The sequence below is a fragment of the Dendrobates tinctorius genome, unplaced genomic scaffold (genome assembly GCF_039654945.1).
Source record: "Dendrobates tinctorius isolate UK_male_01 unplaced genomic scaffold, ASM3965494v1 ptg000035l, whole genome shotgun sequence".
NCBI lineage: Eukaryota > Metazoa > Chordata > Amphibia > Anura > Dendrobatidae > Dendrobates > Dendrobates tinctorius.
Window position 1 is genome coordinate 1,895,883 of NW_027361703.1, and position 256,482 is coordinate 2,152,364.

The 256,482-nt window shown below is 44.9% G+C and overlaps 3 protein-coding genes and 1 long non-coding RNA gene across 8 annotated transcripts; 2 read left to right on the plus strand and 2 right to left on the minus strand.

Annotated features, from left to right (window-relative positions):
• Window positions 1–511: 511 nt before the first annotated feature.
• METAP2 (methionyl aminopeptidase 2) lies at window positions 512–39,460 on the minus strand. 4 transcript variants are annotated; one of them, XM_073573204.1, is made up of 11 exons: window positions 39,220–39,458; window positions 22,216–22,320; window positions 21,889–21,954; window positions 19,885–19,987; window positions 12,848–13,009; window positions 12,528–12,709; window positions 12,354–12,448; window positions 8,497–8,593; window positions 2,109–2,212; window positions 1,322–1,437; window positions 512–1,162 (listed from the first exon to the last, which is right to left on the minus strand). In XM_073573204.1, exons 1-11 carry the CDS (start codon window positions 39,371–39,373, stop codon window positions 910–912), a joined length of 1,437 nt encoding a protein of 478 aa, XP_073429305.1. In that variant the 5' UTR covers window positions 39,374–39,458; the 3' UTR covers window positions 512–909. The 4 variants fall into 4 exon arrangements, with proteins under 4 accessions (XP_073429305.1, XP_073429304.1, XP_073429307.1 ...); XM_073573203.1 differs by having other exon boundaries at window positions 19,885–19,990; XM_073573206.1 differs by lacking the exon at window positions 22,216–22,320 and having other exon boundaries at window positions 39,220–39,460.
• A 12,845-nt stretch (window positions 39,461–52,305) lies between these two features.
• On the plus strand, window positions 52,306–109,369 carry LOC141087606 (uncharacterized). The gene is made up of 7 exons (XM_073573208.1): window positions 52,306–52,427; window positions 55,564–55,626; window positions 94,485–94,588; window positions 97,777–98,339; window positions 101,350–101,424; window positions 102,925–103,024; window positions 109,150–109,369. The coding sequence occupies exons 2-7, from the start codon at window positions 55,579–55,581 to the stop codon at window positions 109,367–109,369; spliced, it is 1,110 nt and encodes a 369-aa protein (XP_073429309.1). The 5' UTR covers window positions 52,306–52,427; window positions 55,564–55,578.
• Window positions 109,370–115,723: 6,354 nt separating this feature from the next.
• On the plus strand, window positions 115,724–194,851 carry LOC141087607 (uncharacterized protein C3orf20-like). 2 transcript variants are annotated; one of them, XM_073573209.1, is made up of 12 exons: window positions 115,724–115,862; window positions 116,219–116,339; window positions 116,696–116,827; window positions 116,917–117,027; window positions 120,483–120,636; window positions 121,770–122,010; window positions 124,662–124,757; window positions 126,085–126,412; window positions 179,270–179,386; window positions 183,403–183,545; window positions 185,962–186,037; window positions 194,339–194,851. In XM_073573209.1, exons 1-11 carry the CDS (start codon window positions 115,810–115,812, stop codon window positions 186,035–186,037), a joined length of 1,572 nt encoding a protein of 523 aa, XP_073429310.1. In that variant the 5' UTR covers window positions 115,724–115,809; the 3' UTR covers window positions 194,339–194,851. The 2 variants fall into 2 exon arrangements, with proteins under 2 accessions (XP_073429310.1, XP_073429311.1); XM_073573210.1 differs by lacking the exon at window positions 179,270–179,386.
• LOC141087608 (uncharacterized) lies at window positions 121,871–122,647 on the minus strand. Its single transcript, XR_012231698.1, has 3 exons — window positions 122,446–122,647; window positions 122,160–122,224; window positions 121,871–122,006 (listed from the first exon to the last, which is right to left on the minus strand). It is a non-coding gene; the product is annotated as an uncharacterized lncRNA (long non-coding RNA).
• Window positions 194,852–256,482: the final 61,631 nt, after the last annotated feature.

The following is a 256,482-nucleotide window of genomic DNA, read 5'->3' on the forward strand; positions in this document are numbered from 1 at the left end:
AGCCATTGTCTGCCCCAAAGAAAGGAGCACAGAGCACTTTGGTTTTGACCCCAGGCCTCTCAAAGGGATCCCCGGTATGGAAGTTAAAACCGTTCCACTCAGGCGTTCCACTCACATGGCCATATTGACGGAAAAATAAAAAAGTTATAGTTCTGGAAAGAAGGGGAGCGGAAAACGAAAAATCAAAAAAAAGCTCCGGGAGTGAAGGGGTTAAACAATAATGAATAGAATGAAGCTTGTTTGGTTCAGCCCTCTACAACAGTCACAGTGTCTCATGTGGCTCCTTGGAAAAATTAATTGCCCACCCCAGCCCAAGTGTATAGTCACACAAGTATATTGATCAGGCATACATTTACCATTTCCATAAACAAAGTCTTGATAAATGGCCGATGTATATTTTAACCCATATGAAAGAGAATATTGTGTGCTACAATTAGAAGTGATTGAACCCAAAACTGATTTCAAATCTATAAAGAAATCAATTTCTTACAGAAAAGATGAATGCGATCCGAAAATTCAACTTTTTTATTTTTTACAAAATTGTTTCCAGGGAACTAAAATGCAATGCTAGTATTTTCATAAATCAAGAAACTTGTGGCAATTTACCGTAAGTAAATATAAATATTTCAAAAGCCTCTTAAACGCAAAATATTTTTAAAAGTAAAATTTAACATTACACATTCCCCTAAACCAGCAAGCTGGACAATGAGGCAACTTCTCCTTTTACAAAGATCAGAAATGTAACCTTGCCCGATTGTTAGTAAAGCTATACCTTTAACCACATTCATTCCATTTCCAGATATTGGAATGACATCTGTTAAAGCCTTTTTTGATATTCCGAATTAATATTACACAATGGGCTTCAACAGAAGCAGTATTTTGAGCAACAGCACCGAGTTCTACATAGCTTTAATAATCATCTCCTCTGCTCACAACTTCCTTGCAGGTTGGGCGCAATAGGATGGTGTGCTCAAATTGTGCGGTGTAAGAGCCTTTGATGTCACAGAGAGGAGGGTAGGGGTCTACTATACCCAAGTCACACAGGTTCTTTAGCGCCATTAGGTATTTACTCTCTCCCAGGCGATCTAGCCATCTGCGGCAAAAAGCAAGAGTGCCAAAATTCTCATTGACAACGTTCAGCAAGTGTTTTGCTCGTGGAAGCCTGAAAATGAGAAAAAAAGGAATAACATTATGTAATAACGGTGATTCTGCACTTCAAACTTTCACATCTTAGCCCCCACAAAAACAGTGTCACCCATCATACCAAGGGATAAAACAAAATAAGCCTGTTAGAGCTATCAGATCAGTAGTCATACTTTACCTAATTGGCACATGTCCAACATCAAAGTTCTTCATGTAGTGAGAACATTCCATGTCATCGTGAACAACTCCCTTTCCAGTACTACCAAATGTTTCTATTGCATAAACCTCACCTTCCTGAAAAACATAAAACAGCATTTAAAAGTACTAGCATAGAGGCCAGACCCGTTACACATAAATCCACGTATGTAGATATACAAATATTTACCAACGATCCAAATAATAATAATAAAAAAAAAAAAAAAAGTTAAATCTCTCTTTTATATAAAAATGATCCCATAATAAAAATTAAAAAATAATAAATAAATATCTGCATTTGGGAATTTTTCATTGATAACCAAAAAGCTGATTTTAAAGTTTTCCCCAAAACTGTAAAAATAGATAGATTTCCACCTCATAACAAGCTCCAATCAACTGTGTAGAGAGAATTTAATTAATTTGCTATGCTGTCACATTTCGACCTACAGCAACACAGTTGCAAATGTTTCCACATGCGTTGGATTTTCTGTCGCACATCATATGCAAATCACTTGCCAATGACTTCTACGCAAGTCACAAGCAACTGATTTGAGTGCAGATTGCTGTAAAAAAAAAAAAATGGCCAATTCGCCAAGTCACAGCTCTAAAATAATAAAAAGTTATTTTTTGCACAACTTTTGAGACTTGCCATATAGCACGAACTAAATAAGGAGGGTTCTTATGAACGCTCATTTAGCCAAGTGTCAGTCCTTGAACGAGTCGTAATGCAAAATGTTTCTGCTGAGCACAATTCATCCCCTAGTATGTACCTCCATTCGTGTTGCTTCCCCACCTTTCACAATCGGTACAGTTTTTCCACCGTGTATTCTATAAGGTCCAATTGAATGGCCATTCAAATTCCTTATGGGTTTCACTGAAATCACATGGATAAAAATATACAGCAATTAAAGCCACATTAATTTTTATAGTGAACAGTCATTAACCACTTTACAACTGCATGATTTTCCATTTTTGCCTGCCCTTCATCTGAGAACTTCTTTATTTTTCCATCCCACATAACCTTATGAGGGCTTGTTTTTTGAGTTGACAAGTTGTACTTTTGAATGATATTCATTTTATCATGTGATAAATTGCAAATGCGGTGAAGTTGCAGACAAAAAAAAAAAAAGTGCAATTTTTTTTTTTTTTATTTAACATTGTCACTACATGGCAAAACTGACCAGGCAATATGATTCTCCGGGTCAGTATGAGTATGCAGATACCAAACATGCAAAGTTTTTTTAAATTTAATAAAAAGGATTTTTGGTACTCACCGTAAAAAGCTTTCTTGGAGCCTTCAATGGGGGACACAGATTACCATGGGTGTACGTTGCTGTCGCTAGGAGGCTGACACTAGGTAAAAAAAGAAAATAGCTCCTCCCCAGCAGTATACACCCACCGACAGGCACAAAGAACCTCAGTTTTTGTTAAAGCAGTAGGAGAAGCAACCAAAACTCAACATATGTACCAACCCAACAACAAAAGGCACATAGGCCCAGTAGAGCCAACAGTTAGGGAGGGTGCTGTGTCCCGTAATGAAGGCTCTTCAGTGAGCACCAAAAATACCTCTCTTTCTTTATCGTTTCATTGGGGGACACAGGTAACCATGGGCCGTTTCAAAGCAGTCCCTAGGGTGGGAACCAGAAAAAAAAGGCAAAGAAAACAGACTTAGGTTGGTCGGTGCGTAACCACCAGCCTGCAGCACCTTCCTTCCCAAGCCATGCATCAGATGAGGCATGGGTATAAAACCCTGTAAAACCTTGCGAAGTGTGAAGGTGTGCAAAGACTACTAAATCTGTAAAACCGAGGCCTGGTGACAAACTGCCCAGGAAGCCCCCAGTGCCCGAGTGGAGTAAGTCTTCACCCCCAGAGGAGGCTGTTTGTCCTGAACATGGTATGCCTCCAATATTGCTGAACAAATCCAACGGGCAATAGTGGACTTAGAAGCAGGGAGCCCTTTACGAGGACCTGCAGAGATGACAAATAAGGAGTCAGAGCGGCGAAAGGAAACAGTCCTTGAAAGGTAGACATGGATGGCTCTTACCAAATTCAACCTGTGGAGGGACTTCTCCAGGGGATGGCCGAGAGAGGGACACAGAGAAGGAGGACAATGTCTTAATTAATGTGAAATGAAGAAACCACTAGGCAAGAAGGAACGAACAGGTCTGAGAACTACCTTGTCCTGATGTAGAATCAGGAATGGAGAACAGCAGGATGCCGCCACAAACTCAGAAACTCTCCTGATGGACATAATGGCCACTAAGAAGGCAACCTTTCATGACAGAAAAACAATGTCTTGAATGGGCTCAGAAGGAGCGCGCTGGACTGTGCCAAGGACGAGGTTGAAGACCCATGTATCTATCGGAGGACGATAAGAAGTTGCCAGGTGGGCGCGACTCCTTGAAGAAAAGTCTTTACCTGGGAACAAGAAGCGGGATTTCGTTGGAAAAGAATTGACAGCGGAAACTGGCCCCTTAAGAGTACTGAGTGATAGACCAGAGTCAGGTTGGAAGGAAGAGAAAAAGACATAGGGACCAAACTGTTGTCCTCACTCCACTGGAAGAAGGCCTTCCAATATCTGTGGTAGATACGCGAGGATGCTGGTTTTCTCGCCCTAATCATGGTCTGAATGACCGGATGGGAAAAACCAGCCTGTCTCAGGACTGCAACCTCAACAGACATCCCGTTATTAGGAGATTATTGACCCCAGAGACTGAACTCTGGTTGAAGAGGAGGCCTTGCAAGAGAAGATCTGGACGGTCTGGAAGCCACCAGGGAGTGTCCATGAGCATGTTTACCACCTCCACGAACAAGGCCCATCTTGGCCAGTCTGAAACTAACAGGATTACAGGAATCCCTTCTGCCTTTAACATTTTTCGCGACTCTTGGAATCAAGGGGAGAGTCAGAACAGGATAAGGCAGTTTGAATTGTGACCACGGGATTATTAGAGCATTGCAACCGATGGCTATTGGATCCTGGGACCTGGCTACGTACTGTGGAACCTTGTGGTTCATCCGAGACGCCATCAGGTCAACGTCCGGTGTGCCCCATTCCTGGCATATCTGGATGAAAACAGCGGGTCTGAGAGAACACTCGCCCGATCGGCTAAAGGCAGAAAAATTGCCCTGATCTCCAGATTGATGGGGAGAGCAACTTCTTGGGCGTTTCAGCGACACTGCGCTGTGTGACGAAGAAAAACCGCTCCCCAACCGAGGAGACCAGCATCAGTGGTGATGACCTGCCACAGGAGAGGAAGGAAGGACTTCCCTCGTAGGACTGATTCTGATAGCATCCACCAGATCAGGGACTGCCTCAGAGGCATAAAAACAGGGCGGTCCAGGGAGACTGTCTTCTAGTCCCAAACTGGCAGAGGGCCAGCTGAAGAGGACGGGTATGGAATTAGGAAAAAAGGCACGGCTTACATGGTGGCATTCATCTTCCCCAGAACTCTCATGCAGAACTGCAGGGGGAGAAAAACTTGTCACTTTAGAGTGAGGACCCCCTGGCAGAGGGATGAAGACTTCTCCTTTAGAAGGAAGACACTGGCCTGAGACAGATGTTTTGGAGGTTGAGACAGAAAGAAACACCTTTCTGGGGGGGGAGAAGAAAATTCAGATTTCGTAAAGCGGACACGACTATCTTACCCAGGCATCGTCGACCACCGACAAGCATACTTCCCGGTCCCGGAAGAGAAGCCGGCCTTCCACCCTAGAGAGATTCCCGAGTGGGGGTGACACGTCACGCCAATGAGAACCTGTCACCGCAGGACCCTGAAGACTTGGAAGAGCGGCCCTTGGGTCGCCAGTGACGAGTCGGTTTGAAGGACGGCTTCTCTCTTTCCCCTTTAGAGGAGCAGCGGGGCTGCTGGGCAGAAGTTCCTGAAGCAGAGAAGGGCCGAAAGGAACAAAATTGAAGTGACCTCTTCTTATTAAAAAGACGTGCAAGACTTGGACTGGGGAAGCGAGGTGCTTTTCCACAGGTAGCATCTGAAATTTGATGCAGTTTGGACCCAAAAAGTCTACTAAGGCCAGTGAGGGACTTCTCTGATGGCGGATCTGCATTTCACACTTTCAACCAGAGAATGCAATGTATAGCAACTATATTGCTGGTAGCCCTGGCGGAACCGGCCGCATATTCAAGGAAGCGGTCAAAAGATAAATGTCAGCATGGGCAACCTATTCTGCCAAATCTGCCATCTCATCCGGAGGAGCTGCCGCTAGGATACCGTGGCACAGCATTCTTGCCCAGGCAGACACGGACTTCGCCACCCAGGTGGAGGCAAAAATGGGACAGAGAGAAGAGCCAGCTGCTTCAAAAGCTGACTTAGCCAAAGATTCTGTCTGTCTATCTGTAGAATCCTTAAGGGATGCACCATCTGGTAGAGACAGGGCTGTTTTAGAAGACAGGCGAGAAACAGGCAGATCCACATTAGGGGACTGTGCCCATTTACCAACGAGCTCTGGGCTAAAGGGATAGAGAATATTGAGCTGCTTCCTTTCTGGGAAGCACTTCTCAGGGTGTTCCCAGTGTTTGGACATAATCTCTAAAAATTCCTTGTGATTAAGGAAATTCCGGTAGGGACGTTTTACATGTTTGAAAGAGACTGAGTACTCCTGAACAGGTGCCTCATCCTCCTTTAGGTTCAGAGTTTGGGTAATTGCCAGGATAAGGCTACTGACCATATCCTGCATCTTTTGAGTTCTGGTCTTTATCAGACTCAGACTGGGAATCCACATCCGTCCCAAAAGCTGCCACCAAGGAGGGGGCATAGGGTAAGGAATACATACAGGAGGATGCAGAGGGACCCGGAGAATTGGAGGAAGAACCGGAAAGAGCTAGCTTCCTTTTCCTTGTGCCCGATTTGTCCCTGTGAAGGTTGCGGTCAAGTGCGTGCGAATCACCGCGAGATGGTTTGGAGCACTGGTGGCGGTAGATAAATGCAGATGTCGTTACAGGACCTGGATCAGGGACTGTGAAACTTTTGTCAGGTCAGAGACCAACTGTGACATGGCAACAGCCCACTCTGGAGGCGGGGGAGTGCTCACATCCCGGCCGTTAGAGGGCTCCTGTGGGGGCAGACATGGTGGAGGGGCTGCAGGACAGGCAGAAAGGGAAGGACTAGCCTGAAGACCACGTTCTTTTGCAAAGGCCACAGGCATAGTGAATGACAGTGGGCTTAGAGGGGCAAGAAGAAGCCTCTCTAGGGATGGGCATAAGTTGAGCCTTGGGGATACTGCTGTGGAGAAGCCAAGACAAAAAAAAGGGAATAGAGCCTACCCGATGTCAGCAACGACAGCAGAAAGAACTGTGGAAGCTGTGTCCCCCTTTGTGCAGAGCGTCCTGCAGGTCTGCAGAGAGTGCACGATATAGCTGTGTCCCTCGTGCGCAGAGCGTCCTGCAGGTTTGCGCAGGGCGCAGGATATGCAGTATGAAGAGACTGATGTGTAGCCTCGGCTGTGTCACCACACCACTGTAATCTGCCGGCCACAGAGAAAGCAAGCATCCTATTGGCTGACACGCCGGGGAGTGACCAGCTAGGACAATCTGCAAGCCGGCGAAAACAAAGGTCCCCCTCCGATTGGCTGGCAAGCCAGGGGCGTGAACAGCCACAAAGGGGAAGCTCCGTGATAGGAGCGGAAAAACCATGCCGAAAAAGCACGCGCTGCGGGAGGGCGCGGCCAGACTTGAAAGAAGACGAGAAAAATGCCTCCTATTGGACAAAAAGAGTGCGCAATTTAAACGTGCAACGGTGACTGGCTAAAGGAAGACAGGGAAGGGGTGTAGCCAGCAAAGGGGGGGGGGGATTCACTGCAAGTGCCGACCCCGGCCATGGGAAAAATGGCTGCGGCTGCCGTGTAATTCCTACCACTAATGCCGCCCTGTCCGCTTGCGATGAAGGGATAGAGTACTCTGGGATAATTACTGCCCCTGCAGAGGGAGAGATACCTGCCTTGTTAGGGTGTTCAGGGGAGTCCAGGTCTCTCTGCAGCGATGAGGATCACATCAGGAGCCCTCAGGTGAGAGAAGATCACTGGAATCAGGGATCCTCCTTCTGGCACCGTCTCCAGACGGTGCAAAAGACTGCGTCAACCCCTTACAAGAAGGGGGGAGGCCACCGCTGGTGGCCAACGTCTTCCTCCCAGCACTCTCTGAGGAGAGGGCTGAGGAGGGGAAAAGGATAGGACCAGCCACCGGGAATCACCCTGTAGCACCCATAAAGGTGATAGGGGATTAGGGCCTGCCTGCGAGCCTGAGAGTGGGCGATGTGGGTGTCACCACACTGCTCTCTGTTACCCCAGGAAGAAAAACCTGAAAGACAAAGAGAAAAGATTAATAAAAACACTCAAGAAACCTGAAAAAAAAAAATGTGGATCTGAAATGAGATCCAGGTCCGCCTCCTACAAACACTAAGCGTAAACTGAGGTACTTTAAGCTGGTCGGTGGGTGTACATTGCTGGGGAGGAGCCATTTTCCTTTTTTGCCTAGTGTCAGCCTCCTAGCGATAGCAGCATACACCCATGGTTACCTATGTCCCTCAATAAGGCAATAATATCGGAAATTTGTAAGAAGCTTTTTTTTTTTTTTTTGCTTTTGTCGGCATTTTTTTTTTGAGACCCTTAATATTTCCATTTTCAGAATATGGCGCTGTTTGAGGACTTATCTTTTTGCGCCCTGAGCAGATGTTTACACTTATACAATGTTGGGGTAAATACGATGTTTTGATGGTCTATTTATTTTACTCATATATACAGCGCCATTAATTTCACAGCGCTTTACAGACATTATTGGCACAGTCCCTGATAGGGAATTTAGATTTGAGCCCTATCAGTATGTCTTTGGAATGTGGGAGGAAACTGGAGAACATGGAGGAAACCTACGCAAACATGGGGAGAACATCTTGCAGATGTTGTACTTGGAGGGATTTGAACCCAGGACCCCAGCGCTGCACGGCTGCAGTGCTAACCACTGAGCCACTGCATAGGATAGTTAGAAGCAGAAAAGGTTCATATATTGGTAAAAGCCTTTATCAGGACCATTACATGCTGACTGCTGTACAGATTTAAGCAAAAAAAAAGTTTCTAGCAATCAGAAGCATATGGTGATACACTACTGGACAATGCCATTTACAGATACCCACTGTATAACAAACCCCTTACCTTGGTAAGTCTTGCCATCGATTTCAACTTCATATGACTCCATAACTTCTTGGACAGCTTCACCAACATCACATAAACGCACATCTATACCAGAACACTAAAGACAATAGAAAGAGGTTAAGCTTAGAACTTTGGATGTACTGTAAATTTAATTTTAATACTTTATTCTTTCCATCAAAGAAGCTATTGAAAAGTGTGTGCAATCTGTCATGAGATGCCCTAGTAGCAATCTCATGGCAATGCAGAAAGCAGATGACGGGGCTCTTCGGTTTTCTTCAGCTGCACGCCAGGCATATAATCCAAAACTTTTAATTACAGATTCTTCAGGACCTTAACACCCAGTAGTTTAACCCTTTATGGATGTAATAAAGGAATGTAATATATAATTGCTAGTTTGCTCTGTCACAGCTTCTAGCAATTGTGTCGCTATCCCACAATCAACCGCGCCGCACCGGAAGTAAGCCGACCGCCATATTGGAATACACACGCAGAAACACACATACACATTATAATATCCCCATACACACAAACACACACGCGTACACACAGTATAATGTCCGCTCGTACACATGCACGCACATACACTGTATAATGTCCCCACACATACGCAGATACACAGACGCACATAAACACGCAAGCATGCATACACACGCATATACACGCACACACTAACACGCATATACACACGCAAGCATGCACATACACACAAACATGCATATATGCATTAAGATACACGCACATATACAAACACATACGCACATGCATACACACAAACAGTATAATGTCCCCACACACACGCAGATACGCACATACACAAACACGCATGTACTCACGCACATACACACCCACATATATTCACACATACACAAGTACGGACAAACATACAGACACATACAAGCATACATGCACACATACGCATACACACGTGGACGCCATCTTTGGACACTCAGGTATACAAAGACGGTGGCCGCGTGACACATCACACCGCCAACTCCCAACACCACAGAGCTGCCCCCATCATGTTGTCACTGCCCTCCCGATGCAATAGCATCGGGCCCACATCTAGTGAAGCATAATTGTTAAGTTGAGTGCTTCACCAGAAGGTGGCAGTAGAGTATTGAACCGTAATGAGAAAACATGGGGGAAATGTTCCAGCTCCTGGTAAACAGTACAGTCCTTTATTCCATATAAAATATAAAAGTTACATCCAAGCCAAGAAAGTGGGAAGCATTTAGAATGTACACAAATGTTCTTTATCAAAGCTTTACTCCAAAGCTTTGAACAAAGCTTTGACAAAAAACATTTGTGTACATTCTAAATGCTTTTCACTTTCTTGGCTTGGATGTAACTTTTATATTTTATATGGAATAAAGGAACGTACTTTTACCTGGAGCTGGGACATTTCCCCATGTTTTTCTCATCTATAACACGAAAAGTCGGATCAAGGTTTCCGTGCACACTGGCTATTACTATCAGTGAGCTGCCATAACCCCTTTTTTCTACTTAAAAAAACAGTACTACAACAAAATGTAAAGTGTAAGCTAGAAATAATGCAACTGACCAGAATACGTTACCCACCAAACTGAGACAGTACACAATAGCCAGACCACCGCTCCACCCGTTACGCGAGTTTTGCCATCAGTGACATTCTGATGTGTATGTTTGTCTCCAAACTCTCCTCAGATATTATTTGTCGGTACACAATAATCTAACCCCCCGCTGGATTTCTGTTCTCCGGGATACAAGAGTGGCTCTCTTGTGGTAAACACTGGCTTGGACAAACCATGCAATCCTCCGTTTGGATGTGCTGGGGTAGATCTATTCAGCCATCAGCTACATGTGTGTGTAGGCCTTTACTAAACTATAGATAACACAATTCCATACTATAAAGATTAAAGATCACAGCAGGATAGCATGTTTTTAAAGAGGTTATCCAGGTGAGATATATTTTTGATACCTCTGGCTAGCCCAAAGTAAATTAACAAAATAATCTTTACTCATCATCCAAAAGGTATAGTACTGCTTCTCTGCCCCCTAGTGTTTATGACCGGCTTTAATGGTGAGGTCATGACTACAGCACGACTGCTGCAGTCATTCACTGAGCTCAGTGGTCTCGTGCCAACTACATTGGCATCACTGCCGAGTCCAGTGACACCACTACTGCAGCCTATTAACAAGACCGGGGCGCCCGCACAGGGGCAGTCAATAATCTGTGGATAGGGACTGAAGCTCATTTTATTATTTTTACCAAGGACAAGTCAGGGGAGTTAAACAAAATCCTAGAAAACACCTTGAAAGTGGATCAGTCACTGCATTTTACAATACAAACTGCACATATCTTAGATCTGAGGAGGCCGCTGCACTAACTCAGAAAATCCAAATCAGAATGACCATCATCCTAATATTAAAGAGGTTTTCCAAGACCATTTATTTTTTTTTTTTAATTATGAGCCTAAAAACTAACAGGCAGGTAGTTAATAGAGGCAAATACCTGCCTGTTGTACCCAGCATTCACAGACCGCTTCCTGCCCGCAATTCAGCTGCTCCACATAAACAGAGCAGCTCTTTTAGACCAGCTTCTCTGTCGATGGGGCGTAACTGCAGACGTCATGCTGATTGACAGCTGCTAGGCTGATGGGATATCAGCGGAAGTCAGCAGAGGCGGCCTATGAACACTGTGCAGGCAGAGTTTGCCACTGGTCAAACAGGCAAGCACTCAGCAACTACATGTCATTTAGTTTCCAGGCCCGTAGTTTAAAAAAAAAAAAAAAAAAAATTAGTCCTGAATAACCCCTTTCAGATGAGCGTTTTATGAGTCTAGCTATAGAATAAAATAGCTCAGAATCCAAGTGTATTCTATCTTTGCTCACAAAGCTTCATTGATAGCTTGTACATAAGCACTGAGAGATCTCAGCAGGAGGGACACAGAGGAGCTGTGAAAGTAACTTTTCATAAATAACGGCATTCTGATATGGATCACGGTTAGGGTCCCGTCTCACATAGCGACGCACCAGCGATCCCGACAATTCGACCTGGTAGGGATTGCTGATGCGTCGCTACATGGTCGCTAGTAAGCTGCCAAACAGGCAGATCTCTTCAACGACGCACCAGCGATCCCGGCAACGATACGACCTGGTAAGGATCACTGGTGCGTTGTCACACAGCAGCTATTCTGAACGATTCCAGCCTGCGTCCCTGAGTTCTGCGTCGCCAACGAGGTCACCCGTCAGCGTCAAACACAGCGATGCATGCTGGCCAGCGGGACGCCGACGAAAAAATGGCCCAGGACATTCTAGCACGATCAGCGATATCCAGCGGGGGGCCGGTCGCCGCTATGTGTCACATGTAGCGAGATCGCTGTTGCGTCACAAAATCGGTGACATCAGCGATCTTGCTAGCAATCTCGCTATGCGAGAGGGGGCCTTAAGTATACCAACCTCATATCAGGTGTAAGATCTGTTTAATGATCTATAAAGGTTATGTTGCGAAACCTGGTGAAGGATCAGATTTAATAATGCCTAGTACTGGAAGTGAAACATTCTCTTAATATAATGTGCACAATATGGGCAATCTTGTCCGATACATACATTGGTAATTACTTTGGATTTTAAGTTTACCTATACCTGTCATGAATCAGCCATATGCCTTAGAGAATGAATACCACTGCTGTATGTTTACCCTATAGTAAGAATTGACATCAATAGATATATACAACCCTGATAAATCTAGCACTGGCAAGAGTGAAATAGCAAAGAATGAACAGCCCCGAATGAAATAAAGCTCTGTAAACTGCTATATTTCTTAAATATTCATCTATAAAAACACATACAAAGTACAACTTTCTTTCAATTCTGTACCTTTATCCCGGTGTTGGTTGCATCTTTGACTGCTTCCAGTAATTTGTCATACTTTGGATTAAATGTTACAGTGAAAGCACAGTCAATTATCCGGCCTGCAAAGATAGGAGAGGTTTAGTACCGTGAACTCCTTAGTAGCTACATGTGGGCAAATAGCCTTTTCACTATATTTACCATTTATATGGGTTCCAAAATCAATTTTGCACACATCATCATACTGCAGGACCGTGGTATCACCAGCATTAGGAGTGTAATGGGCCGCACAGTTGTTTAAGGAACATCCTGTGGGGAACGCAAGGCCTGCATACAAACCATTTTCCTTAATAAGCTTGCGAGAACAGTCTTCCAGCTTTTCACTGCAGCGCACAAGGATATAAAAAGCAGCCTTGTTTTATTGTGGCATGTCAAGTTCTTCATGCACATGTCTGACACCGCTCATAAACCTTAAGTCCTCATATCCTAAATATAACATTGCTGTAACGTATAGGACATACCAGATTTCAATCATGGTCAGGCCAGGCTTGATCCAGCTCATGACATATTTCCTCACTTGTCTATGAGCTTCAGCAGCTTGCCTAAAATCTGCCCAGATCTCCTCACTGGCCTGGTCCATAGCTTTCTTTTCATCACTGGTTGTCCTCCAGGCCGCAGATCGTCTACAAGAGAGAGAACACGTCATACTTCATTGGCCACAACACATACCCAGCAAATACTGCTGGTTAATCCCTTCACTTTCAAAAAAATTTTTTCTTTTTGACTCCCTTTCTTACAAGAGCTGTTCATGTTGGTCTTGGTGACAGGTGTGCTGGAGTCAGACGTTCCCGACATGAACAGGTGCACGCCTCTTCGTTAATCTAGATCATCTGACAAGTGATGTGACAACACCAGAAATCTCACTCCTATGCAGATACTGGAGTGAGATTTCTGGCACAGGGAAACCTACAACTTGTCATGATTTAGTGGGTGCCCCTGTTCCACCCATTCCAGCAGAGTTGGGAGAAACTGGTGTAAAGACGCCAAAAGTCACAAAATTTAGGCAGAACTTGAGTATTGCGCCTTTATTTTGTGACATTTTAAAGCTTTTACGCCAGAATTCTAGAGTGAATGCTTTGATGAATTGGGCCCATCATTTTTTATAATCAAGTAGTTTTTATTAAAACATATATTGTAACACAGTCTGACACAAACTCCAGACAGATACAAAATTTTCAAAGCAGATTAACACATTTTCCTTTAACATGAACTAACCCGGTAACCTCCCCCCCAATCCCCATCCCATTAACCTTTATTATCAAACTGATACATCACATCCAGGGGCTCAGATACACAAGTAGAAATTCCGTCAGAAGCAATTAAACGACTCCCAACCTACTCTGCAATAGCTCTGCAGACGCCACACCCGGATAATCCATCCATCCGCCCCACACATTCTCGAATTGTGTATGTTGACCTCTCTTAATGTATGTTTTCCTCTCCATGAGGACAATAAAGTTTACTTTGTTCACAAATTCTTTTTTGACTGGTGGTTTTTCATCCAGCCAATGCATCGCAATAAGCTTCCTAGCAGCAATACAGCCAATCTCCCACATTCATCCGTAGCAATATCATCCACACATCCCAAGAGGCAAGTCAGCGGGTTACGCATAATATTTACCCCCATCACTTCTTGAATCAAATTGAGCACGTTCACCCAAAAGGGCTGAAGGCGTGAAGACAACCACATCATGTGAAGGTTGGCTCCTTCCTCAGAACACCTTGGGCATCTCGAATCCCCTCTTAGTCCTGCCTTCATCATCCATAACGGGGTCCTGTATACTCTAAACTAAAAATAACTCACACCCTTTTAGCCTCACTCAAAGTAACCTTGGGAATATATTGTAATATGGACTCCCACTGAGACTCTGAAAAGGAACCCAAGTCTGCCATCCATTTTTCCCCTCAACATTAATGGGTGTCTCAGTAAAAAAGTGTCCAACAGGCCCCTGTACATTAGAGTAATGAATCCTCTCGTATTCCTCCGACAAACTGACTGCAGAACCACTCGTGATACTTCATTCTGTTTATTTAGGGCATGTCTCAACTGCAGATACTGGAAAAACATCTTCTGGCTCAAAGGAAACTCATTCCTGAGCATTTCAAACATTTTAATAACACCACCAAACAGCTGAGACACGAACCAGATGCCAATACGCCTCCACTGACCAAACCCCCGCAATCTCATGAGCTCCGCCATTCTAGGGTCAAACCAAATTGACATATATCGCGTAAATTCCATTATACCCCCTCCACTGTTTAATTTTCTGTCAAACCTTCCCCATCATGACTATGGTTGGGAATTTTTTTGGGTTCATTCTGAATCTGCCCGGTTCCAAACTAGCTAACAATGGACCCTTCCCCACTATATATTCAATGATTATCCCAGCTGATGTGCTTTGGCTAGATTCTCCCCAGCCCACCATATGCTGACATTGGGACACTATATAATAAATCAAAGGGATAGGGACCGCTAATCCACCTTTGTCCTTTGATCTTTGCAGATGCTCTAATTTGACGCGTGCTCATCCACCCTTCCAAATCAAATCCCTAAATAGAGAATTAATCCTATAGAATTTACTTTGTGCCAACCACACTGGAGCATTATGCAATATGTGGAGGAGCTGAGGCATAAGTACCATATTGTTCAGATTAACTCTACCGGCGACCAACAAATAGCCTCTTCCAGGCCCCAATCTTCTGCTGAAATTTCCCAAGTAAAGGAGTCAGGCTGAGCCGCACGTAATCTCTCTTAGCCGAAATCACAAAACCCAGATACTCTCATGAACCACCCGTAAGGGAATTACAGGGTCTAGTGTGAGAGGAGCTGCCACGTCCAGGGGTAGCAACACAGACTTGTCCCAGTTAATAGATAATCCTGAAAGAGCCACAAATTTAGTAATGCTATGCATAGCAACATTCGAAGACTCCTGCGTGTCTTCCAGAAACAATAACACATCGTCCACGACTATCTTTTCTTCTTGACTTCCATATCTATATCCCCTTATACCTCCGATCCCTCCGTATTACCACCGCCAGAGGCTCTATAGCAATCGCAAACAGCAGAGACAATGGGCACCTCTGCCGTGTTCCCCTATATAATGGAAAGTCCACAGACAAAAGACCATTCACCTGTGCCTTAGCTCTCGGAGACGCGTATAGCAGCTGCACCCAACTTATAAAGGGCCAGTTACACTAAGAGATATCGCTAGCAATATCGCTATAACTAGTGACGTTATAGCGATATTGCTAGCGATATCTGTGTCTGATACTTACCTACGACCCGCTCCCCCGCTGGTAATCGCTGATCGCGCGAGAACGTTCAGGACAGCTTCTCGTCGTCAGCTTCCTGCTGTGAGGACGAGCGACGCGTGGAGCCGGGCGGGAGGACGCAGGATCGCCTAGTGTGACAGGTAAGCAGCGACCCCTGTCCCCAGCGATGTCGCTGGTAAGTTCTGCCTGTGTGGCAGCTCACTAGCGACCACTTAGCGATGTACCAGCGATCCTGACCGCGTCATATCGCTGGTCGGGATCGCTGGTACATCGCTAAGTGTGACAGTACCTTAAATTTCTCAAAAAAACCCAGAGCCCTCAGGACCGCCCACAAATACCTCCACTCCACACTATCAAACGCCTTAGCGGCGTCCAAAGACACCACAACACTCAGACCTACATTATCTGCCCTTGCCTGCTAATTGAGAAACAATCACCTGAGATTAAGTGCTGTAAAACTATGGGGCATAAACCCGGATTGATCCCGATGTACTACTGTTGTTATCACCTTATTAAGGCAGTTAGCCAACAACTTAGCCAGGATTTTAAAGTCTGTCGTCAACAGCGAGATTGGATGATAATAAGCTGGATCTACTGGATCTTTACCCTGCTTCGGCAACACAACAATTATTGCCTCTCGCATAGAACGTGGCAGCTCCCTCTCCACCAAACCAACACCATACACCTCCAGCAAAGCTGGAAGTAGTATCTCTTTATATTTTTTATACACCTCTCCCAGGATCCCATCTACCCCTGGTGCTTTATCATTAGGCATAGAGGCCAGAGCTGCATCAAGTTCCTCCAAATTAAATGGCTCCTCAAGAAGCCCCTGATTGACCGCCGAGAGTCTGGGGAGTTGTACCTTCGCCAAATAACCATTAATCTCCTCCACCTTTGGTAACACACGTGATTTGTAAAGATCTGAATAATATTCCGTCATCACCTCCAAAATTGCCTTGCTACCAGTATGTTCACTCCCATCCCATCCCCTCAGAGCGACTATATGGGTGGAATCTCTCTGTGCCGCCACTACCCTAGAAAGGAGATGGCCCGCCTTTTTTTCTGGCTACGCCGTTTAGGCCTCTTTCACACTTCCGTTTTTTACAATCAGTCACAATCCGCCAGGTTTTGAAAAAAACGGATCCTCAAATTTTTTTTGAGGATCCGTTTTTTTCCCCCATTGACTTGCATTAATGGCGGATTGTGACGGATTGCTGTCCGTTGCATCCGTTTTTTTTGAGGATCCGCCAAAAATTGCTGTCCGTCACCATCCTCAAAGATTTCGAAACGGAGTCTCTCTCTCTCTCTCTCTCTCGGCCAGCATTTCCTTAAAATTTCCGCATTTTCAGGATCCGTCTAAAAACGGATCCTGTTCCATCCGTTCACATCAGTTAACAACGGATCCGCTTGTATGACTTTTTGGCGGATTTGAACTGATGCAAAAAACTGAAGTGTGAAAGAGGCTTTAGCGATCAGGTTAATTTTTTTTTATTGATAGATCGGGCGATTGTGAATGCAGAGATACCAAATATGTGTAGGTTTGATTTTTTTTTTATTGTTTTATTTTGAATGGGGCGAAAGGGGGGTGATTTGAACTTTATTTTTTAAGACTTTTTTTTTTTTTTTTTTTTTTTTACTTTTGGCATGCTTCAGTAGCCTCCATGGGAGGGGAACAGCAGTGCGACTATTTCCGGCCGCACGCGCTTGTTAAATGCCACGTCAGCGATTGACAGCGGTATTTAACTAGTTAATAGGCGCGGGCGGGATCGAGATTCTGCTCGCGCCTAGGCGGGAACATGTCAGCTGTTCAAAACAGCTGACATGTCCCAGCTTTGATGCGAGCTCACCGCCGGAGTCCTCATCAAAGTGGGGGATACTGCCAGCTGACGTACTATCCCATCAGCTGGCAGAAAGGGGTTAATATAGGCACTACAGTGTGGCGGTGTTCACACCGTGGAGTAATGAGACAGTGACCCAGTAAAGTTCAACGCAAATGTCTTTATTGTCCAAAAAATTCACAACTTTGGCTGAGTTCACACGTGGCGTTTTTTTCGCGTTTCCGCGGCGGTTTTAACCGCGCGATTTTGCCGCGAAAACGCGAAAAATAAGCATCCCATGCATTCCTATGGGATTCCGCAATGCTGTGCTAATGCTGCGGTTTTTACCGCGGCGGAATCGCTTCGCGGTAAAAAACGCAGCATGCTCATTATTTTGCGGAATCGCGGTGATCTCGCACCCATAGGAATGCATTGTTCCGCTTACTTCCCGCATGTGGCTGTGCACAACATGCGGAAAGTAAGCAGAATATTTGCGGATGGTACCCACGGTCCGGAGGAGAGGAGACTGTCCTCCGGGCTTTGGGTACCATATCCCTGTAAAAAATAGAATTATAAAATAAAAAATATTGTTATTCTCACCTTCCCGCTTCTCTCCACGCTCCAGTCCCAGTAATCCTTTGCGAAAATGCCCGCGATGGCGTCCGATCTCGCGGTCATCGCGAATTACCGCGAGACGTCGCGATCCCGCGAGAACGGACGTCATCGCGGGCATTTTCGCAAAGGATTACTGGGAACGGATGCGCGGGACGTCAGAAGGTAAGAATAACACCATTTTTTATTTTTTTTTACATTCTATCTTTTACTACTGATGCCGCATAGGCAGCCTCAGTAGTAAAAAGTTGGTCACACTTGTCAAACACTATGTTTGACGAGTGTGACCAACCTGTCAATCAGTTCTCCAAGCGATGCTACAGATCGCTTGGAAAACGCTAGCATTTTGCAAGCTAAATACGCTTGCAAAATGCTAGTTTTTCCGCGGGAAAATCGCGGGAATTTAAAATGCGATTTTCCCGCGGACTGGAATTCCGGAATTCTCGCGGTAATTTCCGCGAGAGTTCCGGTACGTGTGCACTTAGCCTTAAAGGCAAACGGTATTCTCCAGATAGCAGACGGGCGTCAAAACAGTCCCTCTCGGAAACCGGTTGTCGTGGGCGACTGAATCATGTCACGCTCAGGGGTGCCAGGTGTGGCTTCCTTGGCTCTGTGTTTGCTGCACACAAGCCAGATGTTGCAGAGCCACCTGCTCTACAGCTTGCAAACACACAGTGACACACCCAAACCTTTGCTGCAAGTTTTTAAATGGAATCTGTGGCTATGGACCACTTGTAAGACTCGGCTGGAGGGAGTGAAAAGCCCCACTGCCATCCTGTAGTTCACTCCAAAAATAAAAGCCCAGGACGGGTTTCCTTAAATCTGCCTTGGCCAAATTTACTTTTATTCTGCACTGCAACCACAGCTATGTCTGTGACTGCAATGCACTCCAACGGCTCAATATGCTTCTATGCGCATCCTGGCGGACACCTAGCGACCCTCGCATATGATCCCCCCTTCACTGCCTCACAGCACTATCAACCGCGTTTGACGGGAGCTCCACTCCTGAGCGCTTTCCACACACGGTCATCACAGCGCGAGACGTAGTTATGTCCATATGTGCGAAGTATAGATACAATAAACACATTTCTGTATGAGAACTTTTTTTTCTTATGGGACAAGTTTTGGGTTTTTGTTTTTTTTTTTTTGCACTATGTGTGGTACTTACTGCATAACAAATTGATTAATTTTTCACAGTTACCACCAGATGTCATTTTTTAACGTTTGCAGAATTAAAATATCTTCAATTGAGAGCAATAATTCATTTTTCTCAATATAGCTTCATGAAAAAAAATTTTTTTGCAGAGTTAGTTAGTCGAAAAAGTAACATCAAACATCAGTAAACGTACAGATCAGCTTTTATTATGTTCATGGGGGAGACTGGGGGGGGGGTAGTTTAATGGGAAAACTAAAGCGTTTGACCAATTTTAGGCATGAACTAAACAAATACACAATGATAGTGCATTTGTTAGGTCAACCCTTCAGTACTCCATGATCGGGGGGCCACCCTCATTCTAACCGCTTAGACACCAGTCATTATCAATAGCAGCAATAAAGGGGTTAAACAAGTGGGACTGCAGTAACCACCAAACTAAGGGATTGCAGAAGAGTGTCAGGTGTAAGTTCCAGCTAACAGAAGCTGCTAATAGCACAAGCCCAACTCCTGAGCAGAGCCATTCCAGCATTGTTCTACTAAAACACGTTATAATTAAGGCAAGCCATCAGCACCATGTACATGTGACACAAGGCAGGATTGGTTTAAAAGCTTACAAAACAAAAAATTCTCACACACATACCCATCTTGAGTTGCAGGATACTCGCATTCCTGTCCTTTTGGGAACACACCACTCATATAGAGATCACAAATTGGAATAGATGGTGGGTCTGTCTGACATTTAGCTGCTTGAAAAAAAAAAAGGAAAATTTAGATCTAAAATACTCATCAGCATTTACTATGTTCATCGCCTTCATCTTTGGAAATACAAAATCAGCAAAGACTACATGAAAACATAACATAACGTTTTAAAACGAGAACTTCGGACTGAATTCGTATAGTTTAGTAGCAGGTCACTCCCTAAACCTGTGCCATGTGGATTTTAGCTCTAAATGGATTTTCCAGGACTATAAATTGATGGCCTTTCTATAGACATTAAAGAACCTTACCAGAGTTTTTTTTTTATTTCAGCACTGGAAGGTGCTACTAATGTAAGTACCATTCCTCTAGTATTCTACTTACCAGCTGCTGTTTTTGGGTGTTCCTGGCACTGTACTGATTCCACTCTGCCATCTTGTGACTGATCAGAAGTAATGGTTACAAACTCTCAATGTAAGTCAATAAGAGCCTCATTTTGGCTCTGATACACTTACGTTGAGTTGGGACTTCCAGTCATCAATCACTGAAGTGATCCAGCAGGTCACAATCTGCAGAAGACTAATAGAGCGGCGCCAATTACAGATGAAGATGGTGGCTGTTAAGTATAATACTAGGGGCAGAGAACTTAAATTAGTGACACCACTCTAGTATCAAAATAAAAAAATAAAACTGCTGGAGTGGTGCTTTAAAGTGAACCTGTCCCCAGAAAATAGAATTAGAATACGGTTTCTAATAACTCACCACAACAGCACGGGTAATTCCCTCCCCTTGCTTATTAATTTTTGCATTATTCAAATAAGGAAAATAAAAGATAATTTGAAGCATTCATACTCCTGTGGCCCTTTATAATAATACTGAGGGGAGGATCTGTGAGGGGCTATTTGACCTCTTTTGCGTTTCCTGTCCCTATTAGGAAAGGAGTAACATCCTCCACTGTGCTGTCGTGGGGGGTTATTAGAAAAAAATGCTATTAACCTGTAGATATCGGGTTAATACGTAGGTTAATAGCATTACTTATAGTGATGAACGAGTACACTCGTTGCCTGGGTTTTCCCGAGCATGCTTGGGTGATCTCTGAGTATTTTGGCGTGCTCGGAGATTTCGTTTTCATCGCCTCAGCTGCAGAATTTACGGCTGCTGAACAGCCTGAATACATGTGGGAATTTCCTAACAAACAGGAATTCCACACATGTATTCAGCCTGTCCAGCAGCCGCAAATCATGCAGCTACATCGACAGAAACTAAATCTCCGAGCACGCCAAAATACTCGGAGACCACCCGAACAACAAGTATACTCACTCGTCACTAGTTACTAACCTGCGTGGTGCCTGCACTTAGCCAAACACTGACGGGAGAAAATTAACTTTATTCTCCCCGGCAGCATTCAATTTCAATCACGGTGGCGACACTGGTTCAGTCACTGCCCTGAGAATACACAGCAGCGGCTGTAGCTGCGAACCCAGCTCTGACTTACAGCTGGCCCCAATGCAGAGCAAGCTTCATTTGGATCTAGGGCACGGTTACAGCCGCTGCTCTGTATTCCATCGCCACACCCATGACTGAAACCAGAACGCTGACGGGGTAAGCAAGTTCTTTTTCTCCCCGCACCGGTCAGCTAAGTGTGGGCACCAGACAGGTTAATAACACTATTACCCTCCAGATAACCCCATATCGTAGCTTTTTTCTGGTGAAAGGTTCCCTTTAGAGGACATAAGCTGTAGTACCAGGCATGGCCACAACCAAATGTACAGTGCTGTGCTTGGGAAACAAAAATAAAAATTCAGAATGCCCATCATTCAGATGATGAGGGATTGTCAGGAGTAAGACTCCCACAGACTAGACAGGCCATCAATGTTTTAGCTCTGGAAATCTAAGTGGCACAGTAAGCCCACTACCCATGCAGTGTCATCTCTCTGATAATACATACATCCTTTCTTCTTCTTCTTTTTCTTCTTCTTCTTCCCACCTGCACCGTCTCCTTCCACATCACCATCTTGAACACAAAAGAGGAGAATTACTATAATCCCCAAACAAGTAGCAGTATTAAGCTGAGTGGCGATATAAGGCATAATCCGATATAAGCAGCCAAACCCTGGAATGTGTGGCTATGAAAGCATTATACATGCCGCAACTTGCCAGGGCCAATTTCTGACCTGCATGCCACAATGTAAATATAATATACATGTATTATTAAAAAAAAATATATATATATATATATATATATATATATATATATATACCCAGAAAAACATACCATCCTCCTCCTCATCTTTGTTTTCAAAAGTTTGCTTGTCCAGCTGTTTAGTCACCTCATCAATGACAGGCCCTGCCGCTCCTGCTTCTCTCTCAGGTTCTTGGCCTACAGAATATAAGATCTTATAGAATAAACATGTGATGGACACCTGGCTTAACCCCTTCACTCCCAGGCCATTTTCTTCCCCCCCAAAAAAAAAATAACTTATTTTACTGGCCAGATAAGGGCTTGTTTATTGCTGGACGAGTTGTACTTTTAACCCCTTCATGACCCAGCCTATTTTGACCTTAATGACCTGGCCATTTTTTGCAATTCTGACCAGTGTCCCTTTATGAGGTAATAACTCTGGAACGCTTCAACGCATCCTAGCGATTCTGAGACTGTTTTTTCGTGACATATTGCGCTTCATGATAGTGGTAAATTTAGGTCGATAATTTTTGCGTTTATTTGTGAAAAAATCAGAAATTTGGAGAAAATTTGAATTTTTATTCTGTTAAACTAGAGAGTTATGTGACACAAAATAGTTCATAGAATCGTAGAGTTGGAAGGGACCTCCTGGGCCATCTGGTCCAACCCCCTGCTCAAAGCAGGATTCGCTAAATCATCCCAGTCAGATGTCTGTCCAGCCTCTGTTTGAAGACTTCCATTGAAGGAGAACTCACCACTTCTCGTGGCAGCCTGTTCCACTCATTGATCACTCTAACTGTCAAAAAGTTTTTTCTAATATCTAATCTGTGTCTCTTCCCATTCAGTTTCATCCCATTGCTTCTAGTCTTTCCTTGTGCAAATGAGAATAAAGTTGATCCTTCTACAATGTGACAGCCCTTTAGATATTTGTAGACAGCTATTAAGTCTCCTCTCAGTCTTCTCTTTTGCAAACTAAACATTCCCAAATCCTGCAACCTTTCCTCATAAGACAGGGTTTGCAGACCGGTCACCATTCTGGTCGCTCTTTTCTGAACTTGCTCCAGTTTGTTGATGTCTTTTTTAAAATGTGGTGCCCAAAACTGGACACAATATTCCAGATGAGGTCTGACCAAAGAGGAGTAGAGGGAAATAATGACTTCACGTGATCTAGACTGTATGCTTCTGTTAATACATCCTAGAATTGCATTTGCCTTTTTTGCTGCTGCATCACACTGTTGACTCATATTCAGTCTGTGATCTATTAGTATACCCAAGTCTTTTTCACATGTGCTGTCACTTAGCCCTATTCCTCCCATTCTATATATGCTTTTTTCATTTTTATTGCCCAGATGTAGTACTTTGCATTTCTCCCTGTTAAAAACCATTCTGTTAGTTGCTGCCCACTTCTCCAGTTTATTTAAATCTTTTTGAATCCTCTCTCTCTCTTCTCTAGTATTAGCTATCCCTCCTAGCTTTGTGTCATCAGCAAATTTAATCAGTTTACCCTCAATTCCTTCATCTAAATCGTTGATAAAGATGTTGAACAATACAGGGCCCAGGACAGAGCCCTGTGGTACCCCACTTGAGACATTCTTCCAACTGGATGTGCAGCCATTTACGACCACTCTTTGGGTCCGATCACTAAGCCAGTTATGAATCCACCTAACAGTTGCCTTGTCCATTCCATACTTAGTCATTTTTTCAATAAGGATTGTATGAGAGACTTTGTCAAATGCTTTGCTGAAGTCAAGATATACTATATCTACAGCATTTCCTTGATCCACCCAATCAGTGATACCGTCATAGAAGGAAATTAAGTTAGTCTGACATGACTTATTAGTTAGAAACCCATGCTGACTCTGTTTAATCACTTCATTCTTATCCAGGTATTGACATACATGTTGTTTAATAATTTGTTCAAAGATCTTTCCTGGTATAGAAGTCAGACTCACCGGCCTATAGTTGCCTGGGTCCACCTTCTTCCCCTTTTTGAAGATAGGAACAACATTTGCTCTTCTCCAGTCTTCTGGCACTTCTCCTGTTCTCCAAGAATTTTCAAAGATTATGGAGAGGGGTTCAAAAATTTCTTCTGCTATCTCCTTCAGTACTCTGGGGTGTAATTCATCTGGACCTGGAGACTTGAATTCATTTAGGTTAGCTAAGTGTTTCCTCACTATCTTTCTGTTTATAGATATCCTGGATTCTTCTATTCCCTTAATAGGACAGTGAATAACAGTTGATGTTGCATTTCCTTTCTGAGAGAAAACAGATGCAAAATAGGAATTTAAAAGTTCAGCCTTCTCAACATCCTGTCTTACCATTTCATCATTTTCATCCTGTAAAAATCCTATAGCATCTTTGACTTTTCTTTTACTTTTGACATATCCCCAAAATCCTTTATTATTGCTTTTGACATCTCTTGCAAGCCTCAGTTCATTTTCAGCTTTAGATAATCTGATTTGTGCCCTGCAGGTTCTGCAGACAGCATTATATTCTTCTTTAGATATGCCTCCCTCTTTCCATTTTATAAACATTTTTTTCTTCCTTTTTAGCATGTGCTTAAGTTCTGTGTTCATCCATCCTGGTTTCCTTAAATGCTTCCTATTCTTCCCTCTTTTCGGAATTGTTAACAACTGTGCTTTGAGAATTTCATTTTTCAAGATTTCCCATCCTTCCTGGACATTTTTGTCTTTAAGGATATCCAGCCATTGGATCCCTCCAATTCTCTTTCTGAATCCCTTAAAATCTGCCTTTCTGAAATCTAACCTTGACGTCTGAGTCTTCACAGGTCTTCCACCTCTAGTAATCCAAAATTCTAAAATAGCATGGTCGCTACCTCCTAGGGTCCCAGCCACTTTTACCTCCTCAACCATTTCCTCCCTGTTTATAAGGATTAGATCCAAGGTAGCAGTTCCCCTTGTTTTCTCCCTTACCTTTTGGAAGATAAAGTTGTCAGCAAGAGAGGATAAGAATTTCCTTGACCTGTTAGTTTTGCCTGAGAGAGATTCCCAACAAATGTCTGGATAGTTGAAATCTCCCATGACAACTATGTCATATTTTTTGGAGAACTTGGCCATCTGATGCATAAAGAGTTCATCTATATATTCGGCTTGCACAGGCGGCCTGTAGTAAATGCCTACAATGGTGTCCTTTCCATTGTTCTGTCCTTGTATTCTTACCCACACAGTTTCCACAGAACTCCCAGTCTCTGAAGCTTCAATCTCTGTGCAGATATACGCGTTTCGAACATACAATGCGACACCCCCTCCTCGTTTATCAAGTCTGTTTCTTGCAAATAAGTTGTATCCTTCTAGTCTTGTATTCCAATCATGTGTATTGTCCCACCAAGTTTCAGTGATTCCAATTACATCATATTTCTGTTCCTGTGTTAGTAGTTCCAATTCTCCTTGTTTGTTGCCCATGCTTTGTGCATTAGTATAGAAACATTTTAGTTTGTGATTGGTTTCTCTTTCTCCAATATTTTTATTAATTAGATTCTTTCGTCTTTGTTCTTCCTTTCCACTTCTAATAGCAGAGTTCTCAATAGCATTTGTCAGGTGTATGGCTTTTTCTGGTCTTTTGCTTCCCTTCCCATGTTGTTCTAGTTTAAAGCTCTCCTTACAAGTGTAGCAAGGCGACTTCCAAATACATGCTTTCCAGTCTTCGTAAGGTGCACCCCATCTCTAGCAAGTAGTCCATCGTATAAGTAGTTCACTCCGTGATCCAGAAATCCAAATCGTTGCTGACGGCACCATCGACGTAGCCAGTTGTTCACCTGCAGAATCTTATTCCACCTCCTTGTTCCATGGCCATCCACTGGGAGGATGGAAGAGAAGACCACCTGCGCTCCCAGTTCTTTCACTTTCTTGCCTAAGTCTTCAAAGTCTCTGCAGATGGTTTCCAGTTCGTTTCTTGCGGTGTCATTTGTCCCCACATGTAGTAGCAGGAATGGGTAGTCATCTGTAGGTCTGAAGAGTCCTGATATCCTGTCAGACACATCTTTAATTTTTGCACCTGGAAGACAGCACATTTCTCTTGAAGTTATATCCGGTCTGCAGATAGCGGCCTCTGTTCCTCTCAACAGGGAATCCCCCATGACCACCACTCTCCGTTTCTTCTTCACAACATTTTTCTTTCTCCATCCAGGAGGACTCTGAGGGCGTACAAGGTTGCTGTTTGTTGGCAAAGTCTTATCCTGATGTATTTCTTCATCTTTTTCCTGCGTGAGAGCCTGGTACTGGTTCCTGAGCAGTATGGGTGCTGACTGCCTCCTGATCCTCCTGCTTCTCTGGGTCACATGTCTCCATTCCTCTGTTTCTTCAGGTGCACTTCGAATTTCTTCTCTTTCTGTAACATGAAGAGATAATTGTGCTCCGTCCAAGAACTCTTCACCTTCCTTAGAGCGCACAGAGTCCCGGGCGGAGGGCGCTCTTCCCTCCTCTCTCCCCCCGGAGTGGGCCGTTACAATGTCACAGTCTGTGTCTGACTTGACAAAAGTATCACAGTCGCTGGTCCAGGTTTTAGAACGATTACCTCAGCTATCCTCAGCCACCTCTGCCCCGACCACCTCTCGGGGTGAGTCGTCCGCACCTGACCGCGACCTTCAGAGAGACAGACGGGGAAGGTCTTCTAGGAAGCGGGCTCGGTCCACTTCGTCCTCGAGCTCGCAGGGCCCTTCTGCTCCCAGGCCTCCTTCTCCTTCCTCAGATGACAGCCTTCAGTCAGGCGATGATTCTCATTCGGAAGCTAGCTCTGAGGGGAACAGCGTTTCTAAAACGCGGGACATGGTCGATAGTCTGCTTGCAGCTATCTTCCAAACACTAAAACTTAAACAGGATAGGCTCCAGCTCAGGAAAGCTCGGTTGTCCTTAGACGAGCCAGACCTCCGTCCCGAACCTTTCCCAATCACAACGATTTCAATACTACCTTAGCCAAACACTGGGAGCGCCCTGAACAACGTTTCTCAGGCCGCAAGTATTTGGACGTTCTATACCCCTTTGACGCAGAGCTGCTCTCAAAGTGGTCCAAGGCTCCAGAGGTAGATCCTCCAGTATCCCGGATAGCCTCTAAAACGGTGCTCTCTCTTCCAGACGGGGCGTCGCTCAAAGATCCTACTGACAGGCAGATTGAATCTCTGGCTAAGTCTATCTTTGAGGCATCTGGCGCCTCTCTCTGCCCTATTTTCGCATCCGCCTGGGTGGCGAAGGTCATTTCCGCTTGGGCAAAAATCCTTCGCAGAGGCATCTTAGCGTCAGCTCCTCAAGACGAATTGGCAGATCTTGCAGATCAGATTAACCAGGCGGGAAAATACCTTTTGGCCGCCTCCTTGGACGCGGCCGGCTGCGTAGCAAGGGCTAACAGCAACATAGTAGCTGTACGCCGAGTCCTTTGGCTAAAGTCATGGAATGCGGACACTACTTCGAAAAAGTCGCTTACCAATCTGCCATTCCATGGCTCTAGGCTCTTTGGAGCAAAGCTGGATCAGATAATTTCCGATGCCACTGGAGGCAAAAGTACTTCGCTTCCCCAGTCTCGACCAAAACGTCCCCTCAACAGAAGGGGGTTTCGACCATTCAGGCCTTTTCGTCCCTTCTCTGCCACGGAGAGGGCCACTCAACAGGATCGGCCGCCTGCCACCAGGGAGCGGGATCAGAGGAAACCTTCCTACAAACCCGCTCCTCGCTGGAGATCTAGAGGACAATATTCCAGATCTGCAGGAGCCAATTCCGGCAGATTTTCGTCTAAGTGACGGGTCACCCCCACCTGGAATTTCTTCCAGGGTGGGCGGCAGACTTTCCTTTTTCGCGGATGCTTGGCTGTCCGTTGTAGACGACGCTTGGGTCAGAGAACTCGTCGCATCCGGTTACAAAATCGAATTTGCTTCACTCCCGAACAGACGGTTTTTCCGGTCTCGGCCTCCGCGACAGCGGGCCCAGATTCCGGGTTTTCTGCAGGCCATTTCCTCCCTTCTTTCCGCCGGAGTCATTGTTCCCGTTCCCTCAGACGAACGGTTTTCCGGGTTCTACTCCAATCTCTTTGTAGTCCCGAAGAAAGACGGCTCTCTTCGTCCTATTCTGGACCTCAAATTGCTCAATCGCCACGTGAAGATTCTCCATTTCAGGATGGAGTCTCTTCGGTCGGTGATTGCTTCCATGGAGCCCGGGGAATTTCTCTGCTCGGTGGACATTCGGGATGCCTATCTCCACATTCCAATATGTGTGCAACATCAGAAGTATCTTCGATTTGCGTTTCAGGGAGACCACTTTCAGTTCACAGCTCTTCCTTTCGGCCTGGCTTCAGCGCCCCGGGTTTTCACGAAGGTGATGGCGACTGTGATGGCCATCCTTCGCTCCAGAGGGATCCTCATCATCCCTTATCTGGACGATCTTTTGATCAAGGGTTCGTCTCGCCAGGACTGTCTCCGGAGCCTTCAGATAACCCTGGACACTCACAGCCGCCTAGGTTGGCTAGTCAACAAGGAGAAGTCCATTCTGGTCCCCACCCAGCGTCTGACCTTTCTGGGTATGGAATTCGACACGGAGCTAGCCCGTGTTTTTCTTCCAAAGGAAAAATTTACAACTCTGTCCAAGTGCATCAAATCTCTCAAGAGGCCTGCTCCCATTCCCATTCGGTTCGGCATGAAGGTCCTGGGGAAGATGGTGGCCTCCATGAAGGCAGTGCCCTTTGCGCAGTACCACCTTCGCCCTCTCCAGCTGTCTCTGCTTTCAGCCTGGGACAAGACCACGATGTCCTTGGACCGTCCTATTCGGCTTCCTCTCAGAGTGAGGCAGTCTCTCACTTGGTGGCTACGGCCAGCGTCAGTTCTCCAAGGGAGGTCCTTCCTTCCTCCTCAGTGGCAAATCATCACTACCGATGCGAGCCTTCTAGGATGGGGAGCCGTGTTCCATCAGAAAGCGGCCCAAGGACGCTGGAAGCCACAGGAGTCTCTCCTTCCAATCAATCTTTTGGAGATCAGGGCGATTTTCCTGGCCCTTCTTCACTGGCAGCCCCTCCTTTCCGGCAAGCCGGTCCGCATTCAGTCGGACAACGCCACGGCCGTGGCGTACATAAACCATCAGGGGGGTACGCGCAGCAAACAGGTAATGTCAGAAGTGGCCAAGATATTCCGCTGGGCAGAACGTTACGTTCCGACAATCTCTGCCGTCCATATTCCAGGGGTGGAAAATTGGGCAGCCGACTTTCTGAGTCGCCAGGGCCTAGCGTCCGGCGAATGGTCCCTGCACCCCGCGGTTTTCTCTCAGATATGCGACCGTTGGGGCACCCCGGATGTCGATCTCATGGCATCTCGGATGAACCACAAGGTACCGCAGTTCGTAGCCAGGTCCAGGGACCCTCTAGCCGTCGCATGCGACGCACTGGTGACTCCGTGGTCCCAGTTTCAACTTCCGTATTTGTTCCCGCCTCTGGCATTGATCCCTCGGGTGGTAAAAAAGATAAAATCGGAAGGCGTACCAGTGATTCTAGTTGCTCCAGATTGGCCAAGACGGCCTTGGTACGCGGAGCTGGTCAACATGCTCGCGGACGTTCCCTGGAGGCTTCCGGTCCGTCCAGACCTTCTCTCGCAAGGCCCCCTTTACCACGAGAATTCTCAGTCTCTGAGTTTGACGGCATGGCCATTGAGACCGCAATTCTAAGGGAATCAGGTCTGTCCAGTCAGGTTATTCAAACTATGATCAGAGCCAGGAAACCAGCCTCTTCCCGCATTTACTATAGGTACTGGAAGGTTTTTTTCCGTTGGTGCGATGATAGAAAAGTCTTCCCAATGTCGTTTTCCTCCCCGTCTATCCTAGGGTTTCTTCAAGCTGGGTTAGACGCGGGTCTGTCCCTCAGTACGATCAAGGGCCAGGTTTCCGCTCTCTCTATCCTCTTCCAAAGAGAGCTAGCTTCTCTACCACAGGTCAAGACCTTTCTACAAGGGGTTTCCCACGTGGCTCCCCCTCATCATTCGCCAATAGACCCGTGGGATCTCAACCTCGTTCTTAACGCGCTCCAGAAGGCGCCGTTCGAGCCTCTCCAGGACATTCCTTTGTCCCTTCTCTCTTGGAAGGTCACCTTTTTGATCGCCATTTCCTCCATCAGAAGAGTTTCTGAATTGGCGGCCTTGTCATGTCGTTCCCCTTACCTCATTCTCCATCAGGACAAAGCCGTCCTCAGGCCCGTTCCTTCTTTTCTTCCAAAGGTGGTTTCCGCTTTCCATATCAATGAGGATATCGTCCTTCCTTCTTTTTGTCCGGCTCCATCTCATCCTCTTGAGAAGTCTCTCCACAAACTGGACGTAGTTAGAGCCCTGCGTGTCTATCTTGCCAGGACCTCTTCCTTCCGTCTGTCCGATTCCTTGCTAATCATCTCTGAAGGTCGCCAGAAGGGCCTTCCGGCTTCCAAATCCACGATCGCTCGCTGGATTCGTTCTACCATTCTGGAAGCGTATCGTCTTCAGGAAAAGCGGCCCCCTCCGGGAGTAAGAGCTCATTCCACCCGGGCTGTGGCAGCTTCGTGGGCTGCTCGTCACCAGGCTTCGGCCATGCAAATTTGCAAGGCTGCAACCTGGTCATCTTTGCACACCTTCACGAGGTTCTACAGGGTTCATACCCAGGCCTCGTCTGATGCTGTGGTTGGTAGGAAGGTTCTGCAGGCGGCGGTGGCTCACCGGCCGACCTGAGCCTTTCGGTTACTTTCGTTCCTTTTTGCTGTTCCCACCCTTGGGACTGCTTTGGGACGTCCCATGGTATTCTGTGTCCCCCAATAAGGCGATAAAGAAAGATGGATTTTTGGTTCTTACCGTAAAATCTTTCTTGGAGCCTTCATTGGGGGACACAGCACCCTCCCTTTTTCAGTTGTACCGTGTTGGGTCTTAGAGTCCCCTGTTGGGTTGGTACATATGGTTCGAGTTTTTTCTCGTTGTTTCTCCTACTGCTTTTTCACCAACTGAGGTGCTTGGTGCCTGTCGGTGGGTGTATACTGCCGGGGAGGAGCTAATTTCATTGTTTTTGCATAGTGTCAGCCTCCTAGCAGCAGCAGCATACACCCATGGTATTCTGTGTCCCCCAATGAAGGCTCCAAGAAAGAGATTTTACGGTAAGAACCAAAAATCCATCTTTTTCCAACACAAATTTTCTTTCAGCATCAATTTTTTCATTTTCACATGGGCAACAGGATAAAATGGATCCTAAAATTTGTTGGGCAATTTCCCCTGAGTACACCGATACTTCATATGTGGTCATAAACCACTGTTTGGGCGCACGGCAGGGCTCAGAAGGGAAGGAGCGCCATTTGACTTTTTGAATGGAAAATATGCTGGAATATTTAGCGCTTGCCATGTCGCGTTTGGAGAGTCGCTGTGTGCCTAAACACTGGAGCTCCTCCACAAGTGACCCCATTTTGGAAACTAGACCCCCCCCCAAGGAACTTATCTAGATGCATAGTGATCACTTTGAACCCCCAGGTGCTTCTCAAATTGATCCGTTAAAAAAAAAGTACTTTTTTTTTTTCTTCACAAAAATTATCTTTTAGCCTCAGTTTTTTCATTTTCACATGGGCAACAGGATAAAATGGATCCTAAAATTTGTTGGGCAATTTCTCCCGAGCACACCAATACCTCATATGTGGTCATAAACCACTGTTTGGGTGCACGGCAGGGCCCGGAAGGGAAGGAGCGCCCTTTGACTTTTTGATTGGAAAATTAGCTCCAATCGTTATCGGACACCATGTCACGTTTGGAGAGCCCCTGTGTGCCTAAACATTGGAGCTCCCCCACAAGTGACACCATTTTGGAAACTAGACCCCTTAAGGAACTTATCTAGATGTGTAGTGAGCACTTTGAACCCCCAAGTGCCTCACAAAAGTTTATAACATAGAGCAGTGAAAATAAAAAATCATTTTTTTTTCTCAAAAATGATTTTTTAGCACGCTATTTTTTATTTTCACAAGGGTAACAGGAGAAATTGGACCACAAAAGTTGTTGTCCAGATTGTCCTGAGTACGCTGGTACCCCATATGTGGGGGGGGGCACTGTTTGGGTGCACGGCAGGGCGCAGGAGGGAATGAGCGCCATTTGACTTTTTGAAATGAAAATTAGCTCCAATCGTTAGCAGACACCATGTCGTGTTTGGAGATCCCCTGTGTGCCTAAACTTTGGAGCTCCCCCACAAATGACCCCATTTTGGAAACTAGACCCCCTAAGGAACTTATCTAGATGCATAGTGAGCACTTTGAACCCCCAGGTGATTCACAGAAGTTTATAATGCAGAGCAGTGAAAATAAAAAATCTTTTTTTTTTTCCTAAAAAAAAAATTTTTTAGTCGGCAATTTTTTATTTTCACAAGGGTACCAGGATAAATTGGACCCAAAAGTTGTTGTCCAGTTTGTCCTGAGTACGCTGGTACCCCATATGTGGGGGGAACCACTGTTTGGGCACACGTTGGGGCTCAGCAGGGAAGTAGTGACATTTTGAAATGCTGACTTTGATGGAATGGTCTGCGGGCGTCATGTTACATTTGCTGAGCCCCTGTGTGCCTAAACAGTAGAAACCCCCCACAAGTGACCCCATTTTGGAAACTAGACCTTCCAAGGAACTTATGTAGATGTATGGTGAGCACTTTTAACCCCCAAGTGCTTCACAGAAGTTTATAATGCAGAGACGTGAAAATGAAAAAAAAATTTTTTTTCCACAAAAATAATTTTTTTTAGCCTCCAATTTTTTATTTTCCCAAGGGTGACAGGAGAAATTAGTCCCCAAAAATTGTTGTGCAATTTTTCCTGAGTACGCTGATACCCCATATGTGGGGGTAAACCACTGTTTGGGCACACGTCGGGGCTTGGAAGGGAGGGAGCACCGTTTGACTTTTTGAACGCAAAATTGGCTGGAATCAATGGTTGCACCATATCGCGTTTGGAGACCCCCTGATGTGCCTAAACAGTGGAAACCCCCCAATTCTAACTCCAACCCTAACCCCAACACACCCCTAACCACAACCCTAACCCTAACCCCAACACTAACCACAAGCCTAACCCTCATTCCAACCCTAACCCTCTTTCCAACCCTAACCCTCATTCCAACCCTAACCCTCATTCCAACCCTAACCCTCATTCCAACCCTAACCCTCATTCCAACCCTAACCCTCTTTCCAACCCTAACCCTCTTTCCAACCCTAACCCTCTTTCCAACCCTAACCCTCTTTCCAACCCTAACCCTCTTTCCAACCCTAACCCTCTTTCCAACCCTAACCCTCTTTCCAACCCTAACCCTCTTTCCAACCCTAACCCTCTTTCCAACCCTAACCCTCTTTCCAACCCTAACCCTCTTTCCAACCCTAACCCTCTTTCCAACCCTAACCCTCTTTCCAACCCTAACCCTCTTTCCAACCCTAACCCTCTTTCCAACCCTAACCCTCTTTCCAACCCTAACCCTCTTTCCAACCCTAACCCTCTTTCCAACCCTAACCCTCTTTCCAACCCTAACCCTAATGGAAAAATAAAAATATTTTCTTTATTTTATTAGTTATGCCTACCTATGGGGGTGATGATCGGGGGGTTCATTAACTTTTTATTTCATTTTGATCACTGTGAGAGTGATCAAAATGAAATAATGGAATCTGCAGCCGGCAGATTCGGGCGGGCGCACTACGCATGCGCCCGCCATTTTCCAAGGTGGCGGCGCCCATGAACCGGACCCGCTGGACACCGGGAGCGACAGGGGGACTTAGAAGGTTCTGGGGGCGGTGAGAGTGGGTTATCGGAAGCTGGCGGGGAGCGGAGGGAATGGGAAGGTGGGCAGATGATGATAGCGGCAACAGATCGCCGCTGTCATTCAGTGGCGGGGGGGGGGGGGGTCGAATCGGTGTCTCCAGCCATGTACGATGCTACTGCAACATCGGACATGGCTGGATTGTAATATGTCATCAATTTTCATTGATGAAATATTACTATCGCTGATTGGCTGTTAAAAGTGAAGCAGCCAATCAGAGCGATCGTAGCCACGTGGGGGCGAAGCGACGCCCCCTGTAGTGAATTACAAAGCCCCCTGTATCTGCGGGTCATGTGACCTTTCATTGACCCCGGTCACCCGACCCGCAGGGGGGCTTTGAATTCATGACACAGGGTATGCGTCATAGGTCGGATTGGCACCGACTTTCATGACGCATACGCTGTGTCACAGGTCGGGAAGGGGTTAAAGAGGGATCTGTCACCCCATTTTAGCCCTATCAGCTGCCGGCTCCGCTATCAGGGGCTTATCTACAGCATTCTGTAATGCTGTAGATAAGCCCCCGATGAAACCTGAAAGAAAAAAAAAAAAAAAAAAAAAGTGTAAGATTATACTCACCTGGTGTCCCATCCGGCGCCTCCCACCTTCATATGATGATGTCCTCCTCCTTGCTTCTCCCTCAGCTCGTGCGCACGCGTACTTTATCTCCCCTGTTGAGGGCAGAGCAGAGTACTGCAGTGCGCAGGCGCCGGACCTCTGACCTTTCCCGGCACCTGCGCACTGTAGTAATTTACTCCGCCCTCAACAGGGCAGATAAAGTACGCCTGTGCAGGAGCCGAGGGAGAAGCAAGGAGGAGGACATCATCGTATGAAGATGGGAGGCACCGGACGGCGACACCCACCGCACCCGTCTCCGCCCCCTGGTGAGTATAGTTTAACGTGTTTTTCTTATCTTTCAGGTTTCATCAGGGGCTTATCTACAGCATTACAAAATGCTGTAGATAAGCCCCTGATGGCGGTGGCCCCAGCTTATGGGGCAAAAATGGGGTGACAGATTCCCTTTAAATGATACCATTCACTGTACCTTAGAGTCTACTGGAAAATGGGGAAAAAAATCAAAATGGGGTGAAAATGAAATTACACAAAAAGGGCAACTGCATAATTTTTTTTTTTTATTTACCATGTTCACTATATGGTAGAAGTGACCCGGGTGATTCTCCAGGTCAGTACGAGTACGCAGATACCAAACATGTATAGGTTTGTACTGTATTTAATAGTCCCCTTAGGGGACTTGAAGCTTTGATCATTCAATCGCTTTGTGCTATACAAAGCAGTGCACCAGCACCAGCCATGGGGCTGGCATTCACAAGAGGATTGTAATGACAGGCATGGGGGGGGGTCATCAGCAAACCCCCGGCTGTCATGATAACCCATCGTTGCCCTGTGATTACATCACGACCGCACCAATGGGAGCATGGAATAACCTGCATCCCTGTCGTCGCATGTAAATGCCGCTGTCAGAGGCTGACAGTGGGATTTATCAGGTTAACAGCCACTGGTAGAGCTTCTCTCACCCTGCAGCTGTTAAAGGCACATGACGGTGCCCTCATCACGTCTTGAACACGACATTTGACGTAAATATACAACATATGTTGTGAAGGGGTTAAAGGAGTTCTCAGGGCTTATATTTAGGACAGGACACTGACTAGTATTACAGATTATCTCCTAGTAAAAAGAATAGAGCTGATGTGCAGTGCTGCTCCATTCACCGCTGACAACTGTCCGCTGGAGCTACTAACAGCTGATTGGTGGGGGTGCCGTATGTTGGTCGCATCAATACCATAAGTCCACATTCTTCCTTCTGACTCCATATATAAACCATTACCCCATGTATTCAGTGGTAAAACATCAGTCAAGAAAGGCAGTAAAAAGAACGTAAAATGTACCAATTTCCATACAAAGCCCTAATGCCACCACTGTTCATTTTCTCCTGTCTGTTGCAGCTTCAGCTGTATTGTACTGCCAGCTCCCGCTGCAGATGGCATGGGCACAGAATTCCTCACCATCTTAGTGATGCACTGTCATGTGCTATTACTGTTATAACAGCACACATGGCTACATCCATTTGCCTGAAGCGTCTTGTACTGGACATAACCACCATTAGTACATTAATATCTGGTGAGTCACCATGTGTGCTGTTATGACAGTGCATCACTAAGATGGTGAGGAATCCTGTGCCCATGCCATCTGCAGCGGGAGCTGGCAGTACAATACAGCTGAAGCTGCAACAGGCAGGAGAAAATGAAAATCATACATATTTAACCCCTGAGATATCCTAACTGGACCACATAAAGAGATATACAGAAAGAGGGGACTCCAGCTGTCACCCCATCTGCTCACCCTATCAAGTAGTAAGTTACAGGATGAAGTTGGGCAGTCCTGACAGACCCCTAAAAGACAGCCCCCAGGTCTGCCATCCTAACACACACAAAACTGACAGCCATAATGTATTGCAGGATATTATTACATAAGCAAGTCCCCTAGTGGGAGAAAAAGTAAAAGTGAGCCAAAATGAAGTCCTCACATGATATCGTATTCGCTAGCAATGTGAATGCCATAAAGATAAAAAAAAGGAAGAATAGAATAAAAGTGATGAAAGTGTATACGATAGCTATGAAAAGCACATTCCACTCCAGCAGTAAGCAAATGGATGGGAAGGTATAGAACAAGCTTAGAATCCAGCAACACAGACATACTTACTGATGTTTGCAAACAAAATGTACCAGCAAAGGTCCTTAATTAAATACCCATTTTATATGGCGACTCAAATATGACAATGCTAGCAAGGAGAAACAATGAGTATATGTTGCCAATGTTATATCAAAAAATCATGTAATTTATTAATTCACATATTATACAAAAATGCATAAAATACCTATCATACATGTTACATGGGTATATTTTTCAATCTAGTGACTAAATCCATAGGTTAAACATGACCAAAGGATTCAAAGCAGGATAAAGTTATGACACATGCAAGTGAATAATATCATTGCATACGGATTCCATATCCTTCAACAATGGAAAAAACGTGCCAACCAATACAGTGTAAAAAAGTGAATTGGAATCTCCAGTGCTGTGACTACCGCATATCCTCCAAACACTATACCGCTTCATGTACTTCATATAAAAAAGTGTGAGAGATGAAGTTTATAAGAGGTAATTACCCATAAGTGTTCAATAGCAGGGCTGTGGAGTCGGAGTCGGTGCTCATTTTGGTGGAGTCGGAGTTGGAGTCGGTATAAAATGGACTGACTCCGACTCCTAAAATATATAATAAATTGGGTACAGTAATTCAATGCAGGATGTGCTGAATATTTTTTCATAGGAGTTTGGGAAAGTTATGAAATGTCCTATAAATGGCTGTTATATTCCTGATCTAAGGCTACATTCACACACAGCGTTTTTCCTGTGTTTTTTGAGGATACGTTTTTCAGCTGCAAAAGCTGATCATCTTTTTAAAAAACTGCATCACCTGAAAGGTTTTTGAGCTCATAGATAATGTTTTCAATAGCAAAAGCAGATTAGAATTCTGCTCTATCCATTTATCCATATCTGTCTATCCATATCGTATCTGTACCAAAAAGAATGAAAACTGGGTAGTACACCAATATATATTCTGTTCTATCTAAATATCTTGATTATTGGATCATAAAAATGATTAAATGTCTGAGGTTCACATTGTACTACAATAAATTTTTCACTTAAATATAAGCAATATGTGTGGGAGTCGGAGTCGGAGTCGTGGAGTCGGAGTCGGTGTAAGGGAAATTGAGGAGTCGGAGTCGCAGGTTTGGCTTACCGACTCCACAGCCCTGTTCAATAGTCCTGTCCTGGTCCCGGTCACGTACCCCGACGCGCATTTCGCATACACAAGATGTCGCTTCCTCAGGGGGAAGCGACATCTTGTGTACGCGAAACGCGCGTCGGGGTATGTGACCGGGACAGGACTACTGGACACTTATGGGTAATTACCTCTTATAAACTTCATCTCTCACACTTTTTTATATGAAGTACATGAAGCGGTATAGTGTTTGGGGGATATGCGGTAGTCACAGCACTGGAGATTCCAATTCACTTTTTTACACTGTATTGGTTGGCACGTTTTTTCCATTGTTGAAGGATATGGAATCCGTATGCAATGATATTATTCACTTGCATGTGTCATAACTTTATCCTGCTTTGAATCCTTTGGTCATGTTTAACTTATGGATTTAGTCACTAGATTGAAAAATATACCCATGTTACATGTATGATAGGTATTTTATGCATTTTTGTATAATATTATGTGAATTAATAAATTACATGATTTTTTGATATAACATTGGCAACATATACTCATTGTTTCTCCTTGCTTGCATACTTACTGATGTTACTGTGCAATAGTCAAACAGAAAAAAAAAAACACAAACATTTTAAGCTTGGCATCAACCTGTTTCCACAGACAAAAAAAAAAAAAATAAGAATAAAATAAAAATAGCACCATGTCCTTGTGTATTTTGGATCAGATTCACCTATTTAAGAGTGTGGGCTCAGAAAAAAGCAGATCCCACATGGATACTCTGGGGCTATGAACATAGGTACTTGGTCTTGTGTATTTTGTAACTGCTGCTGTATAAAAACAAATGTCGCATGGCCGACAAATCCAGATGCGCACCGCACCGGCGAGAAATCCGGACGCGCACTGACATAAAAAATAGGCATGCACCGCACGGACAAACGTAAAAACCTGATACTGGAAACAGAGAGACGTGGCTCCGGAGTGCAAGAAGCAGCAGATGCGCCACTGGCAGCCTGCTGACTGTTTCCAAGTGACGCGTCTGCTCAGCCTGCTGACTGTTTCCAAGTGACGCGTCTGCTCAGCCTGCTGACTGTTTCCCGGTGACTCGTCTGCTCAGCCTGCTGTTTCCAAGTGACGCGTCTGCTCAGCCTGCTGACTGTTTCCAAGTGACGCGTCTGCTCAGCCTGCTGACTGTTTCCAAGTGACGCGTCTGCTCAGCCTGCTGACTGTTTCCAAGTGACGCGTCTGCTCAGCCTGCTGACTGTTTCCCGGTGATTCGTCTGCTCAGCCTGCTGTTTCCAAGTGACTCGTCTGCTCAGCCTGCTGACTGTTTCCAAGTGACTCGTCTGCTCAGCCTGCTGACTGTTTCCTATGTGCCGGCACAGCGTTCGCCCTGTGTGCACAGTAATGGCGGCAGGGCCGGTGTGTCCGGCTCCTTATCGCGGCCTCCCTCCTGTATCACGGTGCCGTCTACTCTCGCTGAGGCCAGCACAATCCCGGCACCATGTTCCCTGGCGAGCAGCTCCTCTCCTACCGGCTCTACTCTTTTTCTTCTTCTTCCTCTTCTTCTTGGCAGCACTGCTCTCCCCGGCAGCCAGCACTTCGTCCTCCTCCAGGTCCCCGTTTAGGTGCTGGTCCCCGTTCTCCACCACCCCGGGCCTCTCTCGTTGAACTGCGACGCTCGCCATCTTACCAGAGAGGGAAAGGCTACCAACAGCACATGCGCAGCTTTAGCCCATGATGCTACTGCGGGCTCGACGCGGAGCATGCTGGGATGTGACTGGAGGACTGAAGGTTCCAGCGCTCTGAGCGCAGAGAGAACTGGTGGAGGTTGTCAGCAGAGGGCGCTGTTGTCCTCGGACTACTATTCTCGTGATATGTTACTTTATAGTAACAACATAAACTACCTCAGAATCCCATATTCCCCATAAGTAGGAAGAGCCCAGGAGACAAAACCTGTTCAGCGGCTTTGTGCATTGAAAGCTGTCAGACGGCCGTGTAAGGCTACTTTCACACATCAGGTTTTCGGCGTCAGGCGCGATCCGGCGTCGTGCCGGAATGCCGGATCCGGCAAATGTTTTGTAAAACCGGATGTGACGGATCTGGTTTTCTGCCGGATCCGTCTTACGCTTGACAGCCAAAACCGGATCCGTCTCATCCGGTTCATCCGGTTTTCGATCCGTTTTTCGACGGATTACGCCGGATCCGGTTTTTAAAATTGACCCTTGTGGCCTTCCGAACGGGATTGGCTACTGGAAAACTATATATAGCGTGTTCCTACAGCCCTTCTTTGACAGGTTGTAGAGGAGAAAGTGCAGGTTGGAGAGAAGAGCAAGTTACTGGCGAAGATGGATGTTGTCATTGGAAATATTTTGAAGAATTTGGCGGATTTTACAGCGGAGGCGAATCGTTTGAGGGTGATTGTTCTGGAGAAGGAGAGAGCGAGACAGCAGCGCATCAGGCATCGTAGACGACGTTTGTGGATCCACCCCATCACAGCCAAGAGAATAACGCGTGGGGTCTATTCTACACTATGCATGGACCTTAGACGAAACCCGGATACATTTTTTGGATATGTTAGGATGAAAATGGAGAATTTTGATTACTTGGTGGAGCGCATTGCACACCTCATAAGAAAAGCGGACACCTATTGCCGCTTCTCTGTTTCACCCGCAGAACGTCTGATGGTGACTTTAAGGTAAGCCACATTTATTGGATATGCTCGCATCAGAGCACACTTTCACTGCAATCTTGTTGGTGGTAGTTTGTATCTCCAAGTGTTATAGCTGACTTTTGGTATGTAATGCTGTGATTTTAAACTAATTGATTGTTTTTTAATTCCCCACAGATTTCTTGCAACTGGAGAATCCCTTTCGTCACTGCATTTCCAGTACAGACTCGGGATTTCCACCATATCTGGAATAGTGAAGTACACATGCCGTGCACTGTGGGACTCCTTAGCTGAAGAGTTTTTACCAGAGCCCACAACAGAGAGGTGGATTGAAATTTCTGAAAAGTTTCTACAGATATGTCAGTTTCCGAACTGCTTGGGCGCTGTGGACGGGAAACATATCCGCATTGTAAAGCCAGCCGGATCGGGATCGGAATATTTCAATTACAAGAAATATTTTGCAATTGTCCTCATGGCCATCGCTGACGCGGAATACAAATTTATTGCGGTTGATATTGGGGCCTATGGCCGCTCCAATGACTCTCAAGTTTTCAAACTGTCTGCCATGGGGCGTAAACTGTATGGAAACACCTTCCAGTTCCCACCCCCTAGACCGCTGCCGCAAACATCTGGTCCACCTATGCCATTTGTCTGTGTAGGGGATGAAGCCTTCCAGCTGTCAGAACACCTTTTGAAACCGTACGGTAGCAGAGGATTGTCAAGAACAAAACGCATTTTTAATTACCGCCTCACAAGAGCAAGAAGAATGGTTGAATGTACCTTTGGTATTCTGACAGCCAAATGGCGGGTCCTATTGACTGCGATCAACCTCAAGACAGAAACTGTGGACGAGGTGATCAAAGCTTGCGTGGTACTCCACAATTTTGTTATCTGCAAGGAACCCATTTCCATTGAGGACACCTCTGAAGAAACCACCTTGCAAGATTACCATGACATTACCACTAGAAGTTCTGTGACGGTTTCAGTAATGAGGGACAATTTTGCACTATACTTTGTCACCTCAAGGCAGAGTACACTGGCAGGATGACAGAGTGTGAAAGATTTGTGGCCTAACCAAACTTGTGTACCTTCTGGACCAACAGTATATACCTTTGCCAACCAAAGTTGGCTATCTTGTCATGGTATTACTATTTTTACCTTTAGGCCACAGGTGTGTACCTGGTTGTGTTTTCTGCAAAGTATTTCACCTTTTAACAAAAGTTGTGTACAATGTTAGGAAATCACAACAATAAGCACAACTTTTTAGGTGAAATACTTTGCTTCAAACACAACCAGGAACACAACTGTGGCAAAAAGCTAAAATTTATTTACCTTTTACCCACAGTTACAGCATATACCTGGTTTTGAATACCTTTTTACCTTTTAAATACCCTGTATTTAACCTTTTTTTTTAACATATTTCGCCGCAGAAAGAAATGACAGACAACCAGTGTGAACAATAATTTAACTTTTATTGAAAAAAAATTTTTTGAGTAAACTTTTTAAATTTAAATAAACTTTTTTAATAAAGCTTTGAAACCATAAAACTGGTCATTTTTATTAAAATACACACATATTATAAATTTGTGTAGTGTGGGGTGGAAATACTGCTGGAGGGGCTGCGGGACACTTCGACACTGGGAGTGTGGAGAGAGGACTGGGATCGTGGTGGGGAAGGAACAGTTAGAGGTGAAGGTGTGGAAAAAGCTAGAGAATGGGTGGACATGTGGGAGGCAGAAGAGGTGGTGGGTGGTGGAGTGGAGGGTTGGGCAGGGACTGTAGGAGCAGATGATGTGGATGGAAAGTGGTATGGGGAAGGAGTTTGGTACGAGGAAGGAGTTTGGTACGGGGCAGGTTGCTGGAAGTGAGGAGATGTCTGGTAATGGGGAGGTTGCTGGTACTGGGGAGGTTGCTGGTACTAGGTAGGTGGCTGGTATGTAATAGGAGGGGGAGGATGGAAAGTGGCTGGAGGGGGTGCAGGTGGAGGAAATACTGGGGTGGGAGGAGGAGGTTGGGAGGTAACGTGCTGGAGAGCACCGTGGCACGAATGCATTACATGCATCTGCTGGCTAGGAGAGAGCGTTTCCTTGTGCTCTGCAACAGACCTGAAAAAGGTGTGGTTTGGCGAAGATCTTGCTTCTGAATGCATGGTTTGCAGAAGTGTCTACACCTCCAGAATGCTGGAGTTGATCTGCTGAAAGCCTGCGGAGATTTGCTCTGACAAGACTTTTAGACAGTTCTGGAAAGATGCATTCAGATGCAAGAACTCTGGCGCATAAGTCTTTTCCTGACCCCTCTGCCGCTGCCGCCCAGTACCCGCAGGTGTACTAGAGGTGGCAGGGGCAGAAGGGTGGGGTAAAGGGAAAGCGATCTCCTCACCAGCAGCTCCATGTAATGTTGTCAGCCACGATGCTCCGGTGCTGGTGGATGGGACAGATGGGTCTAATGTGTGGGAAAGTGCAGATGTACCGGGGCGGTCAAAGTGTCCCTCGGTGCCGGTCTCCTCAGGGATCGCCTCAGAAGGGTCCAACCGTGCAGGCTCCCGAGTGCTGCTCACCGTGCTGTGGAATAAAGACAAAAAAAAAACAATTAAAATAGTGACATGGCATGGCCCTGGCTGAAAACATTTTTTTACATCTAAACTTTTTTTTTTTACATGTGGTGTGTAATATTTTTCTTCTGGTGACCATTGTATCCCGGAGGAACTACAGGGCTCGTGCGTATTTGTACTTGCTCCTGCGTCCTCCAGATCCACTCGGGGCCCGCATCTCTTTATTGAACTCCTTCTTGAAACGATCCCTCACAGACCGCCACCGCTTCACAATTCTCTCCCCTGAAACGAGAAAGGACAAAGTGGTTAGTATACAACATCAGTGTTTCCCAAACTCCAGTCCTCTTGGTCCCCAGGGGTCATGTTTTCAGGATTTCCATAGTAAATAGAAATCCTGAACACATGATCCGTGGGGACCACGAGGACTGGAGTTCGGGAAACACTGGTTTACATCAAGCAACCGGTACTGTATATACTTACGCTCTTTAATCTGGGCCCGAGCATCGAGGTCCTCCCAGCAGTCCACAAGGAGCGAACAGATTTCCTCCCAGAGCCGTCGGGTAACTATCAGGTCAGCATGGCGGCGGTCAGCCATATTCCATAGTGGCTCCCTTTCTCTGACGAGATCGATGAGGTGGTCCACATCTATTCCTCCATCCTCACCGTCAGAGTCGGGAGCACGCTGTGAAGGCTGTTAAAGTAAAAGAGAAAAATAGAAAAATTAGGCACCACACTTTAAGACATGAAATAAAAAGTGTACCAAAATTTAACTTAAATATTATACTTACACGCTGGTGACCGCCGCGTTGCTGTCGCCGACGACCCTGGGAGGCACTGCAAGGACCTCTTGGCCGAGCACCAGATTGGGAAGACTAGAGAAGAAAAGACAAAAATTTATGTGTTTGGATGTTGGCATTTGTTTGCTGTGTGATGTCTGCGGTACATTGTTTTATATGTGTTGTGTGTAGTGTGATGTTGTGTTTCTGCGTTTGATGCAAAAAACTTACCAATTGTGAGCCCACTCCAGGTGTCTGTCCACCCCTTCCTTCTTCTTCTGGGAGCTCCTCTTCAGCTTGTGATTCCTGTTTTGAAATAAAAGCCAATGAATAGACATATATTACAGAGATGATGGATTTTGGAAATAAAAACTTACCGTCAAACGCTGACGATGCGAGGGAGGGCTCCCAGAAGAAGATGTGGTGTCCTCCTGCTGGCCAGACTGCATGCCTGTGGGTGGTGCTGCTGCCAGTGCTGCTGCTGCTGCATCTCTTGGGTGGCTGTTGAATAAAGAGAAACAAAGGGCCAATGAATATCTTGATATTCCATGGCCCTAGTTTTGAGGAATGGGGGATTTGATAATTACCGTCTCTCATCTGCTGGTGGACTCCCCTCCCGTTGTTCAGCATGTTCGCTTTGCTGCTCCATTTGGGGTGGTGGTGGTGCTGATGGTGCTGCAGTGGTCTCCTGCCTTCTCCTGCGCCTGGTTCCTGTCTTGGGTGGCATGTTGGGTGTGGCTGAGGGTCCCACTGTCATGGTTTTATATATGTGTGCTGTGGGCAGAGCTACTGAGCATGCTCAGACCCAAAAAACCGGATCTGGCTTTCGCCGGATCCGGTGCATTGCGGCGCTCATAGACTCATTGTGTGAAAAAGCCAGACCCGCCGGATCCGGCGGGTCCGGCTTTTTCGCCGGAGACAAGAAACGTTACAGTTGCCGTTTTTTCCAGACGCCGGATTGCGACACATTGCCGGATCCGGCGAAAACCGGATGAAACGCATGGCCAACCAGCGCAAATGCAGTCAATAGGGGGGAAACCGGATCCGGCATTGCATTTCGCCGGATCCGGTTTTTGTCAAAAGAGCCGGATCGCGCCTGACGGCGAAAACCTGATGTGTGAAAGAGGCCTAAATCAGATGGAGATCACATCTCAGTGCTTGGACTGGCCGGCGGCTCTTGTGACCCAAGCGTGACAGAAAAAAGGCCGTGTTCACACTTGCAAGAAAGTCGCAGGAGTCTCGCATCTCAATACCCGGCCCTGCCGCCGGCACTTGGGAGCGCTCAGCTGTATAGAAATACGTGGAGCTGCTCAGTCCGGTCCCGAGTGTCGGCGGCAGGGCCTGGTATTGAGATGCGAGACTCCTGCGAGTTTCTTGCATGTTTGACCCCGGCCAAATCTAGAAATATGTGCTGTCCCGCTAAGGTCAGGAGAGCCGCCATAGACAATGGAGCCGTGTCACTTACCCAGAGGAGACATCACTGGGCATCCTCTTTAAATGATATATGCCTATTAACTGTTGTTATTATTAATTATTATTATTATTATTATATTAAGACATTAAGCTAAAAAGAAAACTTTCTGGAAGCGAGGCTTTATTTTTCCTTAAAAAATAAACATAAACCAGAAAGACCCCATAGAAAGCAATAGGGGCCAATCTGCTTCTGTTTGACGCAGGAATGCACAGGAGACTTATTTTGGTTATCTGTTCCTTTTGTTCTAAAAGCAACACACCGAGGGAAAAATAATTGGACACAAGAAGAGAGTCTAGTCACCAATGTCCATTTCAGAGTTCCATTTATTTATTCTGTACAAGGAAGAAACAAAATTCCTGCCTACAAACAAAATCAGTATTTGGTCAGTATTTCACATCAGTATGTGTAAGCCAAAACCAGGAGTGGGTGATAAATACAGAAGTGGTGACATGTTTCTATTATACTTTTCCTCTGATTGTTCCACTCCTGATGTTGGCTTGCAGATACTGGTATAAACTACTGAGCAAATACTGAACATAGAGCCTTATGGGGAGAGTTTGGTTTCTGTTTTGGGCCAATGGTGGACATTATGTAGCAATGGGGGCATTATGGAGAGATAGGAGACATTATGGGGCAATGGTGGCATTATGGAGAAATAGGAGACATTATGGGGCAATGGTGGCATTATGGAGAAATAGGAGACATTATGGGGCAATGGTGGCATTATGGAGAAATAGGAGACATTATGGGGCAATGGTGGCATTATGGAGAAATAGGAGACATTATGGGGCAATGGTGGCATTATGGAGAAATAGGAGAAATTATGGGGCAATGGTGGACATTATCGAGCAAATTAGGGGAGATTGTGAAAGGAAAATAGTATAGCGAGGGGCAGTAGGTTGGGTGGACTTTAAGCAGAGTGGCAGTATTGGGCTGATATGGAAAGAAGCAGTTTTGGGGGAACATTATGGAAAGAGGCAGTTTGGGGGACTATTTTGGAGAGGGCAGTGTAGGTGGGGACATTGTGGAGAGGCGCAGTATGGGTGAATATTATAGAAAGGGGCAGTGTGGTAGGATATTATGGAGCAGGGCAGTGTGGAGAGGGGCAGAATTGGTGGGATATTTCGTTCAGGAAGCACAGTGATGGGCAAGTATTTATTCAGGAGTGCCGCATGGAGATATTATTATGTATGGAGCAGTATAATGATCCTTTTATTTCTAAGGGCACCGTGTCGGGATGTGCTGCTGAAGACGGAGAAGAGGGAAGTTTGGAGAGATGAACGCTGAGCTTTGAATCCCATCATGGTGTCTGTACTACACGGAGACAAAAGGAATGGGAATGACTCCAATCAGAGAAGATGTCACTTAGGCCAGGGTCACACTTGCAAGAAACTCGGACGACTATCGCACGTCAATAACCGGCACTGCTGCCAGGACTCGGGAGTGGAGCATGAGGCTGCATGTATTTCTATGCAGTCGCACGCACCGCTCCCGAGTGCCGGCGGCAGTGTCAGGTATTAAGATGCGAGACTCGTTCGAGTTTCTCGCATATGTGATCCCAGCCTTATAATGTACCTGGATGTAAATGATTATTTGTGTCTCTTCAGTACTATGGTTCCTGCTAAGTCTGCAGTCTGATGATGGTAACACTAAATCCCAGTATCTCTTTAGGCTATGTGCACACACTGCGGATTGGTCTGCGGATTCTTATCTGCGGAACCGCAGGTAAAACCGCAGGTAAAATGACCTGCAGTTTTACCTGCGGATTGGCCTGCGGTTTTGCCCTGCGGTTTGCCACCTGGACAATGGAATAGGTGGCAAACCGCAGCAGACTCCGCAGAAACAATTGACATGTCAATTCTTTCTGCGGATTCAAAACCGCAGCTTTTCCGCAGTTAAAAATCCGCAGCATGTGCACAGCAGAATGTAAATCCCATAACATGCTACTGTACACTGCAGAACTGCTCCAGTTCTGCTGCGACCAAAACCGCAGCGGAACCGCAGCAAAAACCGCAGCGTGTGCACATAGCCTTACTATTGTTAAGGACATTCTAGGAGCTGTAGGTTCAGGAAATACATTTATATATGGGGCTGACCTGATGCTACAATTAATTGTTTTACTAAGCTTGGTGCTGTTTACATATACTGATGGTGGTTAGGGCACTGAATTCATCTGCTGATTGTGGTACTGGCATTGCATTCATGTGCTGACGGTGGTTATGCCACTGCATTCATGTACTGACAAAGTATCTGGTGCTGCATCCATGTGTTGGTGGTTCTGGTGCTGCATTTGTTTACTGCATTCATGTACTGACTGGGGTTTTGACACAGCAGTCATGTAATGATGGTTGTTCTGGTGCCACACTCATTTGGTGAATTTCTGCCTAAGAAAATCAGTTCAGGTTATTGTGTGTTCACATTATTTTATGGAATGGAAACTGAAAAGAAACTCTCCAAATCCTCCTCAAATACTCAAAACTTGGTTCTGGTGATGTCTTAATGTACTGATTGTGGTTTTGGTTATGAATTCATGTAAGTACTCCTATAAAAAAATGTGCTGCTCTTGGGATTGGTTCAGTATGGGAATGTGGCGTTTGGACCAAAAATATTGTGCACCCTTAATTTAAAGATTACACATTTATGTTAATGGTTTGGAAGGGGGAGTAAAAGTTTCTGAAATATTCCCTTTAAGGCCGGGGTCACACTAACCGACGCAAAATACGGTCCGTAGTTTACATGCGTAATACGGATGAATGACCCCTAAACAGTGCTCCGTATGTCATCCGTAAGCCAGGTGTGGTCGCGTATTTTGCGCATGTCAGCATCCGTATGTAATCCGTATGGAATCCGTATTGCGAGTTTTTCGCGCAGGCTTGCAAAATGGACATTTAACGGTTTTGAGGCCTGCAAACTATTAAAATCATTAGCCTGCACCCTATCTATTGGCTCAGGAACAGGTGGCAGCCTCTATTCTGTCCATTTGTGACCTTGCCTTCACTCGGCGTGTTGGTGTTGTATGTGCAACATGGCAGACAGTCTGAGTTTCAACACAACTGATCAGGTTCTCTTCAACTGGCTTTTGTCACGCCGCTTTGGTCAACCATACCCAGTGATAGTGGATCCGCGGAGGAGGAGACGCATGTGGGTCCATCCACTTTTGAGGCAACGACTCACAAGAGGTCATTTTCACCGCCTCTATTCTTTTCTGCGGGAGCATCCTGCAAAATTCTACCAATACTGTCGCATGAGCCTTGCAACATTTGATCGACTCTTGGAGACAGTGCGCCCTGGGATAACCTTTCAGGACACAAGGATGCGCAAAGCTATATCTGCAGAGGAGCGACTTCTACTCACATTACGGTATGTACTACACAACCACATTCTATATGTTCATGATGTGTTGCCCAAAGTATGTATTTATTGCTTCATGGAATAATTTTAATGCCCTCATCTTATTCCAGCTATGTTGAAACTTACAGACCAGAATGTTATGTGTAATATGTACTGATTATCACTTTGTCATTGTGCGACCAAATATGTGTGTGTTAGTAGATCTGAAATCCTAACAAGTTTGTTATGTATGTACCTGTTTTTTGGTTAATTTGTGCATTCTAAAATGTTCCTTTTCTGTTGTTCTTCAGCTTCCTGTCCACTGGCCTGTCTTATGCCGCCCTCCACCATGAGTTTCTGATTGGAAGATCTACCATTTCTGGCATAGTCAGGTCGACATGTAGCGAAATATGGTCAAGACTACATCAACTCGTCATGCCCGAGCCCAGGATGGAAGACTGGTTGAGGATATCAAGGGACTTTGAGGAGGAATGCCAGTTTCCTAATTGTATTGGGGCCCTTGATGGCAAACATATCCGGGTGCGAAAGCCGCCGAACTCTGGCTCCCAATTCTTCAATTATAAACAATACTTTTCTGTTGTATTGTTGGCTCTGCTCGACCCTCAATACAAGTTTATAATTGTAGACATTGGGGCCTATGGAAGGACGGGAGACTCTCGAGTCTTCAATACTCCCATTATGGCTCGGCGGCTACGCACCAACCAGTTGGATCTACCACCACCACGCCAGCTACCAGGCTCCACTCAAGAATCTGTCCCTTATGTCCTTGTGGCAGATGAGGCGTTTCAGTTAACGCACAATATCATGAGGCCATATCCCCGGCGCAACCTTGACCACCGGTGCAGAATTTTTAACTTGCGCCTATCACGTGCTCGGCGACTGGTGGAGTGTTCCTTTGGCATTCTTTGTGCCAAATGGCGGGTACTCCAGTCTGCCATTCAGCTGAGTGAACAAAATGTTAATGAAGTGGTTAAAGCCTGTGTGGTTCTTCATAACTTCACCAGGATACATGATTGTTCCTCCTCTGCTGGGGTTGTGCGTGGGTTGGACAATGTGCGTAGGGCGAGACCACCTATCAACCCTTAACGTAGACCGCTCTCTGGGCTCAAAGTGCGTGATATTTTCACAAATTACTTTATGTCACCTGAGGGGGAAACTTCTTGGCAAGAGCATGCTGTGTCTATGTTTTAATTTTTTGGTTTATGCGTGTCTAAATATATATAGTTCTACCCCTTCTGATTCTATGACTGTTTAATTGCATTGGTAAGCGTATGTTAGTATGCTGACACTGTTTTTTAGAATTGAGACAGAGACGTAAAATGTAGTAGACAAATGTTTACTTTTGCCTTTTTTTTTTAACCAAAACATATTATTGCCATATGAGAACTGTGGCAATGGGCCAAATTGGCCTATTTGCAGATGTGAACATTTTTTCCACATAAAATTTTCACACATAGAAAAAAAAAAGCAACATTCTGCAATACCAAAATGGCTACATTATAAATTTTGGTAAGTTGGGGAAGGAGAAGGCGGAAGACCAGCCTGTGGTTGCTGCTGGCTACTTTGCCCAACATCGCCCTGCGTGGGGGCATACTGTTGCCCATGATGTGGGTAGTGTACTGCCTCCTGGGATTGTTGTGGGTACTGGCCAGAGTGAAAATGAAGAGGGGCATCTTGTTGGGTCTGGTAGGCCCGTGTCTCATACCCACCAATATATCCATGTCGTCCCCAACCAGGTTGGGACCAGCCTCCAACACTGGGTGGGAACAAGTGGCCATATTGGTGAGGTTGGCTAGAGCCAGACATATGTGGCTGCTGTTGGGAAGGTTGGGTAGGGGGAGGAAGGGGGTGAGGTGTAGGCCCACATATTTGAGGATCCTCAGAGCCTGCTTGAGCAAGCATCTGTGTGGGTGGTCTAAGGCGGATTAGATTTCTGGGTGAAAGCTGCCACCTCTCCAGATATTCAAATAATTCATATGGGGTATTGGGGTGTGTGCAAGCATCATGCAGGATCTGAAAACATCCTCGAATACGGAGCCTCACCTCACGGGAAAGGGCACGAAGATAAAGGGCCAAGCTGCGTGAGTATGCCTCCTCGCCATCATCATTATTGACTCTAGCCAAATAGTTGAGGACCCCAGTGTCCACATTTGTACGTGTATCTTGGGCAGGGATCTGGCGCCTTCTTCTTCCTCGGCGGGATGGTCCAGCATGCTGTGGGGAGCCCCGGATCTGGGCAATTGGGCTGCTGCTCATGTTGCCCTGCTCCTCCTGTATGGCTGATGGTGCAGCAGCAGACGGTCCTGGTTGTGGATGTGGTCCTGGTGGTGGGGTTTGTGGCGCAGGCACTGGGTTTTCCTGAGAGGATTCTTCACCCATGCTTCTTGTAAGGGGAGAAGATGGGCCAGCCACCTCATCCCCTACAGGATCAATGATGGGCTCTGTATCTGAGCCAGTTCCTCTCTCCGTAAGGTTGGACTGAGTTCTGTTATGAAATAGAACAGAGCCAAAAATAAATCAATTCAGATACACAGGGTCACAATAGTTCATGTATCAAGTAACTACACTTACTAACTTGGTTGGCTAGGAGGATGAGGAGCTTGTGGCCTGGGCCAAATTATGGCAGTGTTAAACCATGGGTCACATCAAAATCTACCCGCCTCATGAGGAAAAAAGTACAAGCACAGGAAGGGGGGGTGGCTGTTTCTATATGCATTTTTTTAGGTAATTTTAAACAGTTTTTGGGTTGTACTTACTTAGTTGCTGCTGCTCCTGACGTGGCCGATCACCAAAATTGTGGAACATCTGGCAACATATGCGCCTCCATGACGCCTCCTTTCTTGCCCGGTTGGCATAATGGGCATTACGTTGGTCCCAGATTTCTGGTCGCTCCTGCACTAAGACAATAAGCATCTCCACATTGAGAAAATATGGTGCCATGCCGCTGCTGTACTCCATGGAGGCGTACTTCCTGGATGTCTGGAGCGCTTTATGAGCTCATTTGCATGTCTAAGCTTCCTGATGATGGATTGGCCCATTTCCTGTCACCTGCCAAAAGACCTGCATATTTCTCGCAAGTCACACATGTGTGATCCGTGTGTAATCCGTATTTTTTGCGCACCCATAGACTTGCATTGGCGTACTACGGGCGTAGTACGCTGACAATCGCAGCATGCTGCGATTGGCACGGACCGTAGAATACGGACGAGAAATATACGGCTGTTGGGAGCTACCCCATAGAGAATCATTGGTCCGTGTGCAATGCGTCATTTTAACGCCTCTCACTCGTCTGTATTCATCTCTAGTGTGACCCCGGCCTTACTGACAAATACAGTCCTGTAATTAGTTACTAAAAGTAAATCCTGCTGTCTGGTTCCCTTTAAAAATGACACATTAGTATGTAAGGAAATGTCACCAAATTTAATACACCAAGATCTCCTTTTGGTATAAGTTTATATTGTATACTTGTCACTGCTTCAAGTCTACTTAAAAAAAAACAAAACAGTAATTATGTTACGTATCCAACTGCATAGGAATATTGTCACATAAAATAGGGGAATATTCCTGGCAACTGTTTCAAACAAACTCGCTGATCATTGACCCCAAAAAGCTGTGTCAGCGGAGCCTTATACATATTTTATATTAAGATAAACTCAAAATCAGCTGTGTGCAGCTTTTTCTCTCCATGAAGAAAGTGGCTGGGATCTGAGAGCAGGCACTTGATAATAACACAAAGAGCCAGTAAGTAGTGTAGAAACTAAATCCACAGCCAGGTTGAATGCCTATGTAACCAAGCAACAACCCTTCAAACTCTGCAGGGCAAGCACTGTGTACTGAGCAATGCTCCCCTGCTCTACCACCACACAGGGATCTCTTTAGTGCTATTACTTGGATCTTGCTGCAAGTTGTTCTTCTCAATGTAAGTTATATATTTCTTGTAGAAAGTTCTTTTTCCTAAGCTTAATGGATAATAGAATGAGGAAATGTTTGTGTATAATTGTTTGCATACCAGCAGTTGTGTATGTAGGGTAGTTACCATTTATGCAGAAAGTAATGTAAACTCCATAGAAATAGCAATATCTTTATATGCTGCATCTGGAATTATGTATTACTAATAAGATCTCTAGAATCTTGGGCTGTATGTATGGATTCACTGTAGATCCCAGTTCAGAGGTTGTTTTGGGACACAATAGAAAGTCAAACTAGCACAGCTATTGTGCTTGTTGATCTGAGCACAATATAAAAAGTGTATGATTTACAACACTGTAATGTAGTCAATGGAAAAGACCATGGGAAAAGGAAAGCAAATGTTCATTAAACAGTTAATATGAATCATGTATTTACAAATATGTTTTATTATGTGTTAAATGTATCTTCTATTTTATTTATATAAGTAAGGATAAATGAAATGTATTATGAACTTAATCACTATAGCAGAATACTTCACTTATGATCTCTTGAAGGGAATCTGTCACCACATTTGACCTATTAAACTATTAATATGGGCATATAGGTTACATACTGCTGAGGAGAGTGATATCTGTATGCCTCATATCAGATACCTTGTTGCTGATAAATCATCTTTTATCACTTTATATAAATGACCTCTTCCAGGCTCTGGGGAGGATACTGCCTGGAAGATAACTCTGCCCCCAGAGCTTATTTTACATGAAGGAGGAGTTATTATTAGTGATTATAACTGACACATGTGCAGGTTCCATGTCACATGCAGACAGGGTTGTAATATTTGAATAGACATAAACCCAGATACATAGGGTGTGTGGGTAGAAGCACCATCAGTGGGTGCATAAGAGCCACACGACCTAGGAAACTGACCCCATACAATTAGATAAAAAACTGGAGAAAAGAGAGTTTGCAAGTAAATATACAAAAGTTTAATACATGTGTATACTAAAATGACAACTAGTAATAAAATAAATAAATGAGATGGAACAAAGATAAGCAAACGTGGTACTATAGGTAACCCCCATAAACTCTGATATAATCATCCATAAGTAATGTAAAATCCAAAGTGAGGCGAACCCATTTCTGTTCAACTAAGTTTAAAGGTTCAGTAACCTATTAATATAAGGTAGACTCTCCATTGTGCTGCTCCAGTCTGAATCCTCCAGGTAAGAGGCTCATTCCCCATAGGGTCGATATATTAATAGGTTACTTAACCTTTATACTTTGTTGAACAGAAATGGATTTTTACCTCCCTCTGGATACTTATGCATGATTATATCAGAGTTAATGGGATTACCTATGGCTGGTACTTTGTTTTCTTATCTTTATCCCATCTTATTTACTGTCATTTTAGTATACACATGTATTAAGCTTTTGTATTTTTACTCACAAACTCCCTTTTCTCCAGTCTTTTATATAGGTTTGTAATATTTTTGCAATACAACAGAGCTCAGATAGCTGCAAAAATATGTTTGTGTAAAGTGCGGCAGAGCGGTAGTTGCGACCAACCTGCTAATGGGGTGCATCACACTCAATTCTCTGCTGCCTCCAGGCTTCTGTCCTTAGGAGCTGCCCAACACAATGCATGGGACACTAGTCAAACTTTTACTAAGCAGTCCAAGCTCATCAGGTAGGTGCAGGTGAGATAGGACACAGCAATTTCCATTTCCTTCCTTATTATTAGCACAACTCTTCTGTTCTGCCATACTTTCATTCTGAACTACCTCCAAGCCCGCTGACTCCATCAGCCCCAGGGACTAGTTGTCCACTCCAGCAGAGCACCTGGAACTGGCCACTTGTTCCTCATGTAATTCCATGTCCACCGACTTTGTGATGTCAGAAGACCAGGCCCCGTCTATGGTACCTGGCTCCAGATGCTATAAGAATGTCCAAAAGGAACTTTTAGCCCACGCTACTCCTAGCAACCCACCCCAGTGAACCTGAACTCTCCTCCACACTTCACTAGAGACCTCCCTCTTGGCTAATCCTAACCTTAACCATTTCCTGTCTATTTGCTAACCTGTTCTATAGCCTGCTGTCCTAAGCTTATTCTTATGCTGTATTCACATTATGCTTTAACACTATACACCATAATACATTACATTAGACACAGGCTATTTCACATATAAAACCACACATATGGTATTCACATAGTGCATCTGCTGTCTTCAAGTGCAGAAACAGTGTAATACAGTCCGCATCTTTACATTTGCAAGAAGACAAATTTAATTTCTCCTTTGTTGGTTATATGTCTCACATTGATTACTCACCCTTTTATAATAAACTCTGGAGGCAGAGTTATCTTCCAAGCAACGTCTTCCCCGGAGCCTGGAAGAGGTCATTTACATATAAGAAAAATTTATATTTCTCTGGAATAAGACATCAGATAGCAGATATCAAGATCTGATGGAGGAAAGATTAAGGTTTGGTTTTGACCACACTGAGTTTTAGAAAGCATGGTGAGAAGAAGGCTATGGCTGATAGACACTCTGTGATTCTGGACAGTAGTGAGGTGACATCTGGGCAAGAAAAGTAGATATAAGTGTCATTAGCATATACGTGGTCCTAGAAGCCATTGTACTTTATGATTAGTCCTAAGTCAAAGGTATAGATGGAGAAGAGTAGGGGTCCCAGGACAGAGCTTTGAGGGACACTGGCAAAGAGGATGTATTGAGGACGTAGTATGGGAATGGGAGACGCTAAATGTTTACATATTTTATGAATTTCAATAGAATCTACTGGCCAGTATGAGTTATCATGTTTGCATCTATGAACAATGAATGCATATATGCTGTGTATAGATTTATACATTTGTATTTTTTATTATGCAATATATTTTCTCTAATACATTTTTTTTTGTTTTTTTTTATATATAAAATTGGCTTTACAATGATCTGAGAGCCTATAACATAATAGCTAGTATCTGTGCGGACATTGAGCCCACAAGGAGTCCTGGGAGGTTTTGGTATTCAAATTTGCAGAAATGCAATTACAGCAATGGAGGCGGTCACTATACAGTGTAAAGATATGTTTTGTGTCTTATAGGGATCATATATTTCAAAATAATTTATGTTTTACATCTTTTCCAGTGTGTCATATTACCAATGTCATCCATGATGCTGAAGGCAGGACCTCTGTATTTCTATGACCAGGTACATTTTATGCTCACCACCCTATCCTGTAGATTAGTTTTCTATTTGGTCAGTTTTAAAAATGCCTAAGACTACGTTCACATTTCCATTTGCAACTTCTTTTTGTCTGTTATTTTTAGTAGAACAAACAGAATTTGTGTGCTAAACGGACCTTTGCATTATTGATGCAAACTGTAGCAGAGGGGCCCCATTTATTATTATTGTATCCATCTGGGTTCTGTTTTGCATTTTTTTTTAGAACAGATGAAAAACTTCTGCATAATTCGCTTTTTCACAGATAATGGGGTTTAGATAATGGGGGTAAGATATAATGTTTCTCATGCTTCCCTTCCCTCTGATTGCCTTCCAGTTCTTAATGTTTACAGATGTGTTTTATGATTATTGCCTGCAGTACTGCTACATATATCACTATGTATTACCGCTCATTGCTTATGGTATTGCCACTTGAATGTGTTACCATTATGTAGAAAGCTGTATATATTGCCTTGTGTTCCTATATTATAATATTGCTTACATATTATGTGTTCTTTGTATATGTACAGTCAGGGAAAGTTAGTGCATCCTTCTTGGGACAGTAGAGGAGGGCACTCTTAGTACATAGTTCCCCCATAGACTGGGTAGTTGTAATTATGTTGAGGGCCACTAGATGGGGCATACTAGTGGGACTTGATAGGAGGTTCTTAGAGGGTTAATTATAGGAGGGGCTGTAGAGAGTTAAGGTTAGAGATAAAGAGTGGTTTAGTGAGATGGTACCAGGGTGCCCAAGTGTCCACATGGGCTATAGGCCCAGACAGTATGGTAGTCGCGTAATGTTAAGTCGTTATTGCCCACGTTACCCACGGCCACTGCAGGTCTTAGCAGTGGGTCTGAACAGTAAAGGAAGATGTGGCGTCTTACCGCCTGGGCCAATGCTTTTAGCTCAGGAGTTGACCGGACTAAGGAGATGAAGGGAGTTGGAGCTTCAACGTGATTGGTACAGACGGGCCGGATGCTTCACCCGGGGTCACCAAATGTAGTGATTGATGAATTCATGTCTGGGGCGAAACAGGCTTAAGGAAATGTCATTATAGTGAGGTCAGACCTGGAAGGAACTGGGAAGCAGTCTAGTATGATCCGGTCAGGGCCACAGCTATAATGAGCCAAGTTGAGCGACTTGCTGAAGCGGCAGGCAGCAGGGGGCGGCATTATGCGCTCCTCTACCTGTAGCACCTACAATTTAGCCTCTGAGTCTGCACGCTGGTGCTGCGGGCCGGTCGTGCAAGAGGCTGTAATTGATGGTCACAGGAGGGAAGTAGTAAGGGCCCCCTGATCATGTGGCCTCCTGACTCTTCCCCTCCTGTGACCTCATCACAGGTCCTGTGCGCACAGAGCAGCCATATATGTGGAGTGCGGCTCTGCAGGTGGTCGGTGCTGGAGGCTCCATTATTCTCTATGTGGAGTGTGGCTCTGTTGGGTGGAGGTCGGTGCTGGAGGCTCCATTATTCTCTATGTGGAGTGCGGCTCTGCGGGTGGAGGTCGGTGCCGGAGGCTCCATTATTCTCAATGTGGAGTGCGGCTCTGCGGGTGGAGGTCGGTGCTGGAGGCTCCATTATTCTCTATGTGGAGTGGGGCTCTGCGGGTGGAGGTCGGTGCCAGAGGCTCCATTATTCTCTATGTAAAGGGGGGCTCTGCGGGTGGAGGTTGGTGCTGGAGGCTCCATTATTCTCTATGTGGAGTGGGGCTCTGTGGTTGGAGGTCGGTGCTGGAGGCTCCATTATTCTCTATGTGGAGTGCGGCTCTGCGGGTGGAGGTCGGTGCCGGAGGCTCCATTATTCTCTATGTGGAGTGCGGGTGGAGGTCTGTGCCGGAGGCTCCATTATTCTCTATGTGGAGTGTGGCTCCGCGGGTGGAGGTCGGTGCCGGAGGCTCCATTATTCTCTATGTGGAGTGTGGAGTGCGGGTGGAGGTCTGTGCCGGAGGCTCCATTATTCTCTATATGGAGTGCGGCTCTGCAGGTGGAGGTCGGTGCTGGAGGCTCCATTATTCTCTATGTGGAGTGCGGGTGGAGGTCTGTGCCGGAGGCTCCATTATTCTCTATGTGGAGTGCGGCTCTGCGGGTGGAGGTCGGTGCTGGAGGCTCCATTATTCTCTATGTGGAGTGTGGAGTGCGGGTGGAGGTCTGTGCCGGAGGCTCCATTATTCTCTATGTGGAGTGCGGCTCTGCAGGTGGAGGTCGGTGCCGGAGGCACCATTATTCTCTATGTGGAGTGTGGCTCTGCGAGTGGAGGTCGGTGCCGGAGGCTCCATTATTCTCTATGTGGAGTGGGGCTCTGTGGGTGGAGGTCGGTGCTGGAGGCCCCATTCTCTATGTGGAGTGCGGCTCTGCGGGTGGAGGTTTGTGCCGGAGGCTCCATTATTCTGTATGTGGAGTGTGGCTCTGCGGGTGGAGGTCGATGCTGGAGGCTCCATTATTCTGTATGTGGAGTGGGGTTGTGCGGGTGGAGGTTGGTGCTGGAGGCTTCATTATTCTCTATGTGGAGTGGGGTTGTGCGGGTGGAGGTTGGTGCTGGAGGCTCCATTATTCTCTATGTGGAGTGGGGCTCTGCGGGTGGAGGTCGGTGCTGGAGGCTCCATTATTCTCTATGTGGAGTGCGGCTCTGCAGGTGGAGGTCGGTGCCGGAGGCTCCATTTATTCTCTATGTGGAGTGTGGCTCTGCGGGTGGAGGTTGGTGCCGGAGGCTCCATTATTCTCTATGTGGAGTGGGGCTCTGTGGGTGGAGGTCGGTGCTGGAGGCCCCATTATTCTCTATGTGGAGTGGGGCTTTGTGGGTGGAGGTCGGTGCTGGAGGCCCCATTATTCTCTATGTGGAGTGCGGCTCTGTGGGTGGAGGTCTGTGCCGGAGGCTCCATTATTCTCTATGTGGAGTGCGGGTGGAGGTCTGTGCCGGAGGCTCCATTATTCTCTATGTGGAGTGGGGCTCTGCGGGTGGAGGTCGATGCTGGAGGCTCCATTATTCTGTATGTGGAGTGGGGTTGTGCGGGTGGAGGTTGGTGCTGGAGGCTTCATTATTCTCTATGTGGAGTGGGGTTGTGCGGGTGGAGGTTGGTGCTGGAGGCTCCATTATTCTCTATGTGGAGTGGGGCTCTGCGGGTGGAGGTCGGTGCTGGAGGCTCCATTATTCTCTATGTGGAGTGCGGCTCTGCAGGTGGAGGTCGGTGCCGGAGGCTCCATTTATTCTCTATGTGGAGTGTGGCTCTGCGGGTGGAGGTTGGTGCCGGAGGCTCCATTATTCTCTATGTGGAGTGGGGCTCTGTGGGTGGAGGTCGGTGCTGGAGGCCCCATTATTCTCTATGTGGAGTGGGGCTCTGTGGGTGGAGGTCGGTGCTGGAGGCCCCATTATTCTCTATGTGGAGTGCGGCTCTGTGGGTGGAGGTCTGTGCCGGAGGCTCCATTATTCTCTATGTGGAGTGCGGGTGGAGGTCTGTGCCGGAGGCTCCATTATTCTCTATGTGGAGTGGGGCTCTGCGGGTGGAGGTTGGTGCTGGAGGCTCCATTATTCTCTATGTGGAGTGGGGCTCTGCGGTTGGAGGTCGGTGCCGGAAGCTCCATTATTCTCTATGTGGAGGTCGGTGCTGGAGGCTCCATTATTCTCTGTGTGGAGTGCGGGTGGAGGTCTGTGCCGGAGTCTCCATTATTTTCTATGTGGAGTGCGGCTCTGCGGGTGGAGGTCGATGCTGGAGGCTCCATTATTCTGTATGTGGAGTGTGGGTGGAGGTCTGTGCCGGAGGCTCCATTATTCTCTATGTGGAGTGTGGTGTGCGGGCGGAGGTCTGTGCCGGAGGCTCCATTATTCTCTATGTGGAGTGCGGCTCTGCGGGTGGAGGTCGGTGCTGGAGGCTCCATTATTCTCTATGTGGAGTGAGGGTGGAGGACTGTGCAGGAGGCTCCATTATTCTCTATGTGGAGTGCGGGTGGAGGTCTGTGCCGGAGGCTCCATTATTCTCTATGTGGAGTGGGGCTCTGCGGGTGGAGGTTGGTGCTAGAGGCTCCATTATTCTCTATGTGGAGTGGGGCTCTGCGGGTGGAGGTTGGTGCTGGAGGCTCCATTATTCTCTATGTGGAGTGGGGCTCTGTGGGTGGAGGTCGGTGCTGGAGGTTCCATTATTCTCTATGTGGAGTGCGGCTCTGCGGGTGGAGGTCGGTGCTGGAGGCTCCATTATTCTCTATGTGGAGTGCGGGTGGAGTTCTGTGCCGGAGGCTCCATTATTCTCTATGTGGAGTGCGGCTCTGCAGGTGGAGGTCGGTGCCGGAGGCTCCATTATTCTCTATGTGGAGTGTGGCTCTGCGGGTGGAGGTCGGTGCCGGAGGCTCCATTATTCTCTATGTGGAGTGCGGGTGGAGGTCTGTGCCGGAGGCTCCATTATTCTCTATGGAGTGAGGCTCTGCAGGTGGAGGTCGGTGCTGGAGGCTCCATTATTCTCTATGTGGAGCGCGGGTGGAGGTCTGTGCCGGAGGCTCCATTATTCTCTATGTGGAATGCGGCTCTGCGGGTGGAGGTCGGTGCTGGAGGCTCCATTATTCTCTATGTGGAGTGTGGAGTGCGGGTGGAGGTCTGTGCCGAAGGCTCCATTATTCTCTATGTGGAGTGCGGCTCTGCAGGTGGAGGTCAGTGCCGAAGGCTCCATTATTCTCTATGTGCAGTGGGGCTCTGTGGGTGGAGGTCGGTGCTGGAGGCCCCATTATTCTCTGTGTGGAGTGCGGGTGGAGGTCTGTGCCGGAGTCTCCATTATTTTCTATGTGGAGTGCGGCTCTGCGGGTGGAGGTCGATGCTGGAGGCTCCATTATTCTGTATGTGGAGTGTGGGTGGAGGTCTGTGCCGGAGGCTCCATTATTCTCTATGTGGAGTGTGGTGTGCGGGCGGAGGTCTGTGCCGGAGGCTCCATTATTCTCTATGTGGAGTGCGGCTCTGCGGGTGGAGGTCGGTGCTGGAGGCTCCATTATTCTCTATGTGGAGTGAGGGTGGAGGACTGTGCAGGAGGCTCCATTATTCTCTATGTGGAGTGCGGGTGGAGGTCTGTGCCGGAGGCTCCATTATTCTCTATGTGGAGTGGGGCTCTGCGGGTGGAGGTTGGTGCTAGAGGCTCCATTATTCTCTATGTGGAGTGTGGCTCTGCGGGTGGAGGTTGGTGCTGGAGGCTCCATTATTCTCTATGTGGAGTGGGGCTCTGTGGGTGGAGGTCGGTGCTGGAGGTTCCATTATTCTCTATGTGGAGTGCGGCTCTGCGGGTGGAGGTCGGTGCTGGAGGCTCCATTATTCTCTATGTGGAGTGCGGGTGGAGTTCTGTGCCGGAGGCTCCATTATTCTCTATGTGGAGTGCGGCTCTGCAGGTGGAGGTCGGTGCCGGAGGCTCCATTATTCTCTATGTGGAGTGTGGCTCTGCGGGTGGAGGTCGGTGCCGGAGGCTCCATTATTCTCTATGTGGAGTGCGGGTGGAGGTCTGTGCCGGAGGCTCCATTATTCTCTATGGAGTGAGGCTCTGCAGGTGGAGGTCGGTGCTGGAGGCTCCATTATTCTCTATGTGGAGCGCGGGTGGAGGTCTGTGCCGGAGGCTCCATTATTCTCTATGTGGAATGCGGCTCTGCGGGTGGAGGTCGGTGCTGGAGGCTCCATTATTCTCTATGTGGAGTGTGGAGTGCGGGTGGAGGTCTGTGCCGAAGGCTCCATTATTCTCTATGTGGAGTGCGGCTCTGCAGGTGGAGGTCAGTGCCGAAGGCTCCATTATTCTCTATGTGCAGTGGGGCTCTGTGGGTGGAGGTCGGTGCTGGAGGCCCCATTATTCTCTATGTGGAGTGCGGGTGGAGGTCTGTGCCGGAGGCTCCATTATTCTCTATGTGGAGTGAAGCTCTGCGGGTGGAGGTCGGTGCTGGAGGCTCCATTATTCTGTGTGTGGAGTGCGGGTGGAGGTCTGTGCCGGAGGCTCCATTATTCTCTATGTTGAGTGCGGCTCTGCAGGTGGAGGTTGGTGCCGGAGGCTCCATTATTATCCATGTGGAGTGGGGCTCTGTGGGTGGAGGTCGGTGCTGGAGGCCCCATTATTCTCTATGTGGAGTGGGGCTCTGTGGGTGGAGGTCGGTGCTGGAGGCCCCATTATTCTCTATGTGGAGTGGGGCTCTGTGGGTGGAGGTCGGTGCTGGAGGCCCCATTATTCTCTATGTGGAGTGCGGCTCTGTGGGTGGAGGTTTGTGCCGGAGGCTCCATTATTCTCTATGTGGAGTGCGGGTGGAGGTCGGTGCCGGAGGCTCCATTATTCTTTATGTGGAGTGGGGCTCTGCGGGTGGAGGTTGGTGCTGGAGGCTCCATTATTCTCTATGTGGTATGGGGCTCTGCGGGTGGAGGTCGGTGCTGGAGGCCCCATTATTCTCTATGTGGAGTGCGGGTGGAGGTCTTTGCCGGAGGCTCCATTATTCTCTATGTGGAGTGCGGCTCTGCAGGTGGAGGTCGGTGCTGGAGGCTCCATTATTCTCTATGTGGAGTGCGGGTGGAGGTCTGTGCCGGAGGCTCCATTTTTCTCTATGTGGAGTGCGGCTCTGCAGGTGGAGGTCGGTGCCGGAGGCTCCATTATTCTCTATGTGGAGTGAGGCTCTGCGGGTGGAGGTCGGTGCTGGAGGCCCCATTATTCTCTATGTGGAGTGGGGCTCTGTGTGTGGAGGTCGGTGCTGGAGGCCCCATTATTCTCTATGTGGAGTGCGGCTCTGCGGGTGGAGGTTTGTGCCGGAGGCTCCATTATTCTCTATGTGGAGTGCGGGTGGAGGTCGGTGCCGGAGGCTCCATTATTCTTTATGTGGAGTGGGGCTCTGCGGGTGGAGGTCGGTGCCGGAGGCTCCATTATTCTCTATGTGGAGTGCGGCTCTGCAGGTGGTTTACGGAGTGGAGCCATGTGTGTACTGAGTGGAGCCGTGTGTGTGCGAGGTGTACAGAATGGAGCCGTGTGTACAAGGCATAAAAAGCGGAACAGTGTGTGTAGGATGTATGCGGAGCCATATGTGTACAAGGTGTATGGTGGGGAGCATTCATACCTCCCAGCGGGACAGTCCCAATTTTGAGAGATATACTGCCCCGGCTGGGAGCTTACTTTTCCCGCGGACACAGGAGTACACGACAGAGCCCTGTGGAGCGCTTTAAAATTCGCACGTGACGTTCCACCGGAAGTGACGTGCTAGAAGCTGACTGGAAATGAGGTAATTTCGGGAGGAGATTGTGACGAAACCATGGAGGCACTTCAGGGAATGCTTCAGATCCATCTCAGTGTCCTCCTCCAACAGCGCAGATAGCAGGATCGCCTTGAACTCGGGGATGCCGGCCATGTGAGCGGATCATGAAATGTCCTGCATCGGGAGGCTCAGGTGGGCACTACAGTGGGAGCTGGGCTGCTAGATTCTATAAAGATACTATTTCTTTCTCTCTCTGTTTCTTTATCTCTCTAATCTTTCTTTTTTTCTTTCTCTCACTCTCTGTTCTTTGTTTATTCTTTCTTTTCTTTCTTTCTCTGCTTTTTCTTCTTTTCTTTCTTTCTCTGTTCTTTCTTTCCCCTCTTTCTTTCTCTATCTCTGTTCTTTCTTTCTCTCTCTGTTTTCTTTTTTCTCTCTGTTCTTTCTTTCTTTTCCTCAGTACCAGTCAGCGTGCCCACAGTACCAGTAGAATAAGGGAGGTAGGAAACTAGGTGGCACTGGTCACTTTGAGCCTCTCATACTTTTTATTGGTGTATAATCATATGCCCTGAGCACCCCCATAAAGAGGGCCAGCCCCAGACAACAGGGTACAAACAAATCGCTATTACTATCAGTCCAAGTGGACAATTATATACGTAAAGGTAATGATGTCCCTGTGCCAAGCAGTGCGGAGGATCAGAATACACTGAGGAGACCAGAGCAGCGGGGTTTGGGGAGAAGAATTATATGGGGCCCATTACATTGTATGAAGTAATATATGGGGACCATTATACTGTATGAAGTAATATATGGGGCCCATTATACTGTATGAAGTAATATATGGTGACCATTATACTGTATGGAGCATTATATGGGGCCCATTATGCTGTATGCAGTAATATATGGGGCTCATTACACTGTATGAAGTAGTATATTGTGCCCATTATACTGTATGCAGTAATATATGGGGCCCATAATACTGTATGGAGCATTATGTGGGGATAGGGGATGACTTTGTTTGTTGTGGATCTGACCGCTGGGACCCCCATGATGCTAGGTAACATAGCTTTGAAGAGCACTATGTAAATGGAGCTGTGGTCAATCATACGCACTGTGGTGCCATTCACATGAGGCTCTTCAAATAACTCCTTAAAGAGAGTTATATGGGGACGACGAAGTATAGCAAAGATTCACTGATCGGGGTGATGAGTGCTATAGTTTGTGGACTGGTGGGATTTGTGTGGCAGGGCTGCATTTTTGTCCCAGTCCGGCCCTGTGCCAGGCCTACCATTGCCATTAATGGCCCTTGTTCTGGATACTTCTGTGATGTTCTTGTATGTGCGTGTGATGGCGCTGACATCCTTGTGTTTGGACACCTTTTTTTTTTCTATTTAAATCAAAATGTCCACTATTGTACTCAGTTTTACAGGATAGATATGAAAATTTACTTTGTGTGCTGGGGGGGTGTCATTTTGCTCCTCGCCTCAGGCAGCAGATAGGCTAGGTTCACCCCTGGATCCGGTCCGGGCGTGTACTGCACAGAAGTGACAGAAAGCAAGGGAAAGATCAGGAAGCAAGCAAATGTTATGATGTACCAACTGCGGATGTAACATGCGAAATCCTAAGTAAGGCTATGGGCCCACTTAGCGTTTTAAAACGCACAATGAAAACCGGACTCCTTCCCAGAAATCGCGCGGTTTTTTCAGCGCGATTTTACCGCGATTCTGTTCGCGATTTTACCGCGATTTTCTCAAGCACTTTCCAAGCGATTTGAAGCATCGCTTGGAAAGTGATTGACAGGTTGGTCACACTCGTCAAACATAGTGTTTGACAAGTGTGACCAGGTTTTTACTATTGAGGCCGCCTATGCGGCCTCAATAGTAAAAGATAAAATGTTAAAAATGATAAAAAAATTAAAAATCGGGGTATATTTACCTTCTGACGTCCCGCGCTGCCATCCCGGGCCTCAGCATTCCCAGCGATGCCTTGCGAGACCTGTGATGATGTTGGTCTCGCGTTACTATAGCGATCTCGCGAGACCGCTAGAGTCACACGAGACTACGTCATCACAGGACCTTGCCGCAAGGCATTACTGGGAACGCTTAGGCCGGGAATGCAGCGCGGGACGTCGGAAGGTAAATATACCCCGATTTTTTATTTCTTATTCTTTTTTTTACAGGGGTATGGTATACAGGGCCTGGAGGACAGTCTCCTCTCCTCCACACCGTGGGTACTAACCGCACATGAGACGCTTAACTTCCCGCATGGTGGGCATAGCCACATGCGGGAAGTAAGCGATTCTCATGCATTCCTATGGGTGCGGAATCGTGGCAATTCTTTGCGATTCCGCACAAAAGAATGATCATGCTGCGATTTTTTCCGTGATGCGATTCCGCCGCAAAAAAAAGCGCAGCATTAGCACAGCATGTGCGGAATGCCATAGGAGTGCATGGGGTGCGTCATGTACAAGATTTTTAAACGTCTTTGCAGCGTTTTCACGCCGAAAATCGCGGCAAAAACGCTTAAAAATCGCATCGTGGGCACACAGCCTAAAGAAAGTGTTGTGTTGTCTCGGACTGTGTCTCTATTGATGTGGGTCGCCTAGAAGAGGGACCCTTATGGCCTGGAAAGTGCCCGGGAGAAGATGAATCTGGAGATGCAGGTATGCCGAGGAGCATAGTATTGTTTCATAAAGGGGAAGGACTGGGCATAGCTGCCACTGGAATACAGGTCACAACTACAGACCTGTCCCTCCCTTACAATAATTCCCTTTCTTCTCCTCCTTTGGTTTAACCCCATCCTCCACTCCCCGGTGCACTCCTCTATTATATGTGTGAGTATATTTGTATGTTTGGAAATTTTTGTTTTTTTTTGCTTTACCTTGTTAGTCTGGTTGGTGTACTACAGTATACTACTACTCCCCTCTTCCCTGGGTGGGGGAAGGGTGCAGACTGAGGGAGGATTCAGGAGCTAAGGCACGATACGTGGCCCCGGCGTCTTCACTGGGGAACAGGGCGAGCTATGGTGCCCCTAGTGTTAGGAATAGGGAAGGAGTCCCTGGTCCCAAGATACCTGACAGAGTTGTGACAACAACAGAATGCAGACGGAGCCCATAATACCTCAATGGTTCCCTCTTCTCCATTTGCATAAATAATATAATGAAGCTGTTAGTCTGAATAGAGCAGACAAATGGGACTTATGCAAATGGAAACAGGCTAAAAGTGCTAAAATTTTGAGAGAGCAAACAGAGTATACTCTACATCAGGGAAATCCTATCTGTAAATCTGTGTATTCACTGGACACATCTACATATAAGTTATGTAGAGCTGGGGTACCCAACCACATGTGGCTCGCAAGACCATGTTGTGTGGCTCTCAGCTATCTGGCAGCTAGGGAATTAGCACCAGACTTAGCAAACAACTATGAAGAGCAGCAGGGGTGTACATAGAAATCATGAGGCCCCATAGTAGAAGTTCTAATTCCCTCCCCCCCGCCCCAAAAAAAAAAAAAAGAAAGCAAAAAAAATGATTGCCGGGGTCACAGGAGAGCATATCTCACAAATTTCCAGCCTTTACATAGTAATTTTCTGCTGAAGTCCTAGATTCCTCATTCATTGCCCTAATAAAGTATGATGCCAACAAAAGTGCCTCCCAAACACAGTATGAAACCCCCTGGTGAAGTCCTCCACATTAACCTCTACATGCACAGTATAATGATCCTACTGTACTCCCAAAGCAAAGTATGGTGACTCCAACACAGTATGATCTCCCAACTGTGACCCCCACACAGCCCTCCATGCAGTATAATGGGCCTACATACAGTATAACAGCCCCAAACTATACAAGAGCCCACACTAGTCCTCCACACAGTATGATAAACTAAACACAAACCTTCACACTGTATAATTGCTTGCATATAGTATAGTAGCCCTCACATAGCTTTCCGAATATTGTAATGGCCCCATATAACTTTCCGCATAGTATAATTGGCCCCCATAAACCTCCATATAGTATAATGCACCCCCATAAACCTCCATATAGTATAATGTGCCACTCATAATCCTCCATATAGTATGATGCGCCCCCTTAATCCTCCATATAGTATAATGTGCCTCCCTTAATTCTCCATATAGTATAATGCACTCCCCATGGTCTTCCATAGAATATAATGCACTCCCCATGGTCCTCCATAGAATATAACGCACTCCCCATGCTCCTCCATAGAATATAATGCACTTCCCTTGGTCCTCCATACAATATAATGCACTCCCCATGGTCCTCCATACACTATTATGGCCACAAGCCACAGATTTAAAACAATAAATACAATACTAACCTCTCCTTGTTCCACCTGATGCTCCGGTGTGTTAAGCCAGCAGTGTGAAGCGCCGGACATGTCAGAACAGTGGGCGCACTGTAATTACATGATTGCGTCCACTGCTCTGACACGTCAAGCCCCATCAGGCTCTCAGTGTGAGCGATGATGATGGAAGAGGGATTGTCAGCAGACTCTTCTGGGTCGCCCTCCCAAGGCCGTGGGGTACTCGGTACCGGGCCGGTGTCGGCGGGATGTGTCACAGCAGTGGTGACCCGGTCCGTGGCCCCGGGCGCCCAAGCAACTGGCGGGGATACGGAAATGATGGAATGTAGTTAATGGAATAGTTTGTGACGCCACCTGTGGTGTTCGGCAAGGGAGGTGTTAAGCCGACGCTGCAGACAGATCCTCCGGGACAGATGATGTGGTGCAGCAATGGATAGGTGAAGAGACACTTAGATGGTGTAGTGTTTGGGCGCAGGGGATGTAGCAGTGCCAGGCGGACGGACGCAGGAAGGAGGAAGGAATGGAGGACACCAGGGCATGTAGTTCCAAAGCTTTACTCACAGTCTGTAGTACCCGCTTCTGTGCTGTGTCCTCCGGGTCAGGGACTCAGTCAACCTCCATGCAAGATGGAATGCTCCCTTCCACACTCTGCCAACTTATGTGCCTTTTCTGAACGTCTCCTCTATAGCGCCTTTAAGTGTGAAGATCTCCTAGTACTGAGTTACACTGGAGTTCCTCCTGACAGATGTTCCCTAGAACTCTACTTGTACGGCAGACAGCTGCTTCGGGGACTCTCTACTCCTGAGTCCCGGCTCTCTATCCAAGTTGCTGTTGGGCCCCCAAGCCTTAGATGGGAGTAGAGCATTTACAGCCCACTAATCCACCGGTGTCTGCTGCAGAACCATTAGTGTCCATACAACCTCGGGGACCGGGCCCCGGCCTTGCGCTTAGAACTTCTAGGCAGGGTTCTTCCTCTAACCCACGTCCTCTGTTCCCTTTCACTTCTACTTTCCGTAATTGTCTTTCCCTCCTATGGAAGCTCAGGCTTCGGTTCAATGTCCTTCTTCTTTCCTTTCCCTTGCCAGCTGGCTCAGATCACGGAGGCAGCTGCAGCACTCCTTCCTCCATCCCTTTTCCAGGGATCCCCACTCCTCTCCGAGTGGCTTCCTCTCTCAGACTCCCCGTCTGACTGACCTCAATCCTAAAACCTTCCCGCTCTTTTATGTGTATTCTCAACTCCACCCACCTCCCAGCACGTCTAGTGTTCCAAGCAGGGAACCACCAAAGGTGCTCTGCTTCTCTCTAAGCAAGGAGCCGCAATGTGGTTTTGCTGAACTACTCTATTGTGTGGGGTGCGAGTGTTGGAGCGTGGTCAGGAGCCTCCAACTTACCTGGATGGTGGGGCACCACACTTTAGGAGAAGGTGCAGTACCTCTGTGGTGACTGAGCCTCAGGGGCGCCACACTTCCACCCCTATCATTCTGTGCTGATAGATGTAGAGGGGGACCTGGTGCTGGGGCAGTGACACCGCCCATCGACGGTGAATGTGCATATTGCCAGAATACCGAAGGAGAGTAAAGTGGGAACCCCTGGATGTAAATCTACTGCCTGTAAGTGAGGGGGGCACAAGATTTCGGTGTGTGCTTTCAGTGGGAAAGCTTTGGCTGTCATAGTGGGGCTCTTGGTGTCACTATAGTGTAACTGTCAGTACAGTGGTCCTGCTAAACAGGGGCTGGCTGGCACTTTTCAGCCTGGGGGGCAATCACAAGGCAGTGACCATCCAATTGCAGTGCTTTTGCCCTGCTTATCTCTGGCCGCTGCATTAAAGCAGCAGAGATAACAGACTTTAATAACAGGCTGGTACATAGATATGGGAACAGAACGGAGCTTGCTGAATATAAATGGGAGCAGAACGAAGCTTGCTGCCTACATAGATACTGTAACAGAAGCAAGCTGACTACATAGACACGAGACCGGAACCGAGATTGCTACGTAGATAAGGAAACTGATTTGAGCTTACTACAGAGATATGGGAGCAGAACCAAGGTTACTACAGAGAAATGGGAAAAGAGCGGAGCTTACTACAGAGATATGGGAGCAGAACCAAGCTTACTACAGAGATATGGGAAAAGAATGGAGCTTACTACAGAGATATGGGAACAGATCGGAGCTTACCACAGAGATATGGGAGCAGAACCGAGCTTACTACAGAGATATAGGAGCAGAACAGAGCTTACTGCAGAGATAAGTGAGCAGAATCAAGCTTGCTGACTACCTAGATACTGTAACAGAAGCAAGCTGACTACAGAGATATGGGAGCAGAACGGAGCTTACTACAGAGATATTGGAGCAGAACCAAGCTTACTCCAGAGATATGGGAGCAGACCCGAGCTTACTAGAGAGATTAGGAAGCAGAACAGAGCTTACTATGTCTACTACAAGATACAGAAACAGAACCAAGCTTATGGCATGCATATTATACCAGAATCTAGATTACTACATCGATACCGTACCAGAACCAAGGTTACTGCTTAGATATGGTACCATAAATGAGCTTACTTACAAATATACATACAACTCCAGAAACACGGACATGTAAACACACAGTACGCAGGGGCATTGCTAGGGTCCTTAAAGATCAAGGGCCCAAGCTCCAAAGTGCATGTCGCCCCATAAGACCAACCTTTAGCCATTTAAAATAGCATGTATATATAATTACAGTATACCACTGTTGCTACCCAAAAACACACAATGCAAAGACCAATATGATCAACATTACTACTATAAAAGGTCAAAGCAATACGTCTGCACAATGCCCACTCTACTATCACCACCACACCGCAAATACATAATATAATTATACTATTACCTCTAAATAACAAAACACTCTATTCAAAGACCAATGACACCACCATACACCTTCTACTATAAAATGACCAAAACACATTAAGCTGTTACTAAATACATTTAAAAAAAAAAAGAGCACTAGTCCCACTTTACAGGAACCCTATATTGGTACATACCAGTCCTGCAGAATACACACATGATTACAGTCTGGGCTGCCACTAGGAATTTCGGGGCCCCATACTGGCAAAATTTCCGGGCCTCTTGAGACTCCATCCAGGCTCCACCCCAGTTCCGCCTCCACACCTCGAGCCTTCCACAGTCCCACTGCCCGCTGTTGGAAAAGCTCATCTTCTGCACCACGTCCTCACCAATCTGATATTAACAGTTCCCAGCAAACATCAGATCACATACATAACCAGCAGCTTTTGTTTTGGCCAAAAGAATTTTTAAGCCACCACCACAGCAAGGTAGACTCTTTTGGCCGGGCCACATTCTACTCTTACTTATTAAACATTTCCTAAAATATCCAGTACTCTTAAGGTTTATTTTTCTTTAAGGGAATGAGTTGCATATATTTTTTAGAATGACCATTAATACCACATACAAGGGACAAAATCCATCACACCATGACCAGACCATATATTACCACCACATAGAGACCGAATAATACCATATATAAGGAACAAATACCTCCATACCATGACCAGACCACATATTACCATCACATAGTGACCAAATAATACCACATACAGGGAGAAATAACGCCACATCATAACCAGATCACATAATACCACAATATAGTGACCGAATACTGTAATACAGATCATTAATAAAAAAAAAACACAACACTAATGCCATTATACATAGGAGCTTTGTATATAGTGTATAGTGTACAGGTAATACAGTGATCACCAGTGACATTATACACAAGAGCTCTGTATATAGTGTCAGTGTACAGGTAATAGTGATCACCAGTGACATTATACACAGGAGCTCTGTATATAATGTCAATGTACAGGTAATACAGTGATCACCAGTGACATTATACACAGGAGTTCTGTATATAGTGTACAGGTAATACAGTGGTCACCAGTGACATTATACACAGGAGCTCTGTATATAGTGTGGTGTAGTGACCACTGTGTCCGCTAGGGGGCGCTGTGTGGGTGTCCCAGGAGAGAGGATGAATGGCAGGATGCGGAATGATCATTATGTATCCCAAGGTAGGTGGCCTTGGGATGGAAGCTTGAATATGTGTGTTGATCAGCAGAGGTACTGCTGAGCTTCCGTTACACTGTGTCAGGGAGAGCTTTCCAGGTAGCTGGTGAGACGGGCGGGAACCAGCTACCTACAAACCCACCTAGGGGCGGGTATCTAGAATGCCATAGTAATTTATATATGTGTGAATGATTGAAGGACCTGTGATGAGGTCATAGCCATGTGATCTGGTGGGCATGGCTACGGACCATATAAGGTGGCCAGGGTAGGTCACATGAGTGAATGCTTGGACCCGGTTGGTCCGTATGGAAGGTCTTGTCAGACCGACTGTGCTGAACAGCACGTGTGGACGCTGTGTTTAATGGCTGCAAGTGCCTGAGAGTTCCCAGGGGAGGGAATGGACGTCTGCAATGTGGTGAAGCAACCATGAGGTAACCCGGCCACGGGGTGAGATAACAGAGTGAAGCTCTGTCATGGACGCTATGCTGTTGTATATGAACTTTCTGTTGCTGTTCATGGTTTAAGGTGCCTAATAAACCACATGGACTGTTGGAGTTATATGAGAAACCCGTGCCGGACATGGTTATTTGGCTGCCTAGCGAGTGTCCCCTACCTGAATAACAAGCCCTACCTTACAATAGTGTCAGTATACAGGTAATACAGAGATCACCAGTGACATTATACACAGGAGCTCTGTATATAGTGTACAGGTAATACAGTGATCACCAGTGACATTATACACAGTAGCGCTGTATATAGTGTACAGGTAATACAGCGATCACCAGTGACATTATACACAGGAGCTCTGTATATAGTGTCAGTATACAGGTAATACAGAGATCACCAGTGACATTATGCACAGGAGCTCTGTATATAGTGTATAGTGTACAGGTAATACAGTGACATTATACACAGTACCTCTGTATATAGTGCACAGTGAACAGGTTGAACACATATGGGATAAATTGAGTTACTATATTCATATTCCTATTCCAAGGATACCCTCAACATACAGTATAGAACATAAGAAAAACCAGAGAGTTTTATTGAATCCTATTAACTATAATATAAAAAAATCAAAAAGAACTTTGTTTTAAGACAACTATGAAATGAAGTATATAAATTGTCTTTATTAAGAATTAATAATCATGTGAAAACAAGTAAGATCAGTGTTTACAATAATTAACATACACAAGAACAGGCGGGCAGCGTATAACCTTAAAGCACCGGAGGGTATAACGCATGAGACCAGAGGTATACATAGAGTCATTAAATAAAGTGCATAGTGCAAATAGTAGCAAATTTATATCATAACCTCATGCAGAAATTAAGTCACATGCACCAATAAGGGAAAAGCAAGGGTTAAATAACTCCATGTAACATCAAAACACAAGCAACAGAGTTTGGCAAAAACTGAACAATGGTACTAAGTCCAATGGACAATGATAATACTGCAAATCATGAGCCAAAAACTCCTATGCACAAATGAAACCCCACGATCTTACCCATATTAGAGCCACTCCAGCGCACAAGAGCCCCGACGCGCATTTTGCTGTTGCTTCCTCGGGCGGCAGTGCGCATTGTGTCCACTGTGCCCTCTTTAAATATCCCACCATAACCGCTGACAGCAAATCGCTGCCGCGGAATCAGAAAACTTCCAGCCGCGTCCTGTGAGTGTATGGGGCGGAGCATCACCCGAGACCGCGACGTCACTTCCGGCGTCAAGAGGTGATTGGAAACATCAACCACTCCTCCTAATGACGCCGTGCATGACGCGCGCTGGAGGGACGGACGCCGCCATACGCTACCCGCGGTGTATCATGGAGGCTGAAAATCCCCAGCTGAGAGTCCCCAGCACAAAGTCTCGGGGCCGCCATAAAAGTTATGGGTAGTAAAAGGGCAAAGATATAAAATACAAAAACTGATCACTTATACCATACTATGTTAAGGGCAATAAAAAAGCCAAAAATATATAATGCAAATGCAAATCATAAGTTAAATAACAGAGTTATAATAACACATGATATATATCAAAGTCCTTAAGACATAAGAAATAGCAGTATAGTACATGTCATAAGATCAATGCACACAGGTTTAATACATATTCCACAGCCAGGGACAGATGATTCCATATCTCCAAACTAGCGGTTCGCTGAACATGGAAGTCGATCAGATGAATGGGAGTCATAAAGATTTCTTAGAAAATATTAAGGCACACGTTATATGCAAGATGACATCCGCTATAAGGATAAAAACACACAAATTAAAATAATAAAATATTCTGGTGACAAATGATGAAAAAACATTGCTGACTTAGCAAAAGGGCCCAAAACAAACTGTCACAAAAACCAATGCAAACGGGCTCTACAAAAAGGATGAAAAACTTAATTTTTCATTGAGGCCCGACGGGGTCATGGTATTTAATCTAATGATCCATTTGCACTCAAGCTATGCCAGCCTACGCTTCAGATCCCCTCCCCTGATACCTCCATGAATGCGATCAATGCCACGAACCTTAAGGAGATCCGGATCGCACGCATGTCACAGCCTGAAATGACGGGGGATAGTTTTCAAGGACGCTATGTCATCTACCGAAAGAGCCGCCTTAATATCCCTTACGTGCTCCCTAATACGGACACGTAATTCCCTAGAGGTCAACCCCACATATATTAGCCCACATGGGCATGTAGCGTAATACACTACAAAATCACTGCTGCATGAAATATACTCTCTAATGTGGAAGATTTTTCTGCCATCGGATGTACTAAAATCCTTGGCACGAACCACATTACAACAAGCCAAGCAAGAACCACACGGGAAACATCCATGACAGGGTTTCCCAGTGTAAAAAGGGAGAGAATTTTTAGTAACATAGTGACTTTTGACCAGGATGTCCCTCAAATTACTGCTTCTCCTTGCTGTCATGAGGGGTCTCTCGGGGAGCAATTTACCCAAAACCGGTTCCGTTTTTAATACAGACCAGTGTTTGTTAAGAATTTTCCGAACACTATTCCGCCTGTTGTTATATGTGGAAATAAAACGAATCTGGAATGGTTCGTCCCTGGATCTGCCGAGGCCAGACAGGAGCTGGCCACGGCTGGACGCCTTGGCCCTTTGATAACCATGCCTAACACACCGCTTGCTATACCCACATGTGTGGAATCTATCCTGTAGATCAAGAGCCAGCTTTTTAAAACGCTCATCAGTGGAGCAAAGGTGTCTGATCCGCAGAAACTGACCTGTAGGAATGGCCTGCACAGTGGATGGCAAGTGGGCGGACGAAGCGTGTAGGAGGGCATTCACAGACGTCTTCTTGCGAAAAACATCAGTTTGTACCCTACCCACACTATCCACACAAATCTGGATGTCTAAAAAATCAATTTCCTGTTTATGACATTTATAAGTTAATTTGATATTATAACTAGTGTTGAGCGATACCGTTCGATACCCAAAAATATCGTATCGGATGGTATCGCCCGATACGAAAAAAATATCGGGTATCGCCAATTCCGATACCGGAAGTCCCATTCAAGTCAATGGGACTTCCGGTATCGGAATTAAAAAAAGGCCTTTATTTCCTTGTTGGCTAATTCTACATAATTGAAAACAAATAAGAATCATGTAGAATGTATTGTGGGAGGTGGAGGAGACTTTAAAAGCATAGTGGTTTATTCAAATCACATGGCATAGCATTAATTCCAATTTTTTTTTTCAAGACGTTCGGAGTTAAAAAGATATTGACTATGTTAACTTTTTTATATTTAGTCAGATATGTATGTTTCGCAACTTCCATGCTCTTCACCTTCTTTTGTACTTCTCCCACACTTTCTCCTTCATGATCCGCAGCAGTAGCATTTTTTTCATCAACTTTTTCTTCACCTTATTCATCTTCTTCTTCTTCACCTTCTTCCCATTAATTTTTTTTTTCCATTCTTCATATTCTTCTTATTCAGCTATTATTAATTTTCATATGCTATTTCTTCATCTTCTTCCTATTCTTCTTTTTCTTCATTTTCTTATGGTGACAGGCATTCCTGTAGTACTTATCTATAAAAGTTATAAGATTACACCTTACGTTCTGCCTGTCACAAAAGATTTACAACAGGATTTGTCCGCGTTCAGTTTGGCCTGCAGCAGCAGGCATTTTCCAGGGGCACCACGAGGAGGGACGGACTCACCCCCATTTACTGCTTAGTCTTCTTCTGCTTATAATTTTGATTTCTTCTATGCTGATTTTTTGTCTTATGCTTAATGTTCTTCTGCTTTCTGTTCTTCTGCTTTTGCTTCTTCTGCTTCTTGTTCTTCTGTCTTTTGTTCTGTATCTTGGTGGTTGTCTTCATGTTCTTTGTCCTCTTGGTCTTATTATTTAGGGTCATATTTCTGGTCTTCTTTGGTGTGGTCTTCAGGGTCGTCATCATCAGGGTCATCGTCATGGAGATCAGTAAGGATTACCAAAGACAATTTCAAAAAGCTTGATCTTGGAAATGTAGCAGAAGGTACAAGAAGGCTGAGAAACTGGCGAGAACCAGCAGACAGTGCTGGCACCCGGATGGGTAGCAGAAGGAACAAGAGCCAATGGCACTACCGAGGACCAACTGACGGTGCTGGACAACGGTTACTAGGCAGAAGGTACCTGTGCTAAAAAGCACTACCAAGGACCAGCTGACGGTGCTGGACCTCGGATACCGAGATGGAGGCACCTAGGCCAAAGGCTGTGGCGAGAACCAGCAGACAGTGCTGGCACCCGGATGGGTAGCAGAAGGAACAAGAGCCAATGGCACTACCGAGGACCAACTGACGGTGCTGGACCACGGTTACTAAGCAGAAGGTACCTGTGCTAAAAAGCACTACCAAGGACCAGCTGACGGTGCTGGACCTCGGATACCGAGATGGAGGCACCTAGGCCAAAGGCTCTGGCGAGAACCAGCAGACAGTGCTGGAACCCGGGTGGGTAGCAGAAGGTACCCATTGAAAGCAAAGTAGCCAGGCCGCAAGCCGGCCGCAGTTACCGAAACCCACAGTCCTACAGGGGGTCCATGTCCCATTGGCACTACGGATCCAGCCTTCAGTGCCAGTTCCCGCAGCCCACATAGGAGTCACCTAAACTGCAGGCACCGTAGAGTCGGCTAACCCGGCCGCAAGCCGACAGGACAACGGATTGGTGGCATAGTGACCTTGACACTACCCGGAAACAGCAGGCGTGCTGGAACCAGGCTGGGCAACAGGGAGTCCCCGTGCCAAAGACACTGCCGAGAACCAGCTGACGGTGCTGGAACCCAGATGGGTAGCAAAAGCTACAAGAGCCAATGGCACTACCGAGGAACAGCTGACGGTGCTGGACCACGGTTACTAGGCAGGAGGTACCTGTGCTAGAAAGCGCTACCAAGGACCAGCTGACGGTGCTGGACCTCGGATACCGAGATGGAGGCACCTAGGCTAAAGGCTGCGGCGAGAACCAGCAGACAGTGCTGGCACCCGGATGGGTAGCAGAAGGAACAAGAGCCAATGGCACTACCGAGGACCAACTGACGGTGCTGGACCACGGTTACTAAGCAGAAGGTACCTGTGCTAAAAAGCACTACCAAGGACCAGCTGACGGTGCTGGACCTCGGATACCGAGATGGAGGCACCTAGGCCAAAGGCTCTGGCGAGAACCAGCAGACAGTGCTGGAACCCGGGTGGGTAGCAGAAGGTACCCATTGAAAGCAAAGTAGCCAGGCCGCAAGCCGGCCGCAGTTACCGAAACCCACAGTCCTACAGGGGGTCCATGTCCCATTGGCACTACGGATCCAGCCTTCAGTGCCAGTTCCCGCAGCCCACATAGGAGTCACCTAAACTGCAGGCACCGTAGAGTCGGCTAACCCAGCCGCAAGACGACAGGACAACGGATTGGTGGCATAGTGACCTTGACACTACCCGGAAACAGCAGGCGTGCTGGAACCAGGCTGGGCAACAGGGAGTCCCCGTTCCAAAGACATTGCCGAGAACCAGCTGACGGTGCTGGAACCCAGATGGGTAGCAAAAGCTACAAGAGCCAATGGCACTACCGAGGAACAGCTGACGGTGCTGGACCACGGTTACTAGGCAGGAGGTACCTGTGCTAGAAAGCACTACCAAGGACCAGCTGACGGTGCTGGACCTCGGATACCGAGATGGAGGCACCTAGGCCAAAGGCTCTGGCGAGAACCAGCAGACAGTGCTGGAACCCGGGTGGGTAGCAGAAGGTACCCATTGAAAGCAAAGTAGCCAGGCCACAAGCCGGCCGCAGTTACCGAAACCCACAGTCCTACAGGGGGTCCATGTCCCATTGGCACTACGGATCCAGCCTTCAGTGCCAGTTCCCGCAGCCCACATAGGAGTCACCTAAACTGCAGGCACCGTAGAGTCGGCTAACCCGGCCGCAAGCCGACAGGACAACGGATTGGTGGCATAGTGACCTTGACACTACCCGGAAACAGCAGGCGTGCTGGAACCAGGCCAAAGACACTGCCGAGCACCAACTGGCGTTGTTGGAGCCCAGGGACAATCATGGTGTAGGCCGAGGCCTACTTGGTGGTAGTTTTAGATTGTTTGTAGGCTACAACAGACTGTCAACGTGCTCCAATTAGGCATCTGTCTCCACTCTGTTTCCAGGATTTCACGTGACCAACAACACCGCCAGTTTATGCGTACAACAGCCGTCTGCCCAATCCACACATGTTGCTGTGTTACTGGGATTCTGTAAAGTCAGCAGATCCCCTGATGTGTGTCTGCCACAGTCTCCTGCTCTGTCCACATTCCCACCGCTTGCAGTGGGAAGGTGGACAGCGCAGGAGACAGTGGCGGACACATATAGGGAGATCTGCTGACGTTACAGAACCCCAGTAACACAGGAACACGTGTGGAATGCGTGGACGGCAACTGTGAGCAGGAACTGGCGGTGTTGGAGGTCAGGGGAAATACTAGAGACAGAGTGGAGACAGAGGCCAAATCAGAGAATGTTTAAATCTGAAGTAGTTACAATTTGGAGGCAGCAGCAGTTTGCCCTCCACACAGCAGGGGATCAGCTGACGTTACTGAACCCCACTTTCACATGAACGAGTGTGTTTTTCTGTGTGGACAGCACTTCCGAGCACCAACTTGCGGTGTTGGAGCCCAGGGACAATCATGGTGCAGGCCGAGGCCTACTAGGAGCCAGGTGTAAAGCTGAGGTATTTTGACTTTGGAGGGAGCAGGACACTTTGCCCTCCACACAGCAGGGGATCAGCTGACGTTACCGAACCCCACTTTCACATGAACGAGTGTGTTTTTCTGTGTGGACAGCACTTCCGAGCACCAACTAGCGTTGTTGGAACCCAGGGACAATCATGGTGCAGGCCGAGGCCTACTAGGAGCGAGGTGTAAAGTAGAGGTATTTTGACTTTGGAGGGAGCAGGACACTTTGCCCTCCACACAGCAGGGGATCAGCTGACGTTACTGACCCCCACTTTCACATGAACGAGTGTTTTGTCTGTGTGGACAGCACTTCCGAGCACCAACTGGCGTTGTCGGAGCCCAGGGAAAATGAGGTAGTAGGCCGAGGACTACTTGGAGCCAGGTGTAAATCTGAGGTTGTTTGACTGTGGAGGGAGCAGGACACTTTGCCATACACACAGCAGGGGATCAGCTGACGTTACCGAACCCCACTTACACATGAGCGAGTGTTTTGTCTGTGCGGACAGCACTTCTGAGCACCAACTGGCGGTGTCGGAGCCCAGGGAAAATCAGGTAGTAGGCCGAGGCCTACTTGGTGGCAGTTTGCCATTGTTTCCAGACTACTACTAACTGTCAACGTACTCCAATTAGGCCTCTGTCTTCACTCTGTTTCGAGTATTTCCGCTGGCTTCCAACCACGCCAGTTGCTGCTCTGAAATGCCGTCTGCACAACCCACACTTGTTCCTGTGTTACTGGGGTTCTGTAACAGCAGCTTCTCCCTAGAGGTGAGTCAGGCAATGTCTCCTGCTCTGTCCACATTTCCACTACAAGTAGTGGGAATGTAGACAAAGCAGGAGACATTGCCGTGCTCAACTCTGGAGATGAGCAGATGTTACAGGACCCAGGTACCACAGGATCAAGTGTGGATTGTGCAGACGGCACTTGAGAGCAGAAACAGGCGTTGTTGTAGGCCGGAGGAAATACTCAAAACAGAGTGGAGACAGAGGGCAAATCAGAGAACATATTAAATCAGAGGTAGTCAGAAGTTGTAGGCAGCAGGAGAGTTTGCTGTACACACAGCAGGGGATCAGCTGACGTTACCGAACCCCACTTTCACATGAACGAGTGTGTTTTTCTGTGTGGACAGCACTTCCGAGCACCAACTAGCGTTGTTGGAACCCAGGGACAATCATGGTGCAGGCCGAGGCCTACTAGGAGCGAGGTGTAAAGCAGAGGTATTTTGACTTTGGAGGGAGCAGGACACTTTGCCCTCCACACAGCAGGGGATCAGCTGACGTTACTGACCCCCACTTTCACATGAACGAGTGTGTTTTTCTGTGTGGACAGCACTTCCGAGCACCAACTAGCGTTGTTGGAACCCAGGGACAATCATGGTGCAGGCCGAGGCCTACTAGGAGCGAGGTGTAAAGCAGAGGTATTTTGACTTTGGAGGGAGCAGGACACTTTGCCCTCCACACAGCAGGGGATCAGCTGACGTTACTGACCCCCACTTTCACATGAACGAGTGTGTTTTTCTGTGTGGACAGCACTTCTGAGCACCAATTAGCGTTGTTGGAGCCCAGGGAGAACCAGGGTGCAGGCCGAGGCCTACTTGGTGGCAGTTTTACAGTGTTTGTAGGCTACAACAGGCTGTCAACGTGCTCCAATTAGGCATCTGTCTCCACTCTGTTTCCAGGATTTCACGTGACTACCAACACCGCCAGTTTATGCGTACAGTAGCCGTCTGCCCAATCCACACGTGTTCCTGTGTTACTGGTGTTCTGTAATGTCAGCAGATCCCCTGATGTTTGTCTGCCAATGTCTCCTGCTCTGTCCACATTCCCACCACTTGCAGTGGGAAGGTGGACAGCGCAGGAGACAGTGCCGGACACACATTGGGGGATCAGCTCACGTTACAGAACACCAGGAACACAGGAACAAGTATGGAATGCGTGGACGGCAACTGTGAGCAGGAACTGGCGGTGTTGGAGGTCAGGGGAAATACTAGAGACAGAGTGGAGACTGAGGCCAAATCAGAGAATGTTTAAATCTGAAGTACTTACAATTTGGAGGCAGCAGCAGTTTGCCCTCCACACAGCAGGGGATCAGCTGACGTTAGTGAACCCCACTTTCACATGAACGAGTGTGTTTTTCTGTGTGGACAGCATTTCCGAGCACCAACTGGCGGTGTTGGAGCCCAGGGACAATCATGGTGCAGGCCGAGGCCTACTAGGAGCCAGGTGTAAAGCTGAGGTATTTTGACTTTGGAGGGAGCAGGACACTTTGCCCTCCACACAGCAGGGGATCAGCGGACGTTACTGACCCCCACTTTCACATGAACGAGTGTGTTTTTCTGTGTGGACAGCACTTCTGAGCACCAACTAGTGTTGTTGGAGCCCAGGGAGAACCAGGGTGCAGGCCGAGGCCTACTTGGTGGCAGTTTTAGATTGTTTGTAGGCTACAACAGACTGTCAACGTGCTCCAATTAGGCATCTGTCTCCACTCTGTTTCCAGGATTTCACGTGACTACCAACACCGCCAGTTTATGCGTACAGTAGCCGTCTGCCCAATCCACACGTGTTGCTGTGTTACTGGGATTCTGTAATGTCAGCAGATCCCCTGATGTTTGTCTGCCACTGTCTCCTGCTCTGTCCACATTCCCACCGCTTGCAGTGGGAAGGTGGACAGCGCAGGAGACAGTGGCGGACACATATTGGGGGATCTGCTGACGTTACAGAACCCCAGTAACACAGGAACACGTGTGGAATGCGTGGACGGCAACTGTGAGCAGTAACTGGCGGTGTTGGAGGTCAGGGGAAATACTAGAGACAGAGTGGAGACAGAGGCCAAATCAGAGAATGTTTAAATCTGAAGTAGTTACAATTTGGAGGCAGCAGCAGTTTGCCCTCCACACAGCAGGGGATCAGCTGACGTTACTGAACCCCACTTTCACATGAACGAGTGTGTTTTTCTGTGTGGACAGCACTTCCGAGCACCAACTTGCGGTGTTGGAGCCCAGGGACAATCATGGTGCAGGCCGAGGCCTACTAGGAGCCAGGTGTAAAGCTGAGGTATTTTGACTTTGGAGGGAGCAGGACACTTTGCCCTCCACACAGCAGGGGATCAGCTGACGTTACCGAACCCCACTTTCACATGAACGAGTGTGTTTTTCTGTGTGGACAGCACTTCCGAGCACCAACTAGCGTTGTTGGAACCCAGGGACAATCATGGTGCAGGCCGAGGCCTACTAGGAGCGAGGTGTAAAGTAGAGGTATTTTGACTTTGGAGGGAGCAGGACACTTTGCCCTCCACACAGCAGGGGATCAGCTGACGTTACTGACCCCCACTTTCACATGAACGAGTGTTTTGTCTGTGTGGACAGCACTTCCGAGCACCAACTGGCGTTGTCGGAGCCCAGGGAAAATGAGGTAGTAGGCCGAGGACTACTTGGAGCCAGGTGTAAATCTGAGGTTGTTTGACTGTGGAGGGAGCAGGACACTTTGCCATACACACAGCAGGGGATCAGCTGACGTTACCGAACCCCACTTACACATGAGCGAGTGTTTTGTCTGTGCGGACAGCACTTCTGAGCACCAACTGGCGGTGTCGGAGCCCAGGGAAAATCAGGTAGTAGGCCGAGGCCTACTTGGTGGCAGTTTGCCATTGTTTCCAGACTACTACTAACTGTCAACGTACTCCAATTAGGCCTCTGTCTTCACTCTGTTTCGAGTATTTCCGCTGGCTTCCAACCACGCCAGTTGCTGCTCTGAAATGCCGTCTGCACAACCCACACTTGTTCCTGTGTTACTGGGGTTCTGTAACAGCAGCTTCTCCCTAGAGGTGAGTCAGGCAATGTCTCCTGCTCTGTCCACATTTCCACTACAAGTAGTGGGAATGTAGACAAAGCAGGAGACATTGCCGTGCTCAACTCTGGAGATGAGCAGATGTTACAGGACCCAGGTACCACAGGATCAAGTGTGGATTGTGCAGACGGCACTTGAGAGCAGAAACAGGCGTTGTTGTAGGCCGGAGGAAATACTCAAAACAGAGTGGAGACAGAGGGCAAATCAGAGAACATATTAAATCAGAGGTAGTCAGAAGTTGTAGGCAGCAGGAGAGTTTGCTGTACACACAGCAGGGGATCAGCTGACGTTACCGAACCCCACTTACACATGAGCGAGTGTTTTGTCTGTGCGGACAGCACTTCCGAGCACCAACTGCGTTGTCGGAGCCCAGGGAAAATGAGGTAGTAGGCCGAGGCCTACTTGGAGCCAGGTGTAAATCTGAGGTTGTTTGACTGTGGAGGGAGCAGGACACTTTGCCATACACAGAGCAGGGGATCAGCTGACGTTACCGAACCCCACTTACACATGAGCGAGTGTTTTGTCTGTGCGGACAGCACTTCCGAGCACCAACTGGCGTTGTCGGAGCCCAGGGAAAATGAGGTAGTAGGCCGAGGCCTACTTGGAGCCAGGTGTAAATCTGAGGTTGTTTGACTGTGGAGGGACCAGGACACTTTGCCATACACACAGCAGGGGATCAGCTGACGTTACCGAACCCCACTTACACATGAGCGAGTGTTTTGTCTGTGCGGACAGCATTTCTGAGCACCAACTGGCGGTGTCGGAGCCCAGGGAAAATCAGGTAGTAGGCCGAGGCCTACTTGGTGGCAGTTTGCCATTGTTTCTAGACTACTACTAACTGTCAACGTACTCCAATTAGGCCTCTGTCTTCACTCTGTTTCGAATATTTCCGCTGGCTTCCAACCACGCCAATTGCTGCTCTGAAATGCCGTCTGCACAACCCACACTTGTTCCTGTGTTACTGGGGTTCTGTAACAGCAGCTTCAACCCTAGAGGTGAGTCAGGCAATGTCTCCTGCTCTGTCCACATTTCCACTACAAGTAGTGGGAATGTAGACAAAGTAGTGGGAATGTAGACAAAGCAGGAGACATTGCCGTGCTCAACTCTGGAGATGAGCAGATGTTACAGGACCCAGGTACCACAGGAACAAGTGTGGATTGTGCAGACGGCACTTGAGAGCAGAAACAGGCGGTGTTGTAGGCCGGAGGAAATACTCAAAACAGAGTGGAGACAGAGGGCAAATCAGAGAACATATTAAATCAGAGGTAGTCAGAAGTTGTAGGCAGCAGGAGAGTTTGCCGTACACACAGCAGGGGATCAGCTGACGTTACCGAACCCCACTTACACATGAGCGAGTGTTTTGTCTGTGCGGACAGCACTTCTGAGCAACAACGGGCGTTGCTGTAGCCCAGGAAGTAAAGTTCAGGTCATAGAAACATGAACACAACAGGAGACCTGGATCCTGTTGCCAGCCAATTATTTATTCTGGAAGAGGACTGGCAAATTCAGGTGAGATCCAGGCCTTGTTCATTTTCACAAAAGTAAGCCGGTCAACATTATCGGCGGATAGTCGCGTGCGACGGTCTGTTACCACACCACCTGCAGCACTAAAGACACGTTCCGATAATACACTGGCAGCAGGGCAAGCCAGCACCTCCAATGCATACTGGCTAAGCTCTGGCCATGTATCCAGCTTAGAGACCCAATACTTGAACGGGGAAGAGCCGTCTGGGAGAACACTAACAGGGCACGACAAGTAGTCTGTCACCATCTGACGGAAACGTTGCCTCCTGCTGACTGGAGCCGTCTGTGATGGTGTAGCCGTTTGTGGCGGTCCCACAAAACTTTTCCACATTTGGGCCATACTGGCCTTGCCTTGTCCTGCGGCACTGCCTCTGCTACCTCTTTGTGCAGAGCTTCCTCCACTGCCTCTACCCACATGGCTGCTTTGAAAAGCACTACCAGCAACACTTGTGGGGGGAATGGAGAACATGATGGCCTGCACAAGTGTTTCTTGGTACTCCCGCATTTTTCGCTCCCGGTTCAACTGTGGTATGAGGCTTTGTAAGTTGTCCCGGTAGCGAGGATCTAGGAGGGTGTACACCCAATAATCAGCCGTGTGGAGAATGTTGGCGATGCGGCGGTCATTTAACAAGCACTGCAGCATGAAATCAACCATGTGCTGCAGACTGCCAACTGGACCGGAAACGCTGTCCCCAGCTTGAGGCAGCATCTCTGCCTGCTCAGCATCACCCCACCCTCGCTGTACACACTGACTACTAGAGCCTTGTGTACCTCCCTCCTCTGGAGAGATGTGTTCCTCCTCCTCCATTGACTCCTCGTCATCCTCCTCACTAAGTGTCCCCTGCCTGGGCCTTTGTGTGGAAGCACGTTGCGCAGACTTGCCAGAAGCAGATGGCATTTCTGACTGCTCATCCTCGACCTCTTCAAAAACCTCCTCACTTAGTGCTTGTAAGGTTTTTTGAAGCAGACAGATGAGGGGGACAGTCATGCTGATTAGTGCATCATCTGCACTGGCCATCCGCGTGGAGTCATCGAAGGCACGCAAAACTTGGCAGATGTCCCTCATAGTGGCCCACTCAGTGGTGGTGAAGTGTGTCCGGCGCACAGTGCGACTTGTTTGCGCCTGATGCAGCTGGTACTCCATTACTGCTGCCTGCTGCTCACACAACCGCTCCAACATATGTAACGTTGAATTCCACCTGGTGGGGAGGTCACATATGATGCGATGTTCTGGCAGGCGGAATCGGCGTTGCAGAGATGCAATGCGCGATCTTGCCATGCTGGAACGCCGCAAGTGAGCACACTCTAGGCGAACCTTGTGCAGCAGTGCATCAAGATCCGGATAGTCCCTCAGAAAGCTCTGCACGACCAAATTGAGCACGTGTGCCAGACATGGTATGTGAGTGAGGTTGCCTAGGCCCAGAGCTGCCACTAGATTTCGGCCATTGTCACTCACTACCAAACCTGGCTGGAGATTCGCTGGCACAAACCACACATCGCTCTCCTGCTTGATGGCATTCCAGAGCTCCTGTGCTGTGTGGCTCCGATTCCCCAAAGAAATTAATTTAAGGACGGCCTGTTGACGTTTGGCCACACCTGTGCTCATATCTGGCCTAACAGGCTCACGCAGTGCTGATTCCGAGGAACTAGAGTAGGAGGAGGACTCAATATGTACAGACTGCATTCCTGCAATCCTTGGAGTTGGCAGAATACGTACAGAGCCACTCTCCAGATCTGTACCTGGCTCCACAACATTGACCCAATGGGCAGTGAGGGAAAGGTATCGTCCCTGTCCATGGCTACTGGTCCACGCATCGGTGGTCAGGTGGACCTTGCTACTGATGGCATTTAGTAGCGCATTTTTAATTTTTCCCTCCACATGCTTTTGCAGGGCAGGGACAGCTTGCCTGCTGAAATAAAAGCGGCTGGGCACATTGTATTGTGGAACTGCCAATGACATAAAGTTCCGGAATGTGTCAGTCTCCACCAGCCTGAATGACAGCATCTCAAGGGCCAGTAGTTTGGCAATGCCGGCATTCAGAGCCAGTGCTCGGGGATGGTTTGCCGAGTATGGCCGCTTTTTCTCCCATGCCTGTGCTACCGATTGCTGGTGAGTGGCCTGGGAGGGTGCTGATGACTGCGAACGTGGTTCAGTGGGTGGAATTTCACTGGGTCTCTGGACAACAGTGGCAGTGGTTCTTCCATGGCGTTCCAGTGAGGAAGCCGAACCAGCTGTGTGTGAGCTGGAGGAAGAGGCCCCAACACGAGCTGAAGAGGTTGTAGGTGCTGCTGAAGGTTGGCCTACATCTTCAGTGTGTCTGTGTAACTCCACCTCGTGCTTGGTACGCACATGTTTCCACATATTTGTGGTATTGAGGTTGGTCACATTTTTGCCTCGTTTCACTTTCTGATGACACAGCTTGCATTTGACAAAGCAAATGTCATCTGCAACTGTGTCAAAAAAATACCACGCACTGCAAGTCTTGGGAGCGCCCGTTTTGTGTTTTGGAAGAGGATTGCTCCTCACGGGTGCCAAAGTGGAGGCTACAGGCAACCAAGTCTGCCTCTGCCCTCTCCCTCCTCTTTTGGCCGTTCGGGGAATCTCTTCCTCAGAGCTGCTCCCACCACCTTCCTGTGGCTGACGCCATGATGGGTCAAGGACCTCATCATCTCCACTCCCCTCTTCAAGCACCGGCTGGTCCTGGGTTGTCTCGCCAGCACCGTACGCACCAGAAATTGGCAACTGAGTCTCATCATCTGATGCATACTGAGGTGTGCTGACCATAGGCACTGGCCCACCCGCCTCTTCAGATTCAGAGGGACAAAGCAGTTGCGCATCACTGCATACTCCCTCTTCTTCACGCTCTAGAATGCTGCTTGGCTGGCCACCTCTTTCCAAGCCAACAGATTCTGAGAACAGAAGTAAAGATTGAGATAGCTCCTGTCCAGGGCTCTCAGACTGCCTGGGCAATTTGGCAGGTGGTGAAGAGACAGATGGTTGCTCTTCAGTGCTCTGGCCTTGGGAGGATGCGGAAGTCATTGAAGTGGATGCGTTAGCTGCCATCCATCCGACAACGGCTTCAATTTGTTCATCACGCAGCAGTGGGGTACGGCGAGGTCCTACAAAGCTGCGCATGAAGGACTGTTGCCTGGTAAAAGTGGGGGATGCCGGGTCACTGGTGGCCGCAGCAGATACCGAATCCCCACGTCCTCTCCCTGCTGAATCCCCCCGTCCTCTCCCTGCTGAAACTCCACGGCCACGACCACGTGCCTTACTCCATGCCTTCTTCAAATTGGTAGACTGATAAAGATAGGCAGAAAAGTAAAAAAGGGGTGGCTTAGTGTTCTTATTCCTGAACACCTGCTAACCAGTATAAGAAACACTAATTTGGCTAAGAGTGTGTGTACTACACTTTAATATGATCTAATGTGGCCTAGACAACTGTAAAGTGGAGTGTTTGGTGAACTTTGTTTCCTTTTTTTTTTTTTAGGTGGGGGGAAAGGAAAGGATGTGACCAAAGTTTGAAAGCTATAGTATCACAAACTTTTTGGAGCGATTACAATGCAGGAAGCTAACCTACAATGCAATTGATGAGGCTCCAAAAAAATAGGGTGATACTAGCCTGGCTGGCCCTGAAGGGCACAAGCCAGCAAAAAGGCTCCTCTATCTAATCCTATATAGTGTTTGCAACCAACCAATGACAATGGATACGGTTGGAAGCACACTAATATAGGAGCAAAAATCTGGCTAAATTTGCTGCAAAAAAAGGACTATGTATGAGGCAGTGACGCACGCTGAGCGGACTACAGCTAGCGGTGGCTGTAGAACACACTGCAACGTGAGCTGCACTCACACACAGAGAGACCTATCAGACAGCCAAAAACAGTGCAGAGAAATGGGCTATAGCACTGAAAGGCTGCTGAAAGGCTCCGCTGTCCACTCCTTTAGTGTTTGCAACCAACGTATATGGATACGTATGGAAGCACACTATACAGGAGAAAAAAAAAGCAGCAATAAAAGAAAAATGTGTATGAGGCAGAGACACACGCTGGCCGGCCTACAAGCAGACGTGCCTGCAGGACACACTACACAGCGTGGGTCTGCACTCACACAGCCCTTGCAGACAGCTGTGAAAACAGCGCTGCTAGGGAAAAGCAAGCTACAGTGGTGGTTTATGTAGCCTGGATAAAGCACAATATTGTTTTTAGAATCGCTATTTCTAACTGTCCCTCACAGTCTTCAACAGCAGCCTGTCCCTAACTGAATTCACAGCAGAGTGACCAGAAATGGCGGCTGCAGCGCTTTTTATAGTGCATCATGACATCATTTCAGCAGCCAATCACAGCCATGCCAGTAGTTAACATGCCTACATGCCTAACAGGATATGCCCACACTTCTGAGGATCCCCATTGGCTGAATCAAATCGAGCGGGCTCCTAGCATTATGGGAACTTCCGATTCCGGTATTCGATATGAAAAAAGTATCGGAACTAAGTATCGGAATTCCGATACAGGTTATATCGGCCGATACCCGATACTTGCGGTATCGGAATGCTCAACACTAATTATAACTGTTATTATTCAATTGATGCATGAAACTACAAAAGCTCTCGTTTGAGCCCTGCCAAATAATCAACAGGTCATCAATGTACCTGTACCAGGCATGCACCGAGGACGCGGCGCATGCGCCGTCACCGAAAACCTCCCTCTCTCAAAAACCCAAAAAGAGGTTAGCGTACGAAGGTGCACACGCCGCACCCATCGCGGTGCCCCTCCTCTGAAGATAAAAATGATCCTTGAAAGTAAAGAAGTTTTTAGTCAAAATGAATCTAAGCAACTCCAAAATAAAAAAATCGAAGTGAGCCATCCAGATTACTTGTGCCAAGATAGAATTCAACCGCCCTCAGGCCATCCCCGTGCGCAATGCAAGTATATAGGGACTCGATGTCCGCCGTGATGCAATGGAATGACACGTGATGCCTGGCGCTCAATCAGCGCTGGCATCACTGTCCCTCCTTCATGCGAACTGAACATGATGCAGAAGTCGGGGCTGAAGCTGATCTTGGACTTCCTCTTCATGTTCATTTCGACAGGAGGCGGAGACAATGTCCCACAAGCCCGCTACCTCAGGGTAACCCTTGACTCTGATCTGCCCTTTAAACCACACATCCAAGCCCTTTCCCCTTCCTACTGACTCCAACTCAAAAATATTTCCGGGATCCGTATGGGTCGCCCTCACACCCAGGGCTGTAGGGTACTCGGTACCGGGCCGGTATCTCACAGGGAAGTGTCTCAGCAGCGGTGACCCGGTCCGTGGCCCTGGGTGCCCATTGTAAATGTTCAGTGTGAATGTGTAAGTCGTGACGCCACCTGTGGTGTTCGGCAATGTAGATGTTAAGCCGACGCTGCAGACAGTTCCTCTGGGACAGATGGTGTGGTGCAGCAGTGATGGTATAGCCCTCCGCAGGCAGGACTGTAGTCCCAGGGCAGAGTGGATGTAGCGACACTTAGATGGTGTAGTGTCGGGCGCAAGGGATGTAGCAGTGCTGGGCAGGTTGACGCAGGAATAAGTGGAGGACACCAGGGCATGCAGTTCCAAACCTTTACTCACAGTCTGTGGTGGATCAAGAGCCCGCATCGGGGCCATGTCCTCCGGGTCAGGAGCCCAGCCAACCTCCAGGCAAGATGAAGCACACCTTTCCAACACTTCTCCAACTTATGTGCCTTTTCTGAACGTCTCCCTCTCAGTGCCTTTAAGTGAAGTACTTCTAGTACTGAGTTACACTGGAGTTCCTCCTGTCCGATGTTCCTATGAACTCTACTTGTACGGCAGACAGCTGTAGCCTGCTTCGGGGACTCTCTGCTTCTAAGTCCCGACTCTCTCTCTCGTTGCTGTTGTGCTCCCAAGTCTTGTGTGGGAATAAAGTGATGACAAACTTCTATTCCTCCGGTGTCTGTTGCGGGACCATAAGTATCCAAACAACCTCGGGGACCGGACCCCGGTCTTGCGCCTAGAACTTAAGAAGGGTTCTCCTCTAACCCTCAATCCTCTGTTCTCTTACTCTCCTCACGTTCCATACCAATCCTTTCCTTCTTATGGAGAGTCAGGCTTTCTTTCAGTGTTCCTTTCCTGTGCCAGCGGACCCAGATCACTGAGGTCGGCGGCAAAACTTTCCCTCCTCCATCCCTCTCAGGGGATCTCCTTACACAGGTCCGACCTCGTCAGACTCCTGTGACTAACTCCCCCTATCCTATCCTCTTCCCGCTCTTTAGTGCAAACTAAACTCCACCCATTTCCCAGCATGCTTCGTGTTCCAAGCAGGGAGCCACCAAATGGTGCTTTGCTACATTACTGTGTTGTGTGGGATGCAGGTGTTGGAGCGTGGTCAGGGGTCTCCACCTTACCTGAATGGTGGGGTAGCACACCTCAGGAGGAGGTGCAGTACCTCTGTGGCGACTGAACCCTCAGGGGCACCACACGTACATTCCTTGTTGTCAAAATATATCAGGGTTGCTTCAAAATTCAGATCTCTCAAGCATTTTTCCATCAGGCGCTAGAACATTTTTGGTGCATTTTTCAGCCCACAAGGCATCAGATAAATTGAAATAGACCCATAGGGAGGACAAAGTCAGTCTTCAGGCGATTCCCCGGCAGCCACCGGAACCTACCAGTAGCCACTGGTTAGATCGGGAGAGGAGAAGTACAGTGGGGAAAAAAAGTATTTAGTCAGTCAGCAATAGTGCAATTTCCACCACTTAAAAAGATGAGAGGCGTCTGTAATTTACATCATAGGTAGACCTCAACTATGGGAGACAAACTGAGAAAAAAAAATCCAGAAAATCACATTGTCCGTTTTTTTTTATTTTATTTGTTCTAGGACTCGAACCTCTGCTCAACTTCTAATATGTTCATATTGGGGTTGAGGTGTAAGCACTCCTTTAGAGCCTGACTTAGATAGGGGTCCCTCAGTCCAGCAACCAGTTGATCGCTCAGTACTCCATCTAGTGGCATCAGCCCTCTGTATCCATGTTGGGCTTTCTTAGTGATGTGGGCCGTCACTTCCTGCCGAGCATTTACATACTGGGCTATAGTCTCACCCTTCCCTTGTACCCACATGTCCTCTAAAATTCTAATCACTTTATCCACAGTGTCACTGTCCCTCAGTTGGCGGTACATGAACGTCTATCGGGCCTCTCCATGAAGGGTCTAAAGGCCTCTGCCTGTATAGCGAGTGTCATGGGTACAGACGCAGCATGCTTCTCAGTCTCTCTACCCAATCCTACAATGATAAATTGCTTCCCATGAACTTTGGAAGGTTGCTGAGCATAGCCCCCAGAGGTATATTTCACCTGACAGGCTTGATTACTGACTGATCTGCCATCTCTGCAATAGAATGTTGCATGCTGCCGACTACAGCAAATGAATTGAAGGTGGTCAGGTGCAGCAGGCAGAGGAACACAAAGCTGAAACAATCAATGAGCTATTTATTTCCTCAGATATGGCAGGAAATTGCAATAGCTATGCCAACAGTTAACAAGATGCAACAGGAGTATCACAGTTAAATTATACAATACAGAGCATATAATGAGTCTTAAAGTTCACTTTAAACATTGGGAGTAACTTCTTGAGGGTTATGCTGATGTCTCTCTAACGGGTAAATATTCATTTCTGTGGGAACTTCTGATCGGGCTACTGTCGTAACAATGGCCCTAGCGGGAGCCTCCAGTTCTTCCTGACAGGCAGTAGGTCCTCCTGACAAAATCTACAAAATCACGATGGGCCTCCTTCACTTCATCTGACCCCCACCCTGTCTGCTGCCCCAGCCCAGGACAACCCCTGTACCGTACGTGTCTTATGTTCACCCATACAAGCGTCCTCTTCCAGGCGGAGACTCCTTATGGATCTTCAGTGCTTGACCAATGTCATGTGTTTTCCAAGTCTGAAGGAAAGAGGGCTTGGCTGTGGCTCTTAACTGGCATCATATTAACTCTGAGTCTTGACGCAGGTCTGGGATTTGAGTCATGACTGGCATAGTCGTAAATCTGCGTCTTGACTGGTGCAGACCGGATATTCTTGTCTTGACTGGCGCAGCCTGGACTTCGGGTCTCATTTGGTGCCGCTGGGGTCCAATTTGTAACCAGACAGCAGTCTGCTGGCACACGCTTCTCAATCAGGCCTGTTTCCCTAGCTGCACTGTCTCCTGATCACGTCTGAATCGCGCTCTCATTTGACTCTAAAACCTGCTCCAGTTTGGTGCGCAGACTCTTTATATTGAGGAACTCCATCATCAATGGCACCTGATTAGGTGTTACATCCAAACTTGTCCCTCCTGCAACTCTTCCTTTTCCATTTAGTCCAGCATGGTCCCTTATGAATGGTAGGTGGCAGCCTTCTCGCACCAGTGATACACAGCGCCGGGGTTTTTTTTAAGAGTATTGTCACCACCTGTTACATCTAAATAAAGTCCTTATATTGAGAATGTTACAGTCAGCCAACATGGAGGAAATTGAAACTCATATGCACCAGAATTAACTTCCTTATTCAATGACTGAAACCTGGGTCAAACCATCCAGAACAACTGACCGCAGTCAGAAAACTGACCTACCCCAGCTGATCACTCGTCAAGAAAAGACATCTAAATTCTTTACCATGTATAACATAATAGGAAGTTTGTCCAGGTACAACAGAGCATCGGAATATTTTTCATCTCCCCTGTTGTGCAAAAAACACCTAGGACACTTCGTAGAGTATGTTAAAAGAACTAACATTTGTTATTTGTATTATTAATCAATAATAGAGGGGGAGAGAACAATCCTGCTATCCTCTATCCCCTCTATTGTTTATCTTCTCAATATAAAGACGGTGCCGATAAAGACAAAGTACTAATAAGAGCCACCTTTGTTCACTAATTTCAACCAGCAAATAAAAGTAAAACTAATGGAGGACAGCACAGAGCAAACATCCAGCAACAATATGGAATAGCCCTTCCTACAAAGCAATCTTCATACATTTAAATATAAGAGCTAAACCCCTCATGCATCAAATGGCAACCAAAACATTGGCCATTTCCCTTTCCAGGTTTCACATATGTTGACGTGTCAGTAAAATACAAATTTACTCATTTGCAATCGGTGTGCAGTGACGTAGTTTTATCTTAGCCACTGAGCACCTGCACACATCCAAGAGTGCCGACTATATATTCCATTAAGTTTGCTAGTAAAGTCCTCGACCTTCCACATTCAACATAGTCATCCTGTCCACAGAAAAGCAGTACATTGCCTATCTTATTTTTATGACAGGATACATTCTTGGCCTGAGACTCAATCCACTTCTCTCTGTTAGTGGTGGTTGCTTTGAGAACATAATTATTATCTGCTTTCAGTCTTTTATTCTTTACTTGTTTCTCATTTTGTTTAAGTAATTTCCCCTGTTGAAAAGTCTAGGAGTCTTCGATAATTTAAAAAAACAAACAAACAAACAAGCCCACTTTTGGTCAATATGGTTCTTAGAGGGTTGTCCAGCCTAAGGCTACATGCTGTGTCCCACGAATGGGAACAACCTGTAATGTATATTTCTCTGTGTTTAGTTTTTCCTCCAATCAGCAAAATTCCCTGTTGTTGCCAGGTAGAATTAGTCTGTGTGAAAATTGTCCCTATGTCCCTCCTGTAGTTGAGCTCTGTATTAGGTTGCTCCTCCCTTCTTCTTCAGTTTAACCTACAGCAGCCATTACTCAAGATGCATGTGTACTCCTTGTACAGATTACTCCTTTTTACCTACTGTCCATTGTAAACTAATTCAAGATTTTGGAAGAAAACAGAATCGTTTCTCCTGGTCTTTCTACAGTTGCATTGCCGGTGGAGTTAAACTATCTGAGGATGCCTGGTGGTGTGAGTACGAGTTACACAATTATCTAAGAAGCTGATAGCTAGAACACTTGGGATTTACAGCCAGCAGGAAGAGTCAGAATACTACACGTATGCAGTCAATCTATGCAGACTTGTGAAACTGCACATCTTTCACACTTCACACTGTGGGGATTCTCCATTGTCAGTGCCAGGAGCAGGTAATCATGTGACTGCTAGCATGTCATTTACATACTTTCGGACATATTATCAATAGGCTGTTTCCGGCCTCACTTAGAACACTTGCTTTGAGCAAGGCCAGGCTCATCTAGTTGTTACATACATGCAGTCACATGCCCATCAGTACCCAGCGCCGATACCAAAGAATCCTCACAGCGCAAAGTATGCATGATGTGAGGATTCACAAGTCTGCAGTCTTATAGAGTGACTGCAGACTTGTAGTCTGAGGTTGAGAACCCCTTTAAGACTCTAACACATCAAATAAAGTTACATGTAATGAATTACCTGAAATTCCACATGATTCCACATGACCCTCCTGTGCTGTATGTTCTGTTAAAAAACAGACACAACAGAAGCCAGACAGTTCCAATTAATGTAAATAGGGCCCTTCTGCTTTCCATTATGTAGAAAATCTGTATTCCACATGAATTCCATTTGTTTGTTCTGCAGTGGATTCTGATTCGGCAGCTAGCAATAAGCATGTAAAGATCCTGGAAAAATAAAATGTGCAACATTTTTAATCAAAACAAGTTTAAAAAATTAGTTTTAGCCCAAAATACACATTTAAGTAAATAAAAAAGGTCCCAAATTTGTCCAACCCCTTTAATGATGTTGCATTATCTATTACTTTATATAACAGATGAAAACAAAAACAGTTAAAAGAACTAAGAAGGTGCCTGAGGAATTGCCCTCAGATATGAAGTACATGAACATCAATCCTCGTCTTGCAAGCTTCATTAACAGGTAAGTTTAAAAAGGTTGTTCGCTTTAAGAAAATCCAAGCCCCTCGGTTTCAGTTTGTTGTAAAAGGCAAACACTGTTCTATGCACCATACCTAGGTCCAATGCTGAGTGTCCACCGCTGCTTCAGCACTTCCTGCAGTTCTGAAATTATATAGCATCTTTGCCCATGTAGACAGAACACTCCCCTCAGAGTCACTGAGCTGCGGTATATGCTGCCGAGATGTCAGTATAAGCAGGTTACTGAGATGCAACAAGCAGACAAGGACAATGCGGAAGTAACCAACTTAACTTTTTATTCTCTTGGTGTCAATATAGGAAAGGGGTGATTTGAATAGAGTAGTTCAGGGAAAACAGGGTAATTACAGTCCTAAAGGTACCACTATAACGGTACCCTTTTTAGAGTAGGCCCTCATATAAGACTTGGGTTATTCCCGCTAGGCTGCAAATCCTTTTGACAAAGTCAATCAATGCTCTCTGTTCCTCCCACACTCTGGACAGGTACTGTCATGCTGGGTGAGGGAGAAGCTAAGTGCACCACAACGGAAAGAGGGGGACGAAGCCCAAACACTAGGAAAGGGGGGAATGGAGACCCCTAGGCAGATCTGTGTTATGAATGAGTCACCGGAGGAGGAAAAACAAAAATGCAAGCTAAGTCCAGAAAACCGGAGAGGTTGGTAGCTAGCGGATTGCAGACCCCTGATCCTATTCACAACAACTAACACTAGCCGTGGAGCGTGCCTACGGTGGTCCTAGACACCTTTTCACAGCCGGAGAACTAAATAAGCCTAAAGAAAGAAAGGGGAAATCTAAACTGCCCCAGAGCAGACCCCAAAGCAATAGACAGCCCCCAACATGTATTGTCGGTGAAAACAGATGAAAACACAGACAGAAAGACAGGCAGAGCAAACGATGGGGCCCTCACTAACTAGATAGGAAAGGACAGAAAAGATACTGGCTGCAATCCGCAAAAACCCTACCAAAAATGTCCCAACACGTCTTATAGGAAAAATGGCCCTTAAGTCACTAGACTTCAAAATCCCTATATCAGCACTCTGATATATTCTGAAGACAGAGCAAAAGAGATTTAACCGATCAGGGACAAAAATGGAAATTCAGCAAAGCCCCAGCCGGGGCTGGCTGAACACAAAACTAAGCAAATCAGACAAAATCTCATGGAACAATAACAGAGCAAAACTTAGCTTTAGAAGACAGGAACTGAACTGGAGGCCAAAGCTCAGAGCAGAGAAATCACCAGCAACCCTACAGGGCGTCGGCTGCCTTATATCCACTCAGAGATTCCGGATGTCCAATCGCAATCCACCTGTTCAGGTGATAGGTCTCTCCCATCCAAATCAGTTTCACAACCTCCCTTCACCAGCAGAGGGAGTTCATCGGATATCAAAGGTGAGCGAGAAAATGAGCTCATAACAGATCTGACAATACCCTGTCTGCCCTAACGCCCCTAAATAGTTTCCTCATCTATCGCCGAGCAGGAATCTAATTCCTGACTGCCCCTAGCGATAGGCCCTGGATATGGAGGCGACGGGGTATGTGCTACTCAGCTCCCACTACCACTAAAGACAAAGCAGGAAGATAAACAAGGAATTACACTTAGCTTGAGATGACACAAAAGAGCTCACACCAGCAATCCTCCATGAAGCTCCAAGAAGAAACTAGACGACTTCTAGCAGTCCCAAAAAATAGAGCTAACACCAGCACCTTGATGAAAGGACTTAGAGTATTTAAACATCCAGCAAGGGTGTGTCAATAAGCAGCAGAAGGTAGAGGTCGCTGCTAGATCCTAAAGGGAGAAGGATATCACTCCATACAGAGATAAAAATCAAGAAGGTGCATGGAAAACCAAGCGCAATGACCTTATACAGCCGGATCCAAAATGAATGTCTATCGAACCTGGTACACCCGTGACAGGTACCCACCCCGTCTGTTGCACCAACCCCGACTGACCCCTGTTCGTCAGTGTCAGAAGTAACGGCCTGACTCAATCGCGCCTTTCGATCACTGCAGTGGACGTCCACCTCCTCAGGTCTTGACAGGCGTAGTCTAGCTCGTGGATCTTGACCGGTGCAAGGATAGACCTCAGGTCTTGATGGACATAGTGTGGCTTGCGGGTCTGGGTCCATCCAATGGCATGTAACGCTCCCGAGCTCTTACTAATGACTCAGCTGCATCGTCCCACTCAGTGCACGACCTGCTAGTCTCACTCATTGGCGCCAAACTCCTTCCTGCCTTGTCACTCCGGTCTTTTATATTGTAGAGCTGTGTTACTGAAAGATTGTAGATTGCAGTGTCTAATCACAAATGGTAGTCAGCAATCTGGGGAATCTCATCTTTAATTGTACACTCTCTTAAGGTACTGTCACACTTAGCGATGCACCAGCGATTCCGACCAGCGATATGATGCGGTCAGGATCGCTGGTGCATCGCTAAGTGGTCGCTAGTGAGCTGCCACACAGGCAGATCTCACCAGCGACATAGCAAGGGTCGAGGGTCGCTACTTACATGTCAGACGAGGCGATCCTGACGTCCTCCCACCTGCGTCCATGTGTCGCTCATCTCCACAGCAGCAAGCCCCAGCAGGAACGACGAGAACGGTCCAGGACGTTCTCGCGCGATCAGCGATAACCAGCGGGGGAGCTGTCGGAGGTAAGTATCAGACATAGCGATATCGCTAGCAATATCGCTATAACGTCACAAAAACCAGTGACGTTATAGCGATATTGCTAGCGCTATCGCTTAGTGTGACAGGCCCTTTACATTAGTACTGCAGCCAATAACACAGATAGCGGCAGGTACTCAGCGCTAGTCCTGGGGGCGATGAGTAAAGCAGTTTGTTTTTTTATAACAAACTGCACCTGGGGACTTTTGAAGGTGCGCCGGTGTGCGCTGAACGCACCATGTTGCATTTTGGTGCGCTCGGCGCACATTCAAAAGTGTGCAGCGCACGCAAAAATCCTACTAGCGCACGCCCAGCGCACGGTCTGCGCACCCTATGCTAAAGATAGGGTGCGCAGATAGCATGCAGCCGTGTGCGATAGTAGGAGGAAATGACCGGACGGGGCTGGCATGGGGCGGGGCTTGGCAGCGCCGTGTGCTGCCTTTAAAATGCGCTAGTGTGAAACTAGTCTTACATATTCTTTTTTTATTCTTTTTTTTTTTTTTTTACACCAGCCTGAACAAAAATAAAAAAGGGGTTTCTTCTCAAGCTGAAAAGAAGACAGATGCATCTCCAAAAGAGGACAAGCTGCATAAAGAAAAGTTTGCAGTGCTGCCAGATATTGGTGCCCCTAACTTTGTGAAAAATGGTGGAGAAGTCAATAACCAGAAGCTAAATCAGGGCATCTATGATGAGGATCCATTCATGAACCCATTTGAGGACTGCAAATATGTTGCTCCTACTTTGCTTTATGAGCTTGGGAAGCTTTTACATTTTTTCTCGCAGTATGAGATTTTCTTCCCACAAGGTGTGGTGAATGTGCTAAACTACAGTTGGCAAGAGCTTATTGAAGGAACAGTTTACCCCAAAAAGCCGAGGCAATCATTGGTCTCCAAGAAGGCAGCAGACAAGAATGCACAATTCGGTGCAGATGAGAATGACTACAAAACGCCTGGCAATCTGGAGGGTGTAGACAATATCAAGAGTAAAAAAAATAAAGCCAACACTACACTGATGGAGGGCACCAAGGATAAAGTGGGAGAAGATCTAAGCCATACTAAGCCAGCAGGAAACAAATGTATGTTTATTAGCTGTAAATAATAATACAATAGACCACAGTTTCCTCTTGTGGGGGATCAACAGGAGGAGGGAACTCTTTGATGCAAGAAACCCTCTTGTTCCTAAGAATTAAGTGTTTGGCTGCTGTGAGCTATTATCCACAGAGGATATATAAAGTGCTGCAGAGCAGTAGTCATGACCAAGCTGTGTCCAGTTGCACTCCGGCACTTTACAGACAAACGGTGTCCCAGTGCCAGTGTGGTATAGAGTGTGGGGTGCATCACACTCATTTGTAGGCCACAGGCCTCCGCTGCCTCAAAGCTTCCATCCTCAGGAGCACACAATTCAGGGGACGCCAAGTTTACAACAGGCAAACGTTTACTAGTCAGTTCAAGTTCATTAGGTGACGATAAGTGGGATAGGGCACATCATTTCATGTTTCTTCCTTCCTTAGTACAGTACCTCTTCAGCCCTGCCACACATTTGTCCTGGACTACCCGCAAGTGCACAGACTTGTCAGCCTCAGGGATTTCCTGTTCACTTCAGCAGTGCACCCGGGACTGGCCATAACTTTCCGTCTATGTGGGTCCCTGTCCACCTTACACTGTACATCAGAAGACACGGTATGTCCGGCAGCCCCCATGCCAGACCTTGAGCTCCAGACATGACAGGAGCGACCACTGGAGATCTCAGTAAGACCTTACACTTCCTGGAATAAGTGACACATGCTGCCCCTAGCAGCCCACTGCACCGGAACACTGCACGTCTCTAACCACACCTAACTCTGGCACTAAAAGGAAGTGCCCCTCCTTTTTATCAACACTAGTTCCCACCCACTGGACAAGTTCTATCATTAACTATTTCCTCTCTTATATACAAAACCTATTGTTCCTATCCTATGTCCTATACTGTTGCTAGACCACTTACTATATAAACTATGCTTATGCTATTCTAAGCTGATCCTACTCTTATCCTTCACTATACTAGTCACATGGTAACACAAAACCCATACAATACTTAAGTAAAAACACAGAACACAATATAGTGGAAGAAAATGGCCATGATGTTTAAGGTAACCAAATAGACTTTATAATAATTCAATAAATAATAGCTAAAATAGCAATAAAATAAACCTCCAATAATCCAATCCACCCAGAGAGCTGGGCGATTTTCCCTCAAATAAAAACATCACGATAATAAGGAACAATAAATATTGGGGGAGTGAGGGTGGCATCTTCTTTTCTTTCTGTGAGGTAGATGGCATAACTGGCCAAGAAACAGACCTTTTATACATAAAACCTTCCCGTTTATTAATGAAGCAGCCAGTCAAAATCCATAAAAAGTGCACCAAAAGCAACTGGTCAGAACTGGAATAAACCTGCTCGTGACTCCACAGCTTACTGTCATGCCCTTTTGTCCTTGGCATGAAAGCCATAAAAGCATTAAAAACACAAACACCATGGCAAACTATTTAATTTGGGTCTGTGTTCCCAAAAGACCCCCTCCTATATTTCTTTTCGGGGGAGGGCTACCATTATTCATCAACGCTTTAAAAGACTCGCATGCTGTACATTAGCATAATACATAACAACACTATTACATATATCTGTATTTTCACAGCAAATTAGTTGTCTTCAGGGGGAGAAACAGGGTAAGACAGTCCACATCCCTACAGATAGACACTGGTAATGTTAAAGTAAATGTTTCTTCATAAAATTACCTATTGTTTAAATCATGTTTTTGTGTTACATGAACATCTATTTTCTAAAAATCGTCCTTATCAGAGACCAGATTACAATGGAAGGTAACTCTTCTATTCACAGCTGGTAATCCAGCATTCACCAATCACAATAGGTAATGTCACCACTGATCCTGCTTTTCCTCCCTTCACAGCAGCCTTTGCTCATGCTCATTAGATGCCTCAGTATAAAAGATAAGGTCAGAGCATATTCATTCTTGAAATAACAGGAAGTTTGTATAAAAAGCCATAGTGTTAAGTGTGAAAATTGTAAGATTTCCAATTTTTATTTTTAATAAAGACTTTGATATGGTAAAAAAATACCATTGCCATTTAAAAAAAATGTAAATAGTACCTTTCACCAGTTTGAGCATGGTAAACTGACCACATCATAGAATCGTGCCTGCAGAGGTGAATAAAACAGTTTTTATTTTTTAATTTCTCCTCCCCGTTGCGAAGGTATTAGCTTGAAAAACTTAGGTCAGACTTTGTGATATAATTCAACTGGGTGTTTCCAGATATTTGTCTCTGGGGGCGTATACTTCTGTCCCTGCAAGAAGCTGACCAATCATAAGCAGGCAGTGGTATGCAGGATAGAAAAGCTCACACCCTCCTCTTCTAACTACAGAGCTGAGCTGACATATAATGATAAGAAAAAAAAAGTTTTTTCCAGCGCCTTTAAAAAATGTTATCCTTTAATGATTCCAAAAAAGTTTTCACATGATTAAAAACTCCACAGACAGTGTGCAAATCTGAGTGCAAGCGATATGTTTCGATCTATTACAGATCTTTCTCAAAGCAGATCTTTCTTTGAGAAAGATCTGTAATAGATTGAAACATGTCGCTCGCACTCAGATTTGCACACTGTCTGTGGAGTTTTTAATCATGTGAAAACTTTTTTGGAATCATTAAAGGATAACATTTTTTAAAGGCGCTGGAAAAAACTTTTTTTTTCTTATCATTATATGTCAGCTCAGCTCTGTAGTTAGAAGAGGAGGGTGTGAGCTTTTCTATCCTGCATACCACTGCCTGCTTATGATTGGTCAGCTTCTTGCAGGGACAGAAGTACACGCCCCCAGAGACAAATATCTGGAAACACCCAGTTGAATTATAACATAAAGTATGACCTGTGGTCAGGTGGGGTGCTGTTTTTTAAAGAATGCAGCCATGGTTTTCTAATTTTGGATAACCCCCTTTTAGTATAAGTGCAGTATGTTGTTTCATTGCTTTTTATATACACATTTGTTTGATATCTATCAATAATGTTCATCTTGTTTTTCTATTTGTCCAGCCCCTCAGAATGCCACAGCCCATGTACCAGTTACCATCAGTTTCTCAATGTCGTCTAGAGTATGTGAAGACAAAGGTAGACTTTAATGAGAATGATAGTAATGATTGTGTAGTAGGAGACTTTCCAGTTCTTTTAATTTGGGATTTTGCAAAAGGCACACCTAGTCTGTAACATGGTAAGCCCTAGCAGTCACAAAGAAAATGGACGTTAGGGAATAGAATTCTTATGCAGCATTTCACAGGTTTCACATGCTTGAAATGCAGGACAGCTCTCTGCCATCTTGTGACCACTACTTCTAACTGAACACAAGTCAGAGGTAACGTTACAAACTCTAAAGTTTAAGTGTATGAGAGTTTCGTTCTGGCTGCCATAGACTTACATTGAGAAGTGGCCTCTTGACTCATCCAGCCACCACTGGAGCGATCCAGTAGGTCACAACCTGCAGAAAAAGTGGATAACAAAAGAAGATGGCAGCTGGTAAGCATAATACTAGGAGCAGGGAACTTACATTAGTAGCACAACTCCAGAGCAGAAATAGCAAAACGCTGGAGTGGTGCATTATCTGAGTTAAGTTTAAGGCTATGTACACACAGGGTTTTTCAAGGAGTTTTTGGAGCAGAAACTGAGTGGAACTTTTCCAAATCCTTCTTCAGATTTCAAAACTACTCAAAAACTTTGAGTTTCTGATCCAAAAACTCTGCAAAAAAGAATCCATGTTCACATAGCCTGAGGGAATGTGCACATGGCGTCTTTTTCAGACAAACTATGCCCAAAATCCACATGAAAAAGTGCAGCAGAAATTGAATATAGTGCATAAAAATATAAAAATGTGATTGATGTGCACACATTCCGTCCTATGTTACTTCTTTTTAACTGCTGCTTCAAGGGTTCAAAAACCCTGAAGCGGTTAAAAGCAGTGATATGCTCATTGTTCATTTTTTTCTAGCAGAAGCCGCAGACTCTCTCTATATATAAAAGGAAACTGTCACCAGGTTTTTGCTTTGTAATTGGGGGGGCATCATGTGGTAGGGGCTGAGACTGTATGCTGTTGCTTCACTACAAACAGTGTTTTATCAGCAGGAGATTATCACTGCCGAAATAGTGGCTCTAGTGCCTCCTGGTCAAACAGCCCCACCTCTGGCTAGCAGCTTACTGGCAAAATACAATGTACATAGAAAACTGCTATGTCTACAACAAAGAAAACTGATTTTGTAACAACTGCTGCACCCAGTAAAGTAATTAATACATCCTTGGAAGCAGGATCTTATTCCCTACATTAGGCTTCTCTTAGATGAGGTAGTAAAAACCTGCTGACAGATTCCCTTCAACAATGTAGAGTGAAAGTCGCTGGTGGCAGAGCAGCCGCAAGATTGGTGATGAGACGGCAGTGAAGCCACTTCAGGAAAATGACCACCAGTAGTTTCCTGGGAAAACTCGGTGATCTGGCATCCAAATGACACCACGGGCACAAGACCTGAGGTGGTTCTAGGCACAAGTTCTTATTCCTTGTACTTCTCAGTTCTCTACATTACCTTTGCTCAGTAGACATGTTTTTGCTTGATGTCTTTTGCTAAGGATGGATTTCACAAACAAATGAATCCAAATCTGAAGATATGGAGTGGAAAGGATTGATTTCCTGGGCCCTGGAGAGGCTGCAACTTGCACAGATCCAAATGTAAGGACCATTTAACATTGTATAATAAGTGATGTGGTTACTGTATACTGTAAAGAAATTCGTGATTTTGTGGCTTTAAAATGCCTTATAAATATAAATGTAGTGGGGACATGTTTATAAAATCAGTACATCAACATTGTGTGTTTTGTGGTGGTCTCACATGTAAGTGAAACACATACCACGGTTAGATCTGAATACCAGGCCCTGACTGCTGAGCTAACTGCCTCATAGGAATATATGGTTCTGGTTAGGAGACTCTGTTGTCAGGCTGGGCCTTATGGTCTGAGCATGGTCTGTGGTCCTTGGACAAGTGGAACTTGCCTTTGGTTTAGATATAGGGGCAAAAAACGAGCTATCTACATTGCACCATAAAAAGAAGGATGTGAGCCTACGGATTGGTTAATTGACTCAGACAAATCATAACATTAGTCACATCAACAGAATTATCTATAATATAATGGGCTAAGTGTCACTCTGTCCGAAGCCTTTATAGACTGAGCAAACGCGACGCGCCTTCGCAGTCTAGCTCCAGACAGAATGAGGCATCCAGCAGTGAGGAGTGTGTATGGCGCCCAGAGATGGGGCTCCCTCTGTGCTTCCCTGAGCCCCCCACAGCAGCGCAATGTGCAGTGCTGCTGCGGGGGCCTCCTTCCCTGCAGGTCCCCGAATCCAAAATGGCGGTGGGGACCTTCGGGGGCCTGCAGGGAGCTAGCTTCTTCAGTGCCTGCAAAGCGTAGGCACAAGGAAGCCTTCTGCAGTGCCTGTGACAGATTGCTGATCTGTCAGCAATCTGTGATGTGCCAGATCAGCGATCTGTCACATGACAGTTATGTCCCCCCTGGGACATTGTAATAAAGTTAAAAAAAAAAAAAAGTGTGAAATAAAAAAATCGCTAAATTAAACACAAAAAAATATTCCCTAATATATTCATTTTTTTGGAAATAAAAAAAAAAACAATAAAAGTACACATATTTGGTATCACCGCGTCCGTAACGACCCGCCCTATAAAACTATCCCAATAGTTAACCCCCTTAGTGAACCCCTTAAGAAATAAAAATAAAAAACAAACCAAAAAATAAAGCTTTATCATACCGCCGAGCAAAAAGTGCAATAACGCGCGATCAAAAAGACGGATATAAATATCCATGGTACAGCTGAAAACACCATCTTGTCCCGCAAAAAACGAGCTGCCATACAGCATCGTCAGCGAAAAAATAAAAAAGTTATAGCTCGCAGAATAAAACGATGTAAAAATAATTATTTTTTATATAAAATTGTTTTCATTGCATAAAAGCACCAAAACATTAAAAAACAATATAAATGAGGTATCGCTGTAATCGTACTGACCCGAAGAATAAAAGCGTTTTATTAATTTTAACGCACGTGGAACAGTGTAAACGCAACCCTTAAAAGAAATTCTTGAAATGCTGGTTTTTGTTCATCCTGCGTCCCAAAAATCGGAATAAAAACCGATCAAAAAATGTCATCTGCCTGAAAATGGTACCAATAAAAACGTCAACTCGTCCCGCAAAAATTAAGACCTCACATGACTCGGTGGGTCAAAATATGGAAAAATTATAGCTCTCAAAATGTGGTGATGGCAAAAACTATTTTTACAATAAAAAGCGTCTTTTAGCGTGTGACAGCTGCCAAACATAAAAACCCACCATAAATATTAAATCAAACCCCCCGTTATCACCCCCTTAGTTAGGTAAAAATATTGAAATTAAAAAAATGTATTTATTTCCATTTTCCCATTAGGGCTAGGGTTAGAGCTAGGGTTAGGGTTAGCGCTAGGGTTAGGGCTAGGGTTAGGGCTAAGATTAGGGTTAGGGGTGTGTTGGAGTTAGGGTTGAAGTTAGAATTGGGGGGTTTCCACTGTTTGGGCACATCACGTGCTCTCCAAACGCAACATGGCGTCTGATCTCAATTCCAGCTAATTCTGCGTTAAAAAAGTCAAATGGTGCTCCTTCCCTTCCAAGCTCTGCCATGTGCCCAAACAGTGTTTTACCCCCACATATGGGGCATCAGCGTACTCAAGACAAATTGGACAACAACTTTTGGGGTCCAATTTCTCCTGTTACCCTTGGGAAAATAAAAAAATTGGGGACTAAAAGATCATGTTTGTGGAAAAAATGATTTTTTTATTTTCATGCCCGGGCCTTATAAACTTCTGTGAAGCACTGGGGGGGTTCAAAGTGCTCACCACACATCTAGATAAGTTCCTTAGGGGGTTTATTTTCCAAAATTGGGTCACTTGTGGGGGGTTTCCACTGTTTAGGTACATCAGGGGCTCTCCAAAGGCAACATGACACCCGCAGACCATTCAATCAAAGTCTGCATTCCAAAACGTCACTACTTCCCTTCCGAGCCCCGACGTGTGCCCATACAGTAGTTTTCTCCCACATATGGGGTATCAGCATACTCAGGACAACAACTTTTGGGGTCCTGTTACCATTGGAAAAATAAAAATTGAGGGTGAAAAGATCATTTTTGTGGAAAAAATATGATTTTTTAATTGTATGGCTGTACGTTATAAACTTCTATGAAGCCCTTGGGGGTTCAAAGTTCTCACCACACATCTAGATAAGTTCCTTGGGGGGGTCTATTTTCCAAAATGATGTCATTAGTGGGGGGTTTCCACTGTTTGGGTACATCAGGGACTTTCCAAACGCGACATAGTGTCCGATCTCAATTCCAGCCAAAAAAGTAAAATGGCGCTGCTTCCCTTCCGAGCTCTGCCATGAGCCCAACTAGTCATTTACACCCACATATGGGGTATCAGCATACTCAGGACAAATTGCACAATAACTTTTAGGGTCCTGCTACCCTTGGGAAAACAAAAATTGGGGGTGAAAAGATTGTTTTTGTGGAAAAAATATGATTTTTCAATTGTACGGCTGTACGTTATAAACTTCTGTGAAGCCCTTGTGGGCTCAAAGTTCTCACCACATATCTAAACAAGTTCCTTGGGGGGTCTACTTTCCAAAATGCAGTTACTTGTGGGGGGGTTTTCACTGTTTAGGTAGGTCAGGGGCTCGCCAAACGTGACATGGCGTCCGATCTGAATTCCAGCCAATTTTACATTGAAAAAGTCAAACGGCGCTCCTTTCCTTCTGAGCTCTGCCATGCGCCGAAACAGTGGTTCCCTCCCACATATCAGGTATCAGCGTACTCAGGACAAATTGCACAATAACTTTTGCAGTCCAATTTCTTCTGTTACCCTTGGTAAAATAAAAAAAATTGGACCTGAAGTAATTTTTTTGTGAAAAAAAGTTAAATGTTCATTTTTTTTTTAAACATTCCTGTGAAGCACCTGAAGGGTTAATAAACTTCTTGAATCTGGTTTTGTGCACTTTGAGGGGTGCAGTTTTTAGAATGGTGTCACTTTTGGGTATTTTCTATCATATAGACCCCTCAAAGTGACTTCAAATGTGATGTGGTCCGCAAAAATAAAATGGTGTTGCAAAAATGAGAAATCGCTGGTTAACTCTTAACCCTTTTAATAACTTCCTACCAAAAAAAAATTGTGGTTCCAAAATTGTGCTGATGTAAAGTAAACATATGTGAAATGTTATTTATTAAGTTTTTGTGTGCCATATCTCTGTGATTTAAGGGCATAAAAATTCAAAGTTGGGAAATTGCAAAATTTTCAAAATTTTCGCCAAATTTCCATTTTTTTCACAAATAAACACAAGTTATATGAATGAAATTTTACCACTAACATGAAGTAAAATATGTCACGAGAAAACAAAGTCAGAATCACCGGGATCCATGGAAGCGTTTCAGAGTTATTACCTCATAAAGGGACAGTGGTCAGAATTGTAAAAATTGGCCTGGTCATGAACGTGCAAACCACCCTTGGGGGTTAAGGGGTTAATAGGGGTGAGGGGGACCATGCATACCAGGAAAGGGGGGTGAGGGGACCATGCATACCAGGAAAGGAGGGTGAGGGGACCATGAATACCACGAAAGGAGGATGAGGGGACCATGCATACCAGGATAGGGGGGTGAGAGGACCATGCATTCCTGGATAGGCGGGGTGAGAGGACCATGCATACCAGGATAGGGGGGGTGAGAGGACCATGCATATCAGGATAGGGGGTGAGAGGACCATGCATACCAGGATAGGGGGGTGAGAGGACCATGCATACCAGGATAAGGGGGGTGAGAGGACCATGCATACCAGGATAGGGGGGGTGAGAGGACCATGCATACCAGGATAGGGGGGGTGAGAGGACCATGCATACCAGGATAGGGGGGTGAGGGGACCATGCATACCAGGATTGGGGGGTGAGGGGGCCATGCATACCAGGATAGGGGGGTGAGGGGACCATACATACCAGGATAGGGATAAGGGGGTGCCATGATTACCAGGATTGGGGGGGTGAGGGTACCATGCACACCAGAATAGGAGGGGGGCAGCACATACCAGGATGGGAGACCATATACCAATAAAAATGCTCGCCACCCAGTCGTAGAACGGGTTTATAGCTAGTATATAATATTGTAATATCTGTACATTTGGGGTGCACTTGGAAATAAATTAACAGACAGTCCAGCTGTAAAGTCAGAACTTGGCCTTTTCTTTTTTATTCTTTAAAGTCCACAAAAAAGGTCCTTTCTAGCATACAAAATGTAGCAAAATTAAAGTAAATACACAGGGGATGGGAACAAAGTGCACAAAAAAATACAGGTTGCCTCACTAACCACTTAGTGACGTTCACCAGAGCATCCCACATTGGGTACGAATGTATGGAGAGTGCTTAAAAGCTGATGGTTCTGATGTGTTACCATGTCAGGAGGAGGCCTTTCGAAGGTCCCCATCACTGCCATATTGGTGTTCTTATTCTTTGCTATCATTTTTTATTTGTTGTTATTATCTTAACTGCAAGCAGATCGGTGGGCGTCCAGGTACTGATCGCTCAGGTATGCCCCAAGAGGTGCACAGCTCAGGAAACAGGAGCGCGCAGCAATAAAAAGTCGATGCTGTCTACTGCATGCTGAGGCAGAACCTGTGCACTCCTGTCTATACAGCTGAGCATCTCTCGAGGCATTTTTGAGTGATCAGTGAGGGTCTCACGGTCTGGACCTCCATCAACCTACTTCCGGTTAACAACATGTAAAAAATATATTATTTTTTTAACTCAATATATTTTTTTTTAAACCAGTAAAATACATGTGTAACTACTGTATATAAATTTGACGTCTCCATAGTCATGTTGACCTGGAGAATTATATTGCCTGGTTACTGCACATTGAGTTCCGTAAACACTAAACCCCAAAAATAATGGCAGAATTATGCTTTTGGTTTTTTTCTTCACTATTTCACTCACCTCTCCATTTTTTCAGTACAATATATGGTAAATTGAATGGTGTTTTTCAAAACTACAACTTGTCCTGCAAAAAAAGGCCTTCAAATGTATTTGATGATGTAAAACCACAAAAGTTTCAGCTCTTGCAAGAAAGAGAGAAAAAGAAAATAAAACAGAAAAATATTCCTAATTCTCTATTGCCACAACAGTTGTGATTAATGGTCCATCTGCAATAATTGCATACTTATGTGCAGCCATGTTTAAAATTTATTACATAGATGTAATCTTGAAAGCAACAATATACAGTGAGGAAAAAAGTATTTAATCAGCCACCAATTGTGCGAGTTCTCCCACTTAAAAAGACGAGAGAGACCTGTAATTGACATCATAGGTAGACCATGACTATGAGAGTCAAAATGAGAAAACAAAGCCAGAAAATCACCTTGTCTGATTTGGCAAGATTTATTTTGCAAATTATGGTGGAAAATACGGTAAGAACTTGCATAATTGGTGGCTGACTAAATACTTTTTTTCCCCACTGTATATTTTCACACGTAGAAAAATCTTAATACCTGAGAAAATGTGTTTCAGATACTTGCTCATTTAAAACATTCTAAGAAAAAAAATTACCACTAATTTGACCAATGAAATCTCAGACTGCGCTGTGATTGGCTGCTATGGGCAAAGCAGTCAGTTTTCCTTTTAACATGTTGCATTAATTGTGTCCCATGGTATTGATATTAGTTGTTCCAGCATTTTTGTTATCTGGCCATGTTGTTCTTTTATTAATCAACAATTATCTTTTTATAGAAACAAAGAGGTATCATTGCTAAATGAGAAAGGATTCTGTAAACCAATTATCCTCCGCCACTATGAAAGTATTAAAAAAGATCCCACAAAGCAAAAGAAGCATATTAAGCCTCCCGCTGTGCTGACAAATGGAAAGCCACATATTCCGGACATCTTACGGGAAAACTCTTCTCTACGCAAACTTCATTATGCCCTCATTGATGGTTCTGCAATGGTTTAATATCCTCTCGATGTGCACACTATGTCCTGATGAATAATTTGCAAGATTTTATTTCTAAAATTATTGTAAAAATATTTATAGAAGTAAAGGATACTACATTGTAGCAAAGTACCGCAGTACAATCTAAGGTCTATGGCACTGGCGGACATAGACGTAAAATTGCCCTTGTGCAAGAACAATATATGGGCCCTTTGCAACCCAATAGCTCATCCTAATGTGCCATCCCACCTGTTTTGGAGTGGCCTCCTACCTCCTGGTCCCTTGTGCGGTGGCATGGATTGCACCAATATACACTCACTGGCCACTTTATTAGGTACACCATGCTAGTAAGGGGTTGGACCCCCTTTTGCCTTCAGAACTGCCTCAATTCTTCGTGGCAGAGATTCAACAAGGTGCTGGAAGCATTCCTCAGAGATTTTGGACCATATTGACATGATGGCATCACACAGTTGGCGCAGATTTGTCGGCTGCACATCCCTGATGCGAATCTCCCGTTCCACCACATCCCAAAGATGCTCTATTGGATTGAGATCTGGTGACTGAGGAGGCCATTTGAGTACAGTAAACTCATTGTCATGTTCAAGAAACCAATCTGAGATGATTCGAGCTTTATGACATGGCGCATTATCCTGCTGAAAGTAGCCATCAGATGTTGGGTACATTGTGGTCATAAAGGGATGGACATGGTCAGCAACAATACTCAGGTAGGCTGTGGCGTTGCAACGATGCTCAATTGGTACCAAGGGGCCCAAAGAGTGCCCAGAAAAAATTCCCCACACCATGACACCACCACCACCAGCCTGAACCGTTGATACAAGGCAGGATGGATCCATGCTTTCATGTTGTTTACGCCAAATTCTGACCCTACCATCCGAATGTCGCAGCAGAAATCGAGACTCATCAGACCAAGCAACGTTTTTCCAATCTTCTACTGTCCAATTTCGATGAGCTTGTGCAAATTGTAGCCTCAGTTTCCTGTTCTTAGCTGAGAGGAGTGGTACCCAGTGTGGTCTTCTGCTGCTGTAGCCCATCTGCCTCAAAGTTCGACGCACTGTGCGTTCAGAGATGCTCTTCTGCCTACCTTGGTTGTAACGGGTGGCAATTTGAGTCACTGTTGCCTTTCTATCAGCTCGAACCAGTCTGCCCATTCTCCTCTGACCTCTGGCATCAACATGGCATTTCCGGCCACAGAACTGCCGCTCACTGGATTTTTTTTCTTTTTCGGACCATTCTCTGTAAACCCTAGAGATGGTTGTGCGTGAAAATCCCAGTAGATCAGCAGTTTCTGAAATTCTCAGACCAGCCCTTCTGGCACCAACAATCATGCCACGTTCAAAGGCACTCAAATCACCTTTCTTCCCCATACTGATGCTCGGTTTGAACTGCAGGAGATTGTCTTGACCATGTCTACATGCCTAAATGCACTGAGTTGCCGCCATGTGATTGGCTGATTAGAAATTAAGTCTTAACACACAGTTGGACAGGTGTACCTAATAAAGTGGCCAGTGAGTGTATGTCCGCCCCTAGTATATGGCCCTTTAAAGGTTACAATTCCAAAAACATACATGTTATATATGGAACAAATGTATTCATATGGGTAGATAAAAGTCGTCCCTGACATACAGTGCCTTGCAAAAGTATTCGGCTCCCTGGAACTTTTCAACCTTTTCCCACATATCATGCTTCAAACATAAAGATACCAAATGTAAATTTTTGGTGAAGAATCAGCAACAAGAGGAACACAATTGTGAAGTTGAACGAAATTTATTGGTTATTTTAAATTTTTGTGGAAATTCAAAAACTAAAAAGTGGGGCGTGCAATATTATTCGGCCCCTTTAACTTAATACTTTGTTGCGCCACCTTTTGCTGCGATTACAGCTGCAGGTCGCTTGGGACATGTCTCTATCAGTTTTGTACATCGAGAGACTGAAATTCTTGCCCATTCTTCCTTGGCAAACAGCTCGAGCTCAGTGAGGTTTCATGGAGACTGTTTGTGAACAGCAGTTTTCAGCTCTTTCCACAGATTCTCGATTGGATTTAGGTCTGGACTTTGACTTGGCCATTCTAACACCTGGATACGGTATCTTTATGTTTGAAGCATGATATGTGGGAAAAGGTTGAAAAGTTCCAGGGAGCCGAATACTTTCGCAAGGCACTGTATATTCACTACATATTCCACCCAATTGTGGCCACATGTAATCACATCATATAGTAGTCTGTGTTATTGTCTCACTTGGTGAGGTGGATTCTCTAAGCCACAGATCAGGGTGAACAAAATGGACCAAAGGTGATGGCCCTTTAAGTGAGCAGAACTTACCGGATGACACATGGAATAGCACGAAGACTGTAGAGAAGACAGACAAGGGTAGTGGGGTACACCAGACAGAACAGAGCCAGTGACACACACAGGAACTGAAGAGGAATAGTCAGTTCAAGAATAGAGGCATCATTTGCAATGTGAACAAGTCCTAAGATGAGTTTGTTAATCGAACATCAGATTAAAGGTTAGTCGCAGATCTGAGCCAGGAAGTAATTGCAGACTGAAGAAACAAGCAGGGGATTTCTGAGATGATTGCAAGCTAATAGACTGGTGACTAGAGTTGAGCGATACCGTCCGATACTTCAAAGTATCGTATCGGATGGTATCGGCCGATCTTTAAAAAAAGTATCAGTATCGCCGATTCCGATACCGGAAGTCCCATTCAAGTCTATGGGACTTCCGGTATCGGAATAAGAAAAACCCTTTCCTGCCCTTGTACAGCCTCTCTGGGGTCTGTACGGGCCTTTCGGGGGGCTGTGCCGGCCTGCCAGGGGGTCTGTGCAGGCTCCGGTGGTCTGTGCCGGCCTGCCGGTGGTCTGTGCAGGCTCCGGGGGGCTGTGCCGGCCTGCCGGGGGGCTGTGCCGGCCTGCCGGGGGGCTGTGCAGGCTCCGGGGGGCTGTGCCGGCCTGCCGGGGGGCTGTGCCGGCCTGCCGGTGGTCTGTGCAGGCTCCGGGGGTCTGTGCAGGCATCGTCCGATGGGACTACAAGTCCCATCGGGCGATGCCTGCTACCATGACAGTGATTGACACATTAGCCAATGATGGGACAGTAGTAGTCCCATCATCCGGCTAATGTGTTAAATGTAAAAAAAAAAAAAAAAAAATTACATGCTACATACATACAACATGCATACTACATACATGCTACATTCATACTACATACTACATACATGCTACATTCATACTACATAAATACTACATGCAACATACATACTACATATATACTACATGCATGCTACATACATACTGCATGCTACATACATACCACATATATACTACATACATACTACATGCATGCTACATGCTACATGCTACATACATAACACATATATACTACATGCATGCTACATACATACTACATGCTACATACTACATATATACTACATGCATGCTACATACATACTACATGCTACATACTACATATATACTACATGCATGCTACATACATACTACATGCTACATACATACTACATATATACTACATGCATGCTACATACTACATGCTACATACATACTACATATATACTACATGCATGCTACATACATACTACATGCATGCTACATACATACTACATGCTACATACATACCACATACATACTACATATATACTACATGCATGCTACATACATACTGCATGCTACATGCATGCTACATACATACTACATACATACTACATGCTACATACATACCACATATATACTACATACATACAATACATTCATACAATACATACATAGACATACAGTACATATAACATAGAGTAACATACTTACCAATACTTGTCACATTGTTCCCCGAAGCCATTGTCTTTTCCGGAATAAATATTAACATAACAAACCACAAAAATACTCACCCACGATCCGAAGCAGTCCACGAGTGTGTCCCACGACGATCTTGGGTAGAGAACTGCAGCATCAGCTGTTGCTGCCGTTCTCTACGGGCTGCAGGAATCCAATGACGGAAGGTAGGTATCCTTCCGCACTGTATTCCTCCGCCACTTAAAAAAAAAAAAAGTCCCTAGTCTCACTTTATGCCATTGCTGTGTGGGAATTTCCCACGCAGCAATGGCATAAAGTGAGACTAGGGACTTTTTTTTTTTTAAGTGGCGGAGGAATACAGTGCGGAAGGATACCTACCTTCCGTCATTGGATTCCTGCAGCCCGTAGAGAACGGCAGCATCATCTGATGCTGCCGTTCTCTACCCAAGATCGTCGTGGGACACACTCGTGGACTGCTTCGGATCGTGGGTGAGTATTTTTGTGGTTTGTTATGTTAATATTTATTCCGGAAAAGACAATGGCTTCGGGGAACAATGTGACAAGTATTGGTAAGTATGTTACTCTATGTTATATGTACTGTATGTCTATGTATGTATTGTATGAATGTATTGTATGTATGTAGTATATATGTGGTATGTATGTAGCATGTAGTATGTATGTAGTATGTATGTAGCATGCATGTAGCATGTAGTATGTATGTAGCATGCATGTAGTATATATGTAGTATGTATGTAGCATGCATGTAGTATATATGTAGCATGTATGTAGTATGTATGTGGTATGTATGTAGCATGTAGTATGTATGTAGCATGCATGTAGTATATATGTAGTATGTATGTAGCATGTAGTATGTATGTAGTATGTATGTAGTATGTATGTGGTATGTATGTGGCATGTAGTATGTATGTAGCATGCATGTAGTATGTATGTAGCATGCATGTAGTATGTATGTAGTATGTATGTAGTATGTAGCATGTATGTAGTATGTATGTGGTATGTATGTAGCATGTAGTATGTATGTAGCATGCATGTAGTATATATGTAGTATGTAGTATGTATGTAGTATGTATGTGGTATGTATGTAGCATGCATGTAGCATGCATGTAGTATGTATGTAGCATGCATGTAGTATGTATGTAGCATGCATGTAGTATGTATGTAGTATGTATGTAGTATGTATGTAGCATGCAGTATGTATGTAGCATGTATGTAGTATGTATGTAGTATATATGTAGTATGTATGTAGCATGTAGTATGTATGTAGCATGTATGTAGTATGTATGTAGTATATATGTAGTATGTATGTAGTATGTATGTAGTATGTATGTAGTATGTATGTAGCATGTAGTATGTATGTAGCATGCATGTAGTATGTATGTAGCATGTAGTATGTATGTAGCATGCATGTAGTATGTATGTAGTATATATGTAGTATGTATGTAGTATGTATGTAGCATGCATGTAGTATGTATGTAGTATTTTTTTTTTTTTTTAACATTTAACACATTAGCCGGATGATGGGACTACTACTGTCCCATCATTGGCTAATGTGTCAATCACTGTCATGGTAGCAGGCATCGCCCGATGGGACTTGTAGTCCCATCGGACGATGCTTGCACAGACCCCCGGACATCAGCACAGCCCCCCGGCAGGCCGGCACAGCCCCCCGGCAGGCCGGTACAGACCCCCACAGGGTGCACAGACCACCGGCAGGCCGGCACAGCCCCCCGGCAGGCCGGTACAGACCCCCACAGGGTGCACAGACCACCGGCAGGCCGGCACAGCCCCCCGGCAGGCCGGTACAGACCCCCACAGGGTGCACAGACCACCGGCAGGCCGGCACAACCCCCCGGCAGGCCGGTACAGACCCCGGGCAGTCCACACAGCCCCCCGGCAGGCCGGCACAGCCCCCCGGCAGGCCGGCAGAGACCCCCGGAAGGCCCGAAATGACGGCGCATCATGATGCGCACACACCGCGCATCATGATGACGTCAGTCTGTCAATCAACTTTGAACTTCCGATTCCGATGCCGAATTCCGATATTGAAAAAATATCGGAAGTCGGTATCGGAATTCCGATACAGCAAGTATCGGCCGATACCCGATACTTGCGGTATCGGAATGCTCAACACTACTGGTGACATGAAACAAGGTCACAAAACACAGTTAATATTTAGACTCACATAACTGCCAGAGGTGGCCTTAAAAGGCCTTTGATGATGATGTCACTGAGGTACGCTAGGCAACTTGTGAAACTCAAAGAGGAACACAGCAAAGGGCGGCGGCCAAAAGGGAAGGGAGCAGAGTCCGTCCCTGGAGCCAAGCCAAGTGCGTGACAGGCTGGTCCTGGAACACATGCCTTGTAGTAATTCTAGTGAAAGGTCCTACCACATGTCACAGATTACTATTACAGACAAACTTTTCCACACCCACAGAAAATTATAGTATAGATTTATTGTGGCACATATGGCATTTATCATGATTATAATAACATTTTATTATATGATGTTTTCCCTAACTCGCAATCTAATTATCCTTCTGGACACCTGGCTGTCTGTCATAGCCATTCTGGATTATCATGTGGAGGGTTTTATACGAATATATTTTCCCTGGAGCAGAGCATGCTGGGCACATTCACTCCATTTGGACATGGCAGCATTCATTCTCCTGACAGGTTAGTGCTGGAGGAATTAGAATATATAAGGCTGGTTTCACATTGCGTTTTTTTGCGCTGTTTTTTTGCTCAAAAAAAGCATGCTTTTTTTTCCCTATTCTTTACATGGGTGCGCATACCCATGCGTTTGTACGTGTTTGTATGCGCATACGTTTTTTTGTAGTGTGCGCTCGGGCGCACAAAATGCACTCTGTTGCTTTTTTTGTGCGTCTGACTTGTCCCAAAAAAGCGCATGCGCACGCAATGCGTTTTTTTTTCACCCAACCACCCATTATAATCTATGGGTGCGCTGACGTGCCTCATCTATTCAGCTATTGTATTTCTTATGTGACCACATGTCGCTTTTATTATTGTAGCAATGTTTTTCTACTGCAATACAACCAAGTTGGAGGCGTATTGACTAATAAAGAAGGAGATAAAATAAAGGAATGGGACTGGCCCAAAAAAGGCAAACTGTCTGATCCCTTTACAGTGCAGGTAATATGACCAATGAAAGATAAGGTAATTCATATCTTAACATAGGCAACAGTTCACATTGTTTTTATGTAATCAACTTGGGAACCTTCTTGGGAACACAACACAAGAAATTCTCTATAGTGAAAAATCGTTGTAAAATAAAGTGAACCCAATGATAAATGCTAGAAGAAGTGGACAATTATTATTTTTGGTTGACAACAACCATGTTTCTTCTCTCCTTTTTATCTCTGTACATCCCACAAAGCAAAAACATCATAATTTCTTAAGAACATGCATGACACGTTATTATATACTGTATGTTCATGTTTTCTTTAGTTTTGCACTCCTCATGTAAGTACCTTTGCCTTCCTATCTAGGTTAATGAACAGGTTTCTGTTAAAGTTGCTGGCCAGTACGCCATTTTCCTGACTTTCCAATGGCAACAAGAATTTGTACGTTTATCTCTCACACCAATTCTGGATGTTCCACCCCTACAGTTTGAAGATTTAGTAAGCCTAAGCAAATATAGGAGGATACTCTTTATAATCATTTTTTGGCACAGTGGTTGCGATATTGCATAGTACATTCTTTGTTATAGGGCCAGCTTATGACAAGTGAGAACTTTTCCTCAAAAACCGCAAGAGAAATGGCCAAAGCCAACAAAAAGAAGGCAAAAGAAAAGGATACGAAAAGGAGTCCAAAGAAAACTGTAAGCAAAATTATGATTTCTTATGTACACAGGAGTTTTCTAGCTTATGGCATTGACTTTATTGACATCTTGCAGTCCAGGCAGCTACTATAATTATGTCAGCACATTTGTTGTGAGCCATCAGCATATGGGGGATTAATTGCCTGAGAAAAGCCTCAAGTTTTCTTATAACAGTTCTCCTGCATTTTCATTTTTCTGTGAATGTAAATAGCCCGTCTGCCTCAAAAAAGGCAAATTAGGCATGGTTTTAGATTTATTTGGTGTCCAGAGTCTTTAAAGAGTAAGAACAATCTTAACATTAAATTAATGATGATCAAATCTTTTTAAATTTCAATTTGCCAGGTTTTGAAAAGTTTCTCCCAAAATACTATTTAGGCCGGGGTCACACTGGCGAGGAATACGGACGAGTGAGAGGCGCTAAAAGCACGCATTACACACGGACAAATGATTCTCTATGGGGCAGCTCCCAACAGCCGTATATTTCTCGGCCGTATTCTACGGTCCGTGCCAATCGCAGCATGCTGCGATTGTCAGCGTACTACGCCCGTAATACACCAATGCAAGTCTATGGGTGCGCTAAAAATACACATTACACTCGGACCACACATGTGACTTGCGAGAAATACGCAGCCGGTGTCTTTTAGAAAAGCCGGCAATTCAGTGCGCTATACAGTAAACTCACACTGACCGGTTTAATAAAGTAACGAAAGAATAGATATATACACATAGATTACACATATATATATATATATATATACACACACACATGTCATGGTGACAAACATATATATATATTTATATTTCACAGAGTTCTTCATAGCAGAATAGCCGCTAATTAAATTGCCGAGTTCTATCAAATCATTCCCCTACCCGACATGAAATGACACATGGTTTACATTCAGTAAAGCATTTCATGTTTTTTTATATGTCCCTGACTAATAATTAGATGAGGGTTTATGTGCAAAATGTTGGAGTTGTAGTTGTTATTTTAATGGGTTAATTCGTTGTTAAAAAATGTGTGGCCTTCCCATTGCCCTATAGTGGTGGCGAGTGGGTTAATCTAACAAAGGGTTAATGTCACCATTCGATTGTAAGGTGACATTAATCCTTTGTTAGATTAACTCACTCGCCACCGCTACAGGGCAATGGGAAGCCCACACATTTTTTAACAACGAATTAACCCCTAAAAATAACAACTACAACTCCCAAATTTTGCACACAAACCCTCATCTAATTATTAGTCAGGGACATATAAAAAAAAATGAAATGAAATGCTTTACTGAATGTAAACCATGTGTCATTTCATGTCGGGTTGGGGAATGATTTGATAGAAGCCGGCAATTTAATCAGTGGCTATTCTGCTATGAAGAACTCTGTGAAGTATAAATATATATATATGTTTGTCACAATGACATATATATATATATATATATATATGGATTCTATGTGTCTATATCTATTCTTTCTTTCTTTATTAAACCTGTCAGTGTGAGTTTACTGTATAGCGCACTGAATTGCCGGCTTTTCTAAAAGACACCGGGTGCGTATTTCTCACAAGCCACACGTGTGGTCCGTGTGTAATGCGTATTTTTAGCGCACCCATAGACTTTCATTGGCATACTACGGGCGTAGTACGCTGACAATCGCAGCATGCTGCGATTGGCACGGACCGCAGAATACGCCAGAGAAATATACGCCTGTTGGGAGCAAACCCATAGAGAATCATTGGTCCGTGTCTAATGCGTGCTTTTAACGCCTCTCACTCATCCGTATTCCTCTCTAGTGTGACCCCGGCCTTAGGCTTTTATACATGATATGATAGTCTCTCCTGATTGGCTGCTCTATACCATGTGATGTGATATCTGCAAGGCATTATGGGTAAACCTATCTGGTCAAGCCTAAAATCCATGTTAGCCTTCTGTGACTGATTAAATCTTCTACAATGTTTAAAAAAGCGCCGGGATTTATTTGGCAATTCGCATGAATCGAATCGCCAACTTTTCAATTTCACTGGGAAATGGAACCTTCATAAAATTTACCTAAATATCAGCTTATATCAATTCAATACAGTCATCTCTATTTGATAGTTTTATATATTTTAGCCACTTTATTTGCCTGCAGAATGGTGGAGCTCTGGTGCTGAAACTCTCACTGATCACTAAAAATTGCTGTGAAGTGCACAGCTTGGGAGGCAGAAGTGCAGTGCTCCTACCTGAGCGTGTACACAGAGTGGAGTACAGATTGCACACACAGGCAATGCATTCACTCAAGCCAACACTGCGTCATATGCACCCCCCCTTGGTAAAGACCATAAAAATTAGCACTAAATAAAAAGGCCCCGTATCTCTGGAACTGTATAGTGAATTTCTAAAAACAAAAAATGGGATACAGAGGGGTGCAGAGTAAATAAAATAAGAGCAAAAACTGCCCTGATCTGGCTACAGGTCCTCTTCAAACATTAGGTCATTTTCTAATGACACATTCCCTTTAAGAGTGATAATTTATTATCCTTATTGCTAGTTCAAACATTAATTATACCAGAAAGCATGGCATAAAAATAATAAATAATTATTTTTTGTATTTTAATTCTTCATATATCATGCAAGAATAGAACGTCGGTAGGTGTTAGATGACTACGCAGGTATGGGTATAATCTATACTCTGAAATGATGATTACCCCCATGTCACCTCCTGCTTCACAGATGTATATGTCATTGTTTTCACAGCAGATACTATTACTGACTCTTTCTTCTTGTGGGATTATTGAGGACAGCTTTGTTGCTATTTGTTGTCATGTACCATAGAACAAAGTCATCTTCATGGTACACGCTACATCTGAGAGCCCTACTTTTGGCTCTGACATCCTGTCGATGACGACTTTCCTAGGTGTCACTACAATACCGTGTTAGAACTTTATCCCCTAAAGATCTGACACCGTTGCTCTCTGAGGTTCATGTGGCATAGTTTGTACACTAGTGAAGAAGCAAAGAATGCAGAAAGGGCACAAAGATGATAACAACAAACTTTCTGCCAAATATGTTTTTTTCCAATTTTTTTATTGAACACTTTTAAAGATTTAGGCACATAATACAGCAGCCTGGCGCAACCAGGGGTGGCTAATGGCCGCCGATAACTTGTAATAGGGGTGAAGAGATTGTTAGTGGATACAATTTTTAAAAAATGCTCAGATTAGGGTGATATTCCCCAAATGTCCCCTGCATTCCCGCTTATACAGTGATCTCTACTGAGTGGTATTTGCTGCACTTCTGATATGTCAAGACGAGAAGTAGAGACCAGTAGAGTTCTCGTAAGTGTCTGAATAGAAACTGTGAATCAGTGGTGAGTTTTGCTTCATTTTAAAGTCTGTGTTTTTTAAAAATAATTTTTATCCACTGGATAATTCTTTTAAAAGCCAATGATTATCTAACCAAATATCTATTAATTTTCTAAATAAGACAATCTTATCAGAGCTGGCAAAGACTCTTGTAATTCCCGAGGATCATATTAGTCCTTCAAATGACTTCAATGCCGCTGTTGAGCTCAGAAAGCTTCAGCGAAAAATCCGAAATATTGTAGATGATTGGATGGAGCATTATCGCTTGGCTGCAGGTACGTTGTTTGTTCTATTTTTATTCAGAACTGATAAAGGCGTATCCAGCTCTTTTTTTAAATAAATTGGGGAAAATAATAAAGTAGAAAAATAACTGTCGAGTCAACATGAAATTCCCAGTGCTCCATGGATGCTGCTCTAGCTGTACTGTCGCTTTTGTTGATTTTTCTTATGACATGCCATATGTGTACCCCAGACCATTGCTGCTTTTTATTGGCCCATTAGTGATACCTGCTTTCATGGCAAAAGATTGCTGATATCAGTGATTGAGTGTAGTTCAGAGGAACCTACGATGTGACAGTAGTTTACCAGGGGAGTAAGATTTATTTTGTTCATCTTTCGCATTCACCGCTTTTGTGACAACTTAAAAAAAAATCCCAGAAACCCCTTTTAAATGGATATTCTCATCTTGTAAACTTATGACATATCAGCAACATGTGCCATATATGTATGATAGATGCAGGTCTCACCAGTGGATTCTATCCCAAGAATGGAGCCCCTTTAAATGTGATGTAAATGTGGTGCGGTGGTCATAATTGTGAACCATGAATAGGAATTCTAACCACTTCTCCAATGATTGCCCCCTTCTCAAATCTATACATATGCCATTGGTGGGATCTGGATTTGACAAGCATTAATGGAATAGCTGGCATGAGATGGGTTATACCCCTCTAAGGGATTGTGCTCTTGTATATATTTCTTTGTGTTCTGCGGTGACATGCTGTGAGCATTTCTGTCACTTATAACCTATTTGGCTATACTTCATACTCAGTGGTTATCTTGATGACATCAGATGATCTTTGGGGGTCTTAGCAATGGGAAAGCCTGTGATCATTTGTTTTCTGGGATACCAATGTCGCAAAACCATATTATAAACATCAGAAATTGGCGTGATGCTGTTGTCCCTCATATGGTTTACAAAGTTTATTATATTTTTTGTCTGGAGAGCACTCAAAGCTTTTCTTTTAGCTTGGTAGCAATGGGTAATTTTTATTCATATTCATATTAATGGCATTGATATCTATTTTGTTTGATTTTTGAGCTAGGTTTGCTATTGTTTATTTCTATGCATTGGTATTGTAGGTGTATGTAAGTAATGTGTACTTGATTGAGATGCAATTTAATTTTGTAGGTATTGATTCACCACACATACAGAGAATGTCTGATGCTCCTCCAAAAATGTCAAAAAAACGAAAAGTCCAGTCTGCTGCTGTATTCGCCTTTACACCACCTGTTTTAAAATCCCAGCCTGTCTCAGAAACAGATGTAGAGAGCACATTGCAGAAGGAAAGTGCTCTTCTTCATGGCCGCTTTCTATCAGCGCCTGCTCATACTATGAGATGGGACATGTCACTGAGCACAGCTTCACCTAGGTATGGAAACATGAAGAAATGAAAGGGTTAAAAGAGCCTTATGCAGCATCTCCATTAAAGGGGGATAAGACGAGAAAGACAAAGCATACTGTAGGGTAAAAACATAGGAGAAAAGAGGGGATGAGGAAGAGGGCCGTGCTTTATCTCACCTGGTGTAGTTGTGCAATGTATAGGCACAACCAAATTGAATGCTTGGCTTTTGTGTGCTGCAAGCCTACAAACATAAACAGGAGTAAGCTTTTTTGGGATACGAGTATGAGTTAAAGTGAAAACAGTTCAGGATGGATGTGCTGTTAATAAAATAGTGATAGTTGTGGGGCAAAATAACTTTATCTTATCAAGAAAAAAATATTTCTCTGAACAGCTACCATTGGAAGTCTCCAGTATTGTATTGCTAGCACACCCAACCTCAATATTTCAGGCATTGGATCCTACCCATTAAGTGTCTGTGCACACGTTGCAGATTTGTCACGCTTTTTTCTGCCCAGATTTGTCATAAAACAAGGTATCTTGATGCCAACAAAGTGAATGAGAATCCTGAAGTCTCATGTACACGTTGCATTCTTTTGACTTTGTATAGAAGTCCAGCTCACCCACGTCTGACCTCACCGCACCTCAGACTCGGATCCGGCCCTGCCCTGGCCGCACAGCAATAATGAAAGAAGAAGCGATCCAGCTGAGTGCTCTGGTGATTTATTGAATGCTGTTCACACAACAGAACATTGTTTACGCGTTTCTGGCTAGATGCCCTTAATCACAATGGTTATGATTAAGGGCGTCTAGCCAGAAACGCGTAAACAATGTTCTGTTGTTTGAACAGCATTCAATAAATCACCAGAGCACTCAGCTGGATCACTTCTTCTTTCATTATTCTTTTGACTTGCAGATTTGGACCAGATTTAAATCTTCGGCATGTCAATTCTTTCACTGTTTTTGCTGAAGATTACACTACGTTCCCACATAGAGCTTTTTGCCGAGTATTTGATGTTGAAGATTTTCTGCGCTCATTAAATAAGATAGGTTATTTGCATTTTTTTCAAAAATACTCAGCAACAAAAACTCACTAGAAGCTCCTTGTGGGAACGTAACCTAATGAGTGGGAAAAAAATCTGCACCAAAAAGGCATGTAAATAAATGTAGTAAAAGCGTACCTATTTTACCCAGCGTTTTTTCCTGCCAAGAGATGCTGAAATTTTTGCACCACATACGTAACATGTGCACATGCCTTTCAAAAGGTGTTTCAGGGTTAAAAAAGTCTGCTTTTTTTTTTCAGAAATAGAGAGAATTTGTCTATGAGACACGTTTGGTATTGAAGCTGAAATCCACTCAAGTGAATAGAACTGTACTGCAAAACCAGAATAAAAAGTAGAATCCAGGACAACCTCATTTAAAGGATTTTCCATGTCCATAGCCACCATAGTGCTAAAATAACAGGGGTAAAAAAAATCTGTATTCAGAGCTGCATTGGGGTGTGTGCACACGCTGTGGATTCTGCTGCAGATCTGCAGCGGTTTTGGTCCTGCGGTGTACAGTACCATTATATCCTATGGGAAATGGAAACCGCAGTACAGATGCTGCGGATTTTTCCGCGCGGATTTGCTGTGGTTTCTAATCCACAGAAAGAATTGACATGTCAATTCTTTCTGCAGATTCCGCTGCGGTTTACCATCTCCTCCATTGTAGAGGTGATAAACCGCAGGGGAAAACCGCAGGCCAATCCGCAGATAAACCGCAGGTCTTTTGACCTGCAGATTTTGCTAAATCCGCAGCGTGTGCACGTACCCTTAGGCATTCCATATTTCTGTTATAAGAACAGAAAAATTTTATTTTTGTAAAGGTATGGATCCATCAAATATATATAGAGACCACTATTTTGCTGAAAATAAAATAGCGCAGCACGCAATACTATTATGAAATGTCCAACGGTGGCTGGCTCCAAAAGAGGTATGAATGAATTCTCAAATAGTTTTTCATTATACCTATTCAATACAATCTTGCACAATCCAGTAAAAGCATACTCCCTAATTCTAATTTTTAATGGGCTCTTATGGGTGATAATTGACTAACAGTTGGACATATACTTTTTCATGTATGTATAACATTTTGCAGCAAACATTTCATGATATATCGGGATCAGAAACAAGTTACTGGTATATGCAAATGAAAATCTTGAAAAAATATCCATAGCATGGTGTATTAAATATGGAAAATGGCACTGATGCAAAATAAAAAGCGATCTACCATACTTTAAAATAAGATCTGGCCAGAAAAGAAATGCATAAAAAAGCACTTTTTTGATGCGTTAATTTTCCCATTCATTAGAATGGATGAAAAATGCTGAACGAACTGACATTTTTTTTTTTTTTTTTGAGAAATCTCATTTACTTTTCTGCAACTGTAAAATGCTGTGGTTTCCTTGCGACAGAAATGCAACGTCGGAAAAAAACTTCAGAAAGACGCAGCAACATGTGACCAGATCTTAACTGGTAGCACCATAGCTTTCGAAGACCACCTTTAATCTTTCCCTGTGGCAATAAAGTTAGGCTACGGCCAATTTAGCTAAGATATTGGACTTTCTACCCAAAAACAAAGTGATGACTGTTTTTGTGTCTGCCTTGCATTGATATGTTTTATCTTGATGTCTGATTTAGACCTTCATCTTTATCAAGCGCAAGAAGGGACCAAACTGCTGCTGCTGATCCAAACTTAAGCAAAAATGTAGATGGATTAAGTGTTAATAAATCAGGGTAAGGAACCACAGTTTGCATTTATTATTATTATTATTATTATTATTATTATTATTATTATACATTTATATAGCGCCATTTATTCCATGGTGCTCTACATGTGAAAAGGGGAAATATAGACAAGTACAATAAACATGTGTAAGACAAGGGACACAAAAGTAAAGAGGGAGAGAGGACCCTGCCCGCGAGGGCTCACAGTCTACAGGGATGGGTGAGGATACCGTAGGAGCCATGAGTTTACAATTTTATTTTGCCATGTACTATACATTACATGCATTTTTATTCAATAGCATGTTGTAAGGGTAAGAATGAATGTGTAAAGACCATCAAGCTGATGTGCTTACATCCAAACAGGGCCATAGACTATAATGATGTCAGCAGAGCAAACGTGCTTTCTGCTGTGCATTATATTCGAGCGTGTACTATGTAGTGCAGCAGGTTGGTGCAGTGCAACAGCTAGGTAGAGACCACAGAAAGCTCAACATAAACGGTGACTTTATTTTCAGAACTCATACATGGGAGTGATGTTCTCCGGGTCACAGCCGGGTTTCCACAAACACAGTTCAGAACACGAAACCCGTTGCCGTGGACAATAGCACTGCTGTGTCTTTTGGGTGCGTCAGCTGCCTGGAAGTCCCTGGCTCTTTTAGCTCTGCACAGAGCCACCCAAGGCAAAACTGACAGATTTAAATGGAATCGTGACCATAGAGCCACTTCCAAAACCCAGAGTGGAGAGAGTTATTTGCCCCACTACCAATCTGCAAATGCCTCTAAAAATAAAAGCCCTTAACGGATTTTCCTAAAGATCTGACTACTTGGACACAATCCATTCTTTCTTTTATTTTGCCTTCTGACTCACAGGCATCCTCCTGTGAGCACAAGTCACTCCAACGGGTTAAATGGGACTCCGTCCGCATCTTGGGGTACACAAATATCGACCATCGCATATGATCCCCCTCACTGACTCACAACTCCTACTGCAGGCAGACATTCAGATTTAGTAGACTGTGTCTGGGTGTCTGCCTCCAGTAGGTATACACCTGAAAATGATGCACACCAGAGCTCACGTTCGCGCTGCCGTAACTTGTATAGTCTATGGTCCATCAGCATATATGTCCAAATCCCATTTTGCAAATGGGTGCCGGAACACAATATGAAAGCACCCATGGGGCTCAGGTTTTTTTTACCTAATTATATTTATTGGTTTTGCTGAAGATAATTTTAGATTATTCCTATTTGTTGGTTTGTCAACTCAAGACTGTGCATTTCAACTCATATTTTAGACTTGAACTGAATTTTGCTTTATGCTCATCTATCTTTCATTTAGGACCCATGCAGCAACTCTTACCAATCCCCAGGTTGTTTTAGAACAGTGTCCGGAGAAAATTTGGCACACATCACATTATACCTGCCCTATCGTCTTACACAAAATTATGTTGGGTGAAGACAGCAGTATATGTAAATGTAGCAGTCACCAGGTTCCCTATGTAACAGACCTGGAGTTTGACCAGCTAATAAGTAAGACTTCATCCTTGGAGCAAATCATTGTAGTGTGCGTGGTGTCCTCCTTGGGCTCTGAGAAAACTGACAATAAGGATTTGCTAGACAAGTTATATGAAAAGACAAACCGTTATCGAAGTATGCCATGTTTGCAGGTATGTAACTCAAATGGTGGCTTATGGTACATTATCTATGGTGTAACTAGCGTCTAATGGACCTGGTGCAAGATTTGGACCCCTCCACTCATCCTGAATATGATATGTCACCCTGGTATCGGTATCTGTCCCTTATTCGGGCCCCATCCTGGTATATATATCCCCCATCCTGGTATCTGTCTCCTATCCTGGGCCCCATCCTGATATATATCCCCCATCCTGGTATCTGTCTCTTATCCTGTGCCCCATCCTGGTATATATATATATATATATTGTGGGGAATAGATAGCTCAGCTGGGATCTTTGCTTTGGCACAAGCGTGTGGCTATGAAGTCACTTCAGCAGACTAGCAAGTTCCACATGAATATGGACACGGCATATTTATTGTGCACACTTGTTATTCAATGTTACACATGCCAAACATGAAATAAAACATCTAAGGCCGTCTGGCCACTAACTAACAATAGAAGCTAACTACAAAATAAACCTAGATAACAGCAAAGAAGTCCATGTAATCTTACTGCGTCAGCTCCCAGCTCAGCAGACGAGATAGACTGAGAGATCCCAGCTCCTCCTGATTATATCAGCTGGACCAGTCAGGAAACCAAAACCTGGATTGAATAAGTGGAGGGGGAACTACCAGTCCTTTCCATGCTGATCACTAAGGAAACCAGGACTGAATTACAGTGAAATAAACTGGCTTCATCATCAGTACAGGGAGACATATGAAATGAAACGGGGAGAAATATACCTGTTTTCTAGTACCTCTCCCCTTGGCACCTCACACACCCCCCTCCTCTGTTCTAGCCCGTGGGGTCGAACACGACGAATCACCAAGCAGTGCGTTCTAGACAACGCATCTGCATTTCTGTGCGCTGTGCCCGCCCTGTGCTCAACGGAAAATTTAAACCGTTGTAATGCTAAGAACCAGCGTGTCACCCACGCATTGCCTTCTTTTGCACGGGACATCCACGTTAGGGGCGAATGGTCCGTCACTAGTCTAAACTGGCGACCTAGTAAATAATAGCGCAAGGTGCACAGGGCCCATTTCACAGCCAGGGCTTCCCGCTCAACTACACTGTAGTTCTTTTCTGCTCTCGTAAGCTTTCTGCTTAGATAGGCCACTGGGTGTTCCTCACCATTTACTTTTTGAGACAAAACCGCGCCGAGGCCCACCCCAGAGGCGTCCGTTTGGACAATAAACTCCCGTTTAAAGTCTGGTGCAACCAACACTGGTTGGTCACAGAGGAATGTTTTCAATCGCTGAAAGGCCTCCTCTGCGTTCCACTTTATTGTGACAGATTTCAACCCCTTGGTAAGATCTTTGAGAGGAGCTGCGATGGTCGCAAAATGTTTGATGAACCGCCTATAATAACCAACGATCCTTAAAAAAGCTCCAACCTGTTTTTTGGTTACCGGTCGTGGCCAATTTTGAATAGCGTCCACTTTATTGGCTTGAGGCTTCGCAACGCCTCTCCCTATGCTATATCCCAGATAGCGAGCCTCTTCCAACCCCAACGTACATTTCTTGGGATTGGCAGTCAACCCAGCTGTTTTTAGGGAGTCTAAGACGGCTTGTACTTTTGACAAATGCGTGTCCCAGTCATCGCTAAAGATAATGATGTCGTCCAAATACGCGGATGCATACTGGCCATGGGGTTTTAGGACAATATCCATTAGACGTTGGAAGGTGGCTGCGGCACCATGCAACCCAAATGGCATATCTTGGTACTGGAATAAACCCTGGGGCGTAAAAAAGGCAGTTTTCTCTTTGGCTGATTCCGTGAGGGGAATCTGCCAATAACCTTTTGTTAAGTCATTAGTGGATATGTACCTGGCCGAACCCAGTCTCTCTATCAGTTCATCGACTCTTGGCATCGAATTTCGATACTTCATTTACTTTCCGAAAATCGTTACAATATCGGATAGTCCCATCGGGTTTGGGCACCAGTACGATAGGGCTAGCCCAATCACTCCGGGACTCCTCAATGACCCCGAGCTCTAACATCTTCTTCACTTCCTGGGCAATGGCTTGTCTCCGAGCCTCCGGAATTCGATATGGTTTTAGCCGTACCCACGCCTGTGGATCAGTAACAATGTCATGTTTAATTAGGTGAGTCCGGCCAGGAAGTTCCGAGAAAATATCTGCGTTCCTCTGTATGAACTCCCTGGTCTCTCATTTTTGGCTTTCGGATAGCGTGTCTGCAATACCCACTTCTGGCGGAGCTACCTGGGGGTCCTTTACCTTAGAAGGTGGTGCCCCTCGAGGCCCATCCTCAAGGGCAGCTCCTGCCACCAGACTCTCCCTGTCCCGCCAGGCCTTAAGCAAGTTTATGTGGTATATTTGTTCGGGCTTCCTCTTGTCTGGTTGGTGTATCTTATAATTTACTTCACCTATTCGTTCCAGCACTTCGTATGGTCCCTGCCATTTCGCAAGAAATTTATCATCTACGGTAGGCACCAATACCAACACCCTGTCTCCGGGTTGAAAGACTCGTGTTTTTGCCGCTCGGTTGTATACCGTGCTTTGGGCATGTTGTGCGCGCTCTAAACAGTCTTTAACTATTGGCATAACTGCTGCAATTCGGTCCTGCATAAGTGTTATGTGTTCAATTACACTGTAATAAGGAGTCACCTCTTGTTCCCAAGTCTCCTTGGCAATATCTAACAGGCCTCTAGGACACCGCCCATAAACCAACTCAAAAGGTGAAAAGCCTGTGGAGGATTGGGGTACCTCACGTATAGTGAACAGGAGGTATGGTAGTAGGGCATCCCAATCTTTCCCGTCCTTATCCACCACCCTTTTCAACATTCCCTTTAAGGTTTTGTTAAAGCGCTCCACCAAACCGTCAGTCTGAGGGTGATATACTGAGGTACGCAAATGGGAGATTTTTAGTAGTTTACATAAATCCTTAAGTATACGAGACATAACGGGGGTCCCTTGATCCGTAAGTATCTCTTTCGGAATGCCGGTGCGGGAAAACATATTAACCAGCTCCTTTGAAATTGATTTCGCATTGGCATTCCGCAAGGGTACTGCTTCGGGATAACGCGTGGCGTAATCCAATACTACCAAAATGTACTGATGACCCCTGGCAGATTTAACTAATGGACCGACTATATCCATTGCTATCCTCTCGAAGGGCACCTCTATTATTGGTAAGGGCACTAAGGGGCTTCTAAAATGTGACATAGGTGCGGTCAATTGACACGTAGGACATGACCGACAGTACTGGGTCACGTCTCCCACTAGACCCGGCCAAAAGAAACGTTGCAGAATACGGTGTTTTGTCTTTTCTACCGCCAGGTGTCCTCCCAAGGGATGTTTATGTGCCAACTCCAAAACTACCTGGCGAAAGGACTTAGGTACCACTAGTTGTTCTACCACCACCCCTCGCACATTGTCTATGTGATACAACATATCCTGCTGCACCGCCACATGTGGGAACTCGTTTTGAGCCCCTGGATACAATGGTCTTCCCTCAGAGACCTTTATGTTTTCCCACGCCCTTGCTAGAGTAGGATCCTGGTGCTGAGCGGTCCCGAACTTACCACGGGCCACCTCAAGATCAGGCATTTCTAAAACATCCTCTAGCTGGTCTGCCTCGCCTGCATACACAGCCAGAGGAGAGTCCGCAGATTCTAGTACTTCCTCTGAGAAGGGTTCTCCGTCGTCTTGCTGCAATGGTTCAGGGGCTAGCTCCGGAGTACCGTCTTCAACTAGAGGGTTCATGCCACTTTTGAAGTTCCACAAGTCCCAAAATAAGGGAAAGTCTCTCCCCAGGATTACACTGTGTCCCATAGACTTTATGACTGCCGCCTGATGTCTTTTGGTCCCTACTGGCGTGGCAAGAGTAACCCAGGCAGTGGGGTAGTTCTTAGTATCCCCATGGATGCAACTAATGCCCACGGTTAAGTTTGTTAGGGCGCTAGAGTCCACCAAACTGGCAAGTACCAAAGTTACTTGACTGCCGGAATCCAAGACGGCATTCACACTATAACCGTCAACCTCGACGTGGCACACGTGTTGTTCATTTCCCGTGAGGGTCTCCGCCACACAGACTGACTGCACATATAACGAAAGACGCCTCATAGCGTTACAGTCCATTGGCTCTGTAGTCATTGGGCAGTTAGCTGCTACATGGCCAAGCCCGCGACATCGCCAACATTGTATAGGCCCTTGTCTCCTCGATGGAGATCCCAGACGAGGTCTGCTGGCTTGATGTGAGCCCGTACCACCTCCATAGTCCTTTGTAGGTCTGCTACCCTTCATTATGACGTTCTCTTCTTTTGAAGATGAAGTAGGTTTCGCAGGACTCTCCAGCGATTTCTTGGGGAGCCAGTGGGGTGCTAACGTCCTTTGGAGTAGGCTTTCAGAAGCATTGTAGCGTTCGACCATATTCACCAACTGGTCAGCGGTAGTTGGGTCACCCTGTCCAACCCACCTCTGGATCTTAGCGGGTAAGGACCGCAGGTACTTGTCTAGAACAACACGCTCCACCATCTGTGCGGACGTCAAAGCCTCTGGTTGCAGCCATTTTTTTACTAGATGGATGAGATCATGCATTTGTGAGCGGGCTGGCTGATGCTCCACAAAATTCCATAAATGCACCCTCTGTACACGTACATACGTGTTTACTCCCAGCCTTGCCAGGATTTCACCTTTGAGTTTGATATAGTCCATAGCATCCGCTCCACTCAGATCGTAATAGGCCTTTTGTGGATCTCCGCTCAGAAATGGAGCAACTACCTCAGCCCATCTGTCCAGTGGTAAGTGCTCACGTTCTGCAATACGTTCAAACACAGTGAGGTATGCTTCCACATCATCGTCTGCGGTCATTTTAAGCAAAGTCTTCTGTACGGCTTTCTGCGCACTAGCAGCGCTTTGTGCACGGTCTCCCTCATCTCAGGGTTGCCGAACCAAGGCCTGTTTTATTGCCTCCAACTGCTCTTGCTGCATCTGGTGTTGCTGCTCCAGAGACTTCTGGAAGCAAGTATTAGTCTGCTGTTGTTGCACATTTGCTTGTAATAACTGCTTCACTAGTTCCTCCATATTACTGGACTCTTGGCTGTTCAAAAGCGCAGAAGCTTTCAGCCAGGACATACACAGCGTTTTCTCTGCAGTCACAGTGCAGCAGCCACAAGTGCCCGCATTCGAAACACCATTTGTGGGGAATAGATAGCTCAGCTGGGATCTTTGCTTTGGCACAAGCGTGTGGCTATGAAGTCACTTCAGCAGACTAGCAAGTTCCACATGAATATGGACACGGCATATTTATTGTGCACACTTGTTATTCAATGTTACACATGCCAAACATGAAATAAAACATCTAAGGCCGTCTGGCCACTAACTAACAATAGAAGCTAACTACAAAATAAACCTAGATAACAGCAAAGAAGTCCATGTAATCTTACTGCGTCAGCTCCCAGCTCAGCAGACGAGATAGACTGAGAGATCCCAGCTCCTCCTGATTATATCAGCTGGACCAGTCAGGAAACCAAAACCTGGATTGAATAAGTGGAGGGGGAACTACCAGTCCTTTCCATGCTGATCACTAAGGAAACCAGGACTGGATTACAGTGAAATAAACTGGCTTCATCAGTACAGGGAGACATATGAAATGAAATGGGGAGAAATATACCTGTTTTCTAGTACCTCTCCCCTTGGCACCTCACAATATATATATATATATATCCCCTATCCTGGTATATGTCCCTTATCCTGGGCCCCATCCTGGTATATATATCCCCCATTTTGGTATCTGTTCCTTATCTTGGTCCCCATCCTGGTATATATAACCCTCATCCTGGTATCTGTCCCTTATACTGGGCTCCATCCTGGTGTACTGTATATTTCCCCCATCCTGGTATATGTCCCTTAATCTGGACCCCATCCTGGTATATACACTACCGTTCAAAAGTTTAGGGTCACTTAGAAATTTCCTTATTTTTTTAAGAAAAGCACAGCTTTTTCCAGTGAAGCTAACATTAAATGATTGAGAAATACACTCAATACATTGTTAATGTGGTAAAAGACTATTCTAGCTGCAAACGTCTGGTTTTTAATGCAATATCTTCATAGGTGTAAAGAGACCCATTTCCAACAACCATCACTCCAGTGTTCTTATGGTACTTTGTGTTTGCTAACTGTGTAAGAAGGTTAATGGATGGTTACAACACCCTTGAAAACCTTTGTGCAATTATGTTAGCACAGCTCAAAACAGTTTGGCTGATTAGAGAAGCTATAAACCTGACCTTCCTTTGAGCTAGTTGAGAATCTGGAGCATTACATTTGTTGGTTCCATTAAACTCTCAAAATGGCCAGAAAAAAAGAACTTTCATGTGAAACTCGACAGTCTATTCTTGTTCTTAGAAATGAAGGCTATTCCATGCGAGAAATTGCCAAGAAACTGAAGATTACTTCCCTTCAGAGGAGAGCACAAACAGGCTCTAACCAGAGTAGAAAGAGAAGTGGGAGGCCCCGCTGCACAACTGAGCAACAAGACAAGTACATTAGAGTCTGTAGTTTGAGAAATCAACGCCTCACAGGTCCTCAACTGGCAGCTTCATTAAATAGTACACGCAAAACGCCAAAGTCAACGTCTACAGTGAAGAGGCGACTCCGGGATGCTGGCCTTCATGGCAGAGTGACAAAGAAAAAGCCATATCTGAGACTGCTAATAAAAGGAAAAGATTAATAAGGGCAAAAGAACACAGACATTGGACAGAGGAAGATTGGAAAAAAGTGTTATGGACAGACGAATCCAAGTTTGAGGTGTTTGGATCACACAGAAGAACATTTGTGAGACCCAGAACAACTGAAAAGATGCTGGAAGAGTGCCTGATGCCATCTATCAAGCATGGTGGAGGTAATGTGATGGTCTGGGGTTGCTTTGGTGCTGGTAAAGTGGGAGATTTATACAAGGAAAAAGGGATTTTGAATAAGGAAGGCTATCATTCCATTTTTCAATGCCATGCGATACCCTGTGGACAACGCTTGATTGGAGCCAATTTCATCCTACAACAGGACAATGACCCAAAGCACACCTCCAAATTATGCAAGAACTATTTAGGGAAGAATCAGGCAGCTGGTATTCTATCTGTAATGGAGTGGCCAGCATAGTCACCAGATCTCAACCCCATTGAGCTGTTGTGGGAGCAGCTTGGCCGTATGGTACGCAAAAAGTGCCCATCAAGCCAAACCAACTTGTGGGAGGGGCTTCTGGAAGCATGGGGTGAAATTTGTCCAGATTACCTCAGCAAATTAACTGCTAGAATGCCAAAGGTCTGCAATACTATAATTGCTGTAAAGGGAGCATTCTTTGACGAAAGCAAAGTTTGAAGGAAAAAATTATTATTTCAAATAAAAATCTTTTTTTTTAACCTTGTCAATGTCTGGACTAGATTTTAAATTCATTTGGCAACTCACTTGATTAATAAAAGTATGAGTTTTCATGGAAAACACAAAATTGTCTGGGGTGACCCCAAACTTTTGAACGGTAGTGTATATCACTCATCCTGGTATATGTCCCTTATCCTGGGCCCCATCCTGGTATATGTCCCTTAACCTGGACCCCATCCAGGTATATGTATCCCCCTTCCTGGTATATGTCCCCCGTTCTGCCACTGTTCTTTAATGTATAGAAAAAACTAAAATATTATACTCACCAGGGGCATACATAGAAGTCATGGCGCCCCATAGCAGAGCTACAATGCAGTCCCCATAGTCCTCCATTTAGTATAATGCACAGCCCATAGTCCTCCCTATTGTATAATCCAGAGCCCATAGTCCTCCATATAGTATCCTGCATCCCACAGTCCTCCGTATAATATACTGCACAGCCCATAGTCCTCCATATAGTATAATGCACAGTCCATAGCTATCCATAACGTATAACGCACAGACTATAGTCCTCCAGAAAGTATAATTCACCTCATAGTCATCCAGTGCACAGCCCATAATCAATCAATAAAGTATAATGCACAGCCCATAGTCACCCATAAAGTATAATGCAACTCATAGTTATGCATAAGGTATAATGCACAATCCATAGTCATCCATAAAGTATAATACTCAGCCCATAGTCACCCATAAAGTATAATGCAACTCATAGTTATTCATAAGGTATAATGCACAGCCCATAGTCATCCATAATGTATAATGAACCTCAAAGTCATCCTAAAGATATTATGTACAATCCATAGTCCTCCATAAAGTATAATGCACCTCATAGTTATCAATAAAGTATAATGTACAGCCCATAGTCATCCAGAAAGTATAATGCACCTGATAGTCATCCATAAAGTATAATGCACAACCCATAGTCATCCATAAAGTATAATGCATAATGCACAGCCCATAGTCCTCCATAAAGTATAATGCACCTCATAGTCATCCATAAAGTATAATGCACAGCCCATAGTCATCCATAAAGTATAATGCACAGCCCATAGTCATCCATAAAATATAATGCACAACCCATAGTCCTCCATATAGTAGAATGCACAGCCCATAGTCATCCATAAAGTATAATGCACAGCCCATAGTCCTCCATAAAGTAAAATGCACCTCATAGTTATCCATAAAGTATAATGTACAGCCCATAGTCATCCAAAAAGTATAATGCACCTGATAGTCATCCAGAAAGTATAATGCACAACCCATAGTCATCCATAAAGTAAAATGCAGAACCCATAGTCATCCATAAAGTATAAAGCACAGCCCATAGTCCTCCATAAAGTATAATGAACCTCATAGTCTTCCATAAAGTATAATGCACAGCCCATAGTGATCCATAAAGTATAATGCACAGCCCATAGTCATCCAGAAAGTATAATGCACCTGATAGTCATCCAGAAAGTATAATGCACAACCCATAGTCATCCAGAAAGTATAATGCACAACCCATAGTCATCCATAAAGTAAAATGCAGAACCCATAGTCATCCATAAAGTATAAAGCACAGCCCATAGACCTCCATAAAGTATAATGCACCTCATAGTCATCCAGAAAGTATAATGCACAGCCCATAGTCATCCATAAAGTATAATGCACAGCCCATAGTGATCCATAAAGTATAATGCATCTCATAGTCATCCATAAAGTATAATGCACAACCCATAGTCATCCATATAGTAGAATGCACAGCCCATAGACATCCATAAAGTATAATGCACCTCATAGTCATCCAGAAAGTATAATGCACCTCATAGTCATCCAGAAAGTATAATGCATCTCATAGTCATCCAGAAAGTATAATGCACAACCCATAGTCATCCATATAGTATAATGCACAGCCCATAGTCCTCCATATAGTATAATGCATCTCATAGTAATCAATAAAGTATAATGCATCTCATAGTAATCAATAAAGTATAATGCACAGACCATAGTCATCCATAAAGTATAATGCACAGCCCATAGTCATCCATAAAGTATAATGCATCTCATAGTCATCCATAAAGTATAATGCACAGCCCATAGTCATCCATATAGTAGAATGCACAGCCCATAGTCATCCATATAGTAGAATGCACAGCCCATAGTCATCCATAAAGTATAATGCATCTCATAGTCATCCATAATGTATAATGCACAACCCATAGTCATCCATAAAGTATAATGCACCTCATAGTCATCCATATAGTAGAATGCACAGCCCATAGTCATCCATAAAGTATAATGCATAGCCCATTGTCCTCCATAAAGTATAATGCATCTCATAGTCATCCATAAAGTATAATGCACCTGATAGTTATCCATAAAGTATAATGCACAGCCCATAGTCATCCAGAAAGTATAATGCACAGCCCATAGTCATCCATAAAGTATAATGCACCAGATAGTTATACATAAAGTATAATGCACAGCCCATAGTCATCCAGAAAGTATAATGCACAGCCCATAGTCATCCATAAAGTATAATGCATCTCATAGTCATCCATAAAGTATAATGCACCTGATAGTTATACATAAAGTATAATGCACAGCCCATAGTCATCCAGAAAGTATAATGCACAGCCCATAGTCATCCATAAAGTATAATGCATCTCATAGTCATCCATAAAGTATAATGCACAACCCATAGTAATCCATATAGTAGAATGCATCTCATAGTCATCCATAAAGTATAATGCACAGCCCATAGTCATCCATAAAGTATAATGCATCTCATAGTCATCCATAAAGTATAATGCACAGCCCATAGTCATCCATAAAGTATAATGCATCTCATAGTCATCCATAAAGTATAATGCACAGCCCATAGACATCCATAAAGTATAATGCACCTCATAGTCCTCCATAAAGTATAATGCACAGCCCATAGTCATCCATAAAGTATAATGCATCTCATAATCATCCATAAAGTATAATGCACAACCCATAGTCCTCCATATAGTAAAATGCACAGCCCATAGACATCCAGAAAGTATAATGCATCTCATAGTCATCCTTAAAGTATAATGCACCTCATAGTCATCCAGAAAGTATAATGCACCTGATAGTCATCCAGAAAGTATAATGCACAACCCATAGTCATCCAGAAAGTATAATGCACAACCCATAGTCATCCATAAAGTAAAATGCAGAACCCATAGTCATCCATAAAGTATAAAGCACAGCACATAGTCCTCCATAAAGTATAATGCACCTCATAGTCCTCCATAAAGTATAATGCACAGCCCATAGTGATCCATAAAGTATAATGCACAGCCCATAGTCATCCAGAAAGTATAATGCACCTGATAGTCATCCAGAAAGTATAATGCACAACCCGTAGTCATCCAGAAAGTATAATGCACAACCCATAGTCATCCATAAAGTAAAATGCAGAACCCATAGTCATCCATAAAGTATAAAGCACAGCCCATAGACCTCCATAAAGTATAATGCACCTCATAGTCATCCAGAAAGTATAATGCACAGCCCATAGTCATCCATAAAGTATAATGCACAGCCCATAGTGATCCATAAAGTACAATGCTTCTCATAGTCATCCATAAAGTATAATGCACAACCCATAGTCATCCATATAGTAGAATGCACAGCCCATAGTCATCCATAAAGTATAATGCACCTCATAGTCATCCAGAAAGTATAATGCATCTCATAGTCATCCATAAAGTATAATGCACAACCCATAGTCATCCATATAGTATAATGCACAGCCCATAGTCCTCCATAAAGTATAATGCATCTCATAGTAATCAATAAAGTATAATGCACAGCCCATAGTCATCCATAAAGTATAATGCACAGCCCATAGTCATCCATAAAGTATAATGCACAGCCCATAGACCTCCATAAAGTATAATGCACCTCATAGTCATCCAGAAAGTATAATGCACAGCCCATAGTCATCCATAAAGTATAATGCATCTCATAATCATCCATAAAGTATAATGCACAGCCCATAGTCATCCATAAAGTATAAAGCACAGCCCATAGACCTCCATAAAGTATAATGCACCTCATAGTCATCCAGAAAGTATAATGCACAGCCCATAGTCATCCATAAAGTATAATGCACAGCCCATAGTGATCCATAAAGTACAATGCTTCTCATAGTCATCCATAAAGTATAATGCACAACCCATAGTCATCCATATAGTAGAATGCACAGCCCATAGACATCCATAAAGTATAATGCACCTCATAGTCATCCATAAAGTATAATGCACCTCATAGTCCTCCATAAAGTATAATGCATCTCATAGTAATCAATAAAGTATAATGCACAGCCCATAGTCATCCATAAAGTATAATGCACAGCCCATAGTCATCCATAAAGTATAATGCATCTCATAGTCATCCATAAAGTATAATGCACCTCATAGTCATCCAGAAAGTATAATGCACAGCCCATAGTCCTCCATATAGTATAATGCACAGCCCATAGTCCTCCATAATGTATAATGCATCTCATAGTAATCAAAAAAGTATAATGCACAGCCCATAGTCATCCATAAAGTATAATGCACAGCCCATTGTCCTCCATAAAGTATAATGCACCTGATAGTTATCCATAAAGTATAATGCACAGCCCATAGTCATCCAGAAAGTATAATGCACAGCCCATAGTCATCCAGAAAGTATAATGCACCTCATAGTCCTCCATAAAGTATAATGCACAGCCCATAGTCATCCATAAAGTATAATGCATCTCATAATCATCCATAAAGTATAATGCACAGCCCATAGTCATCCATAAAGTATAATGCACAGCCCATTGTCCTCCATAAAGTATAATGCACCTGATAGTTATCCATAAAGTATAATGCACAGCCCATAGTCATCCAGAAAGTATAATGCACAGCCCATAGTCATCCAGAAAGTATAATGCACCTCATAGTCCTCCATAAAGTATAATGCACAGCCCATAGTCATCCATAAAGTATAATGCATCTCATAATCATCCATAAAGTATAATGCACAGCCCATAGTCATCCATAAAGTATAATGCACAGCCCATTGTCCTCCATAAAGTATAATGCACCTGATAGTTATCCATAAAGTATAATGCACAGCCCATAGTCATCCAGAAAGTATAATGCACATCATAGTCCTCCATAAAGTATAATGCACAGCCCATAGACATCCAGAAAGTATAATGCATCTCATAGTCATCCATAAAGTATAATGCACCTCATAGTCATCCAGAAAGTATAATGCACAACCCATAGTCATCCATATAGTATAATGCACAGCCCATAGTCCTCCATAAAGTATAATGCATCTCATAGTAATCAAAAAAGTATAATGCACAGCCCATAGTCCTCCATAAAGTATAATGCATCTCATAGTCATCCATAAAGTATAATGCACCTGATAGTTATCCATAAAGTATAATGCACAGCCCATAGTCATCCATAAAGTATAATGCATCTCATAGTCATCCATAAAGTATAATGCACCTCATAGTCATCCATATAGTAGAATGCACAGCCCATAGACATCCATAAAGTATAATGCACCTCATAGTCATCCATAAAGTATAATGCACAGCCCATAGTCATCCATAAAGTATAATGCACCTCATAGTCATCCATAAAGTATAATGCACCTCATAGTCCTCCATAAAGTATAACGCACAACCCATAGTCATCCATAAAGTATAATGCACAGCCCATAGTCATCCATATAGTAGAATGCACAGCCCATAGACATCCATAAAGTATAATGCACCTCATAGTCATCCATAAAGTATAATGCACCTCATAGTCCTCCATAAAGTATAACGCACAACCCATAGTCATCCATAAAGTATAATGCACAGCCCATAGTCATCCATATAGTAGAATGCACAGCCCATAGTCATCCATAAAGTATAATGCATCTCATAGTCATCCATAATGTATAATGCACAACCCATAGTCATCCATAAAGTATAATGCACAGCCCATAGTCATCCATATAGTAGAATGCATCTCATAGTCATCCATAAAGTATAATGCACCTCATAGTCATCCATATAGTAGAATGCACAGCCCATAGTCATCCTTAAAGTATAATGCACAGCCCATAGTCATCCATATAGTAGAATGCACAGCCCATAGTCATCCATATAGTAGAATGCACAGCCCATAGTCATCCATAAAGTATAATGCATCTCATAGTCATCCATAATGTATAATGCACAACCCATAGTCATCCATATAGTAGAGTGCATCTCATAGTCATCCATAAAGTATAATGCACCTCATAGTCATCCATATAGTAGAATGCACAGCCCATAGTCATCCATAAAGTGTAACGCACAACCCATAGTCATCCATAAAGTATAATGCACCTCATAGTCATCCATAAAGTATAATGCACAGCCCATAGTCATCCATAAAGTATAATGCACCTCATAGTTATCCATAAAGTATAATGCACAGCCCATAGTCATCCATAAAGTATAATGCACCTCATAGTCATCCATAAAGTATAATGCACAGCCCATAGTCATCCATAAAGTATAATGCACAACCCATAGTCATCCATAAAGTATAATGCACCTCATAGTCATCCATAAAGTATAATGCACCTCATAGTCATCCATAAAGTATAATGCACAGCCCATAGTCATCCATACAGTATAATGCACAACCCATAGTTATCCATAAAGTATAATGCACAGCCCATAGTCATCCATAAAGTATAATGCACCTCATAGTTATCCATAAAGTATAATGCACAGCCCATAGTCATCCATAAAGTATAATGCACCTCATAGTCATCCATAAAGTATAATGCACAGCCCATAGTCATCCATAAAGTATAATGCACAGACCATAGTTATCCATAAAGCATAATGCATCTCATAGTCATCCATAAAGTATAATGCATCTCATAGTCATCCATAAAGTATAATGCACAACCCATAGTTATCCATAAAGTATAATGCACAACCCATAGTCATCCATAAAGTATAATGCACAGCCCATAGTCATCCATAAAGTATAATGCATCTCATAATCATCCATAAAGTATAATGCACAACCCATAGTCCTCCATATAGTAGAATGCACAGCCCATAGACATCCATAAAGTATAATGCACCTCATAGTCATCCATAAAGTATAATGCACCTCATAGTCCTCCATAAAGTATAACGCACAACCCATAGTCATCCATAAAGTATAATGCACAGCCCATAGTCATCCATATAGTAGAATGCACAGCCCATAGTCATCCATAAAGTATAATGCATCTCATAGTCATCCATAATGTATAATGCACAACCCATAGTCATCCATATAGTAGAATGCATCTCATAGTCATCCATAAAGTATAATGCACCTCATAGTCATCCATATAGTAGAATGCACAGCCCATAGTCCTCCATAAAGTATAATGCACCTCATAGTTATCCATAAAGTATAATGCACAGCCCATAGTCATCCATAAAGTATTATGCACCTCATAGTCATCCATAATGTATAATGCACAACCCATAGTCATCCATAAAGTATAATGCACAGCCCATAGTCATCCATAAAGTATAATGCATCTCATAGTCATCCATAAAGTATAATGCACAACCCATAGTCATCCATAAAGTATAATGCATCTCATAGTTTTCCATAAAGTATAATGCACAGCCCATAGTCATCCATAAAGTATAATGCACAACCCATAGTCATCCATATAGTAGAATGCATCTCATAGTCATCCATAAAGTATAATGCACCTCATAGTCATCCATATAGTAGAATGCACAGCCCATAGTCCTCCATAAAGTATAATGCACCTCATAGTTATCCATAAAGTATAATGCACAGCCCATAGTCATCCATAAAGTATTATGCACCTCATAGTCATCCATAATGTATAATGCACAACCCATAGTCATCCATAAAGTATAATGCACAGCCCATAGTCATCCATAAAGTATAATGCATCTCATAGTCATCCATAAAGTATAATGCACAACCCATAGTCATCCATAAAGTATAATGCATCTCATAGTTTTCCATAAAGTATAATGCACAGCCCATAGTCATCCATAAAGTATAATGCACCTCATAGTCATCCATAAAGTATAATGCACCTCATAGTCATCCATAAGGTATAATGCACCCCATAGTCATCCATATAGTAGAATGCACAGCCCATAGTCCTCCATAAAGTATAACGCACAACCCATAGTCATCCATAAAGTATAATGCACAGCCCATAGTCATCTATAAAGTATAATGCACAGCCCATAGTCATCCATAAAGTATAATGCACCTCATAGCTATCCATAAAGTATAATGCACAGCCCATAGTCATCCATAAAGTATAATGCACCTCATAGTCATCCATAAAGTATAATGCACCGCCCATAGTCATCCATAAAGTATAATGCACAGACCATAGTTATCCATAAAGCATAATGCATCTCATAGTCATCCATAAAGTATAATGCATCTCATAGTCATCCATAAAGTATAATGCACAACCCATAGTTATCCATAAAGTATAATGCACAACCCATAGTCATCCATAAAGTATAATGCACAACCCATAGTTATCCATAAAGTATAATGCACAACCCATAGTCATCCATAAAGTATAATGCACAACCCATAGCTATCCATAAAGTATAATGCACAGCCCATAGTCATCCATAAAGTATAATGCATCTCATAGTCATCCATAAAGTATAATGCACAACCCATAGTCATCCATATAGTAGAATGCACAGCCCATAGACATCCATAAAGTATAATGCACAGCCCATAGTCATCCATAAAGTATAATGCACCTCATAGTCATCCATAAAGTATAATGCACAGCCCATAGTCATCCATAAAGTATAATGCACAGCCCATAGTCATCCATAAAGTATAATGCACAGCCCATAGTCATCCATAAAGTATAATGCATCTCATAGTCATCCATAAAGTATAATGCACAACCCATAGTCATCCATATAGTAGAATGCACAGCCCATAGACATCCATAAAGTATAATGCACAGCCCATAGTCATCCATAAAGTATAATGCACCTCATAGTCATCCATAAAGTATAATGCACAGCCCATAGTCATCCATAAAGTATAATGCACAGCCCATAGTCATCCATAAAGTATAATGCATCTCATAGTCATCCATAAAGTATAATGCACAACTCATAGTCATCCATATAGTAGAATGCACAGCCCATAGACATCCATAAAGTATAATGCACAGCCCATAGTCATCCATAAAGTATAATGCACCTCATAGTCATCCATAAAGTATAATGCACAGCCCATAGTCATCCATAAAGTATAATGCACAGCCCATAGTCATCCATAAAGTATAATGCACAGCCCATAGTCATCCATAAAGTATAATGCATCTCATAGTCATCCATAAAGTATAATGCACAACCCATAGTCATCCATATAGTAGAATGCACAGCCCATAGACATCCATAAAGTATAATGCACAGCCCATAGTCATCCATAAAGTATAATGCACCTCATAGTCATCCATAAAGTATAATGCACAGCCCATAGTCATCCATAAAGTATAATGCACAGCCCATAGTCATCCATAAAGTATAATGCATCTCATAGTCATCCATAAAGTATAATGCACAACCCATAGTCATCCAGAAAGTATAATGCACCTCATAGTCATCCATAAAGTATAATGCACAGCCCATAGTCCGCCATAAAGTATAATGCACCTCATAGTCATCCATAAAGTATAATGCATCTCATAGTCATCCATAAAGTATAACGCACAACCCATAGTCATCCATATAGTAGAATGCACAGCCCATAGTCCTCCATAAAGTATAATGCATCTTATAGTCATCCAGAAAGTATAATGTACAGCCCATAGTCATCCAGAAAGTATAATGCACAGCCCATAGTCATCCATAAAGTATAATGCACAACCCATAATCATCCATATAGTAGAATGCACAGCCCATAGTCCTCCATAAAGTATAATGCATCTCATAGTCATCCATAAAGTATAATGCACAGCCCATAGTCATCCATAAAGTATAATGCATCTCATAGTCATCCATAAAGTATAATGCACAGCCCATAGTCATCCATAAAGTATAATGCATCTCATAGTCATCCATAAAGTATAATGCACAACCCATAGTCATCCATATAGTAGAATGCACAGCCCATAGACATCCATAAAGTATAATGCACAGCCCATAGTCGTCCATAAAGTATAATGCACCTCATAGTCATCCATAAAGTATAATGCACAGCCCATAGTCATCCATAAAGTATAATGCACAGCCCATAGTCATCCATAAAGTATAATGCACAGCCCATAGTCATCCATAAAGTATAATGCATCTCATAGTCATCCATAAAGTATAATGCACAACCCATAGTCATCCATATAGTAGAATGCACAGCCCATAGACATCCATAAAGTATAATGCACAGCCCATAGTCATCCATAAAGTATAATGCACCTCATAGTCATCCATAAAGTATAATGCACAGCCCATAGTCATCCATAAAGTATAATGCACAGCCCATAGTCATCCATAAAGTATAATGCATCTCATATTCATCCATAAAGTATAATGCACAACCCATAGTCATCCATATAGTAGAATGCACAGCCCATAGACATCCATAAAGTATAATGCACAGCCCATAGTCATCCATAAAGTATAATGCACCTCATAGTCATCCATAAAGTATAATGCACAGCCCATAGTCATCCATAAAGTATAATGCACATCCCATAGTCATCCATAAAGTATAATGCATCTCATAGTCATCCATAAAGTATAATGCACAACCCATAGTCATCCAGAAAATATAATGCACCTCATAGTCATCCATAAAGTATAATGCACAGCCCATAGTCCGCCATAAAGTATAATGCACCTCATAGTCATCCATAAAGTATAATGCACAGCCCATAGTCATCCATAAAGTATAATGCACAGCCCATAGTCATCCATAAAGTATAATGCACAGCCCATAGTCATCCATAAAGTATAATGCATCTCATAGTCATCCATAAAGTATAATGCACAACCCATAGTCATCCATATAGTAGAATGCACAGCCCATAGACATCCATAAAGTATAATGCACAGCCCATAGTCATCCATAAAGTATAATGTACCTCATAGTCATCCATAAAGTATAATGCACAGCCCATAGTCATCCATAAAGTATAATGCACAGCCCATAGTCATCCATAAAGTATAATGCATCTCATAGTCATCCATAAAGTATAATGTACAACCCATAGTCATCCAGAAAGTATAATGCACCTCATAGTCATCCATAAAGTATAATGCACAGCCCATAGTCCGCCATAAAGTATAATGCACCTCATAGTCATCCATAAAGTATAATGCATCTCATAGTCATCCATAAAGTATAACGCACAACCCATAGTCATCCATATAGTAGAATGCACAGCCCATAGTCCTCCATAAAGTATAATGCATCTTATAGTCATCCAGAAAGTATAATGTACAGCCCATAGTCATCCAGAAAGTATAATGCACAGCCCATAGTCATCCATAAAGTATAATGCACAACCCATAATCATCCATATAGTAGAATGCACAGCCCATAGTCCTCCATAAAGTATAATGCATCTCATAGTCATCCATAAAGTATAATGCACAGCCCATAGTCATCCATAAAGTATAATGCACAGCCCATAGTCATCCATAAAGTATAATGCACAGCCCATAGTCATCCATAAAGTATAATGCATCTCATAGTCATCCATAAAGTATAATGCACAACCCATAGTCATCCATATAGTAGAATGCACAGCCCATAGACATCCATAAAGTATAATGCACAGCCCATAGTCATCCATAAAGTATAATGCACCTCATAGTCATCCATAAAGTATAATGCACAGCCCATAGTCATCCATAAAGTATAATGCACAGCCCATAGTCATCCATAAAGTATAATGCATCTCATAGTCATCCATAAAGTATAATGCACAACCCATAGTCATCCAGAAAGTATAATGCACCTCATAGTCATCCATAAAGTATAATGCACAGCCCATAGTCCGCCATAAAGTATAATGCACCTCATAGTCATCCATAAAGTATAATGCATCTCATAGTCATCCATAAAGTATAACGCACAACCCATAGTCATCCATATAGTAGAATGCACAGCCCATAGTCCTCCATAAAGTATAATGCATCTTATAGTCATCCAGAAAGTATAATGTACAGCCCATAGTCATCCAGAAAGTATAATGCACAGCCCATAGTCATCCATAAAGTATAATGCACAACCCATAATCATCCATATAGTAGAATGCACAGCCCATAGTCCTCCATAAAGTATAATGCATCTCATAGTCATCCATAAAGTATAATGCACAGCCCATAGTCATCCATAAAGTATAATGCATCTCATAGTCATCCATAAAGTATAATGCACAGCCCATAGTCATCCATAAAGTATAATGCATCTCATAGTCATCCATAAAGTATAATGCACAACCCATAGTCATCCATATAGTAGAATGCACAGCCCATAGACATCCATAAAGTATAATGCACAGCCCATAGTCGTCCATAAAGTATAATGCACCTCATAGTCATCCATAAAGTATAATGCACAGCCCATAGTCATCCATAAAGTATAATGCACAGCCCATAGTCATCCATAAAGTATAATGCACAGCCCATAGTCATCCATAAAGTATAATGCATCTCATAGTCATCCATAAAGTATAATGCACAACCCATAGTCATCCATATAGTAGAATGCACAGCCCATAGACAATCATAAAGTATAATGCACAGCCCATAGTCATCCATAAAGTATAATGCACCTCATAGTCATCCATAAAGTATAATGCACAGCCCATAGTCATCCATAAAGTATAATGCACAGCCCATAGTCATCCATAAAGTATAATGCATCTCATAGTCATCCATAAAGTATAATGCACAACCCATAGTCATCCATATAGTAGAATGCACAGCCCATAGACATCCATAAAGTATAATGCACAGCCCATAGTCATCCATAAAGTATAATGCACCTCATAGTCATCCATAAAGTATAATGCACAGCCCATAGTCATCCATAAAGTATAATGCACATCCCATAGTCATCCATAAAGTATAATGCATCTCATAGTCATCCATAAAGTATAATGCACAACCCATAGTCATCCAGAAAATATAATGCACCTCATAGTCATCCATAAAGTATAATGCACAGCCCATAGTCCGCCATAAAGTATAATGCACCTCATAGTCATCCATAAAGTATAATGCACAGCCCATAGTCATCCATAAAGTATAATGCACAGCCCATAGTCATCCATAAAGTATAATGCACAGCCCATAGTCATCCATAAAGTATAATGCATCTCATAGTCATCCATAAAGTATAATGCACAACCCATAGTCATCCATATAGTAGAATGCACAGCCCATAGACATCCATAAAGTATAATGCACAGCCCATAGTCATCCATAAAGTATAATGTACCTCATAGTCATCCATAAAGTATAATGCACAGCCCATAGTCATCCATAAAGTATAATGCACAGCCCATAGTCATCCATAAAGTATAATGCATCTCATAGTCATCCATAAAGTATAATGTACAACCCATAGTCATCCAGAAAGTATAATGCACCTCATAGTCATCCATAAAGTATAATGCACAGCCCATAGTCCGCCATAAAGTATAATGCACCTCATAGTCATCCATAAAGTATAATGCATCTCATAGTCATCCATAAAGTATAACGCACAACCCATAGTCATCCATATAGTAGAATGCACAGCCCATAGTCCTCCATAAAGTATAATGCATCTTATAGTCATCCAGAAAGTATAATGTACAGCCCATAGTCATCCAGAAAGTATAATGCACAGCCCATAGTCATCCATAAAGTATAATGCACAACCCATAATCATCCATATAGTAGAATGCACAGCCCATAGTCCTCCATAAAGTATAATGCATCTCATAGTCATCCATAAAGTATAATGCACAGCCCATAGTCATCCATAAAGTATAATGCATCTCATAGTCATCCATAAAGTATAATGCACAGCCCATAGTCATCCATAAAGTATAATGCATCTCATAGTCATCCATAAAGTATAATGCACAACCCATAGTCATCCATATAGTAGAATGCACAGCCCATAGACATCCATAAAGTATAATGCACAGCCCATAGTCATCCATAAAGTATAATGCACCTCATAGTCATCCATAAAGTATAATGCACAGCCCATAGTCATCCATAAAGTATAATGCACAGCCCATAGTCATCCATAAAGTATAATGCACAGCCCATAGTCATCCATAAAGTATAATGCATCTCATAGTCATCCATAAAGTATAATGCACAACCCATAGTCATCCATATAGTAGAATGCACAGCCCATAGACATCCATAAAGTATAATGCACAGCCCATAGTCATCCATAAAGTATAATGCACCTCATAGTCATCCATAAAGTATAATGCACAGCCCATAGTCATCCATAAAGTATAATGCACAGCCCATAGTCATCCATAAAGTATAATGCATCTCATAGTCATCCATAAAGTATAATGCACAACCCATAGTCATCCATATAGTAGAATGCACAGCCCATAGACATCCATAAAGTATAATGCACAGCCCATAGTCATCCATAAAGTATAATGCACCTCATAGTCATCCATAAAGTATAATGCACAGCCCATAGTCATCCATAAAGTATAATGCACAGCCCATAGTCATCCATAAAGTATAATGCACAGCCCATAGTCATCCATAAAGTATAATGCATCTCATAGTCATCCATAAAGTATAATGCACAACCCATAGTCATCCATATAGTAGAATGCACAGCCCATAGACATCCATAAAGTATAATGCACAGCCCATAGTCATCCATAAAGTATAATGCACCTCATAGTCATCCATAAAGTATAATGCACAGCCCATAGTCATCCATAAAGTATAATGCACAGCCCATAGTCATCCATAAAGTATAATGCATCTCATAGTCATCCATAAAGTATAATGCACAACCCATAGTCATCCAGAAAATATAATGCACCTCATAGTCATCCATAAAGTATAATGCACAGCCCATAGTCCGCCATAAAGTATAATGCACCTCATAGTCATCCATAAAGTATAATACATCTCATAGTCATCCATAAAGTATAACGCACAACCCATAGTCATCCATATAGTAGAATGCACAGCCCATAGTCCTCCATAAAGTATAATGCATCTTATAGTCATCCAGAAAGTATAATGTACAGCCCATAGTCATCCAGAAAGTATAATGCACAGCCCATAGTCATCCATAAAGTATAATGCACAACCCATAATCATCCATATAGTAGAATGCACAGCCCATAGTCCTCCATAAAGTATAATGCATCTCATAGTCATCCATAAAGTATAATGCACAGCCCATAGTCATCCAGAAAGTATAATGCACAGCCCATAGTCATCCAGAAAGTATAATGCACAGCCCATAGTCATCCATAAAGTATAATGCATCTCATAGTCATCCATAAAGTATAATGCACAACCCATAGTCATCCATATAGTAGAATGCACAGCCCATAGTCATCCAGAAAGTATAATGCACAGCCCATTGTCATCCAGAAAGTATAATGCACAGCCCATAGTCATCCAGAAAGTATAATGCACAACCCATAGTCATCCATATAGTAGAATGCATCTCATAGTCATCCATAAAGTATAATACACAGCCCATTGTCATCCAGAAAGTATAATGCACAGCCCATAGTCATCCATAAAGTATAATGCATCTCATAGTCATCCATAAAGTATAATACACAGCCCATTGTCACCCAGAAAGTATAATGCACAACCCATAGTCATCCATAAAGTATAATGCAAAACCCATAGTCATCCATATAGTAGAATGCACAGCCCATAGTCCTCCATAAAGTATAATGCATCTCATAGTCATCCAGAAAGTATAATGTACAGCCCATAGTCATCCAGAAAGTATAATGCACAACCCATAGTCATCCATAAAGTATAATGCACAACCCATAATCATCCACATAGTAGAATGCACAGCCCATAGTCCTCCATAAAGTATAATGCACAGCCCATAGTCATCCATAAAGTATAATGCACAGCCCATAGTCATCCATAAAGTATAATGCACAGCCCATAGTCATCCATAAAGTATAATGCATCTCATAGTCATCCATAAAGTATAATGCACAACCCATAGTCATCCATATAGTAGAATGCACAGCCCATAGTCATCCAGAAAGTATAATGCACAGCCCATAGTCATCCATAAAGTATAATGCACAGCCCATAGTCATCCATAAAGTATAATGCATCTCATAGTCATCCATAAAGTATAATGCACAACCCATAGTCATCCATATAGTAGAATGCACAGCCCATAGTCATCCAGAAAGTATAATGCACAGCCCATTGTCATCCAGAAAGTATAATGCACAGCCCATAGTCATCCAGAAAGTATAATGCACAACCCATAGTCATCCATATAGTAGAATGCATCTCATAGTCATCCATAAAGTATAATACACAGCCCATTGTCATCCAGAAAGTATAATGCACAGCCCATAGTCATCCATAAAGTATAATGCATCTCATAGTCATCCATAAAGTATAATACACAGCCCATTGTCATCCAGAAAGTATAATGCACAGACCATAGTCATCCAGAAAGTATAATGCACAACCCATAGTCATCCATAAAGTATAATGCAAAACCCATAGTCATCCATATAGTAGAATGCACAGCCCATAGTCCTCCATAAAGTATAATGCATCTCATAGTCATCCAGAAAGTATAATGTACAGCCCATAGTCATCCAGAAAGTATAATGCACAACCCATAGTCATCCATAAAGTATAATGCACAACCCATAATCATCCATATAGTAGAATGCACAGCCCATAGTCCTCCATAAAGTATAATGCACAGCCCATAGTCATCCGTTTAGTATAATGCACCTCATAGTCATCCATAAAGTATAATGCACCTCATAGTCATCCATAATGTATAATGCACAGCCCATAGTCATCCATAAAGTATAATGCATCTCATAGTCATCCATAAAGTATAATGCACAGCCCATAGTCATCCACAAAGTATAATGCACAGCCCATAGTCATCCATAAAGTATAGTGCATCTCATAGTCATCCATAAAGTATAATGCACAACCCATAGTCATCCATATAGTAGAATGCACAGCCCATAGACATCCATAAAGTATAATGCACCTCATAGTCCTCCATAAAGTATAATGCACAGCCCATAGTCCTCCATGAAGTATAATGCACCTCATAGTCATCCAGAAAGTATAATGTACAGCCCATAGTCATCCAGAAAGTATAATGCACAGCCCATAGTCATCCATAAAGTATAATGCACAACCCATAGTCATCCATAAAGTATAATGCACAGCCCATAGTCATCCATAAAGTATAATGCACAGCCCATAGTCATCCATAAAGTATAATGCACAGCCCATAATCATCCAGAAAGTATAATGCACAGCCCATAGTCATCCATAAAGTATAATGCACAACCCATAGTCATCCATATAGTAGAATGCAGAGCCCATAGTCATCCATAAAGTATAATGCACCTCATAGTCATCCATATAGTAGAATGCACAGCCCATAGACATCCATAAAGTATAATGCACAGCCCATAGTCATCCATAAAGTATAATGCACTCCCTATAGTCATCCATAAAGTATAATGCACAACCCATAGTCATCCATATAGTAGAATGCACAGCCCATAGTCATCCAGAAAGTATAATGTACATTCCATAGTCATCCAGAAAGTATAATGCACAACCCATAATCATCCATATAGTAGAATACACAGCACATAGTCATCCATAAAGTATAATGCACCTCATAGTCATCCATAAAGTATAATGCACAGCCCATAGTCATCCATATAGTAGAATGCACAGCCCATAGTCATCCATAAAGTATAATGCACCTCATAGTCATCCATAAAGTATAATGCACAGCCCATAGTCATCCATATAGTAGAATGCACAGCCCATAGTCATCCATAAAGTATAATGCATCTCATAGTCATCCATAAAGTATAATGCACAACCCATAGTCATCCATATAGTAGAATGCACAGCCCATAGTCATCCATAAAGTATAATGCACCTCATAGTCATCCATAAAGTATAATGCACAGCCCATAGTCATCCATAAAGTATAATGCATCTCATAGTCATCCATAAAGTATAATGCACAGCCCATAGTCATCCAGAAAGTATAATGCAAAGCCCATAGTCATCCAGAAAGTATAATGCACAGCCCCTAGTCATCCAGAAAGTATAATGCACAACCCATAGTCATCCATATAGTAGAATGCACAGCCCATAGTCCTCCATAAAGTATAATGCATCTTATAGTCATCCAGAAAGTATAATGTACAGCCCATAGTCATCCAGAAAGTATAATGCACAGCCCATAGTCATCCATAAAGTAAAATGCACAACCCATAGTCATCCATATAGTAGAATGCACAGCCCATAGTCCTCCATAAAGTATAATGCATCTTATAGTCATCCAGAAAGTATAATGTACAGCCCATAGTCATCCAGAAAGTGTAATGCACAGCCCATAGTCATCCATAAAGTATAATGCACAACACATAAATATCCATATAGTAGAATGCAGAGCCCATAGTCCTCCATAAAGTATAATGCACCTCATAGTCATCAATAAAGTATAATGCACAGCCCATAGTCATCCATAAAGTATAACGCATCTCATAGTCATCCATAAAGTATAATGCACAGCCCATAGTCATTCAGAAAGTATAATGCACAGCCCATAGTCATCCAGAAAGTATAATGCACAGCCCATAGTCATCCATAAAGTAGAATGCACAGCCCATAGTCCTCCATAAAGTATAATGCATCTCATAGTCATCCAGAAAGTATAATGTACAGCCCATAGTCATCCATAAAGTATAATGCATCTCATAGTCATCCATAAAGTATAATGCACAGCCCATAGTCATCCAGAAAGTATAATGCACAACCCATAGTCATCCATAAAGTATAATGCACAACCCATAATCATCCATATAGTAGAATGCACAGCCCATAGTCATCCATAAAGTATAATGCATCTCATAGTCATCCATAAAGTATAATGGACCTCATAGTCATCCATAAAGTATAATGCACAGCCCATAGTCATCCATAAAGTATAATGCACAGCCCATAGTCATCCATAAAGTATAATGCACAGCCCATAGTCCTCCATAAAGTATAATGCATCTCATAGTCATCAATAAGGTATAATGCGCAGCCTATAATCATCCATAAAGTATAATGCACAGACCATAGTTATCCATATTGTAGAATGCACAGCCCGTAGTCATCCATAAAGTATAATGCACCTCATAGTCATCCATAAAGTATAATGCACTACCCATAGTCATCCATATAGTAGAATGCACAGCCCATAGACATCCATAAAGTATAATGCACCTCATAGTCCTCCATAAAGTATAATGCATCTCATAGTCATCCAGAAAGTATAATGTACAGCCCATAGTCATCCAGAAAGTATAATGCACAGCCCATAGTCATCCAGAAAGTATAATGCACAACCCATAATCATCCATATAGTAGAATGCACAGCCCACAGTCCTCCATAAAGTATAATGCACAGCCCATAGTTATCCATTTAGTATAATGCACCTCATAGTCATCCATATAGTAGAATGCACAGCCCATAGTCATCCATAAAGTATAATGCACCTCATAGTCATCCATAAAGTATAATGCACAGACCATAGTTATCCATATTGTAGAATGCACAGCCCATAGTCATCCATAAAGTATAATGCACAACCCATAATCATCCATATAGTAGAATGCACAGCCCATAGTCCTCCATAAAGTATAATGCACAGCCCATAGTCATCCATTTAGTATAATGCACCTCATAGTCATCCATAAAGTATAATGCATCTCATAGTCATCCATAAAGTATAATGCACAGCCCATAGTCATCCATAAAGTATAATGCATCTCATAGTCATCCATAAAGTATAATGCACAGCCCATAGTCATCCATAAAGTATAATGCACCTTATAGTCATCCATAAAGTATAACGCACAACCCATAGTCATCCATATAGTAGAATGCACAGCCCATAGAAATCCATAAAGTATAATGCACCTCATAGTCATCCATAAAGTATAACGCACAACCCATAGACATCCATAAAGTATAATGCACAGCTCATAGTCATCCATAAAGTATAATGCACAGCCCATAGTCATCCATAAAGTATAATGCATCTCATAGTCATCCATAAAGTATAATGCATCTCATAGTCATCCATAAAGTATAATGCATCTCATAGTCATCCATAAAGTATAATGCATCTCATAGTCATCCATAAAGTATAATGCACCTCATAGTCATCCATATAGTAGAATGCACAGCCCATAGTCATCCATAAAGTATAATGCACTCCCTATAGTCCTCCATAAAGTATAATGTACTTCCTATAGTCATCCATAAAGTATAATGCACAACCCATAGTCATCCATGTAGTAGAATGCACAGCCCATAGTCATCCATAAAGTATAATGCACAGCCCATAGTCATCCATAAAGTATAATGCATCTCATAGTCATCCATAAAGTATAATGCACAACCCATAGTCATCCATATAGTAGAATGCACAGCCCATAGTCATCCATAAAGTATAATGCACAACCCATAGTCATCCATAAAGTATAATGCACAGCCCATAGTCATCCATAAAGTATAATGCATCTCATAGTCATCCATAAAGTATAATGCACAACCCATAGTCATCCTGAAAGTATAATGCACAGCCCATAGTCATCCAGAAAGTATAATGCACAGCCCATAGTCTTCCATAAAGTATAATGCACAACCCATAGTCATCCATATAGTAGAATGCACAGCCCATAGTCCTCCATAAAGTATAATGCATCTCATAGTCATCCAGAAAGTATAATGTACAGCCCATAGTCATCCAGAAAGTATAATGCACAGCCCATAGTCATCCATAAAGTATAATGCACAACCCATAATCATCCATATAGTAGAATGCACAGCTCATAGTCATACATAAAGTATAATGCACAGCCCATAGTCATCCATAAAGTATAATGCACAGCCCATAGTCATCCATAAAGTATAATGCACAGCCCATAGTCATCCATAAAGTATAATGCACCTCATAGTTTTCCATAAAGTATAATGCACTCCCTATAGTCCTCCATAAAGTATAATGCACCTCATAGTCATCCATAAAGTATAATGCACAGCCCATAGTCATCCATAAAGTATAATGCATCTCATAGTCATCCATAAAGTATAATGCACAACCCATAGTCATCCATATAGTAGAATGCACAGCCCATAGTCATCCATAAAGTATAATGCACCTCATAGTCATCCATAAAGTATAATGCACAGCCCATAGTCATCCATAAAGTATAATGCACCTCTTAGTCATCCATAAAGTATAATGCACCTCATAGTCATCCATAAAGTATAATGCACTACCCATAGTCATCCATATAGTAGAATGCACAGCCCATAGACATCCATAAAGTATAATGCACCTCATAGTCCTCCATAAAGTATAATGCATCTCATAGTCATCCAGAAAGTATAATGTACAGCCCATAGTCATCCAGAAAGTATAATGCACAGCCCATAGTCATCCATTTAGTATAATGCACCTCATAGTCATCCATATAGTAGAATGCACAGCCCATAGTCATCCATAAAGTATAATGCATCTCATAGTCATCCATAAAGTATAATGCACAGACCATAGTTATCCATATTGTAGAATGTACAGCCCATAGTCATCCATAAAGTATAATGCACAACCCATAATCATCCATATAGTAGAATGCACAGCCCATAGTCCTCCATAAAGTATAATGCACAGCCCATAGTCATCCATTTAGTTTAATGCACCTCATAGTCATCCATAAAGTATAATGCACAGCCCATAGTCATCCATAAAGTATAATGCACCTCATAGTCATCCATAAAGTATAATGCACAGCCCATAGTCATCCATAAAGTATAATGCACCTCATAGTCATCCATAAAGTATAACGCACAACCCATAGTCATCCATATAGTAGAATGCACAGCCCATAGACATCCATAAAGTATAATGCACCTCATAGTCATCCATAAAGTATAACGCACAACCCATAGACATCCATAAAGTATAATGCACAGCCCATAGTCATCCATAAAGTATAATGCACAGCCCATAGTCATCCATAAAGTATAATGCACCTCATAGTCATCCATAAAGTATAACGCACAACCCATAGACATCCATAAAGTATAATGCACAGCCCATAGTCATCCATAAAGTATAATGCACAGCCCATAGTCATCCATAAAGTATAATGCACAGCCCATAGTCATCCATAAAGTATAATGCACAACCCATAGTCATCCATGTAGTAGAATGCACAGCCCATAGTCATCCATAAAGTATAATGCACCTCATAGTCATCCATATAGTAGAATGCACAGCCCATAGACATCCATAAAGTATAATGCACAGCCCATAGTCATCCATAAAGTATAGTGCACTCCCTATAGTCCTCCATAAAGTATAATGCACTCCCTATAGTCATCCATAAAGTATAATGCACAACCCATAGTCATCCATGTAGTAGAATGCACAGCCCATAGTCATCCATAAAGTATAATGCACCTCATAGTCATCCATAAAGTATAATGCACAGCCCATAGTCATCCAGAAAGTATAATGCACAGCCCATAGTCATCCAGGAAGTATAATGCACAGCCCATAGTCATCCATAAAGTATAATGCACAACCCATAGTCATCCATATAGTAGAATGCACAGCCCATAGTCCTCCATAAAGTATAATGCATCTCATAGTCATCCAGAAAGTATAATGTACAGCCCATAGTCATCCAGGAAGTATAATGCACAGCCCATAGTCATCCATAAAGTATAATGCACAACCCATAATCATCCATATAGTAGAATGCACAGCCCATAGTCCTCCATAAAGTATAATGCACCTCATAGTCATCCATAAAGTATAATGCACAGCCCATAGTCATCCATAAAGTATAATGCACAACCCATAGTCATCCATGAAGTATAATGCACAGCCCATAGTCGTCCATAAAGTATAATGCATCTCATAGTCATCCATAAAGTATAATGCACAACCCATAGTCATCCAGAAAGTATAATGCACAGCCCATAGTCATCCAGAAAGTATAATGCACAGCCCATAGTCATCCATAAAGTATAATGCACCTCATAGTCATCTATAAAGTATAATGCACAGCCCATAGTCATCCATATAGTAGAATGCACAGCCCATAGTCCTCCATAAAGTATAATGCACCTCATAGTCATCCATAAAGTATAATGCACAGCCCATAGTCATCCATAAAATATAATGCACAGCCCATAGTCATCCATAAAGTATAATGCACCTCATAGTTATCCATAAATTATAATGCACTCCCTATAGTCATCCATAAAGTATAATGCACCTCATAGTCATCCATAAAGTATAATGCACAGCCCATAGTCATCCATAAAGTATAATGCATCTCATAGTCATCCATAAAGTATAATGCACAACCCATAGTCATCCATATAGTAGAATGCACAGCCCATAGTCATCCATAAAGTATAATGCACAACCCATAGTCATCCATAAAGTATAATGCACAGCCCATAGTCGTCCATAAAGTATAATGCATCTCATAGTCATCCATAAAGTATAATGCACAACCCATAGTCATCCAGAAAGTATAATGTACAGCCCATAGTCATCCAGAAAGTATAATGCACAGCCCATAGTCGTCCATAAAGTATAATGCACAACCCATAATCATCCATATAGTAGAATGCACAGCCCATAGTCCTCCATAAAGTATAATGTACCTCATAGTCATCCATAAAGTATAATGCACAGCCCATAGTCATCCATAAAGTATAATGCACAACCCATAGTCATCCATAAAGTATAATGCACCTCCTAGTTATCCATAAAGTATAATGCACTCCCTATAGTCCTCCATAAAGTATAATGCACGTCATAGTCATCCATAAAGTATAATGCACAGCCCATAGTCATCCATAAAGTATAATGCACCTCATAGTTATCCATAAAGTATAATGCACTCCCTATAGTCCTCCATAAAGTATAATGCACCTCATAGTCATCCATAAAGTATAATGCACAGCCCATAGTCATCCATAAAGTATAATGCATCTCATAGTCATCCATAAAGTATAATGCACAACCCATAGTCATCCATATAGTAGAATGCACAGCCCATAGTCATCCATAAAGTATAATGCACAACCCATAGTCATCCATAAAGTATAATGCACAGCCCATAGTCGTCCATAAAGTATAATGCATCTCATAGTCATCCATAAAGTATAATGCACAACCCATAGTCATCCAGAAAGTATAATGCACAGCCCATAGTCATCCAGAAAGTATAATGCACAGCCCATAGTCATCCATAAAGTATAATGCACAACCCATAGTCATCCATATAGTAGAATGCACAGCCCATAGTCCTCCATAAAGTATAATGCATCTCATAGTCATCCAGAAAGTATAATGTACAGCCCATAGTCGTCCATAAAGTATAATGCACAACCCATAATCATCCATATAGTAGAATGCACAGCCCATAGTCCTCCATAAAGTATAATGCACCTCATAGTCATCCATAAAGTATAATGCACAGCCCATAGTCATCCATAAAGTATAATGCACAACCCATAGTCATCCATAAAGTATAATGCACCTCCTAGTTATCCATAAAGTATAATGCACTCCCTATAGTCCTCCATAAAGTATAATGCACGTCATAGTCATCCATAAAGTATAATGCACAGCCCATAGTCATCCATAAAGTATAATGCATCTCATAGTCATCCATAAAGTATAATGCACAACCCATAGTCATCCATATAGTAGAATGCACAGCCCATAGTCATCCATAAAGTATAATGCACCTCATAGTCATCCATAAAGTATAATGCACAACCCATAGTCATCCAGAAAGTATAATGCACAGCCCATAGTCATCCATAAAGTATAATGCACAACCCATAGTCATCCATATAGTAGAATGCACAGTCCATAGTCATCCATATAGTAGAATGCACAGCCCATAGTCATCCATAAAGTATAACGCACCTCATAGTCATCCATAAAGTATAAAGCACAGCCCATAGTCATCCAGAAAGTATAATGCACAGCCCATAGTCAACCATAAAGTATAATGCACAACCCATAGTCATCCATATAGTAGAATGCACAGCCCATAGTCCTCCATAAAGTATAATGCACAACCCATAGTCATCCATAAAGTATAATGCACAGCCCATAGTCGTCCATAAAGTATAATGCATCTCATAGTCATCCATAAAGTATAATGCACAACCCATAGTCATCCAGAAAGTATAATGCACAGCCCATAGTCATCCATAAAGTATAATGCACAACCCATAGTCATCCATGTAGTAGAATGCACAGCCCATAGTCATCCATAAAGTATAATGCACCTCATAGTCATCCATAAAGTATAATGCACAGCCCATAGTCATCCAGAAAGTATAATGCACAGCCCATGGTCATCCAGAAAGTATAATGCACAGCCCATAGTCATCCATAAAGTATAATGCACAACCCATAATTATCCATATAGTAGAATGCACAGCCCATTGTCCTCCATAAAGTATAATGCACCTCATAGTCATCCATAAAGTATAATGCACAGCCCATAGTCATCCATAAAGTATAATGCACAGCCCATAGTCATCCATAAAGTATAATGCACCTCATAGTTATCCATAAAGTATAATGCACTCCCTATAGTCCTCCATAAAGTATAATGCACCTCATAGTCATCCATAAAGTATAATGCACAGCCCATAGTCATCCATAAAGTATAATGCATCTCATAGTCATCCATAAAGTATAATGCACAACCCATAGTCATCCATATAGTAGAATGCACAGCCCATAGTCATCCATAAAGTATAATGCACAACCCATAATCATCCATATAGTAGAATGCACAGCCCATTGTCCTCCATAAAGTATAATGCACCTCATAGTCATCCATAAAGTATAATGCACAGCCCATAGTCATCCAGAAAGTATAATGCACAACCCATAGTCATCCAGAAAGTATAATGCACAGCCCATAGTCATCCAGAAAGTCTAATGCACAGCCCATAGTCATCCATAAAGTATAATGCACCTCATAGTCATCCATATAGTAGAATGCACAGCCCATAGTCCTCCATAAAGTATAATGCACCTCATAGTCATCCATAAAGTATAATGCACAGCCCATAGTCATCCATAAAGTATAATGCACAGCCCATAGTCATCCATAAAGTATAATGCACCTCATAGTTATCCATAAAGTATAATGCACTCCCTATAGTCATCCATAAAGTATAATGCACAGCCCATAGTCATCCATAAAGTATAATGCACAGCCCATAGTCATCCATAAAGTATAATGCACCTCATAGTTATCCATAAAGTATAATGCACTCCCTATAGTCATCCATAAAGTATAATGCATCTCATAGTCATCCATAAAGTATAATGCACAACCCATAGTCATCCATATAGTAGAATGCACAGCCCATAGTCATCCATAAAATATAATGCACAACCCATAGTCATCCATAAAGTATAATGCACAGCCCATAGTCGTCCATAAAGTATAATGCATCTCATAGTCATCCAGAAAGTATAATGTACAGCCCATAGTCATCCAGAAAGTATAATGCACAGCCCATAGTCGTCCATAAAGTATAATGCACAACCCATAATCATCCATATAGTAGAATGCACAGCCCATAGTCCTCCATAAAGTATAATGCACCTCATAGTCATCCATAAAGTATAATGCACAGCCCATAGTCATCCATAAAGTATAATGCACAACCCATAGTCATCCATAAAGTATAATGCACCTCATAGTTATCCATAAAGTATAATGCACTCCCTATAGTCCTCCATAAAGTATAATGCACGTCATAGTCATCCATAAAGTATAATGCACAGCCCATAGTCATCCATAAAGTATAATGCATCTCATAGTCATCCATAAAGTATAATGCACAACCCATAGTCATCCATATAGTAGAATGCACAGCCCATAGTCATCCATAAAGTATAATGCACCTCATAGTCATCCTTAAAGTATAATGCACAACCCATAGTCATCCAGAAAGTATAATGCACAGCCCATAGTCATCCATAAAGTATAATGCACAACCCATAGTCATCCATATACTAGAATGCACAGCCCATAGTCATCCATATAGTAGAATGCACAGCCCATAGTCATCCATAAAGTATAATGCACCTCATAGTCATCCATAAAGTATAAAGCACAGCCCATAGTCATCCAGAAAGTATAATGCACAGCCCATAGTCATCCATAAAGTATAATGCACAACCCATAGTCATCCATATAGTAGAATGCACAGCCCATAGTCATCCATAAAGTATAATGCACAACCCATAGTCATCCATAAAGTATAATGCACAGCCCATAGTCGTCCATAAAGTATAATGCATCTCATAGTCATCCATAAAGTATAATGCACAACCCATAGTCATCCAGAAAGTATAATGCACAGCCCATAGTCATCCATAAAGTATAATGCACAACCCATAGTCATCCATATAGTAGAATGCACAGCCCATAGTCCTCCATAAAGTATAATGCATCTCCTAGTCATCCAGAAAGTATAATGTACAGCCCATAGTCATCCAGAAAGTATAATGCACAGCCCATAGTCGTCCATAAAGTATAATGCACAGCTCATAATCATCCATATAGTAGAATGCACAGCCCATAGTCATCCATAAAATATAATGCACCTCATAGTCATCCATAAAGTATAATGCACAGCCCATAGTCATCCATAAAGTATAATGCATCTCATAGTCATCCATAAAGTATAATGCACAACCCATAGTCATCCATATAGTAGAATGCACAGCCCATAGTCATCCATAAAGTATAATGCACCTCATAGTCATCCATAAAGTATAATGCACAACCCATAGTCATCCAGAAAGTATAATGCACAGCCCATAGTCATCCATAAAGTATAATGCACAACCCATAGTCATCCATATAGTAGAATGCACAGCCCATAGTCCTCCATAAAGTATAATGCACCTCATAGTCATCCATAAAATACAATGCACAGCCCATAGTCATCCATAAAGTATAATGCACAGCCCATAGTTATCCACAAAGTATAATGCACCTCATAGTTATCCATAAAGTATAATGCACTCCCTATAGTCCTCCATAAAGTATAATGCACCTCATAGTCATCCATAAAGTATAATGCACAGCCCATAGTCATCCATAAAGTATAATGCATCTCATAGTCATCCAGAAAGTATAATGCACAGCCCATAGTCGTCCATAAAGTATAATGCACAACCCATAGTCATCCAGAAAGTATAATGCACAGCCCATATTCATCCAGAAAGGCTAATGCACAGCCCATAGTCATCCAGAAAGTATAACGCAGTCCCTATAGTCCTCCATAAGGTATAATGCACTCCCTATAGTCCTCCATAAAGTATAATGCACCTCATAGTCATCCATAAAGTATAATGCACAGCCCATAGTCATCCATAAAGTATAATGCACAACCCATAGTCATCCATATAGTAGAATGCACAGCCCATAGTCATCCATAAAGTATAATGCATCTCATAGTCATCCATAAAGTATAATACACAGCCCATAGTCATCCATAAAGTATAATGCACAGCCCATAGTCATCCAAAAAGTATAATGCACAACCCATAGTCATCCATAAAGTATAATGCATCTCATAGTCATCAATAAGGTATAATGCACAGCCAATAGTCATCCATAAAGTATAATGCATCTCATAGTCATCCATAAAGTATAATACACAGCCCATAGTCATCCATAAAGTATAATGCACAGCCCATAGTCATCCAAAAAGTATAATGCACAACCCATAATCATCCATAAAGTATAATGCATCTCATAGTCATCCATAAAGTATAATGCACAGCCAATAGTCATCCATAAAGTATAATGCATCTCATAGTCATCCATAAAGTATAATGCACAACCCATAGTCATCCATAAAGTATAATGCACCTCATAGTCATCCATAAAGTATAATGCACAGCCCATAGTCATCCATATAGTAGAATGCACAGCCCATAGTCATCCAAAAAGTATAATGCACAACCCATAATCATCCATAAAGTATAATGCATCTCATAGTCATCCATAAAGTATAATGCACAGCCAATAGTCATCCATAAAGTATAATGCATCTCATAGTCATCCATAAAGTATAATGCACAACCCATAGTCATCCATAAAGTATAATGCACCTCATAGTCATCCATAAAGTATAATGCACAACCCATAGTCATCCAGAAAGTATAATGCACAACCCATAGTCATCCAGAAAGTATAATGCACAACCCATAGTCATCCATATAGTAGAATGCACAGCCCATAGTCATCCATGAAGTATAATGCACCTCATAGTCCTCCATAAAGTATAATGCACAATCCATAGTCATCCAGAAAGTATAATGTACAGCCCATAGTCATCCATAAAGTATAATGCACAACCCATAGTCATCCAGAAAGTATAATGCACATCCCATAGTCATCCATAAAGTATAATGCACCTCATAGTCATCCATAAAATACAATGCACAGCCCATAGTCATCCAGAAAGTATAATGCACAGCCCATAGTCATCCATAAAGTATAATGCACAACCCATAGTCATCCATATAGTAGAATGCACAGCCCATAGTCCTCCATAAAGTATAATGCACCTCATAGTCATCCATAAAATACAATGCACAGCCCATAGTTATCCATAAAGTATAATGCACTCCCTATAGTCCTCCATAAAGTATAATGCACCTCATAGTCATCCATAAAGTATAATGCACAACCCATAGTCATCCATATAGTAGAATGCACAGCCCATAGTCATCCATAAAGTATAATGCACAGCCCATAGTCATCCATAAAGTATAATACACAGCCCATAGTCATCCATAAAGTATAATGCACAGCCCATAGTCATCCATAAAGTATAATACACAGCCCATAGTCATCCATAAAGTATAATGCACAGCCCATAGTCATCCATAAAGTATAATGCACAACCCATAGTCATCCATAAAGTATAATGCACAGCCCATAGTCATCCATAAAGTATAATGCACAGCCCATAGTCATCCATAAAGTATAATGTACAGCCCATAGTCCTCCATAAAATATAATGCATCTCATAGTCATCAATAAGGTATAATGCGCAGCCTATAATCATCCATAAAGTATAATGCATCTCATAGTCATCCATAAAGTATAATGCACAGACCATAGTTATCCATATTGTAGAATGCACAACCCATAGTCCTCCATAAAGTATAATGCCCCCAAACATACTTAAAAAAGCACCAATAGATGATGGAGAGCTCTGAAGTGGTCAGCAAACAGTCCAGATCTAAATCCCATTAAACACCTGTGGAGAGGTCTTAAAATTCCTGTTGGGAGAAAGGTATCCACTACTGAGGACTCTCAATCCTGAATATTTTTCTGTTGGGAGAAGACACCCTTCAAATATGAAAGACCTGAAACAGTTTGCAAAAGAAGAGTGGTCCAAAATTCCGGTTGAGTGGTGTAAAATAAAAGAAAAGAGAAAGCTATACAGGTGTGAATAGCCAGACTGCAAAATGTTGTATTCATTCATTCTGTAAGAAGTGAAACTGTAAAAGTGGTCTTGCCAGTCACAATGGTAATAATAGATTTCTATGTATGATTTCTTATCAATAGAGTTAAATTGATAAATCACATATATTTCACTATATATTCAAGAGACAGGAGCGCACACACAGAACTGGTTCTATCTATTCTAAAGCATAGACTTTGTAGTGTATGCTTTCTATTGCATCCATACTCCATTTTATGTGCCCGCTAATGCAGAATCTGTGCGCTCTTGTCTTCCGAGCTACACACGTCACAGGGGTTTTTTGCCTGATCAGTGGGGTTCTCATGGCTTAGCACTCCACTGATCTGCTTGCAATTAAGAGGGGAAAAAATATTCCAAAGTTCAGATAAGCATATTTTCGGTCTGGGTGCTGTCTGTGTGTGCACATGGACCACACACAGACCAATGTTAGTCTACCTGTCCGTTCACATGGAGGGTTTTCCACATGAATCTCAGGTCCCCACTGAAAAAAGTTGCATTATGTGCTAGTTTGGTCTGATGTATGGCGCAGACTAGAGCATTTAAATAGCAGGAAGCTCCTGCACACATCTGGCATGCAGCGCTCATCCAAACTTAGCATGAAACTTGAAGAAAGAATGGAAAATGATGCTATACAGTTGTGTTCAAAAGTTTACACACCCCGGCTTTTTTTCAGAGAATATGAATGATAACATCCCTCATAGTTAGTGGTTAACATAGAAACATAGTAACATAACATAGCTAGGCTGAAAAAAACACATTTATCCGTCCAGTTCAGCCTATATTCCGTCAGAATAAATCCCCAAATCTACATCCTTCTAAAGAACCGAATAACTGTAAGATACAATATTGTTACGCTCCAGGAAGACATCCAGGCCTCTCTTGAACCCATTGATTGAGTTCGCCATCACCACCTCCTGAGGCAAGGAATTCCAGATTCTCACTGCCCTAACAGTAAAGAATCCTCTTCTATGTTGGTGGAAAAACCTTTTCTCCTCCAGACGCACAGAATGCCCCCTTGTGACCGTTACCTTCCTTGGTATAAACAGATCCTCGGAGAGATATTTGTATTGTCCCCTTATATACTTATACATGGTTATTAGATCACCCCTCATTTGGCTTTTTTTTAGACTAAATAATCCTAATTTTGCTAATCTCTCTTGGTAATGTAGTTCCCCCATCCCATTTATTAATTTTGCTGCCCTCCTTTGTACTAGCTCTAGTTCCATTATATTCTTCCTGAGCACCGTTGCTCAAAACTGTACACAGTACTCCATGTGATGTATTACAAGAGATTTGTACAGAGGCAGTATAATGCTCTCATCATGTGTATCCAGACCTCTTTTAATGCTCCCCATGATCCTGTTTGCTTTGGCAGCCGCTGCCTGGCACTGACTGCTCCTGGTAAGTTTATCATTAACTAGGATCCCCAAGTCCTTCTCCATGTCAGGTTTACTCAGTGGTTTCCCGTTCAGTGTTTAACGGTGATATTGATTCCTTCTTCCCATGTGTATAACCTTACATTTATCATTGTTAAACCGTATCTTCCACCTTTCAGCCCAAGTTTCCAACTTACCCCAGATCCATCTGTAGCAGAATACTATCTTCTCTTGCATTGACTGCTTTAGGCTATGTGCACACGCTGCGGTTTTTGCTGCAGTTCCGCTGCGGTTTTGACCGCAGCAGAACTGAAGCGGTTCTGCAGACAGTGTACAGTAGCATGTTATCCTATGGGATTTACATTATTTACATTCTGCTGTGCACATGCTGCAGATTTTTAACTGCGGAAAAGCTACGGTTTTGAATCCGCAGAAAGAATTGACATGTCAATTGTTTCTGCGGATTCTGCTGCGGTTTGCCACCTATTCCACTGTACAGGTGGCAAACCGCAGGCCAATCCGCAGGTAAAACCGCAGGTCATTTTACCTGCGGTTTTACCTGCGGTTCCGCAGATAAGAATCCGCAGACCAATCCGCAGTGTGTGCACATAGCCTTACATAGTTTTGTATCATCTTCAGATATTGATATTTTACTGTGTAAACCTTCTACCAGATCGATAATAAATATGTTGAAGAGAATAGGTCCCAACACTGACCCCTGCGGTACCCCACTGGTCACAGCGACCCAGTTAGAGAATATACCATTTATGACCACTCTCTGTTTTCTATCACTAAGCCAATTATTATTATTATTTATTTATAAAGCACCATTGGTTCCATGGTGCTGTACTTGAGAAGGGGTTACATACAAATTACAGATATCACTTACAGTAAACAAACTAACAATCACAAACTGATATAGAGGGGAGAGAGGACCCTGCCCTTTTGGGCTTACATGCTACAGGATCGTAGGGAAGGAGACAGTAGGTTGGGGGGTTGAGTTACTTACCCATTTACACACATTTTCCCCCAGACCCAGCATTCTCATTTTGTGTACCAACCTCTTGTGTGGCACGGTATCAAACGCTTTGGAAAAATCAAGATATACCACATCCAATGACTCACCTTGGTCCAGTCTATAGCTTACCTCTTCATAAAAGCTGATTAGATTGGTTGGACAGGAGCGATTCCTCATAAACCCATGCTGATATGGAGTTAAACAGTTATTCTCATTGAGATAATCCAGAATAACATCCCTCAGAAACCCTTCAAATATTTTACCAACAATAGAGGTTAGACTTACTGGCCTATAATTTCCAGGTTCACTTTTAGAGCCCCTTTTGAATATTCGTACCACATTTGCTATGCGCCTGTCCTGTGGAGCAGACCCTGTCACTATAGAGTCCCTAAATATAAGAAATAATGGCTTGTCTATTACATTACTTAGTTCTCTTAGTACTCGTGGGTGTATGCCATCCGGACCCAGAGATTTATCTATTTTAATCTTATTTAGCAGGTTTTGCATCTCTTCTTGGGTTAGATTGGTGACCCTTAATATAGGGTTTTCTTTGTCTCTCAAAATTTCACCTAGCATTTTATTTTCCACCGTGAATACCATGGAGAAGAAAGTGTTTAATACAGTATATTAGCTTTTTCCTCGTCATCTACAACCATTCTTTCCTCACAATTTTTTAAGGGGCCTACACCTTCACTTTTGATTCTTTTACTATTGATATCGTTGAAGAACAGTTTGGGATTAGTTTTAGTCTCCTTAGCTATGTGCTTCTCTATTTCCTTTTTGGCAGCTTTAATTAATTTTTTAGATAAAGTATTTTTCTCCCTATAGTTTTTAGAGCTTCAACAGTGCCATCCTGCTTTAGTAGTTTAAATGCTTTCTTTTTACTGTTAATTGCCCCTCTTACTTCTTTGTTTAGTCACACTGGATTTTTTCTATTTCTTTTCCTTTCATTCCCACAAGGTATAAACCTCTTACAGTGCCTATTTAGGATGTTCTTAAACATTTCCCATTTATTATCTGTATTCTTATTTCTGAGGACATTGTCCCAGTCAACCAGATTAAGGGCATCTCTAAGCTGTGTGGTATTTGCAGGTATGCAGGATGCAGTGACGAGTCGCGAGACAATTTGGTGCTTTCTAAAATAACGTTTATAAGACTAGAGGGAACTTTCCTCAGTCACGGCCTGATCACCAAGAGGGGTAACACGGGTTGCCCTCGCAGGGGCTCTAGACAAGCAAACACAAATAGGTAGAACACGACTACTTCCGGCAATAGCCGGTCACTATAGGGCCGCGGTATGGCCGACTACGGGTCCTTAATTTGTAAAGTCAACTTAGCTGTCCAGACATCCCTCGCCGTTCGGGTTGGTGGTCTTTCGGCGTAGTAGTTGCTTGGCCCAGTTGCTGAGGCGTTGACGGAGTCTTCGCGCCCTTCGGCGCGCTGGTGACACTGGAGCCCCACAGGCCCCGGCGGAGTCCTTGGACGGGTGGGCCGCAGGCCCCGGACTGGGGCAAGCGGTAGCAATGGGTGGTGGCGAATGACAGGCCACCTGCGCAGCTAGCTGCTGCGACGGGGAGTCCGCGGTCAGTAGAGGCCCAGTCCCTGCTGCGGACCGGGACAGTGGTGGCCGCCGACGGCACAGTACTTGCCGCGGCCACGGGCGAGAGTGGGGCGGCCGTGGGTGGCGGGCGACCGCAGGCAGGCTACAGCCACGGGCCGAGAAGAGGCGGCCGCGGGTTGAGCTGAGGCCGCAGTGGCTGCGGGCTGGAGCGGGGCAGCAAGTCTCGGCCGGTCGCCTTGGCACCGTCTCTCTGGAGTCCTCGGTGAGCGTCCTCTCTGGCACTGGTGGGTCGCTCTAGCTTCCAGTCGCTCCCACGCTCTCCTGCAGTCTCTGTTCCGGTCTGCTGACTCATCGTCCGGGGAATTCCCCGCCTCCTTTATACTGGTCCCTCCCCCAGCCCATCTGTCTGTCAGAACGGTTCATCCCTGAATTCTGTCCCCCGAGGACAGTTTCCCCCGGAACCCAGATGACGGCTCCATTGGTTCCGGCCCAGACACTCGACGGGGGCCATTCCTCCCACACTCCCCCGCCCTGTATGCTCGCCAGTCCTCGGGCGAGGGATTTTTTTAGACTGGGGTTAGTCTTTTGAGACAACAGTCCTTGTCGCCATACGAACTGGTCCTGCTCGTAACGTTCAGGAGGTTGACCGCTCGGAGCGTCGAAGCTCGGGTGTAGTGGAGTCTTCTGGGGTGGTCGACTAGTTGGTTCTGGTGGGATTTCCGGGTCTACTGTAGTGCCACTACTGGGGCGCCCCGCAGATGTGACGGGGAAGTCCTCTTCGTCATCCAGGTCCCAGACCGTAGGCAGGGGGTCAGGGACCTGGGGGGTCGGTAGACGTACATGGTCGTAACATGTTACGGTGCACAACCCGAGTGAGATGCGCGTCATTTCCTTCAGATTGTATTTCATGCACAGGCCCATCGGGGCTTATGCGGCGCAACACTCGGTACGGGTTCACCTCCCACCGGGGTTCTAACTTGTTTTTGGGGAGTTGATCAAGTACGAGTATCCGATCCCCAGCTTGAAAGTCAATGGGTTGGGGCAGTGCTCCCCCTTGGTGTTCTAGATCCTGGAGCTTCGTATGGATGATACAGTGGAGGGTCTGCAGCCGATGCCAGTGGTTTTGGACCCACGAGGATACCCCGGTCCAGGGTTGTGGTTCCTCCAGGTTCAATTCCACCTCCGTAATTCCTTTGCCTTCTCGTCCGAACAGTAATGAGTAGGGGGTGTAACCAGTCACTCGATGCACCCGATTGTTATATACCCACACTAGCTCGGGGGCATATTCAGGCCAGCGGGCCTTGCGGTCGCTCTCCAGGGTGTGCAGCATTTGGATTAGTGTACGATTGACTCGCTCGCAGACTCCGACTCCCTGTGGGTGGTATGGCGTAGTCCGCGATTTATCGATACCGTAAAAATGGTGTAGCTCTTCCATGACTTTTCCTAGGAAGCACGCTCCTTGGTCCGAATGTATTCGTTGAGGACAGCCGTACACTTGAATAAAGTTCTTACAAATCGTATAAGCGGACAACTCCGCTGTTTGGTCCCGGGTGGGAGTGACCATGGTGAACGTGATGAAATGGTCCACCATAACGAGACAATGTTCATACCTCTTATAGGCAGGACCTATGGTCAGATAATACACAGTAAGAAGCTCCAGAGGGGCTGATGTTACAATCGTTTGCACCGGAGCTCGCTGCGCAGGGGGTTTAGTGAGCTCGCACGGGCGGCAGGTTCGACAAGCTTCTTCTACGGCAGCGTGCAAACGTGGGTGGTACACTATCTGCTGCAACCATTGTAAAGTCTTTTGAGCACCAAAGTGAGCCCCTTTTTCATGGGTTTCCCGGGCCAGTTGGTTGAGATGGGCTCCGGGCATGATCACCTGCCATATCGTAGCTGACGTGGTTTGTGACATGGTCTTTCGATATAAAAGTCCCTTTTTGATGACTAGTTTTTCCCACTGGCGCAGCATCAGCAAAATATCTTGGGTCAAAGTCTGTCTCTGTGAGCCCGTGGGAAATTTACCGGTGGCCACCCATCGGCGCAGGAGTCCAATTTCTGTATCTTCTTGTTGCTGCTGGATCCACTTGTCGCGGGGTTGTTCCAGCATCCCTCCTAGGAGTCCCGGATGAGGCACTTTTAGCCTGTTGACTGTAAGCGCGGCGGTGGTGAGGGCGAACGGCGTCTCATCTGCTTCTAATTCGTCATCTCGGTTCCTCCCTGGGGTGGTGTGTCGGATTCTGGAGAGCGCGTCGGCGTGCACATTTTCAGCTCCCCTTTTATAGATGATCTTATAATTGAATTTGGCCATCTGAGCCACCCACCGCTGCTCGAAGGCATTCTCCAAATGGGCTAACGGGTTGTTATCAGTCCGCACTACTACTTCGGAGCCCGCCAGATACTCTGCGAATCGCTCCGTCATTGCCCACACTACCGCGAGGAGCTCAAGCTTAAAGGAGCTGTAATTGTCCGGGTTGCATTCTGTGTCGTGCAGCGACCGGCTACCATAGGCGATCACTTTCTCCTGGCCATCCTGCACCTGTGACAACACAGCTCCTAGTCCCTGAAGGCTCCCATCGGCATGCAGGATGAATGGTTGCGAAAAATCCGCATATTTCAGTACCGGGGCGTCCAAGAGAACAGCTTTGAGGTCTTGAAACTCATCCTCTTGCGGTTGCTGCCACTGGATCTTCCATCCTTTCACTGGGGTAGGCCACCCCTGGATGGCACCGACCTTTTCCAGGGATGGTCGAACGCCCTCTGCCGAGAAGGTATGCCCCAGGTACTCGATCTGGGTGCGGAACAGGTGGCATTTCTGGGGCTATACCTTTAACCCGTACTTCTGCAGCCGACCGAGCACCTGCCCCAACCGCCTCAGGTGGTCCTCGAACGTGGCGGAATAGATAATGATATCGTCCAGGTATGTCAACATGGCTTCAAAGTTGAGGTGTCCCAGACACCTCTCCATCAACCGCTGAAAAGTTCCGGGGGCGTTGGCCAGCCCAAACGGCATCCGATTGAACTAGAACAGCCCCATGGGAAGGATGAATGCTGTCTTGGCTCTGTCTTCCTCCGACATCGGCACTTGCCAGTACCCGCTGGCCAGTTCAAGGTTCGAAAAGTACGTTGCGTTCCCCAGGGCGGACAGAGACTGTTCTATGCAGGGCAGTGGATACGAATCCTTGATGGTGCAGGCGTTCAACTTCCGGTAATCCACGCAAAAACGTAGAGTGCCATCTTTCTTCCGAACCAGGACAATAGGGGCCGCCCAAGGGCTTTGGCTTTCTCGTATGACCCCCTTCCGGAGCATTTGGGCCAATAGAGTTTACACTTCCTGATATAGCTGCGGTGGCATTTGCCGATACCGCTCCCGGATGCGTGATGGCCGTAGTACATCCGAAGTTGTCCTCGTGGCTGGCGAAGACACTGTAATATTGTCCAAGGAGTGTCTCTACTTGGAGATGCTGGGCTGGCGCTAGGCCGGAAAGTTCAGCCCACATTCTCTCCAGAATGACTCGACCTTTTACTTGGGCCGCGGACGCGGCAGCCTGTTGGGTTCGTACCGTTACTGCCCAGGGATTTTCGGGTTGCACCCGCAACTGGACTGCGGGGTCCGGCAGCAGCTCCTCCAATGGCCTTACTAGTTTGGCCATTTCGGCCCGGGGCTTCAGGGTGATATCCTGATCTTCCAGGTTGACACAACGTACCAAGACGGTCCACACCCGCACTGTTGCCAGGGAGCGGGCCACCAGGATGCCAGGGGGCAGGCGCTCTGAGTAACATGGTTCCACCTGCACCTCCACGCCCTCAAGTGGTATCGGGGCACGGATCGGCAGAGTCACCACCTTCTGCCCCGGAGGAAGCACGAGCGGGGGAGCCGCCGGCGCGATGACCTTGCCCAGTGCCTCACCCTCCTGACACTCCTGGATCACTCGTGCCTCCCGCACCAACCGCTGGAAGACCTGCCTCTGGGCCGTGCGAGAACCCCACTGAATTGGGGTCTCCTGCGTGGAATCGTTGAGGAGTAGATTGCTGAACTCCCGCAGTACATTAATGCCCAAGATGAACGGATGACGGTCGTTAGTCTCTCCTTGAGTCAGGACCACTCCCCGGCGACCGAGGGATTTACCACACAATGTCATCTGAAGCCACACCACCCCGGCGACAGGTACCGGCAGTTGGTTTGCGGCCACTAGTCGTATCGTGGGTCCCCACTGGGGCCTTGCTGCTTCCGGGAACTGCTGCCGGAAGTACGTTGCCGGCATGGTCGTCACCTGCGACCCCATATCCAATAGGCACCGCACAGCACGACCCTCAACTTCGACCCATACTATTGGGCACTTAGTGACCAGTTCTTCGGGACTTCCACCACCCCTTGTTGTGGCTTCTGGCTCCGAGCGGCGTCCCTCATGCCGGAGCCCTCTAGTTTAATGCCCGCCGGGGTGGGTATCTCCCATGCCGCAGACACTCCCATGCGAAGTGGCCCAGTTCTCCACACTCATAGCACCGGGGTGGTGAGGCTCGGCCACCCCTGGTATTGCGAGGCCCCCAGGACCCGGAATTGTAGCCAGGTCAGCCGGGCATGGGCTCCGTTCTTTTCTTCACTTCGGCCAGCTCGCCCCAGATACTCTTCAGTTCTTGTCTCATTTCCTCAATCCATTGAGATTCTTCGGCAACGCTTACGGAGGGCTCCATGCTCCGGGCCTTTCCCACAGGAGCCGTCATCCCCTGCTCTTGCTCTCGCACCCGAGCCTGACTCCCCACTTCAGGGGAACAGGCCGCAGGCTGAGGGGAGGCGACAGCGGCCGCGGGTGACTGCAGGCAGGCTACAGCCACGGGCCGAGAAGAGGCGGCAGCGGCCGCGGGTTGAACTGAGGCCGCAGTGGCCGCGGGCTGGAGCGGGGCGGCAAGTCTAGGCTGGTCGCATTGGCACCGTCCCTCTGGAGTCCTCGGTGAGCGTCCTCTCCGGCACTGGTGCGTCGCTCTAGCTTCCAGTCGCACCCACGCTCTCCTGCAGTCTCTGTCCCGGTCTGCTGACTCATCGTCCGGGGAATTCCCCGCCTCCTTTATACTGGTCCCTCCCCCAGCCCATCTGTCTGTCAGAACAGTCCGTCCTCGAATTCTGTCCCCTGGGGACAGTTTCCCCCGAACCCAGATGACGGCTCCTTTGGTTCCGGCCCGGACACTTGACGGGAGCCATTCCTCCCACAGCTGCTCCAACATTGCCTTCCTAAAGTTCAGTGTTTTTGTGACTCCCTGACAATTCTCCCTAGCAAAAGACAAGTGAAACTGTACAATATTGTGTTCGCTATTTCCTAGATGCCCCACGACCTGCAGATTTGTTACTCTGTCAGGTCTATTAAGTAGTATTAGGTCTAAAAGTGCTGCTCCTCTGGTTGGATTATGCACCAATTGTGAAAGATAATTTTTCTTGGTTATTAGCAGAAACCTGTTGCCTTTATGGGTTTTGCAGGTCTCTGTTTCCCAGTTATTTTCCTGGTAGTTAAAGTCCCCCATAACAAGGACCTCATTATGGGTTGCAGCTTCATCTATCTGCCTTAGTGGTAGACTTTCCATGATTTCTGTTATATTTGGGGGTTTGTAATAGACCCCAATGAGAATTTTTTTTACTATTTTTCCCTACATGTATTTCGACCCATATGGACTCGACATCCTCATTCCCTTTGCTATTATCCTCCCTTAAAGTGAACTTTAGACAAGACTTTACATAAAGACAAACCCCTCCTACTCTCTGATTTTTACAATCCATTCTAAACAGACTGTAACCCTGTAAGTTAACTGCCCAGTCATAGCTTTCATCTAACATGTCTTGGTTATTCCCACTATGTCATAGTTACCTGTAGATATTGCTACTTCTAGTTCTTCCATCTTGTTTGTCTGACTTCTGACTTTTGCGAGCATACAGTTTAGAGGATTTTGTTTTGTTCCAATCTCCTACCAGTGGATTGTTTTAGAAATTTTCTTACCTCCCTTCCGAGTATGTTGCCTTGGGTCTTCTTTGACGCACCTCTTATCTTTCATAAGTATATTTTCTGGCTTCATGTTTGTGTCTAACGTTTTTCTTTCCGTCCCCTCTTCTTCTAGTTTAACTCTCTACTAATGAGTGTAGCGATTCTTCTTGCGAATGTGTGTTTCCAATGTTTGTTGAGGTGTAGTCCGTCTCTGGCAAGGAATCCATCGTACAGGTAATTAACACCGTGGTCCAAGAATCCAAATCCTTGTCTGCACCATCGTCTTAGCCAGTTCTTCGCATCAAGGATCCTGTTCCATCTCCCGGTGCCATGCCCGTCTACTGGAAGGATAGAATAAAAAACTACCTGTACATCCAGTTCCTTTACATTCTTCCCCAACTCTTCAAAGTCCTTGCAGATTGTCGGTAGGTCCTTCCTTGCCGTGTCATTGGTGCCAACATGTATCATAAAAAATGGGTGGACGTTCTTGGAACTGATGAGCTTTGGTATCCTATCAGTCACGTCCTTGATCTTTGCACCTGGGAGGCAGCATACTTTCTTGTGATTATGTCCGGTCTGCAGATGGCTGCTTCTGTGCCTCTCAGTAGTGAGTCTCCCACCACTACCATTCTTCTTAAGGTACTGTCACACTTAGCGATGTACCAGCGATCCCGACCAGTGATATGACGCGGTCAGGATCGCTGGTACATCGCTAAGTGGTCGCTAGTGAGCTGCCACAGAGATCTCACCAGCGTCATCGCTGGGGATGGGGGTCGCTACTTACCTGTCACACTAGGCGATCCTGCGTCCTCCCGCCCGGCTCCACGCTCGTCGCTCGTCTCTCCACAGGAAGCGCCGCAGGAAGCTGACGACGAGAAGCGGTACTGAACGTTCTCGCGCGATCAGCGATAACCAGCGGGGGAGCGAGTCGCTGGTAAGTATCAGACACAGCGATATCGCTAGCAATATCGCTATAACGTCACAAGTTATAGTGATATTGCTAGCGATATCGCTTAGTGTGACGGTACCTTTAGTTTCTTGGCTGAACTTTTTGTTGTCACTTCTGGGCGTTGCTGTGTGCCCTTGGTTTCGGTTTCTCAGTTGTGTGGTTGTGATGTCTCCGTGGTCTTCTTGCTTCTTTTGGTCACATGCTTCCACTCGTCTGCTTTTGGAGGTTCTATGACACTTTAATCACTTTCTGTGACCAGTAGAGATGATTCTGTTCTGTCTAGGAAGTCTTCATTTTCTTTGAGTTTCAAAGTTGCAATTCTTGGGTGAAGCCATTTATTGTCAAACTATTGTGTTTTCTCTTTTTAAATCATAATGACAACCCAAAATATCCAAATGACCCTGATCAAAAGTTAACATACCCCATTTCTTAATACTGTATATTTCCCCCTCTATCAATGACAGCTTGAAGTCTTTTGTGGTAGTTGTGGATGAGATTCTTTATTTTCTCAGATGGTAAAGTTGCCTACTCTTCTTGGCAAAATGCCTCCAGTTCCTGTAAATTCCTGGACTGTCTAGCATGAACTGTGTGCTTTAGATCTCCCCAGAGTGGCTCAATGATATTGAGGTCAGGAGACTGAGATGGCCACTCCAGAACATTCACTTTGTTCTGCTGTAGCCAATGACAGGTCGACTTGGCCTTGTGTTTTGGATGTTGTCATATTGGAACGTCCAAGTACGTCCCATGCACAGCTTCCGGGCTTTTGATTGCAAATTTGCCTTCAGTATTTGCTGATAACTTGCTGAATTCATCTTTTCTTCAACTTTGACCAAGTTTCGTGTGCCTTTGTAGCTCACACATCCCCAAAACATCAGCAGTCCACCTCCATGCTTTACAGTAGGAATGGGGTACATTCATCATAGACCTTGTTGACCTCTCTCCAAATGTAATGTTTATGGTTGTGGCCAAAAAGTTCAATTTTGGTCTCACCACTTCAAATTACCGTATATACTCGAATATAAGCCAAGTTTTTCAGCCCATTTTTTGGGGCTGAAAGTCCCCCTCTCGGCTTATATTCAAGTCATATACACCAGGGGGTCAGAGGGGGAGGGGGCGGGGGTGTCAGGTCATACTTACCCATCCTGGCGCTGTCTCTTCAGCCCCCAGCTTCTCCGCGATCTCCCTTCCTTCCTTCAGCGGTCACATGGTACTGCTCATTAAACTCATGAATATGCGCATATTCATGAGTTTTAATGAGCGGTACCACGTGACCGCTGAAGGCAGGAAGGGAGATCGTGGAGAAGCTGGGGGCTGAAGAGACAGCGCCAGGACGGGTAAGTATAGCGATTCTCACCTGTCCTGCGTCCATGGCTGCTTGCTGCTGTCTGGCACGTCATATGTCAGTGACGATCAGACAGCAGAGGGCGCGGTGAAGTGGTTAGTGCGCACCGTGCCCCCTGCAGTCTGAACGTCACTGACAGATGACGTGCCAGACAGCAGCAAGCAACCATGGACGCAGGACAGGTGAGTATCTCAGGTGCCAGCAGTGACACCAGCACCTGGCCCCCAGCGACGAAGAGGTGAGTATGTCATTTTTTTATTTTTAAATGATGCAGCGGCAGCACATGGGGCCATAATCTATGGAGCATCTTATGGGGGCAGCATATAGGGGTATAATCTATGGAGCATCTTATGGGGGCAGCATATGGGGGAATAATCTATGGAGCATCTTATGGGGGCAGCATATTGGGGAATAATCTATGGAGCATCTTATGTGGGCAGCATATGGGGGAATAATCTATGGAGCATCTTATGGGGGCAGCATATGGGGGAATAATCTATGGAGCATCTTATGGGGGCAGCATATAGAGGCATAATCTATGGAGCATCTTATGGGGGCAGCATATAGGGGCATAATCTATGAAGCATCTTATGTGGGGCAGCATATAGTGGAATAATCTATGGAGCATCTTATGGGGGCAGCTTATGGAGGCATAATCTATGGAGCATCTTATGGGGGCAGCATATGGAGGCATAATCTATTGAGCATCTTATGGGGGCAGCATATGCATAATCTATGGAGCATCTTATGGGGGCAGCATATGGGGGCATAATCTATGCAGCATCTTATGGGGGCATAATCTATGAAGCATCTTATGGGGTCATAACCTTTATGGAGCAGCATATGGGTCATATTATTCTATGGAGCATCTTATGGGGCCATTATTAACCTTTGTGCAGCATTATATGGGGTGTATTTTGTATGGAGCATCTTATGGGGCTATCTTGAACTGTATAGAACATTATGTGGGGCTTCTAATTCAATATGGATATTCAAAAACATTTACCTACTGATGTCTCAATTAATTTTACTTTTATTGGCATCTATTTTTATTTTTTAAATTCACCAGTAGCTGCTGCATTTTCCACCATAGGCTTATACTCGAGGCAATAAGTTTTCCCAGTTTTTTGTGGCAAAATTAGGGGGGTCGGCTTATACTTGGGTCGGCTTATACTCGAGTATATACAGTACCTTGTTCCAGAAGCTTTCTTCCATTTCTTCCAGTGCCTCCTTAATGTGCATCTTGAAACAGCCACATCGCTAGTTTTCACAGTCCAGTATTTCAGCTGATGTTATTTGTGGGTTTTTCTTTGCATCCCAAACAATTTTCCTGGCTGTTGTTGACAAAATTTTTGTTGGTCTACCTAACCGTGGTTTTGTTTTTACAGAGCCCCTAATTTTCCATTTGTTTAATCACAGTTTAAACGCTGCAGACTGGCATTATCAATTCCTTGGATATCTTTTTGTACCCCTTTCCTGTTTTATACAGTTCAACTATTTTGTCCTGTAGATCCGTTGACAGTTATTTTGCTTTCCCCATGAGTCACAATCCAAAAACATCAGTGACTAGATGAAAGATGCAAGAGTCGGACTGGATGCCAGAAACTCAGCTTTTAGGCACACACACTGATTACAAGCAAACAGGTCACATGTGAGGATGTTACCTTTAGTAGCCATTCAAACCTATTTGTGTCAACTTCTGTGCAAGTTATCAGGCCAAAATCACCAGGGTATGTGAACTTTTGATCAGGGTCATTTGGATGTTTTGGGTTGTCATTATGATTTAAAAAGAGAAAACACAGTAGTTTGACAATAAATGACTTCACCCAACCACTAACCATGAGTGGAGAAAAAGTTTAGTATTATCATTCATATTCTCTGAAAAAAGGCCAAGAAAGCAAAAATTCTGCCATGGTATGTAAACTTTTGAGCACAACTGTATATACACTGAATGTTTATCATTAATGATTGCTCCTATGAATGCTCATTCACGTTAATCGTGCTGTCTAAACATGCTGTTGGTCACCCGATGAATGTAAAAACTGTTCGTTTATCAGGTGAAATGATCTTTTGTGCTTCACAAAAGATTATCGTTCTCAGTAATGCAGCATTTAAGAACCGACCAATGACAATGTCATTAACTATGTATAAACAGTTTATGAAACCATCTCCTACTGGCTCGCACGTTACCCTTTCAGCGGTTGCTTATTGCGCAGTGTAGATGAACCTGTAGAGTACAGATTATATAACTTCTGTGGTTTTTCAGTTTCTACACTAGTAACTAAATGTCTTTCTGTTACAGAGCCGAGTGGACTCCTTCCGTCTATTAAAGTATGACATAAACACATGCAATATTGTCACAGGTCATAAACAGCCTTTACTGGTTCAGCGCCACAATGTAGCTCCAGGAATGATCTTGGTAAGAACATCTGTATTTATTAGTGTGGTCTACAGGTGCTTCTCGCAAAATTAGAATATCTTCAAAAACTTAATTTATTTCACGTCTTCAATACAAAAAGTGAAACTCATATATTAGATAGAGTCATTCTAACCAGAGTGATCTATTGCAAGTGTTTATTTCAGTTAATGTTGATGATTATGGCTTACAGCCAATGAAAACCCATTATCTCAGTAAATTAGAATATTTTATAACACTAGCTTGAAAAATTATTTTAAAATCCAAAATATTGGCCTACTGAAATCTATGTTCAGTAAATGCACTCAATACTTGGTCGGGGCTCCTTGTGCATCAATTACAGCATCAATGCAGCGTGGCATGGAGGCGATCAGCCTGTGGCACTGCTGAGTTGTTATGGAAGCTCACGTTGCTTTGCTAGCAGCCTTCAGCTCGTCTGCATTGTTGGGTCTGGTGTCTCTCCTCTTCCTCTTGACAATACCCTATAAATTCTCTATGGGGTTAAGGTCAGGCAACAGTGATACTGTTGTTTTTATACCAGGTATTGGTACTTTTGGCAGTGTGGACAGGTGCTAAGTCCTACTGGAGAATGAAATTTCCATCTCCAAAAGGTTTATTGGCCGAGGGAAGCATGAAGTGCTCTAAAATTTCCTGGTAGATGGCTGCACTGACTTTAGTCTTGATAGAACACATTGGAACTACAGCAGCAGATGATATGGCTCCCCAAACTTCGTCGCGTTACCGTGGGTGACCGCACGCCGAACAGTTCATTAAACGTCCATGGAACACAACAAGCACCAACAGTCTTTTCCAATGGCAGATATTTATCTGCCGTTATTATCACCCCCTTTCCTGGAGTTACCTTCCTGGAGCTCCGGCTCAACACGCTGACCTCCTGTCAGATCTGGTTCCCAGGGAAGCTGCCAAACTGGGATCACCGTCCCAGACAATGCCCTGCTCAACAGGCTACCCGACAGTTCCAGACCCTCAGACGGACGGTAGCTTCCCCAACGCAGTGCCGTCACAGACTCTGCCAGTCCATGGTCTCACCCTGTGCTCTTCAGGAAGTCCGTCCCCTCCTGGGACCTTCCAACATATAGACCTTTCAGGACCTTAGAACAACAAACATGTGACCCAAACCCTGGTCACATTATGTAGCTGTAACCACCCCCATAGGTTGGGCGGTGTATGTATGGTTAGCCAGTCCCACCCAGCTCTCCGACTAACTCTGTATACCTCCCTTTATAAACTAAACAAACACTTGTGGAACTACGAGTTCCAGAGCAACATTACTGGCTTACAGCGCAGAGCACCTCCTCTGCGACACGTACCGTCCATTTACAATAATGCCGGTCACTGTCTCACCATCACAGTTACGCCTCCATGCGTATCTTGAGGAGCACATACAGCGCCCCCTAGCTGTAAGAGGGGTCACTGCCTCACACCAGACAACCACAGACCTGGGGTGAGACATAATAACCCCATGAATATAACATGATATAATATGGTCACGTATGACGCCTTCTCATAGTGTCCACTGGGTGGCAGCGCAATCCTTCATCAGCCACAGCTCACAGCATTTTATTGTACCATGGGGAGCTGTGTACTCATTTTTCCTTTTATGCACTTCCAATGTTTTTCCATTGTTCCTTTAACAATGTTTTTTTTTTTCCAATGTAGAATGTAAGTTGTCTTTCCAAAACCTTTGTTAATTTTACATAATGTGTCATCAATGACATTTCAATGAACTTTACTTGCTGTATTATACTATAGTTTTCAGCATTGTATATATACACAGACTTTATACACATTCATAGCAAATTTCCACGTACATTGCTAAGTGCATTCTTCAGTCAAGGCCCTAATATTTGGCTGAGGTCCAGCAGGAATAGTCTTGGAAACATTGTGTACAGAAGAATGGCGTTGAGTGCTGACCTCTTTCAGTCCCACTGTGTTTCACTTGCACTGTTTTGTCCTAAGGCAAAGAAGGCTACAAACGAGGACGTAGCATAAATCATCACCCATGAACCTTTGAGTTATGAAGTCTGAGCTCTGGCACGTGGCATGCAGCCTGCAGATACTTGTCGTTATATTCCACCAGATTCAGCAACTTGGCTAATTACATAGTTACTAGAAGTGTGCGGAAGGATTATCTTTTCTGCTGAGTGTAGACATGAGCTGAAACTTACGAACTTGTGCGTGCAACTGCATGTACTCGGCCACATAGCAGGTGGATCCAGCAGGTACCTTCTATTTACAACATTGATCCATGGGCGATCCGTTGCACGCACAGACCGAATATACGCTACTTGGAACTTGTATTTAGGAAACTGTGTTTTCTTTTCAAAAGGTGTTAATTGACATGAGCAGGTGTAAAAACACCTACCGGTAGTCAAAAAACTCATGTTATATTTGCTCAGGTTTTGCCATTATTTTCCAGTTTAGTTATTGATTACATTTTTTGGCAAATGTAATACATTTTTCTTCATGCCTGTATTAATGCATCCTGATCAATTGTCCACACTTGTAAGGTGCTGCCCCTGACTGAACTGAATGCACGCCACATTACATGATATAATCAGTGAGTGATTGTTACAAATATGAACAAACATTGCAATGTGAATGTAGATATTACTAATCAAGTCCCTGCTGTAATGTAGCACAGTACAGACACCATCTGTAGAGAGAAATATGTCCTGTGTCCATGTGAGAGCTGTGAGCTATGTGCCAAAACAGGAGATGGATTCTCGAGGAAAGCAGTGAAACACTTCACCAAAAAGCTGTCTTCTCCGATATCCTCTATGGGAGTGTTCTCCAACTCCAGTCCTCAAGAGCCACCAACAGGTCATGTTTTTAGTATTGCCCATGGGCCATGCTAAAGAAATCCTGAAAACATGAAACTTTGGTGGCTCTTGAGAACTGGAGTTGGGGAACACGGCTCTATGGGATCCAATTCTACTATTGATGCAAAAGAAAAGTGTCATGATCCTATGATAGGTTTGGGACTGATGCGCCAGGAGGTAATCATTGGGGCCTCTCTCTGGATCTGGGAGGGCTTTTCATAGCCTCGGTTAGCTCGAATCCTTGTCAGTTATACTCCTGCCCTCAGCTGAGTTAGTTGACCCCTGTGGGCCTGTGCCTGCTTTCGTGTGTGATTTCTTGGTTCTGACCCGGTCTGTTTCCCCATTTGTGTATTTGCCTTCTTATTTTACTGACTCCTTTGGCTTGGCCCTGACTACTCTCCTGCTTCTGGTGCTCTTATTCAGCTGCCCCGTCTTGCCTTACCACTCTGCGGTCCGGTCGGATCCCACCTCGTCCCGCTAGCTCCCCCGGGGTCCTCCTGTTGGCTCCGCCCTGGTCCCCCCTCCCTGCATTGACGTGCCGCAGGTCTTGCTCGCCGTCGGTCGCATGCCGTCCCGTCTCTTCCCCCAGACGCTGGGAGCCCCGTTTGCCTTCACTGCAAAGGACGCATACGGACCGGTGGGTACCTGTTACGCGGTCCTTGACAAAAAGGCCTTTGCACAAGGTATCCATACAACCATGTGAATGAGGTCTTCTGATAAAGAGATCAAAGATCAGCTTATTTATTGTAAAGATATGAGGACTGGTAGTATTTAAAAAGAATCTGTCACCAGGATTTCTTCTCTTCACTCCCTCCTCACCACAAAAAAAAAAAATTTATAGGCACATGTAGCTCTTTCAGAAAAAAGTGCAGCAATACATGGCCAGTCTGTTCCTCCACTAGTGAGTGTTTAAAATTATATGCAAATGGAGCTGAAGTGCTTTTAACACTTGGAAGCTCTTCTCAAGCCTCTCTCACTCCAGCTCTATTTCTCACACTGCTTCCGCCTGCTTGTTTGACAACTCCTCCAACGTCAAGCAAAGAAGTTGTCAGCTAATTAGGAGGGTTAGTGTTGTGCGAGGAATAGAGCTGGAGTGACATAGGCTTGAGAAATGCTTCCTCGTGCCAAAGGCACTCTAGCCACACTTATACTTTTTTCTTGTATTTTGTTTTCTAGATGTATATATGTGGCAAACTGATGTTTGCAAACTACATTTTCAATGGATACAGCCGATCAATTACAGACCTTCAGAAACAGATAATAAAAACTAGGAGCGACTACCAAACCGGATGCTATTTACCAAAGGATTTCAAATTTAGGTATCTATAATTTTTTGTCATGTAATCCCTTATGTGCAAATTCACATGGCAAAATACTTTCAATGGCATATCAGTTTATATACTAAGTTTGTTAACTTATATTATAAAGAAAATGATTTTGTGATCTGTCCCGTCTATTCCATAACACTGTTGGAATTATATGGAGTGGTACCATGCATGCTCCGCAAAAGCTAATTTATAATAACGACAGGTTCGGCTGATGGTCTGAGGTGTTTGGGGTCGCTGGTCAACTGTTGATTGGGAGAGATGTTGATCGTTCATGTCCGATTTCAAACTGCAAGTCGCATTGTTCTCCCTGATATAAGCTGCCGGCCAACGTGTCAGCCTATGGCTTTCTCATAGAGAAAACAGTAGCACTGATGAACGAGTACTCCTGTATATGGGAGAGTTTGCAGAGATGGTTGTTTTCCGAACGATCGGCCAAACCATTGTTGGGCCAATAGCCAACTTTATCTTCCCTGAGCAGAGAGACTAATGTTCATGATACTGTGACTTAGCTGTAAAAAATATTCCTTCTCAGTGACATTGCCATCTGTATTTTCTAGAGGGAAGGGAGTGTAAGTATTCAAAGTGCAAACGTTGCAGTAGCATTTGTCCTATATACAGAACTGCTAGAGCCTGTGATTCCAAGAAGGTAAACTTTGTGCTAGGAGCTCATTAATAACTTTAATAACCTATTTTTTGCTTGGGAGAATTACAGATTGTATTGTAATGAAAATAGATAATAATAAATTAAAGGGAATCTGTCACCCCATTTTTCGCCTATCAGTTGCCAGCACCGCCATCAGGGGCTTATCTACACCATTACTGAATGCTGTAGATAAGCCCCCAATGTACCCTGAAAGAGAAGAAAAAGGAGTACTCTGCAGTACTCTGCTCTGCCCTCAGCAGGGCAGAGCAGTGCGCCGGAGCCGGAGCCGCGACGGGCTGGAAAGAAGAGGACATCATCGCTACAAGATGGGAGGCGCCGGACCGGACTGCGACTCCCTCCGGACCCGAACCGGACCCAGACCGCCCCTGGGTGAGTATAATATAACTCCTTTTTCTTCTCTTTCAGGGTACATCGGGGGGCTTATCTACAGCATTACAGAATGCTGTAGATAAGCCCCTGATGGCAGTGCCGGCAACTTATAGGCAAAACAAAATTGGTGACAGATTCCCTTTAAATTCTTTATCTGGCAAATTGCATGAGATATATAGCTGCCCAATAGAAATTATGGGTCCATGCATTCATATTCCGTATATTTGCAGTTGTTACATTTTGAAAATATACCAGATGTTAATGAAGCAATGTCATTCCATTTAGAAGGGCACATCGCCTTTTGTTTGCTCTTTACTAGTTATATTATGGTCCTGTACGATATCCTGTGCTTTGATACATGCTAGTTGCTTAAGGCATTCTAATAGAAGTGTAAAGATCAGAGCGGAAGGACCCTGACCTGGAGGGATCTATTAAAGCCCACTGGAGAGTCACAGTGTGACTCAAACCAGAAAACAGCAGGTAGCACATTACACAAAGTCCAATCATCTTCAAACTGAAGTGACTGAAATCTGAATCCCTGGAACTGATTCTGAGCTCATTATTTCCCCTGCTTGTAAAACATCTCTGTGCTACATATGGACTCCGCCACTGTCCAGCAGCCTGGAACGTTGTGTCCTACCAGATGTTCAGTGTCGTTTACACTTGTGAACCCTATGAGTGCTGTCATGCTGCTTAGTAAAGAATCACATACAAATACTATTCGCCCTGTTACAATTTGCCACCTACTTTTTAGGCTTTTAGCCTTCTCAGTACTTGTGCACACTTGTCAATTCACATTTCCGTGAATGATACACTTGTGATATAAACAATTAGAAATTAAGCTTAGTTTTATATTAAATATGCTAAAAAAATAAGTTATTTTGATGAAGTCTCTGAACAATTGAAACTCCCAAAACAGATGTGTCAACCCTCCCTCCATTTTTTTTAAGGTTCATTGCCAATACTAACTATGTTATGCTCCAGTCTAAATCCATTCGACTAATTCTACAAGTTAAATACTGCTGATAAAGATATGCACAACCATAAGGCTGTACTCAGCCATTGCTGCCTTGGAACAATTTTTTCCACAGTCGTTGTAAAACCAGTTTTTGCAGAAAAAAAACAATCACAAAATGGCGTAAATGTGTGAACGCAACCTAAAGATCATATCAATTCACTGCATTATATATTGGCTGTTTTTTTATTTCTATCTAAAGTTAAGTAAACTATTTAGTAATACTGATTTCACAGTTATTTTGCTATCTAAAGTTAAGTAAACTATTTAGTAATACTGATTTCACAGTTATTTTGCTATCTAAAGTTAAGTAAACTATTTAGTAATACTGATTTCACAGTTATTTTGTTTTTTTAAAGCTACGAAGAATACGTGGACTTCTCATCTTCAGCTATACCTCGAACAACCATGACTATTGAGGAAATCTGCCCCTAGGTATTACAAATCATTGAAGACAATATTGTGTAGGAGCCCACAGCTTGTGTGTGTATTATATACATGTATGCACACACAGTTGTGTCCAGAAGTATTGGACAGTGAGAGAAATGTCATATTGTAGCCTTTGTACAACAGTAGAATGCATTAGAAAGATGTGGATTAGATCAAGATGTGGTTGAAGTGTAGACTTTCAGCGTTAATTCAATTGGTTTAACAGAATATTGCATTAATGGATTGGAAATTATGGCATGTTAACTCATTACTTAAAGACAAATGAACAAAATAAAGTGCCCCCAAGCACATTAAAGTTGACCCAACACATCAATTCGAACATCGGACCGTCTAATGTTTTTGAAGGACATCCAACTCTACCCTTGCACATTATTTTGTCCGAGATAAGGATCATCAGTGTGAATTATGACAAGAGATCCTTTTGTTCTCCAGGTAGATAAGCTTTTTATTTTCACCATCTATATTTTTTTTTTTTTTTTTATAAACATCTTGTAATTTTCACACTGGACTCAGCCTAATATTGGACTCTTCGTGTTCTTTTCAGCAGTCCCATGAATATTAACTGCAATAGACCATATTTGTGCATATAGAAGTTTTTCTGAGCATGCCCTAATCTGGGCAATTGTCATTGTGAAAAAAGAGGGAGGAGGTGAGATCACCTATTTTGAATGCTGGATCCTATGTTATCTAATGTATATAGAGATGCAACCTTTCATTTTAATCTCTGTGATAATGAGACGGCTAAAAAGTCATATATGAAAACACAGGAGGGAAGAGTCTAATATCAGACTTAATGTCCAGTATGTAAATTCCAAGCTTTCTGATTTTTTATTAAAGATAGTTATGGAGTGCCCCACCAGGGCACTCGGTACCGGGCCCGTTGATCTCAATGGGAGTTGTCACGGAAGCTGTGACCCGGTGGTGTGCTGCCAGTTCAGCCTCCACAAGGCCTCCTGCCTCAGCTGCAAACGTTGGATCAGCCAGGCAACCTCTTCCTATAGCTGCCGGCGATTCAGCCTAGAAGCAGGGTCCGAGCCTTCAGCCATGGCGCCGGGGAGATCCAGCTCAGCCTCCCCGCGCTCCGCAGACCTCCTTCCCTCTTCTTCCATCATGGCGTTCTGGCGTTCTTCCTGCCTCGGCCCCTTTCCCGCCACTGGCTTCTGCCCCTCCTTCTTGGGTCGGCGTCTTCTTCCAGCGCCTCCATACCAAGCCAGTATACGGACCCCTCGGGGGGTGGGCCATGTTGCTGATGCATAGAAGTTTAGACAGGGGAGGCCCAGGACAGTCCGCGCTCTTTTCTTAGCAACACCCATGTGATCACGCCCTTCTTCTCCAGGCTGTCGGCCATTTTTAGTATTCATTTCACAGTCTATCAAATTGGGTCTTCTGCACATTCTCAAAAGTTTTAAGTCCAGCAAATCTTAGGCGCACAGAACCCGATGGCATCGGATCTCGTCATCCTGTTCGTGACGCTAGAATGGAGCGCCCCACCAGGGCCTAGCGGGGTACTCGGTACCGGGCCCGTTGATCTCAATGGGAGTTGTCACGGAAGCTGTGACCCGGTCCGTGGCCCTGGGGCTCCATGGCAAAAAGGGGATGAATGAACAATGAAATAAAGTTTATGAATAGTTTGTGACGCCACCTGTGGTGTTCGGCAAGTGGGGTGTTAGGCCGACGCTGCATGCAGATCCTCTGGGACTGGTGGTGGGTTGCAGCTAAGATGGTGACGCTCCCCACAGGTGGAGCTGTAGTCCCAGGGCAGTGTAGATGTAGCAATGGAGGAGAGGCACAGGCAGTGTAGAGGCCGGTGCCCAGATGTAGTAGTGCGGGGTGTAGTGATGCGGGAGTAAGTGGAGGACACCAGGGCATGTAGTTCCAAAGCTTTACTCACAGTCTGCAGTTCACAAAGATGCCTGCCTCCGTGCTGTGTCCTCTGGGTCCTGGGCTCAGTCAACCTCCAGGTAAGATAGGATGCTCCCTTCCAACACTCCGCCAACATGTACCTTTCTGAACGTCTCCTCTATAGCGCCTTTAAGTGAAGTACTCCTAGCACTGAGTTACACTGGAGTGCCTCCTGTCAGATGTTCCCAAGTACTCTACTTGTACGGCAGACAGCTATAGCCTACTTCGGGGACTCCTTACTCCTGAGCCCCTGCTCACTATCCAAGTTGCTGTAGTGCTCCCAAGTCTTAGATGGGAGTAGTGCATTTACAGCCCACTACTCCACCGGTGTCTGCTGCAGGACATTCAGTATCCATACAACCTCGGGGACCGGACCCCGGCCTTGCGCTTAGAACTTCTAGGCAGGGTTCTTCCTCTAACCCACGTCCTCTGTGTTCCCTTTTACTCCTTCGTTCCGTACTAATCCCTCTCTCTCATAGAAGGTCAGGTTTCAGTCTAATGTCTTTCTCCTTCTTTCCTTTCCTGTGCCAGCTGGCTCAGATCACTGAGGCAGCTGCAGCACTCCTTCCCCCATCCCTCTTCCAGGGATCCTCACTCCTCGCCGAGTGACTCTCTCTCTCACTCACTGACTGACTCACTGACTGACTCTTCCCGCTCTTTATGTATTCTCAACTCCACCCGCCTCCCAGCACGTTTCGTGTTCCAAGCAGGGAACCACCAAAGGTGCTCTGCTACTCTCTAAGCAAGGAGCCGCAATGTGGCTTTGCTGAACTACTGTGTTGTGTGGGATGCGAGTGTTGGAGCATGGTCAGGAGTTCCCACCTTACCTGTATGGTGGGGCACCGCACCTCAGGAGGAGGTGCAGTACCTCTGTGGCGACTGAAGCCTCAGGGGCGCCACAGTTAGGCTGGTTTCACATTAGCGCTTTTTAAGCGCACGCACGGCCGGGGGTAGCTCCGCCCCCGAGCTGGCTCTCTGCCCGGCGTGCCCGCCCCTTGCTTGTAGCGCCGCCTCCTAGCGGACAGCGGCGCCTGCGATCGGCGCACCCTATCTTTAGCATAGGGTGCGCAGATCGTGCGCAGGCCGTGCGCTAGTTGCGCTTTGACCTGCGCTGCGCACTTTTGACGGTGCGCCGTGCGCGCCAAAATCCGAAAAGTTCGATTTTGGCGCGCACGGCGCACCGTCAAAAGTGCGCAGCGCAGGTCAAAGAGCAACTAGCGCACGGCCTGCGCACGATCTGCGCACCCTATGCTAAAGATAGGGTGCGCCGATCGCAGGCGCCGCTGTCCGCTAGGAGGCGGCGCTACAAGCAAGGGGCGGGTACGCCGGGCAGAGAGCCGGCTCGGGGGCGGAGCTACCCCCGGCCGTGCGTGCGCTTAAAAAGCGCTAATGTGAAACCAGCCTTAGATGAAGAATTAAAAATATTTTTTTTCATAAATTAAATAACTATACCTAACATTAAAAATAGGTTTAATAGGTCCTTTTTTGATCACTCATTCCCTTTAACAGAAAGAATGTACTGGTGAGCCCAGTAATACTAAAATACCTGTAAGACCAAGGATGACTTAAAGGCTATGTGCTAACGTTGCAGAAATGCTGCGGAATTGTCCGCAGCATTGCTGCAGCGCCATGCCGCGGTTAAAACGCATGCGGAATTCGCATGCGTTTTCCCGCAAAACACAAGCATTTTGTAAGCGTTTTTAGCTTGCAGAATGCTAGCGCTTTTCCAAGCAATTTAAATCATCGCTTGGAAAACTGATTGACAGGTTGGTCACACTTGTCAAGCACAGTGTTTGACAAGTGTGACCAACTTTTTACTATTGATGCTGCCTATGCAACATCAATAGTAAAAGATAAAATGTTAAAAATAATAAAAAAATAAAAAATAGAGATATACTTACCCTCTGTCGGCCCCTGGAGTCCTCCCGCCTCTCAGCGACGCTGCCAGCAACTTCCATTCCCAGGGATGCATTGCGCGAATGACCTCTGATGACATAGCGGTCATGCTCCTCCAGACCCTGGGTACCTTGGGATGATTTAGCGAATCCTGCTTTGAGCAGGGGGTTGGACCAGATGGCCCAGGAGGTCCCTTCCAACTCTACGATTCTATGATTCTATGATTCTACTAGACCCTGGGTTCCATCCGCACATGAAGCGCTCACTATACACATGGTGGGCCTAGCCACATGCGTAAAGTGAGCTTTTCAATGCAATCCTATGGCGACGGAATCGCCGCAATTCCGCATAATTAATGGACAAGCTGCGGATTTTACCGCTATGCGATTCCGCAGCGGAAAAATCCGCAGCATTGGCACAGCAACTGCGGAATCCCATAGGAATGCATGGGGATGCTTTTTATTAGCATTTTTTAAGCATTTCCGTAGCGGCAAAAACGCGGCGGAAACGCTTAAAATGCGCAACGTGGGCACACAGCCAAAGAGGTTGTCCACTACTAGGATAACCCCTTTTGAAATACTTTATTCCCCAGTGTGAGATAAAAAGGCCATATACATACTTCCTGCACAGCACCGTTTCAGCAATGTCAGCTCTAGGTTCCCGAGAGCTTTTGTGGCAATATTATGCCTCATGAGCCCTGCAGCAAATCAGCGGTTGATAAACGGCTGCATTTGTCACACTTCCCTTTGATGTCAGAGGTTTATCCGAAGGAAGTGTGTGCAAAGCAGCCATTAGTGATCAATGAGTGGTAGGTGAGTGTGGCGCCTCTGAGGCTCAGTCGCCACAGAGGTACTGCACCTTCTCCTAAGGTGTAGTGCCCCACCAACTAGGTAAGTTGGGAACTCCTTTCCGCACTCCAACACCTGCACCCACCCACAGGATAGTTCAGCAATGGGCCCGATTGCGGCTCGATGCTTAGAGGATAGCAGAGCACCTATCGTGGGTCCTTGCTTCGTAACATGAGATGTGCTGGAAGGTGGGTGGAGATAGATATAAAAGAGTGGGAAGGTTTAGAATTACAGGTCAGTCTGGGGTGAGTCCCAGAGAAGGAGGTCAGTCTGACAGAAGGTCGGAGGAGAGAGGACAGTCAGTCAGGAGAGTCTGAGGACAGGTCCGGGAAAGAAGGAGTGCTGCAGCTGCCTCAGTGATCTGAGCCAGTTGGCACGGGAAAGAGAAGAGAAGGAGAGAGACGTAGAACTGCAACCTAAGCTTCCATAAGAGAGAGAAGGAACAGCGCGGAACGAAGGAGTAGGAGAACAGAGAGGAGTTGTGGGTTGGAAGAGGAACCCTGCCTATAGGTTCTCAGCGCAAGGCCGGGGCCCGGTCCCCGAGGTTGTATGGACACTTATGGTTCTGCAGCAGACACCGGTGGAGTAGTTGGCTGTAAATGTACTACTCCCATCTAAGACTTGGGACACAACAGCAACACGGATAGAGAGCTGGGATCCAGGAGGTCCCTGATCAGGCTACAGCTGTCTGTCATACAAGTAGAGTTGTTAGGAACATCTGACAGGAGGAACTTCAGAGAACTACGGTGCTGGAGCTCTTCACACTAAAGGCGCAATAGAGGAGTCGTTCAGGAAAGGTACATGTTGGCGAAGTGTTGGAGAGGAGAAGCCTAACTTGCCCGGGAGGTTGATTGAGTCTCTACCCAGGAGGAAATGGCATGGAAGCGGGCACCAGTGGTTACCAAGAACTGTGAGTAAAGCGTTGAAACTGCAAGCCCTGATGTCCTCCATTCCTTCTTGCGTCCGCCAGCACTGCTACATTCCCTGCGCCGGACACTACACCATCACGGTGTCCCCACATCTACACTGCCCTGGAACAACAGCCCTGCCTGTGGAGGGCTATACCACCAATGCTGCATCCCACCATCTGTCCCAGAGGATCTGTCTGCAGCGTCGGCTTAACATCTCCCTTGCCGAACACCACAGGTGGCGTCACGAACTATTCAATTCCATTAACCACACACCACCATTGACATTGGGCGCCCATGGCCACTGACCGGGTCACAACTGCTGTGATACTTTCCCCCGATACCGGCCCGGTACCGAGTACCCCACAGCCCTGGAACGGGGGCGACCCATGAGTATATGTTATTTTATCATACACTAGGGAATATAGCATTTCACTACTTCTGAAAACTGCCCATAGACTATAAATGTCTGGGCAGTCCACACATTACTCTGTAGTGACAATCAAAAATGTCAGTTCAGTATACGCAGCTTGCACAAAATAGTGACGTTGTGGTTATGGGGAGCCTTCTGTCAGACACAACCAGACTTCCCAGAGAGAAGATAAAATTGGCTTATTACCATGTCTACCTTCTCAATCTCTAGACCAAAATTGAAGCTAACACATGCCATAAGTTAAAGTATAATCCCAAAATAATAGTAGAAAATAAATGATACACCTAAAGTAAGCATATAATGAATTGGCTATAAGTATCTTACAACTCAAGAAAGCCTACAATAAACAGTACATAAAAAATAAAACAAAAAACAAAGGTATGAACTGGGATATAAACTGGTGTGCATGCAGCATGTAAGCGCATGTTCACACTAGCCACTGAACAGAAAAAAAAGACCGAAACATAATGATTAAATACCCTGCTGTAGATATATAAATAGCATAGAGCATGAAAATATTATATAGTAATTAGTTAACATTTTTTTTATTAAAAAAAATGACGCGGCGGGATGGTTTTCACATTGTTTTAAATCAAAAAAACATGTTAACTAAGTACTATATATTATTTTCATGCACTATGCTGTTTATTTATTTACTGCAGGGTATTTGATCATTATGTTTCTGTCTTTGTTTTTTAATAAATAGTTTTAAGTATAAATAATTGTTTATTGGTAGAAAATACAAATGAAAGTTTGAAAGTCGTGGAATCACATGTAGGGCAACATACCCAACAGGAGGGAGTAATAGTCAATATTGTTTATACTCAGTGATTAGTAATAACCATGGGGGAAGAGCCAAGTATAGGGAGATGGTATAACAGCAGTATAACTTTTATAGAAAATATGGTATACACAGCAAATTGTACGCTTCTGGAATAAGGTAAATATACCAGGCAGAGAACTCTACATAAAGAGTAGAATTAAACATGAAAGCAATGCACACTCCACAGATTCTTATTCAGTGCTAAGCAGGGATACCAACACACCACAAGCTAAGAAAAATACTCTTCCTGGGAGGCCCCAGGAAGAAACAACAGCAAAACGCGCGTCGAGGTGAGGGGAGACAGTGAGGAGTCAGCATTAGCCTGCCAGCCGAGATTACATCATGCATCACATTACCGATGCATATCACATTTTATATTACATGACATTATATTTACATAAGACGCAAGATATAATTGACACAACATAATACACAATAAAACTTGCTTCATCTTCGTCAGCCTGTCCATATCCTTTTATATGCATATAGTATTACAAAATAAGCCTTATATTTATAGATCTGTTAGTTTGTCTAATTACTTGATTAATGCAATACATTTGCCAAACCCTTTGCAATTAAATGTTATATCTATCTTGTATATTCACACTTATGTGTACTAACTAGAACATGACACTTATCAGTGTATATACTATTGTGCAATGATTCCAAGACCCTTTTTATATTCCAATATTGAGAGTAAAGATTTGATTTAGTCACATTGTGATTGTCAGGATAACTGACCACCAGGACAAAACCATTTTAGATTAATAGTGAATCTGCCATCAGATTTTTTTTCCACCTAATCTGAGAGCAGCATAATATAGAAACAGAGTTTTTGATTCCAGCGAGATGTCACTTACCGGGCTGATAAGTGCAGTTTTTATAAAATCACTGTTTTATCAGCAGGAGATTATAACAAGAGGACTAGTAAACTTGCCGCCATGTAGTCCTTCACATTCATGAGCTCTGTATAACCCCGCCCCCACCACTGATTGAAAGCTTTGCATATCAGTGATGTGGGAGGGGTTATACAGAGCTCAGCATTCAGAGAACTGCTAGATCTGCAGCAAATAAAACTGTGATTTTATCAAAACTGCAGCAAGCAGCTAAGTAAGTAACAGATCGCTAAAATCGGGGTCCCTGTTTCCACATTATGCTGCTCTCAAATGGGGTAGCAAAAACGTGGTGACAGATTCCCTTTAATTAATTAAGACTAAAGATATATATGGGCAGACTTTTATGAAGGTCACGAGAAGCAGCAATACTTAAATGGCCATTCACATAAGATTAAGTTACCATGAGGACAATCACCATTGGTGGTGTCAGCGAATCCCTAATTGGAATAAGTATTTATAGAATCTATGTCTTAGATTGCTTAAGTGGCAGCACTAAAGATATTCACGAGAGTAGTGTGCAGTCATCACTGACTGAATCATGAGGCACGAGTTTAACTTCTGTTTTGTCATCTCACCACAGGTTGCTCCATTAAATCAGCAGACATGGTGGAGAAGGATATGATGAGCCCACAAAAGCACCCATCCTTCAGGGTCCTGAAATATCACTAGCTACATTCTGACTAGTGGTTTATATCAATGAACTATTACTTTCTACTTTTAAATGGACAAATTATATGTAATTTACTTGTAATATCTTGCACATAGCATAATTAATCTAACACGGTTCATCATTCAGATCAAGATATCAATGCTGTTACCACTATCCAACCTGTACACATAGGTAGGACTTTTATCACTATGCTAGCACAAATTCAGAACTCATTGCAAGACCACAACCACTTCTATATTACATACACACTAAAAAACAATGACTATGGCAAGAAATACATTATATATTACTTCTTTACTTCGACACCCTTACATCATGTTATAAACTGACACCGGGGTAGAGCACAGTATTTATTCTGTACCTCCATGTACATTTTATTATCTGGCGAAGGTCAAAGAAATAAAAATAATCTTTTGTCATTTGTTTTCTCCTTGTCTTTTTTTTCTACTCAGTTTATAACATAAGTATTGTGTCTAGCTTCCTCCATTTTTGAAATTAGGAGTTGACTGTGGGTGCTACTATATTTTACTGTTGATGAAGTCACTTGTGGGAAGAAGGGCCCCCTCTGAGTGTTCGGGCCGGAACCAAGGGGACCGTCAGGGTATGTGCACACGGTGCGGATTCTGCTGAGGTTCCGCAGTGTTTCTGCACCTGCGGGTCCGCATCAGATTCTGCTGCGTTGTACAGTACCTTTATTTCCTATGGAAATAAAAAAAAGCTGTGCACATGCTGCGTTTTTTTCCGCGCGGATTTGCTGCGGTTTACAAACCGCAGCATGTCAATTGTTTGGTGCAGAAACGCTGCGGTTTCAAACCTTATCCATTATGAGGTGTAAAACCGCAGGGCAAAACCGCAGATAAACCGCAGGACTTTTGTCCTGCGGATTTACCTGCGGTTTTCTCTACAAAATCTGCAGACCCAAAAAACTACGTGTGCACATAGCCTCACCTAGGTTCCGGGGGAAACTGTTCCCGGGGGCAGAGTTCAGGGACGGACCGTTAAGATGGACAGATGGGCTGGGTGAGGAGCCTGTATAAAAGGAGCCGGGAGCGCTAGTCATGATGAGTCAGCAGACCGTGACAGCAGCAGCAGGAGACCGTGGGAGCGACTGAGAGCAAAAGGGACCTACCAGAGCCAGGAGAGACGTTCACCTAGGACATCAGAGGGACGGCGCCCAGACGATCGTCCGAGAGCCGCTGCCCCGCTTCAACCCGCGGCCGCTGCCGCCTCCCTCCAGCCCGTGGCTGCAGCCTGCCCGGGGTTGCTCGCGGCCGTTGCCGCCTCGCTCCAGCCCGCGGCTGCGGCCTACTCGCGGTCGTTGCCACCTCGCTCCAGCCCGCGGCTGCGGCCCGTCTCCCGCCACCCGCAGCCGCCCTGCTCTCATCCGTGGCCGCGGCAAGTCCAGTGCCGTCAGCGGCCACTACTGTCCCGCTCCAGTCTGTGGCAAGGGCTGGGCCGTTGCTCGCCGCGGATTCCCCGTCACAGCTGTTAGCTGCACAGGTGGCCTGCCAATCGCCACCCCGCATCGCTGCCGCTTACCCCAGTCCGGGGGGCTGCGGCCCATCCATCCAAGGACTCCTCCGGGGCCTGTGGTGCCCCAGTGTCACCGGAGCATCGGAACGCTCGAAGACTACGTCAACTCATCAGTAGCTGGGCCCAGCGCGGCTACGCCGAAGAACCACCGTCCAGAACGCCGAGGGACGTCAGGACAGCTAAGTTGACTATATAGTTAAGGACCCGTAGTCGGCCATACCGCGGCCCTATAGTGACCGGCTTCCGCCATGCGTAGTCGTGTTCTACTCTGTTCGTGTTTGCTTGTATTGAGCCCCTGCGAGGGCAACTCTTGTTACCCCTTTGGTTGGTCAGGCTACGACCGAGGACAGTTACCTCTAGGCCTATAAACGTTACTACTAAAAGCACTAAACCGTCTCGCACCTCGTCAAGTCTCCGAGCGCAGACGGTGGTGCGCCAAACCAGAGCGGGGCTGCGGGTGCTGCCGATAATGGGGGCCCCCCCTCCAGCATCTCTCTGGGGGCCATGCTAAGTAACTTGCCCCGGTTTTCTGGCTTCAATACACTGCTGTGGAGCTGGACAGAGCGCATGTGGTGCATCTTCCGCATGCATCCGATGACCCCCGATTTAGAGGCTGAGGTGGCCATCATTGCGCTAGATGGGGAGGCCCGGAGGTCGGTGATGTTTTTGACCCCCGGGACACCGCAACACCTTTGCCAGGGTCTTGCAGATTCTGGAAGAAACCCACGGGGATCCAACAAAGGTGGGAGAGTTGAGGACCCGGTTGTTCAGTCGGATGCAAGGGGAGGGAGAGACCATCATCCAGTATATGAACGCCCTCCAGGATCTATACACAGCCATAGAGCGGAAGGATGGAGTAGGGGTAGGGCCCATCGACATTACCCTGCGTGACCTGTTAGTGACTGGACTCCGGGACCCATTAAGCAAGCATTGTGGGAGCAGATCCGACTGAACCCATGCATAGCTTTCTCTGAGGTGGGGAGTCAGGCCCGGGTGCGAGAGCAGGAGCAGGGGATGACGGTTCCCGTGGGGAAGGCATGGAGCATGGAGGCTTCCGTAGACGTTGTCGGAGAGCCTCAGTGGATTGAGGAAGTGAGACAAAAGCTGAAGAGTATCCGGGGCGAGCTAGCCGATGTGAAGACGAGAACGGAGCCGGCGTCCGGCCGGCTTGGCTACAATCCCGGGCCCTGGGGCCCTCACAATTCTCGGGGTAGCCGGGCCTCACCGCCCCGGTGTTATGAATGTGGAGAACTGGGCCACTTCGCACGAGTGTCCGCTGCGTGAGAGATACCCACCCAGGCGGACATTAAACTAGAGGGCTCCGGGCATGGGGGATGCCGCTCGGAGACGGAAGCCACAACAAGGGGTGGTGGAAGTCCAGAAGATCTGGTCGCTAAGTGCCCAATAGTGTGGACCGAAGTTGAGGGTCGTGCTGTACGGTGCCTATTGGATACGGGGTCGCAAGTAACGACCATGCCTGCAACTTACTTTCGGCAGCATTTCCCGGAAGCGGCAAGGCCCCAGTGGGGGCCCATGATACGACTAGTAGCCGCAAACCAACTGCTGGTACCTGTCGCCAGAGTGGTGTGGCTCCAGATGACGCTGTGTGGCAAATCCCTCGGCCGCCGGGGAGTGGTCCTAACCCAAGGAGAAACTAACAACCATCATCCAGTCTTATTTGGTCGTCCATGACAGCACCACCTGAGAGAGGGGATCCGCCCTTCAGGAACAGGAAACCTACAGATACAAAAGGGCGGCACCTCTCCCATGCATCAGTTGGTTTGCTGTTCCTAGAGGACGGGACTTCCTTCAGATCGTCCATCATGGAGTCGTCGAGGGATTCCCAGACTGGCTGACCGACCCACGTAGCGGGGGGATCTCCTACCTCGGTCAAGCTTGGGGTCCCTGGAAGCGCCAAGGTGGGGCCGGGTAGGTCGCCACGGCAGTGGTTGGAGCAGGTGGAGCAGTGGGTCCGGTGGATAGCCGCCTCCAGAGTGCCAGCACCAGGAGGTATGTATGCCCCGGGCCCCTCCTGGTGCGCTCCCCCCGGGGTCCTGTCTCCCTTTCCGTCTGGGCCGGCGGTTGCGCCCGGTCGGCGGGCGCAGGGAGGCGCACGTGGGGGCTGCAAGCATGTCTGAGCCGGGGGCACCATGCCAGCTCCTTTCCGCACGCTCCCGCGGTCTCAGACGAGCGGCGGAAGTGACGCGACGGAAGGGGCGGGGCCGGGAACGCCAAAACCGGAAGTCGGGTGCCGGCCGGCTTTCCAGTGTGCACCGCGTGTGCGCGGCTGTCCGGGGTGGCGCTCGGCGCCCGAGGTGGGGAGGGGGGGCCGGAGCATGTGCGGGGAGGTCGTGGGGGGGTCCTAGGTGGGAGGTGCCGCGGCCAGAGCCCTGTTGACCCGGACACCGGGAGGCCCTATAAGACAGGAGGTGACTCTGCTGGGGTGCTTCTGAAGGCCCAGCAATGGATACGACAGAAGCCCCCATAGAGCAGCAGGACGAGGTGCAGGAGCGCCCACAGAAACAGGCCACGGTGAAGCCTCATGCGAGTGGCCAGCAGAAGAAACAGACGAATGAGCGGACAGAGCCGCAGTTCCTCCAGACTAAAGGACCCTCCTGCCTCCCTCAGTGATCCGGTACCTGCCTCATCTGCATGGGTAAGAGATCTCCGTGAATGTACCCTGATGCAGTGTTCCCTTATGTTTTTTCAGAGGGGAGGAAAGCTACGGGAAAACAGAAGCACAGGGAATGTGCCCTCTGTAGTTGCCCCTTACCAGATGGCCACCCTAAAAAGTTGTGTCAGCCATGCGTGCGACAAACGGTAGGGGTTGAAAGGGGACGTTGGCCCAGGGGTAGATTGACAGGCCCTTACACTCTCCCCCATCCATACAGGTAGCCGAAGAAACGCCGGACTTCACCACAAGCCTGAGGGAGATAATCAGGACAGAGATGAAGGCCCTATCTAAGGGGGATTCTTCTAGGAGGAGAGAAATTAGTTTCTTGGGTTCGGAGTCCTCGGCCGCCCCTAGGAACGATGACTTCTCAGATTCCCCGGCCTCCACTTCATCTTCTTCGGAGGAAGACTCTAGCTGATTCTGCTTCCCCTTAGACCAAATGGATGGGCTAGTTAAAGCTATAAGGTCCACCATGGGGGTAGCAGACGCAAAGCCAGAACTTTCGGCACAGGACATGATGTTCGGGGGTCTAGATCCCAGAAAGCGCAGGGCCTTTCCATTAAATGACAAAGTCCAGAGCCTGATAGATAGGGAATGGAAAAGACCTGAAAAAAGGGGCTCCTTGCCACCTGCCTTCAAGCGGAGGTACCCTTTTGATGACCCAGTGGTAAGCAGATGGGATTTGGCCCCTAAGCTGGATGCGGCAGTAGCCAAAGCCTCCAAAAAATCCTCCATACCTTTCGACGACATGGCCTCCTTAAAAGACCCGCTGGATAAAAAGGCAGATTCTTTTCTAAAGGGAACATGGGAGATGTCAGCAGGCGCTCTAAGACCAGCGATAGCTGCCACATGTATGGCCAGATCCATGATGGTCTGGCTGGATCAACTGGATTCCCAGCTGAAGGACGGAGCCTCAAGAGCATCCATTCGAAAAACTCTACCGAGTGCTGCTGCTTTTTTGGCTGATGCTTCGGCAGACTCTGCGAGGATGGCGGCTTGGGTTCTTCCGGACATCCCGGATCTCCTATCCCAGGACCCAGTCTTCCATCCTCAGGTGGCTGGCCTACATCTGACGGCGTGGAGCTTGAACGGACACTGCTAAAAGATAAAGGCTTCTCCCCAGACCTGATTAGCACCCTACTTAAAAGTTGGAAAACCATTACTACCAAAATTTATGTCAGAATTTGGAAGAAATTCCTTCAGAACTCTGGGATAATCGCTGGGGGTTCAGCGCTTATAAATCAAATCTTATAGTTTCTACAGAAAGGTCTGGACATGGGGCTTTCCACTAGTACCCTTAAAGTACAAGTATCAGCCTTGGGGGCCCTCTTTAGCTGCAACATCGCGGGTAATTACTGGGACAGTAGATTCATTAAGGCAGCAGGTAGATCCAGGCCAATAGTGAAGGATAGGTTCATGCCGTGGGACTTGAACCTAGTCTCACGGCTATGACATAAGCTCCATTTGAACCCATCTCATCAGCTTCCATAAAAAACCTGTCCCTCAAAGTAGCCTTCCTGGTAGCTCTAACCTCAGCTCGTAGAGTAAGCGACATCCAGGCATTATCTAGGCGTCCTCCTTATATACAGCTCAAGGACGATAGGGTAATACTCAGACCTGATCCAGCGTACTTACCTAAGGTAGTTTCTAGCTTTCACAGGACACAGGAAATAGTCCTTCCATCCTTCCTCCCTAATCCAACTAACGAGAAGGAGGCTAAACTACATACCCTAGATGTTAAGAGATGTCTCAGAATATCTCGCAGTTACCGATCCCTGGAAGAAAGATAATGCCTTGTTTGTCTCCCATCAAGGCCCTAGGAAAGGGCTTAGAGTGTCAAAAAATACACTAGCTAGGTGGATTAGAGAAGCGATTTCAATAGCATACACCTCAAAAGGCAGACCGGCACCTGGGAAGCTGAGGGCGCATGCCACCAGAGCCATGGTGACCTCGTGGGCCGAGAGATCAGAAGTCTCCATTGACCAGATATGTAAGGCGGCTACTTGGTCCTCTCCGAGCACCTTTTATAGTCATTATAGGCTAGACTTGGGTGCTTCCACAGACCTCTCTTTTGGTATAAGGGTGCTGCAGGCTGTAGTCCCTCCCTAAAGTAGTTATTACTCTCTGTAATTCTCTCAGGTGGTGCTGTCATGGATGACCGAATAAAGTCTTAGTTACTCACCGGTTAACGGTATTTTTTGGAGTCCATGACAGCACCCGTATATTCCCTCCATTTAGTTTAATTTGGGTGTGCACGTCTTCCTCTTGTATATACCCACTGGTGATAAATAATTAAGTAGTGATAGTATTGTACATAAATCATGCCATTAACCTTGGAGGTCCTCTTGTGCTCTGTAATCCAACTGATGCGTGGGAGAGGTGCCGCCCTTTTGTATCTGTAGATTTCCTGTTCCTGAAGGGCGGATCCCCTCTCTCAGGTGGTGCTGCCTAAGACTATCTTGGGCATGAACATACTACGGGAGTTCAGCAATCTACTCCTCAACGATTCCACGCAGGAGAACCTGAGCCAGTGGGGTTCTTGCACGGCCCAAGGGCAGGTCTTCCAGCGGTTGGTGCAGGAGGCACGAGTCCTCTAAGAGTGCCAGGAGGGTGAGGCGCTGGGCAAAGTCGTCGCGCCGGCGGCTCCCCCGCTCGTGCTTCCTCCAGGGCAGACGGTGGTGGCCCTGCCGATCCACGCCCCAATGCCACTGGAGGGCGTGGAGGTGCAGGTGGAACCAAGCAACTCAGCCTGCACCATGGCATACTGGTAGCCCGCTCCCTGGCCACGGTGCGGGGAGGGACCGTCCTGGTGCGTTGTGTCAACCTGGAAGACCAAGATATCACCTTGAAGCCCTGGGCCAAAATGGCCAATCTAGTGAGGCCTTTGGAGGAGATGCTGCCAGACCCCACAGTCCAGTTGAAGGTGCAGCCCGAAGATTCTTGGGCAGTAATGGTACAAACCCTACAGACTGCCGTATCCTCGACCCAGGAGAAAGGTCGAGCCATCCTGGAGAGAATGCGGGCCGAACTTTCCGGCCTGGCGCCAGCCCAACTTCTCCAGGTAGAGACACTTCTCGGACAATATTACAGTGTTTTTGCCAGTCATGAGGATGACTTCGGATGTACCATGGCCATCACGCATGGGATCCTCATGGCAGGAGCGGCCCCCATCCGGGAGCGATATCGGCAAATATCACCACAGCTATACCAGGAAGTGAAAACCCTATTAGCTCAAGTGCTTCGGAAGGGGGTCATAGGAGAACGCCAGAACCCCTGGGCGTCCCCATTGTACTGGTTCGCAAAAAAGATGGCACTCTGCGTTTTTGTGTGGATTACCGAAAGTTGAACGCCTGCACCATCAAGGACTTATATCCACTGCCTCGCATAGAAGAGTCTCTGTCCGCCTTGGGGAACGCAACGTACTTCTCGACTCTAGACCTGGCCAGTGGGTACTGACAGGTGCCAATGTCGGAGGAAGACAGAGCCAAGACGGCATTTATCCATCCCATGGGACTGTTCGAGTTTAATCGGATGCCGTTCGGGCTGGCCAACGCCCCAGGAACCTTCCAGCGATTGATGGAGCGGTGTCTAGGAGATCTCAACTTTGAAGCCACGTTTATATACCTGGACGATATCATCATCTATCCGCCACGTTCGAGGACCACCTGCGAGGGTTGGGGAAGGTGCTCGGCCGGCTGCAGAAGTACGGGTTGAAGGTAAAGCTCCAGAAATGCCACCTGTTCCGCACCCAGATCGAGTATCTGGGGCATACCGTCTCGGCGGAGGGTGTCAGACCATCCCTGGAAAAGGTTGCTGCCATCCAGGGGTGGCCTACCCCCGAGACGGTGAAGGATGTGCGGGCCTTCTTGGGGTTGGCCGGCTACTACCGGCGGTTCGTGAAGAATTTTGCACGCCGAGCCTGAGCCCTGCAGGACCTGCTGAAGTGGACTCTTGCCGGGGCGAATGGACGGAAGGTCCAGTGGCAACAACCGCAAGAGGTTGCGTTTCAAGATCTCAAAGCTGCACTCTCGGAAGCCCCTGTATTGGCACATGCGGATTTCTCGAAACCGTTCATCCTGCATACCGACGGGAGCCTCCAGGGACTAGGAGCTGTGTTGTCACAGGTGCAGGACGGCTGAGAGAAAGTGATCGCCTATGGTAGCCGGTCGCTGCATGAATCCGAACGCAACCCGGACAATTACAGCTCCTTTAAGCTCAAGCTCCTCGCGGTAGTGTGGGCAATGACGGAGCGGTTTGCAGAGTATCTGGCTGGCTCCGAGGTGGTGGTGCGGACTGACAACAACCCACTAGCTCATTTGGAGAATGCCAAACTGGGGGCCCTGGAGCAGCGGTGGGTGGCTCGGATGGCCAAATTCAACTACAAGATCATCTACAAAAGAGGGGCTGAAAATGTGCACGCTGACGTAATCTCCAGAACTCCAGAATCCGACACATCACCCCAGGGAGGAATCGAGACGACGAATTAGGAGAAGAGACGCCGTTGGCCCTCACCACTGCCGCACTTACAGCCAACGCACAAGATGCGCCTCATCTGGGACCCTTTAGGGGAATGCTGGAACAACCCCGCGACAAGTGGATCCAGCACCAACAGGAAGATGGAGAAATTGGACTCCTGCGCCGATGGGTGGCCACCGGCAAATTGCCCACTGGCTCACAGAGACAGACTTTGACCCAGGATATATTGCTGATGTTGCGCCAGTGGGAGAAACTAGTCACCAAAAAGGGACTTTTATATCGAAAAGCCGTGTCACGAACAACGTCTGCTACAATATGGCAGGTGATCGTGCCCGGAACCCATCTTAGCCAACTGGCTCGGGAAGCCCACGAAAAGGGGGCTCACTTTGGTGCTCAAAAGACTTTGCAATGGTTGCAGCAGATAGTGTACCATCCACGCTTGCACGCTGCTGTGGAATAAGTTTGCTGAACCTGCCGCCCATGTGAGCTCGTTAAGCCTCCCGCGCAACGAGCCTCGATGCAGAAAATTGTAACATCAGCTCCCCTCGAGCTCCTCACGGTGGACTATCTGACCATAGGTCCTGCCTACCAGGGGTAAGAACATTGTCTCGTTATGGTCGATCATTTCACCAAGTTCGCCGTGGTCACCCCCACCCGAGACCAGACAGCGGAGTTGGCTGCCTATGCGATTTGTAAAAACTTTATCCAAGTGTACGGCTGCCCGCAACGAATACATTCGGACCAAGGAGTGTGCTTCCTATGAAGAGTCATGGAAGAACTACATCATCTCTACGGTATCGATAAGTCTCGGACTACACCATACCACCTGCAGGGAAACGGAGCCTGCGAACGATTCAATCGGACACTAATCCAAATGCTGCATACCCTGGAGAGCGACCAAAAGGCCTACTGGCCTGAATACGTCCCTGAGCTGGTGTGGGTGTACAATAACCGGGTGCACCGGGTGACTGGTTACACCCCCTACGCATTGCTGTTTGGACGGGAAGGCAAAGGAATCACGGAAGTGGAGTTAAACCCGGAGGAACCCCAACCCTGGACCGGAGTATCCTCGTGGGTCCACCACCTCCACTGTATTGTCCATACAAAACTCCGGGATCTAGAACACCCGGGGGGAGCGCTGCCCCCACCAATTGACTTTCAGACTGGGGATTGGGTACTCATACTAGATCAACGCCCCCAAAACAAGTAAGAACCACGGTGGGAGGAGAACCCATACCGAGTGTTGCGCCGCATAAGCCTCGACGGGCCTGTGTATGAAATACAATCCGAAGGAAATGACGCACCTCTCACTCGTGTAGTGCACCGTAACATGTTACGACCTTGTACGCCCACTGATCCTATGCGACCCGAACCGATCCCTCAGGTCCCCGACCCCCCGCCCACGGTCTGGGACCTGGACGATGAAGAGGACTCCCCAACCGCATCCGCGGGTTGCCCAAGTAGTGACACTACAGTGGACTTGGGCATCCCACCAGACTTGACTATCCTACCACCATCCCCCACCCCAGAAGACTCCACCATACCCGAACTTTGACGCTCCGAGCGATCAACAGCTGGCAAACCCCCTGAACGTTACGAACAGGACCAGTTCATATGGCGACAAGGACTGTCGTCTCGAAAGACTAACCCGAGTCTACCAAAACCCTTGTCCAAGGACTGGCGAGCATACAGGATGGGGGAGTGTGGGAAGAAGCGACCTACCAGAGCCAGGAGAGATGTTCACCTAGGACATCAGAGGGACGGCGCCCAGACGACCGTCCGAGAGCCGCTGCCCCGCTTCAACCCTCGGCCGCTGCCGCCTCCCTCCAGCCCAGACAGCAGCCTGCCCGCAGTCACTCGCGGTCGTTGTCGCCTCGCTCCAGCCCTCGGCTGCGGCCTACCCACAGTCGCTCGTGGCCGTTGCCACCTTGCTCCAGTCCGCGGCTGCGGGCCCGTCTTCTGCCACCCGCAGCCACCCTGCTCTCACCCGTGGCCGCGGCAAGTCCAGTGCCGTCGGCGGCCACTACTGTCCCGCTCCAGTCCGTTGCAAGGGCTGGGCCATTGCTCGCCGCGGATTCCCCGTCACAGCTGTTAGCTGCACAGGTGGCTTGCCAATCGCCACCCCGCATCGCTGCCTTTTGCCCCAGTCCAGGAGCTGCGGCCCATCCGTTCAAGGACTCCTCCGGGGCCTGTGGTGCCCCAGTGTCACCGGAGCGTCGGAACGCTCGAAGACTACGTCAACTCTTCAACAGCTGAGCCCAGCGGGTGCTACGCCAAAGAACCACCATCCAGAACGCCGAGGGACGTCAGGACGGCTAAGTTGACTATATAGTTAAGGACCCGTAGTTGGCCATACCGCAGCCCTATAGTGACCGGCTTCCGCCGGGCGTAGTCATGTTCTACTCTGTTCGTGTTGGCTTGTATTGAGCCCCTGCGAGGGCAACTCTTGTTACCCCTTTGGTTGGTCAGGCTATGACCGAGGACAGTTACCTCTAGGCCTATAAACGCTATTACTAAAAGCACTAAACTGTCTCGCGCCTCATCACTGCATCCTGCGTACCTGCTAGTACCACACACTCACACACTCACAGAACCTCTGACATCACAGAAAAAAAGACTAGGAGTCTAAGGCCTCTTTTACATGAGAACACTTTTCATTCATATGTCATCCTTTTTTTACAGATTGAAAAACAGTGCTAATGTAAACCACTAAGGGTAAGTGCACACGTAGTTTTTGGTGGTGCGGATTTTGTAGTAAAATCCGTAGATAAATCCGCAGGACTAAAGTCCTGCGGTTTATCTGCGAATTTGCCAGCGGTTTTGCCCTGTGGTTTCACACCTCATAATGGATGAGGTGTGAAATCGCAGCGGTTCTGCACAAAAGAATTGACATGCTGCGGATTGTAAACCGCAGCAAATCTGCGCGGAAAAATCCGCAGCATGTGCACAGCGTTTTCCAGTTAACCATTGAAAACAATGGTACTGTACAACGCACCTAAATCTGCTGCGGACCCGCAGGGCCAAAACCGCTGCGGATCCGCAGCAGAATCCGCACCGTGTGCACATACCCTAAGGCTACTCAAACAAAAGAATTTAGCAGCACTCTGTACGTGCTCAGATATGGGCAAACATTGAATATATGGAATTTAACTTGCATTACTTCTATATAGAATTTACTTATAAAATGAAGGTGCTTAGCACACAGCCCAGGAAAGGTATGTTTGATTAACATTAGGCCTAGAGTCCTACCAGAGCAAGATACACCTTGTCATGGCTGGTGAACGCAAAAGGAATTGGCCAATTTATGGGCTAAGTACCTTTATTTTATAAAGCAGTATATAGCAGTAATGCAGCCTAAATTTCACATAGTCAATATTTGCATACATCTTAGTGTATACAGTGTGTTACTAAATACTTTGGTTTGTATATCATGCAGCAGGGGCGTCGCTAGTGCCGGGGCTCCGAACGTTTGTGACGTAGCCCCAGATCTCCTGCGATCGCCGCATTGAACTGTCTCGGCATCAGCTTGACACCAATACAGTTTAATTCCATGATAGAACAGCGAGACACAAGCTCCCTATCACCGTTCGTCTCGCACTCACACAGGTGGCGCCATGACGTCATTGCTTCGTGCCGCTCTGCAGACCCACCATTAAGGAGGACACGGAGGCTGCAGTGGCATGAATCAGGATTAGGTGAGTATAATCTTTATTATATTTGTATATTATCCAGTTGTGGAAGCCATTATATTATAAATAAGGGGCTGTGGGGACATTATACTAAAGAAAAGGTGCTGTGGGGCTCATCATACTGTAGATAAGGGGCTGCAGGGGCCATCATACTATAGATAAGGGGCTTTGGGGGCCATCATACTATTGATAAGGGGTTATGGGTGCCATAGAATCATAAAATGTTAGAGTTGGAAGGGACTTCAATGGTCATCATGTCCAACCACTTGTTACGGCTTGGCGAGGCAAACCTCCAAGAGTGGACCCTCTGGATCATGGCACCGAGGACCCCTGGGCGAATGGACCAGGTGGAGCCACCCCTATGCAGGGATCGTTAGGAGCAGGCACCGGGGCTTGAGTAACACGATAGCCGGTACCAAGAGGAGCAGCTCTTTAGGGAAGCTGGAGCCCCTCCACGGGACAGAGAGAGGGCACAGGGTGATGGAGTGGAGTGTGGGTGGGGGACCAGACGTGGAACTGGAGGACTAGGCGGAGTGGTATGATAGGATAGAACTGGAACTCAGGAGGCATGGACAGGATATTGGACAAATGGGTACGGCTAGAACACAGGACAGGCAGGCAGGCTAGGACACAAGACAGGCAGGCAGGCTAGGACACAGGACAGGCGGGCAGTGCCAGGACTCAGAGGCGGACACGGCTGGAACCCAGAACAGGCGGGCAGAGCTGGGGAGACAAAAGCAGGGAGACGACAAGGTAGCTGCTGAGAGCATCAAGGCCAAATGCTGGGGAACCTAAGATCAGGCGCCTCCATTAGGGAAGGGTGGCCTGATATACCTGATCCACAAGCTCGCCGGAGTTCAGAGAGAGGAGGTGACCCGCGGCCGAGGCCTACGGCGCATGCACAGAGGCGCCGCCGACCGTGGAGCTGTCAGACGGCGCGAGCCCCGACGTGGAGAAGTAAGCGCCGCTGGAGCGAGGAGGTGAGTAGGAGTGGTCTTGGCCATGGTGTTGCAGCTAAGTATCAGGGTGTAGGCCATCTTTTTGTAAAGCAACAATTATTTCTTTCAGATCCTTTGAGTCCTTTGCCATGAGAGGCCATGTTGAACTTCTAGTGACCAGTATTCGAGAGTGCAAGAGCGATATCACCAAATTTAACACACCCACTCCCCATTCACACCTGAGACCTTGTAACACTAATGAGTCACATGACACTGGGAAGAGAGAATGGCTAATTCGGCCATTTTGACTTAGGGGTATACTCACTTTTGTTACCAGAAGTTTAGACACTAATGGCTGGGTGTTTAGTTATTTAGAGCAGGGTTCCCCAACTCCAGTCCTCAAGCCCCACCAACAGATCTTGTTTTCAGGATTTCCTTAGTATTGCTCAGGTGATAATTGCTTCACCTGTGCAATACAAAGGAAATCCTGAAAACATGACGGGTTGGTGGGCCTTGAGGACAGGAGTTGGGTAAGCCTGATTTAGAGGGCACACCAAATTTACACTGTTATACAAGCTGTACACGCACCATTTTACATTGTATCAAAGTTTAAGATCTTCAGAATTGTCCCATGAAAAGATATAAGTAAAATATTCACAAAAATGGGGTGTATTCCAGTTTTGTGATATATTGTATATATGATCATATACTTATTTCTCACTGCAAAATGCAAATAAATGTATATAATTTATACAATGTGAGTTTCTGGATATTATTTTTGATATTCTATCTCTCAATGTTAAAATTAACCTACCCTTAACCCCTTTACCCCCAAGGGTGGTTTGCACGTTCATGAGCGGGCCAATTTTTACTATTCTGACCACTGTCCCTTTATGAGGTAATAACTCTGGAACGCTTCCATGGATCCCACTGATTCTGACAATGTTTTCTCATGACATATTGTACTTCATGTTAGTGGTAAAAAATTTTTGATATTACTTGCGTTTATTTGTGAAAAAAAAACAAAATTTGGTGGAAATGGTTTGAAAATTTCGCAATTTTCCTACTTTGAAATTGTATGCCCTTAAATCACAGAGATATGGCACACAAAAAACTTAATAAGTAACATTTCCCACATGTTTACTTTACATCAGCACAATTTTGGAACCAACATTTTTTTTTGTCAGGAAGTTGTAAGGGTTAAAATTTGACCAGCAATTTCTCATTTTTGCAACACCATTTTATTTTTACGGACCACATCACATTTGAAGTCACTTTGAGGGGTCTATATGATAGAAAATACCCAAAAGTGACACCATTCTAAAAACTGCACCCCTCAAGGTGCTCAAAACCACATTCAAGAAGTTTATTAACCCTTCAGGTGCTTCACAGGAATTTTTTGAATGTTTAAAAAAATGAACATTTAACTTTTTTTCCACAAAAAAATTACTTCAGGCCCAATTTTTTTTATTTTACGAAGGGCAACAGGAGAAATTGGGCTGCAAAAGCTATTGTGCAATTTCTCCTGAGTACGCTGATACCTGATATGTGGGGGGGAACCACTATTTCGGGGCATGGCAGAGCTCAGAAGGGAAGGAGCACCGTTTGACTTTTTCAATGCAAAATTGGCTGGAATTCAGATCGGACACCATGTCACGTTTGGAGAGCCCCTGATGTGCCTAAACAGTGGAAACCCCCACAAGTGGCCCCATTTTGGAAACTAGACCCCCCCAAGGAACTTATCTAGATATGTGGTGAGAACTTTGAACCCATAAGGGCTTCACAGAAGTTTATAACATACAGCCGTACAATTAAAAAAATCATATTTAAAAAAAAAAAAATGATCTTTTCACCCCCAATTTTTATTTTCCCAAGGGTAACAGGACCATAAAAGTTATTGTGCAATTTGTCCTGAGTATGCTGATACCCCACATGTGAGGGTAAACCACTATTTGGGCGCATGGCACAGCTCGGAAGGGAAGCAGCTCCATTTGACTTTTTTGGCTGGAATTGGGATTGGACGCCATGCTGCGTTTGGAAAGCCCCTGATGTGCCTAAACAGTGGAAAACCCCCACAAATGACACCATTTTGGAAACTACACCCTCCAAGGAACTTATCTAGATGTGTGGTGAGCACTTTGAACCCCCAAGGGCTTCACAGAAGTTTATAACGCCCGGGCGTGAAAATAAAAAAATCATATTTTTTCCCACAAACATGATCATTTAGTCCCCAATTTTTTTATTTTCCCAAGGGTAACAGGAGAAATTGGACCCCAAATGTTGTTGTCCAATTTGTCCTGAGTACGCTGATATCCCATATGTGGGAGAAAACTACTGTATGGGCATACGTCAGGGCTCGGAAGGGAAGTAGTGACGTTTTGGAATGCAGACTTTGATAGAATGGTTTGTGGGTGTCATGTTGCCTTTGGAGAGCCCCTGATGTACCTAAACAGTGGAAACCCCCCTTAAGGAACTTATCTAGATGTGTTGTGAGCACCTTGAACCCCCCAGTGCTTCACAGAAATTTATAACGCCCGGCGTGAAAATAAAAAAAATAATTTTTTTCCACAAAAATGACATTTTTTCCCCCAATTTTTTATTTTCCTAAGGGTAAGGCTGGAGTCACACACAACGAATAAAAAATCGGTCCCATTTTAACAGTCCGAAATCGCACAAAGGTATCTTAACCAGTGATGCGTTTTTGATGCGATTTATCTTCATTGATGCGATTTTAATCGCATGTAAGCATCCTTTTGACATCCTTCTGGCGAGATTTTCTCGCAGGAAAGCAAAATGGACATATAATGGAGCCTAATGACAGGTTTCCCCACACAAACTAATTAATAGATATAGACACATTAAATAAATATATATATATATATATATATATTTTATACGTGTTATAGAGACACATTTATATATATTTCTAGTTCATACAGTTCTTAATTGCAGAATAGCCGCTGACACATTAGCCGGCTTTTGTATAACATTCTCCTGCCCGACATGAAATGACACATGGTTTACATATAGTTAACCATTTCATTTCATGTTTTTTTTTTATGTCTATCACTATTAATTATATGAGGGCTTGTGGGTTAAATTTTGGGCTTGTAGGGGTTCATTTAAGGGGTTAATTCGTTGTATTAAATTGCGGAGACTCCCGCTGACGTCACTGAGGCTGCAGGGAGTCCCCGTAATTTAATACAACGAATTAACCCCTTAAATGAACCCCTACAAGCCCAAAATTTAACCGACAAGCCCTCATATAATTAATAGTGAGAGACATAAAATAAAAAACATGAAATGAAATGGTTAACTATATGTAAACCATGTGCCATTTCATGTCGGGCAGGAGAATGTTATACAAAAGCCGGCTAATGTGTCAGTGGCTATTCTGCAATTAAGAACTGTATGAACTAGAAATATATATATAAATGTGTCTCCATAACATGTATAAAATATATATATAAATATATATATATTTATTTAATGTGTCTATATCTATTAATTCGTTGCTTTATTTAACTGGACACTGTGATTTTACTGTCTTTACGAAAAAAAATTGCCGGCTTTTGGTGCGATTTTTATCGCAACTCACACATCGGGTCCGTTTTTACTCCCATTTTTTCTCGCCCCCATAGACATACATTGTCGAATCCGATCTGAAAATCAGTGACAATCGCAGCATGCTGCGATTGTCTCGGTCAGAGGATCGGATGCGATAAAAAATCGCATGATGGGAGCTGCCCCATAGATTTTTTATCGCATTGCATTCGTCCGTTTTATTCGCCAGTGTGACCCCGGCCTAACAGGTGAAATTGGACCCCAAAAGTTGTTGTCTAATTTGTCCTGAGTAGGCTGATACCCCATATGTGGGGGTAAAACACTGTTTGGGCGCATGGCAGAGCTTGGAAGGGAAGGAGCACCATTTGACTTTTACAACGCAGAATTGGCTGGAATTGAGCTCAGACGCCATGTTGCGTTTGGAGAGCACCTGATGTGCCCAAACAGTGGAAACCCCCCAATTATAACTCCAACCCTAACCCCAACACACCCCTAACCCTAATCTCAGCACTAACCCTAGACCTAACCCTAGCCCTTACCCTAATGGGAAAATAGAAATAAATACTTTTTTTTATTTTATTATTTTTCCCTAACTAAGGGGGTGATAACGGGGGGTTTGATTTACTATTTATGGCGGGTTTTTATGTTTGGCAGCTGTCACACGCTAAAAGACACTTTTTATTGTAAAAATACCTTTTGCATCACCACATTTTGAGAGCTATAATTTTTCCATATTTTGACCCACCGAGTCATGTGAGGTCTTATTTTTTGCGGGATGAGTTGACATTTTTATTGGTACAATTTTCGGGCACGTGACATTTTTTGATTGATTTTTAATCCGATTTTTGGGACTCAGAATGAACAAAAACCAGCATTTCAAGAATTTCTTTTGGGGGGTGCGTTTACACCGTTCCGCGTGCGATAAAATTGATAAGGCGGTTTTATTCTTCGGGTCAGTACGATTACAGCAATACCTCATTTATATTTTTTTTATGTTTTGGAGCTTTTATGCAATGAAAACAATTTTATATAAAAAATAATTATGTTTGCATCGCTTTATTCTGCGAGCTATAACTTTTTTATTTTTTCGCTGATGACGCTGTATGGCAGCTCGTTTTTTGTGGGACAAGATGAAGTTTTCAGTGGTACCATGGTTATTTATATCCCTCTTTTTGATCGCGCGTTATTGCACTTTTTGTTCGGTGGTATGATAATAAAGCATTGTTTTTTGCTTTGTTTTTTATTTTTTAAGGGGTTCGCTAAAGGGGTTAACTAATGGGACAGTTTTGTAGGGCGGATTGTTACGGATGCGGCGATACTAAATATGTGTACTTTTATTGTTTTTTTTTTATTTCCAAAAAATTAATTTATTAGGGAATATATTTTTTTTTTACATTTATTTAGCGATTTTTTATAAAATACTTTTACACTTTTTTTTTTATTTTATTACACTGTCCCAGGGGGGACATCACTGTCATGTGTGAGATTGCTGATCTGTGAGATAAAAGAGGAGATTCAGCTCACCTTTCATTAGTTTGTGCAACCTTAGCAATGTCTCTGAGCACGGACACGTCTCTGCCAAAATGTCTTTAGTGCAATTCCAAGAAGAAAAAGAACGTTTGCTCGAAACGCGTTCAGAGAATCTTGGATCATCCCCATGCGGTAAATTTTGGTTTACCAGCTTCTGATCATTTAGCAGCCATGTATCTGATTTTATACGATTTTGAATAAATCTTTGAATTTTATTCTTGGAGCTGGACGTTCTTTTTCTTCTTGAGATTGCTGATCTGACACATCACAGATCGCTGTGACAGATCAGCGATCTCACACAGCTGCTGCACAGGTTTCCTCTTGCCTGCGCTGTGCAGGCACTGTGGCTGCCTCCCTGCAGGCCCCCGAAGGTCCCCGCAGCCATATTGGATCTGGGGACCTGCAGGGAAGGAGGCCCCCGCAGCAGCGCTGCACATCACGCTGCTGCGGGGGTCTCAGGGGAGCACGGAGGGAGCCCCCTCCCTGCCGATGCTTCCCTAAACCCCCGGTACACTGCGATAGTGTTTGATCGCAGTGTGCCAGACACATAGTGCCGGGTGTCAGCTGTGATAATCAGCTGACACCAGGCCGCGATCATCGGCGCTCCCCCCATGAGCGTCGCTGATCGCGCTAGACGTACTATTCCGTCCATGGGCATAAGGGCTCGGGTCCCATGGACGGGATAGTACGTCAGATGGCAGAAAGGGGTTAAAAATATAGACTATTCATGTCTTTGTCAGTGGGCAAACTTACAAAATCAGTAATGGATCAAATAATTATTTCCTTCACTGTATGGGGCTGCAGGGGCCATTATACAGTGTAGAAGGAGCTGTGAGGACCATTGTACAGGGTGTAGGGAGCTGTGGGACTATCGTACAGTATATAGGGGCCTGGTAGGGCGCTCAGGGAATTATTTCTTTTAAATGGGTGCATTATTAGTTTTGAATGTGGCTTTGAGGGGCCATTATAACTTTTTTTTTGTTACTTAAAAGGAATACTAAAGGGTATTTGTTGCTTGGAGGGGACACTTCAGATATTCTAACTTTCAAAAGACTGTATCTAACATTATTATTTGCTTAGTAGCACATTGGGGGCATTACTTCTTTCTGTGGGACACTATTATTTTTATAGGCCCACAGTCTTTGTAGAGTTAGTTGGTGGAGGAGTATTAAAAGTAATGACATAATTTTTGAAGTATTGGGGACATTGTTCCATGCCAGAAGAGCAGGGAGGATGGGGAGGACGTGCAGGTTGGGAATAGATATGGACAGTGCTGGAAATGTGGGAAGCCAGATGTGTTTTTGTTGTTATCTCTACAGACGAGTCCTGGCTGGAAGAAATGTTATGGTGGTCTGGGCCTAGTGTAAAAGACTGGAAAAGTAAATTACTCCATCAGAAACAACGTCATCTGTAAGTCCCTATACTGTAATCTATATTATATGGTTGGGAGGACTGGTATCTACCACTATATGGTCACCGTATGGTGGTAACATCAGTCTTTTTAATAGCTTTTTTTTTATCTTTTTATTTATTTAGTAACAGCTTAATGTATTTCAGTCATGCAGTGGCACGTGTATGGCGGCATTATTGGTCTTTGTACAGTTGAGTAGAGGTAATGGTCATAGTTTAATATGTGCTGTACTCACTGTGTAGTGGTAACAGTAATGGACATTGTTAGATGTTTTATTTTTGCCTAGTATAGTAGTAATTTTGATAATATTGGTCTTTGTATTGTGTATTTTAGGTTAGCAACAATTGTATACTGTATATGTCATACGTATAGATCCTATTAAGTGGAGGGGAGGTTATATGGGGAAAGGCGTACGATGGGGCTTGGGCCCCTGATCTTTTAGCAGCTTGTGCCTGTTCACAATTGCCTTATTCTATAAGGAGGTGCTCCTTTTTTTTATGTTGTTGTTTTTTGTTTTTTTCCATTAGGGCTATTTACATTGACATTACGTCCATTAAAGTCTATGGCAAATGCTCAAAAGATAGATGCTTCTGTATTCCAGTTTTTTCATCCATATTTACATTTATTTATATCATTTTTCATGGAACAAAAATTAATCAGTTTTAGCCCAATAAAAAAAGCAATTAATGACCATATACAGGGGTTGGACAAAATAATGGAAACACCTGGAAACAGCAACAAAAGTTAGTTTAATATGGTGTAGGTCCACCGTTTGCGGCGATTACAGCCTCAATTCTCCAAGGTATGGATTCATACAAGGTGTGAATTGTTTCCAAAGGAATCGTAGCCCATTCTTCAGTTAAAACACCCTCCAGTTCTTTGAGCAACGATGGCGGTGGAAATCGACGTCTAAGGCTGGTTTCACACTTGTGTTTTTTTGCGCTGCTTTTTAGCGCAAAAAACGCATGCGTTTTCCCCCTATACTTTAACATGGGTGCGCATATGTGCGCATACATATGCGCACGTACGCGTTTATATGCACATGCTTTTTTGCAGTGTGCGCTCGGGCGCACAAAATGCATCCTGTTGCATTTTTTGTGCGTCCGACTTGCCCCATAAAAACGCATGCGCACGCAATGCGTTTTTTTTTACAGCAAAACACCCATTAAAGTCTATGGGTGCGCATACGCACGCATTGTAATGCGCGCGTATGTGCAAAAAAAATGCGTTTTTTTAAAAAATGCACCAAAACCCGCAAAAAAACGCACACAAACGCATGATGCGTTTTTTTCATGCGTTTGTGTGCGCAAAAAGCACGCAGCAAAAAAACGCAAGTGAGAAAGTAGCCTAACTTGAATCTCTAAAATCGACCATAAATGCTCAATAATGTTGAGGTCTGGGGATTGTGGGGGCCAGATGAGATGCTCAACTTCATTAGAATGTTCCTCGTGCCATGCTTTAACGATTCTAGCTGTATGAATTGGTGCATTATCATCCTGAAAGATGGCGTTCCCCTTCGGGAACAGTGCTTGAACCATAGGATGCACTTGGTCGCCCAAAATGCCTAAATAATCGCGGCTGTTAATTCTTCCATGAAGGGATATCATTGGCCCGACGGATCTCCACGAAATAGCACCCCAGATCATCACAGAAGCTCCGCCATGTTTTACGGTTGGGAGAAGGCAGTCTAGATGGAATGCTTCTTTCGGCTGTCTCCAAACGTACACTCGGCCGGAGGTTGGAAATAGGGTAAACGATGATTCGTCTGAGAATATCACATGTTTCCACTGCTCGAGGGACCAATTCTGGAGGTTTCTACACCACTCTAAACGCTTGGAAACATTTGTCATTGAGAGCAGCGGTTTTCGAATTGCAGCTCTTCCGTGAAATCCAGATTTGTGCAGCTCCCGACGAACATTTTTTGTGGAAACTGGGTTCTGTAGGTTGAGCTCAGCAGTGATTTTCGGAGCCGTGGTCTTGCGATCCTCTCTCACAATTCGCTTTAGAGTCCGACGGTCTCAGTCAACTTCGACTTTCGGCCGGACCTGTGCTTCTCTTTCAAACGCAGTTATTACTATGGAGAGAGTACCTCTTGACACGCCAAGCATTCGGGCACTTTCTGTTACACTAGCGCCTGCCATACGAGCACCAACAATTTGGCCTCTTTGAAAATCCGAGAGGTCTGCCATTGGTATCAGGTTCTCATCAATGTTCTTACAGTTCTGCAAGACAGTTAATTTACATACACATATCACATAACACAAATAATCAACTACAAAACATTACCATATGTCACGGTTTGCATGTTTATAACATGTTCGAAGATTATGATGCCAAAACGTTAGGTGTTTCCATTATTTTGTCCAACCCCTGTATGTGAATACTGAGACTGTTGAGACTATTAACCAAATAGTGATGGATTCTGTTGCATCAGGCTATTTGCCCACGATGAGCTTTTATCGCGTTTTTGACTCTGAGTAGTTTCACTGCGACAAAAATGTAGCATCTAATAGTACCAGCAAAGTGGATGGGATTTATAGAAATGTCATGTCCACTGTGCTTTTTTATGCTGCATAAACTCACTTGTGGAGCGCGTTTCCAATCCACAGCATGTCAATTTCTCTTGCGGGTAGGCTATGTTTTCTGTGTGGAATTTCCCCATATTCTGGAACTGGATGCGGAAAATCCACAGGAAAAAAACGCACATGCGTAGGTATAGAAATTCTGCAGCGTCAAAAACTCAACAAACACTGATCGTGGGAACGTAGCCTTATATATTCGTATTGCAAATTTGTATAACGGACGTATAATTATACACTTATGTGAAAGAGGCAGTAGACACGGAACATCACGACACACACCTGTGTGACATGCGCCATATGCTAGCCTCATCTGTGGCAACCACCTCCTCCATGAATAGGTAGGTTTGTGAGTGGCTGTTCCATCAGTATTTTGCATGTGTGTTGCCCCCAGTTTTATCATGGGGGTCTGCTGCATCCTGCAGTGTATTGGTAATCTGACCTGGTGTTGGTAAGGCTGTATCTTTTTCTGTGGGCCATAGGGGACAAAGAGATGCTCGTCATTCTTGGATAAATTCCTGCACTTTCGCAATTTGTTCTTTCATAGGGGAATATTGAAGATGTTTGAGTCGCTGGTAGCCCAATTTTAGTTTGGCTGATGTGCAGTTAGATGTCACCGTGGAAATATTGCCCAGTGGGCATGAATTATATTTTTGTGAATACTCAATTCAAGATAGTCCACTTTTATTAATAAGTGAAATGGAAACTTGGTTTGCCATATAAATAAATGTAAAAACTTAACACCATAATTACCGTATTTGAGCATGCCCCAACAATAAATATTGTGGTTCACAAATATGGATAATGTAGACATTACCAGTACTACAATATACCTGCAACTTGTCTTATCAAGAAACAGCTTGATATGTCTGTGTAGGTTGATGCTGCCGATTTCTTCATCCAATCTGTAGGCGGGAAGCATGGTTGGCGCTTACTAAGCCCTCATGCACATGAGCAAGCCGGCAATGACCTGTGCAATGGTTACTTAATATACAGTGTAGTTCCCACTTCTTCCATTTACCACACTAAATCACGTTAGGTTTATGCTTAATGTAATGTTTCCGACACTGGGAAACTGCCAACTTGTTCATGACATAAATACCAGTGTGCAATGATTCCAAGTATCTTTTATCTCACTTTTATAGACAGGATATGATTACATTACAATTTGTAGTGTGAAAATGCATAAATAAGCCACCAAAAATGCAAGAACTAAAATACTTTTAGGTTATGTTCCCATGATGAGCTTTTGGTGATTTTTTGAAGTTGCAGATTTTCTGAAGCTACAGTTAGGTCCATATATATTTGGACAGAAACAACATTTTTCTAATTTTGGTTCTAGACATTACCACAATGAATTTTAAACAGAACAATTCAGATGCAGTTGAAGTTCAGACTTTCAGCTTTCATTTGAGGGTATCCACATTAAAATTGGATGAAGGGTTTAGGAGTTTCAGCTCCTTAACATATGCCACCCTGTTTTTAAAGGGACCAAAAGTAATTGGACAATTGACTCCAAGGCTATTTCATGGACAGGTGTGGGCAATCCCTTTGTTATGTCATTCTCCATTAAGCAGATAAAAGGCCTGGAGTTGATTTGAGGTGTGGTGCTTGCATTTGGAAGGTTTTGCTGTGATGGAAACATGCGGTCAAAGGAGCTCTCCATGCAGGTGAAACAAGCCATCCTTAAGCTGCAAAAACAGAAAAAACCTATCCGAGAAATTACTACAACATTAGGAGTGGCAAAATCTACAGTTTGATACATCCTGAGAAAGAAAGAAAGCAATGGTGAACTCATCAATGTAAAAAGACCTGGGCGCCCACGGAAGACAACAGTGGTGGATGATCACAGTATAATCTCCATGGTGAAGAGAAACCCCTTCACAACAGCCAACCAAGTGAACAACACTCTCCAGGAGGTAGGCGTATCAATATCCAAATCAACCATAAAGAGAAGACTGCATGAAAGTAAATACAGAGGGTTCACTGCACAGTGCAAGCCACTCATGAGCATCAAAAATCAAAAGGCTAGACTGGACTTTGCTAAAAAACATCTAAAAAAGCCAGCACAGTTCTGGAAGAACATTCTTTGGACAGATGAAACCAAGATCAACCTCTACCAGAACGATGGAAAGAGAAAAGTATGGCGAAGGCGTGGTACAGCTCATGATCCAAAGCATACCACATCATCTGTAAAACACGGTGGAGGCAGTGTGATGGCTTGGGCATGCATGGCTGCCAGTGGCACTTCGTCACTAGTGTTTATTGATGATGTGACACAGGACAGAAGCAGCCGAATTAATTCTGAGGTATTCAGAGCCATACTGTGTGCTCAGATCCAGCCAAATGCAGCCAACCTGATTGGTCGTCGTTTCATACTACAGATGGACAATTATTATTATTATTATTATTATTATTTATTTATATAGCACCATTGATTCCATGGTGCTGTACATGAGAAGGGGGTTACATACAAATTACAGATATCAGTTACAGTAAACAAACTAACAATGACAGACTGATACAGAGTGGAGAGAGGACCCTGCCCTTTCGGGCTTACATGCTACAGGATGGTGGGGAAGGAGACAGTAGGTTGGTGGGTTGCAGCAGTTTCGGTGTTGGTTGAGGTGACATCACCAGTAGTGGTGAGAGAGAAGGAGGTAGCGGGGTCATTGCAGGCTGTAGGCTTTCTTGAAGAGGTGGGTTTTCAGGTTCCGTCTGAAGGATCCAAATGTGGTTGATAGTCGGACTTGTTGGGGCAAAGAATTCCAGAGAATAGGGGCTATTCGGGAGAAGTCTTGGAGGCGGTTGGGTGAGGAGCGAATAAGTGTGGAGGAGAGAAGGAGGTCTTGGGAGGACCGGAGATTACGTGAGGGAAGGTATCGGGAGATTAGTTCAGAGACATATGCGGGAGACAGGTTATAGATGGATTTGTAGGTCAGAATTAGTAATTTGAACTGGATATGCTGAGGGAATGGGAGCCAGTGAAGAGATTTGCAGAGGGGAGAAGCGGAGGAGTAGTGAAGAGAGAGATGAATTAGTCGGGTGGCAGAGTTAAGGATGGACTGGAGAGGTGCGAGGGTGTTAGCAGGGAGACCACAGAAAAGGATGTTGCAGTAGTCGAGGCGGGAGATGATGAGGGCATGCACAAGCATTTTAGTAGATTGAGGGTTGAGTAAAAGACTGATTCTGGAAATATTTTTGAGCTGGAGGCTGTAATGTATAATAATTAGATCTGTCTCTTTAAGCAAGCCAGACTTATGGGACTTGGGGGGTGGAGACAAGAGGCATGAGAAGGGAAGTTTCAGTTTCACTTCTGTGTAGCATGGGAATGCAACTGCTATGCTGTGTGCTGGAGGATGAAGAATAAAACATATCTAAAGTTTAATACCTTGAATTCTTCATAACGTGTGGATATTACAACTGGCGACGAGGATGGGATATAATCACCTACTGCTGTGAGTACAGACTATATTTTACCGCTTCACACGCCAGCACCACTGAGAGACTCTATCATGGCTGACTACTTGCACACATTCCCACAATTTGATATAACTGATGTCATTAATCTCTCCCATAACTGGAGAAAATGGCTAAACAGATTTGAGAATTTCCTAGAAGCCATGGACATAAAGGAGGAGAAAAGAAAGAGAGCTTTGCTCCTGCATTGTGCAGGCACAGGAGTCTATGACATATACAGTACGTTACCTGCAGCAGAAACAGACACATATAGCAACTGCACTAAAGCTCTCACTGGCTACTTCAACCCCAAACAGAACATCAGATATGAAAGATATAAATTCAGGATTGCCAAGCAGCTTCCAGAAGAGTCCATAGACACTTATGTCACACGGCTGAAAGAGTTAGCACATGGATGTGCCTTTACAGATGTAGATGATGAAATCCTAACTCAAATAATTGTCACCTGCTCGTCTAATAACCTAAGGCGTAAGGCTCTGCAGCAGGATATCTCTCTACATGATTTACTCAAAATGGCCCGTGCTATAGAAATAGCAGATCATCAGGCTACTGTAATGGAGAATGGGGATAAATTACATGTGCATAATCTCAAACAGAAAAATTTACCAGACAAACAAGCCCAGAAACAGAAGAAATGTTATAGATGTGGACAGGATTTCCCTCACCACCAGAACAAATGTCCAGCTATGGGACAAACCTGCAGTAAATGTGGAAAAGGGAATCATTTTGCAGCTGTTTGCAAATCAGCGCACTACAAGCCTCCGCTGCCTATGACAAAATCTGCAGATGTAAAAGTGAGAAATCAGGACACAGAAGAAATGTCTGCGACTGAGAACTATGTGTTCACTACCTCTGTCACTGGTTCAGTACAGTCTCCCTGTGTTACACTCTCAATCTGCAACACTGACATTACCTTTACAATAGATACAGGAGCTTCAGTGGATATCATAGATGGCACTACATATGAACAATTGAAAACAAGGCCAGTCTTACAACAAGTGCAGACTAAAATCTTTCCTTATGGGTCTAAAACACCTCTAGCTATAATGGGACAATTTGATGCTGAAATTAGATATAAAGAAAACAGGCAGAAAACCACTTTTCACACATTACAAGGATCGGGAGGCTGTCTTCTCAGCTATCATACTGCCTTGGAGCTAGGGCTCATCCAGATTATTCATACCATAACTGACCCTGCGGATATGGATGTACAAACTATGGTGAACAGCTTTCCCTCCCTATTTAGTGGTTTGGGAAAACTAAAGGACTCTCAAGTACACCTTCATGTGGATGACAATGTTCGTCCAGTAGCCCAGCCTCACAGGCGTATTCCATTTCACCTGAGACAGAAGGTAGAAAAGGAACTCCAATTGCTCATGGATGAGGACGTTATTGAAACTGTTACTGGTCCCACTCCGTGGGTCTCTCCTCTTGTGGTAGTTCCAAAACCAAAGACTCCTGATCAAGTGAGACTGTGTGTTGACATGCGCCTGCCCAACACCGCTATCCAGAGGGAAAGACATATCTCACCTACGATTGATGACATCATTCATTTATTAAATGGAGCCACCGTCTTCTCAAAGCTCGACCTCAATAAGGGATATCATCAATTAGAACTGAGTCCAGAGTCCCGATACTTGACCACATTTTCCACCCATGTGGGCCTCAGAAGATACAAAAGATTGACTTTTGGAGTCTGCTCAGCAGCAGAAATTTTTCAGGATGCAATAAGGAGTGTCATTCAACACATCCCAAATGCCTTTAATTACAGTGATGACATATTGGTTTTTGGTAAAACTCAAGCTGAGCATAATCGTGCTCTATATGCTATCTTCGAATGTCTGCTTTCTGCTGGACTCACTTTAAACAAAGAGAAGTGCGAGTTTGACAAGGGTTCATTAGAATTCTATGGTCACATCTTCTCGGCAAAAGGAGTACAACCAGACCCCAAGAAAGTGGAAGCTATCAGAACAGCCTCAATTCCACAGGATGCCAGTGAAGTGCGTTCTTTCCTTGGAATGGCAAGTTACTGTGCTAGATATATTCCGAATTTTTCAACAATCAGCAATCCACTACGGGAACTTACAAAACAAAGTTGTATTTTTCAATGGTCCCAAGACTGTCAGGCCTCTTTTGAAACAATTAAAAATGAACTCTGCTCGACAACTACTATGGCTTATTTTGATCCAGCTCTTCGAACTGAACTGATTGTGGACGCCAGTCCCGTGGGACTGGGTGCTATTCTAGCGCAGTACAAAGATAACAATCAAAATCCTCACATCATTTCTTATGCAAGCAAGAGCAAAACAAACACTGAAAGAAAATATTCTCAACCTGAAAAAGAAAGCTTGGCAGTTGTCTGGGGATGTGAACACTTTCACTTATTTCTCTATGGAGCTCCCTTCACCATTGTCACAGATCATCAAGCACTTCTTACAATTTTTGGAAATCCCAGAGCTAAAATGCCTGCACGAATTGAACGATGGGGCCTACGTCTACAGGACTACAACTATAACATTGTTCACAAACCTGGAAAATACAGCAATCCGGCTGATTATCTTTCAAGACATCCTACTAATGATGATATACCTGTGCATTCCTCCATTGAAGAATACCTACGTTTTGTTAGAGATCATGCCGTGCCAAAAGCACTTTCTCTTGATCAATTTATAAATGAAACGACAAAAGACAAGACACTCTGTGCCCTAATACAAATCATCCAAAATCGAAGGTGGCATGAAATTCAAAAGGAAAAATTTCCTGATTCTGAGATTGATCTGAAAGAGTTAAAACTATTCTCAAACGTACGTGAGGAATTATCAGTCACTGAAGAACACCTCATTCTTCGAGGTACCAAACTAGTTGTACCTAAGACTTTGCGTAACTTAGTCATACAGATAGCACATGAAGGTCATTTAGGAATTGTTGGCACAAAGAAGTTACTCAGAGAAAAAGTGTGGTTCCCAAATATGGATCACTTGGTGGAAGAAAAGATTAGACGCTGTTCTACTTGTCAATTAATCACTCCATCATCAACCTTAGAGCCATTTCAAATGTCTCCGTTACCCACTGCTGTCTGGGAGGAAGTGGCAGTCGATATATATGGACCATTGCCAAATGGCCAATACATTCTCGTAACAATTGATGAATATTCTCGATACCCTGTCATTTCATTTATCTCTTCAACATCTGCTAATAATGTTATACCAGAGCTGGACGACATTTTCTCGGCATATGGTATTCCAAGAGTGGTCAAAACAGACAATGGACCTCCATTCAATGGACATGTGTTTACACAATTTTCTGAATACTTGGGATTCAATCACAGGAAAATCACACCTTGCTGGCCGCAAGCCAATGGAATTGTGGAACGTTTTATGCTCACTCTGGGGAACGTATCAAGGCAGCGAGTCTGGAGCACATCCCACTGAAACAGTCATTATACAAATTCATGCGTAATTACCGCAATACGCCACACTCCACTACTAATGCTGCTCCAGCTCATTTAATGTTCAGCAGAACCCTGCGTATACGTCTCCCTGATGTGACCAGCCATCCCCGACCGAGTGACTTCTCAGTGAGATCCACAGATTTCTCCAACAAACAAGCCATGAAACGTTATGCAGACAGAAGGCGAAGGACACAGTCAAGTGCCATCGAAAGAGGGGATGTCGTGGTGGTACGTCAAAGACCAACCAACAAGACCTCACCTGTATATGGTCCTGCAAAATATTATGTTACTAAAAGGAAAGGCAGCATGATCACAGCTGAACGAGATGGACACTTCATAACGCGAAATTCTTCATATTTTAAAGTCATACCGCAGAATGATGACAATGAACTCTCTTTGGTGGAAGATTTGGTATCCGATGGTGGAGAGGACCAACAAGAGGTAGCTGGTCCATCAATAATGAACCCTCTCAATGAGCCCAGACGTTACCCTACACGAGAGAGAAGAGCTCCATCGAGGCTTATTGAAGAAGTGTAATTACAGTTTTGTTTTGTTTTTTTTGTTTTTTTGTTTGTTTTCTCTGGTTTTGGAATTGAACAAATAAGACAAAACGGACATATGATTTCTTTGGACGTTTTCATGTTGTTGCATTTATCAGTAATATGGGTTATTTATAGAAAAAAAAAAAGGGGATGATGTAATGTATAATAATTAGATCTGTCTCTTTAAGCAAGCCAGACTTATGGGACTTGGGGGGTGGAGACAAGAGGGATGAGAAGGGAAGTTTCAGTTTCACTTCTGTGTAGCATGGGAATGCAACTGTTATGCTGTGTGCTGGAAGACGAAGAATAAAACATATCTAAAGTTTAATACCTTGAATTCTTCATAACGTGTGGATATTACAGAGGCGACAGGAGGTTGAAAGAGCTTGGATGTGTGGTTTGAAGGACAGGGCAGAGTCAAAGGTTACTCCGAGGCAGCGGACTTCTGGTACTGGGGAAAGTGTGATGTCATTAATTGTTGTAGCTAGGTTGGGTAAAGAAGATCTGTGAGATGGAGGAAAGATGATGAGTTCAGATTTGTCTACATTGAGTTTGAGGAAGCGAGAGGAGAAGGAGGATATGGCTGATAGACACTCTGGGATTCTGGACAGCAGAGAGGTGACGTCTGGGCCAGAGAGGTAGATCTGAGGGTCATCAGCATAAAGGTGGTAGTGGAATCTGTGGGACTTAATGAGTTGTCCCAGACCAAGTGTATAGATTGAGAAGAGTAGGGGTCCTAAAACAGAGCCTTGAGGGACTCCAACAGAGAGAGGGTGGGATGAGGAGGTGGTGTGGGAGTGGGAGACGCTGAATGTGCGTTTGGAAAGGTATGAGGAGATCCAGGATAGGGCAAGGCCTTTGATGCCAAAGGAGGAGAGGATCTGTAGTAGGAGGCAGTGGTCAACTGTGTCAAATGCAGCGGACAGGTCTAGAAGCAGGAGTATAGAGTAATGTCCATTTGATTGGCTGTAAGTAGGTCGTTAGTAATTTTGGTCAGGGCTGTCTCAGTGGAGTGATGGGGGCGGAAACCAGATTGTAGATTGTCAAAGAGCAAGTTAGATGATAGGTGGGAGGAAAGTTCAGCGTGGACATGCTGTTCCAGGAGTTTGGAAGCGAATGGAAGCAATGATATTGGGCGACAGCTGGACATGGCGGTTGGGTCGAGGGTTGGCTTTTTAAGGATAGGCGTGATTGTGGAATGCTTGAAAGCAGAATGGATGGTACTGGACGTTAGTGATAGGTTGAAGAGGTGGGTTAGGGATGGGATAAGTGTGGTGGTGAAGTTGGGGAGGAGGTGGGATGGGATGGGGTCAAGTGCACAGGTTGTGAGGTGAGATTTGGAGAAGAGGCGATTAAGCTCCCTTTCAGTGATGTTGGAGAGTGAGGTTATGGGGTTTGGGCATTGGTCTGGTATACAAAGGGGTTGTGGTGGTTGAGTGATGAAGACTTGCCTTGTTTGGTCAATCTTGTTTTTGAAGTGTGTGGCAAAGTCCTCGGCAGAGATGAGGGAGGATGGGGGAGGCAGTGGTGGGTGGAGGAGGGAGTTAAAAGTTTTGAATAACTGTTTTGGGTTGTAAGATAGGGAAGATACGAGGGTTGTGAAGTAGGCCTGTTTAGCAGAGGTGAGGGCAGATTTGAAATCGAGTGTTGCCTGTTTGAATGTGGTGAAGTCATCTTGCGAAATGACCCAAAACATAAAGCCAAAGCATCCCAGGAGTTTATTAAAGCAAAGAAGGAATATTCTTGAATGGCCAAGTCAGTCACCTGATCTCAACCTAATTGGGCATGCATTTCACTTGTTAAAGACTAAACTTCAGACAGAAAGGCCCACAAAAAAACAGCAACTGAAAACCACCGCAGTGAAGGCCTGGCAGAGCATCAAAAAGGAGGAAACATAGCGTCTGGTGATGTCCATGAGTTCAAGACTTCAGGCAGTCATTGCCAACAAAGGGTTTTCAGCCAAGTACTAGAAATGAACATTTTATTTACTATTATTTAATCTGTCCAATTACTTTTGGTCCCTTTAAAAACAGTGGCACATGATAAGGAGCTGAAACTCCTAAACCCTTCATCCAATTTTAATGTGGATACCCTCAAATGAAAGCTGAAAGTCTGAACTTCAACTGCATCTGAATTGTTTTGTTTAAAATTCATTGTGGTAATGTCTAGAACCAAAATTAGAAAAACGTCTCTGTCCAAAAATATATGGACCTAACTATAAGCAAAATAGGTTACTTGCACTTTTTTTTTCAATGCATTTTTGGCTCGTTTTTGTATTTTTTATCTCTTGCTTTTATTACATGCTTTAAACAAACCTGCTTTGTTATTGATACTTCCTGGTTTTTGGCTTTGACCAAACATATATACAGTGGCATGTAAAAGTTTGGGGACCTCTGGTCAAAATTACTGTTATTGTGAACAGTTACCATATATCCTCGTCGTGTATAAGCCGACTCGTGTATAAGCCAACCCCCCTAATTTTGCCACAAAAAACTGGGAAAACTTATTGACTCGCGTATAAGCCTAGGGTGGAAAATGCAGCAGCTACTGGTGAATTTCAAAAACGAAAATAGATACCCATAAAAGTAAAATTAATTGAGACATCAGTAGGTTAAATGTTTTTGAATATCCATATGGAATCAGGAGCCCCACATAATGCTCCATACAGTCCATGATGGGCCCCATAAGATGCTCCATACAAAATACACCCCCTATAATGCTGCACAAAGGTTAATAATGGCCCCATAAAATGCTCCATAGAATAATATGCCTCATATGCTGCTTCATTAAGGTTATGGCCCTATAAGATATTCCATAGATTATGCCCCATATGCTTCCCCATAAGATGTTCCATAGATTATGCCCCCATAAGATGCTCCATAGATTATGCCCCATATGATGCTCCATAAAATATGCCCCCATATGTTGCCCCATAGACTATGCCCCATATGCTGCCCCATAGACTATGCCCCATACCCCCATATGCTGCTCCATAGACTATGCTCCTCCATAGACTATGCCCCCATATGCTGCCCCATAGACTATTGCCCCATATGCTGCTCCATAGATATGCCCCCATATGCTGCCCCATAGAATATGCCCCTATATGCTGCCCCATAGACTATGCCCCCATATGCTGCCCCATAGACTATGCTCCCATATGCTGCTCCATAGACTATGCCCCCATATGCTGCACCATAGAATATGCCCCCATATACTGCCCCATAGACTATGCCCCCATATGCTGCTCCATAGAATATGCCCCCATATGCTGCCCCATAGACTATGCCCCCATATGCTGCTCCATAGACTATGCCCCCATATGCTACACCATAGACTATGCCCCCATATGCTGCTCCATAGAATATGCCCCCATATGCTGGCCCATAAGATGCTCCATATAGTATGCCCCCATATGCTGCTGCAAAAAAAATGCCATACTCACCTCTCCTGCTCAGGACCCGGCACCTGAGATATTCACCTGTCTGGGGTCCATCGCTGCTCACCGCTGTCTACCCTTCCTGTGTCAGTGACTGTTCAGCCAGCAGAGGGCGCAGCGCGCTCTAACCACGTCACCGCGCCCCCTGCTGCTTAAACATCACTGACACAGGAAACAGCAGACAGCGATGGACCCCGGACAGGTGAATATCGCTATACTTACCCCCTCCTGGCGCGGTCTATGCAGCCCCGCTTCTGCACGGTCTCCCTTCCTGCCTTCAGCGGTCACGTGATACCGCTCATTACACTCATGAATATACACATATTCATGAGGTTAATGAGCGGTACATGACCGCTGAAGGGAGGGAGACCGTGGAGAAGCGGGGGGTTGCAGAGACCGTGCCAGGGGGAGTAAGTATGATCTCTGACACCCCCGCTCCCCCTTTCCCACCGACCCCAGGTATATAGTGTATAAGCCGAGAGGGGGACTTTCAGCCTCAAAAAATGGGCTGAAAATCTTGGCTGATACACAAGTATATACGGTAAGTTGAAGATGAAATGATCTCTAAAAGGCCTAAAGTTAATGATGACACATTTCCTTTGTATCTTAGGCAAAAAAAAAGTATAGACATTGTATATACACTGCTCAAAAAAATAAAGGGAACACTTAAACAACAGAATATAACTCCAAGTAAATCAAACTTCTGTGAAATCAAACTGTCCACTTAGGAAGCAACACTGATTGACAATCAATTTCACATGCTGTTCTGCAAATGGAATAGACAACAGATGGAAATTATTGGCAATTATCAAGACACCCTCAATAAAGGAGTGGTATTTCAGGTGGGGACCACAGACCACATCTCATTACCAATGCTTTCTGGCTGATGTTTTGGTCACTTTTGAATGTTGGTTGTGCTTTCACACTCATGGTAGCATGAGACGGACTCTACAACTCACACAAGTGGCTCAGGTAGTGCAGCTCATTCAGGATGGCACATCAATGCGAGCTGTGGCAAGAAGGTTTGCTGTGTCTGTCAGCGTAGTGTCCAGAGGCTGGAGGCGCTATCAGGAGACAGTCCAGTACACCAGGAGACATGGAGGGGGCTGTAGGAGGGCAACAACCCAGCAGCAGGACCGCTACCTCAGATTTTGTGCAAAGAGGAACAGGGGGAGCATTGCCAGAGCCCTGTAAAGTGACCTCCAGCAGGCCAGAAATGTGCATGTGTCTGCACAAAAAAGGTTAGAAACCGACTTCATGAGGATGGTCTGAGTGCCCGACGTCCACAGATGGGGGTTGTTCTCACAGCCCAACACCGTGTGGCCCTCCAAAGAAATGCCACCCCACACCATTACTGACCCACTGCCAAATCCGTCATGCTGAAGGATGTTGCAGGCAGCAGATCACTCTCCACAGCGTCTCTAGAATCTGTGGACGTCGGGCCCTCAGACCATGCTATTCCATTTGCACAACAGCATGTGAAAATGATTGTCAATCAGTGTTGCTTCCTAAGTGGACAGTTTGATTTCACAGAAGTTTGATTTACTTGGAGTTATATTCTGTTGTTTAAGTGTTCCCTTTATTTTTTTGAGCAGCGTATATACAGCTCTGGCAAATTAACCCCTTAACGACCAGGGGAATTTTTGGTTTTGCATTTTCATTTTTCCCTCCCCTTCTTTCCAGAGCCATAACTTTTTTATTTTTCCATCTATATGGCCATGTGAGGGCTTAATTTTGCGGGACGAGTTGTACTTTTAAATGACACCATTGGTTTTACCATGTCGTGTACTCAAAAACGAGAAAAAAAATTCCAAGTGCGGTGAAATTGCCAAAAAAGTGCAATCCTACACTTGTTTTTTGCTTGGCTTTTTTGCTAGGTTCACTAGATGCTAAATCTGACCTGCCATTATGATTCTCCAGGTCATTACAAGTTCATAGACACCAAACATGTCTATGTCCCCTTTAAAGTGGTGAAAAAAAATTCCAAAGTTTGCTAAAAAAAAAAAAAAAAATGTGCGCAATTTTCTGAGACCCGTAGCGTCTCCATTTTTCATGATCTGGGGTCGGGTGAGGGCTTATTTTTTCCGTGCCGGGCTGACGTTTTTAATGATACCACTTTTGTGCTGATATGTTCTTTTGATCGCCCGTTATTGCATTTTAATGCAAAGTCTTGGCGACCAAAAAAACGTAATTCTGGCGTTTTGAATTTTTTTCTCGCTACGCCGTTTAGCGATCGGGTTAATGCTTTTTTTATTGATAGATCAGGTGATTCTGAACGCGGCGATACTTAATATGTGTATGTGGGATTTTTTTTTTACTGTTTTATTTTGATTGGAGCGAAAGGGTGGTGATTTGAACTTTTTAGGTTTTTTTAATTTTTTTTATTTTTAAAATTTTTTTTTTTACTTTTGGCATGCTTCAATAGCCTCCATAGGAGGCTAGAAGCTTAAGCAACCCGATCGGCTCTGCTACATATGGGCGACGAGCAGATCGCCCATATGTGGCAGATTTACTGCTGTGCTTTCTGCGCCGACCACCGGGTGGCGCTGAAAGCCATATGCCTGGAACAACCATAGAGGTCTCATAGAGACCTCTGGTTGTCCAGGCAACATGACGCTGACCCCCGATCACGTGACAGGGGGTCGGCGGTGATGTCATTTCCGGCCCGGCGGCCGGAAATGCTATTTAAATGCCCGCTGTCAGCTTTGACAGCGGGATTTAACTAGTTAATAGTCGCGGGTGGACGGCGATTCCGCTCGCGCCTATTGCGGGCATATGTCAGCTGTTCATAACAGCTTTCATAACAGCTGACATGTCCCGGCTTTGATGCGGGCTCAGCGCCGGAGCCCTCATCAAAGCAGGGGAGATTTCTGATGACGGACTGTGTCCGTCATTGGACATTAAGGGGTTAAGAGACCACTGCACAGTTTTATAAAAATCAGCTTCTGTGCATGTCTGACAGCCATTCCATTCCAGTGTCAGTTGAATTCCAAACAGAGTACACCTCATTCTACTTAATGTGCTTCTGACTATTTAATCACCTGAACCAAATCTTATTTATCGAAGGAAAGTATAAAAACCCTGATGTGGTGTTCATAATTCTCTTGCAATAGGACAAGCTGGATGGTAAAACAAGTGCTAGTAATATCGCAAAAGTAATAGGAATGAAAACATAACTTTTAACCACGCCAAAGGAGTTGAAAAGAAAAGTCTTGAGTGAGGAAAAGAAGGGCTCAACTCTGGCTTTACTAGCAGAGGGATACAGTGAGCATCATGTTGCCTCCATCCTTAAAATTTCTAAGACGGCAGTCCATTACAACAAGGTCAAGCAGCAGACATTGGGGACAACAAAACTACTGACTGGCAGAGGGCGAAAACGACTCTTCACTGACCGGGATGACTGTTCTCTTATTTGAATGTCACTCAACAACCGCGGTATGACATCAAGTGACCTACAAAAAGAATGGCAGCTGGGGAAAAGGGTGGGTCGCCCCTCACACCCAGGGCTGTGGGGTACTCGGTACTGGGCCGGTGTCAGGGGGAATGTGTCACAGCAGCGGTGACCCGGTCCGTGGCCCTGGGCGCCCAATACCAATGGCGGTGATGTTAATGGTGTTAAAGTTTATTGGAATAGTGACTCCACCTGTAGTGCTCGGCAAGTGTGATGTCAGGCTGACGCTGCGTGCAGATCCTCTGGGACTGATGGTACGTGCAGCCTAGATGGTAAAGCTCCCCACAGGCGGAGCTGTAGTCCCAGGGAAGTGTAGGTGCAATGGACGAGGAGAGGCGCCGAATGGTATAGATGTTGTTACCCAGATGTAGCGGTGCTGGAATAACTGGAGGAAACCAGAGTATACGGTTCCCAAAGCTTTACTCACTGTTTGCAGTTCACACAACTGCCTGCCTCCACACTGTGTTCTTCAGGTCAGGGCCCCAGTCAACCTCCAGGCAGGATAGGATTCTCCCCTTCACACTCCGCCAATATGTACCTCACTGAACGACTCCACCAATGCGCCTTTAGGTGCGAAGCACTCCAGTACTTAGTTACCCTGGAATGCCTCTCTCTAGGTGTTCCTAGTCTCTACTTGTATGACAGACAGTCTCTACTTGTATGACAGACAGCTGTAGCCTGCTTCGGGGACTCCTCTCTGCATCCCGGCTCACTATCCAGTTGCTGTTGTGTCCCAAGTCTATGATGGGAGCAAGGCGTTAGTGGCTCACTACTCCTCCAGTGTCTGTTGCCGGACATAAAGATGCAATCAACCTCGGGGACCGGGCCCCGGCCTTTGCGCTCTGGACTGGAAGGGTTCTCTCTTTCTCAACCTGTTTCCCACCGTCCTTCTATTCTCCTTCGTTCCGATCTGTTCTATCTCTCTTATGGAATCTGTAGTCTCCAGTCTACATCTCTTTCTTTCTGTTCCTTTCCCATGCCAGCTGGCTCAGGTCACTGAGGCAGCTGCAGCACTCCTTCCTCCATCCCTCTTCCAGGGATCCTCACTCCTGTCTGAGTGACTTCCTTTCTCTCTAACCCTCTGTCAGACTGACCTGAAATTCTACACCTTCCCTCTCTTTTATAGCTAACTCCACCCGCCTCCCCAGCACCTCTCATGTTACGAAGCGAGGGACCACAAAAGGCATCCTATGACCTTTCCAGCATAAAGCATGGATGGGTCCCTGCTGAACTATCCTGTGTGTGGAGTGCAGGTGTTGGAATGCGAAAGGGAGTTCTCAGCCTACCTGGATGGTGAGGTACCACACCTTAGGAGAAGGTGCAGTACCTCTGTGGCGACTGAAGCCTCAGGGGCGCCACATACCCCCCCGTTAAACACAGCACGTCCGCGGGCTGCAAGACAACAAAAGTACAATACAGGAACACACAAAAATTTTAAATGCTGTTTAACAATACTTATCTAATCTTCCTAATGTAGGAGGCACATTTCTTAAACGTTACAAACAGGCTAACTTCCTATCTTAGTATCAAACATTTTCTTTAAGTGCAATTCCTAGTTCAAAGTGCAATTATTCTCTCTAGTACACATTTATTTTTATACCTTCACTGTCTCTTCTAGACGCAAGACACTGACCGCAAATACCTGGTCTGTCACTTGTCTACTTTCAATTTCTTTATTCTTTATTCAATTCTCACATTCTATCTCAAAACTTTTCTAATTTTCTGTATCAAACATGCTATAAAAGACATTTACTTTTCATAAAACACAACATTATCAAATATGTCATCATAAAACATTCAAAGATTCTTGCAAAGTGCTAAACACTGCTCCCAGCCGGGATTTCTTGCAGTGTCCCTTGAGGTAGACATAATTCTTTGAAAAGTGTCCATTCAAAAACATCATCTTCGCAAAGTGTCTTTGTGTAACCATTATCTTCACAAAAGGGTCCTATATGTAAAACCAAGAAAGGGCACCTAAAGAGGTGCAACTATTTACAATAAAAGTTTTTGGATCACTCCAAGTTCATGATCGCTAGTTCAAATTGTGAAAACGCTGCCATTGCAAAAACTAGGCAACAAAAGTGCTACCAGAAAAACAAAAACATGATAGCAAAAAAATAGAAAAAGGTACAACTGGTGCAAACAAACCCTCCTGGGTAACAAGATTTGAAATGTTTAGGTTACTAGTGCTGTTCCCCTCCAGGGGCTGGTATCCTGATCCCAGACCAGGTCTAGCACGACCTGGCCAGCCGCTGTGACCGTCGTGCACCCCAGGGCCTTCCCAGGTGTTGGGACATCGGACGTACCTGGGGCCTTCTGGCGGTGTGATCTCTGCTCCGGTGCAGCGGAGGCAGTCACCGCAGATGTAGGCCCCTCCTGGGCGCGTTGCCGGCTCAGTCTCTCTAAGGCATCCTGCCTCAGCCGCAGCCGGGTGGTCAGCGTGACTATCTCTTCTTCCAAATGCCGGCGGTTCATCTCGTAGATCGGGTTGGAGCCGTCAACCATGGCGCCAGGGAGATCCGTTTCCCCGCGCTCCGCAGGCCTCCTTCCCTCACTCTCCAAAATGACGTTCTTCTTCCTGCCTTGGCCCCTTTCCCGCCACTGGCTTCTTCTGCCCCTCTTTCCGGGGGTGGCATCTTCCAGCGCCTCCATACCAAGCCAGGATGCGTACCCCTCGGGGGGTGGGCCATGTATCTGTCACATAGTAATTCAGGCAGGGAAGGCCCAATACTCTTCGCAGTCTTTTCTTAGGACCTCCCATCTCTTCACGCCCTTCTTCTCCGCGCCAGCGGCCATTTCTAATGTCCATTTTACAGTCTATTAAATTTGGTCTTCTGCACATTTTCAAAAGCACAAAGTCTCACAAATGTCAGGCACACAGAACCCAATGGCATCGGGTCTCGTCATTCTGTTCGTGACGCCAAAATTGGGTCGCCCCTCACACCCAGGGCTGTGGGGTCCTCGGTACCGGGCCGGTGTCAGGGGGAATGTGTCACAGCAGCGGTGACCCGGTCCGTGGCCCTGGGCGCCCAATATCAATGGCGGTGATGTTAATGGTGTTAAAGTTTATTGGAATAGTTTGTGACGCCATCTGTGGTGCTCGGCAAGTGTGATGTCAGGCCGACGCTGCAGGCAGATCCTCTGGGACTGATGGTACGCGCAGCCTAGATGGTAAAGCTCCCCACAGGCGGAGCTGTAGTCCCAGGGCAGTGTAGGTGCAATGGACGATGAGAGGCGCCGAATGGTATAGATGTTGTTACCCAGATGTAGCGGTGCTGGAATAACTGGAGGACACCAGAGTATGCGGTTCCCAAATCTTTACTGTTTGCAGTTCACACAACTGCCTGCCTCCGCATTGTGTTCTTCAGGTCAGGGCCCCAGTCAACCTCCAGGCAGGATAGGATTCTCCCCTCCACACTCCGCCAATATGTACCTCACTGAATGACTCCTCCAATGCGCCTTTAGGTGCGAAGCACTCCAGTACTTAGTTACCCTGGAATGCCTCTCTCTAGGTGTTCCTAGTCTCTACTTGTATGACAGACAGCTGTAGCCTGCTTCAGGGACTCCTCTCTGCGTCCCGGCTCACTATCCAGTTGCTGTTGTGTCCCAAGTCTATGATGGGAGTAAGGCGTTAGTGGCTCACTACTCCTCCAGTGTCTGTTGCCGGACATAAAGATCCAATCAACCTCGGGGACCAGGCCCCGGCCTTTGCGCTCTGGACTGGAAGGGTTCTTTCTCTTTTTCAACCTGCTTCCCACCGTCCTTCTATTCTCCTTCGTTCCGATCTGTTCTCTCTCTCTTATGGAATCTGTAGTCTCTAGTCTACGTCTCTTTCTTTCTGACCCTTTCAGGTCACTGAGGCAGCTGCAGCACTCCTTCCTCCATCCCTCTTCCAGGGATCCTCACTCCTGTCTGAGTGACTTCCTTTCTCTTTGACCCTCTGTCAGACTGACCTGAAATCCTACACCTTCCCTCTCTTTTATAGCTAACTCCACCCGCCTCCCCAGCACCTCTCGTGTTACGAAGCCAGGGACCACAAAAGGCACCCTATGACCTTTCCAGCATAAAGCATGGATGGGTCCCTGCTGAACTATCCTGTGTGTGGGGTGCAGGTATTGGAATGTGAAAGGGAGTTCCCAGCCTACCTGGATGGTGGGGTACCACACCTTAGGAGAAGGTACAGTACCTCTGTGGCCACTGAAGCCTCAGGGGCGCCACAAGTGCACAGCAAGAGCAGTTCGTAACAGGCTCCTAGAGGCAGGGCTAAAGTCATGTAAAGGTAGAAAAAAAGCCTTTCATCAATGAGATCCAAAGGATAGCCAGGCTGAAGTTTCTCTGATGAGTCTAATTTTCAACACCTGTTCGTCTAATGGTTAGACGGAGACCTGGAGAGGCGTACAAGCCACAGTGTCTTGCACCCACTGTGAAATTTGGTGGAGGCTCTGTGATGATCTGGGGATGCTTCAGCAAGGCTGGAATTGGGCAGGTTACTCTTTGGGAAGGACGTATGAATCAAGCCGCATACAAGGCTATCCTGGAAAAACAGTTGATTCCTTCTGCTCAGGCAATATTCCCCAACTCTGAGGACTTTTTTCAGCAGGACAATGCACCATGCCACACAGCTAGGTCAATCAATGTGTGGATGAAGGACCACCACATCAAATCCCTGTCATGGCCAGCCCAATCTCCATACCTGAACCCCATTGAAAACCTCTGGAATGTAATCAAGAGGAAGATGGATAGACACAAGCCATGAAACAAAGAAGAACTACTTAAATTTTTGTACCATGAGTGTCATAAGGTCACCCAAAAGTAGTGTGAAAGACTGGTGGAAAGCATGCCAAGAGGCATTACAGCTGTGATTAAAAATCATGGTTATTCCACAAAATATTGATTTCTGAACGCTTCCTGAGTTAAAACATTAGCGTTGTTGTTTCTAAATGATTATGAACTTGCTTTCTTAGCATTTATTTGAGGTCTGCAAGCACTGCATTTTTTGAAAATTATTATTATTATACATTTTTATAGCGCCATTTACTCCATGGCGCTTTACATGTGAAAAGGGGCAAATAAAGACAAGTACAATAAACATGAGCAATACAAGATACACATAAGTACAGAAAGAGAGTTAAATACAAAATGTATGGCTTGGAAATTCAAAGACTTGTTGTCAGTAGTTTATAGAATAAAACAGAAATTTACATTTTACTAAAAAATATACCTATAAATAGAAAAAACAGACAAACTGAACATTTGGAAGTGGTCTCTTAATTTTTGGCAAAGCTGTACTGTATAAAGAGGCCGCTGCAAAATTTCAGTTTGTCTGATTTTTCTCTTTTGGCCGGAGTCACACTAGCGAGAAATACGGACGAGTGCAAAACACAAAAACAACGCATTGCACTCAGACCAATGTTAATCTATGGGGCAGCTCCCATCAGCTGATTTTTTTCTCGGACGTAACACGCCAATGCAAGTCTATGGGGGCGAGAAAACTACGGATTACACACGGACCAGACGTGTGACTTGCGAGAAATACGCAAGACTTCTCCAGGTGACAGGAAATGGACTCAGCCATTATCAGGAAGCTTTGACTTGCTAATTAGCTTAGAAAGCACTCCAGACATCCTGGAAGAACGCCTCCACGGAGTCCACCATCATGTCCACATACATCACCGTGGAAATGCTTATTGCTCTCATCCAAGAGAGGTCAGATTCCAGGAATGTGGTAGTCTTCCGGAACAGCACACTCACACCTCTAGAAAAAGTGGAGAAAGTAGAATGAAAGCTTTGCCCAACTCATTGGGGACGTATAGAGTGAAGTCTATCTTTGGTCATATGTGTTTCCTGCAGACATATCACTTCAGCCTGGGAAGACTTTACATAATCAAGTATTGCTTTACGTTTAGTTGGTTCATTCAGGCCACGGACATTCCACGTCAGTATTTTGAGAGTTCAGGCCATGATAGCTATTCAAGAAAGACATAAGCAGCGGAACATCATGAGACATTTCATGCAAACATCTAGCCGCAATAGCCACACACACCAAGAGACAATTGAGAGAAAATAATAACAAAACCCAACTCACCCCCCCCCCAACAAACCCAAGTCTCAGTTCAAACATAATACTTGAGGCCGGAAGTCCCTTTCTTCGCTCACCGTGAGAGTCCAGACCATTATCCATCAGCTCTCCAGTAGAAAAAGGGGGGGTTAGCAGCTCACCACGGCCACCAACCAGAAGCAATGATAAGCAAACCCTCTCTATACTGCTCCACATATTACAGGAGTCTTCGTTACAGATCATCTGGGTATTTTCGCATATTGATGGACGGAATGGAGAAGAAAAAAAAAAAGGAACCACCAATATAAATTCCAGAGCCCGCGCGCGCCACCAGAGCAGGCCAAAAATATCCAGCAGGGGAAAAGGGGAGCTCCATCTTCTCTCCACCAGCAATCCAGAAATTTCATTATTTTTGAAAGAAAAGCAAAGTTTTTTCCAATGAAGCTAACATTAAATGATTCAGAAATACACTCTATACATTGTTAATGTGGTAAATGACTATTCTAGCTGCAAACGTCTGGTTTGTAATGCAATATCTTCTTAGGTGTATAGCGGCCCATTTCCAACAAACATCACTCCAGTGTTTTTATGGTACTTTGTGTTTGCTAACTGTGTAAGAAGGCTAATGGATGGTTAGACTACCCTTGAAAACCCTTGTGCAAGTATGTTAACACAGCTGAAAACAGTTTGGCTGATTAGAGAAGCTATAAACCTGACCTTCCTTTGAGCTAGCTGAGAATCTGGAGCATTACATTTGTTGGTTCCATTAAACTCTCAAAATGGCCAGAAAAAAAATTTTCATGTGAACCTCGTCAGTCTATTCTTGTTCTTAGAAATGAAGGCTACTCAATGCGAGAAATTGCCAAGAAACTGAAGATTTCCTATAACGGTGTGTACTACTCCCTTCAGAGGAGAGCACAAACAGGCTCTAACCAGAGTAGAAAGAGAAGTGGGAGGCCCCGCTGCACAACTGAGCAACAAGACAAGTACATTAGAGTGTGTAGTTTGAGAAATACACGCCTCACAGGTCCTCAACTGGCAGCTTCATTAAATAGTACACACAAAACGCCAGTGTCAATGTCTACAGTGAAGAGGCGACTCTGGGATGTTGGCCTTCAGGGCAGAGTGGCAAAGAAAAAGCCATATCTGAGACTGGCTAATAAAAGAAAAAAATTAATATGGGCAAAAAAAACAGACATTGGACAGAGGAAGATTGGAAAAAAGTGTTATGGACAGACGAACCCAAGTTTGAGGTGTTTGGATCACACAGAAGAACATTTGTGAGATGCTGAAAAGATGCTGGAAGAGTGCCTGATGCCATTTGTCAAGCATAGTGGAGGTAATGTGATGGTCTGGGGTTTCTTTGGTGCTGGTAAAGTGGGAGATTTGTACAAGGTAAAAGAAATTTTGAATAAGGAAGGCTATCACTCCATTTTGCAACGCGATGCCATACCCTGTGGACAGCGCTTGATTGGAGCCAATTTCATCCTACAACAGGACAATGACCCAAAGCACACCTCCAAATTATGCAAGAACTATTTAGGGAAGAAGCAGGCAGCTGGTATTCTATCTGTAATGGAGTAGCCAGCGCAGTCACCAGATCTCAACCCCATTTAGCTGTTGTGGGAGCAGCTTGAAAGTATGGTACGCAAAAAGTGCCCATCCAGCCAAACCAACTTGTGGGAGGGGCTTCTGGAAGCATGGCGTGAAATTTGTCCAGATTACCTCAGCAAATTAACTGCTAGAATGCCAAAGGTCTGCAATGCAGTAATTGCTGCAAAGGGAACATTCTTTGACGAAAGCAAAATTTGAAGGAGAAAATTATTATTTCAAATAAAAATCTTTTTTTCGAACCTTGTCAATGTCTGGATTAGATTTTAAATTCATTTGGCAATTCATTTGATTAAAAAAAGTATGAGTTTTCATGGAAAACACAAAATTGTCTGAGTGACCCCAAGTGTTGTGAATTCGCTTTCTGGCCTCCCTCTGGTTATTACTGAAGGTAGTGGAGCTGGTCAGATCGACAGAGGGGTTGCGAGTTCTCTTTCTGGGCTCCCTCTGGTGGTTACTGGAGGTAATGGAGCTGATCTGATTGACAGAGGCTTGCCACATGATAATGATGATGACGATTGGAGATCTGGGGTTTCAGACTGGGATTTAAGACAGCCGACTCCCTCTATCCCTGCTGGTGATTTGCTTCCTGTTCCTCCTGAGGTCTGATTTCTACAGCTCTGTCCCTGCATGTTCAGCTAAGTGGTTTATTTACTATTCTGTTTGCATTTGATCTGGTTTTGTCTAAATCTTCTTGGTGCGGGTCAGCCAGCTCCGGCTGGGGCTGTGCTGAATCACCGCCCATATGTTACTGCTTGTGCCAGTTTGTTTTATCCCCTGTTAGATTAGTCTCTTTTTGCTCTGCTTTCAGAATATACTAGAGTGCTGATATAGTGGGGGGTGAAGTCGTGTGAATTCAGTGTTTTTTGCATCAGACGTATTGGACTTTTTGCAGGTTTTTTTGCGTGATTGCAGACATTGTCTTTCCTTTCCTGTCCTGTCTAGTCAGTGTGGGCCCCATCATTTGCTCAGTCTATTTTCCTGCCTGTGTTGGTGTTTTCATCTTGTCTCACCGACAATATATGTTTGGGGGCTATCTATTCCTTTGGGGTCTGCCCTGGGGCAGTTTAGATTTCCACTTTCTTGCTTTAGGCTTAGTTAGCTCTCCGGCTGTGCCGAGGCGTCTAGGATCATCGTAGGTACGCTCCATGGCTACTGCTAGTTGTGTGGATAGGATCAGGGGTCTGCAATCCACTTAGGTACCAACCCCTCTGATTTTCTGTGGCTTAGCCTGGACCTGCTCTCCTCCTCGGTGACCCATTCATAACACCCAAGCTTTTGAACATTAGTGTACAGTTGTGGCCAAAAGTATTGACACCCCTGCAATTCTGTCAGATAATACTCAGTTTCTTCCTGAAAATGAATGCAAACACAAATTCTTTGGTATTATTATCTTCATTAAATTTGTCTTAAATGAAAAAACACAATAGAGAATGAAGCAAAAGCAAAACATTGATCATTTCACACAAAACTCCAAAAATGGGCCAGACAAAAGTATTGGCACCCTCAGCCTAATACTTGGTTGCACAACCTTTAGCCAAAATAAATGCGACCAACTGCTTCCGGTAACCATCAATGAGTTTCTTACAATGCTCTGCTGGAATTTTAGACCATTCTTCTGTGGCAAACTGCCCCAGGTCCCTGATATTTGAAGGGTGCCTTCTCCAAACTGCCATTTTTAGATCTCTCCACAGGTGTTCTATGGGATTCAGGTCTGGACTCATTGCTGGCCACCTTAGAAGTCTCCAGTGCTTTCTCGCAAACCATTTTCTAGTGCTTTTTGAAGTGTATTTTGGGTAATTGTCCTGCTGGAAGACCCATGACCTCTGAGGGAGACCCAGCTTTCTTACACTTGGCCCTACATTATGCTGCAAAATTTGTTGGTAGTTTTCAGACTTCATAATGCCATGCACACGGTCAAGCAGTCCAGTGTCAGAGGCAGCAAAGCAACCCCAAAACATCAGGGAACCTCCGCCATATTTGACTGTAGGGATCGTGTTCTTTTCTTTGAATGCCTCTTTTTTCTCCTGTAAATTCTATGTTGATGCCTTTGCCCAAAAAGCTCTACTTTTGTCTCATCTGACCAGAGAACATTCTTCCAAAACGTTTTAGGCTTTTTCAGGTAAGTTGTGGCAAACTCCAGCCTGGCTTTTTTATGTCTCGGGGTAAGACGTGGGGTCTTCCTTGGTCTCCTACCATACAGTCCCTTTTCATTCAGACGCCGACGGATAGTACGGGTTGACACTGTTGTACCCTCGGACTGAAGGGCAACTTGAACTTGTTTGGATGTTAGTCGAGGTTCTTTATCCAACATCCGCAAAATCTTGCGTTGAAATCTCTTGTCAATTTTTCTTTTCCGTCCATATCTAGGGAGGTTAGCCACAGTGCCATGGGCTTTAAACTTCTTGATGACACTGCGCACGGTAGACACAGGAACATTCAGGTCTTTGGAGAAGGACTTGTAGCCTTGAGATTGCTCATGCTTCCTCACAATTTGGTTTCTCAAGTCCTCAGACAGTTCTTTGGTCTTCTTTCTTTTCTCCATGCTCAATGTGGTACACACAAGGACACAGGACAGAGGTTGAGTCAACTTTAATCCATGTCAACTGGCTGCAAGTGTGATTTAGTTATTGCCAACACCTGTTAGGTGCCACAGGTAAGTTACAGGTGCTGTTAATTACACAAATTAGAGAAGCATCACATGATTTTTCGAACAGTGCCAATACTTTTGTCCACCCTCTTTTTTATGTTTGGATATAATTCCCCCCAATTTGGCTTTAGGACAATTCTTTTTGTGGTTTTTCATTTAAGACAAATTAAATGAAGACAATAATACCAAAGAATTTGTGTTTGCAATCATTTTCAAGAAGAAACTGAGTATTATCTGACAGAATTGCAGGGGTGTCAATACTTTTGGCCACAACTGTACATTTTTTAATTTTTATTTTAAAGTGAAGCATTATGCTTGTAGATTGAAAAACACTGCACAACAGCCTAAAAAACTCATATCATCTGTGAAAAACAGTGGTGGCAGTATCATGTATTGAGCCTATTTTCCTGCATCCTGGCCAGGATGGCTAGCCATCAAATATGGAACAATGAATTCTGAATTACATTAGGAGGTATTAAAAGGAAAATGTCAGGATATTTGTCCTCGAGCTGAGTGTCTAATGAAGGTGGGTCAGGCAGCAAGACAATGACCAAAAGATAACAAGTCATTCTCTAAAAAAATGGTTAAGGAAGAATGAAAATTACAGTTTTGGAATAATCAAGTCAAAGTCCTCACCTTTATCTAGTACAAATGTTCTGGAAATACAAGGGAGCAGTTAATGGGAGAAGACCCACCAACAAAAAGTTAAAGCTGTTTTGTAAGGAGGAATGGGCTTTAATTCCCCCACCTGATGTGCAGGACTAATCAACCATTACTGGAAATGTTTAGAAGCAGTTATTGCTGCACAACTTGATCACACCAGATACTAAAAGCAAAAGTTCACATACTCTTGCTACTCACTGAGGTGATATTAGATCATTTTCCGCATTAAAAAAATTGCAAAATTTAGTATTTTTACTAATTTGTTTGATTTGATTTTCTTTATCTACTCTTATGACTTGTGTGAAAATCTCATGGAGATGTAGTTAACATTTTTACATGAAATATTAAAAACTGTGAAGTGTTCAGAAAAATATTAAGATTTGAGAGTCCTCAGTGGTTGATACCTTTTAATGGCTAACTGAATCGATGGTAACAAATTGCAAGCTTTCGAGACTACTGGGGTCTCTTCATCAGGCATAGAGGAGAGATCTGAGTAGTCTCGAAAGCTTGCAATTTGTTACCATCTTTTCAGTTAGCCATTAAAAGGTATCAACTACTGAGGACTCTCAAATCTTAATATTTTTCTATCAACTGGCTAACACGGTACGAAGATTGATATATCTTTCCGGTATGAAGTGTTTACAAACTTTCAAGCACAATTGTATACTGAATCTGCCATTTAGCGTTATATTTAGTGTTGCGCATTCCGATACTGCAATATTGGGTATCGGCCGATATTCGCGGTATCGGAATTCCGATACTGAGTTCCGATACTTTTAGTATATCGAATACCGGAATCGGAAGTTCCCATAATGCAATGAGCCAGTTTGATTTTATTCAGCCAATGAGGAATCCTAAGAAGTGTGGGCACATCATGTTAGGCATGTTAACTAATGGCATAGCTGTGATTGGCTGCTGAAAGGATGTCATCATGCACTATAAAAGCTGCCGCCGCCATTTTGGGTTCACTCTGCTGTGAATTCAGTTAGGGATAGGACGCTGCTGTTCTGAGGGACAGTGTGACCTAGCGATTTGCTATATTGTGCTTTACCCAGGCTACTTTATCAACCGCTATAGCTTTCTTTTGCCTTGCAGCGCTGTTCACGGCTGTCTGCGAGGTCTCTGTGTGTGAGTGCAGCTCACGCTGTAGTGTGTTCTGCAGCCAGCCACCTCTGGTTTTAGTCCACTCAGCGTGCGTCACTGCCTCATACATTGTCCTTTTTTGCATTAGTGCTGCTCATTTTTCCAGATTTCTCCTACTGTATTAGTGTGGTTCCATCCATATCCAGCTAGAATATTTGCAAACACTATATAGGAGTAGATAGAAAAGCCTTTCTGCTGGCTTGTGCCCTGCAGCCCCAGCCAGATTAGTATTAGCCTATTTTTGGAGACTCATCTATTGCATTGTAGGTTACCTTTCTGCATTGTAATAGCTACAAAAAGTTTGTGATACTATCGGTTTTACATCTTTGGGCACATCCAGTGTCTTTTTGTGAAAAAAAAAAGTTAATAAAGTTCACCAAACACTCCACTTTACAGTTGTGTAGGCCACATTAGCTCATATTAAAGTCTAGTCCACACTTTATAAAATGAGTGTTTCTTATACCTGTTAGCAGCTGTTCAGGAATAAGTGTGGCGCCCCTGAGGGTTCAGTCACCACAGAGGTACTACACCTCCTTCTGAGGTGTGGTACCCCACTATCCAGGTAAGGTGACACCTGCACCCCACACCACAAAGTAGTGTAGCAAAGCACCTTCGGCAGCTCCCTGCTTGGGGTGTAGCATAGCACCCCTTGGTGGCTCCCTGCTTGGAACACTAAACATGCTGGGAGGTGGGTGGAGTTTAGTTCGCATAAAAGACAGGGAAGAGTTGAGTCAGTCAGTTAGTAGAAGGACAGAGAGTGAGAAAGAGAAGATCCCCGGGAGAGGGATGGAAGAAGGAAGTGCTACAGCAGGACACAGTGATCTGGGTCTGCTGACACAGGAAAGAGACAGAGAAAGGAAGCTTGATTCTTCATTGGAAAGAAGGATTAGTACGGAACATAAGGAGAATAGGAGGACTAAGAATCGGGGTTGGAAGAGAGATCCATTCCCAAGTTCTAAGCGCAAGGCCGGGGTCCGGTCCCCGAGGTTGTATGGATACTAATGGTCCTGCAGCAGACACCGGAGGAATAGTAGTAGTGACCACTTTATTCCCACACAAGACTTGGGGGCACAACAGCAACTATAGTGAGCCGGGACTAGGTAGTAAGGAGTCCCCGAAGCAGGCTACAGCTGTCTGCCGTACAAGTAGAGTTCTGTTATGAATGAGTCACCGAGGAGGAAAAGCAAAAACAAGCTAAGCCACAGAAAACCAGAGAGGTTAGTAACTAAGCGGATTGCAGACCCCTGATCCTATCCACACAACTAGCAGTAGCCGTGGAGCGTACCTACGATGATCCTAGGCGCCTCGTCACAGCCGGAGAACTAAATAAGCCTAAAGCAAGAAAAGGGGAAATCTAAACTGCCCCAGAGCAGACCCCAAAGCAATAGACAGCCCCCAAACATGTATTGTCGGTGAGACAAGATGAAAACACAAACACAGATAGAAAAATAGGCTGAGCAAACGATGTGGCCCACACTAACTAGAAAGTACAGGAAAGATGCTGTCTGCAATCACGCACAAAACCCTGCCAAAAAATGTCCAACACTTTCTGATAACAAAAACCCTGAAGTCGCTAGACTTAAATTCCCTATATCAGCACTCTGGTATATTCTGAAGACAGAGCAAACAGAGACAAATCTGATCAGGGACAAAAAGCAAACTGGCATAAACAGAGACATAAGAATGGAAATGAAGCACAGCCCCAGTAGGGGCTGGCTGACCACAAAAACTGAGTAAACTAGACCAAATCTCATGTGAGAAAAATAGCAGAGCACACTTAGCTTGAGAAGGCAGGAACAGAACTGGAAACCAGAACCTCAGGGCAGGAGAAAATCACCAGCACAAAATTAGTGAGTTGGCTGTCTTAAATCCAGTCAGAGACTCCTGATGTCCACTCACAGTCCTCCTCCTCAGGTGGCAGGTCTCTGCCATTTAGATTAGCTTCATTACCTACTGTCACCACTAGAGGGAGCCCGGATGGAGAACTCACGACTCCTCTGTCAACACAGCCAGCTCCACCACCCTCACTAGAAGCCACAGGTAAACCAGAAAATGAGTTCACAACAGAGTTCATAGGAACATCTGACAGGAGGAACTCCAGTGTAACTCAGTACTGAGTACTTCACTCAAAGGCGCTATAAGAGGAGACGTTCAGAAAAGGCACATATGTTGGCGGAGTGCTGGAAGGGAGTATTTCATCTTGCATGGAAGCTGGCTGAGCTCCTGACCTGGAGGACACAGCACCGAGGCGGGCACCTGTTTGCACAGCAGACTGTGAGTAAAGCTTTGGAACTACACGCCCTGGTGTCCTCCACTTATTCCTGCGCCAACCCACTCAGCACTGCTACATCCCTTGCGCCCGACACTACACCATCTAAGTGTCGCTTCACCTACTCTGCCCTGGGACTACAGCCCTGCCTGTGGAGGGCTATTACATCATTGCTGCACCACACCATCTGTCCGAGAGGATCCGTCTGCAGCGTCAGCTTACATCTTCCTTGCCGAACACCACAGGTGGCGTCACGAATCACTTATAAACTTTCCCCTTTTACAATGGGCGCCCAGGGCCACGGGCCGGGTCCCAGCTGCCGTGACATCTCCCATTGAAGCTCATCGAGCACGGTACCGAGTACCCCACAGCCCTGGGAGGGCGACCCATAAGCACACTAAGCCCTTAGTACTTTTCTGCCTATCTTTATGGGTCGCCCTCCCAGGGCTGTGGGGTACTCGGTACCGGGCCGGTGTCAGCGGGATATGTCACAGCAGCGGTGACCCGGTCGGTGACCCTGGGCGCCCAAGTAATGGGGGAGATTGAATGGTGGAATGTAGTTGATTAAATAGTTTGTGACGCCACCTGTTGTATTCGGCAAGTGAGATGCCAAGCCGACGCTGCATGCAGATCCTCTGGGACTGGTGGTGGGTTGCAGCCAAGATGGTGAAGCTCCCCACAGGTGGAGCTGTAGTCCCAGGGCAGTGTAGATGTAGGGGTAGAGGAGAGGCACAGGCGGCGTGAAGCTGGTACCCCGATGTAGTGGTACAGGGTGTGTTAGTGCAGGAATAACTGGAGGACACCAGGGCATGTAGTTCCAAAGCTTTACTCACAGTCTGTAGTACACACAGGTGCCTGCCTCAGTGCTGTCCTCCGGGTCAGGGACTCAGTCAACCTCCAGGTCAGATGGAAGGCTCCCTTTCAACACTCCGCCTACATGTGCCTTTCTGAACATCTCCTCTTATAGCGCCTTTTGTTATGAATAAGTCACCGTAGGAGGCAAAAACAGGAATGCTAGCTAAGTCCAGAAAACCAGAGAAGTTGGCAGCTATCGGATTGCAGACCCCTGAACCTATCAACACAACTAGCAGTAGCTGTGGGGGGTTCCTACGATGCCCTAGACCCCTCGATCACAGCCGGAGGACTATATAGCCTAAAGACAGAAAGGGAAATCTGAACTGCCCCAGAGCAGACCCTAAAGCAAAAGGCAGCCCCCAACATATAATGACGGTGAAGCAAGAAGAAAGAACACTAACACAGACAGAAAGATAGACTGAGCAAAGACGGGGCCCAAGCTAACTAGATAGGAAAGGACAGTAAGGCTGCTGTCTGCAATCCGTGAAAAACCCTATGAAAATAAGAGCCAACAGACTGACAGTGAAAAAGGCCCTGAAGACGCTAGGCTTCAAAAAAGCTATGTCAGTACTCAAGAATATTCTGAAGACAGAGCAACCGGCAAAAGGAGATTCAGCTCACCCCAGCAGGGAATGGCAGAATCCAGAAAAGAAAGGCAAACAAAAACAAAACACAAATGCTAACAGGCAAAGCAGAAAACTTAGCTTTAGAGGAGCAGGAATCAGACTGGTATCCTAGAAGTCCACAGAGAAATCACCCGCAGGGCAGAAGGGCATCGGCAGCCTTATATCCAGTCCGTGACTCCACTCAGCCAGTCATCCTCATTAGGCTCAGGTGCCTGATAATCAGGCTCATTACCTTCCTTTACCAGAATAGGGAGTTCACCAGACCTCAGTGACGAAGGGGAAAATGAACTCACAACAGCCTTTGGTGTGAAGTACTCCTAGTACTGAGTTACACTGGAGTTCCTCCTGACAGATGTTCCCAATAACTATACTTGTACGGCAGACAGCTGTAGCCTGCTTCGGGGACTCCTTACTCCTGAGTCCTGGCTCACTATCCAAGTTGCTGTTGTGTCCCCAAGTCTTAGATGGGAGGAGTGCATTTACAGCTCACTACTCCACCAGTGTCTGCTGTAGGACCATTAGTATCCATACAATCTCGGGGACAGGGCCCCGGCCTTGCGCTTAGAACTTCTAGGCAGGGTTCTCTCCTAACCCACGTCCTCTGTTCCCTTTTACTCCTACGTTCCGTACTAGTCTTTCCTTCTTATGGAAGATCAGGTTTCTGTTCAATGTCTTTCTCCTTCTTTCCTTTCCCGTGCCAACAGACCCAGGTCACTGAGATCTGCTGCAGCACCTCCTTCCTCCATCCCTCTTCCAGGGATCTTCACTCTTCTCCCCGACTCAGAACTGAACTGCACACTGAAATCCTAAACCTTCCCGCTCTTTTATGTATTCTAACTCCACCCGCCTCCCAGCACGTTTTGTGTTCCAAGCAGGGAGCCACCAAAGGTGCTCTGCTACACTCCAAGCAGGGAGCCGCAATGTGGCTTTGCTGAACTACTGTGTTGTGTGGGATGCAAGTGTTGGAGCGCGGTCAGGAGCCTCCAACTTACCTGGATGGTGGGGTACCACACCTCAGGAGGAGGTGCAGTACCTCTGTGGCAACTGAATCTTCAGGGGCGCCACATTTATCAGTCTACCAAGATGAAGAAGGCAGGGAGTAAGGCACGTGGTCGTGGAGTTTCTGCAGGGAGAGGACGTGGGGATTCTGTGCCTGCTGTGGGCACCAGTGACTCAGCATCCCCCAGTTTTCCCAGGGAACAGTCCTTTATGCGTAGCTTTGTAGGAGCTCGCCGTACCCCACTGCTGCGGGACGAACAAATTGAAGCCGTTATCGGATGGATGGCAGCTAACGCATCGACTTCAATTAGTTCCAGATCCTCTCATGTCCAGAGCACTGAAGAGCACCCATCTGTCTCTTCACCACCTTTCAAATTGCCCAGGCAGTCAGAGAGCCCTGGACAGGAGCCATCTCTACTTCTGTTCTCTGAATCTGTTGGCTTGGAAAGAGGGGGCCAGCCAAGCAGCATTCGAGAATTTGAAGAAGAGGTAGTATGCAGTGATGCGCAACAGCTTTGTCTCTCTGAATCTGAAGAGGCGGGTGGGCCAGTGCCTATGGTCAGCACACCTCAGTACACATCTGATGAGACTCAGGTGCCACTTTCTGGCGTGAGGTACAGGAAGGTGGTGGGAGCAGCTCTGAGGAAGAGATTCCCCGAACGGCCAAAAAAGGAGGGAGAGGGAGGGGGCAGACTCGGTTGCCTGTAGCCTCCACTTTGGCACCCATTAGGAGCATGCCTCTTCCAAAACCCAAAACGGGCGCTCCCAAGACTTGGAGTGCCTGGTCCTTTTTTGACACAGTTGCAGATGACATTTGCTTTGTCAAATGCAAGCTGTGTAATCAGAAAGTGAAAAGAGGGAAAAGTGTCAGCAACCTCAATACCACAAATATGTGGAAACATGTGCGGACCAAGCACGTGGTGGAGTTACAAAGACACACTGAAGACCTAGGCCAACCTACAGCGCCACCTACCACCTCTTCAGCTCGTGTTGAAGTCTCTTCCTCCAGCTCACACACAGTTGGTTCGGCTTCCTCACAGGATCGCCATGGAAGAACCTCTGGCACTGTTGTACAGAGACGCAGTGTCATTCCACCCACAGCACCACGTTCCCTGTCATCCTCACACTCCCAGGCCAGTCTACAGCCATCGGTAGCACAGGCATGGGAGAAAAGGCGCCCATACTCGGCAAACCACCCCGAGCACAGGCTCTGAATGCTGGCATTGCAAAACTACTGTCCCTTGAAATGCTCTCATTCAGGCTGGTGGAGACTGACACCTTCCGTAACTTCATGGCATTGGTAGTCCCAAAATACAACGTGCCCAGCCGCTTTTATTTCAGCAGGCAAGCCGTCCCTGCCCTGCAAAATCACGTGGAGGGAAAAATTAAGCATGCGCTACTAAACGCCATCAGTAGCAAGGTCCACCTGACCGCCGATGCGTGGACCAGTAACCATGGACAGGGACGATATCTTTCCCTCACTGCCCATTGGGTCAATGTTGTGGAGCCGGGTACAGATCTTGAGAGTGGCGCTGTACGTGTTCTGCCAACTCCAAGGATTGCAGGAATCCAGTCTGTACACACTCACTCTTCCTCATACTCCAGTTCCTCTGAATCAGCGCTGCAGGAGCCATCACAGTCTACCTCCACATGGATCCGTGAACGCTTACCTGTTACGATCGATATGAGCACAGCCGTGGCCAAACGTCAACAGGCCATATTGAAATTAATTTCTTTGGGGAATCGAAGCCACACAGCGCAGGAGCTCTGGAATGCCATCAAGCAGGAGAGCGACGTGTGGTTTGTGCCAGCGAATCTCCAGCCAGGCATGGTAGTGTGTGACAATGGCCGAAATCTGGTGGCAGCTCTGGGCCTAGGCAACCTCACTCACATCCCATGTCTGTCACCTGTGCTGAACTTGGTCGTGCAGAGTTTTTTGAGAGACTATCCGGATCTTGATGCACTGCTGCACAAGGTCCGCATAGAGTGCACTCATTTGCGGCGTTCCAGCATGGCAAGATCGTGCATTGCAGCTCTGCAGCGCCGATTCCGTCTTCTGGAACATCGCATCATATGTGACCTACCCACCAGGTGGAATTCAACGTTACATATGTTGGAGAGGTTGTGTGAGCAGCAGGCAGCAGTAATGGAGTAACAGCTGCATCAGGCACAAACAAGAGGCACTGCGCACCGTTCACACTTCACCACCACTGAGTGGGCCTCTATGAAGGACATCTGTCACGTTTTGCGTGCCTTCGATGATTCCACGTGGATGGCGAGTGCAGATGATGCACTAGTCAGCATGACTATCCCCCTTATCTGCCTGCTTGAAAAAACACTGCAAGCACTAAGGGAGGAGGTTGTGGAAGAGGTGGAGGATGAGGAGTCACAAATGCCATCTGCTTCTGGACAGTCTGCGCAACGTGGTTCCTCACAAAGGCCTAGGCAGGGGACACTTTGTGAGGAGGATGAGGAGGAGTCAATAGAGGAGGAAGACATCTGTCCAGAGGAGGGAGGTAAACAATGCTCTAGTAGTCAGTATGTAGAGCGAGGGTGGGGTGATGCAGAGCAGGCAGAGATGACGCCTCAAGCAGGGGATAACCTTTCTTGGCCAGTTGGCAGTGTGCAGCACATGGTTGATTTCATGCTGCAGTGCCTGAGAAGCGACCGCCGCATCGCCCACATTCTCAACACGGCTGATTATTGGGTGTACACCCTCCTAGATCCTCGCTACCGGGACAACTTACAAAGCCTCATAACACCGTTGAACCGGGAGCGTAAAATGCGGGAGTACCAAGACACACTGGTGCATTCCATCATGTTCTCCATTCCACCCGAGAGCAGTGCTGCTAATGCTTTACAAAGCAGCTCAGTGCGTCGAGGCAGTGGAGGAAGCTCTGCACAAAGAGGGAGCAGAAGCAGCGCCTCAGCACAAGGCAAGACCAGTTTGGCCCAAATGTGGCAAAGTTTTGTGTCCCCACCACAAATGTCTACACCATCACAGACGGCTCCAGTCAGCAGGGGGCAACGTTTCCATCAGATGGTGACAGACTACATGTCTTGCCCTCTCAGTGTTCTCCCACACGGCTCTTCCCCCTTCAAGTTTTGGGTCTCTAAGCTGGATACATGGCCAGAGCTTAGTCAGTATGCATTGGAGGTGCTGGCTTGCCCTGCTGCTAGTGTGTTATCGGAACGCGTCTTTAGTGCCGCAGGTGGTGTACTAACAGACCGTCGCATGCGACTATCCTCCGATAACGTTGACCGGCTTACTTTTCTGAAAATGAACAAGGCCTGGATCTCGCTGGAATTTGCCAGTCCTCTTCCAGATTAAATAATTGGTTGGCAACAGTATCCAGGTCTCCTGTTGTGTTCATGTTTCTACCATCTGAACTGTAATCCCTGGGCTCCAACACCGCCATTTGCTGCTCAGAAGTGTCTTTGGCACGGGTACTCCCTCCTGCCCAGCCTGATTCCAGCATGCCAGCTGTTTCCGGGTAGTGTCAACGTCAATTTGCCTCCAACACTGTCGTGTTGCGGTCGGGTTAGCAGACTCTATGGTGCCTGCAGTTTAGGTGCTTCCTATGTGGGCTGCGGGATCTGGCAATGAAGGCTGGTTCCGTAGTGCCAATAGGACAAGCTCCCCCTGTAGGACTGTGGGTTTCGGTAACTCCGGCCAGCTCGCGGCCTTGCAACTTTTTTTTTCATGTGTACCTTCTGCTGCCTGAGTTCCAGTACCATTAGCTGGTTCTTTGGAAGTCAATCTTGGATATGTCCCCCTGGTTTCCAGTAATGTCAGCTGGTTCCAGGCAGAGCCTTTGGCTTAGGTGCCTCCTTCTCGGTATCTGAATTCCACCAACGTCTGCTGGTCCTTGGTAGTGCTTTCTGGCACTGGTACCTCCTGCTTAGTAACCGGGTTCCAGTACCATCAGCTGGTCCTCGGTAGTTCCATTGGCTCTTGTACCTTCGGCTACCCATCCAGGTTCCAGTACCGTCAGCTGGTTCTCAGCAGTTCCTCAGCCTTCCTGTACCTTCTGCTACATTTCCAAGTTCAAGCTTTTTTAAATGGTTTTTGGTAATCACTCTGGATCTCCCTGACGACGACCCTAAAGACGATGACCCTGAAGACCACCCCGAAGACGACGACCCCGAAAACGACCACCCTGGAGACGACGACCCTAAAGACCACCCCGAAGAAGACGAAGACCCCGAAAAAGACGACCCTGAAGACCACCCCGAAGACCAAGAAGATGACCCTTAAGAGGATGATGGAGAAAGTGTGGGAGAAGTAAAAAAGAAGGTGAAGAGCATGGAAGTAGTGAAACACAAATATCTGACAAAATATAAAAAAGCTTAACATAGGCAATATCTTTGTAACTCCGAACGTCTTAAAAAAAAATAATTCCTGCTATTCCATTTGATTGGGCTAAACCTCTATGCCTTTAATGTCTCCTCCACCTCCCCCAATACATTCTACATTATTCTTAGTTGTTTTCCTTCATGTAGAATTAACCTACAAGGAAAGTAAGGGTTTATTTTCATTCCGATATTTGTGTCCCATTGACTTGCATTGGTTTCCGTATCAGAATCGGCAATATCCAATATTTTTGGGGTATTGGTCCGATCCAATCCGATCCGATATTTCCCGATATCGGAAGGTATCGCTCAACACTAGTTATATTAATGTTTTCATCATGTTTTGTTTTTCTTCCCATTTGAAGGAAAATAACGCATACCATTGGTCTTGAGGAATTAAAACATTGTATTTTCACAGTTGTGTTTGATAGGCTGTAACTAGCACAAGACGTTTTAGCTTTACGCAACATAGTGCTATTTTATCTTTGTTTTCTGCATCGCCTAGGAAGAATAATTTAGGTCATATGACAACAAGAGACTATTAATTCTTACTAGAGGAGTTCACCTCACACAACCTCAGCACAAAGATATCCGTTTATTCCGGTGACATTTTGCATTTTTTTGCTCTTTAGCAAAATGGCTGAAAAAAGTGTTTACGAAAATGCCGTATTGTGTGATCCCATACACCCAGATTTGTGAGTCTTTGTGCCAACACCGCCCCTAGGCAGGGCTGGTAATCTTCGTGATTAATTACCAATGTTTTCTTTTTTCCACTGCCAGGAATTAGAAGCTTTTGTTAATGTAAAGTCTGTAAACAGAAACAAGACTGAACGCTGCCCTAATTTACTGCTACAAAAATAGGCCCTTTCTATTTGTATCTATGTAGGATTGCTAGTATAAAGTGGAAAGCTAGGAAGTAAAAGCAGGCACAAACCTAAAAAACATACTGCAAGTGAATGTGCACTAATGTAAAGCTTTCTTTCCTTTTCACCAAGGGTAACCTTTGTCTTGCATTAGGTTTATTAATATAGACCTTTATGTTGTGTTTTGGGAGCCAAACTTAAACTTCTACACATGGCCATAAATTAGCAAACTACTTTCGACTAACCTCTGCACTAATTTGCACCTCCCACTCCTGACTCCAAGACTTCTCCCGCGCTGCGCCAATCCTCTGGAATACTCTACTCCAAGAAATTAGGACTATCCACAATTTGCATAGTTTTAGGCGCTCCCTCAAAACGCATTTGTTCAGAGCGGCCTATCACGTTCACTAATCAAAGTCATTTTATGTGTAAGTGTGCGTGTGTAGCCCATTCACTATCTCCATCTATCTCTCACTCCCTCAAGATGGCTGGACCATCATTGTAAATACATCATTATAAATACACAGCTGTACTTTGTATCCCCCATCTCATTGTAGATTGTAAGCTCTCACGAGCAGGGTCATCTTATTTTGCTTTAATTATTGTATTGTTAACGTTGTTATCTATGACTTGTGTTTTGAAACTGCTAAACTGTAAAGCGCTGCGGAATATGTTGGCGCTATATAAAGATTATTATTATTAGCAAATCAGATGCAACAGCAACATAGTTTTCTTAGCTCCAGAGAGATTATTTTACTATGGTATTGTAATTTTACTACTAATTGGTGGCCATTAGGAAATGCTGTCATACCAGCTGTTACTTGTAAATTAGCTTCCCAAATTAGAGAATTAATAAGGTATTTGTACAGCACAGTTTTTATTCAGCAGAGCAAGTATAAAGACACTAAGTGAGAATATGAAAAGTCTGAAAGTTGCATGGTTATTTCTGGTGTTTTTCAGCTGGAATTGTGAAGCATTGCCTAATATAAAGATACATTGGTGTTAAACAGTAGACAGTGTAAAACAGAAAGCTATAGGAAAAAGATGATGTTATCTTATTCTATAAATTTATAAGTGACGATTTGATATGGCTGTGTAGGTAGCGGAAATCTTCGCCCACCTGATCTGTCCTGCTACTGTTGGCAGCCATCTATTGCAAAGACCTATTTTATTTATTTATATATACACTACTCACAAAAAGTTAGGGATATTTGGCTTTTGGGTGAAGTTTCAGGATGAACCTAAAATGCACTCTGATCTTTTAGGTGAACGTAATGTGACCGTCTCTAAACTTTTGAATGTACATGTCCAACTGTTCAGTGTTTCAGTACTATTTGGACAACTTGCGGTTCTCTAACAAGGAGCTTACTGGCAAATTAGATATATAAATCGGCTAATAAGTTTCGGGGTTCAATTAGAATTGGTATTTAAATAGTCCTCCTCATGATGCTGTTGACATTTTGTTATCATAACAAGACGACACCTATCAATTGATCAACAGTACTTTGCCAGTGCGAGGCTTCAAGCGGGATGTTCTCAGACAGAAGTGGCCACTGAGCTGCAATAGAGATACAGAGAGACTGGAAGAGTCACAGGAAGGCAGAGAAGTGGACATTCTTTGGCCACATCCCACACTGATGACCGCTTCATTGTGAACAGTGCCCTTCGAAACCAGATAATGAATGCCACACAACTCCAGGCACATTTGAGAGGAGGGGCACCCAGATGTCACGTCAGACCATTCTTAGGCTAGTTTCACACTAATGGTTTTTAGCGCTGCGCTTCGTGCGTTTTGCCTGCGTTTGCGTTTTTTAGGCGCATGCGTTTTAACCAGTTTCTAGCCATGTTAAGTCTTAAAACGCATGCGATTTTAAACGCAGGCGTTCCCATAGACTGCAATGTGATTTTGCGTTTTTTTGAGACAGGTCGGACGGACCAAAAATGCAACAGTTTGCGTCCGTCGCACACTACAAAAAAACGCATGCGCACGAAAACGCATATGAACGCATGCATACACTAGACCATGAGCCCCCATGTTAAAGATAGGGGCGCAGGACGCATGTGCATTAATGCGCATGAAGTGCAGAGCTAAAAAACGCTAGTGTGAAACCAGCCTAAACCATTTACATCAGCGTGGTCTGTGTGCTAGATGACCTGCAAGGGTACCTGACCACACCACCAGCCACAGGCATCATCTACGTACAAAGGATCAGTGGCCCTCAATGCTGTTCGCTGATGAAAGTCGATTCACACTGAGCAGAAATGATGGCTGCTGTTGGAGAAGTCAAGGAGAGTGCAAAGCATCAGCCACTGTTGTCACCAGATGAGCCTTTGGTAGTGGTGGTGTTACACTGTGGGCAGGTATGTCTAGTCAATACAGAAATGCCTGACAGTTTGTGAATGGTATAGTGGCAAGCCCTTACTACTTGAATAACATCATTAATCCAGTCGTGCCTCTGCACGAACAACACAGGCCTAATTTCATCTTCATGGACGACAATGCTCCAGCTCATCGAGGTTGTATCATTAGGGAATGGCTGCTTGAGACAGGAGTACCTCAAATGCAGTGGCCTGTACGTTTTCCAGATTTCAATCCCATAGAATCCCATAGATCAGCTGAGTCACCGTGTAGAAGATCGTAACTCTGTACCCCACACCCTCAATGACCTGAGGGCCGCCCTTCAAGAAGTGTGGGATGCCATATCTCAGCAGACAATAACTCGACTAGTGAACAGCATGAAATGTCGTTGTCACTCTATAATTGATGCTTAAGGCCACATGACAAGTTATTGAGACATTGACATTTTGTTGTTGGGGTAACCCACCAGTGTTGTTGTCTTTTGTTTCAATAAATTGTTTGAGATGAGGAAATCACCACTGCATTCTTCTACTTAAATGCCCTACTTTCGTGATAAAATATCACTGCAGCATGAACTTTACGTTTTCAATAAATTTCACCTGAAAGCCAAATATCCCTAACTTTATATGAATAGTGTATATATATTCTACTTATTTTGAGTAATTTAAAAAGACTGCTTGAAAAAGCAAGAAAAAACCAATACATATTGTGAGACGCATGGGGGAATTGTGGATGAGGGCAGGTATATCTCGCCCAGATACCTTTCCTATGTGGTCTAGTCTGGGCATTATCCCACCTGATGACTAATGAGTAAGGGGAGGCGGATATAAAAGGACGCCAGATGGTGT

Bases quoted from the DNA above. Each gene is read 5' to 3' on its own strand.
- LOC141087607 (XM_073573209.1), top strand. From the start codon at position 115,810: ATGCTGGGCACATTCACTCCATTTGGACATGGCAGCATTCATTCTCCT. The intron at 115,863-116,218 runs GTTAGTGCTGGA...TTATTATTGTAG, and splicing joins AGCATTCATTCTCCTGACAG to CAATGTTTTTCTACTGCAAT. The intron at 183,546-185,961 runs GTATCTATAATT...GTTTTTTTAAAG, and splicing joins CCAAAGGATTTCAAATTTAG to CTACGAAGAATACGTGGACT.
- METAP2 (XM_073573203.1), bottom strand. From the start codon at position 39,373: ATGGCGAGCGTCGCAGTTCAACGAGAGAGGCCCGGGGTGGTGGAGAAC. The intron at 22,321-39,219 runs GTAGGAGAGGAG...TATATTCTGTAG, and splicing joins GAAGAAAAAGAGTAGAGCCG to GCCAAGAACCTGAGAGAGAA. The intron at 2,213-8,496 runs GTAAGGGGTTTG...ATGTGATTTCAG, and splicing joins CGATGGCAAGACTTACCAAG to TGAAACCCATAAGGAATTTG.
- LOC141087606 (XM_073573208.1), top strand. From the start codon at position 55,579: ATGTCATCCATGATGCTGAAGGCAGGACCTCTGTATTTCTATGACCAG. The intron at 94,589-97,776 runs GTAAGTTTAAAA...TTTTTACACCAG, and splicing joins CTTGCAAGCTTCATTAACAG to CCTGAACAAAAATAAAAAAG. The intron at 98,340-101,349 runs GTATGTTTATTA...CTATTTGTCCAG, and splicing joins TAAGCCAGCAGGAAACAAAT to CCCCTCAGAATGCCACAGCC.